This window comes from Vipera berus (genome assembly GCF_964194415.1).
Source record: "Vipera berus genome assembly, chromosome: Z".
Taxonomy (NCBI): Eukaryota; Metazoa; Chordata; class Lepidosauria; order Squamata; family Viperidae; genus Vipera; species Vipera berus.
This window is the reverse complement of record NC_138205.1, coordinates 16,253,501-16,489,760: the sequence shown is the minus strand read 5'-3', so window position 1 is coordinate 16,489,760 and position 236,260 is coordinate 16,253,501. Positions and strand designations below refer to the sequence as shown.

At 44.1% G+C, this 236,260-nt stretch overlaps 6 protein-coding genes across 11 annotated transcripts; 1 reads left to right on the top strand and 5 right to left on the bottom strand.

Annotated features, from left to right (window-relative positions):
• Positions 1-16,990: 16,990 nt before the first annotated feature.
• LOC308679113 (thyrotroph embryonic factor-like) lies at positions 16,991-41,153 on the bottom strand. Its single transcript, XM_081346372.1, is given in 6 exon segments — positions 16,991-18,219; positions 25,137-25,357; positions 31,490-31,825; positions 39,948-40,173; positions 40,175-40,202; positions 41,018-41,153. Coding segments are annotated over 6 exon segments (1,134 nt in total). The 5' UTR covers positions 41,125-41,153; the 3' UTR covers positions 16,991-18,003.
• A 2,252-nt stretch (positions 41,154-43,405) lies between these two features.
• On the bottom strand, positions 43,406-52,527 carry LOC308679080 (isochorismatase domain-containing protein 2-like). Of its 3 annotated transcripts, none has more exons than XM_081346320.1 (6): positions 52,448-52,527; positions 48,994-49,132; positions 47,475-47,687; positions 45,224-45,294; positions 45,007-45,124; positions 43,406-44,176 (listed from the first exon to the last, which is right to left on the bottom strand). In XM_081346320.1, the coding sequence occupies exons 2-6, from the start codon at positions 49,123-49,125 to the stop codon at positions 44,096-44,098; spliced, it is 615 nt and encodes a 204-aa protein (XP_081202446.1). In that variant the 5' UTR covers positions 49,126-49,132; positions 52,448-52,527; the 3' UTR covers positions 43,406-44,095. The 3 variants fall into 3 exon arrangements, with proteins under 3 accessions (XP_081202446.1, XP_081202447.1, XP_081202448.1); XM_081346321.1 differs by having other exon boundaries at positions 52,499-52,527; XM_081346322.1 differs by lacking the exon at positions 52,448-52,527 and adding an exon at positions 51,759-51,909.
• Positions 52,528-57,246: 4,719 nt separating this feature from the next.
• LOC308677967 (myosin-10-like) lies at positions 57,247-139,906 on the bottom strand. The gene is made up of 43 exons (XM_081344701.1): positions 139,864-139,906; positions 126,642-127,000; positions 121,930-122,086; positions 120,236-120,263; positions 118,783-118,885; positions 116,831-116,851; positions 116,587-116,679; positions 113,664-113,727; positions 113,303-113,401; positions 111,577-111,720; positions 109,629-109,724; positions 108,964-109,082; positions 107,363-107,515; positions 106,735-106,908; positions 105,744-105,917; positions 103,930-104,044; positions 100,758-100,951; positions 99,583-99,704; positions 99,097-99,166; positions 98,817-98,977; positions 97,258-97,366; positions 96,541-96,672; positions 94,978-95,184; positions 93,803-93,940; positions 92,067-92,190; positions 91,559-91,730; positions 88,217-88,429; positions 87,922-88,066; positions 86,279-86,485; positions 84,768-84,872; positions 83,148-83,300; positions 82,433-82,681; positions 79,916-80,128; positions 77,903-78,115; positions 73,081-73,242; positions 71,594-71,722; positions 69,305-69,393; positions 68,099-68,222; positions 67,790-67,998; positions 66,559-66,667; positions 65,694-65,866; positions 64,046-64,069; positions 57,247-60,740 (listed from the first exon to the last, which is right to left on the bottom strand). The coding sequence occupies exons 2-43, from the start codon at positions 126,996-126,998 to the stop codon at positions 60,551-60,553; spliced, it is 6,033 nt and encodes a 2,010-aa protein (XP_081200827.1). The 5' UTR covers positions 126,999-127,000; positions 139,864-139,906; the 3' UTR covers positions 57,247-60,550.
• A 7,843-nt stretch (positions 139,907-147,749) lies between these two features.
• IZUMO2 (IZUMO family member 2) lies at positions 147,750-166,588 on the top strand (the record flags this gene model as incomplete). Its single annotated transcript, XM_081345897.1, has 8 exons — positions 147,750-147,772; positions 150,312-150,493; positions 156,120-156,194; positions 156,925-157,011; positions 158,195-158,215; positions 159,704-159,784; positions 165,653-165,762; positions 166,439-166,588. The coding sequence occupies 8 exons, from the start codon at positions 147,750-147,752 to the stop codon at positions 166,586-166,588; spliced, it is 729 nt and encodes a 242-aa protein (XP_081202023.1).
• Positions 166,589-166,805: 217 nt separating this feature from the next.
• IZUMO3 (IZUMO family member 3) lies at positions 166,806-175,036 on the bottom strand (the record flags this gene model as incomplete). Its single annotated transcript, XM_081345896.1, has 7 exons — positions 166,806-166,863; positions 168,370-168,460; positions 169,628-169,708; positions 170,651-170,668; positions 171,750-171,839; positions 174,644-174,718; positions 174,811-175,036. 7 exons carry the CDS (start codon positions 175,034-175,036, stop codon positions 166,806-166,808), a joined length of 639 nt encoding a protein of 212 aa, XP_081202022.1.
• A 13,153-nt stretch (positions 175,037-188,189) lies between these two features.
• Positions 188,190-233,442, bottom strand: LOC308677984 (epsin-1-like). 4 transcript variants are annotated; one of them, XM_081344746.1, is made up of 11 exons: positions 232,906-233,442; positions 222,924-223,453; positions 221,509-221,758; positions 210,583-210,722; positions 203,821-203,892; positions 202,536-202,622; positions 199,682-199,943; positions 196,149-196,316; positions 194,992-195,090; positions 193,186-193,428; positions 188,190-190,512 (listed from the first exon to the last, which is right to left on the bottom strand). In XM_081344746.1, exons 2-11 carry the CDS (start codon positions 223,149-223,151, stop codon positions 190,169-190,171), a joined length of 1,893 nt encoding a protein of 630 aa, XP_081200872.1. In that variant the 5' UTR covers positions 223,152-223,453; positions 232,906-233,442; the 3' UTR covers positions 188,190-190,168. The 4 variants fall into 4 exon arrangements, with proteins under 4 accessions (XP_081200872.1, XP_081200873.1, XP_081200874.1 ...); XM_081344747.1 differs by having other exon boundaries at positions 210,595-210,722; XM_081344748.1 differs by lacking the exon at positions 203,821-203,892.
• Between the last annotated feature and the right edge of the window lie 2,818 nt (positions 233,443-236,260).

Genomic DNA, 236,260 nt, shown 5'->3' with positions numbered 1-236,260 from the left:
AATACGATATAAATTGTGGTCACATGACCGCAGGGGCTTGCAAATGACTACATGCAGGCTGGTTGTTAGTGCCCATAATACAGTCACATGATCTTGGGGGAGGCAGATGTTAGAACTTGAAATTCAGGTTGCAATGAGCTTTTTCGAACTCTGTGGTAAGTTCCAACAGTCGCTAAGTGACTGGTCTTAAGTCGAGGACTCCGTGTATATCCATTCCTGAATGCTATCACAAATTCCTGCTTTTCAAGTTGCATCCTAATGGGTGCTTTGAATTTTCTGCTAACAGCCATGCTTGATGGAAGGAGAAAGAAAGAGTAATGCAAGTCTGAATCCCTCACTCTCCTGGACCATATAGAGAGGACCTCAAAGTGTGTGTGTGTGTGTGTGTGTGTGTGTGTGTGTGTGTAGCATATTAAGAACAATTGCCCCTCAGCTGCTTGCTGCTCTTTAGCAACTGCAATAATATGTATAAATAATATTGCACAATGCACAAAAGTTCCTTAGCTAGAGCCTGGCTATGAAAACGGGTTGAATACTTACCACAAAGTATTGGTAAAACCTGCTGAAGGAATAATGGGGTGCTGGTGTTTGGCCCCTTCATCCCTATTCTCTCTTGTTGGAGAAACATCTGAAATGGGCGTGCAACTGCTAGCTGAGTTGAGGTATACCTCTCCATGAGACTTCGTGGGATTCTTGATTTCAGAGACAATTGGAACTCTACTCTCCTGAATGTGGTTGCGCCATCACTAGAAATCTTTCCCATCAGCATGGAGAGGTTGGGGACAGAGCTGGAGCAGTGTTTCTCAATCTTGGCAGCTTGAAAACATGTGGACTTCTACTTCCAGAATTCCCCAGTCAGAAGGGCTGGCTGGAGAATTCTGGGAGTTGAAGTCAGCCCATCTTCAAATTGGCAAGATTTGAGAAACACTGAACTGGAACGTGCAATCTGCTTTCCCCTAAGGCGTGGGTCTTCAAACTTGGCCCTTTTATGACTTGTAGACTTCAACTCCCAGAATTCCTCAGCCAGGGTGCTGGGCTAAGGAATTCTGGGAGTTGGAAGTCCACAAGTCATAAAACGGCCAAGTTTGAAGACCCCTGCCCTAAGGCATCCTTTGAAGACAGCTTATCCCATTTGAACGTCCAGTGAATGTTCAGGATTACAGTCCTGATTCAGGCCACTGGGAAACAGCTAGGACCAGCTGGTAGCATGAACATGAAGATTTTCCGGTAGTGTTTTCAAAAAAAGAAAAAAAAGATGTTTTCATCCAGATGTCTAGATCGGGCTGCCCCTCTTCTCAATGTGCATGCGTTGTCCTGAAGGCTGGAGCTTGTCTTGCTTGTCCATATGGCAAAGGATGGCCACCAACAGCCAGGCAAGAGGGCCAGAGAAGCTTTGAAGGACAATGATGGGACCCTTTGGGGTTATGGACCTTGATAGGTACATTAAAATACAGCTCTGCTTCTGCTGCATTAATGAGTGTTTCTGCTCTAACCTCTTCAGGAATAATTTTGGCACTGGTGGCATGGAAGATCCATCAAGGGATCTCTTTTTTTTTCCTGGACCCACCTCGTGCAAGCAGCAATATCAAGTATTGTCTTTATTCTCTTAAAGGCAGTTAACTGTCTTGAGAAGTTTCCTAGACATGCTCTCTGTGCTTGGGTGCTGGCACTTGCCCTAACCCAGGGTTAGACAACCTTGGCTCTTTTATGACTCGTGGACTTCAACTCCCAGAATTCCTGAGTCAGACAAGCTGACTCAGGAATTCTGGGAATTGAAGTCCACTAATTATAAAAGAGCCAAGGTTGCCTACCCCTGCCCTAGCCTAATGTAGAATTTTGTGGAAGTCCAGAATGTGTGAAAATACCTCTGCTGCTAGCCTTATAAGCCCCTCCTGGGTCTTGGGGCAGGGTAGGAGCCCAGTTCAAAATAAAGATGATAACAGGCAAGGCTGTGTACCTTCTTCCTCTGTGCTTTGCTGTAAGAAAGCTATTTTTAAGGTTTCACAGTGAAACCCCATTTTCCTCCGTCCCTCCCTCCCTCTTCTGTCCATCCATTCCTCCTTCCTCCATGTCTTCCATCCCCTTCCCTCCCTCCTTTCCTTCCAACCATTCTCTTCAATAATCCCTTTCTTTCATTTTATACGTCCTCTCTTTCTTTTTGAGCTCTCTCTTTCCATCTTTTGTTTTCCCAGCCAAATTCTCTTCCCAGAGACCGATCCCTTGTTAGACCACTTGAAAATTGGTACACAGTTCAACATGGAGCTTATTCATGTTCCTGCCTCTTGGCAGTTTCAGACGTTTTGGGTAATGGCAAAAATGTGAATCATATTTAAAAAAAAAAATCCTGCAACACTTGCAAATTGGTAACAGGGTATAGGGACCATCTGAAGGCTTATTTTTAATTTAAATTAATTTATTATTTGATTTAAAACCTTTATTTTACACAATCAAGGCTTATTTACATGGCACATTTAAACCAGTTTTTCCCCTAGTTGAGCTGTCAGGACCCCTGATCAGAAGACCCCGATAACTAATTCTGTAAAGGGGGCTTCCAGAATCCTTTAGCAAGTCTTCCGGGGAATTGTTTGTTTTCCTCCTGGTTATTTGAAGGAAATGTTAATTCATTAAGAAGAACGTAGTTAGAAAGGCTTGAGTGATTGGTTGCTCAACAACATAGATTTTTTTTTTAGCAGCCACAATAGAACAGTTATGTAGAACGAATGATGTTGGCTCTATTCTACTGGAGAGAATTAAATCCCAGTTCATTATTTCATTATTTGAATGGATAAACATTGCCCCTCACTCTTTTCTTCTGTCTCATCTATTTTATAAAATGGTTGTGGGAATTTAAAAAAAAAAAGAAAAAGGGAGGGCCTGCCTTAGGCATGAAAGCCAACTGGGTGACTTTGGGCTAATTATCGGAAGACTGAATTCTAGGCATGATTTTGGGGCAATTATTCTCTCTCAGCCCTTGCCTCCTTCCTAACGCTGAGAGACTATGATTTGCCCATGGTTACCCAGCCGGCTTTGTGGCTAAGGCAGGACTTAACAATCTTCCAGTTTCCAGCCTGATGTTTTAACCAGTGCACCAAACTGGTTCTCTGTGGGTTTTTGTGTTTTTTTTTTGTTGTTTTGTTTTTTGAAGTTTTTATTTGTCTCCTTTCCCAAATTATCCCAGACTGTCTCATTACTTGGGGTGGTGTTCATGTTTATCACACACTCCGGAGCATTGGTATGACCCCCTCCCACGTGTGATTTTGTGTTCCAGGGTTGCTGAAATTAAGTAAAGCTGAAAAAGGAGGAGGAAGACTAGGATACCTCTTAGAAATAATTTTGCATCCCCACTCCCAAGAAATAAAGAGGAAATATAGATTAAAAGGGTGGCCAAATACTTAGCTGGTTATGTTATACTTTGCAGTTGGAATAGAATACATTGTGAAAAGAATAAAATAGCTGAAACCCAAAGCTCTGCTGACAGCTGCTAGAATTGTATGGTTGCAGTGTATGCTGGGAAATGTAGTTTTTTTTTTTTGAGTAGGAAGTGGGTTTAGTTCCTTTCGGCTGTCTCAGTAGATGACATTTGAAATTTTGTTTTCTTGCAATCCCGCTGCCAACCCTAGGAAACATTTCCACACTGACAGTGTCATTTCGATTTTGGATGGCCCTATTAGGTTTGTGTGAATTAAAACTTGGCTTGTGCCCTTTCTGTCTGCGGAGGTTTTGTAAATGGTCACAAATATAATCTTATTCTTTTATCTTACCCTTTCGACAGTGGAAAAAAGCTTGCTTTTCTGATGCAATTCTGTCTGGTTAGCATAGCCCAAAAGACTTATTTTGCCCTCATCTCCAATTGGTAAAAGATTTTTATTCTCCCCCCCCCCCCATCTCCAGTTTTGCTTAGTTTCTGGAATACAATGCTCCCACTGAGATTAGATTACTACAATTCTTGTTTCTGAAGCGGCCTTTAGACACAATCTGGAAACAGAACCTCCATATTGTGGCTGTTTCATTTGTAGCTCAATTTTAAGTACTAGTTTTGGCTTACAAATTTTAGCCAACGTTCAGACCCCATCAGTTGCAAAGGATGCCCCTATTTTTATTTTTTTTCTGCCTGCAAGATAAACTCAAGGGCTTTGAGGTTCAGCAATGTGAAGGGTCAAATGGAAAACACAGTTTTTCAATCATGATCTAGAATAAACTTCCAACTGGGTTTGGCAAACTGCTTATTGCCCGTTTTGAATGGAGTGGTTGCTTATTTGTTTATGGGTTGTAATGTTTTTTCTAGGTCAGACATTTAAACTGCCTGTTTTTTAGCCCTGGTTTGTGTTAAGGCTTTGTTGTTTGCATTATCTGGGGGGGGGGGGGAGAAAACCACAGAAGTTTTTCTGGCTCCCAGGTGGCTTGGCCAACTTTTGAAGATGCCAAGAATTTGTACCAAGCTGCTTTAGAAACTGTGAGCAGAAACGAGGAGGAATGAATGGCATCGATACATCTCCTTCCATTAGCAAATGCTGCTTTTTGCGTTTCTGGCCCTTCGCTGTAAAACTTTCACTGTAAAATCCAGAATCTGGCGCTGTCAGGATAGGCACATCTTAATTACAGGCATAATTCTCTCTTTTCACAGCATCTATGTATTTTTATCCCTCAATTCATTCAGCCTTGCCTGTTAGTTCCTCCTGCCTTACTCCGTCTCCTTCCTAGAGAGTCATCAACTGTGTAATGGAGGCTGTTCCAGTCTCAGCCCCACCCACCCCTTCCTTCTTAGCCAAGGCATCTTTCTGATTCTCCAGCTGTGGGAATCTTGTCCTCAGCACATAACAACTGAAGAAAATGGAGGGGTGGGGGGGGGGAGTAATTTGGGGTGTTTTATCTGTCTGAATGTATTGTAGAGTTTAAACGTTTTGTCTCCAGCTGCCTCTGCTGTGTTGCCTGTCAGCTAAATAATGTTTAAAGTGAATATTCTACAACTCCATAAAACAACAGCAAAGCAACAACACCCTATGCAATAAAAGCAATAGCATGAAGTCGTGGTCCTTGGCTTTTTGGGTGCTGACTTGGAGGTTAGCAGAACAGAGGGAGCCTTGTTTTAGGTCAGATGGCAACATTGCCTGGGTGCTTGGCTAAGAAATAATATTGATAGTCCTCAACAACCATTGTTTAGTGAGCGTTCGACATTTCAACAGCACTGAAAAAACCCAAGGAAAACAAATCAAGTTGAAATATCCTGACAGAAACCATCGGTGGAACAACCTGCCTCCAGAAGCTGTGAATGCTCCAACACTGGAGGTTTTTAAGAAGAGACTGGACAGCCATTTTATCCAGATTAATATGGGGGCAGGGGGTTGGACTAGAAGACCTCCAAGGTCCCTTCCAACTCTGTTATTCTGCTATTCAGTTAACTGACTTATATCCAATCTTCTGATGACTTCTAAAGTCTTTATTCTCCAATCCAGGCCAGCTGAAAGTTCTTCCTAATGTTTAGTCTAAATTCGCTTCCTTGTAATCTGAACCTACTAGCTGAGTCTCATGTTCCAGGTCAAGCATTAGCAAACCATTGTGGCGCAAATTTTATTTTGAAGCCATGGCCCCACAGTTATTCCAAAATCATAGCTGTCATTCCTAGAGGGCATTAACCTAACCACAAAGCAGGCCTGCACTGGCAACCTGCTTCTTCCTATTATGTTCCCATGAAGCTTATTCATCTCCTCCCCAGCCCATGAGTGACTCAAGCTCAGGCTGCCCTCAACTGTTCCAGCTTTATAGCTGCCTGTTCCTCCCGAGTTCAGCACCATCCAGAAGTGTCCTCCAGTTAAGTGAACTGCATTGGGCATGGTCACCCAAGATCTTGGAGGGTTTCCAGGGGGCTGTGGTGACTGGGAACAGAGGCAGCAGAAACAAGATAGATATAATGTGGACGTTGCTAAGAGTTTTCTGTCAAACCAAGTGAGTGGGATATGCTTCAGTGCAGCAGTGGGAAAGACGACAAAAATGGAGGAGAAGAGCAGGCAGAGCTGAGGGCGGAGTTAAATGCATCGTCAGCTTAGAGTCCTTACACTGCCACAACTGATCCAAATCCAGCCACCCTTGAATTGCATTGACACTTATCTGGTGCTTATTCAAGTTTGAACTTCAGTTGACTAGATTCTTGAATATGGGCTTGAACAATAAACCTAGTCAACTAAAGTTCAAATTGCTGGTGATGACCTATAAAGCCCTAAATGGCTTGGGTCCGGGATATCTGAGGGAACACCTGCTGCCGGCATCAAGCTCCCTTCGTCCAGTGCGCTCCCACAGGGAGGGTCTTCTCAGGGTGCCACCAGTAAGAGATTGCCGGCGGACGACACCCAGGGATAGGGCCTTCTCAGTGGGGGCGCCTGCCCTTTGGAACCAGCTGCCAGTGGAGCTGAGGGCTGCCCCCGACCTCCATTCATTCTGACGGGACCTGAAGACCTGGCTCTTCGAGCTCTCTGGCCCAGGCTGAGAATTCTAATTTTAGCTTTAATCTTAATTTTAACTGGGGTTTTACTTATGCAGGGATGAATATAATTTTTTTAATCTGTTTTTAACTTTTGTATCTTTGTTTTTTAATTCACCCTGTAAACCGCCCTGAGTCCTTCGGGAAAGGGCGGTATATAAATGTGATAAAATAAAAATAAATAAATAAATAATAAATAAATAAATAATAAATAAATAAATAAATAAATAAATAAATAAATAAATAAATAAATAAATAAATAAATAAATAAATAAATTTGAATCAGTGCTAGATAAGGGTCAGTGGAATTCAAGGGGAGCTGGACTTGAATCATTTATGGCCAGGTAAGGACTCTAAGCTTATGAACATATTTAATTCCACCCCTCGGCTCTGTCTGCTCTTCTACAATAAGCCCTTTATAGCCTGAGTCCAAACTAACTGAGGAACTGTCTAATCCCAATGGGATTGCCCCCCCTCCCAACTCCTGCAGAAGGGGCATGCGGCAAACCCCATTGACCAAGGACTTTTGTCTGGCAGGATCCAGAAAAAGAGCCTTTTTTGCCATGGCTCTCACTCTCTGGAACATTGTAGCCCTCGAGGACCCACCTCCCCTCTTGGCCTTCCAAAAGGGCCTGAAAACTGGCTGGCTTTGGGACCCCAATGGAGCAGTCTGCCTGGGGTGTTCTGGGAATTGAAGTCCACACATCTTAAAATGGGGAAACTATACTATGCTGTACTAGAATGGCATTTGATCTTTTTTAGCAACCACATTGCACTGTTGATTCAGCTTAACGTGTGGCCTATTGAAAGTCCCTAAATTATTTTCACACTTATTTTTTACCTGATTCACATCTGTGCATCTCATTTGCTCCTACCTCAATGCAGAATTTTACATTTATGGCTAGCTTGCTTCCTTTTTCTTCTGACTCATTTCACCCTCCTTGTTGAAATTATTTTGGATGTGACTCCAGTCCTTGACATTTGTTTGGAGTGCAAATTGAATGACTATTTCTTACCACATACATCCAGGTCTATGAGGCTGTTCAAAGCCATAGCATGCCCGAGATTCATTTTTAACTTCTCCCCTGAATGACGAGCTGTTGGGAACAGCCACATCTATCATCTATTAATTCCTTTTTTTTAATCAGCTTTGACGATTAGAAATCTGTTGACTTTAGATGAGCTTATTGGTTAACCATGATGAGAGACTAACAGCTCCTGTGCTTGTAATCAAATCCAATCTAACATACAGGCAGAAGGACACTTGAAAAAAGTGAGGCGACTATTTTCACACAACTACTGCAGCATCCCCATGGTCATGCCATCAAAAATATCAGATGCTTAACTACTGGTTCATATTTATGATGGTTGCAAAACATTTTGACACACACATGATTTCAGGAGCAGACAACTTTTCAGTGGTCAAGAGGTAGATAGACAACGTTCAGGGTGGAACACTGGAACTGTCAAGTATGGAATTATAATTTTGGTGGAGTCCTGGCGAAACTGGATTTCTGTTGTTTTTCCTGAGGTTTGGAAGTTTATATGTTTAAACTACGACATCTGCCTATCCCAGGTCCTTGGGAAGGACTCGATAGGTGGATAAAAATACCAAGCTCAGTCTAAACATCTGACTGACGGTGCAACCAACAAAAATAACAACAGTATTGTTAATAGAGGAATCAATGCAATGGCAAACAGCAATGTGAGGACACTCATTATCATCACTGCTGTCTGTTATTGCATTGATTCCTCTGTCAACAATACCGAACAAGTTAGGCCATGACTATCAAACATCAAAAATCCCTGCCAGGCTATCCCACCTTCTTTACGTGGACAATCTGAAGCTGTATAGAAAAAATAATCTGAAATAGAATAGTTGCTCAATGCTGTCTATATATGCAGCCAAGATTTTGCAATTCAATTTGGTCTGGACAAATGTGCCCTTACCATCAACAAAGGAAAAATAGCGAGAGCTTAAAGAATGAAAATATCCAATGGAAATAACATAAAAGAGTCTGAATGAAGAAGACGACTACAAATACCTAGGCACCCTTCAAGTTGACAACATCAAGCAGACTGAAGTCAAGAAGAAGGTTAGATGTGAATACATCATGAAGAGTGAAGAGGATCTTAAGTAACACCAGCTGCCTGCAATTAGTGCAGGTTCGCATCCCACCAGGCTCAAGGTTGACTCAGCCTTCCATCCTTCCGAGGTAGGTAAAATGAGGACCCAGATTGTTGGGGGCAATAAGCTGACTTTGTAATAATGCCGCTTGGGGTGTGTGTGAAAGCCCTAATAAGCAGGCATATACATAGAATGAAGGCTACTGCTAAGCTTGTAAGCCGCCCTGAGTCTTCGGAGAAGGGCGGGATATAAATGGAAATTAAATAAATAAATAAAATAAATCTTAAAATCCAAACTCACTGGAGGAAATACCCTCAAGGAAATTAATACTGGGGCAATTCCGATTATTAGATGCACAGCTAGAAAAGTGAATTGAACTCAAGCAGAACTAATAAGATAGCAAGACTAGAAAGAAAAAGACAATAATGAGTCGTGCCCGTTCACTGGTGCAGCATTGTTTGTCAACAAGGAGCACACATGGGTGTGGAATGTTGCAAGTACACCAGACAGTTGAAGAAGAAGAAAAAAGAGCGCTGGAAGAATAACTGAAGGGCACTGAAGCTAGTATACCATGGAGGCTTACTGAATACCAGAGAGACCAAATTAGCCTACAAGAGTTAATAAATTAAGAATAACTTTAAAAAAATGGCAAGGCAAAGTATTACATGGCTGGTACACAAAACCCCTTAACTGGCAAAGCAGATAACAAGACCTGGCAATGGCTAAGAGCAGGGAAGTTGAAGAAAGAGTCAGAGGGCCTAATTCTGGTTGCACAAGACCAAGCTTTAAGAACAAAGCCAGAATTGAGAAGAAAGCAATAGAAAATGCCACCTCTGCAAAGAAGCTAAAAAAACAGTGGACCACCCAGTTAGCTGCTGCAAGATCACACAGACTGACTACAAACAACAGCATCACAAAGTAGCAACAATGCTTAATAATTATTATAAGAAAGACAAAACAGTCTGGATAGTGGCTGGTTGTAATACCTGGAGCAGCAGAATAAAGAAAGAACTGGAGATAGTCATCAAATACAAAGATCTGCAAATAGAATTAGAATAACTGATAAAAGAAGACAAAGATAGTATCAATAGTACTGTAATAGGCGCCTTGGATGCAGTCCCAAAACAACTGGAGCATTAATTGAACACCGTTGGTATTGACAAAATCACCCTCAGTCAATTGCAAAAGGCAGCTTTACTGGAACAGCTTAAATCAGAGGTCTTCAACCTTGGCCCTTTTATGACTTGTGGACTTCAACTCCTAGAATTCCTCAGCCAGGTAGGTATGCTGGCTGAGGAATTCTGGGAGTTGAAGTCCACAAGTCATAAAAGGCCAAGTTTGAAGACAACCCCCCCCCAGGCTTAAATCCTTTGATGATCCCTTTCATAAAATTAAACAATATCTGCCTATCCAGGTCTTTAAAAAGGACTTAATAGGTGGACTAAAATGACCAATCCAATATGAACATCTGGCTGACTATGCGACAAACCATGAAGACCAACACCATCTATGGAACTGGCAGCTCTGATTTACCAATGTTGTGTATAATAATAATAATGGGGTTGCACTACAATTTTTCTATGTTCCATGTTTTAAAAGAATGGTAAAGATTTTGGAGGGGGTTATGAAAAGAGTTGGAGAGGCATCCGGTATTTTTCTCCTCCGTTTTTTTTAGAAAACAAGTACCCTAGTCAGCTACTGACTCAGGAATTCTGGGAGTTGAAGTCCATGAGTCATAAAAGAGCCGCGGTTGCCTACCCCTGCCCTAGGTCCTAAGTCCTAGGTAGGAGACGTAGACTTGTAATTGTAATTGTGACTTTGGTCACAAGGTGGCAGCCATGCTGTGGATTAAACCTCTTTTTTCAGCAAACGTTAAAAGTGTTTGTAAAGAAAAGGGAGGGAGGCAGAGATGGAGCTTAAATAATTATGGACTTACAAATAAAATGAGCTGCAAAAACCTTGCTGTGGCTTTTCTCCACAGCATCATAGGAAAGGTTTCCTTCAGTGCTCTTTTTGTAAAAGAAAAAGGTGCCGGAACTCACACATGTCATACAGCCCGCCTTGCCCTACCCTACAAGGTTCCATCCAAAAAAGGTGCCGGAACTCCGTTCTGAGCGTTCTATGAGGAAAAAAAAACCTGGTTTTCTTTGGCTTCTTCCAGCTGAGGGTTGTCTTGTAAATCAGAGCTGTTTAAGGCTTTACTTTAAACCTCTACCTAGACCCGTACCAATCGGGTTTCAGGCCCGGGTACAGCACGGAGACGGCATTGGTCGCGCTGGTGAATGATCTCTGGCGGGCTCGGGACAGGGGTTGTTCCTCTGTCCTAGTCCTTTTAGACCTCTCAGCGGCTTTTGATACCATCGACCATGGTATCCTGCTGCGACGTCTCAGGGGGTTAGGAGTGGGAGGCACGGTTCTCCAGTGGTTCTCCTCTTACCTCCTGGGACGTTCGCAGTCGGTGTTAGCAGGGGGGCAGAGATCGACCCTGAGACCTCTCATTTGTGGAGTTCCTCAGGGATCGGTTCTCTCGCCTCTCCTGTTCAACATCTATATGAAGCCGCTGGGTGAGATCATTCGTGGTTTTGGAGTTGGGTATCACCAATATGCTGATGATACCCAACTTTTTATTTCTACCCCAAACCACCCCAGCGATGCCCTCGACGTGATGTCCCGTTGCCTGGAGGCGGTCCGGGTCTGGATGGGGAGGAACAGGCTTCGACTCAACCCTGACAAGACTGAGTGGCTGTTCGTGCCGGCATCCCGGGAAATTCCGATTATCCCATCATTGGCCATGGGGGGTGAGCTATTACCCCCCGTAGATAGGGCCCGCAACTTGGGGGTCCTTCTAGATTCACAGCTCTCTTTGGAAGAGCATATTGGAGCTGTGACTAGGGGGGCCTTTGCCCAGGTTCGCCTGGTGCGCCAGTTGCGGCCCTATCTAGACCGGGATGCCTTGCGCACAGTCACTCATGCGCTCGTGACCTCTCGTCTAGACTACTGTAATGCTCTCTACATGGGGCTGCCCTTGAGGTCCACCCGGAGACTCCAGCTGGTGCAGAATGCAGCCGCGCGAGTCGTCTTGGGAGTTTCCCGATACTCCCATGTTACACCTCTGCTCCGCGAGCTGCATTGGCTACCGGTTGCTCTCCGGGTGAGGTTCAAGGTGTTAGTTATGACGTACAAAGCCCTTCATGGCATGGGTCCGGATTACCTATGGCAACACCTGCGACCGGCGTCAACTTCCCTCCGTCCAGTGCGCTCCCACAGAGAGGGCCTCCTCAGGGTGCCGCCGATCAAAGAATGCCGATTGGTGACCCCCAGGGGGAGAGCGTTCTCTGTGGGCGCGCCAGACCTTTGGAACAGCTTACCGGTTGAGCTCCGGACGGCCCCCGACCTTCGCTCCTTCCGGCGCGATCTTAAAACATTCTTTTTCGAACAAGCTGGCCTGGTCTGACGGGATGGGGTTGGGTTTTTAAAATTAGTTTTTAACTTAATATGTATTGATTTTATGGGCATGATGTTTAATGGTTTTTAATGGTTTTTTAATTTTTGTATCTGATTTTTATTGTGTATTGCCCTGTTCACCGCCCTGAGTCCTTCGGGAGAAGGGCGGTATAGAAATCAAATTATTAAATTAAATTAAATTAAATTTATAGACATTCATATGTAGTCTTTTCCTTTTCCAAATTCAGTTTGGCCGTGAGGATGAGCCATCATCATTTAATATAGTAGAATGTTAGCCATATTGGGCTTGAAGTTGACTTGATCTTGGTTTCAGGTGACATTCGTGCCATATATTTTATTTATTTATTTAACTTACTCTGTTGGCAGGGATTGAGTGTGTTGTCAATGATCTATCTTGCACTAAATAACAGGGAAGCTTGGTTGATTTGGCTCAACAGTGGGCCCAACAACTGATTGTCTCATTTCTCTCTCTCTCTCTCTCTCTCTCTCACACACACACACACACACACACACACACACACAAACACTGTTAAGAAGCCATGGTTTGTTTTGAACATGGCTTATTAAACGTTCAAAGCATTCCAAATCCATTTTACAAATGAACCCCGCTTACATGCTTTGTGGTTTGTTGGTCAGCTCCTGTTTTGTTTCCCCCTCCCTTTTTTTTTCAAAAGTTGATTTGTACCACTCTCCAGAGGATTATTTACAACCTTGCTCAGAGTTTTGTTTTTCAAAAAAAAAAGAAAGAACAAGAGGAAGCACAAACCATCAGCTCTATAGCTCCTTTTGTGTCCACCTGGTAAGCCAGAAATGGTCCACCTATGATACGTGTGTCAGGACATTTCTGAGGATGTGCCAACGTTTCACCAACATCAACAATTATTCTCAAAAGCAGGCCCCGTCCTCACCTGATTTTCTAGGCTGTGGAGGCTGTGTGAGAATGGGAGGTGCTCTTGAATGGCCTGCCCCTGGAGTCTCTAAAAATTGGGCAAAAATGGGGCATGCTTTGCATAGTTTTCAGAGGCTCTGGGAGGGCATTCACCAAGGCCACAGGGGGCTATCAACAGAAAGATCCTGGGGAGTGGTAAGTTATTGGGGCAATTGTACCATTCCCCAAAACTTGCACGACTTGGGGAGCGGAAAGGTGCAAGGAGGCCCTTTTGAGTAGCTGTGGTGGCTCTGGGACTGAGGTCAAAGCCTGAGTTTCTACTTTATAGAGAATTGCTTCTCATGTGTGCACACATGTGAAAGAGAGAGAGAGAGAGAGGAATACCAGTAGAGTCAAATTAGGCATTTTCTAAAGTTGTGTTTAGATGTTTTAGACCCTGGTCCAGTTAGTCACGCATCATGCTCTGCTTAAAATTCCCCATGCCATTTATGGCTTAGCACAGTTTACGTAGCCAGTGATTGTCCCTTGTTTTAAAAAAACAAAACAAAAAACGTGCTGTGTGAAGGTTTCCGTTTCTTTTTACTGTAACTGGGGTTTCCACAACATATTCTAACTTTTGACAAGGTCCCATCACAGAAGTTATTTGGAGTCTGCTTATTCTTTCAGATGCTGAATTAATATTGTTATAATTATTTTTACATAACTACTTTGCTTGACTTCCTAGTTCATGTGGACTAGCCATGTAACTTTCCCACTGCAACTGTGACTCTGAGAAATAGTAAACAACTCACTTAATACCATGGGGATGCTGTTGCTCTGAGTAATAAGAGCAATTATTTTATCACTTTCAGCCTTTTTTTGTGGGTGTGTATTCATTAAAGGATTACCCTCTCCGCAGCAATGAAGCAGGCTCTGTTCTAAAAATATGCATGGACCAGCTACGAAGTGGGAGGCTTTAACCCAAGTTTGACGTATAGCTTGCATATCTCCAACCACGGAGAGGTGTTGCTACTAGCTGGTCTCCTTTCCTAATCTAGACCCAGCTACCAGTTTGACTTGAATCCTGTTAGTTACATGGAAGAATAACCAACAGGAAATGGATATTGCAGGACGGCTGGTGAAGTTAAGGAATTAGGAGCAAGTCACTTCCCTGCTGTTGCCAGAAGGATTCCAGAAAAGAGTCTTTGAAGTCACCAGGAGTAAAGACCCTTTGAGACTGCAGTTTTATTACATCAATGTGAGACATACCTTAAGGTTACAAAAGGCCACTGATGCCTGGAGGGCTGTGCGTGCTGAACACATACATCTACAGGGACGAGCATGATAAGTCAGAAAGAGACTAACGTGAGCCTGACAGCAGCAGCTGAAAACTAGAGTTAGATTTGGAGTTGTATTCAAATTTCAGTGTCTAATATTTTATCTAGAAGCACACAAGACAGAATTGGGGCAAAACTTTCTCTGTCCTCAAGTAATGGTAATGGTATATGGCATTGAAGTCCACGAGTCATAAAAGAGCCAAGGTTGCCTACCCCTGGTATATGGCAATGACCTTGGGGAGGGGGAGGGGGGGAAGGAAGAGATGCTGTCTAGTGAACAATCAGATAAGAGAGGGCATAGCCCCCAGCTGCATAAAGGGCAGAGAAAGAAACCCAGAAGGGAACATCCCTGACTTCTCAGGCTGTGAAAAAGATGGCGGGAGGTTTGTACTGTCAGACAATGCAAGACTCTGATGCAATAAAGTAGAAGTAACTCATCTGGTCACGTTTCCTGTCTGGGAAAGTTGTTGACATGAATTTTACAAATCTGAAAATACAATTCTCCTGTCACCTTTACAGCCTGAGAAGGCAGTTCCTTTCTCGATCCCGTTATGCAGCTAGGGGCTATGGCTTCTCTTATCTGATTGTCCCAACAGAGGGAGTATAGGCTTGCAATGGCCTATTCAAGATTTGATCTGATCAACCCTGGGTGGCTTTCCCTATGCTTCTGCTATGCAACTAGATCTCATTCATGTCCTCCGAATTGCCTAACTCCACCAACTGGGAGAGGCTGGATTTCTCCAGAGGCCAGGACACTTATGCCGCATCTCGACCAGCTGGAAAGAGGATATTAAAGTAGGGTTTCCACCAACATGTAATTGATTAAGGAACTTTTGGCCCTGCAGATAATGCTGGCTCTTTTATAAGCTCTAGCCAGTGTTGCTATATTTTAGGATAACGGGAAGCTTTCAGCATTTCAGGAGGCTACAGCTTTTAGCAGTGGAACTTCTGTCTTACGGGACACCCTTCATTTGCCTCTATTCCATGCATCTAATGAAATACTAGGGATGGAGTATACTTAAAATGTACTGTAAAACTTTTCAATAAAAAAAAAAGATTGTTCCAGTTAGAGTAGTAATGAGAGCTGGCAACTCAGTAGGGACAGACCATCATGGAGAAAACCTCAGTGGTTACTAAGAGTCAACAATGACTTGATGGTGCGTAATCATTACAGGTAGTTCTCAATTTACAAACGTTTACTTAGTGACTGTTCAAAGTTACAACGGCACTGAAAAAAGTGACTTTTTTTCACACTGACTGTTGCAGCATCCCCATGGTCATGTGATCAAAATTCAGACGCTTGGTATCTGGCATGTAGCCAGATTTACTTAACAACCGTGTTACTGACATAACACCTGGGGCAAGAAAGGTTTTAAATGGAGGCAAAACTCACTTAACACTTGTCTTGCTTAGCAATGGAAATCTTGGGCTCAACTGTGGTCTTAAGTCAAGGACTACCAGTATGTGACAACATTCTATGTTAGTCTTTCAGGTGCCTCAGAATGCTCTTATTAGAGCAAAGTTGTTTTCCTTCTTCACGGTCTCTCCCATGTATGTAGTCTCCCCCAACCTTTGCAGCAGGGGAATTGTAAAAATAAAAACAAACAGGAAAGTGGTTGCTTGATCCAAAGCCAAAAATGACCCAGTCTGTAAAAATAGAAACTTGATACATCACAAAGGAACTATCTCGCGTGTTTGTCTGCATTACATCTACGGACAGATATGTGAACAGAGAGAAAAATTATTTGGTGATAGTAATTTTTTTTTAATCCCATCTTCCTTTATTCCTCATTGCTTGTAGCATATAATTGTAAACATCTTTGGGGAGGGTCGTTGGAAGGGTGGGGAACTGCTCTCAAGCCCTCTCGAAAAGGTCTTAACAACACTGTTACATGGAAAATTAAAAAGATTAGGAATCTCTCCAAAGGAGATTTTAAACATGTTTGCCCAGCATTCCCTTCCTGTACGAAAGAACCATCCTTCCCTTAACAGAAGAGCATAGTTTAATCTCCTAAGTCTTGCCTGGAGTGAAGGTGGCTGTGTGTATATACACGTATATACACACACATAGCAACCACACATTTTGTCTGTTTTACAAGAGATGAAACATACACACACACACACACACACACACACTTTTTTTGTAAAAGAAAAACGTGCCGGAACTCACACGTCATACAACCCGCCTTGCCTACCCTATAAGGTGCCGGAACTCCGTTCTGAGCGTTCTATGACAAAAAAGCCCTGTGTGTGTGCGTGTGTATGGTTGTCGATCAGAAGATCAGCAGTTTGGCAGGTCGAATCTCGAGTGCCGCGTAGCAGAGTGAGCGCCTGTTACTCGTCCCAGCTTCTGCCAACCTAGCAGTTCGAAAGCACGTAAAAAATGCAAGTAGAAAAATAGGGACCACTACGGTGGGAAGGTAACAGCATTCCGTGCGCCTTAGGTGTCTAGTCATGCTGGCCACATGACCACGGAGACGTCCTCGGACAAGCGCTGGCTCTTCGGCTTTGAAACGGAGATGAGCACCGGCCCCTAGAGTCGGAAACAACTAGCACGCATGTGCAGGGGAACCTTTACCTTATACACACACACACACACACACACACACACACACACACACACACACACACACACACACATATATATACACACACACACACATATATATAGTGTGTGTGTGTATTTATATAGATTTCATATTTAGAAGGGACACAAATGAGGTCTCGTGTTTTATCATTTCTGTACACATGACACTACACTGGGGAGGGCTAGGAGGAAACAGATGCAGTCACTTGCCTTTTTTAACTAAAAAACAGAATAATATAATTTTAACAATTAAACTAAACCCCTAGCTTTGCCATCAGATGTAAAGTCCCCTTCGGCCAAGTGTGGAAATAAAATGAGTGAGCAACCCGTTTGATTTAATTTGGCATTCTATAGACAGAAGAGTCCTGATGTTTACTGATCTCAAAAGAAAGGATTTTCCATTCAGGGTGTCCAAGACTTTGAGGCTTCCTCGAGAGGGGCATTGTAAAGTCATAGTGGTTTATTGGGGTAGGGATGAGCCCAGAAAACCTGGATATCACATCCACTTTTGTAACTGGTTTGCCTGTCCCTTAATCGCAACTCCAGAGTCGGTGGATGAAATGAGAAAGGGTTAAACCGTGTGCAATCATCTGCTGAAAAATCTATTTCTGTGTGACCGAGCTTAGGCACTGAGATTTACCTAAAGAGCTCTTCGATCATCCATATCCAAGTCCCGTCCAAATGCCACACAGACAGTGGTTTGCAGACGTGATGGTCTCTGACTGAACTGCCCTTTGGATTGAGAGTTCATCCGCAAGCCAAACCCTAAGATACAGGTGTAGAGAGAACGTGCGTGCACATGTAAGTGTTTGTGTGTGCAATACATCTTTCAACGTGCTACAGAGCCCTTGTGTCTTCCAGGTATCTACGATGCCCAGTTCAACATCTTGGCTGCTGTCCTGTTCTGGGTGAGGGGCAGGCCATGCCCACCCAGGAACTCTCCTTTGTGCACCCAGAACCATGGTTAGTCCCTGCAGATGGAAAGTGCTCAACGCAGACCTTTCCCTCATTCCAAACATCTTGTCGTTGGATTATTTGTTTGCCCGGTTCGGGAAGACAGGGGGTCTGGGTTGAAAAACCAGGGTGGCCCTTCCACCTCGGTGGCGGGATTTTGGAGAAGAGCATAGCGCCCTGCTGTGGATTTTACAAGGTGCCGTGCTGAGATTCATATTTAGAGAGAATGCTGCGGTAGCGGGTTAGTTCCTGGCGGATATTGGCCACTTCTTGGCGAAGGACCGCATTCTCCTTCTCCAAGAAAGCCGCCCGAACTGTGATTTGATTCTCTTTCAGGCGGCGAGCATCTCTTGAGCGTTTTGCTGCCTCATTGTTCTTGTACCGCCTGTTCCAATATTTTTCATCCTGGTGCAACATGTAAAAAAAAGGTGGGGGGGTCAGGAGGAGGGAAAGAAGAAAAAAGTGGCATGTCAAAGAAAGTGTCACATAAGCATTGCACACTAGGTAATTCTAACCATTGTCCACAAAGGTCTGCGCAACTTAAATGTTCACAGGCAGTTCCTACACGGACTTGACAACAGTTGACTGTCCAATTCAGGGTGATATTTGTGCTCTCAAGAAGCAATACACTGTACATGAATACCAATGGCCATATCCCTGGATGGTTTCATCTTCCAGGCTAAGGAGACTCATGGTCAAATCCCCATTCAACCACAAACCGTCACTATGAATGAGTGATTTGAAATCTAAGGAAGGTTTGGCTTGCCCAGGTAGGAGACAGTTCTTAGTTGACTTTGGATGATCCGGGAAAAAGCAAATTGTGCCAAGCAGGATTTGAATCTGGCAAGCGAAGGCTGTAAATGCAACCATCTACCAAAAGGAAAGACCTTTAGATAGCTGCAAAGATTTAACTCTTAAAAGATTAAACACACCATCTTTTGTATCCGGATAACTGAACTTTCAGAGCCTCATCATCCAACACTTACAGTAATATCTGTGTGAATACTCTCCCCGTGAGCTCAAAGTTCTATGAAGGTCACGGAAGACCGCCACATTCCAGTAGGCCCACAAATTTTTTTTAGCAACAGGCACCCATCCACTGAAGTGGATTCAGACTTGGTCCCATTTAAGAGTCAATAAATCAATTGGCCTTCCCTCACTTGATTTCAGAGCCTAGGTACAGTTATTTCAGCTCCAGCCAATTCGTTTCAATGACTTGGGCTACAAGCAGATGGAGAGATTGATATAACTGGAGCAAAATGCACAAAAATCTGGCTTTCTTAGGGGAAGGGAAGAACTGGACTGACACCATGATGCCATTAAAAGGAAGGTTAATAGTATTCTGCTATTCTTATATATTCTCCTCCTCAATTTTTTGTTTCCTATATTAGAGGGGATTGAAAGGATACAAATGCACTGTTTTACTTTTACGAGGCGAACAATACTAGGAAAGGAGACCAGGCATCCCCAACCCTCTGCCAGCTGCATGGGCCTAACGCAGGGGTAGGCAACCTTGGCTCTTTTATGACTCGTGGACTTCAACTCCCAGAATTCCTGAGCCAGCATGGTTCAGCATGGAAACCTCTCCTTTCCCCTCAGCATGGCTGGCTGAGGAATTCTGGGAGTTGAAGTCCACGAGTCATAAAAGAGCCAAGGTTGCCTAGCCCTGCATTAGGCCCATGCAGTTGGCAGAGGGTTTTAAGTGTTTGGATCTAAAGTGGGAAATCTGGGACAGTCTCTCTTGCTGACCTTGTTGATGGCAGGCTCCTTTATTATTTATTATTATTTATTATATTTGTATAAGACTGATAGCTATAGTAAGTGCACCCACTCTGGATTTCCCATTTTTGATACAAATATTCACTCGTTTTGAATAAATTAGTTTGGTCTGGTGGTTAAGGCATCAGGCTAGAAACCAGGCAACTGTGAGTTCTAGTCTCGCCTTAGCTATGAAATCCCATTGGATGATTTTGGGCCAATCAGCAGGAGGCTGTGAATTCTAATCCTGTTTTAGGCATGAGATTCTCTCTCTCTCTCTCTCTCTCTCTCTCTCTCTCTCTCTCTCTCTCTGAATGCCCAGCCCCCCTCGCAGGGTTGTTGTGGGGAAAATAGGAAGAGAAAGGAGTATTGTGATTGTCACCTTGTGTTATTTATAAAAATAACAAAGATGGGGTATAAATTAATTAATTAAGTTGAGAGAAATCTGAATATGGCCTTCAGCTTCATGACTTTGTACAGATACCCCAAATTTCAGCCCTAGTAGATAAGTAAAATACAATTTAGCTTTAGATAGTGTGCTGTATGATGCCAGCTACTCAAAAAGTCCCTGGGGGAAGCTATCTGGTTCTTTCCTTTTGCTAGTGTGTCTTTGTGATTCATTGTACTGTGGGAACTAACTAAGGCCCTGTCAAGTTGAGCTTATACAGCCATCATATTAAACCATCATGTGGTTTTATTTTACATGAACATAGGATTGCTGTCATATTAACCAGGGACGATAGGATTGGCACAAGCAATTTACATAAGCAAAAACTCTAACTTCTAAGCCAAAGTCTACTGCAGTGATTCACTTAACAACTTTGGCAAGAAAGGTGGTAAAATGGGGCAAAGCCCACCTAACAAATGTCTCACTTAACAACGTAAATTTGGGGCTCAGTTGTGGTCATAAGTTGAGGGCTACCTGTATTTTGTTTTTAATCACAAATACTCTGTAAACCCAATTGTTCAGTGAATCTCTTTGCCCATCGACTTTGCTTGTCAGAAGATCACAAAAGGGGATCACATGATCCCAGGACAGAGCAATGGTCATAAATACCAACCAGTTGGCAAGCGTCGGAATTCTGATCACATGATCATGGGGATGCTGCAAAGGTCGTTAACTGTGAAAAATGGGCATAAGTCACTATTTTTTTTTCTGTGCCACTGTAACTTTGAATGGTCACAAAACGAACTGCTGTAAGTCAAGGACTACCTGTACATAGGAGTTGTTAACTGAGCAAAGTTAAAACCAATCTCCATTTTCATCCTGGCCCTGCCTACTGTTAACAGTGCACCTTCGGGTGACTCTCTAAAGATGACCCCTCTCCTACCAGAAACAGTGGGTCCTTGGTTTAGACTGATGTTTTTCAAATTGGCTAGGGAATTCTGGGAATTGTTGTTCTACACATTTTCAGTGGTGCCAGACAACAAGGCAGTCCATCCAAGCCAAGAAAAGAGAGAGAAGAGAGAGAGAGGTTTAGGATCATGTACATTCTTTTATTTGTATTTATGGGTCAGTATTTTAATAAACACCAAATCAGTATTGGTGGTGGTGCCTGCCGCTGTTTGCCCAATTAAGGAGGAACGGATGGTGCCTTCCCAAATGAGCTGCCAGATTTTGCCAAGAAGTGTGAAGTGGTACTGATGGGGAGTTTAATTACTCCAATATCTGCCCAGAAACTCTGCAAAGCTTCCTGATTTGCCTTCTTGGCAACATTCTCCTTCAAAGAGCAGAGGAAAAGTTTAGCGAACATTTGAAAAACAAAAATGAAACATTATAGGCAGGTAGCCCAGAATACTAGAAAAAGGGCCAGGAAATAGATGAAGGATGCTAGAAATAATAAATAAGATTCTTTTTTTTAGATAAATACAGAATAAAAAGAAGAGGATTTGGTAAATTAAGCAGGTGAGCAAAAATGGCAAAATGCCAACAGGTAACGAAGAAAAAAACCCCAGATCTATTCAACTTCCATTGTGACTCCATCTCCTCTAATCTGAGAAGTGGAAATGAATGAACAGGACTGAGGTACAGTAAGGAATTACAGATAGTCCTCAACTTACAACCATAATTGTGCCCAGAGTCACAGTCGTAAATCTTGCAGGCTGCTAAGCAGGTCACCAAAGGACCATGCCTGATTCCATAACCCTTTTTTGTGGTGGTCGTGAAGCAAACACTGAAGTCACTAACTAAATGGCCACGGTTGCTAAGTGAATGCATCTGTACCCAATGGGTCGCGTTTGTTGCCAAAACCAATAAATTGTGGTCGTGTGACTGCAGCACACTGTACACACCCAGAAATATGAGCCAGTTCCCAAGTGCTCAGATCATTTGACCATGCAGGGGGGGCAGGGGGGGTGTTGGAAGCGGGTTCTAAGAACCTTTTGAGGGGGGTCCATTGTAACTTTGAAAAATTGCCAAGCTACCAGTCATAAGTTGAGGAACACCTGTAGCCTGCAGTATTTGGCTCAAAAGCAGAAAACGTGTTTCAGAGCAGGTGTTACTTGCTCTCACTGTGGGCAGCTCCTCGATTCTTTTACCTGAGCTCCTTGTCACTTATCTTCCTAACTCAAACACATCTCCCAGCTCAGGAAAAGTTCTGAATACACCTGTATTAGATCCAGTAGCACCTTTTCCACTCTGTAACCAAATATTACACATGTTTAGACGAGAATGCTTCTTTACTTCGAACGGGTTTCAATCTCTAGAGCCAGATGAATAGCATTCTAGAACAGAGGTACCTTTTGGGCACCAGGGCCCAGTTCCGTGGAGAGAGTTTTTTTTCCGTGGCCCGGAGGGTGCGTGGTTTTGTGTGCTGCCTGCATCTCGCAGATGGGGGCTTTGCTTGTTTGTGCAGACCGGTTGCTGGCATGCGGTGGCCCGGTACCGGTCCACAGACCAGGGGTTGGGGACCCCTATTCTAGACTAGAGTACTAAGTCACAAACCTGTCAGTCTAGCACTGAGACCTAGGAAGATTCTAGGGATCATAAAGCAATCAATCTATAAGCACCCTGAAAACAATGCAATAATTACCCAAAAGTCAAGATGGCGACTTCAAGATCAAGCTTTTCTAAATTTATTTTACTTATTTGATTGTAACTTCCTGGTAGATTATGGGAATGCCAAGGAGGATTATTTTCAGATTACACAACTAATAGTTTCACTACATCCTACACAGGTCAGATTCCCCAGTCAAATTTGCAGCCATTCTTCAAGGGCATTACACTTGAAGAAAACAGTGAAACCAAACCAACTGGTTTGGAAAAGATCAATGAACATGATCCTGGGACAAGAAACAAAGTTCTATAAAGATGGAATGGAAGAACAGGGCACAGTGGGGCTAGGACAGCCCTATAGAAATACTTTTGAGGATGTCATGCATGACCAGAATGGCAGAACATGGAATAAAGGGTTTGCATTACAAGAAGGCTTTGTAGATGAGAAACAAACATTTAAGAAGAGTAGAACTACTTTGGCAGTAGAACATGGCGCCTGGAGGTGGCGTGTTCTCCTTCACACATGCATTCAAGCAGAAGCTGGAAACCCCTCCTCTGAAGAAGCCTTAATCTGGTTTCCTGCACTGAGCAGGGAATTTGGACTCGGTGGCACTAAATATCCAATGCATCTTTCTTCAACACCCCCTGCAGATGTGCGAGATTCAACTCAGAATTCTTAGCAAGGGACATAAAACCACCCCAGGTCTTCTGAACGAGGGTGGGATATATAAATCAATAAAGAAACAAAGGCTAACAAAGGCATTCTGAGAGTCAAAGGATATGGCATCATAGGTAGGGAAAAGCAACCAAATGAATAACAAGTGAAATCCTTCACAGCAGCGGTCCCCAACCTTTCTGCTACCAGGGACTGGTTTTGTGGAAGACAATTTTTCCATGGACTGGGTGAGTGGGGGTGGGTGGGAGAGGGTGATGGTTTCACATGCAACCTAGATCCTGTGCATGCACAGATGAAGCTTTGCTCGTTTGCCTACTGTTTCCACGGTTCCAAACAGGCCACGCACCGGTACCAGTCCATGGCCTGGGGGTTGGGGACCCCTACCTCAAGTTGTTTGACCACTTGTAAATATTCTCCTTCTTTTGGTATCATTTCCCCCCCCCCCATTATAAAGCCATTACGATGGAGGGATAGGACTAGGAAGATGGGAGTTAAAATCCTCACTCCACCATAAAGCTTCCCTGAGACTGATTCCTATTTTTAGCCTCACTGTTGTGAAGAAGAAAAAATTGAGGGAGAAGGCCTAGGTTTCCCATTTTCCTCTCCCTGTGCTTAGGGCCATGGGCATTTTAAAAATACGCAGACCTAACATGAGCAGAGCACCTCTCTACTCTTCCCTGAACCATGCATTTTCTTTTTAGCCTGAAACAGGTCACACAGGCAATCTTTGACTTAACATTCACAACTGGGACCAAAATTCTGGTCACACAGCGATCCAGTTACTAAATGAGTCGTTAAGTGACCAGATTCATTTTTTTTACTGTGATCATTAAGTGAATCACATGGTCACTGAATGAATCCCACGGTCATTAAGCAAATCCAACTTCCCCAACTAGGTTTGCTTGTCAGAAGCTCCCTGGGAAGGTTGCAAATCAAGATCACGTGACTGCAAGACGCTGCTGCTGCAACAGTCATAAATGCAAGCTGGTTGCCAAGCCCCAAATTGTGATCATTGTGACCATAAGAGTGATACGAAGGTCAAAACTTCAAAGACCAGTTTAAGTCATTTTCTTCCCCAAGGCCATTATACCTTCAAACTGTTGTTAAATAAACTGTCATAAGAGGGGGACTAAATATAACTAGTTTAAAGAAAAGCAGAGAAAGGCTGGGCTTGCGCTAGATCTAAAACCCTCCTCCTAAATCAAGGCTATGGTCTTCCCAGTTGCAATGTATGGCTGTGAAAGTTGGACCATAAGAGAGGCTGAGCGCCAAAGAATCGAGGCCTTTGAACTGTGGTGCTGGAGAAGACTCCTGCGAGTCCCTTGGACTGCAAGGCGATCAAACCGGTCAGTCCGAGAGGAGATCAACCCTGACTGCTCTTTAGAAGGCCAGATCCTGAAGTTGAAACTCAAGTACTTTGGCCACCTAATGAGAAGGAAAGACTCACTGGAGAAGAGCCTAATGCTGGGAAAGGTGGAGGGCAAGAGAAGAAGGGGACGACAGAGAATGAGGTGGCTGGATGGAGTCACTGAAGCAGTAGGCGTGAGCTTAAATGGACTCCAGAAGATGGTAGAGGACAGGGAGGCCTGGAGGAACGTTGTCCATGGGGTCACGATGGGTCGGACACGACTTCACAGCTAACAACAACAAATCATTTTCAATCAACGCACAGCCCAAGTATTTGTTATATGCGCAATTAATACATAAAACAGTTTATGATCTTGCTTTTATTGCTTGGTTTGTGAGTAACTTTGCTCTCTCTTGATCTGAATACTATACTCCCTTCCTTAAAGAAACATCCAAGCTATTTCAACCAGGTTAAGGAGGATGGGAATACAAAAGCGAGAAGTCTCCGAACCCCAAGCGGTGGCCCTATCCTCCTTCCCAGCTCACCTTCTGTTCATCAGGAACCTGTATTTTCCGGGCCTTTTTCATGATCGGCTGGGGCTTAAGCTCCTCTTCTGAGAACCGGTGCTTGCGAGGGTCAAAGGTCTCGTGGCCTGGAATGCTGGACAGTGCCAAATCAGCAGGGTCAGGGTCAAAGTTCATGAGGACCTCCACAGCCTCCGGGTCTACCGGGCTGGGTGTGCTTCGGGACACTGGCGTGATAGGACCTGAGGCAAGTTAAGGAGGAAGGCAGGTGACAGAAAAGCACCAACAAAAGTATCTGCTCATAACCTACTACCCTCCAACCACCCCTTTTGCTTCCCGGTGCACCTCAACTCTTCAAGAAAGGGATTGACTGATATTGTGGAGGGCAACAGGGACACACGGTTACGTCTCTTGATAACCCAGTACATTTAAGTCTTCCTGAGGATTAAAGGCATGCAGAGGGGCTGGGAAATTTATGCAGGTTAAGCAGCACTCCAACCCCATTGAAGTAAAGGTGGATTTTCTGGAGCACCCCATGTCTGAAAGGGGCTTAGGAAACAGCCAGAGAAGGGGCATAGGGGCAAACGTGTTCTGGCAACTGCAAATCAAGGGACGGTTGAATTAAAAGAGCGTGTCTCAAATCTCAGCAACTTTTAAGAAGTGTGGACTCGCAACCCCCAGAATTCCACACTTCTTAAAAGGTGTTGAGGAGGAAAAAAACGCTGCTTTAAAAGTTTATTAAGTTACCCTGCCTGGGAAAAACGGGGCAGGGAAGGAGAAAGTCATTTTGCGGCTGGCAGAACCAGAGACAGCCTGGAGTTGTGCGATGCTAAAACACGCCTGTGCAATGGAAAATGAGAGCAGAATTGCCAGAAAACAGGGACTCAATATACTCTGACAGTCCTCCTAACCTTTAACCCTCCCCTAACGACTAGCAGACTAGCACGCATGTGCGGGGGGGGGAACCTTTACCTTTAAACCTGGAACAGCCCCCTCCCCCCCTGCGCTTCTATCTCCAAATTTCCTGGTCCCTCCTCCCTCAAGATTTAGGACTTCAGAAAGTGAGCTTAAAATGCTAGGTCACAAAGCAACATCCCCTCCATACATTATAATCTGCCCTTTTCTAATGCTCCCCACCAACAACCTGGAACTAAATCAGCTGCTGAAGATTCATCCTGGATCCAAAAAGCCGGCTTTGCCACTTAACCTCCATTTCCTGTTCTAGCCAACGTTTTTCACTGCCAGCATGAAAGCTTTTTCTTCTTAAGCAAACCAAGTTCGTTGCTGTCCCCTTTTGCCTTCTGCTGCAACGGAGCCGTTTTCTGTGGAGGAACCCCGGTGCTCGTGCCTGTTGGTTGGAGAACCCAGGTACCCTCCCTTCCCACAACCCCCTCTCCCCCTCCCCCTCCCCCTGACATCTGCCAGTCATCCCTCCTAATCTCCTCCCCCAGGGAGACCCCAAATGACCGCCGTTGCTTGATTAGCTCCACCCGCCTCCCTTCTTTCGGAGAGCCCCAGGGCTAATCTGCCTGTCTTTGCAACCACCAGCACCCCCTCACCCCCCCCCCCGCTGCTGCTGGCCCCTCGTGGGAACCTGCCTGCTGGGAGAGCCACACAAGGCACCCCTGGAGAGGCCCTGCCCGCCTGCCTCACACCGCAGCCCCACGTGCCCGCTTCGCCCCGCCCTGCGCCGAGGAAGGGGCAGGCTGCCAGCTGGCAGGAGCGATGAGCGCAGAGCCCAGCCGAGCGACATGTGTTCGCAGAGGCAGGGTGAGAAACGTGAGCGAAAGCAGGAGGCTCCATGCACAGACACGAGACTGGGCCTTTCCAAGCGGGCGTGGCTGACACAGGGCCTCTGGCACGCCAGGAACACGGGATTCCCCGCAGCCTCCCGGCACGCTAGGGCCAAGTCTCCACTCCGGGACACGTGGACACACATTCAAACATGCACAGGGAGGGAGGGAGGGAGGGAGGGGGGCTTCAGGCCTCCTCCTTAAGGTGGGGAGGGGGAGACCCACCCCTGATGTTCAGGAAAGGGGGAAGCTTCATCCTCTTATAGGTGGAGGGGAGGAAAGGCCTTACATCTAGGATCCCCAGTGATTGTGCGAAGGGGAGGTATTTCTGTTTTTAAATTGGTATCCAGAAATGCTGACGAGCTGATGAAGCAATGAGAAAGGGTGGGAGGGTAGGGGGAATGGATTGGGGGTGGGTGGGTAGTACAGGGTAAATATCAAGATAATATTTTGCAGTCACTGGCGGTCTTTGATGCTCTCTGAGCTTGGTGATTTTCTTGCAGACGTTTCATTGCCAAACTAGGTAACTTCATCAGTGCGCTAATGATGTTGTCTAGTTTGGTAATGAAAGATCTGCAAAAAAAAACAAAACCCACCAAGCTCAGAGAGCACAAAGGACCCTATAGAGTTTTTAGAGGAAGGGGTGACTTAAATGCAAGAACATCTAGAGAGGGGGAGGCAATTTATATTTAATGTTTTGGCTTATATACCCCACCCTCCAAATATAAGAGCTCCAGTTATTTTCTTTAGATTTAAGTAAAAGAGAAAAGTGTTGGCAGTGGTCTTAGATTCACTGATCAATAGATCTGGATTAATAAAACAATTCCTGTGTCCATTTCACACAGCGTGCTGAAACAATTAAAATGTTATGGCATAATGCGATGGCCTGGTTGATGGCTGGATTGTCTTTCCATGCTGGGCCACCTAACTTCATGGAGCTTTAGTGTGTTGTGGGAATCCAGCTTATGTCTTAAAAAGAAGAGATGGAGCATTCAGGAATGCTGAGTGTTCCAATTAATAGTGAGCTAACCAAGTTAGAGAAAGTGAAGGATCATAGTTGGGGAGAAACTTTATAGGATGTAGAGGGAGGGAAGGCTGATGTACCATCAAGTCTTAAAGTTTGAGAGGGACCATATACATTTATCAAATATAGGAATTACAAATTCACTTCAAAACCTGCATCATCTTGGACATCAACTTAACACAGTACTGATTACACTGTTTGATGTGATTAAATCATTACTGATATGTGAGTCAATCTGGAGCACCACTGATCTAAGAATAACTCCAGAGCAGTGTCTCTCAAGCTCAGCAACTTTTAAGCTGTGTGGACTTCAATTCCCAGAATTCCCCAGTCAGTTATGTTGGGAATTGAAGGAATTCTGGGAATTGAAGTCCACACAGCTTAAAAGTTGCTGAGGTTGTGAAACACTGCTGCAGAATGCAATCCCGTATTGCATATTCTCCAAGGAGTCCCAAACATTGTGGATGGAATCAATTCACCTTCACTAATCTGCTCTCCCAATATTTTTCACCATAACCAGCAAGCACCAGATTCCCAACCAAAGTTCTGTAAACTTCCTCTTTTCCCCCAACCTTTGCACAATCACACTTCGAAATGGAAGCAGAAACGCAATATTCGGAATCAAACCTGGTGGATCAAACTTCTTATTATTCTGTTTTTTAAAAATCCACACAGTCCACCTTTCTATTGGGAATCAGAACAAGGCTCACTCAGAAATGAAGTCTAAAAACAATATTATTATCACTCTGAGCTGGGTTTTGCACAATGCTGTGAATTTGATTACTGAATTAATCCATTTTCTGATGTTGCTGAACCATAAACTATGCAAACAGGCTGGACTTGTGAAATGTGCTAATCCTTCCTCCAAAGCCCTAAACGAGGCTAAAACTAACAAAACATAGTATGTTGTGCAAATCCAAAGACATGGAAGTTTAGAAGTAATTGTCTTCAACATGGGGGTTGAATACAACACTTAACTTCTCAGAAGTCCCCGGAGCCTATGAGACTGTTAAAGTAATAATAAAGCCGAGTATATACATTCATCTGCAATGTTTTTACTGTTGTAAGTTGTCTCCATCCTTTTCTATGTATTCTTTAATACATCAATTCTATTATAACATAGAATTTTCATCCATTGGATCAAACCTCAACAGGTGTACCTCTAGCTGCATGGACTACATCTCACAGAATCCCTTGCAATATCTTTAATTAAAATTACCTGACTGGGAATTCTGGAAGCTGAAGTCCACACATTGATGAAGATTGCAGTGAACTTTTGATCAAGTCAGGGTATGCTTATTATCAGAAGAACACTGCATCTTCAGTTGCCTCTAGATTAGTCCATAAAATCTCTTTTCTGGTCCTCTCCACAATAAAAAATAGCTTAAAACTTCACTGGAATTCTAAAACTTTCAACAGGTAGAGAAAAGAATTCCTATACAAATCAGGATAGGATTAAAAATAACGTTCCTTCCTAGGTGCATGGTGTGTGTGTGCTAGCAATGCACAATTCTTTGTGTATCAGTTTGTATGTGGCAAGTGAAAATCAGGGTAGGAATGAGAGGCTGGACTTTCCAGCAGCCAGAAGAAGGCTGTCACTGCCACCACAACCAAAAGGTGGGACTGAAAACTATTTGCAATTAGGAGGAGATGAAACTGACAATCCTGGCCACAATTAGGCAGGTACTTGAAACCGCCTGCCTTCCCTGCTCTAACCCAGTGAGGGTGCTAAAATAATTTTTTTATCACCTCCCCACCAAAAGAATAGTCTTTTTGTAGATATCTACGGAGATTCTCAGTCAATCCAGATCATACTTGTCTCAAAGGTGCTTGTTTTTTTCCTTCAAAAGGCAACTGAATTGTTTTTTTCCTTGAGAAGATGAAGGAGGAGGAAGAGGAGGAGGAGGAGAAGAAGGAAGGAAGGAAGGAAGGAAGGAAGGAAGGAAGAAGAAAGAAGAAAGAGAAAGAAAGAAAGAAAGAAAGAAAGAAAGAAAGAAAGAAAGAAAGAAAGAAAGAAAGAAAGAAAAAGAGAGAAAGAAAATGTTTCACTTCTCATCCAAGAAGCTTCATCAGTTCTGATGAACCTAACCTTCCATTGCCCTGCCCCCACCTCCTATCAGAACCTTTCCTCCCATCTTCTCCCCACCATCCATTCTCAACTGTCAGCACCTATCCATCTCCCTGCCATCAGAACTGATAAAGCTTCTTGGATGAGAAGCAAAACTTTCTTCTTCCTCCTCAAGGGAAAAACAATCCAATTGCCTTTTGAAGAAAAAACAACAACGCCTTTTGGTCTTTTTGCAGATGTTAATCCAAGAATAAATATTATTTGCAATAATGTTAGGGCTCTTTTTAAAGTAAGGATTGGTCAAACAGGATATAAAAGAGTTCACTCAGCACAAGGGTTAAAATGAGGCATTAAAAGTGAGATCTGGAGCACCATTCTCTGCTCAGAGCACCAAGTCCCTTTTCTCTTCAGACAGATTTAGCCACAGGAGGAAAAGCAGCTGGGAAGGAATGATTCAGAACAGAAAAATTGTCTTCACAGGGAGAAAACTCTTCTCTTTTGCTGCTCTTTCATTGCAAATCACAGCTTCCACAATCTATTTTTGTATGAAAAATATTTTGTTATATGCATCCATGTGTAGCCTGTGGCACATCCCCAAGATTTTGTGCCTTTAAACAAAAAATAAATTACAATATGACTTTGCCCCTTACAAGTTCAAAGAGCAAGTTTAAATTATGCTTTCTTCTTATCCCAAAGAGCAGGGGGTGGGGAACTATGGCCCTTTCACGACTTGTGGACTTCAACTTCCAGAATTCCTGAGGCAACCATGCTGGCTCAGGAATTCTGGGAGTTGAAGTCTACAAGTCACAAAGAGGCCATAGTTCCCATTTCTGTCACTGAGGCACTGCAGAAGGAAAACAAAACAAAGCATATAGCAATGCAACTTGGAATTTGCACCCTAGGTTTACAAGGGTGTTTTCATAATATTATCAACACATATTTGTGTGAGCATCTGTGGTTTTAGGCCTACAATTAGTGTGTGCTGGGTGTGACATCTAAAATGTGTGAAAGCTGAGGGGAAAAAAACAGACTGTGGGGTCCTTGGTGGTTTCTTGCAGACATTTCATTACCTAACTAGGTAACACCATCAGTGCAAATGTTACCTAGTTGGGTAATGAAAGGTCTGCAAGAAACACCAAGCTCTGGAAGTAACAAGGACCCCATAGTTCAACCGTGAATTACAAATATTCTCTTCTATAGCAAAAACAGACTTTGGGAAACAGTTAAAAGGAGATTCTTGCAGTTCTCTTACAAATCTCATCCCAAAAGCAGGAGAACCACAGGAGCCAATCACTCTGTTTTCATCTTTTTTTCCCCTACACCAGGGGTAGGCAACCTCGGCTCTTTTATGACTCATGGACTTCAACTCCCAGAATTCCTGAGTCAGACTCAGGAATTTTGGGAGTTGAAGTCCATGAGTCATAAAAGAGCCGAGGTTGCCTACCCCTGCCCTACACCATCCTCTTGCCCAATGTACAGCCAAATTTACCTGTTTTGCTGCAGTTTTGGTCATAATCGCTGCCGACTAGACCTTCACCAGATGAAGAACAGATCGAAGATGATGACGCGCAAGAAGCCGGCCGACTAAGATCTACCACTACCCCGCTGGAAGGCGAGGCGGTGGGCTGGCTGCCTGGGGAATACGACTGATGGGCTGGACTTGGGGGCAAACCATTTTCCAGCAAAAATTCATCCAAGTCGACGTATTCAATCTCATTGTAGGGCAAGGTGCGTTCCCACAGGAGGGACCCCAGATACGCACAGTGCCCAGGTCTTGAGACGCTCAGATCGTCCTCCATCTTACGCTCCTTGTCTTTGATCACACCTGCAGTGGAACAAAAGCAGCAGGGGAGAGCAAAAGGGAGAGACGCAGGTTAAAGTACAAGATTAGTGGAATGTGTATGATCTAAGAATAGGAATCTACTGAAATGCGATCAAAAATAAGACAGGCAATTAATTGGAAAGTCAGAATCTGGAAAATTAGACCAGAATTTGTTCACGCTGTGAGGAGAAGGCTGAAGGTGATAAAGCTGCAGTGGATGCTTAAGGAAACTGCAAAGCTTGTACCAAAGTCATACATAAAAGTCTTTTAGCAACAAAGTGGACTTGGATAAGAAGAGCTGTAAATAAATAAAAAATTGTTTCCCCAATATGCCACACGTTACAGCTTAAGTGTCTGACTACTTTGTACTTGTAAAGGGACAAGGGCCATATCTGGCCAAAGCAGCTTATAATTAAAAAAGAAAGACATAATGTGAAGAGGAAAGGGGAAAATAATGAATGAATTTAAATTACAGCTACATATATGTAAACATGGCTGGCTCAGGAATTCTGGGAGCTGAAGTCCACAAGCCATAAAATGGCCATTGTTCCCCATCCCTGATTTAAAGGAAAGTTTAATTCAAAGGGAATACAAAATTCCTTTAGCAATGATAAGGGATTTTCCCAAACCAAAAGTTAATCCAGACAACATTAAGCTTCATTATCTTCCAACTCCAGAATGTTAAAAATGTTTAGCTCCAATTCTATAGTTCTCTAACCTGAATGTCTGAAAACGGCGATACAGGTAGTCCTTGATTTACAACCATTTAAGGACTGTTCAAGCATATAAGAACGCTGAAAAAGGTGACTTACAACTGGTCTTCACACTTACGACAGTCGCAGTGGTTACATGATCAAAATTCAGGCACTTGGCAACTGGCATGTACCGTATACTGCTCAAAAAAATAAAGGGAACACTTAAACAACACAATGTACTGTATTTAATAGTAGGATGTCTTATCTTGTGTTCCCTTTATTTTTTTGAGCAGTATATTTACAATAGTTGCAGCATTCTGGGGTCATGTGATCACCATTTGCAATCTTCCCAAGGGGCTTTTGACAAGCAAAGTCAATGGGGGAAACGAGATTCGCTTAAAAAAGATTCGCAGAAAAAAAGGTCATTAAATCAGGCATGATTCACTTAATAACTGCCCACTTAGCAATGGAAGTTCCAGTCCCAATTATGGTCATAAAGTGAGGACTACCTGTATACAACTGAAGGCTTCAGAGTGCCGAATTTTCCTTATCATGCCTAGCCTACTCAGAGCAACATTATTCAATAAACAAAGTCAAGATGAATTTGTTGTCTGGAATGCAATATATATATAAAAAGAAAACTAATTAGCAGTTAAGTCATTATAATTTGCACGTTAAGTGAATTATACTTAGCACAGCTCTGTTTGAATGAAAGGGATGGCTGCACCATCAAGTTACTTACAGGGATTAGTGTGCTGTGGAGAGACCTGTAAAGTCACCATAACTGTACAGCAAAGATTTTACAGGTGCCTCGGGGACTCCGTTATTTTAGAGGAAGAAAAAGTTGGCTTGATGTTAGAATATAAGACGTGGAAAGATTAATTTAGGCCATGGATCTTCAAACTTGGCCCTTTTATGACTTGTGGATTTCAACTCCCAGAATTCCTCAGCCAGCGTGCCTGGCTGAGGAATTCTGGGAGTTGAAGTCCACAAGTCATAAAAGGGCCAAGTTTGAAGATCCCTGATTTAGGCCATCTATCTGCCTGTTCAGTGCAGAGACCAGATTTAAAGGTTCCTGTACAGATGGCCTTCCAGCTTCTCCTTGAGGGGCCACAAAGAGAAACCCAACACCTCTCAGTTATTTGGCTTTCTTATCCTTTCGCTGTTTTCAAGTTTCTCCTGATGTTCACCTGCACGCAGGCAGGTAGTTCGTGGATAGCCAAGAATGTTTCTAGATCAACAATTTTGGCAGTTTTAATTGAAGTATCCACCATGTACCATTTACTCTACCTAGATTGAAACCACCTACCCACTGCATTCTATAATTAAGGCTTTGTTGGAAACTATTTTAATTGTACAGTAGTGCTTCTCAACCTTAAGAGGCATACTGGCTGACAAAATCTGGGAGCTGAAGTCCACATATCCTAAAAGTTGTTGATGTTGATGCTTTTCAGGGACCAATCAAATCAGAGGCACACCATATAACACCCCCCCCCGAGAGTCCCAATCCCAAGCTTTTTAAAGTGGTTATGCAAAATAATAATCCCATATGTATGAGTCTCTGCAAGAGGGGGAAATGGACAAATGAGGGGAAAAAAATAAGCAGAGGAAGTCACCACACAAACACCATAACTTACACCCTTGCATCAGATGTCAGGATGCAAACACATAAGGGGTGGCAGCTGTGTGATGGTGTCACCAGGCACATGTTGATATTCTGCCATCACTACTGTTTGCTGTAGATAAGGCTGTCCCACGTTCTACCTCTGATCTCCTTGGTGGCTTGATGCAAACTCAAAACGAAGTTTCCACTGGGTTCATCAGCAGCTGGTATCTTAAAAATTTGACCTGTTTTTGAACGTGGAATGTGAAAGTCTGTTTTGGGTTCAAAACTGCCTGCTTCTCTCATGTTGTTTCAATCAGTTCTGTTCTGAATTTGGAACGATCCCGAATGATCAAAACAGCCTGCTTCACCCTTGAAGCAACTGCTTCAAACTAAAAATGGAAAAAGGTTTCAGATCAGAAAGATTCTGCACCCCACCCCCCTAGTAACAAACGAAGGATGCAAAATCTTCCCTCTTATCTTTCTGCAACTGTGCCAATCTTCCTCAGGATTTGCATGATTGCTCTGAGATTTTTTTTTATTTTTTTTACACTGCAGACTTGAACACGTATCTGATTGAGCTGGATCACAATCATGTTTTTGTTTAGCTTTTTAAATATCTGGCAGCAAGGAAGTTCCACTCTGGAAACGTTTCATTAAAATGGTTGTGATCTTACGGACGTGGTTAATTCAAGGGCTGAGAAGCAAGGACAAGCTAGATCACTGAGGCTGTAAAATGCAATCGCTGATATCTGTAGTGTAAAACTGCTGAAATTTGCCCAGGACCTATCCTTCACTTTCTCCGCCCCAGAGGCCTGCCTGTTGTTCACCAGCAAAATACAAGCACAGCTTTACCCCAGCTGACCTCTGCTGCGTTCAGCCATATCTGATCGGCTTCATCGGAGCTCCTGTTCCTTTGCTGCCCCCTTGCCAGCCTGCCAGCCTGAAGCCCAGACAAGCTGGGAAGGTGGCTCTTTTCAGAGAAACAGCTAGCTGGCCTTTGAAGGGAACTAATTTCTCAGTGACTTTATACAGACACACAACCCAGACCATTAATCTGGGGAGACCGTATGGCAAAAGCAGGATTTTCTGCCTGGGATAGCCGTCTAGCCCCTGAATACACCGGCTTAGGTTCAGATAGGATTGAATCTGCTCCTGCCTAGTGCCTAAATCTGGGGCAAGAGGGATCCATTTCCCTACCACCACATGCGCACTGCCCTTTTCTATTGCCCCAGTTTGTTTACAGCAGACTGCAGAGATTATTATTCATGAGTGGGCTAAAACAGAGGAAAGTGCCAGGAGGTGAGTGGGAGAGGATATAAGCATTTCTTCAAATCTCCTTGACATGAGTCCTACTACCTACCTACAAACACACACATACACACCCCTGCACCCTCTCGCCACCGCACCTGGGCTGTCTGCGCTCCCTCCCCAAATCGCCAGGCCTCTGGAAGCTCAGGTGGTTGTCTGCTTTACAGGTACCCAACCCACACCACGAGGTTCAGTCAGGCCTGGGAGTGGTGCTCCATACCTGAACTCTTACGCTGCCTGCACACGTGGAAGAGAAGTCCAGGCCCAGCTGATGGGCTGTGGCGACACCAGCCTGGCACCCCGAAACTGGGCGAGTCAGTCCCAACGCCCCATGACTAGATTAAACCCACATACAATTCCCAATTGTGAAGAGATGCCCCACACAGATTGATCCCGGAATATTTTCGCTCCTCCCTCCCTCCCTCCTTCTCCTGCTCCATCCTCTCTCCTTCTAGTGCCTGGATCCACCCAGGCGACTACCTGAAACTGCCATTTTATGAACTGCTGGATGAAATCTTGACCCAGTCACGGGACTCCTTGGAGCAGTCCGTGGCCATTTTTTTTTAAGCCTTAGTTTTCCCTATCTGTAAAATGGGAATAATGAACTACCTCAGCAAGGGTGCTGCAAGGATAACATGCCTATGGAGGATAAATAATGGCAAAGAGCAGGATACTGAAACAATACTGCTGATATTATTTAAAATATGGGGAACGATACAGTGGAAAAAATAAAAATGATAAATATTTTGTCTCCATTCCTCCTTTGCCTTTAGTCCTGGCTCTTAACCACTGTGTGACACCAAAATTACCTTCTAAACTGCTACCTCAGTCCCCCCAAATGTTCCATAAATTCCCTCCCCCCCACGGCCAATTTAATGTAATACCTAAAGTTAGACCTCAGCATGTGAGCCCTGTTTTCTAATTCTGCCCCACCAGCTATTGCAGGCATGAAAACTTTCAGAATACAAGGCTGAATTCACACAATATATTTAACCTGCATTATTCCTAGGCATGTGTGACGTATGTGCCGTAGTTAACAGAACCATCTGGTAATCCTAGCCTGGGTTCCATGTAATACCATACTCTCACCCACAAACCAGGTCAGATACTACTTTGTAACTAATGTGACTCAGGATATTTGGGGATCAGATGCTGAAAGGAATATAATGAAACAGAGCTGGGAAATAGTTAGTGCTCAGTATTCAGGCTGTGGCGCCAAGCAGAGGGAACAACCACAAAATTTTTATTTTTATTTTTGTTCTTGTTATTTTGAACCCAGGCTCAGCCAGCTCACTGCAGTCATAACCTAAACCAGATGAAAACAATCAAACCTCCAAACACAACCAGCCTTCCCAGTGGTTGGAGTCATCAGCAGCAAACTGAGCCCCCAGCAAGCAGGCAAGCGAACGCACACTACACGCACACTACACGGAGAAAATGGGGGCATGAATGCTCTCCAAAGCAACATGCACGTGGCAGAACGAAACAACAACAACAGCAACAACCCTTGAACGTTGATACGGATGGTCAAGGTTAGCATCGGCTCCCGAAATCCAGGGGGAGGGGAGTGAGGAGGTGCACGTGAAGGAATATGTCTCCCAACGCAGGCACTGGACTTGGGGGAAGTGGGGGGGGGCTTAAAACACACAACTGTCTCCTCTCTTTAGTCAAGGATTTTGTCTTAATGAGGGTCACGGAGCAAGGAGGAAAATAAAGATTAAATAAGGACTAAAGCGCAAGGGTGGGGGGCGGGGGTGGGGCAGAGCCCATAGAAGATTCTGCCCAAGTAGGCTGAGGCATCCAACTGGCACCCTGGAGCCGCTCTTCAAACCTTGATCAGGCTTACCAGCTGCCCATCCCCACATCATGGTCACAATGCCGAGATACCCCACCCACCGTCTGCATCCATCTGTCCACCTCTCATCCTGACTGCTAACTAGAATATAAATGCCAGCTTGTGGAGAGCAGGCGCTCCCCTACACACACACACACACACACACACACACTTGTTTTCCTCCCCCCTTCTTTCTCCTTGCCAGGGAGGGGTTTTCTGACCCTGGGAAGTGTCCTGATTTCCCCACAATATCCCGGCTGCTGCCACCCCACCACCCCTTGCCCGCCCGTTGTCTGTTGGCTCGTGTGAAAAGTCTTAAGGATTGTTTCCTGGGGCGAAGCTCCACGCCGGCACGTTTCATTCCCTCCTGCTGTGTCCCGTGGCTGAGCTGTGTGCAGCTTTAAGGGATTTACTGCTGCCAACCAGCAGATGTGTGTGTATGTGTGTGTATGCACGCGCATGTACAGAAACACCCCTTGATGGATCACCCTGGAAAACCCTGACGAGTTGGCATCTCTCCAGCAGCAAAACCCCAGGAGTCCTGGCTCCCCAAACCTTCTCTCCGGGAGGGTCTTAAAGAGGATCCCCTCCCAGCTCAGAAATCCGGGATCTCACTGCTCACCTTCTCTTGGCCCCCTCCTGCAAGGAGACTATGACAGCCATTTCCCCACCTGAAAACCTGATACCCCTCCCCAGCCTTCCATAATAATAATAATAATAATAATAATAATAATAATAATAATAATAATAATAATAATAATAATAATAATAATAATAATAATAATAATAATAAACCCTCTACAATAGTGCTGCATCTTGAGGCACTGAGGCGGACGTATTTAGAGGAACTGGATAACAAAACACTAGAATTCCAAAAATCCACTTAAAAAGGAAGGAACCGCAACGGCAGACATGGCAAGTGCTTCTTAAAAATGTCATCACAGGGAACGGGGAAAAGGATTAAGCTTTTACGCTTGGAAATTCCTCTCTCTCCCCCGTCCCGATCTTTAAAAATCCTGGTTCCACTAAGTCTGGGCCAAAGCCTTCCAGAAGCAAGCATCTTACATATGGGTCGGACTACAACTCCCACTTTCCCCCTCCAACCACTGCTGCAGTCCACTCCAGCAGAAGGGTGCCAGCTTTGAGGAGGACAACCCAGAAGTGCTCTGGGTCTAACTCCACCTACTATACTGGATCCTCTTTACGGGGGCTTTGCTCTCCTGTGGAATCCTCAGTTCTTAAGCCCCTCCCAGCCAAAACCCATGAGAGAACACTCCCCCACCCCCCACCCCCGCTCCCAGCGCTTCATTACAATGATGATCCCATCGACATTAAAAGAAGGGGCGCATCTTCTATGCACATGGAAGGCACAGGAGCTCTTATAAGCCATTTCTTGAAAAAGAATCTTCCCTGAAAACAAACAAATCAGGTTTTCTTGCAATTCACGGTACAGGAAACAGAACAAAAAGGGGAAGTAACAGTGGCAGGTTGAAATGAGGACACCGCATTAATGGCAACACTCCCTCTGCTCCTCTTCTCCCCCCTCCTCTTCCCAAATCCAGATGGCAGAAAAGGTAGAAGTGAAAGCAAGCAGAAAGCTACAGCTAGGAAGCCTTTCAGCAATGGTGTCTTCCGGTTACTTTAAAAGAGATTGGCCAGGTTGGGGATGGAAAAGGCAATCCAATGTTGCAAAGAATCCCAAAGGAACAGGCAGATTGGAAAACAACTGTAGTTAGGAGGAAAAATGAACAAGATGGAGTGACAACTGGAAGGATATTTATTACAGGGTGTGTGTGTATGTGTGGAACATACACACAGAGCCCACAAAAACCTGACACCATTTACCTTTAATACGGCATAAGATACCTAATTATTTTAAACTGCATCCAGGTTATGACATTGGCATGTCTCCGGCAAGCTAGGCAGAAAACACTTTGGACTATTAAAACGAAATACCTGGGAAAGGTTTTGCAAGTTTCAAGTGATGGGTGAAAAAATGATAATGGCACAGAGGAGGCCTTCACTTTAATTCTGCACACTGACTCACAAACCAGCCTAACATAATATATCTAAGGGGTGGTGCAAACTGGCCAGCCATATCAGGTTCATGGCTCAGTTAAGTGGAACAAGCCCATAAAAAAATGGGTTGAATAAACCATGATTTGGTTCATAACCGGAAAATATGCTCTGCAAATATGGCTAATCTTTTTCTCTCTCTCGAGGGCGGCTCGTTCCCTCTTGGTTCCTAAACTGTAAAATGGAACGAGCAGCAATGCTATATATAGTTGATGGATGATGTGGCACCAAAGTTGTTTTTGATTCCTAGCAACTACGTGGTAGGTAGATGAGATAGGTAGATGAGAGATAGATAAGAGAGGTGATAGATAGATAGCACAGAGTAGATGTAGATAATGATAGATGGGCAGATACCATAGAGTAGCTAGCTAGCTAGAATGCTGATTGACTAGATAGATGGCAGATGATAGTCCACAAACGCAAAAAAAATTGCTTTAGCAATTTCTAAACAAATCAAATCAAATCAAATCCCTCCACTGTGAACTGGTGAAGCAGTTGGAAAGTAGCAAATGTTTTGCGTGGTTGGGACCACAAATGTTGGTTTAGACCTGGCATGTTGCAGGGGAGTGGGGGTTGGCTGGGTGGGGGTGGGGGAAAATCACTCACACGAGCCCAGATCCTTGGCCCCCCGGCGTTCAGGACTCTTGACCGGTCCTTGCAGAAGGCTCTTGAGACTGACCATGGTGGAACTGGGGCCGCCGATGGCCAGAGGAGGCGGCGACATGAGACTGGGTGCCGGACTGCTCTGGGCCATGATGAAGGTTGCGACGACGGGAGCAGCAGCTAACTCCAGGAGATGCCCACCGCCGACGGCGGGTTTTTTTTCCTTTCCCTTCGACGATCTCCAGCAAACTGTCCCGACTTTAGAAATAAAGATATATATATATAAAAAAAACCGAGCAAAAGCATCAATCTTCGATCCAGAGCCCGACGAAAATCCACCGACGATTCTCAGGAGGGGAAAGAAATTTCAGGATCTGGATGATTTCCTCCCCCCTCCACAAAAAAAATTATTTCTTTCCCGCCTGCACCCCACCCCTCTTTCCTCTCTCGTTCTCCTTCCACCACCAGCCTCGAAACTAGCCTCCAGGGCGCAGGCGACGGCCCCCGCTTTGCCCCGCTCCAAATTTAGCAACCAGTCGGCACCGAGAAGGATCTTCGCAGAAGATCGGTTAGAAATATTCCTTTGCGGGAGATAAGGGGGCTAGTTTTTTTTTTTGGGGGGGGGTAGGGGGAGGAAGAGAGAGATTTAATTTAAACCAAAAACCAAAAACCAGGAAAACAATAATGAAGGATGATCAGGAAACGAAGGGAATCGATTCTCTAACTCAAGAATTTTTTTAAAAATGGATTATTATTAATTTTTTTTTGGCGGAAAATGACCCTTGGGAGGTTGTTCCCCGAAGCTTTTTAGCCTTTCCTCTCTCTCTCTCTCTCTCTCTCTCTCTCTCTCTCTCTCTCTCAAAAAAAAAAAGAAAAAAGAAAAAAGAAAAAGACTCGGCGGTGTGATCCCTTCACTAACAGATCCTGCTCCCTCTAAACGGCGGCGGTGGATCAACTCGCCTTTTCCTCCTCCAGCTAAATCCTAGAAGCACTGGGAAAAAAAGCAAGGCTAGATCTCCAACGAGGGGGGGTCTTCTCGGGCGGGCACTGAAGGGAATCCGAGATTTTCGCACCTGCTTCTCTGCCAGGTCCCCGTTATAATGAGGAGGAGAAACCGAAAGCGGATCCCGATCTGTTCCGGAGTCCTATGCAGGCTTCCCCCAGAAAGCAACCAATGCATTTGAGCTTAGACGCGTGCAATAGACCGATAAATGCAGATACAAAATTGCAAAAAATCACTCGTTACTTTCATCAACAAGCACTTCGCAACTATTTCCGAATTCGCCCCTCCTTTTGCCACAAAGGAGGAGGGGCCAGGCAGAGAAAGTGGGCGGGGCTTCGCGAGCCCTTCTCCACCAACCAGCCGCTCGAGAGCGTGAGATTTGCAAACATTGCTCTCTCCCCCCCCCCGCAGCTTCTTCTGTCATGTGCGTCTGCCATGGGGCAGGTGGGGCTGACCTAGATTTGACCAATGGGAGGAGAGACGGTGGGAGGAGCCTGACCCAGTTTTGACCAATAGGAAGGCGGCAGGAGGGGGAGAAAGGCGTTGGAAGCACGCGGGCAGGCACGTGTCGCTGGTGTTGTGATGGGGAGCAGAAAGGGAAACCTGGATCTTAAAGGGACAGCGACCTAGTCCCTGGAAAGTAATGGGAGGGGGGGTGTTTACTCTAAACGAGGATGAAGAGGGTCGACAGAACAAATCTGGATTCCTACGTGGATGTGACTTTTTAAAAAAATACCCTTGAGGTTGGATTATCCTTCAAATTCTACCCAACTGCCTGAAGGGTAGCATGCTCCATATCCACAAAACTTAACTTTCCTGCATCCTCTAGATATTTATTTTATTTATTTATTAATGGGACTTATATCCCGCCCTATCTCCCGAAGGACTCAGGGCGGCTAACAACAATAACATATAATTACAGAAATTAAGATAAAATTAAAATTAAAGTCCTCTGTGCAATAAATTAAAATTAAAAATAAATTAAAAATTGTAAACATAATTAAAATGCCTGTCAGTCCAGGTCAGCCAGGTGGAAAAGGAGTGTTTTGAGGCCGTGGCGAAAGGACTGGAGATCTTGGGCCATCCATGCACAGAGTTTTGCTATGAAGCTATGGGAAGTCAGCCCCACCCCACCCCCACCCAGAGAAGGAAATATTAAAAGGGCAAAATATTATATTTCCTCAAAGGATCTTAAAGAGGCAGAAAAGCGTGCCCAGTTTTTTCTTAACAGCTCCAAGTCTCCCTCCTCCAAGCAGAAACCAGCTCTGTAGAAATGCAGATGTAAATAATCCAGGAAGGTTGGAGGCCCCTAGCTAGAAGCTTAGGAAGACAAAAGACACCTAAAATCTACATACCCCACCCAAACTCTAGGATGGGACATAATAGGATTAACCCACTGATGCCAAAGGGGCACACTCAGACTCAGGTCAAAATACATGACACAGGAACTACAAAGCCTCAAACAGGAACAGGAAACAACCTCAAGAGCCCCAGAGGGTATAAAAAACCCCGCTCCCTACATGTGCTCTCTCTCTTTTCTTACAGAGCCATCTTCCTGTCTGGCTCTCCTCTTCAATAAACTGCAACCTTCTTTCTAAAGCAGTCGCCATGTTGTTTATTCCCGGCTTGGACTGAACCACGATGAAGATTTTTCCTTCAACAAAGCTGTAAGTTAAAGCAGTCTCAACATCAGAAGCAAACCTTTTTTCTTTCTGGCTCACCATGGATCGATGGACACAGATTTCTTGGAAATCTTTCCTGTCAAAATAATGTATTTTCCCATGGTGATGCTTGGCTTGGGACAGATTCTATGTAAAGCAAATATGACTTTAGAGCAGGGTTTCTCAACCTTAGCAACTTTTAAGATAAGTGGATTTCAATCCCCAGAATTCACCAGCCTGCTGGCTTCTGAGAGTTGGAGTCCACACATCTTAAAAGCTGCTAAAGTTGAGAAATGTTGTTTTAGAGCAGGGGTGTCAAACTCACCACGTGACATATCGTGATGTATCTATGTGCTATGCTTTTGATATTCAGAAATTAGCAATTGAAATTTCTCAGGAAATGAAGAAAAACTTCATAACTTATTAATTTCTGCATATGAAGCTAGTAAGCTTTTTTTTAAAAAAAATACAGCTGGAGCTTACTGAACATTTGGCAATTGTTAAGGCCTCAAAATACACGTTTCACTGTGTTGTACAGGGCATGAAAAATGGCCAACATAGAATTGTGAGGATCTGTTCTTAACTCACATGCTCATGACTGTGAGCAGACCTAAAAGTTATGTAAGTAGGAAAAGGAGGACTTTTTCAGATTGTATGATTATCTGTAGTAATTCCTCCTTTCCTGTGCACAGCTTCTTGTCTTTTTGTCAATAGACGTAAACTGGACTCACATCAGACTTGAATCATGTTTAGATTACATGTGTGAACTCAGTTAAATGCAGTTAACTAAAGCCACTTCAAAACTGTAATTTATTCAAAAAAGCAACAAGCATCATGTATGAACCCAGCATTTGCTTATTTTCCCACTTGTTTCCTAAATCTGCACTAAAGTGTGAAACGCAAAGGTGCTTTTTCAAAAGGAAACTGGGCTTTGTTTTTCCTTGAAGACATTTCGCTTCTCATCCAAGATTGCTCAGCAGTCAAAACTGAAGAAGCTTCTTGGATGAAAAGCGAAACATCTTCAAAGAAAAACCAAGTCCAGATTCCTTTTTGAAAAAGCACCTTTGGGACAACCAGGATTTGGATGACTGAGAATCTCCATAGACATAAAGTGTAAACAATTTCAGATATTATTTATACACCCTCACAAGAGAACTGTCACAATAAAATGTGCAAATTAAATATATATTTTTACATATTGCCGAGATTCACATTATGAGCTAAGGAGGCACAACTGATGTTACTTAATATAAAAAGACCAGGTCAAAATGTTACCAGTGTCGTCTTTCAACCATCTCATTGAATTACTCTAGAAAGATCACAGGTCTGATGCAGCTTTTCAGCTAGGTTTATAATTCATCATCTTCCTCTTTAAAGTCAACTTGAAGAATCTTGATTTTGCTCCTTCCCATTCAGAAGGACAAGGACATCAGATGAAATGGCTGAAGGTGCTTTAAAAGAAGGTTATCATCCTTTGAGCAGCTGGGCTAACTGAAAAGGGAATTTGGCACTTTTATGAGGGGCAGAAGGCCACTGTCAGGGGCAGGATCCATAATCAATTTCTGAATCTGAAAAAGAAAGAGGGGGAGACAACAGCTGGAGAATCATCCAGAAGCTATCTGATCTGCTTTCTTTAAAGGCCGCAGAAATTCACAAGACGCACAAACATGGATTTCCCCAGAACCCTAGCCAGAAGTTCTCACCAAACTGTAATGTTCATTGTGACTGAAGGGATATACTATTACATTTAAAATAAGTCTGATAGATTCTAGTCTAGTCCTAGTGCTATCCAGTTTCTGGAGAGTGGCCTAATCATCTATTGAAAGATGAGTATAGTTCTTATTTTCTCCAAAAATGTGCTCCCAGGCAAAGGTGGGTTTAATTCTGCCAGACCACATTTCCTTGGGCAGAGACACTGGTTTGTTCAGATTTGCTTTGACCAGCTGGCCTCATTTGGTCAACCATATTGCCTTACAGCTAAATAGAGACGAGGGCCTAGAATGGTCCCACAGCAGGGCTTCTCTAGGAATTCTGTTAACAAGTTACAACATTCTCCTCCTTTATGCCCGTGAGCACATGAGGAGATAAGACACAGTAATGTACAAGAAGGAATATGTTCTCCTCCCATCACCTGCTCACGATATTGCTGATCCTGACCAAGAAACTATGGGTTTCGTCGTTTTATTATATTGTCAAAAAAGAAACATGCTTACTTGTGTAAAGGTGGCTGGGATACCACCAAAGATGGCTGTTTCTGACATCAGTGGGACTGTTTCACACTGAGCTAATTAAATCCCGCTGCTTCACCAGGGGGCCATTTATACAGAGGCACTGGCCAAGAGAAGCAGGTGAATGAACCTGGCAACTTGGATATGTGCAAAGAAATTTAGAGAATTACCTCTCGGAAACGCGGGTGAGCTGCATCCCGGACAAGCTGCAGGATAAGTCCCTCGCTAGTGGTAAGGAAGGCCCCGCTCTGACGCAGTCTGGACAGAGCTATGATCCTGTCCACCTGGCTAAGAAAGAGAGACAGAAAGAAAAAAACCCAATAAAAGATATGAAGAAAATGGAAGGGGTGATGTTGGGCTTTTCTCCCCATCTGTCCCACTGATCACCTGCGGGAAGAGCAAGCATCCGCCACGATGTGAACGTCCAGACCTCGTTCCATGACATCCAAGGCAGTACTCTGGATCAAAAAAAAAAAAAAAAAATCAAAAGAAACTTCTTTCAGTTTCTATGAGACAACAATTCCTGTGGTGGCACTCTTCAGAACTCTGCCACTCCCTGGGTTTTGCAACTCTTTCAGTTCTTCAGCCATCTCCCGAAATTGGCCAGTCAGCAGGCCCTCTGGGCGGAGAAATGCCGAGATGTTTAGCACCAACATGTGTTGTGGAGATGTCTATGCTGGGTCCACATTCCCACCGTGAATACACTCACTGGTGGTAAGCTGGCTACCTGCATATAAAGCAGCTTTGCTGCTTCTCCCTTTAATTCATAGGAGCAAATTAGCTTCATGCCTGTTTCTAAGTTCTACAGGTAGTCCTCGACTTAACTACAATTCAGACCAGAATTTCCATTGCTAAGCAAGACAGTTGTTAACTGAGTTCTACCCCATTTTACTTTTCTCTTGGTTGTTAAGTGAATTACTGCAGTTATTAAGTGAATCACATAATTGTTAAGCAAATCATTAAGCAATGACTTTGCTTATCAGATGCCGGCTGAGAAGGATGTGAGGACCAGCTATAAATCTCTGTTTTCAATGTTTGTAACTGCGAATGGTTGCTAAACGAATGGTTGTAAGTCGAGGACTACCTGTACATTATTTGGGGGGCCCTTTTTTTAGCTTGAGAAAAAAAGAAGTGCTTTGTTTTACCCCCTCCCAGGCTCCTCAGAATTTGAAACTATTTGCCAGACCAGCTACATTGATTAAAGATAGGAAGAAATGGATGCCTTCCCAATTTTACTCTGGCACTTAAATGCTGGTTTCAAACAACACATGCAAGCATAGTTTACTTAGCCATGGTGTGCTGAATAAATTAGCATGTTGTGTGAATCTAGCTACTTATGAGTCAAAACCAAGTAAGTCATATTACATGGCTGAGTATACTCAACACACAAGATCAAAATATGGTTTCTTTTTAAGTGAATGAAACCTATGCAAAGAAACAACCAAGCTCAAAGAACACCAAGAACCTAACAGTGCATCTCTGAGCTATGTATTTTCTCTTCTGTTGGTTTGTCTACAGGTAGTCCTTGACTCGGGACCATAATTGGCACTGGCACTTTTGCTGCTGAATAAGTCATTAAATGGGTTATGCTCAATTTCACAATGTTTTGCCATGGCTGTTAAGCAAATCGTCGCAGTTATTAAGCGAAGCCGGCTTCCCCCCCATTGACTTTTGCCAGAAGCTGGCTGGGAAGTTCAAAAATGGTGATCACATGACCCTGGGACACTAGAACTGTCATAAATACAGGCTGATTCCAAGCACCCAAATTTTGATCACGTTACTGCAAGGAGAGTGCAATGGGTGAAAGTGCAAGGACCAGTTGCCAGTCACTTTTTTTCAGCACTGATGTAATTTTGAACGGTCATTAAATGAATGGCTGTAAGTTGACAACAACCTGTACATTGTACGAACCTAGATAGGATAGCTTGTAAGCATGGGTTACAGTTTACTCCTCTGGTGAATCCAGCAGCGATAATTTAATTCAGTAAACTTGATTTAGCATGTTCTATAAAAAAAAAGCTACTGGCTTATTCAAACAAGGCCGATATTCCTGGTCTCTATAAACCTTCTATTTATTGGTCTGTTAAGCTTCTAACTCATTTTTTCCTCCAGGGATACAAGGTGATTTAGATTAGGAATCTCTCTTCCTTTTAACTGTACAATAGCCCTTTGCAGCTGGGTCCACAGGAGGTGGGGAACAACGATTAAAGCCATGTCCTGGGACAGAGTTTGCAGCATGATCCTCTCTCTCTTATTTTTGACAAAGAGGAGCAAGTTCCTGCAGATTCCCGGGACCTTGTAAAGAACAACGGCCCAGCGAGACTAGTTCAAACCCTTGAAAGCTTTAGGTGGTTTAAACTTGAACCTCCCAGGTTTTACTCCAAGACCTTAACCACCATATATACATGTGCAGTTGTGTTCCGTGCAGCACAAATAGGAGGGGAGCTGAGTTTAACTGCCTTTCTGCTGAACACTGATGAAGCCAAGCTCAGAGAGCATCAAGAACCTCACAGTTCAACTGCGAGCTACAAATATCCTCTTCTATTGGCACACTGATAAAAACGGCACAGGTAGCCTGTCTACCCCTGGCATCAGTTCTTGTGCCTTACCCCCAAAAGCCAGTTTCCTGATCTCATACCATGATGCAAGCCTGTGTCTCGATCCCACAGAGAAGTACGGATTTCAAGTTGGGAACAGATTCCATCTCTTTTTCCACCTCTGGGATAAGCATGCTGAAGCACGTTTTGGTGTATTTGGGCAACTCTTCAGCTCCCAGCTCCGGTACTGTTGGACCCAAACCTTTGGGGTATTGCTCGGTGACCACAGTGCGGATTTCAAGAGCTTCAGCAACCTGTCGGGAGACAGAACAGGGCCTTGGGGATGGGTAGGGTGAAAACAAACTGGACTCCCCAAAATGGGATGGAGAGGTGAGCTTTTCAGACGCTGATTTTATGCTGACCCCTGGTGTCCATCTAAGAAACTGCACAAGACACCTTAGCCTTGCCTTAATGGCCCATGTTTTATGAAGGCCCTCTGATCGAGGGAGGATCCCGTGTAGTGGCAATGCGGAAGACCATTGTTATTTTGAGGAGTTTGGTGACATATTTTGATTTCTCTTTCGCACTAAGAAAAGTCTAGAAATTTAGAGCTCAGGCTGAGCTAGCCTGCTTTTTTTTATTCCTGTTTGCTAGATCTTCACATAGCTTTACTCACAGTGAAAGTCTCAGGCTTTTCATTCCCATCCCAGAGTCATGTGCCACCAGTCAAGGTCAGCAGGCCCTCTTGCAATCTCCTGACTAGAGCAGGGCCATGAAGTCATGGTACCAGGCTTTGATAAACATCGGGGGGGGGGGGGGAGGATGTTTTGTTTGCTGGGAACCTCAGCCTGAAGCCTAGCACTAGGTACCATGGAAATTGGCCCCTATTGGGACATCTGTGCTGTCATTATTAAGGAGCTCCTGACAACGTGTAAGAAATTTGGGTATTATCTTGCTTGGTATATATGCTTTTTACGTAATGCTTTTACATCTGTTTGCTGGAGTTAATAACAGAGCTTAAAATCCCTGTATTTACTGGATCGTTGTCTTCTGGATCCCAAAGAACCAATTGCCTAGGCACCTGATCACTGCCATGACACTTGGCAAAAACAATACGTTGGGATGCCCGGTTTTGCCAACACTGACAGCAAATGCTAAACATTCTTGCTAAGCAGCCCCCAAGACAGGCACTACAATTTGGGCAATACCTACCTCAGGATTATGGACTAGACTCAGTCTTGGAGGAACCTGCTGGGCAACATCCCTAACAGCTAAAGCCTGGCCTCCTTGTAATACCTGAATGAATTCTGGAACCCATTATTTAGAATCCTGAATTGCTATACTTTGGGTACTTTGATTGGGTACCAAATCAAAACCATTTAGTGAAATGAGTAATTTCTTTCCCTATCCCTTCATCTCTCTCTCTCCTGTCTCTAGACCAGGGGTAGGCAACCTCGGCTCTTTTATGACTCATGGACTTCAACTCCCAGAATTCCTGAGTCAGCTATGCTGACTCAGGAATTCTGGGAGTTGAAGTCCATGAATCATAAAAGAGCCGAGGTTGCCTACCCCTGCTCTAGACCATGTCAAACATCTTTGTCCTTACCCTCCAGTGTTTACCTTCAGCATCCGAGCTGCCACAGATACAATCTGAGGGAAGTAGCTGATGTTAGGGCGGAATTTCTCTTGCATGTCACACAGGAACAAGATGCTTGATTTAGGAACCACTTTTCCAAGCCGTGCCAGGGACATTTCCAATCTGAGACCAGATTGAAATATTAGAAGATCCAGAAAGTTTCCTTTTAAATATATTCTTCTTGTTTTAAAGCATAACAATTTATTTTGGTAACTTCAACAAAGACTATACGTACTGTATATGTAGAGTTGTGTACATAATGGGTTAGATCCAAATGTAGTTGAACAAAATCATCTGAACTCTGATATTTACATATTATTGTAAGAATTATATTGAGTATTATATTTATTTATTCATTCACTGTATATTCACTAGCAATTCAAGATGTTGGTTACTACCTTTAAAACCCTGTATGGCATGGGCCTTGAGGAATCATTTGAGGAACCATCTCACGCCAATGGGACTGGCCTATCCCACCTGCGCTGGCAGAGGAGGTCTGTTGTGGTCCCCATCAGTCAAGGAATTTCAACTGGCAGTGTCTAGGACAGGGGTAGGCAACCTTGGCTCTTTTATGACTTGTGGACTTCAACTCCCAGAATTCCTGAGCCAGCATGGAAACCTCTCCATTTCTCCTCAGCACGGCTGGCTCAGGAATTCTGGGAGTTGAAGTCCACGAGTCATAAAAGAGCCAAGGTTGCCTACCCCTGGTCTAGGAGAAGGGCCTTCTCTGCTGTGGCTCCTGCCTTTTGGAACATCTTACTTCCTGAGGCAAGATCAGCTCCCACCCTTCTGACCTTCTCTAAGGCCCTGATTGTGATTCCCTTTCTTTCATTTTAGAAATATTTATCTTTTATGGCTTTAATGCTTTTAATGCTGTAAGCCTCCCAGAGCTGCCTTGAAATGAAATGGGCGGCAAATACATCTAATAAAAAATATGTCTAGGCTGCTTAACTCCAATTCTTGCCAGCTGATTACAGCTTGTCCTTGACTTACCACAATTCACTTAGTGACCATTTGAAGTTACAAATAGCATTGAGTGACTTATGACCATTTTTCACAATTATGACCATTACAGCATCCTGATGGTCACATGATTTACATTCAGATGCTTGACAACTGACTCATATTTGTGACAGTTGCAGTGTCCCGGGATCGTACAATTATCTTTTGCAAGCTTCTGACAAGCAAAGTCAATGTGGAAACCAGATTCACTTAACAACCGTGTTACTAATTGAACAACTGCAGTGATTCACTTAACAAATGTGGCAAGAAAAGTCATAAAATGGGACAAAACTCACTTAAAAATTTCTCACTTAGCAACATAAATTTTGGGCTCAGTTATGGTCGTAAGTTGAGGACTACCTGTATTAGCTCAAATCAACCTAGCATAGGATTAAGAGTTCCTCACCTGACAGTTATAGATCATAAGCAGCCACACTGGTCCAGTATGGATTGGTAAATATTTTTTAAAAAATTTCCCAGTCTAGTGCTGAGAGAGAGAATAATTTGCCCAAAGTGACTGGTCAGTTTCTGTGCTTAAAGGAAGATTAGAACTGGTTCTCCCCACTCCTAGTTCAGCAACCGAACTGCTTCATCACACTGATTCTCATGTAAATCTCTCATAATTTGGACTTCAGGTCCCATAATTGCTCCATTTCAGATTTTGTGAAGTTTTCCATATTTTTGCTAATGCACGTTAACAGACGAATGAAGGTAAATATACATGTCCCAGGAAAATGTTGCAGGATCCAATCTGGGTTGGTCATCAGGACCAAAGGTTATGTCTTCCGAGCTTTCGGACTTGTGCCGGAGCCCATCTTCAGAGCACTTCAAGGAGTTGGAGAGAAGTTCTCTGAAGATGGGCTCCAGCCTTAAGTCTGAGAAGAAAACCTCTGGTCCCGGTGACCGACCCAGACTGGATCCTGCAAGGTTAACAGACTTTCATATTGGTCCTATTAATATATAAAGGGAGTCAATCTGAACAAATATGATCAAACTGGGTTTTTTTGTGTGTCATCCCACATGCAATCCTACCACCATCCTTAAGAATGTTTTAACTAAGAACTTTTCTTCAGGAATATGTTGAATGCTAGGGCCATGATAGATAGATAAATAGGATAGATTAGATACGATCAGGGCTTTTTTTGTCATAGAACGCTCAGAACGGAGTTCTGGCACCTTTTTTGGATGGAACCTTGTAGGGTAGGCAAGGCGGGTTGTATAACATGTGTGAGTTCCGGCACCTTTTTCTTTTACAAAAAAAGCACTGGATAGGATATAGATATAGATATATAGATCTAGATATACTTTATTGTCTTTTTTTTACTGTGGCCACAATGGCACACATTAAAAATGAAATTTAGTTGCTTGCTCTCAAAGCAAACATACTATAAACAACATATGTATAGACCTACATCCTTACACATAAGTAGCATATAAATATTATTCACTGTCCATCTTGAATACATAACAGAAGGAGGAAGCTTTAGAGTTCACAAGGTTAATACCGAATGGAACAAAGCTGTAACTGAATCTGGATGTTCTGCTTTGGATACCACGGAGCCTCCTCCTCCCAGAAGGTAACAAGGAAAACAGGTTGTGAAGAGGATGTGTAGCGTCCCAGACAATCTTGCGGACCCTGCTCAAGCAACGCTTATATGCTATCCGGCATTACCTATATTGCCAATCGTTTTATATATTCTATCCATGAGTTTTCTTGGTAAAAATACAGGAATGGTTTAACTCTTGCCTTTTCCTGTGCAGTATAAATTGCTGCCTTTGCCGTTGTCACTAAAGTGATCATCTGTTTCGAGCATCTTCCTATATCGCTGCTGCCCAACATACAGTAGACACCTGCGTGCTTTAGTGGACAGCTGGAATAACCTTCACACTGAGTGATCCTGTTGGGAATAGATACCCTTGGCATATAGTTCCCCACCACCACCCGCGTTCATCGTTCATCGTTCATTCCTCCCAGGATTACCCCTTCTTCATTCCCTCCACCAAATATGAGGCAGCACAAGAGGATTTGGGAGGGGGTGGGAGGGGGTTGGGAGGTCTAAAACCCAAAGCTAGAGATAAATCACGATTGAGATCATTTATCTTTGTATCTGCTAAGTGTTGACACCAACTTGGTGGCACGTAAGCATAAAAAAAAAATCAGAACTAATGTCCAAACTCGCTTATTTCTTCTTCTGGGAACTGAAAACCCGACTAGGCTTTAACTACAGTACTTAAATAGGATCCCCTAGGATTCCCCCCCCCCCATGTGTTTAATAAGGCTGCAACAGAAGAACCAACAAACAGCCGACAGTTCTCTCCGCAGTCAGTTCAGGCTGCAACACACCATCCACAGTCACCCATGCAAAGCGCCTGTCCGAAAGGGCCCGAGCCTTCCCGTTTCTCGGGGTCGGTTAGATGCCGTGTAAATTGCCTTACCCTGCTCAGGCCCTCCTAAAGATTTCCCCAGCGACTTGACGGCACACTCACCTTTGCAGGCGCTCTAGAGGGCCCCTGCGAACTGCTAGCCAATCAAAAGCGGAATCTCTCACACACCAGCAGCCACGCCTTCAGAAACAGCCACTGGCCGATGATCTGACTCTTGATGAACAGTAAGCCTTTCCCTTCAGCCAATGGCGTCGCTCCTTCGGGGTTCCACGCGCAGCCGTGTGGAGACGCCGCGTTCTAAAGTCCTCTTATCAGGAAGTCAAGAAAAATGTAGTTTGTGAACTGAGCTGATTGGCGGCGCACGTGAAGGAATATGCAGTACAGTACATGCGTGTGTGTGTTCGTGTATGAGTATATAGACCAGGGGTAGGCAACCTCGGCTCTTTTATGACTCATGGACTTCAACTCCCAGAATTCCTGAGCCAGCCTGGCTGGCTCAGGAATTCTGGGAGTTGAAGTCCATGAGTCATAAAAGAGCCGAGGTTGCCTACCCCTGATATAGACAGACAGTACAGTACAGTACAGTACAGTACAGTACAGTACAGTACAGTACAATACAATACAATACAATACAATGCAATTATACAAGGCTGGCTATACAGTAGTTAATTTAAATATTCTTGACGTGCTGCCTTTAGAAGTGGGGAACTATTGATGGTGCCCTAGATTCTAGAAAGAAGATCGTAGTTAAAACTTCGCTTCAGGTTTATTGTTGAAACTGGCACTCCTCTAGTACCGTTTGGGAGTAAGTCCTGTTGATCTCATTTTCTGAGTGGAAGCCCACTCCCAGTGAGTGCATATAGCCATAGATTTTGTGGAATCGGGTATGTTCGATCATGCAAATAACTACCTTCCTTTCACCTGTTCTGGGCAAACTGTCAGTGCAAAAGCAATCATCTTCACCTATCTTGTGGATAGGAGAGAAAAGCAAGAAGGTAGCTATAGTGAAGGCATGGGTGGTACACTAATAGACAAACAATAGGGAGCAACTTGCCCAGATTTTCTCCTCTTGAGATTTTGGACAAGAATACCAGCAAATATATGTGATTTTGGTTTTCCCCCAGATGCACTTCAATTCTTAGGTCGAGCTAGTGGGAGATTTGTATGCCTCCTAAGGTCCTAAACTAAATCTGTGATATAAATAAGTTTAGTTCAAAATAACTAAAGTTGCCCTCCAATGAAGCTGATTGCTACTTATTTGTTCACGACTTTGTAAGAGAGCTCACTCGATGGAATGAAAAGAGACTAAATATTTATAAACATAGCAATAACATGAGTCAAGTATGAATGACAAAAATGGTGGGCGTTTTTAAGAACATTAATGCAGCCTTTCTACATCAGGGTAAGGGCCATTTTAGTCCAACATTTTGTTTCTTACAAAGGGCAACCAGTGCCTCATTCAAGCGTTTCTCTCAAGCTTTTGTATAGGTGGCATTTGAAGCCACACAATCCCCTTTTATGAGTCATTCCAGTTGACATAGACATTATGTGCTGGGTGAAGCAGTTATTTCATATAATCTAAATCTCCCAGTTTCATTGGGTTAAGAATTTTCCCTGTCCACTTTATCGCAGCAGACATGATTTTGTATAGTTTGTGTCCTTCAATTGCCTTCTTCTAAGCCAGGCATGTCAAACTCGCGATGTCACATGACCTCACATGACATATCACGATGTCACCCGGCATATTGTGACTTTTTCCCCATTGCTGGCAATGGGGTGGGTGTGGTTTTGGCATGATGCATCCGGCCCGTGGGCCAGCAGTTTGACATACCTGTTCTAAGCTAAGGAGCGAGACCCACATGTTCTGATGATGATTATGTGCCATCAAGTCAGTATTGACTCTTAAGAGACTGTGTAGATAATTTTTCTTCAAGACAATCTATCCCCAACCTTGTCTTCCAATGGTGCACAAACTACCACTAATTAAGTCCATCCACCTTGCTGCTGGTTCTATCCCATTTTTTTCCTACTATAGATCCATTTTTAGATGTTGAGATCCAGATATGGACATACAATAGATTTATAATAAGGGCATTAAATTTTTTGCAATTTCTTTCTTAGTGATTTCAAGTGTGGAATGTGCTTTTTTCACAGCTGCTAGACACTGAACTAACATCTTCGCTGAGTTATTCAGTATGACTCCAGCATCTTTTTCCTCAATGATTGCAGATCGTCTCCATCACTGTGAAGTTCTGATAGAAGAGGTTGCTCCAACAAATGCTTCACATCACCCTTACGTAAACTACTTTGCCCTCTGATAATTTTATTAACATTCACAAATTTGGCCAGCTCACTGCTTACCCTTGTCAACATAATTTGTCTCGATAAAAAAGCATCAGGCCTTCCACTGAGAAAGTTGTCCCTTTAGTTTTACTATTTGTTGGTCCCATGCCATAAAAGAACAAATCCTTTTATTTCATAACTTGTATGTTATTCAAGAGCCTTACTAAAGGTATTTATGAAAATTTTTTAAATCCAAGAATAGAATGGAGGAATCTTTTCGGTAAATCTGCACTGAATAACTTTATTAGTCATTTATTTACTATACTTTTCTATTTATACATTAATTGTTCTAAAGTATTCTGCTGCATCTAAACTAAGATTATGCCTTACAGTGCAGATTTATTTATTTGTATTTGATATTAGCTGACCTTTATTTCTAATAGTATGCTGTCTCTAACCAAACAATAGTGCAAAGCCTACCTACAATAAATTGAAGAAGTTTCAAAGATTAAGAATGTGGATTGACACACCACTCCAGAATGGGTCTCTGGGCTGGTAGATTAAGAAAAGATTCTTAAATTGGCTTTGTAACCTTAGTCAAATGTCTCAAGTATCCATTGTCCTCTGAGCAGTTTCAGAAATAATCTGGAGGCCCCAAGGGATGATAGCAAAGATACTTTACCGAAGTGCTAAAAAATCATGCAACCTTTTGTGAAAATACAGTAATCTTATGAATGTGAATTACCGTAGTAAGATCTTTACTGTATTCTAATTAATCAGTGCAATGATACTAAATGTAGTTTCACCACAGGCCTTTGGTATCAATCAATTTTTGCCTGTTTCAGAATGGGAAGGCTGCTAATAACAAAAGTCAGGTTGTAAATCTAATTAATAAATACAAATTCAATCCTTTTTATCTGAGCTAGCAAGGCTTGGCTTTTGTGAATGGCTAGTCTGTGCATAGTTTGCCAAATTCCAAAGACAGCAATTCCAAAATTGGAAGAAAAATGACCATAGTCCTTGACTTAAGACCACAATTGGGCCTAATATTTCTGTCGCTGAGTGAGATATTTGTTAAGTGAATTTTGCCCCATTTTACAATATTTCTTGCCATAGTTGTTAAGCGAATCACTGCAGTTAAGTTAGTAACACAGTTGTTGAGTGAATTGAAGCTGTGATGGTGCAGTGGTTAGAATGTGGGACTGGAGGCTAACTCACTGTTCACTGCCAGGAGTTCGATTGTGACTTAACCTTCCAGCCTTCCAAGGTTGGTAAAATGGGGACCCAGGTTGTTGGGGCCAATATGCTGACTCTGTAAACCGCTTAGAGAGGGCTATAAAGCACTGTGAAGCGGTATATAAGTTTAAGTGCTATTGCTAATCTGCCTTCCCCATTGACTTTGCTTGTTAGAAAGTCGCAAAAGGTGATCACATGATCTTGGGACAGAGCAAGTCATAAATATGAAATAGTTTATTTATTTATTTATTTATTTATTTTATTAGAGTTGCCAAGCATCTGAATTTTGATCACCTGACCATGAGGATGCAGCAACAGTTGTGTGAAAAATGGTCATAAGTCACTTTTTCAGTGCCGTTATAACTTTGGACAGTCATTAAATGAGCTGTTCTCAGTCGAAGACTATCTGTAATTGGATAATAGTAAGTAGACAAGAGCTACAAAAACATGCCAGAGGCTGCATTGTCCAAAACAGGGCAATCACAATGTACAATAAAAACAAATTTTGATTTAATTAGCATTTGATTACGGTTGCAATGATTGCTACCTGCAGTATTGTAGTATTTCCCCCTTCGGCCACATTAAAAAGTTTCTATGGAGTTGTGCAGTATAGATAATAAAAACTATTACAATTGGGAAATAACTCTCAGAGGAGCTTTGATGGCTGCAGCACGTGGAGCTTTAGGTTGCCTACCATGGATTATGAGTTGTTTCTTGGCTAAGGAAAAGTCTTACAGTGCAGCTTTTTGCCAATATGAGTCCTCCAGATTTGCTGGCACTGAATTCCTAGACCAGGGGTGTCAAATTGCCGGCCTGCGGACCGGATGCATCATAGCGAAACTGCGCCCACCCCAAAAGTCAGAATACGTCGTGACACATCACATGATGTCGAGAGTTTGACACCCCTGTCCTAGACAATATTGGGATTCCACTTGTTTAGTAGACTCTTGAAAAAGCTGGCCCCAATCCTGTCCTGACAGTTTCCAAAGAGCAAAGAGCCTTCATGAAGACGATATATTTATCAAAAAGCAGACTTTTGTTATTGGCTCCTGTAGCAGTGTCTCTCAACCTGGGCAACTTTAAGATGATGGATTTCAACTCCCAGAATTTCCCAGCCAGCACAGAAATGAGTTAGAAATTTTGGAAGCTAAAATTCCAGTATTGGATTGTATCCGATGGCTAAAGTAAAATAGAGGAAGAACTAGCCGATTTTTCAACAGAAATCTCCATACTGTAATTCCATCACCATGATCTTTCATAAATAAACAAAACGTGATAGCAGCCTTGCAAATAAAACTAGAAGCGAAATAAAAATACATACGGAAGCCTGGTTATCCGAGATGAACTTTTAATAGAAGTCATACTTTTTCTTAGAAAGTACTTTTTTTCTTTTTTAACAAAACAAAACAAAATGGAGCAGGGTATTTGCTATGGCCCTTTACATTAGGATAAGAAAATTCCAAACAGATTCAAACAGCAAAGGAAAAAAAAAGGGGGGGGGGAGACAAAAATATATTTTTTAAAAAAATGCAAACCCACTGGGCTTGAAGTAAAACAATGTTGTTGGGGAGGGGGAAACTTTTGTTAGAAACAAATAAAATAAGACAGAATTAAAACAAATTAAGACAAGAAATTACCATGCTGAAAATATATATAAATATATATATATATGGAGAGAGAAGGCAGGCCCACCTCCAGAGACAATTCCTCCTTCCAGAGAAGCACAAACCTCTGGATGAGTTCCTATGAGTCCAAGCTAAGATTTGCAAACCCTTAGTAGTGAACTCTTAAGTGCAGAATTAGGCCAGACTTGTATTTATTTTTTTCCTTTGCTACCCATTTGCTGCCGCTTTATAAAAGGTGCACATCATAGGTTAAGTTCGACCTTTATACCACGTGAAATCCTTCAAACACACTAAAGTGCTATGTAAGTGCTAGAGATTGTTATTAGCTTTACAACTGGTATTTTATACACTTACCTTGGAGTAAGCTCCTCCTAATGCAGGGCATTCTGCTTCTGAATAAGCATGCATAGGATTGGATTGCAATGTCTCAAAACCTGGGGCCGACCAATAACTTTGTCAGCTGTAGTTTTGTCCCAATAAATAAAAGGGCTGTGCAATGAAGATTGGCATGGAGTGCGCACCACTAGTAAGGAATTAAAATCAGAAGCTGCGGTGGAGCAAAGCCAGAGGCCTCTCAATGCGCTTTCCTTCCACATTTTATGGCAAGAACCGCTTCATACAACAGACACTGTCTTCCCAGAGGGAAGCTGCAGTTGCTTCCAAAGATGGATTGCATGAGACGCTAACCATGCATTTTCACCTACAATATTTTCCCCACATGCTGGCTATCTATGTCTTGGAGACAACTGAAGATGCAAAACAGCACTACATCTTCACAGTGAGGCACTTGTTATTCCTAAAATAAGGGAATGCAAATATCGATCAGGCTTCACAGTATTGCAAACTAGGTGCATATAATTTTTTTTGGCAAATGAGGCCCGAATCTTGGCTCTATTATGCAGGAATACCCTGTTGGATTATAATTATGCAATGTTTAACTCCACCTTGTCTTACCGTGAAGCCTGATGTTTGAATTTGGGGATGGTGGTGGTAGAGAATTTGGACTTTTACTTTGGTAAGGAGTTGCGTAGGTAGCAAAAAATAGCTTCAGGTGTGAAAGTAAATGATTGTGATAAGCAGCAGCAGCAGCAGCATATGCAGATCAGAAGAAAGAGACACGGCACTGATTCTTTTTTAAGTTACTCGTTCTTTCTCCTTTTGAGGGGGAAAGCAGTTAATGCAAGGACACTTCATCCATGAGAAACATGGATTTCCACAGAGAAGAGCAGTACAGTAATGTGTGCCATTTTGATGTTGCTGCAGCTTTTACCAGAATCCGGATTCAACATTTGTTGCATAAAAGTAGTCCTTGATTGATGACCAAAATTGGGACCAGAATTTCCATTGCTAAGCAAGATGGCTGTTAGGAGAGTAGCTCCTGATTTTAAGACCTTTTTTTTTTTTGCCCGGGGTTGTTAAGCAAATCACTGCAGCTAAGTGAATCATGCGGTCTTTAAGCGAATCTGGCTTCTCTCGTTGACTTTGTCGGAAGCCAGCTGGGAAGGTCACAAAAAGTGATCACCTGATTCTGGGATGCTGCAACCTTTGTAAATAGATCCCAGTGGTGGCCAAGCACCTGAACTTTGGTCATGCGACTGTGGGGAATGCTGCAAAGGTTGTAAGTGCGAGGACCGGTTGTAAGTCACTTTTTTTCAGTGCCACTGTAACTCCCAACGGTCACTAAACAAAATGGTTGTAAGTCAAGGGCTACCTATCTAAAGTCTACTCACATGCAATTAAACAAGATTAAATAAGTACAAAAAGCCTTCTCCAACCTGATTCCCCTCCCTCATTATCCTTCCCCCCACCAAAAAAAATGCACTGTCATCCCAATAAGGGGATGGCAGCCTTCCAGCTAAGGAAGGGTAGGCTAGGATATAATTTTGAGGTTATCCTGGTTATTTTGCCTACAGGGTTTGCAAATCCTAACTTTACTGTCATAGGTTTTTCGTTTCATTTCATTTTTTTTAAATCACCCATCACCACCCATAGCAGTTTTTAGCAATATTAAAGAGAAAGGGACGAGGAGGTGACAAATCAAAGTGCTCTTTGGCTGCTGGCCACGATATGCAGAGAGGATGGCATCCACGTCCCCCTTCAGAACAGAGAAGGCAAGCTGAGATGAATGGATTTCAGTTCATTTACTCCCGTTAGCCCAGACCTGGGCGGGTTCTACTAGCAGCAAATGGAGAGTCAAAATCACTCCGGCAAGCCAAGTCTGGTGGAAAGAAGCAGAGATGATCAGATCTGGACCTCCTCCAAGTGAGGGAACCTGAGAAGGCTCTGCAGCGCACCCTGTCCCCAAAGGAACAAGGAGACCCAAAGTAGGACTGAGATGAAGCAAGGAAGTTGGGGGTGGGAGGGGGTCAGGGGGAGCAGAAGGCACCCCAAGCCTAGCTGCCTCTCAGTGGTGCATGGAGAGAGGTGTGGTTGGGTGGGTCTTTGTGGAAAAGCTGAAGGCATCTCAGTACCAGCAACTTTACCAAGAAGCCGCAGCACGGTGGCAGAGGGCGTGTCCTTTCCACCCTTCGTGGCGTCCGTGAGCCCCTTGGCCGCCCCCGTTTCCTCTCTGACTCTGGGCTGGGAATCTTTTGCACGTTCAGACTTAAGAGTTGGAAAAACAAGAAGAAAACGCCCGGGGGAATAAAAGGTGCAAGAGAAAACAATGGCTATTTGAGTGGGGAGCTTTCGTTTAAGAAGAGCAGAGTGAAGGTCCAGACAACACCCCCACACACACACTTTCCCCCCATTTTCCTTCTCCTCCGCCCTGTTTTTCCACCCCTCAGGGGTGAGCTGATATTAAAGTGCAGCCGGATACAAAGAGATTGCTGGGAGATCCAAGGTTGCAAGTGGGAAGAAAGGAGGAGGAGGAGGAGGGGGTGAGTGTTTGTTTGTTTTTTTCCTTTCCTTTCCTTTCCTTTCCTTTTCATTAGAGATGCCAGACATTGTGCAAGGGTTAGGGTCCCTATCCTCTCCCACCCCATCCGACTGGAGTCTAGAGTCTTCCCATTTATTGAGTCTGGGCTGGCTCTTCGGCGGCAGGGACTGGTGACTGGCCTTGGGAGGGCACGGGAGGCTGGGAAGGCTGGTGGTTTGTAGATGGCGAGTCGCTTTCGGGGTCCTCAGTCTCCTCGTCCGAGACGCCGTCGAGACGGAAGACCTGCCGCACAGTGCGGGTGGTGAAGCTGAGAGGCGTGCGCCTGCAGACGGACAGCAGAGGAGAGAGGCCGCCGTTACATCACAGCACTGAACCTGAGCCAACATCCTGTTTATAAGCTGGACTTGCTCTTCCGTATAACCACACAGACACCCCCTCCCCAATACACACACACACACACACACACATCATTCCGTTAGCTAAGCCAGGACTAGAGAAGGCCAAGTAAGTGTGAATACACAATATCTGGGAGGAGGTCTCTTTTGTTTTCTTTTGCCAAGTTCAAAGGAGCTAGAAGTATCACATACGTACAGATTTGGGCAAACTCTCAACGCAGCTCCAGTTGTTCAGTTTAAAGCCACAGTCTGTCGGGCTGCCGATGCCAAGCAAAGCAGGGGAGACACCAAAGAGATGCAGAGCGCAGTCGCTGCCATCTGCATTCAGGGAGCGCCACGACCAAGGTCAGCCTCATTCAGGGCAATGCAGGTTTCTATCTACAATGTAGGTCTCTATTTGGCAGCCTGTTCCACTCATGTTCTTCTCCTATCTACTGTAGTGTCTTTATGGGACCCAGGGATGCTTGGACTTCTGTTGCTAATATCTGATTTTGGATAACTTCCATATTCAGCATTTCTGTAGCACTTTCTAAATGGCGTAATCTAATATTGTGGCTGCGCACTGGCTGTCTCCGTAAGCAAGACCCTTGTGTATTTCCTCAGAGGCCTGCAGAGTAGGCTCTCAAAACTAATTAAGAAGTCTGCAAAGCTTTTGCTTCTGACGGCTTTGTGTTCAATGCAGCAATACCCAGGTAAAATTTTTCATCAGTTCACAGGGTGTGTGTGTGTGTGTGCGTGTGCGTCTAATGTAATAACCAGTTTCTTTTTTTTCCTTTTTCAATGTGAATTTGTGCAATTTCATAAGAAAAAAGAGAAACCCAGTAATTAAGGCATCGCTTTATCTTCCATAAGAGAGAGATGATTAATGCTGAGGGTGATTAATTACTAATGTTGTGCCAGGTTGAATGTTAAGCAATTAAGAGGTTTTAAGAAAGAAGCTTCTAAGAAAAGGGTCAGTAGCCCCCCCCCCCAAATACATAAGCACACTTAAGTCAGCATTAAATCGGCTAGCACTGTTTATATTTAGGCACCCAGCCTTTCCCCACCCCCCAACCCCAAAAAACCCCCCAATCAATGTGGGGGGAAAAAAGAATTAACACTTCAGAATATCAACAGAAGAGAATATTTGTAGCTCAGGGTTGAACTGTAGGGTCCTTGGTTGTTTTCTTGAAGACATTTCATTACCACACTAAGTAACGCCATCAGTGCTAGTAGGGAGAGGAGACTGTTCTCATTTTATATACTAGTGACTTGCCGTGTCAGTGTTGGTGGGAGTGGTTTTGGTAATTCCTTTATTGGGCAGCTGCTTATTGTTAGCTTGTTTGGCTGTTCCTTGACTGGGGTACCACCAAGATCTTTCCCACCAATACTCTCATGTATATAAAACCCCAAACACTGATGATGTTATCTAGCTTGGTAATGAAACGGCTGCAAGAAAACAGCCAAGCTCAGAGAGTACCAAGGACCCCACCGTACGTCAGAATATAAGAGAGGATGTGTTCTGCCTATTTTTAAAACTGGTGTATGGAGGGAAGGATAGCAACTCCACGCCTCAATATAAAACACCTTTCTCTGGCCAGTTTTTAGTGACTGACAGAATCTCAACTAAAAAGACTTAATATTGCACTTGATTTATTTGGAAATATGCTAGTAAGGCTCTGGGTTTTGTTTTTTTATATACTATGCATTTTAGGATAATGCCAGTATGCAAGAAAAACGCCATGGGGAGTATATGTTATGTACATGCACTGGTATGTAAAAGGCCTCAGCGAAGGAGTTTTCAAGCAATGCCTGCAAGTTGGAATGTGTTCTTTTCACTTATGAGGAAAAACGACACCAACTCTGTGGTGCCAAGACTATCACTGCCACTGGCAACCCCGCAGTCTCGTTCTTTCCCACGTTTTGAACTCGAACCCTCAAACTGTTCTTTCTCCTTTGGAAAAGAGTGTGAGGATATGGCTGTCGACAGGTAGCAGCAAAGCCAAAGGAGAAAAGCCTCGTTTTCTGGGAAAGGAGGAAAACGTCCTTGTATGCAAAACACCTTCTGTCCACTAACACCCTCGGCTGGGTCTGAGATCCACGGAAGCTGTTCAAAGGAAAGCAGCGCTTACCACAATCACAAGGATTCTTGCCACTAGACTAGCGAGAAACCACAAAGAAGAGCCAGCGCAAGCCTATTCGGCGTTTTTGTATCCCACCCCGCTTTTGCAGGCATAGCTAGAATAGCAAGCTCTCCCTCTGCCTTTTCCTGCTACAGTTTAAGCGTTCTTTGGCCTGGGATTCAAAGTTACCAGATGCATCAAAGCAAGTGTTCCAGCTGTTTTGGCTGGAACAGACCTATTGGGCCTGGCCAAAAACAAAAACAACAAAGGGGAAAGCAATGAAACGAGCCCACAAATCGAATTGATCTGTACAGCAGGACTGGAGGAGGAAGCGATTGAATCTTAATCCTTGTTGTGCCACTGGCCAGTTCCAAATTGTCCCCAGGTTGTATTTGCATTGGAAAAACAAGGGGGAGCGTAGATACCGGTAACAGCTTGTCAGAGAAGAACCCTAGGACCTGGGTTCAAATCACCACTCGGCCATGAAGACTGACCCCTCAGCCCTCTTCCAAAGGCTGCGGAGAAGCTAAAGCAGCGTGAGACCAATACAAGAACTATGCACGCCTTCTTCCATTCCTTGAAGAACGGGCAAGGAAGCCAATAAGCAGAAGGCTGGAAAGTTTTGGAAGTGTCACATGGCAGTCACTTGATCTTCCAGAGTTGCAGTTTAATAATGCTTGTGAACCTGAGTGCCTGTCTTGTGTGCGTGTGCATGCAAACATTACAGACTGCAACTCACAGAAAGTCCAAAATTCAATTCTTGAATTAAAAAGGGATCTTCTCTCTCCTCAGGGTCTACATTCACAGCCTGAGAACACTGGATTAATGCGGTTAGACAAATAACTTGTCTTACATGAGACATTTTCCTTACACGAGGGAAAGAATTAAGCACCCCTTCCTCCAGTAATAAATTGGCAGTGTCCTGCAGTTACATTTTGTGCTAAAAAATAAGAACAGGAAGCCAGCAAATCATGGGTCTCTGCTGTCAAGTCTGCTTTAACTTTAACTGGGAACAGGGAAGCAGAGAGTTTCTGTGCTGCAAGCGCACACCCACGCATATACAATCCCACCTCAAAGCTACACAACACACACATGCAGACACAGGGAGGGTGGGGGCAGTGAGAACATACTTCCGTTGACGTCGTTCTAACTTGCTGTAGAGTCGAGAAAAGGATGAAATGGAAGAAAGGGGGGAAAAAAGGAAAGATGCAAACATGAACACATGATCTGGAAAGAACACCACTCTGAAAGAGGAGCAGAAACATCAAAAAGGAAACAAGGGGTGTGTGTGAGATAGGCAACTGAGGTTCTTGGGCAGAAGAGTCATTGCTTTAGATAAAGAACTGACTGATTTTAAGTTGAAGATAGAGTAAGGCTACAGAATTAGCCTCTCTTTTGTGGGAAAATATTAGAATCACCAGAGCATCAGATTTAAAAATGGTTGCAGTCAGGGGAATTATACAACAAGTAGTCGACTTGCAACTATTTGTCTAGTGCAGGGGTAGGCCACCTTGGCTCTTTTATGACTCGTGGACTTCAACTCCCAGAATTCCTGAGCCAGCATGGAATTCTGGGAGTTGAAGTCCACAGGTCGTAAAGTTGCTATAGTTGCCCACCCGTTTTAGATCTTACATTCTCAGTAGAATTCTTAGGGAAAGCTAAAATTCGATATTGGAAGAATTGACGGGAGGTAAGCTCCAACATTTCTGGAGAGAAACAGGTTAAGGAAAGCTGTTGTGAATGTTCTACACATCTCACACGGTTCATGGAATTCCTTCAGATAGACAAGACCGAGCAAAAATAGAGTAAAAAACAATTTGCTCCTGTTGTAGACACGGAAACAGAAAATTAGCAAGAACTACATCAGACTGTTCCACTATCTGGTGGCACTGCGGCTCTCAAATTGTTCTAGCTTTTTCTCCTGTTAAAAATGCCACAGGGCATCTGGCTGCAGCTTCTTATTTTTTACCAGATGTTCTGAGGCTACGTGGCAAACCAGTGTTTGCCTACGTGGGAAACTTCCAGATGTGAACTTACAGCTCCCAGTATTTCCTAGCCATTCTCTCTCTCGCGCGCTCCTTCTGGCATATTGTGTAGTCCGCATGTAGGTGCCCTCCAGATGGTTTGGATTTGCATAATGGTATGGGATCTTGTGATCTAAAACATCTGGCAGGACCAAATTGTCTATTCCCTACTGTAGCATATTTACAAGTAGACTAGGGATGGCAGAAATAACGAACACAGCAAAAAGAGGAAGAACAAGGACCAAAATATACAGTGTCCACGACCATGTTGGGATAAAAAGACACATGGAGAATGATTAGCAGGATAAAACTGTCAGGATTGGTTTGGGCTAAAAACATTATAGAGAAGCATACTGTTTTTAACTCAATTACAGGTGGTCCTTGACCACTCATTCAGCGGCCATTCAAACTTAGAACAGTGCTGAATGAATGGTAGTTACAACCAGTTCAAGCATTTTATGTCGCAGTGTCCCTGCAGTTATGTGATTGCCGTTTGCAACCTTCTTTGCTGGCTTCCTACAAGTAAACCAATGGGGAAGTTGGCAGGAGGTTGCAAATGGTAACCAGGTAACATCCTTGTTTAATGACCTGCAATGAGCCGTTATTGCTAAATAACGGCAACCAGAAGTTGGAATTTCCGTTCTTAAGTGGCACTGTCATGTGACACTGCGCGTTACAAGATAAATTCCAGTTCGATTTGCCGTTGTTAAGTGAGGACTGTGGTGCTGAGCCCTGACCACATGACACCGCTCACCTGAGGCGATTCCGCAGGCTGGTGACTTCGCGATTCATGGATTCTGCTGATTCAGTGACATCCTCAAGTTCACGCTGCATGCGACGACGGCTGGCGTTGGCCCGTGAGGCTTCTTCTTCCGCCTCCTCCAGCTGACGTTTCAGCTGCTTCAGCCGCAGGTGGCCTTTTTCAACCTGCCAAAAACAGCCACAGAAGCGAAGCCTTCACCTCTGCTCCTGAGATGAAGGAACTTACAGCATAATTCTCTGCGAGTTCAACAGTAAGGGGCCTCACCATTTTAGCTTCAAAAGTTATAAACATGAAAAAAAAGATTCCCCCAGAAACATAAGTTATTTTAATAGTTCTTAGCAAGACATATACATTTTTTAGTTTTCTTTATGGCGCAGCTTGGTTAGTTTATTTTAATGCTTAAAATGTGCAAAATAAAAGAAAAATATACAAGATGTCTAAAAAGTAAGGCATCAGGGGAAAAAAAGATAGGAAAACAGGCATTTGTATGGCACTTTTCAAAAGTAAGTTTACCCTTTTTGCTCTTTCATCCTTTCCAATCGCTGAACCCTGAAACCAATGTCCAGGATGGAAAAATAAGGATAGGTTAGTCCAGTGTTTTTCAAACATGTCCACTTTTAAGATGCTGGCTGTGGAATTCTGGTATTTGAAGCCCACACATCTTAAAAGTGGTCAAGTCTGAAAAATACTGGGTTAGCACAGGGGTCTTCAAACTTGGCCCTTTTATGACTTGTGGACTTCAACTCCCAGAATTCCTCAGCCAGTGTGCCCGGCTGAGGAATTCTGGGAGTTGAAGTCCACAAGTCATAAAAGGGCCAAGTTTGAAGACCACTGGGTTAGCACATGTATAACATACCTGATCTTTATACTGGTCAGCATTTCTCCTCTCTTCATCAACCTGCAGAAGCACTTCCTTGAGTTTCTTCTCTGCTCTCCTCACAAGTTTTCCTGACAGCATCCTCTCTCTAGGAAAAGAGAGAGCAATTTAAGAAAAAATAGATGAATCCACATAGAGTCAGTCATTATCTAGAGCACAGCCATAGAAATCAAGTGGATTTAAGAGAGTCACAACTAGTTTACTGTACCACTAAATTCAATGGGCTTATTTCGACAGTATGAATACAACCAATGAACTCCTCATCCTCCTGGTTCTCCCAGCTCCTACTCATAAGAATATTTCTACAGTTCCTTACTCCGCCTTATGTCCTACAAGAGGGGTGTCCAACCTTGGCAACTATAAGAACTGTGGACTTCAACTCCCAGAATTCTTCAGCCAGCATGGTTGGCTGGGGAATTCTGGCTGGAGAATTCTGGGAGTTCACAAGTTCCAAAGTTGCCAAGGTTAGATAACACAGCCCTACAATATGGGTGGAGGATCAAACACACCATATGTGTTATTCTTTACCATACAATGGAAACATAGAGCATGGGTGACCTCTGGACCTGTATTCTAAGGCCGCCTGATCATCATCATGAGACAGAAACACATGATAACGGTAGTGTAAACCCTAAAATAGGCTTAAATTGTTTAATATTTTTAAAAATTAACACTCCCTCCCACAAACTGAGGAAGAAAATAGAAAGCCACAGTCCTGGCCATTTACAAGACATGGCTCCACCTACTCTGAATTGACAGCCCATCCGTAGTAGACCTTGGATTCCACCACTAACAACAACAACGACTTTATTGTCACTTTGAATGTGCACCAATCAGCATACATCAAAATGAAATTTCATTGCATACAGCTCTCAAAGGGCCACCACCTCCGATACACACTCCTTGTTTGTGGCCAGCTCAAGTTTCAGAACGCCCATTTTCGTCTCTAGGGAGCAAACGATGGCAAACAGGACAGATGGAAACTGAGCTCCATGTGGGTTAGCCCTCAAATTAGCTTGTATTCCTGCACGACAACCTCCTCGCCTCCTTTCCTTTTTCTGATCCTGTCTCTTCCACCTTTACTCAGGGTGGCACTTGGCCCTCCCAAGGTCCGAGCCCTGAGATGTCGGATCTTATTCTCATGGCTTTCTAATTAGCTGTCTTCAGAGCCCAGAATTCAATGCCGGCAATGATACTGTCATCACCTCACCTGGACTCCTGTTCCAGCTGTTCTTCTAGCTGGGCCACCTTGGACTCCAGAGTTGCAATGGCCAACTTGTACTTGGACTTCACAGACGAGTCCATCTCACCCAACTTGGCCCTCAAGTCTTTGTTCTGGCGCTCCAGCTGTTGCCGGGCGTTTTCAGTCTTCTGAGAGAAGCTGCGCTCCGCCGCTAATTCGGTGGTGATGGTTTCCACCTGCAAGGACGACAGAATGAGAGAGAAATCAGGAGGAGGTTTCGGCATTGGCTGAATTTTATCAGTCCAGATTGAACCTGCCTAGAAGCAGCCATCTTACCTGCATGCTGAGCTTACGGTAGCGGTCATTCATGAGTTCCATGTTGCTTTGCTCTTCATCCAGTTCCTCCTCCAGCTGTGCAATCCTTGCCTCCAAGTGGCGTTTTTCATCTAGAAGAGCGGACCTTAAATGGAGATAAAAACAACAGTGGTGAATTAGGGCTTCGTGCTTGGCAGAAAACTAAGAGGACATCCTCAAGAGCATTGAGGCTGTTCCTACACAATTAGTTTTGAGTCATTGCTTTGTCTGCAATCCAACGGGCACAAAAGAGACGTTGCACACCACGGTTCTGTGTCAGATAAAATGGCCATCTAATGGCTGAAACTCTCCTGGCATATTCATTTCGATGATCTCATTAAGCAAAGATCTCTATTATTGGTGTTATCCACTAATTGCCTCCTGTGCGGTATGGCAACATTATAACAAGCTTCTAATTGTGGTTCCACCAGCATATTTTCCTTGCTGAACATTTGGCTAGGCTGGCCAACACAAACTGACCCTGGTACTGACAACTGCATTTTATCATTTTTTAAAAGCAGTCACAAAAATAGATGAGAACACAACAGGATGAAAGACTGTCAGTAATAATAATTAGTAAACCTTATGGCAGTTGTAGAATTAATTACCATAGGTAGTCCTTGCTGAACAACCGTTAAAATAATGATTGTATAAATTAACAACAGCCTAGGAAAGGGTGCTTTATAGCTTGTAAAGCACTTCCGACCATCAAAAAACATCACACACACACACACACACACAAACACACACACACACACACACTGCGGTCATGTGGTCTCGATCTGGGTGCCCGGTAAGCTGTTCAGACTTACAACCAGTTACCAAGCACTCTGCAACCATGTGATCACCACTGCAATCTTCTCTGCCAGGTTTCCCAGAAAGTCAATGGGGAAGCCTGCAGGAGAAGGTGCAAAATACAGTAAAAAAGATTTTAACGTGTTCCTTGCCTGCATGCTAAAGCACGCTAAAAGCCTTAGCTGCCTGCCTGTGTGCCTACTATTTAACCACTGCTTTGTTCAACAACCATGATTCCAGCCCCAATTATGGTCACAAGTTAAATACTACTTATAGAATAGAGGCTGTTAATCAATCCAGGTCAGATTAATTATAAACAATCCGTTCCATGCAAAAGGGTGAAAATGGAACTCAGAAGGTGGGAATAAGGGAGTAAGGTTCCTGTGCACTTACTTGCCACTGTTCCCATTGGCCAGCTCATCTGCCAAGTCATCACGCTCCTGTTGGGCCTGCCTCTTGGCTCGCTCTGACGCTGCCAGTTCCTAAAAGTGGTGGAAAACATGTAGCAAAAGATGGAGTGAGCTCGATATGATATAGCTTCTTGGGAGAATCTTTGATCAGAGAGCCATGGTGGCGCAGTGGTTAGAATGCAGTATTGCAGGCTAATTCTGCCTACTGTCAGGAGTTCGATTTTAACTGTTTCAAGGTTGACTCAGCCTTCCATCCTTCTGAGGTTATATCAAAGAAGCAGTTATATCGGCTTCTTTGAGTGAGGGTAGCTTCCCCGCCGTCTTGAAAGAGGCGGTGGTGAGGCCTCTCCTCAAGAAGCCTGCCTTGGACCCAGCTGTATTGAACAACTTTCGTCCTGTCTCCAACCTTCGCTTTCTTGCGAAGGTTGTTGAGAGTGTGGTGGCACATCAGCTCCCTCTGGTCCTGGATGAAGCGGATTATCTAGACCCGTACCAATCGGGTTTCAGGCCCGGGTACAGCACGGAGACGGCATTGGTCGCGCTGGTGAATGATCTCTGGAGGGCTCGGGACAGGGGGCATTCCTCTGTTCTGGTCCTATTAGACCTCTCAGTGGCTTTCGATACCATCGACCATGGTATCTTGCTGCGGCGTCTCGGGGGATTGGGAGTGGGAGGCACGGTTTTACAGTGGTTCTCCTCCTATCTCCAGGGACGCTCGCAGTCGGTGTTGGCAGGAGGGCAGAGGTCGACCGCGAGGTCTCTCATTTGTGGAGTTCCTCAGGGGTCGGTCCTCTCGCCTCTCCTGTTCAACATCTATATGAAACCGCTGGGTGAGATCATTCGTGGTTTTGGAGTTGGGTATCATCAGTATGCTGATGATACCCAGCTTTTCTTTTCGACCCCAAACCACCCCAGTGATGCCCTCACCGTGATGTCCCGTTGCCTGGAGGCGGTTCGGGTCTGGATGGGGAGGAACAGACTTCAACTCAACCCCGACAAGACCGAGTGGCTTTGCATACCTGCATCCCGGGTTTATTCGGACATTCCACCTCTTGCTATGGGGGGCGAATTATTACCCCCCATAGATAGGGCTCGCAACTTGGGAGTCCTCCTAGATTCACGGCTCACCCTGGAAGACCACATAGGAGCTGTGACTAGGGGGGCTTTCGCCCAGGTTCGCCTGGTGCGCCAGTTGCGGCCCTATCTAAGCCGGGATGATCTATGCACAGTCACTCACGCGCTCGTGACCTCTCGACTAGACTACTGCAACGCTCTCTACATGGGGCTGCCCTTGAGGACCACCCGGAAGCTCCAACTGGCACAGAATGCAGCCGCGAGAGTTGTGTTGGGAGTTTCCCGATACTCCCATGTCACACCTCTGCTCCGTGAGCTGCATTGGTTGCCAGTTGTCTTCCGGGTGAGATTCAAGGTACTAGTTATGCTGTTTAAAGCCCTACATGGCAGGGGTCCGGAGTACCTTAGGGAACACCTGCTGCCGGTGTCAACTTCCCTCCGCCCTGTGCGTTCCCACAGAGAGGGCCTCCTCAGGGTGCCACCGGTCAGAGAATGTAGATTGGTGGCCCCCAGGGGGAGATCTTTCTCTGTGGGCGCCCCGGAGCTATGGAACCAGTTACCGGTTGAGCTCCGGACGGCGCCCGATCTTCGCTCCTTTCGCCGCGATCTGAAAACATACCTGTTCGAGCAAGCCGGCCTGGCCTGAGGGGGGATTGGTGGGGTTTTTACTGTCATTTTATGGGGGTTTTATTAATGTACTTATTGTTTTTTATGGGCATGTATTTAATTACTTTTTAATTTTTGTAGCTTTGTGTTTTATTCTTGCCCTGTACACCGCCCTGAGTCCTTCGGGAGAAGGGCGGTATAGAAATATTAATAAATTAAATTAAATTAAATTAAAATGAAGACCCAGATTGTTGGGGGCAAAATTCTGACTCTGTAAACCTCTTAAAGAAGGCTGTAAAACACTATGAAGTAGTTTATAAGTCTAAGTGCTATTGCTATTGCTGTCAATTGGCATATTTCCCACTGCCTTCCAATTCAGAACCTTCTGCCAACAAAGTGGGGATTCCTATCTTACACTTACCAGGAGCTAAGAGGTCCTATTTCATTAAGGAATGTATTTTGGAGGTTCAGATTGAATTAGTACACATGTGGTGCATATCTGCTCTGGGACGTTCTGGGAGTTGCAGTCCACATCTCTCTCCTAGACTCACGTTCCTATTCAACACCACACACTACAGAGCCTCCTGCTCACCTCCTGAAGCTGCAGTAGTTCTGCCTCCAGATTTTTCAGCTTCTTCTCACTCTCACGAGACTGAATAAAGATCTCCTCACGAGCTGCCCGGGCTTCCTCAACCTCTCGCCAGAGTTCCTTCATCTGGGCCTGGAATTAAGAGAAAAATGAAAGTAGCACAATGTTATCGGTTTGGGGGCTGCACCTTCAACCAAAGGCTAGGTAAACATTGATGGATACCCTGTTGAGTCTAAGCTTACCTATAACTATCTATATAAAACTAGAATAATAGTACAGTAGAGATAGTCTTCATTTAGCAACTGCCACGTTTAGCAACTGTTCACAGTTAACAACAGTAATGAAAAAGTAACTTGGTGACCAATCCTCTCATTGACGACCTTCACTGGTCTATAAAGCAAAGCTGAAGTAGGATCATAAGCACAGTTACACTTTCATTTAGCAAATGCTTTGCTTAATGACCAGTACCCTGTCTGAACTGTGATCGCTAAATGAGGACTACCTGTATGTTCTTCTCTGTCAGGCTCCAAAAACCAAGGAAGACATGCAGAGTTACTTCTAAGCGCTTTCTTTTCTTGTTCCTCACTTATAGACTGAAATTTTGCCAAAGCAAAGCAACCACTTGCATCACTAAAGATACTGAGGACTTCTCGGGAGGAGCTGCCGTCACACTTTTTCCTCCAGCCAAATTATCTAAACTTCCCAGCCTCTTGGTCCTCTCTGGAATGAGGCCCCTCCCTCCTGGGAATCCAGACTACATTCCACCACATTCCCCTTTTTACTTATTTGAAGAACTCTCCCGTGCCAATGTTTACCTGGAAGCTCTCTGGAACAAAAACACTTCTTATACAGTGAAAGTTAAAACTCAGTATAAAATAGCCCTTTAAAAAAAAACCTAGGACAGTGATGGCGAACCTTTTAGAGACCGAGCGCCCAAACCCACTTATTTACTGCAAAGTGCCAGGGGTGCATCAGCATTATGGTGCCCTCGGGGGGGAGGGGGGCAGGGAGGCGCCTCTGAGTGCCACCTCTGGTACGCAAAAACCAGGGGCGCAAAAATGGGCTACCATGCTGCAAGGCGCTGATACAAGACACCGCACCACGCAAGAACGGGGCAGGGCTAGTGAGTATCATGCAGGCACTAGCCCCGCCCCATTTGCAGCGCGCGCATGCTCGTGGCCCCGTGCACGCACGCCTGCAAAATGCTTCCCTTCCCTTTTCTTCCAGTCCGCCAATCAACAATGGTTGGTGACCTCTGCTCTACCACCTCTACTTGAGGTTGCTAGTCGACCGCTTCGCCTCCTTTGTGCTGGGTGGGGCTCCTGCTCTGGGCGGCGGTGGCGGCCTGATGGACCTGCTGCTGCCGGCAGTGGCGCGCGTGCCAACAGAGAGGGCTCTGAATGCTGCCTCTGGCACAGGTGCCATAGCTTCGCCACCACTGCCCTAGGATCTCTTTCTCCCTGGTTGCCTACATCGCCACCGAAAGATACCTGCAACTTGCGCAGCTGTTTCAAAGCTTCGTCCCTTCCCTTGGCAGTGGCATCCAACTGGGCCTGGGCTTCCTGAAGATCCATCTCCAACTTCTTCCGGGCAGCAAGTGCTTGGGCCCTTTGCTTTCTCTCGGCATCCAGTTCCGCCTCCAACTCCCGCACCTGCGGAGTCGAGAGGGAGAAAGCGTCAGCAGAATGCTGCCACTTTGTTCTGCAGCCAAGGTTAAGCCGTGCTGTGAGACGTCACTATCCCGCTGCAACTTGGAAATGGAATAAAAGAGATAGAGGTCTTCACAGAAGGAACAAGAAGACACTTTGACAGAGCAGCGAGATCCCTTTAGGACTGCCTTGAAAAGCAATCCTAAAAGGAACATTAAAAACTTAAGGAAGCTGTTTGCTCTTTTTCTGTCTTCTGCAGACGGGATTATCTCTCTCAGAAATTGTCCAATCGAAGGGCTGAATGGTGGGATGGAAGGACAAAGTTACTAGTCATGACTGCCCTAGGTGCGAAACAGCAACTGAAGGATAAGATTTGTTCAAACAGAACATAAACAAAAGAAGGAAGGAGTTGCACTGGAGGTTAAAAATATCCGTTCCTGCTAAGAGTGAATGAATTTGAGAATCTTGTTGGGGAAAAAATCTGCATTAAAATCTGCGGTCATGCAAATAAAAGTAATATCGTTCAATATTTCCCAACCTTGGCAAATTGAAGATGAGTGAATTTCAACTCTCAGAATTCTCAGCAATGGTATGCTGGCTGTGGAATTCTGGGAGTTGAAGTTGGAAATTTGTCAAAGTCGGGAAATCCAGCTGGCATCACCACTGCTTGCTCAACCAAGGAAAAGACGTGGGTTGTAACTTGCCAAAACCCCTCAGAATTTTTTTTCCGCCTAAAGGATATTTAATTGGATGATGGCATCAAAATGCCAGATGAGATTGAGCAGCAGGTGGCTCTGCATTTAGACATAGATCTAGAGCTTGGTTTTGCTTTAATTATTATAATTACCAAGGTCAATATAAGACATGAGATGGGCAAATGGGAAGGATGATTAAAAAACTTCCTTCCTTCCTTCCTTCCTTCCTTCCTTCCTTCCTTCCTTCCTTCCTTCCTTCCTTCCTTCCTTCCTTCCTTCCTTCCTTCCTTCTTCCCCTCCTCTGCTCTTTCCTTCCTTCTTTTTTATACATTTTGTTAATTTCAAGTTTTACAATCATAAGTACTTAATAAATAACTCGATGTCTGGGTTCCTTTATCATTCAGTGGTACATATTAATTTTCACTCAAAATATCCAGTACTACACCATCCAGTATTTCCCTGGACCTCTGTTCTTCCAATAATAATCATTTTTCCACACTATGCAAATATAATTCTTACTGCTATTAATACTTATACAATTAAATATAAACATCTTCATCACATGTTTCTAATGTTATACATACTGTCAATAATATCAGTTTATATCTTCTCTAGCCAAAACACATCTCAAATGTATTTGCAATCAGAGTTCTCTTATTCAATTTGTATCATTTTTTTCTTTTTTTTCAATTTTAATTTCCTGTCAATATTTAAAATAACTTTATCAATTATCATTTTGCTCATAATTTGGGTAATTAAAAGCTTCCTTTATACCGACCCACTCAGTATTTTCATATTTCCCATCTTACAGAAAATTATGTTATCCTAGTTACAAATCACATCCTTCTAATTTATAATGGTCCTTTTATTTCTAACAATTGTCTATTCTTTTAAGCATATTCAAACATTCATTAGATCAGAGGTCCCCAACCTTTTGGGCACAAGGGACCGGTTCCGTGGAGAGAGGTTTTTCCGCGGACCGGAGGGGGCGTGGTGGTATGCTGCCTGCATCCCGTGGATAGGGCTTTGCTTGTTTGTGCAGACCAGTTGCTGGCATACCGTGGCCTGGTACCGGTCCAAGGACCGGGGGGTTATTATTATTATTATTATTAATTTGATTTATATACCGCCCTTCTCCCGAAGGACTGAGGGCGGTGTACAGGGCAATAAATATATTAAAAATACAAGATACAAAAGTTAAGAAAAATTAAATATTGTGCCCGATACAATAAAATTAATTAAAATCAATATTAAAAACCCCAAACCCATCAGACCAGGCCGGCTTGTTCAAATAAATAAGTTTTTAAGATCACGGCGGAAGGAGCGAAGGTTGGGAGCCATCCGGAGCTCAACCGGTAAGCAGTTCCAAAGGTCTGGCGCGCCCACAGAGAACGCCCTCCCCCTGGGGGTCGCCAGTCGACATTCTCTGACTGGCGGCACCCTGAGGAGGCCCTCTCTGTGGGAGCGCACTGGACGAAGGGAAGTTGACGCCGGCAGCAGGTGCTCCCGTAAGTAATCCGGACCCATGCCATTTAGGGCTTTATAGGTCATCTCCAGCACCTTGAATCTCACCCAGAGGGCAACTGGAAGCCGATGCAGCTCACGGAGCAGAAGTGTAACATGGGAGTATCAGGAGACCCCCAACACAACTCGCGTGGCTGCATTCTGCACCAGCTGAAGCCTCCGAGTGGTCCTCAAGGGCAGCCCCATGTAGAGAACATTGCAGTAGTCTAAACGAGAGGTCACGAGCGCATGAGTGACTGTACGCAAGGCATCCCGGTCCAGATAGGGCCGCAACTGGCGCACCAGGCGAACCTGGGCAAAGGCCCCCCTAGTCACAGCTCCTATATGATCTTCTAAGGAGAGCTGTGAATCTAGGAGGACACCCAAGTTGCGAGCCCTATCTACGGGGGGTAATAACTCACCCCCCATAGTTAGAGGTGGAATAATCCGAATTTCCCGAGATGCCGGCACGCACAGCCACTCAGTCTTGGGGACCCCTGCATTAAATGGTACTATAATACCTCATCTAATTTGTCAGGACCTCTATTTTCTTCAGTCTTACTCTAGCTTTCTCTTCCTTTGCCAAATAACTTTGCAAGTCAGTGCATATAGTTCACCAAGTATTTCTTCCTCTGTTTCTGTATATATTATTTGGAATAAAAAAGACAATTTAATTAAAGTGTTTTTTGTAAAAATGCTTAATCCATTTATATTTGTTAAACAGCCTCCATTTTCTTTCTCCTTCAGTCTTCTCTTTTAGTTTCTTGTTCCCCAGTTTTCAGCATTTCTCCTAACACCTCTGTCATCCATTCTATCAGTTCTTCTTCCTTGTCCTCAAATATGTTCTGAAGTCTTGAAAAGTAAAATGTCTTTCCCATTTCTGGTATTATATCTGGGTCTTCCAAATTTTTATTTATCTGTACCTGTCTGTTGGTTTCTTCTTTCGAACCCTCCATCTTTATATCAGTTTCCTCTATTTCTTCTTCTGGTTTCTGAGTTGCTAGTTCATTCTCTATGGTCATTTTCTCAACGTTTCTTGCTTGTAAGTTTAAGTTGGAGAGCTGCTCATTTATGTTATTTAAATTATTTTTCAATCTCCTCATAATTTAAAACAATTGTCTCTTGAATTGATTTCAACATGGAAAGAATTTTTTTCTGAAGTCCATTTACATTTTCTTATTGATTATCCTTGTTTCTTCCAAATAGAAATAGTCCAGGAGCAACTTTCCCACTGTTTCTTAATATTTCTTGATAATTCTTGAAACTAAAAGTCAGTCAATATTTGTAAACCAGGCTGGCCAATTCAGAATGGTTTATTGTCTCCTTCATTCAGATAAAAAAGCCCAAGGATTTTTTTCCCCACTTTTCCCAGCTGCAGTCTGCAAAAGTGAAAGTTTCCAGGAACAAAAAAGAGCCTTATCTATGTCTGGGCTTCGTGCCTAATTTTCTTTAAGCATAATAAATTGTAATGCCAAGGTTCACCACTAGATGTCGATAACATCCATCTTGCAGCTTTTAAGTCCAAATTTATTCCACCAATTTCCCAAATATCTTTTCAAAAAGAAAGTCTTAAAAATACTTTTAGTCCCCAAATTTGTCGAAGCTATGTCTCTATATTAAATCCAAATTAATCTGGTAGTTTTCTCTACTTTCCCCCAAAGGAAAGTTATTCGCCGCTTCTCTCAAAATCTTTCAGAATTGATGTGGGCTAGAAATACTGTCAAATGAACTTAACTGAATTTACAGATGATTTAAAAAGCCACAAAGGGAGATCTTGATCATCTTTACATCTACTGAGAGACAAACTTTGTCAAACGCAGGAAATTCCTGGCTTATCTTGCTGGCAACTTTCTTTTTTACAAGGTAAAGGAAAGCGCAAGAAGAGCAGCCATCCTAAACTGATACTAATCAAGAGGGAAGACTTAGTAAAGTATGTCGAATGAGTAAAAACTTGGGAAGTAATCATGTAATGCTGGACTTTCTGATGCTAAGGGAACTAAAATGAGCATGGTCAAGTAATAAGTTCATTGAAAGGAATAAAAAACAGATCTGCTGCTCAGTGAAAATATCAAAATGTTAACAGGTAGTACAGGAGAAACAGTTGTAGTTTGGTTCAACCTTCCCTAGGAAATGGTAAAACCAAATAAATGGATAGGATTGTAGTTTTGAGATTGCTAGAAATATGGTCAAGGAACACTTCTTTACTTTGAATGAGCATCAAGTCAGTTTCTCCACCTGGGCAGCTATAAGATGTTTGGACTTCAACTCCCAGAATTCCCCAGCCAGCCATGCTGGCTGGGGAATTCTAGGAATTGAAGTCCACACATCTTAAAGCTGCCAAGTGGGAGAAACATTGCATGAAGCCATTCCCAATCCCTCTTGTTGATCGTAAATCACATCTAGATCAGCAAAGGCTGATCAGATTTGGGGGGGGGGCACCCACTTCCACCTCTCCTCCCTCCTACCTGCTTGCTGAGCAGTTTCTTCTTGTCGTCGTTGGCATCATCCCGGTTCTGCAGCTCCCTCTCGTGCTGTGCCTTCAAGGCCTGCATATTGACCTCCAAGCGCAGCTTCCCGTCCTCCGCAGCCTGCAGCTCATCTTCCAGTTCCTCCAGCTGGGTTCGCATCTCTTGAACTTGCTGTTCCAAGGCCCGCTTGGAGCGTTCAAGCTCATGCACCTGATCCCAAAGCAGAAGTGTCAGAAACAGAAGAACGGCATGTATTTTTTACAGAAATAGGGGACAGGGGTGGGTAGGTTGCCTAAGAGAACGTTGAAATATGGTGCCATCACAATGCCACTAGCTCCAGAGGCCGATGGTCAGGAAACCACAATATTCTGGAATTACTAAATATCCAGAATTCTAAAAAGGTAAAAATCCCTTGGTGAGAGATGAATCATCTGTGGTCTACCTCATAAGACTGACAGCATTCTCCTTCAGGGTCAAGAGTACTAGAACAATCCTTCTTTCACGACTATTATACAACGTTGACATGTCCCATCCATCGACCACAGAAACGTGTCTTCCTCAGAAGCACCAATTATACCAGTGTTAAACTAAATATTTAACTGGATATTTAACTGGATTACTAGAGCCCTAATGAGACCACACCTGGAATACTGCAACCAATTTTGGTCACCATACTCCAAAAAAGATCTTCAGACTTTGGAAAAAAATGCAGAGAAGAGCAACTAAGATGATCAAAGGCCTGGAGACTAAAACATACGAAGAAGGGCTGTGGAATTTGGGTTTGCCTAGTCTAAAGAAAAGAAGAAATAGGGATGACATGATAGCAGTATTCCAGTACTTGAGGGGCTGCCACAAGGAAGAGGGGGTCATGTTATTCACCAAAGCACCAGAGGGCAGGACTAGAAACAATGGCTGGAAACTGATCAAAGAGAGAAGCAACCTAGAATCAAGGAGAAACGTCCTAACCAGCTTGCCTCCAGAAATTGTAAGCGCTCCATCACTGAAAGTTTTTAAGAAGAGATTGGAGAGCCACTTGTCTGAGATGGTATAGGTCAGGGGTGTCAAACTCAATTTCATTGAGGACCGCATCAGCATTGCGGTTGCCCTCACGGGGCCGGGTGGGTGTGGCCTACTGGGTGGGCATGGCTAAAGTGCGTATGGCCTACTGGGTGGGCATGGCCAGCTCTACATCATTCGCATCAAGGGTGCCTATGGGGGCCTGGGCAGGAGTGGGACAGATCTGAGGGTCTCTGGCAGAAGGAGGGTCTCTGGGCCAGGGCCAAGGCAGTGGGAGTCGTTCCCTCACTGTTTCCAGAATGGCTTCACGGGCCACATGAAATCACTTCACGGGCCGGATCTGGCCCTCGGGCCTTGTGTTTGACATGTCTGGTATAGGTTCTCCTGCCTGAGCAGGGGGATGGACTAGAAGACCTCCAAGGTCCCATTCTATTCTATTCTATTCTATTCTATTCTATTCTATTCTATTCTATTCTATTCTATTCTATTCTATTCTATTCTATTCTATTCCATTCCATTCCATTCCATTCCATTCCATTCCATTCCATTCCATTCCCCTCAGAACAGGATTCAGAGAAGGACAGCATTTTCCCCATTTCATCAAGGCTTTGCTGTTTTAATTCCAAACCACCTAGAACTGCTTCCCTAATGAAATCAGAAGACAGCCGGATTAAATTTATTTATTTACATCCTGCCTTTATTATTTTTATAAATAACGTAAGGCAGTAAACATACCTAATGCTTCTTCCTCCTCCTAATTTCCCCACAACAACAACAACCCTGTGAGGCAGGTTCGGCTGAGCGAGAATGACTGGCCCAAAGTCACCCAGCCAGTTTCATGTCTATGGTGGACTAGAACTCTGTCTCCTGGCGACTGGGCCAAAGCCAACCAACCGGCTTTCAGGCCTAAGGCGGAACTAGAACTCTCCGTCCCTTATTTCTACCTCAGCACTTAACTGCTAGGCCAAACTGGCTATAAATAAATAAGCTTACATTTTTGCCAACATCATCCTTGGAGCTGACCAGGTCATCCATTTCTGCTCGCAGCTGCTTGTTCTGCCTCTCCAGCTCCTCTCTTATTTCTAGAGCCTCTTCCAAGGCACGGCTCAGGGACAACACCTTGGTCTCTTTCTCACGGGCATCGGCTTCTGCACGGTCCCTCTCCTCAGCATGGCGGGCTGAGATCAGCTTCTCCTCCGCCAACATCTGTCAAAGCCCAAACATGGCTTAGTAGTACATGTTCTTCAACTAAAAGTATGTGTACGAACATGTGAACTGTTGCTACACAAGAAATCCATGCTGTTTTCCTATTCGGTTCCAATTTAATCATTGCAAAACTTGAGAACACCAAATTACAACTTTCTCTAGATCAATTTTATCCTTAATGATTTCATTCAAATTTGGAAGATTTTTCTAGTTCCATTAGTAAAGTAATTATTAACTGTCTGTACGGACAGTCCTCATTTAATGTCCACAATTGAGTTGGTTTGTAAATCCTTGCAGGTCTTAAGCAGGTCACTATGTGAACTGACTGGATTTTGCAACCATTTTTATGACAGATGTAAAGCAAGTGACCATGGTCATTAAGTGAATCACATGGCCATTAAGTGAACCATGTAGTCACTAAGCAAATCCATTCTTCTAAATGGGTGTTTTTCATCGGAAGCAAAACCAAATTGACAGAAATAGCAGAAAAGTAAAAAAAATTGCGGTCACATGACTATGCGATGGTGCAACCAGTCGTAACTTCAAGTTGGTTGCAAGGGCCCAAGATTTAATCACCTGACCATGGGACAAGGGTGGAGTAGCGCAGCAGTCATAACCTTGAGGACAAGTTGTCAGTAACCTTTTGGAGTCCTACGTAGCTTTGGTTGTTAAGCAACTGGTTGTTAAGCGAGGACTATCTGCACAATTGGTTTGGGTGGGCAGAAATATTTCCATTGTTTTTCTTACGTTTGCTTTTGTGTTACTGTTTTTCCTTCCCTTTGTAACTACGTTCAATATTTTTGATGGGTGGCTTGCACTAATAAAAAGGCAAAATCAAACAAAACAAACTCAAGTAAACCAACCTTGGTTTCCTGTACTTGAAGAAAGTGTGCGTGTGTGTGTGAATAAGTGAAAGGGTAGGGCAGGAGTAGGCAACCTTGGCTCTTTTATGACTCATGTACTTCAACTCCCAGAATTCCTGAGCCAGCATGGCTGGCTCAGGAATTCTGGGAGTTGAAGTCCATGAGTCATAAAAGAGCCAAGGTTGCCTACCCCTGGGGTAGGGGCTGGGGTGGGGGGAATGGGAAGAAAGAATCCAAAATTTCCATATCAAATTGGAGGGGGTGGGGTTCGCTATATTTTTTTCTCCCAAGTTTAACAATTTCATCAAATAAGCAGATAGGCAGCAAGGCCACCTGGCCTGAAGAGGCAATTTGGGTATGATGGAGGTCCCTGAGAGGATAAGAAGGACATCTATTACAAGGGAGTTAACTGCTTGGTTTATGGGGATGCAAAACTTTTTGTTTTAGAGAAACACAAGCATTTTAAAGATCAGAATTCAAGGCAAGACCCCACCATCGTAGGACGCAACTATACCATGCGTCAAGTGAAGAAACATAGTTCTGGGGAAAAACCTGATAGATGACTCTCTACATGGGGCTGCCCTTGAGGTGCACCCGGAGGCTTCAACTGGTGCAAAATGCAGCTGCGCGGGTGCTTATGGGAGTATCTCGATACTCCCATGTTACACCACTCCTGCGTGAGCTGCATTGGCTTCCGGTTGCCCTCTGGGTGCGATTCAAGGTTCTGGTAATTACCTTTAAAGCCCTACATGGCTTAGGCCCGGGGTACTTGCGAGACCACCTGCTGCCAATGTCAACCTCCCATCGCCCGGTTCACTCCCACAGAGTTGGCCTCCTCAGGGTTCCATCGGCCAGGCAATGCCGGCTGGCAACCCCCAGGGGGAGAACCGTCTCTGTGGGCGTGCCAACCCTCTGGAATGAACTGCCTCCAGAGCTGCGGACGACCCCTGACCTTCGATCCTTCCGCCGTGACCTGAAGACATGGTTGTTTCAACAATCGGGCCTGGACTAACTATAGTTTTAAATTTGGTTTTATTGGGTCAATTGTTATGTATTTATTACATTTATCATTTAATTCTTTTTTAAATTTTGTATTCTATGTTTTTTAATTTTCTATTGTTGTGAGCCGCCCTGAGTCCTTAGGGAGAAGGGCGGCATATAAATTTAATAAATAATAATAATAATAATAATAATAATAATAATAATAATAATAATAATAATAATAATAATAATAATAATAATAATAATAATAATAATAATAATAATAATAATAATAATGACCTGGCCTTTTTTGTCATAGAACGCTCAGAACGGAGTTCCGGCACCTTTTTTGAATGGAACCTTGTAGGGTAGGCAAGGCAGGTTGTATGACATGTGTGAGTTCCGGCACCTTTTCCTTTTACAAAAAAAGCACTGATAATGACACAAAGGCTGGCCTCACCTGGTCAAACTTCTTCTGCTTTTTCTCGAGGGCAGAGACCACCTGGCGCTGTTGGTCAAGGGCCACGGTGACGTCGTCCAGCTCTTGCTGCAGGCGGGTCCGCCCTTTCTCCAGCTTGTCACAGGCCTGAACCCGCTCATCGTAGCGCAAGGAGAGGGCCTCCAGTTCCTTGGTCGCCCGGCGCCGAGCTTCCTCGATTGATTCTGCTACTCCAGCATCTTCCTCCATTTTCTTCTTGGTCTCCATCACCTGGCAAAAGGGCCAAGGAAAATCACTCCGACTCTATCCCTCTCTACTGCGGAAGATGCTGAGGGAATGGAAGCTTATTGCAGAAGACAAAAGTCTGGCCCTCTCCTCCGTGACCTTCATGACGTATCTCCATACCATGTCCTCACAGAACTGTTTAAAAATACAACCTTAGGGTGTTTTACCAAGAAAGAGGTAAGGAGAAGAGATCTGGCAGAACTGGGCCTGGAACCATATTTTCCTAATCAAACCCCTGAGGAAAGAAGAATGAGTTCTGACTGAGGAGAAAAGAGGAAGGAGGGGGAGGAGCTTTATTAAATCAAGTAGCCACATCAAATATGTAAAACTTGATACAAAAATGCATCGTTTGATATTTTTTCATTAGACCTTTCCCCCCCCCCCTTTTGATGACGTTTTGCTTAGGTTGTGTTTCCTTCCTGTGGCCATATTTTTTTTCATCCTACCCCACCTGCTGCTGCAGATTCTGGATCTGGCGACTGAAGTTGGCCTTGGCAGCTTCTTCCTCTTCCAGCTGCTCTAGCAGAGCTCCTTTCTCCTCTTCCAGTTGCCGGACTCGAGAGCTCAGATTCAGCTTCTGCCTCGTCTCTTCTTGGAGTAATTCCTGGGGTGGAAGGTGGGAGAGAAGGATAAAAAGTGTAAGTCAGAGATCTTATACACATCTTCCTCATAGGAATCAGATGCTCTCTCTCTCTCCCTCCCTCATCTGTATCCCATTCCTATTATTTTTACAAATAATTCAAGGTGGTGAACATATCCAACACCTTCCTCCTGTTTTCCCCACAACAACAACTCTGTGAGTTGGGTTGGGCTGAGAGAGAGTGACTTCCCAAAGTCACCCAGCTGGCTTTCATGGCTAAGACTGGACTTGAACTTATGGCCTCCTGCTTTCTAGCCTGTTGCTTTAACCACTAGACCAGGGGTCTTCAAACTTGGCCCTTTTATGACTTGTGGGCTTCAAATCCCAGAATTCCTCACCCAGCATGCCTGGCTGAGGAATTCTGGGAGTTGAAGCCCACAAGTCATAAAAGGGCCAAGTTTGAAGACCCCTGCACTAGACCATGGGTAGGCAACTATGGCCCTTTACAACCTGTGGACTTCAACTCCCAGAATTCTTGAGCCAGGCAAGTTCAGGAACGTCTATAAAATTCCAAAATAACTTCTCTTTAAGCTTTGAATAATGTTTCCATGTTAAGCCTGGGACTATATGGAAACCTGAATTGGAAAGCAGAATGGGTGAGGATACATGCGAATCTCTTGGGAACCCTTTGAGCCAGCTGGGGACTTGAAATCTTGATGCTTTATCTCAGGAAAAAGACATAGCTGCTTTTAAAGGGTTCACAACAAGTGCTGCCTGCGGGCTCCAAATCACATTTTGCATTTTAAACCCAGACCTCTGCATAGCTCTTTTACAACTAATTAGAAACTACTATCACATTTATGACCCAAGTTGCTTTGAATTGTTTTTATTATGGTATTTATATACAGCTTTTTATGTTTTTTATGTCTTATCTGTACACTGCCCAGTGTCACTCTGTGAGGGGTAGTCTCTATGATTGATACATAAGTAAATAAATTTATTTCTTTATTTGCTAAGGTTTCTATGCCACTAAATTCCCATGGGCTGTAAGAAGCTTAAAGACTACCAGGAGGGATAATTATAATTAAAAAAATTACAACATATAAAAGCCCCCAAACCACCTTGTGGGAACAGATCAAACCTCAATGTATTCAAAATGGCATCCCAATCAGTCAGGCCTTTATGGCCCTTCAGAAGCCAAAAATGTTGGAGAAGGACTGGATTCTTTGGAGGCAGTTCTGGAAGCAGCTGTGCCACATGGGCAGATTTCGCGCACAGCTGCACAGACAGGTATCTGCTATTTCATAAGCCCAAGCTATAAGTTTAAGTCCCTGTGGATGTTTTTCTCCTCCACTCTTTCTCTTGGCTTCCAAGACTCACTCTGAACATTCACCAAGAATCAAAAGTACATATCCTTTTACATCCCGATTCCCAAAGAAATGTCGTTCTCCCAGCTGCTGGGCTTCTTTTGCTCCCACCCTTCCTATGTACCTGAGTATCCTGCAGATGGGATTCCACACTAGCCAAGTCCTTGGCAAGCTTTATTGTCTTGGATTCTGCACTTCCCAAGGTACCAGTGACTCCATCGAGCTCATTCTGATTCCAGGAGACGGAAACCCAAGGCAGATAGAAAAAGAAAAAAATATATGGAAAAATGAAAATGCATCCAAGAACATCAAATCATCAAATCCTCACAAATGAAAAGCTAAGGATAAAGGCAGAGCTTCCTATAACATTCATTCCACCAAACATTCAAGGATGTGGTATCCGGCTCGGACGATATTTTGCAAAGCTCATCTTTGAAGCATGAACATTTCTAGTTCCCATGGTTCTGCAGAGAAGCCTGAAAATCAAACTAACCATGATTACTGAAGACTCAGAAAGGAGAGAAGACCGTGGCCATGGCTTCATAGCTTTCAGCCAGGGCTAGGTCAGGGATGCCCCTGGATACCACTTTTCCCCCCCACTGTTTGCCAGCTTGCTCCCACGAATTCTGTTGGTCATCCTCAAACCTCTGCCGTTAAACGTCAATCAGCTAACCAGCATTTCCCCCGTCATCTCACAGCCTCCATCATCTTTGTAGCAAAATTAAGCAAAGATAAAAAAAATAAAAATCCTTGCATAACGAAAACTAAACATAGAATTCTGTGGGTTGCATGGCAGAAAATCAGCAAGGCACAGAAGAACATCTAGAGACATAGAAGTGCCTGAAATAAAACTGGAAGGATGATTCCCATGGCAACCTTCTGCAACCTCCGTGTCATGGTTCAACTCCTTTAATTGACAGTTAGGCTACGTGGTCAGCCTGCAGAAGACTGATCCAAGGGTCCAAGGATCTAGGACAGGGATGGCAAACCTTTTAGAGACCGAGTGCCCAAACCGCAACCCAAAACACACTTATTTACTGCAAAGTGCCAGGGGTGCATCAGCATTATGGTGCCCTCAGGAGGGGGGGGCAGGGAAGTGCCTCTAAGTGCCGCCTCTGGCACGCAACAACCAGGGGCGCAAAAATGGGCCACCGTGCTGCAAGGCGCCGATACAAGGCACTGCACCACGCAAGAACGGGGCAGGGCTAGTGAGTATCACACAGGCACTAGCCCCGCCCCATCTGCAGCGCGTGCATGCTCGCGGCCCTGTGCACGCATGCATGCAAAATGCTTTCCCCTCTCTTTTCTTCCAGTCTGCCAATCGACAATGGTTGGTGACCTCTGCTCTACCATCTCTACTTGAGCTGGCTAGTCGGCCGCTTCGCCTCCTTTGTGCTGGGCGGGGCTCCTGCTCCAGGTGGCGGTGGTAGCCTAATGGACCTGCTGCTGGCAGCGCGAGTGCCAACAGAAAGGGCTCTGAGTGCCGCCTCTGGCACGCGTGCCATAGGTTTGCCACCACTGATCTAGGAAGTGCTTTGTGGATACAAGTACTTTGAAGCAGAACACAGCCATTCAACATTCCGTTCTTCTTGTTGTTATTGTTTTTAATGCAGACTCATGTGTGGGCTTACACACCTGCAGCTTCACCAGCCTGTCGGTGAGCTCAGACTTGACTCTTTCACTCTCAGCTGCCCGGAGCTGCAGCTCCTGGACTTGACTCTCCAGCTTCTTGCGCCGCTGCTCAGATTCCAGTCTGGCTCCTTGCAGGATCTTTACTTCCTTCTGCATCTCTGCATTTTCCCCTTCCAAGGCTTGCTTTGCCTTCTCCAGGGTAGTTTTGAACTAAGGAGATAACAGAAGTAAACTGTGAGACATTTCCCTCCTCTCCTGCTCTCTGGCGCTAGCACCATTTATACTCCTTAGAGTAAAACCCCCTTCTGGGCCTGACTTTCCACGCTGAGTAAGTCTCAAGCTGCATTTCCACACTTTACAGACAGGCAGTCTCGACTCGCAACCGTTTGTCTAGTGCAGGGTTTTTCAACCAGTGGTACGGGTACCACCTGTGGTACATTGGCACCTGACAGGTGGTACGTGACCATCCTAAAAAAGTAGCGGGGGAGGGGAATGGCAGCACCGCACAAGTCTGAGCGAGAGATGGCTGGAGCTGCAGGGTTGTCAGGGTTCAACGGAAGTGCCAGGATCAGCGCCAGGCTCCAGCTGGAGCTCAGCGCTGATCCTGGCGCTTCTGCTGAGCCCAGAAGAAGGGCTGATCAGATGGAATGTTGCAGCATCTACAGGGTCTTGTGATTTACATTCAGATGCTTGGCAATTGATTCATATTTATGACGGTCACATTGTCCCAGGGTCATGTGAAGTGACCAAAACCTGCTGCAACCACCCAGCAGAGAGGAGGGGAAAATAAAAACCAAACACCCCCCAACCTCACCCCTGCTGGCAATCCTCAACAGAAATGCTCACAACAATGAAAACCTCGGACAGGAGGAAGAGCGCGGCCGGGCGGGCAGGCAGGTGTCTTGCTTGGCTGTGGATTGGGGGGCACTTTTTCCAGTGCCATTGTAACTTTGAACAGTCACTAAGCGAACTGTTGTAAGTTGAGGACTACCTGTACTTCATCACTTTTTTTCCTTTTTTTTTTGGTCATCAAGTTTTTGACCCCTTGCTAGGCGACTGGTGGTAGTCGGATGTTGCCCAATCCTAAAGGTGGTACAATGGGTGAAAAGGTTGAAAAGGCCTGGTCTAGTGATTGCTCAGGGTTATAACGGCATTGAAAAAACAGTGACTTACGACCATTTTTCACACTTAAGACTGTTGCAGCGTCCCTATGGCCACATGATCAAAATTCGGATGCTTGGCCACTGGCTCGTATTTATGACAGTTGCACTGTCCTGGGAAGATGTGATCATTTCTGCAACCCTCTGATAAGCAAAGTCAATGGGGAAGCCAGGTTCACTTAAACAACTGTGTGTTACTAACTTAACAGCTGCAGTGATTCACTTAACAACGGTGGCAAGAAAGTTTGCAAAAAGCGAAACTGAACAACTTGTCTCGCTTAGCAACCTAAAAGTTTGGGTTCAGTTGTGGCCGTAAATAGAGGGCTACCTGTACAAAATGACTAGAGCTCTACATTTAGGCAGTAAATAGAGTAGTAGGTGCTTCTGCACTGTCGGAACTGCCACAGCTGAACCCCTCAGGTCCTCAGATCTCCCTTTCTCGCTTCATTCTAGCACACCTAGCAGGCTCCATGTCTGGCTACATACCCGTCGTGACTGCTCCAGCTGCTCTGACAGCTCCTCCAGAGCACTGGTGTGGCGCTGGCGCATGTCTACCACCTGTGCTTCGTGTGCCTTGACCTCCTCCTCAATGGTCTTCTTCAGCTCTGTCACCTCCAGCTCCCGCTTTGACCTGAGAGAGGAAGAGAATGGATAGATCAGCAAGGGGAGACAACCCGTTTCCGTGGCATTTGTGGACTTATTGGTGAGGAACGAGGCTGTGTTCTGCACCCAGATGTCTCACCCCCAGATGCAGCAACCTCTAGCCATGCCCATCTTTTACCGTAGCTCTTGCTGGGTGGCTGTGGAATCCAGGGTGTCCTCCAGTTCTGTCTTTAGAGCTTCCAGCTCCTCCCCCAGATCGCGCCGTTGTTTCTCAGCTTTGGCCCGGGCCATCTTCTCCGACTCCAGGTCCTCCTGCAGTTCTGATATTTGTGCTTGGAGCTCACGCAGGGACTTGAGCACAGCGTTCTTCTGGGATGATTCATCCTCCACTCTGCACGGTGAGTAAGAACACGTCAAGAGGACCAAAGGACTTGAGAAGTAGGGAGTAGTTGCAGCAAGGATCCAGGGAGGAGGAGAGCAGAGCCCAAAGACATCCCTTATAGTCAAACCACCAGAAGTTCCCAAGATTCTCAGGGAGAAACCATGACATCAGATAAGGATTGGAGAGTAGGCCTCTTATAAGTGTTTAGTCAAGGCCATGGTCTTCCCAGTTGCAATGTATGGCAGTGAAAGTTGGACCATAAGAAAGACTGAGCGCCAAAGAATTGAGGCCTTTGAACTATGGTGCTGGAGAAGACTCCTGCGAGTCCCTTGGACTGCAAGGCGATCAAACCGGTCAGTCCGAGAGGAGATCAACCCTGACTGCTCTTTAGAAGGCCAGATCCTGAAGCTGAAACTCAAATACTTTGGCCACCTAATGAGAAGGAAGGACTCACTGGAGAAGAGCCTAATAGTGGGAAAGGTTGAGGGCAAGAGAAGAAGAGGACGACAGAGAATGAGGTGGCTGGATGGAGTAACTGAAGCAGTAGGCGTGAGCTTAAATGGACTCCAGAAGATGGTAGAGGACAGGAAGGCCTGGAGGAACGTTGTCCATGGGGTCGCGATGGGTCAGACACGACTTCGCAGCTAACAACAACAACCAAGTGTTTACTCCAAGGGTTCAGGCAATACATTTTATCATTTTCTATATCTCTGATAATCAATGGGTTTCATCTTTTTTTGCTCCAGAGCAGTGTTTCTCATCCTGACAACTTTAGGACATGTGGACTTCAACTCCCAGAATTCCCCAGCCAGGTGGCTGGGTGGAGAACTCTGGGAGTTGAAGTCCACACAACTTAAAGGTTGCCAACGTTGAAAAATACTGCTCCAGAGAATTCCAATCTTGGGCAACATTAAATCCCCCCTAGTCTAACCTATGTGAAAATTATCTTCAGAAATCTTGTTTATTCTGTCAACAGGTTCTGTGATTGTTTATGTGAAATGCCTATAAAGTTTGGTAAAAATAACTATAGGTCACTTTTCTTTTTTCACAATTTCCCATATCAAAAGTAAGAAGTATTGGACCCCATGAGCCCCCGTGGGCTTTGTAGAGGATAAGAAGAAAGCCCACCACAGCTGGGAAGAAAGAGAAAAAAGATATTGTAAATATCAAGCACCACAGAGCTTGGCAATATCAAAGAAAGCAAGACCTACAGAGATTTCATGTATCTTTAATGGTAGGCCTGGTATGAATATAGAATCTTGGAAACTTCAAAAGAATTTATAAAGAATGTACCGTTTATAAAGAATTTATTGAGGCATAAGTTCCTTGAATGACTTCAAATATTACCGTATTTACTGGGTTTCTTGCCAAATTGCCATAAGATAAACTATCAATAAACTCCTCTTCTGCTTTATTAGTGCGCCATTTATTACTAATTTCCCATTTGGCACATGCTCCACCTCCCCACAATCTCTCACAATTGCTTAGATCAATGTTTTTCAAACTTGGCAACTTTTAAGATGTGTGGACTTCAGCTCTTAGAATTCCTTAGCAGGCATGCTGGAAGTTGAAATCCACAGATCTTAAAAGTTGCCAAGTTTTTTTTTTTAAAAAAACCCACTGTTTGAGATAAACATCTTGGCATTTTTCTAATTTTCTCCTCTCCCCCAATTTCCTATGTGGAAGTCTTCTTCAGACTCTTGGTTTAAATTAATTCACTCTCGTAATCTTGATTATCATGCCGTTCCCTTCTTGCGCTGGCCCAGAACTCCAGGAACTACCAATAAGGAGAATGCAGCAGGATTCCCAAATGGATACCTTGGCCAGTGGCCAGAATTGATTAAGTAAAAAGCAGATGAGTTGCTTTTTACAGTGTATAATTAATTGTTGCACAACTGGCTTTTTTAAAAAAAGTGAATTAAAGACACAAGAACCTTTGAACTAGATCAGAATTGCATGGAGAAGAAGGAACGGAAGAGTCAGCTTGGTACAATGGTTAAGGTGCTGCCCTAGAAATCAGGAGACTGAGAATTCTAGTCCCGCCATAGGCATGAGAACCAGCTGGGTGATTTGGGCCAGGTACACACACACACACACACACACACACACACACACACACCAGGTACTCTCTCTCTCTCTCTCTCTTTCTCTCTCTCTCTCTCCCTCCCCCCTCTCTCTCCCTCCCTCCCTCTTTCTCTCTCTCTCTTTCTCTCCCCCCCCCTCTCTCTCTCTCTTCCCCAGCCCAGCCCAGCCCAGCCCAGCTGGGTTGTTGTAGTGGGGAAAATGGGAGGGAAGAATATTAGGTATGTTCATCACCTTGAGGCACATATAAAAAAGGGAGCATAAAAATCCAGGAATAATAATTGATAACAGCTGCCACTTGTTTACTCCTCAGATTAGTACCCACTGCTATAAAAATAAACTTAGGCAAGTTATATAGCTAACTGCCCTAAACACACCCTATTTTCTGTAATACCAGGTTGTATATTATATGTGGCAATATACTATATTACTGCTATCAACAAAGTTTTGTTGATGACTACTCTGAGAACTCACATATCGTACAATCTCTTCTGGCAGCCCAGGGGGAAAAAAAAATTCTCAGTATGTCCAATACAATTGCCTGAATGAGTTTCTCTTTTGGAAGTATACAGATATAGAGGGGAATCTTGGATGGGGTTTCTCTTCCTTCCCTTTCTCCACTCCATCTCCCTTGCAAATTGTTTCTTCCAAAGCCATTCACGTATAGTCCAAATGACCATCTGTTTTGGTCCTTAGGCTTGAGATGTGCCTCCTCAATGTGCCTCCTGAATTTTTATGGCGTAGCTTGAACAAAGCCCCTGCACTGATCTCAACAGAAGCTACACAAAGCACCTTAAATTGTTATCAGTGTGTCACACATTTTGGAATGGAGAAAAAAAAGAGGTCCTTGCTTGTGGAGTAGTGTTTCCCAACCTTGGGCGTTTTAAGATGGGTGGACTTCGACTTCCAGCAAAACTGGCTGGGGGAATTCTGGGAGTTGAAGTCCACCCATCTTAAAATGATTAAGCTTTGGGAAACAGTTGTAGGGTTGCAACACCTCTGGGTTGCTTCATTGCGTGTGTCTTTTCCTCCAGGAGAAAGAAGGAAGGTGCTTACCTGGCCAAAGCTGCCTGCAGCTCAGCCTCTTTCTTTGCCAGGGCCTGGCGGAGCTCTTCCAGCTGCTGCTGCAATTCTACCAGCTGTTCCTGCAGGTCGCCTGCCTCCCCGTCCAGCTTCCGTTTCAGCTTCTCCAACTCCTGGCGGCCTTTTTCTTCCTTCTTGAGTCGATCTGGAAGGATGAGAGGAAAGAGAAATGGGGGGGAAAAAAACAGGCAAGAGAAAGGACCCCACTGCATTTTGGTGCAGAATCACATGCCGAGGAATATTAAGAGGCCAGGGCCCAGAATTGCTCTACTGTCTATGGGAAATGGCCCCTCTAGAATCCTCTTCTCTATCTCCCTACCATAGAGGCTCTAGTCTAGGAGTATCTTACATGCAAGTCATGAGATCGTGGATTAGGTGATGAGGAATGAGCGATGGATGTCTACTTTGCCAGTCCAAAGACCCATACTAAATATAATCTGGCATAGCTGATCACTGCAGGCTGCTCTGTTCTCTGGCATACCTTCCATGTCGGCGATGACAGCTTCATATTTATTGCGCAGTTTGGTCAGGCTCTTCACCTTCTCTTCCTCTTCTGCCATATGAGAAGAGAACTCCGACAGGCGTTCCTCCACCAGCTTCCTCTCCTAGTGGAGGCAATAACCGGAAAGGGAAGAGAATATATGAGGCTGGGCACCTGGAAAACAAAATCTGGGTAGCCCACCACGCATCTTATTGGTCAACGTCCAGGTTCTTTATTGGTCTCCAGTTTGTTGAATGCAGCTTTCATCTCCCTTGCCGGGCTTTCAATAACTATACAGAAGATTTACCCACTGGCTATTATATCTAGCGGTTATGAGAATTGTAGTCTATCATGTTTGAAGGACGCTGAGCCTGTCAATCAGAAGGTCGGCAGTTTGGTGGGTCAAATCCCGAGTGCCGCGTAACAGAGTGAGCGCCTGTTACTCGTCCCAGCTTCTGCCAACCTAGCAGTTCGAAAGCACGTAAAAATGCAAGTAGAAAAATAGGGACCACTACGGTGGGAAGGTAACAGCGTTCCGTGCGCCTTTGGCGTCTAGTCATGCCGGCCACATGACCACGGAGACGTCCTCGGACAAGCGCTGGCTCTTCGGCTTTGAAACGGAGATGAGCACTGGCCCCTAGAGTCGGAAATGACTAGCACGCATGTGCGGGGGAACCTTTAAGAGTTAAAGGAATTTGTTGTCTCCAGGGGCATACCATGCTGCACTAGCAGTAATGGTTTAAAGTTCAGGCACCTTAAAGATTGCTTCCTCCAATATCATCCCACTCCTGGTTTCAGATCAGCTGGGAAACCATGTCTATGGTCCCACCAGTAGTCTGGTTCATAGTGCAATGGCCTGGACTAGGTCCTTGTCATGACAGTACTCCAGTTATGGAATCTTCTCCCAAAGAGATGTTCATGAGATGATCTGCGCTCATAAAGCAATTGAAAATAATCCTGTTTGTTCAAATACCCAGCTAGGTAGCAGTTAACTAACCAACTCTTTCTGATCTAGGGAAGTTAAATAGGGATACTCCTTGTTACCGTAGCACTTGGAATGACAGGCCATCAAGAAGTTCAAAAGATAAAGGCCAGCTTGGGAAGTTTTTTTTAAAAAAATCCCAACAGGTGCTCATGGCAAACGACACAGATGTGTCCATGAAGTCATCAGGAGCTGAGCTCAACCAAAGGAGAGCTTCTTTTGTTTATGGTTTAGGCCAGTGGTCTTCAAACATGGCCCTTTGATGACTTGTGGACTTCAACTCCCAGAATTCCTCAGCCAGCGTGCTTGACTGAGGAATTCTGGAGTTGGGAGTCCACAAGTCATAAAAGGGCCAAGTTTGAAGACCCCTGGTTTAGGCATTTAGAGGTTAAAAATTACTCTAGGACCAGACTGCCCTTAATTTTGACATTGGTTTGTTTTGTTTTTCTTACTTATGATTTTTTTTTGAATGTATGTATATACTCTTTCGGTTTCCTTTAAGATTTTTGCCACCTCCTCTTGTAAACTGCTCTGGGCTTCTTCAAGGAGAAAAAGCAGAAGCCAAATAAAATGGAAATAAACAAACAAAGAAACAATACCAATGGGGTGTAAATTGCCCTTCCTTTTCTAGCACCCATCAGTTTGGATGACCAAAGATAGACCCCATGTTTATGAGGACAGCCCACATAACAGAAAGCACGCTCCAGCACATATTTATTTCCCTTCATGGCAAGAATGGAATGCCCGCACTCACTTTATGCAACTTTGAGTTTTGGTCTTCGAGCACCAGCAGATCCTCTTCCATCTTTTTCAGCTTGGCTTCTGTGCTGACTTTCTCCAGTTGCAGCTTTTGTCGAGCAGCCTCTTCTTCCTCCAGTTGCTCTTCAAGGTCCTAAAGAACCGTGAAATACCCAATGGGTCAAAGGGATGGAGACACTTCTGAGTCAAGCACTGGGTTTGTCTAGATAAACAGCAAGCTCACCACTCGTGGTGGTATTTATTCCACTGGAGAGCTAAAATCGTGTTGCGTTACCGCCTTTTCTCCATGGGTGACCTCCAAATGTGTTAAGGCTAACATTTTTAAAAATCCTCTGGCCTAGACAAGTTATTGGCCATATTAGCTGAGGACTGCTGGAGTTTAGTACAACAGGACGCTGAACTTGTCGATCAGAAGGTCGGCAGTTTGGCGGGTCGAATCCTGAGTGCCGCGTAGCAGAGCGCCTGTTACTTGTCCCAGCTTCTGCCAACCTAGCAGTTTGAAAGCACGTAAAAATGCAAGTAGAAAAATAGGGACCACTACGGTGGGAAGGTAACACGTGTTCCGTGCGCCTTTGGCATCTAGTCATGCCGGCCACATGACCACGGAGATGTCCTCGGACAAGCGCTGGCTCTTCGGCTTTGAAACGGAGATGAGCACCGGCCCCTGGAGTCAGAAATGACTAGCACGCATGTGGGGGGGAACCTTTACCTTTTACATTTGGAAAGTATGAGGCTGGAGAAGGCTGGATTAGAGTACGGGACAAGATCTGGTTCAAAATCTTGCCTGGTCCTAAATTCAGTGGATAACTATGAAACAGTTTTTCTATCTAACCTCACACTACTTGTGAAGATATGAACTTCACCATGTGCTTTGGAAGAAAATGTCATTTATATCCTACAAAGCTTATCTAAACAAATGCTTTTTGTCACCTTCTCAGAAAGGGCCTGAACCAAACAAAACTGTCTAGAAAAAAAAGTTTCAGATGCCCACTGCCAGCATGAAAAAAAAATATCCCTGTGCTATGTAATGAATGAACTAGATAAGACTAGGGTTGTATGTGCTGAGTGTTCTGCCACTGGAAGACTGACTTCTGAATCAACCTTGCAAAATCAGGCAGGACTAGTGACTTCCATGACGGCACCTCTTTTGAGCCAAGAGGGTTTCCATACCTGAACATGCTGTTGCATCTTCTTCTTGTCCCCCTGTAGCTGCTGGCATCGCTCTTCCTCCTCTTCCACCCGTGACTCCAACTCATGCAGGATGTCCTCCAGTTCTTGCTTCCGAGCTGCCAGCCGGGCCCGCATCTCTTCGGCTTCAGCAAACAGCTCCGTCTCAGCCTGCAGCTGCTCAGCCAGGATGGCCTTCTCCTCGGAAAGCTGCCACAAAAGTAGGACCACGACGGATCAGAACACCACGATGGATGGAGCTGCCCTGTGACTTAAGCATCTCGGGGGAAGGTCCTTCCTCTCCCTCACTTCCTGAGGTTCTTTTACAGGTTATCCTCGACTTACGACTGGTTACCCAGCAACCCTTTGAAGTTGTGAAGACCCACCTTGGGGCTACTTAAGATCTGGATTCCAAGTTCCAATGGTTGCCTCCCACATGGGACCAAACCTCAGGTACTCGGCATCACAGCCACATTTACAGCCAGGTGATCATATTTTACAACAGTTTGCCCAAAACGGTACTTACTTCCAGTTTTGGGTGAAGCCACACCTGTACGGAATCACGGGTTCAATTAACAACCTTCACAAAAAAGGTCGCAAAATAAGCTTGGCCATGTAACCATTTTACCACTGTTATGTCTCACAACATGATAGGCAGGCTCCATTATGGACATAGGTCAGGGACTACCTTGACGTATGATTGATTAGGGGACTGGAGGCTAAAACATACAAGGAACGGCTGGTGGAACTGGGTGTGTCTAGTCTAATGAAGAGAAGGATGAGGGGTGACATGATAGCAGTGTTCCAATATCTCAGGGGCTGCCACAAAGAAGAGGGAGTCAAGCTATTCTCCAAAGCTCCTGAAGGCAGGACAAGAAGCAACAGATGGAAACTAGTCAAGGAGAGAAGCAACCTAGAACTAAGGAGAAACTTCCTGACAGTTAGAACAATTAACCAGTGGAACAACCTGCCTCCAGAAGCTGTGAATGCCCCAACACTGGAAGTTTTTAAGAAGAGACTGGACAGCCATTTGTCTGAAATGTTATGGGGTTTCCTGCCTGGGCAGGGGGTTGGACTAGATGACCTATAAGGTCCCTTCCAACTTTATTATTATTATTGCTACCTGTAAATTGGGAATGCTGCATGGAAAATCAAGCTAGGGTTCTGCTACCGTCCTAGAGACCCCTTGCGGAAGACACTGGAAAGAGTCTCTTTGGAATGCAGGCACTGGGACAGAGCTAGGCTGAGGAAACGGAACATAACTCTCCAACGATGAGGGCTGATTCAGAAAAAGGGAAGTGAACCATCAAGATCAGGGATGATTAGTTAGCAGAATGGAGCAGAGGTTCAGTGCAGAATGCTACTAGAATCTAGCGAGAGGAGTTTCCTGGCAAACCAAAAGAAACTTAGAACAGCTCAGCAACCTGAGAGAAAGAAAGAGAGAAGAACAATCCCACAGATCAGGAAGAAAAGTGACAAAGGAACGGAATAAAAGCTCCAGCTGCAGGAAGACCACAACCGTGTGCTGGAGGGAAGGAGGGCTGGTTCTCAATCATTCCTATTTACCTGTTGGTATTTGTTTTCTAGTTCCTTAAGGTCCAGTTGGGTTTTTGTGTGCTTCTCTTGGACTTTCTGTAGTTCTAGTGCCTTCGCTTGCATCACCTCATCCTGGCGTGTCACCTGTAGCAGGGGCTTCACCTGGAAAAAAAACAAACAAACAACCACAAGAGTTGAGGAAACGAGACCGAGAGAAGTTGTGCAAAATTTCAGTCTTGTAAAGCTACCCGAGCTGATTTCCCTTCTGACTAAATTGCATGACCAGAAGGGACGTGGCAGAGGGATTAGGGAACTGTGCAAAACTGTGCTTTTGCACTGTGGCTTTTCCAAATATTTTACTGGCTTTCCCCTACACTTGCAAGCTGGATTTCCACCGCCTCCTTCTGAGATTCTTCTTCTAGCCTAGTTACCGTACTTAAAATGTTCCCTTTCTATGCAATTCGTGAAAGGAGAAGATAAGTCCTATCCCAGGAACCTTATATTTGGGAGGAATGATTTGTGGCACTACAAACCTGTGAGATGTTCACTCTGCTTCAATTTAGTAGAAGTGAAATAGCTACAACAATGTCTCATCCCTCCATTGTTTTGAAGCCACTCAAGACGCCTTTTTAGAAATCCAACCGTTCCTGTCTGCTTTCCCACTTTTCACCACCCGGTCATGCAATGGTTAAGATCTCCTAATCTACTAACAGATGGCTTTTTCCAGGTCTAACCATTTTGACCCACCTTGGTAAACAGACGCCACCACTGCCAATGGCGCAGTTTGAGGTAGGCTGCACAATTGCGTTGCATAACTTTGAGGGCGCTCATCTGCTGCTGCTTTTTCATGAAAGCTCTAGGAGATTGAGGGGAGGGGGGGGGGAGAAAGACCATCCATGAGTCTCATGATTACCACACCGACAGCCATGTTTAGGAAACCAAATGTACCTATTCCTACTACAACTTTCCTCGCCTCTCTCCTGTGCCAAAAGAAAAAGTCCACGTAGTTTATATTTTATACAGGCTGAAGATTTTAAAAAAAGAAAAGGGGAGAGGAGAGCCAATGGGGAATGAGTTATAGGGAAAATTAAATCTACTACGTGTGACGCTTGACTGTACTGGAGCCTGCCCGTCAGTCGTAAGTTGTGAAGGGTGTAAATCAGGTCACCTACATGAACGATTCTATTTTATGACCTTTTTACAGTGGTTGTTAAGTGAGCCCCGTGGCCGTTAAGTAAACCAGTGCTTTGGTATGGGCCAATTTTACTGAAAACGAGAAGCAAATGCTGGTTATCTGCAAAAACGTCATAAAACATGGTCATGTGACCACAGGATGCTGCCAATAGCCATAAACATGGGCTGGGTTGCTGAGCGCCTGAGGTGCAGTCACATGACCATGGAGGTGTGGCCATCAGAACTTTGGAATCAGGTTGTAAATACCGCCAGGGAGGTCTCTTGTAACTTCAAACAGTTGCTAGGAGACCAGTCGTGAAGTCAATGACTACCTGTAACTATATCTGTTAAGTTATCAGTTATGGACTATTACAAAAGAGAATTTTGCCTTTTAGGGGACAGTTCTATCATGTCTTCTTCAGGGCGTCAGGAAACTGTGGATTTTCAACTGCTACCAGACTTATTTATTAAACTTATAAGTTGCCCATCTCACCAGAGGCAACTCTAGGCAGTTTACGATCGTTCAGACTTCAAATATAACAGCTTAATAGGCGTTGCCAATGGTTAGAGCTTCTCCCCTCCTCCAGCTTCATGCCTATGATACTCCTAGTTCACTCTCATATTTAAAAGATAATCAAATAACCAGGCAGGGAGAAGTTATAATCTGAAAGTTCAGGATGTTGGATGCCATCAACATAGGTAAAGGTAAAGGTTCCCCCGCACATGCGTGCTAGTAGTTTCCAACTCTAGGGGCCGGTGCTCATCTCCGTTTCAAAGCCGAAGAGCCAGCGCTTGTCCGAGGACGTCTCCGTGGTCATGTGGCCGGCATGACTAGATGCCAAAGGCGCACGGAACGCTGTTACCTTCCCACCGTAGTGGTCCCTATTTTTCTACTTGCATTTTTACGTGCTTTCGAACTGCTAGGTTGGCAGAAGCTGGGATGAGTAACAGGCGCTCACTCTGTTACGCGGCACTCGGGATTCGACCCGCCAAACTGCTGACCTTCCGATCGACAAGCTCAGCGTCCTAACCCACTGAGCCACCGCATCCCTTCAACATAGGGAAGTCTATTTTAGATCTTTCTGTCCATGCTTTTAGACCCACGCCATAATTCAACCCCGCTCAGTGCTCACTTGCGCGCTAGGTATCCCCTGGCCGCTGCCTGGAAAGACACGATTATATCAGTAATCTTCAGATCGCGTTCCTCTTCCAGGTGAGCCAAAACACCAGCCCGGAAGAAGATCTTACTCTGGCCAATGCGGTAGAGATTAGGGTCCAGCTCCAATGCCTTGATCTGGAAGGACAAAAAAGCAGAGCAGATGAGGAGGAGGGAACCTACTCAAACCACTCTGGGAATGAACTAGTTTAGCCCAGATTGCCTTGATTGTTTTAACAAGCAAGCCTCCCACGTACCATACGCTCACAGGCCTGTTTTCCATCCATGAAGCCTTTGGGAATGGCATTTGGTGTCAGGATCTCATATCTGTTGAGGAATATGGGGAAACCCGGGAGTTAAAACATTTAGTGACATTTAGCCACACTGCATACAATTTGTTTCTTCTATTCCTTTGATTTTTATTTTATTTCCCACCCACCCACACACACAAAATCAGTTGAGGGGTTTGTCTTCCATTTTAACAGCCACAACAGCCTACCATCAGTGGGCTGAGACACAGCAATCTTCCTGGGCCAAATCCAACATTTTACTTTATTTCACTCTGTCACACAGCAAAATATGAGCTACTCGGGCCTGACTATCAACTGCAAGTCACAAGTAACTTCTCCAGATTTAAAGAGCATTAAGGCTGAAGATCAAATCCTAGATGACTGAGAACTGTTTTGAGCTGTCTTCCTGCATATGTCCCCTTTTGCTGAGGATCCATCACCGAAATGCTGTACCTTTGGCGGAATTCCTGAAAGATAATGCGATTAGGGAATCCCTGGCGGCAGATGCGAATTCCCTCAAGGACTCCGTTGCAGCGCAGCTGGTCCAACACAAGATGTGGCTCCAGTTTTCCAGCCTAAAATGGGTGTCAAGAGAAGGACGTGTGAGAAAAAGGCCACCGGAGCCACAACAGACTTCTGTCCTGAAGAATCTGGATGGGAATTCCTCAGCACTCTCAGGTCAGCCGCAAAACAGTATCGCTTCTTATTTTTCTTATTTCTTTTTTCACATTTATTGTCATCTTTTTTGCAGATAGCTCAAGCCTTGCAGCTGACATTCATAACAATTTTGCGAGATCAATGAGGCTGAAGATACATGGCTGATTAATTCTGTAGAATGGCATGGCTGAGTGAGAATTCAGCCCTAGGCTTCCTTTGATTCATATTCAATATTCTCATATTATATCATCTACATTCTTTTACACTCAAAAGGACACACACAATAGTTTTCAATCTGAAAGTGGGGGGAGAAGCCTTCATATGTTTGTGTAACAGGGGAGATCTTAAGGCCATATTGTATCACCTACTGTCAAGGCTGCTAACATCGAATGTTATTGCTTGACAAGAGATGAAGTAGCCATTTCATATGTTAAACTTGTGTATTGCTTTAAGACATTGAGTTTAAAGTTGGGAGGGGGAAGAGGAGGATTGTACCTTCAAGGCCATCTGAAACTAAAGAAGATAAGACCTTGGCGGGTTTTCTTTTGGAAGGGAAACTGATTCTTTAAATTAATTGGAGAATATGATTAATGACAAAATTAGAAAGGTGGAGAATTGTGTTTTAATATATTGTGCAAGGGGCGGAGATTTCAGATTCCAGCTTCCTTCGAGCAAGCATTTGCCGGTGTATTAGGCTGAATAAAGGACTTTTAAGGTAAACAATGCCTCAGAGTCACTTGAAAAGCCTAGACGTCGGAAACTTGACACCTCCATTCTTTGACACTCAAAGATCACACACAGTAGTTTTCAATACAAAATAAAGAAAAAGAAAGCCTTCAGATGTCTGTGTAACAGGTGAGTGAATTCTTAAGGTCTTTTGATCTGTCTAAGAAAAAGGAACGGTCAACATTTTTCATGGCTTCCTTCAGACAACGAATGAATGAATCCCAGGCCTCAAAGCTCTCACTTACTCTTTTCTCATGGTTGGGTATGATGCACCGCACAAAGTTGGGGTTGGTGTTGCGCAAGGTTGACATAAGTTTGGAGAGAGACTCCTTATACAGCTGTCCTACAGTCCGGAACATTCCTTTCTTGGTCTTGTAAGAGGAGCCAAAGGCCAGGTCTCCCATCCCGCTGACTTGATCCAGACCCACAATCCGATCCACTAGAGAGAGGAAGAAAAGGCTTTTGATCTCTCCATCCCATTCCCCGTACTGAAATTCCAATAACGTGTATTTCCTCAGTTTCCAATCTCCATCTCAAGTAAACATACATCTGTGAGAGTTACCCTGTGGGGAGCAGAAGTCACCCAATTATTAAACTATAAGATAACCTTTATTGTCATTTTTTTTTACTGTGGGCACATTGGTGCAAGTTAGAAAAATGAAATTTAGTTGCTTGCTCTCCAAAGTGTACACATACCTAACACACATTTAAACATGCTATACACAACATATGTATAAATCTTCACCTTTGCATATAAATGACATACAAATAAACGTTAATCACTGACCATCTTGAATACGTTATGGAAAGAGGAAGCTTTAGAATTCACAAGGTTAATGTTTCCCTTCGGATACTTTTAAAACTGCAGGGCTAGATAGGATATGAAGATAATTTGGGTGGGGGCGGGGCAACCTGGCCACAACAAACCTTCCCAGCATTTCTTTGCAACTTCCAGACTAGATGAAGGGATCGGAGAGTTTAAAGCAGTGTTTTTCAGCCTTGGCAACTTTAAGAACGCTACACTTGATCTTAACCAAAAGCAGTGGCAACTTTAAAATGTGTGGACTTCAACTCCCAGAATTCCCTAGCCAGTAAACCTGGCTGGGGAATTCTGGGAGTTGACATCCACACATCTTAAAAGTGCCAAGGTTGGGAAACACTGGGTTAAAGCATCAAACACCCTATAAGCACTGCAAATATCTCATCTTTCGGCCAAAAATATTGGTGCCGCCCATTTTGGCGATATCATAACATTCCCATTTGCAACCTCTACCTTTTAGGGACTTTTTTTTTTAAAAAAAAAGTATGGCTTTGAGACAGTTGAGTCCTATAAGGTTCCAAAGCAAGCTCCTGGAAGATTTTGGACAGACACCCACTTACCCGTCTCCATTTCTCAAGCCACTCAATTTAAATTGTAAGCAGCATGGAAACTTAGTATGTTGTAAATATTATTCGGCTATAAGGAATTGATTTCTCTCAATAGTACCTGGTTCTTAGTACTAATAGGCCATTAATCTGCCACTACAAACTGCATGCGGAATTGCTATTTTCATTCTACACTAGGTGGTATGGGGATATTGTATATTTTTTATGTTTATGACTTCCAAAATAGCAATCAAGAGAAAGACTTGCCCCATCATTTAAGAAACTATACATACTGAACTGCATGATCAAACTTTCTCCAGTAGGAAAAACAAGGAATAACCATTGGGAAACAAGGCAAGATTGCAGGTAGTCTTTGACTTACAACCATTTGTTTACTGACCACTCAAAGTTGCAAGGGCATTGTGAGACTTACAATCTCACACTTACAACCTTTGCACAATTCCCATGATCCAAATTCAGGCACACTTGGCAACCGGCATATCTTTACGATTGTTCCAGGGTCATGTGATTGCCATTCATAACCTTCCCAGCCCGCTTCTGACAAGCAGAGTCAATGGGGGAAGCTGGATTTGCTTAATGACCACATGATTCACTTAACAACTGCAGTAATTCACTCAACAACTGTGGCAAAAAAAAGGTTGTAAAAGCGGGTGCACTTCACTTAACAAACAAAAGGCTTTTGATGTCTCCATCCTATGCCCCATATTGAACTTCCATTAACGTGTGTATTTGCTTTGCCTTGCTTTAGCAATGGAAATTCTGGTCCCATTTACAGTCGTAAGTCCAGGACTGCCTGTACAAACCAATCATAAAAAGTATTTAATCATCCATGGGAACTTCACAAAATATCCTCATCTAAAAGTGACTTTAAAAAGTGCACGAAACAGAGTTTTGAATAAAGAGAGGCGAGGGTACTTTGGCCAAGCAGCCCAATCCCAAAAAAGAGAGAGTGGAGAAAGATTTGGAACTTCAATTCTTAAGTTCATTAACAATTTTTAAATGGCCTTTCTAAAACACCTTAACTCAGGGGTCCCCAACCCGCGGTCCTTGGACCAGTACCGGGCTGCAGCATGCCAGCAACCGGTCCGCACAAACAAGCAAAGCCCCGTCCACAGGATGCAGGCAGCACACAAAACCACGCACCCTTCGGTCGGTGGAAAAACCTCTCTCCACGGAACTGGTCCCTGGTGCCCAAAAGGTTGGGGACCTCTGCCTTAACTTAAGGTTCATCCTTATTTAAGTGGATGGGATTCAGCTCTGTATTTATTGAGCAAATTAAATCCCAAACTCAGAGGAACCGAGGCATGTCTCGCTATTTCCTAGGAAAGACCCGTAACCTTTCTGACTACTCGCAGGGCATGTCTTGCAGGTTGAAAGGAAGACACGTACTTTCTGCTGGAACCTGAGGTGCCACGGCATAGCTGTCAAAGAAATAAACCTTCTGTATATTCTGGATCTCTGGCGACAGGACAGGACAGAAGAGGCAAGTGGAGAGAAGGGAAGGATAAGGTTTCACAAGATCATCCATTACGGGACAGAAGAAGTGGAACAAGGAAGAAGAAAAGAGAAACAGCGAAGAGCAGAGTGGTTAGTATCAGCAGTGACAGAGATTTCAAGCCAGAAAAGTCGTGTTAACATTACAATCAGCAAGCCAACTTTGTTGCTGTTGTTGTTAGTTGCGAAGTCGTGTCCGACCCATCGCGACCCCATGGACAACGTTCCTCCAGGCCTTCCTGTCCTCTACCATCTTCTGGAGTCCATTTAAGCTCATGCCTACTGCTTCAATGACTCCATCTGGCCACCTCATTCTCTGTCGTCCCCTTCTTCTATTGCCCTCCATCTTTCCCAGCATTAGGCTCTTCTCCAGTGAGTCCTTCCTTCTCATTAGGTGGCCAAAGTATTTGAGTTTCAGCTTCAGGATCTGGCCTTCTAAAGAGCAGTCAGGGTTGATCTCCTCAACTTTGTTAACCGGCAACAAATATTATGAAGGCGAGCAGATGCAGCTGAAAGCAGGATTTCAAGCCCTCTTACCATCTTTCCACAGTTCAGCAGTAAACTTGTCCGTACTCTGATGAAGAAGAGTGGCCACGTTGTCGTTCAAAGGGTCCATATTTTTCATGAGCCACTCGTCCGCTTTGTAATCCACCTTTCAATGAAAATGGGGAGGGGGAAGGAAGATGAGAAAGGATCAAAAGGCTGAACAACACCAGAACCGTTTGTAGCAAACCCACCTGGTCTTGTACAGTAGTCCTCAACCTTATGACCACCTGTCTAGCCACTGTTCGAACTTAATGACAGTGCTGAAAAAAGTGACTTACAACTGGTCCTTGCGCTTTACGACCGTTGCAACATCCCTGCGGTGACTTCATCAATCTAAGTTTGGGCACTTGGCAACCGGCAGGTATTTATGATGGTTTGCAGTGTCCTAAGGTCATGTGATCATCATTTGCAACTTTCCCCACCAGACTGTGACAAGAAAAGTCTACGGGGGAAGCTGGATTTGCTTAACAACCGCATTATTCATATAACTACCCTGGTGATTTGCTTAATGGCCATGGCAAAAAAAAAGTAGTAAGTTTGGGACCAAATCACTTAATGGCCACCTCACTTAGTAATGGATAGTTTGGTCCCAACTGTGGTAATAAGTGGAGGGTTGTGTGTATTGCACATTCTGGCATTCTGGCCATCTTCAGTTCAAGGTTTTGGTAATGGTTTTCAAGGCCCTACATGGCATGGGTCCGGAGTACCTCGGGGATCACCTGCTGCCGGCGTCAACTTCCCTCCGCCCTGTGCGTTCCCACAGAGAGGGCCTCCTCAGGGTGCCACCGGTCAGAGAATGTTGGCTGGTGGCCCCCAGGGGGAGGGCCTTCTCTGTGGGCGCCCCGGCTTTATGGAATCAGCTGCCGGTTGAGCTCCGGATGGCACCTGACCTTCGCTCCTTCCGACGCGGTCTGAAGACCTACCTATTTGAACAAGCCGGCCTGGCCTGATGGGGGATGTGCTGGGGTTTTTATTGGGGATTTTTATATTATTCTACTGTTTTTAGCTCGGGCTCTTATTTAATCCTTTTTTTTAATTTTTGTATTCTGTATTTTTATATGTGCCCTGTTCACCGCCCTGAGTCCTTCGGGAGAAGGGCGGTATACAAATATAATAAATGAAATGAAATGAAATATCATGCAAAGGTGTTGAGATTCCACGTTCTATCTAGAATTTCAAAGGCTCCAGGAATTAAGTACAGTCCAGTGTGATGTCAGGTGCAGGAGACACAGTGTTTAGTCCTCTCTTAAGCACGAAAACCTATGGATGACCTTGAATCAGTCACTCCCTCTCAGCCCTAGTCAGCAGCAAACTCTGTCACGGGCTGGCTAAAAAACAAAACCTCTCATTACATCAGCATTGAACTAGGCAAGCACAATGCACGAGTGGATCCTGCAATCCTGCTGGACAAACTCCAAGAAGAAAAACAACTGGGCAAATGAATGGAAGAAAAACTGATAGGAAATCACGTTCTCTCCAAAATAGCTGCTCTCTGGGTTCTTTACTTGTGCTATCTCAGATTCTTGTTGCTATCTCAAGATTCTCTTGAGTAGAAATTTTAATTTGAAAGCCTCAGCTATCATAGTAAGCTATGGGCATTTTCCTTAGTTGCCAACATTAAAGGGTTTCAGTTTTGGGTCCTCGGCTGTAACAGATTTACACGACTGTCCATGGCTGCTCCTTTGAGATAATAACAAGCCATAGTTCAATACAATTAAAAGTGCCAGTTTGGGAAAGGCAAGTGAAACCAGTAAATATGGATGTGTCAGTAAAAAGGGAGGGAGGCAACAGAAGCTGTAACTTACCCTGCCAGCGTAATGGATGATGCAGAAGTCAGCTTTATCCCGTAGCTGCCGGGGTTTCTGGAATTTGGGATGGGACCCTTGCTCCTGGGAAACTTTTTCCACAAAGCTCTTATCGGTGGCTTTAGGGAACCAGCATTCTTCATCTAGGAGAGCCAGCAGCCCTGGAGGGTTTGCCTGGGAGAAAGCGAGATAGACCCAAACCATTGGCAAGATTCCAAGGGCTGGAGGTAACATAGGTCAGGGCATGGAAGGAAACGGGCTAAAAAAGGAACAGCAATTGCATCCCGCCTGAGATGTTAGTTAGGCAAACAATTGTCTTCCACTGAGAAGAGAAGATAGAGGTTTACGATCCAAGTTAAGGACCTGATCTTGACTCCCACTGCTAAGAATTGTCAAAAAGGGCCACCTCACCAGCAAGGATAACATGGACAACACCCCACCAGCAAGGACAACAAGGGCAACAGAGGAGGGACTCAAGCTATTCTCCAAAGAGCCCAAAGGCAGGACAAGAAGCAACGGATGGAAACTATTCAAGGTGAGAAGCAACCTAGAACTAAGGAGAAACTTCCTGGCAGTTAGATCAATTAATCAGTGGGACAACCTGCCTCCAGAAGCTGTGAATGCTCCAACACTGGAAGTTTTTAAGAAGCGACTGGACAGCCATTTGTCCGAAATGGTATAGGGTTTCCTGCCTGAGCAGGGGGTTGGACTAGATGACCTCCAAGGTCGCTTCCAACTTTATTATTATTATTATTATTATTATTATTATTATTATTATTATTATTATTATTATTATTATTATTATTATTTATTATTATTATTATTATTATTATTATTATTATTATTATTATTATTATTATTATTATTATTATTATTATTATTATTATTATTATGAAACAACCCCTGGAGAGGGGAAGGCTCTCCGAAGAGCTGGAGGTCATCTTTTCTTGGCCCTCCACATAACAACTACGCAGCATCCCAGGTCACTCACTGGTCTTTCAATGAGGTCAATGCAGGGTTGAAGGTCCAAGCCAAAGTCGATGAAATTCCATTCAATGCCCTCTCGTTGGTATTCTTCCTGCTCTAGCACAAACATGGTGTGGTTGAAGAGCTGCTGGAGCTTTTCATTGGTATAGTTGATGCAGAGCTGTTCAAAGGAGTTCAGCTGCAGAAGGGAGAGAGAGGGAGAAAAGAAAATATTCACAAGGGGATTCTACATGTGATGGTGAGGTCATGCACTTGTGTTTCCTCCCCATGAAACTACTGACAGGTCACGATAAGTTTCTTTGTCGCTGACTTCATCAACTAAAGTTTATTGGATGACACTGCCCAGGACAATTCCTCTGGCTGAGGAATTTCTGGGAGTTGAAGTCCACAAGTCATAAAAGGGCCAGGTTTGAAGACCCCCCCGGCCTAAAGCCTCTATTGGAAAGAACTACAGCTCTTGAAACAAGAAAGATGGTTCTGCTGAAACGTACGGGTTTAGTTAAAGAGAAGATCGACAACACAATTTGAAGGAAAGGATTGAAAACAGCACTGCAGGTGTACAGTATTCATCAGGTAGTGAAAGAGGAAGAGGAACCACACTGGATTTTTGTGACTAGCAGATCTTCCCTCACCTGAAATATTTCAAAACCAGCAATATCCAAAATGCCGATGAAAGACGCCCCCTGGCGCTTGGTACGATCCAACGCACGGTTGATTCGATGCACAAGCCAGCGGAAGAGCCTCTCATAGGTGGCTTTGGCCAACGCTTCCACAGCAAAGTCAGCCTAGGAAGGGAAGGAAAGGTTGAGATCAAAACAGACTCATCTTGGCCCGTGTATTCCCTACATACTTACCATGTTTCCCCCAAACTAAGACCTGGTTTATTTTTCGTGGGGTTCTTTTTTGCCTCCAAAAGAGGCACCAGGTCTTATTTTCGGGGCATGTCTTTTCCATGGTCTCACCTCGTACCGGCAGCAACGACAGCCCCGCCGGCCCGCCTCTTCTGTGGCTGCTCGCCACCACTCATACGTGTTGCCCCCGACCTCCATTTTGCCGTCAGAGGCCTTCAAGAAAGCCCTTTGCAGCCAAGAACCAAGCTCCGGATTGATGCACGCGGTGCCCCCTGGAGGCCGGGGGGTGGGTGGGGGTGCTGCAACGTCAATCTGGAGCTCAGTACTTGGCTGCAGAGGCCTTTCCTGAAGGCTTCTGACGGCGAAATGGAGGCCAGAGGTGATGTGTGCGCGCGCGTGGTGGTGAACATAAGTGGGCTGGCGAGGCAGCTGGCAGGGCATGGGAGGCCTGGCTGCAACAGTAAGTGGGTGCTGGTGCTTGGGGTAGCTCCACTCCCCACCCCACCCTATCTTGATATTTAAGTGTGTGCCTTGCCCCAAAACTAAGGCTTACTTTTGGGGTAGGGCTTATTTTTGGGGTAGGGCTAATCAAGGAGAGAAGCAACCTAGAACTAAGGAGAAACTTCCTGACAGTTAGAACAATTAACCAGTGGAACAACCTGCCTCCAGAAGCTGTGAATGCCCCAACACTGGAAGTTTTTAAGAAGAGACTGGACAGCCATTTGCCTGAAATGGTATAGAGTCAGGACCTGATCTTGACTCCCACTGCTAAGAATTGTCAAAAAGGGCCACCTCACCAGCAAGGACAACATGGACAACACCCTGACAACAAGGACAACAGAGGAGGGACTCAAGCTATTCTCCAAAGCGCCCAAAGGCAGGACAAGAAGCAATGGATGGAAGCTAACCAAGGAGAGAAGCAACCTAGAACTAAGGAGAAACTTCCTGACAGTTAGAACAATTAACCAGTGGAACAACCTGCCTCCAGAGGTGGTGAATGCTCCAACACTGGAGGTTTTTAAGAAGAGATTGGACAGCCATTTGTCTGAAATGGTATGGGGTTTCTTGCCTGGGCAGGGGGTTGGACTAGATGACCTCCAAGGTCCCTTCCAAATTATTATTATTATTATTATTATTATTATTATTATTATTATTATTATTATTAATTATTATTATTATTATTATTATTATTATTATTATTATTATTATTATTATTATTATTATTATTATTATCCCACCTCCTAAAATCAAGCTAGGTCTTATTTTTGGGGTAGGTCTTATTTTCAGGGAAACACATTATTATTATCTTGTCAAACCCTCCTTCAAGAGTTCTTCTGGACGGACCCACCAACATGTCAGGCACAGTAATCAGCACCACTGACCTGTTCTTTCGTCTGTGCCTTCTGCACGTAATCTCGGCCGACTTTGATGCGTGGGGTAAGGATAGCACGGGTGAACTCCGTGACATTCATGCCCAGGAGGTGGCAGAGTTTTTGAGCAGCTGCAGAGGCGAAGAAGAGACCAATAAGAGCCCTTTGCCAGATCCCTTCCCATCAGCTTTCTTTTCAATTCCATACCATTCCCTTCTCCCTCTCAAAAAGCAGGAATGTGAGGCAGGAACCTGAATTTTAATATGGTGATTATCGTGAAACTTAAATTTGAAATACTGTTTCTTACAGCCAAAATGGAAATCGATATTTTATAATAATAATAAAACAAAAACCAACAAAATGTTCCCCATACACCTGTATTGTCTTTAACAAGATCCCATTATATCGTCTAAAATAAAAAGGCAGTTTGAGCTCTGATCACAGCCAAATGCTTAGAGTCAGTCTTCGCTTAACAACCAGTTGCTTAGCGACCGTTCAAAATTATGACAGACATTCCCAGAACTACTTACAACCCAGTTCTGGATTTCAAAAAACTGCACCTTCCCCCCACATCAGCTTAATGTTTGCCATGACTTACGACCGTAATTCTGGGCTCAACTGCAATCATAAGTTGAGGACTAGCATTTCTGAAAAGTCAAGCTACTAATCTGAAATACCTGTGTTATCCGGCATGGAGGCCTGATCTGTATTCCTCTCTTTACGGAAGACAATATTGCCAAATTGCAGCACAGCTGAGACCATCCGAAGCATACCTGTGTGGAAGGATGACCACATTTCCACATTTTGCAAGCAGCCCTATTCAAATGCACCCCTTCAAGCGGGTTCAGCATAAAGTACAACACAAAACGTAAGAATATATTTCATCACATAGTGCATTGCAATAGGCCTCTCTGCCCAAGCGTTGCAGAACAAAGCTACAAGATATTTGAAAGATGCATGCTAGGTTACCTTTCTCCACTGCCCTCATCATTCTAAATAATTTTAATTTTTGGATTGATGAAACATGTAAGGCTTGACATTCACTGCAACAGACTGGGACTAACTAACTAACCAGCAGCATTCAAAGCATTTCAAACCTAAGGATCACCATAAGAGCCACACACTTTACAACATTGTTATTTCTCTTTCTGTTTCAATATTGTATTGTTATATTACAATAATAAGAGAAATCACAATGCTCTAACATTCCTATGCAGGTGGGGTACATATTCTTTATCTCAGATGTTCCTTCAAGTTTAACCCTGCCCCTCCCCCCCTCTCTGTCTCTTTTCTCCTTCACTAAATAAAGGAGCATTACTGGAATTACAATAAAAAACAACACGAATGAACATTACTGGAATTACAATAAAAAACAAATCGCAACATTCACTAGAGTGTAAAACATTGCTTGAAATGGAATTGTGGAGTTAAAAGCAATGCTAAAACTTCTTGTTGCAGAAATGGCCTTATTTACAAACAGCTTCTACAGTACTTTAAGAATATTTAGATGCACACCTAAGAAAATTGGAGATAAAGATTTGCCAATGGATGGCTATTACATTTTTACTCGGCTTGTGAATATCCAAAGGGATTTAAAATCAGCGCAGCCCGACAACAGGCAGGAATTTTTCCAACTTGTCCTTATTTATTGCAGCGGGTAACACAATGTTGCTAACAACATTTAATAATCTACTCAAGTGAAATCACCTAAACAGTTACTTGCTGCTTCTGAAGTATTTTCATATCTACGGGTCATTTCAAACATACAGCGGTTAAAACCATTCTAGGTCATGGACCTCTTAGCTTATCAGCCCTTATTTCATATACTTGTGCCTTAGTGTTGACTCCTGTCTCCCCAAGTTTCTTAGCGAGAGGTCAGAAGTGGTTTGCCATTGCCTGCTTCCTAGAGCTAAGAGTGTGTGGCTGGCCCAAGGTCGCCCTGCAGGCTTCATGCCTAAAGTGGGATTAGAAGCCACTGTCTCTCAGTTTCTAGACTGGTGCTTTAACCACCATGGCAAACTGATCCTCTATTTCACGTTACAAAGTTATAATCGATGTTAATACAAGTAGTCCTTGACTTACAACAATTAATTAGTGACGGTTCAAAGTTACAACAGTGTTGAAAAAAGTGACTTATGACCATTTTTCAGAGTTACAATCTTTGTAGCTTCCCCATGATCCTGTGATCAAAATTCAGATGCTTGGCATCTGGTTCACAGTTACGACCACTGCTGTCTCCCAAGGTCACATGATCACCTTTTGTGACCTTCCGACCAGCAATGTCAATGGGGAAGCCAGATTCACTTAACAACCGGGTGGCTAGCTTAGCGACTGCAGTGTGGCAAGAAATGTCATAAACAAGTGTGGCAAGAAATGTCATAAAATGGGGCAGAACTCACTTAACAAATGTCTCACTTAACAACAGAAATTTTGGGCTCCATTGTGGTTGTTAAGCTGAGGGCTCCCTGCATATTTTCGTATCAAACATTTTATTCTAAGTCGTTACTGCACTTAACTGAAAGCACGTAATAAATAAAACCATGACCACGACCATAAATGAAATGTTAGGTCAGATACCTCCTTAATTGCAGCAGATATATGCACATTCATTACAGAGTGACTCACAATGTATCTCCTCATGAGAAAAACCCATGATACGCATGGATTCCATGGTCTCATGGAAGATCTCCTTATCCTGCTGTCCAGGGATGGGCAGGTACCCGTTCGACAGAAAGCGATACTGATTGAATGGCTCCAGCAGCAGCTCCCCTACAGGGGCATGAAACAAAGCACGTTACAGGGACCCGCCAGAAAGTGGCATGCAAATTTAATAAACTAATAAAACTTACGGCACTGCCTATCTCATACAATGACTCTAGGTGGCTCACAACAACACATAAAACATAGTTAAACACAAAGATGCCTTTCCCCCGGGCGCTAGAGCAGGGCTCTTCAAAGTTGGCCCATTTATGACTTGTGGACTTCAACTCCCAGAATTCCTCAGCCAGGCACGTTGGCTGAGGAATTCTGGGAGTTGAAGTCCGCAAGTCATAAAAGGGCCACGTTTGAAGACCCCCAGGCACTAGAGGAAATGACCTCACAGCTCAACCCCCATCCTAGCTCAATGCTTGAGGGAGAAACCAGGGCTTCCCGGCCTCTGGAGAGCTAAAAGGATAGGGATACCTCTGACCTCATGCGGGAAGCTGATCCAAAGAGCTGAAACGGACATCGAGAATGTTGCCCTTAGAATGGAGTGTGCCAAACACTTCAGAGAGAGGTGGTCCCACAGGTAACCTAACCCTGTGCCGTGTAGGGCTTTAAAAGTGATAAACCAGCACCTTGGAGCTGCACCCAGAAAGCAACTGGAAGCAGTGCAGCTCACGCAGCAGTGGTGTTCCTTGGGTGAAGCGTAGAGCAGCCAAAATTGCATGCTGCTTCGTTCTAGACCAGTTGTAGTTCTGGATGCTCTTCAAGGGCAGCTTCAGATAGAGTCATTGCAGTAATTCAACAGGAGGTACCGAAAGCATTGGTGGCACTTTTTTGGTTATGCTGTACTCCAGAGGGCAGTACATTATTAGGAATCATCAGATGCGCACAAAATTTGAGATGGACTAGAGAGTCTGCTTTGAGAGACCAAGATTCAGGAGGTTTAAAGGTCAGCCTGGGTGCTTCAGATTTCAGCAAGTCTTAAGACTCCCTCTTTACTCATTAAACCACCATCGCCATCACCATCATTTCTGACATTACACCGTAATACCGTCACTTGTTTTCATTGGTTGGGACAGTGATGGCAAACCTTTTAGAGGCCAAGTGCCCAAACTGCAACCCAAAACCCACTTATGTATCATCGGGTGCCAGGTGGGTGTGGCCCATTGGGTGGGTATGGCCAGTTGGGTGGGCATGTCCCTTGGGGGGACACCTGGCTGCAGTGGTAACGGCAGACTGGATGGGACTAAAAAGTTCAATCAATCAATTCCAACTTTGCGAGATCTTTTTTTTCCTGCGAGAAGTTGAAATCGATTGATTGATTGAACCTTTTTTTTTTGCACATGGCAGCGGAGGCCTAAAGTGAAAAGGTTTTATAAAAACCCAGCTGAAGGCTTAGGACTGGGGAGACGGCACGTGTGCCCACAGAGAGGGCTCTGCGTGCCACCTGCGTGCCACAGGGTTAGGACTTTCTTTCTGGTGAATTATTTCCTCTCAGGTTAGTCAAAAAAAGTTCTGAGTATTTAGCAGCAATCAACTGGTTGTCCTTCGGCTTTATTGCCACTCTGTAAATGCAGAACACTAAACCACATGAGGAAGGTCAGGATTTCCATGATGCCTGGGGAAATGAAAGGGACACACTCACCTCTCGTGTGTTCACCAGCACCCACTAAGAGTTGATAAAAAACGTGGAAGGTTCGCTCATCCTTGGCCTGGCGAATGGCCCGGGACTTCTCCAAAAGATCTGGCACACTCTGAGTTAAAGATGGCACGTACGGACTATTTCTTTCTTCTTAGACACCCAGGCACAACAAAGCTTCTCAATCGCCCCACCTGGATTCCACCTGCCCCTGTGGGACTTCTGATACTTTGGACCAGATACCTGCTATTTTTGCCATCAGGAATGTTCATGCAGAGGATCTGATGATTCTATCTGCCTAGTGAACTGGGCCGGCATTCTGCCATGGCCCAAACTTACAACTTCTATTCTCTAACCACAAGGATACATGTCTCTATATTGGCTCCAACAATGTAGCCGGCTACATCAAAATTAACCCGAATAAATTTACCCTGTGGGTCGAAAAAGAGATGGGACAATGAGACAGCAATCAGAAGAATGGTGTGACCGATGCAGAAAAATTCTTCGGTATTTTAAATATATTTTTTTCTTTCAGATGCTAGTGAACCGCAGAAGCTGAAAATAAATTCCCCTGGTCAATTCAATTAGTAATGGATCTTTCCTAAATAGGAAGAAACCAGTCACCACAAAAAACAAGAAAAGCTAACAGAAAGTAATATTACAGTGGAATGTGCAGCTCACTCTTCTGCCTTTCATCTACAAGGAAGAGAAAACCTTTGAATTTTTCTTCCTTTCCAAATAAAAGGAGTGGCTAAAAAAACCAAAAGCATTTCTCAAAAAAAATTACAAAAGGAAGCTGAAAAAAAAAGGCTTTCAACAACAAAACTGGTTTTTCTTCCAAAGGAAGTATGGAGTTTGTTGGCACAGGATTTCAAAAAGGCATTTATATATTTTGCCCTTGCTAAGGAAAGGAATCGAAGAAATGGTACATGAAAGTTTAAGAGTATATTTGGAAAGGCTTTGCAAGCATAACCTTTTAAGGCTCTCTTTTTTGTGTGTACTTTGAAGTATTTAAAGGAGCGAAGTGGGTACCCTCAGCTGAAGCCCACCCACTGCACCATTAAACTCTTTTATGACAAAATACCAGGATAGTTTTTCACTGGAGGAGGGTAAAAGGCAAAAAGGAGTGCAATGCAAATAGTTCTCATTTAACGCCCAGTCGTTCAGTGACTGTTTGAAGTTACAACAGTGCAGAGCAAGAGGTACTTACGACGGGTTCTCGTAGTTGCAGCCAATGCAGCATTCCACGATCACCATTGTGATTCGGGTGCTTGGCAACCAGCCTGCAATTATGATGATGATGATGCATCGCCCCGTGGTCATGTAACTGTCATTTGCAACCTTCACTGCTGGCTTCCAACAAGCAGTCCCTGGGGAAGCCAGCAGGAGATTGCAAATAGTGATCACTTGATTGTGGGATACTGTGATCACACATGACTCTCCTAATGAGGGCAACTGCGATTGCCAGGACTGCCATCATAACTTGGCACAGTTAGTGATGCCACACCTGATAACTAGGTTGCTTAGCAATTGAGTTTTTGGTCCCAATTGGAACTATCTGTACTAAAGGCCCATTTTATCCCTTGAAAGCCATGATAGTGCAAGGAATGAATGAATGAATGAATGAATGAAGGAAGGAAGGAAGGAAGGAAGGAAGGGAGAGAGAGAGAGAGAGAGAGAGAGAGAGAGAGAGAGAGAGAGAGAGAAAGAAAGAAAGAAAGAAAGAAAGAAAGAAAGAAAGAAAGAAAGAAAGAGAAAGAGACTCCATCCTCTTGAATGCTAGCATATCCCCAGCAGTCATGACGAGACATCAAGTGCAGCCCCTGAGGCCAAAGATTTGTCCAGCATTGTAACTGGACAACCCATTCTTAATTTAAGTTTGAGTTGCTGGGAGCTAATAGCCAAGCCAAACAAAAGAACAGTGTCTTAGCCTGCTTCCTGTCCTTCAGATCTCCTCATCAGCTAGCTGGACGTAACACTACCTCTTTCAACAACTTGGCTACACAGCTTAACTCTTGTTTTTTATAGAAAGAAAAAGATGATTTTAAAAAAATAATAATCCAGATTTACCAACATAAGATGATCTACTTTCAAATTTAGAATCACTTTGGCAATTTTCTGTAACTAGTTTTTTTATTCAGTGGGAGGTAGGGCCTCTTACATAATAACACCCCAATGTTATTATGAATGTCTTGTATCACAGCTCCAATCTCTGCAATCCATTCCCCATAATGGCTGGGGAATTCTGGGAGTTGAAGTGAATGAATGAACCTTTATTGTCAAAGTACAACCATGTATACATTGAGATTGGCTGAGCCTCCCTTTGTACCCCCTACCACCACCACAACTCACAGTGACAACAAACCCACCACCTTGTTACACCGTGTGAGCTAATTGCACAACACACCGGCCTCGCAAGTCGATCACACATAAAGTTATTTCCCGTTCAAGAGCCTGACAGCCCACGGATAGAAGCTGTTCTTCAGCCTGTTGGTATGGCTGGCTATACTCCTGTATCTCCTGCCCGATGGTAGGAGAGTAAAGAGGTAGCGACCAGGGTGTGAGTCGTCCCTGAGAATATTCTTCACTCTTCCAAGGCAGCGAGCCCTGGCGATGTCATCCAGTGGTGTTTTGTGCTGTGCTCACCACCCTCTGTGATACTTTCCTATTCGCGGCTGTCAGGCCAGCATACCAAACCACAATACAGTGTGAGAGGACACTCTCTATAGTAGACTGGTAAAAGAGGGTCATTAGCCGTTGTTCTACCCTGTTCTTCCGCAAGACCCTGAGGAAGTGGAGTCTCTGTTGGGCCTTTCTGGCCACCTGGGTTGTATTGACTTTCCAGGTCAGATCTTCACAGAGGTAGACTCCCAGGAATTTAAAGGAGGAAACTCTCTCCACACAGCTATAGCTGTGTGAGAAGCAATCTTAACCTGAAGACAGGGAGACCACACACAGAGACACATATAAGGTGACAGAATAATTCATTTAAAAAGGGTACTAAGTACCCATTAGAACAGCTTTTCTCAGCTTTGGCAACTTTAAGATGGACGGACTTCAACTCTGAGAATTCTGGGAGTTGAAGTTCTTAAAGTTGCCAAGGCTGAGAAGCACAACAACTGGGGTTTGATCTTCCAGATCTGAAAATATTTTCCACTGCTAAAGAAGATGCTATCAATCCAGGGCTCAACTGGTCTGAAATTGGAAGCTGCTAAACAGGATCCTCATTCCACAGATTTCTGAGGAAGATGACCGGGTGGGAGGGGATTTATCCATCTACAATGACTTACGAATCGTGAGGAATTGTCGTTTTTCACCGTTTTTGCATTGCCGAAGGCCTCCAAGATAGGGTTGGCTTGCAGCAGCTGATGCTCCAGTTCTCCCTAAATGAAGGACAAAGGAGGGAGGCAGGAGGGAAAAGGGGTTAGCAGCGACCTAGGCAGGCCTCTGGCCTCGCCAAGCTTTCGGGCCGAGGAAATACTCGGGGAAACTCCAAGGCCAGCCAGGGGGAAGCTGTTTCCAAAAATTACTCACGTAGGAAGCAGGGCTGGAAGTCTATGGAGGTTGGGATGGGGATGACATCACAAAAAATACAATGGGAAGGCAGAGCAGGGAGCAAGACAAGGGAAAGAAAAACAAAAGAAAATCAAAGGGTTAAATTAGATGATGAACAACACAACAAGAACTCAACCACAATAACGTAAGGACATAAACTGGGGACCAGCACAACAGAAAAGGGTAGGAGTAGGAGACCCCCAACACCTGGCTTCCTTTCCCGGCCCTCCCCGGAAACCTCTTGAACCATGTTTCCCACCCCACCCCACCCCACCCCACAAGCGAATGTGGCATCGTAACTCTGGTGAGGAAAGGGGTTCAAGGAAGGTGACTCTGGCAACAGGCAGTGTGTGCAACTGATGAGAAATGCATTTGACTCAGAAGAGCAATTCTAAGTATAGGTGGGAGCAGGAGCAGCAGCCAGCGATAGGGACCCGCAATCAGCACTGGAGGATGGGGGTGAGGAGTGGGGCGGTGGGGAAGCTGGCATCTCAGCAGCATGCATTCGGCTTTCTTGCCTGTTTGGCTTCATTGAGGTACTCCAGCTGAGGCAGCAAGACAACAGAGGGGTATTAATATCATCTTCCATATGGGAACAACCACATACACACACATATACTCGTAGAACCTCCGCCAAGACTATAGAATTAGGGATGGACAAGGGAAAAAGACGGCTTTTCATGCAATCAGAGACGGGAAGCACCAAAGGGAAAAATAAGGAAATTCTCAACGCGTTGCACGCAGGATGTTTCAGGTCAGATGTCAGATAATTTTAGGCCCAACAGAAGTGAGGAGAGGGGTTCAAGTTGGCCAATAGTTCCTTTGGGGTATCTCTGTGAAAAGACAGGGAACAAGAAACCCTTCATGATTCCAGTTGGCCACAGAGTGTAATCTCTGAAAGGAGATGGCTAGAATAACTGGAGCCTAAGTTCTTCCTCTAGACCAGGGGGTAGGCAACCTTGGCTCTTTTATGACTCGTGGACTTCAACTCCCAGAATTCCTGAGCCAGCCATGCTGAGGAGGAATGGAGAGGTTTCCATGCTGGCTCAGGAATTCTGGGAGTTGAAGTCCACGAGTCATAAAAAAGCCAAGGTTGCCTACCCCTGCTCTAGGGTTATGTCCACAAGTTGCAAGAACATTCAAGAGAAGATCACGCAAGTGTCCTAGGACAGAGGTCCCCAACCTTTTGGGCACCAGGGACTGGTTCTGTGGAGAGAGGTTTTTCCGCAGACCGAAGAGTGCGTGGCTTTGCGTGCTGCCTGCAACCCACGGATGGGGCTTTGCTTGTTTGTGCGGACCGGTTGCTGGCATGCCGCGGCTCAGTACCAGTCCACGGACCGGTGGTTGGGGACCCCTGTCCTAGGAGATCTGCTGGGCCACTGCAGTTGAGCTTGGGAGGCAGCAACCAAAAGGGCCCTGAAACTATATTAAGAGGAAGAAAAGTGTGATTAATGGCTGGCATATTGGCTGAAAGGAATGATGTGAAAAGGCCAAGCAAGGGCTGATTTCCTTCAACAAAGGAAACGACGACGTTAATTCAAACCCAACACTGACTCTCAATCCTGCCTGGGTGGGTGCCACAGGCACGGTAGCCAAATTCCAGATGGGCAGACAGTAGGTGTGTTGAGTGACAGAAGAGGGGAAAGCACTTTTGCAGGTGTTTGAAAGGCTTTTCAGGGATCACCTTTTCACACATGCCAGGGCCATCCGCTGGTATTTGGAAGAGCTTCCAGACTGGCCCTGGTTCAAATCAGATGTCGGGTTACTTCCTAGGCATCAGATGGGGGAGCCCGTTGGCTCCGCTTCAGGAATGCAAAACCAGAGTTGGCAAAGGGGTCATACCAGAATGCCATGCCCTTTCTAGGTTTGCAACGCAAGGGAGAGCAGGTGGCTGCTGCTGTGGCTGGAACTGGATGTGGCCTCACACTCACCGGCACGTTATGGTCCTTCCGGGCTTTGTGAGATGAAGCCACATGTGCTAAGTACTGGATCACTTTCTTCGTGTTCTCTGTTTTGCCAGCACCGGACTCACCTCTGCAGAGAACAGACATCAGATGAGAAAACAAATGGAACACGCTCATACCTCTCCTTCTCAGGGCCGAGCTTAGAGCTGCAGTTTCCACAGAGAAGGAATCAAGTTCAGTATTTCTGAAATTCTAAATTTTTTGCTTTCTGAACCTGTCCCGTCAGCAGCATCCGATCAAAAAGTATGGACCAGGAATCCAGAAGGTCCTCAGCTCCAATTCCATCATGATCACAAACTCACCAGGAACAATATTACAGTAATAATACTAAAAAAAAATATCATGGTCAAGTAGTGGTTGGGCTTAATATGGATAGTCCTGATCTAGGGTAACTGTTGTCCTGTTAAAAAGTTGTTCAACAGCCTAATTTAGGGAAGGGTAAGGAAAAAATGGATATATCTTTGTCCATCAGAACAGCTGGAATAAAAAAACTCCAACTTTTAACATTTCTCATCATCTTATTCAGAAGGACCGCTGAGTAAAATATGGAAAGGGATTTGGGCACTCTAAAGCAGCCTTTTCTAATTATGTAAAATGGGAATTTTAATCCCAGCACATTTGGAAGGCACTAAGTTGGTGAAAAGGGACGCGGTGGCTCAGTGGGTTAGGACGCTGAGCTTGTCGATCAGATGGTCGGCAGTTTGGCGGGTCGAATCACGAGTGCCGCGTAACAGAGTGAGCGCCTGTTACTCGTCCCAGCTTCTGCCAACCTAGCAGTTCGAAAGCACGTAAAAATGCAAGTAGAAAAATAGGGACCACTACGGTGGGAAGGTAACAGCGCTCCGTACGCCTTTGGCGTCTAGTCATGCCGGCCACACAACCACGGAGACGTCCTCGGACAAGCGCTGGCTCTTCGGCTTTGAAACGGAGATGAGCACCGGCCCCTAGAGTTGGAAATGACTAGCACGCATGTGCGGGGGAACCTTTACCTTTACCTAAGTTGGTGAAAGCAGAAGGGAGCAATACACAGTTTCTGCTTAATTACTGATTCATTTTCAATGAGATCAACTTCTTAGCTTCTATCCCAGGTTAGAGCAACATTTGTTACAAGGGGGAGAAAAGGAAACAAATTACTTCTTTCCAGTCTGAAGGAAACAGGAATGAAGTTGGCAGTTGGCCAATGACTTTTTTTTTAAGACTGTAGGATTGATTAAACCAGGTTTTGTACAATATTTCTTACAGGACTAAACCAACAGACTGCTTCTGTTCCAACTATAGTTGCACGCAGTGCAATGAAGGGCTAGCACTTTGGGCTATCAAGTTTTTAGAGCCTCTTGTAACACCCGTGCAGAACAATTTTTGCTCTCTCTCCTCTGAGCATCTCTTTCAACAGACCCTCCCCACCGTAAGCCATACTCACGTGCACAAGATCGACTGATCCTCTCGATCTGGGGGCAAGAAAGAGAAAAGAATCAGATCAAAATTGTTTGCTCCCATTTCCTGAAGACCATTTTCCCTCCGCAGGAAGGCATCGGAAACACACTTGCAATCATCCATCCACCAACCAGAGTGCTAGACTTCATCAGCTCCCTATCTCTATCCATCTGCACACTCTATCCATTATACACCCTAAAATTACCCATTCTTCTCCTTTCTGCTTCAGCCTGGAATAGGGAATTCTGTAAACTAGTGGTTCTCAACTTGCGGTCGGAGGACTACTGGGGGGGCCACGATGTTGTCACAGGGGGGGTCTATGAATCATTCGTCAAGTCTAGTGCTTTAAATCTTAAGTCTTGAGAGTCCATGGCCATGGTCTGTGGCCACAAAAGGTATTTAAAGGGAGTCCACGGGGAGGAAAAGGTTGAGAACCACTGCTTTAAAACTTTCCATTCACAGCTCCCCTGCCCCCATTATTTCGCACAGCAAAGTGGGTAACCTAATTTTAATCGTGGATGTACTTCCTAGAGAGCAAGAAGGGGAAATTAAGAGGGAGCAGGGCCTGAATCAAAAATTGAAAGGGTCGTTTAGGTTTTCTTTTTCAGACCCATTCAAATCCTCTCTCTTATTCTTATTATATTGTCATATAATATATGTGGGGATATATTCATTATTCTGTATTTTATTTATTTTTGTCATATTTTTGTAGTGTATATCGGAGGTGGTGACCTTTTGAGAGCTGAATGCAATGAAATTTCATTTTAATGTATGCCGATTAGTGTACATTCAAAGTGACAATAAAGATTCTATTCTATTCTATTCTATTCTATTCTATTCTATTCTATTCTATTCTATTCTGTTCTATTCTATTCTATTCTATTCCATTCCCTATTTGCTATTCTATTCTATTCTATTCTATTCTATTCCATTCCATTCCATACTATTTCTATTCGATTCCCTATTTGCTATTCTATTCTATTCTCATTCCATATTTTCTATTCTATTCTATTCTATTCTATTCTATTCTATTCTATTCTATTCTATTCTATTCTATTCTATTCTATTCTATTCTATTCTATTCTTCTATTTTATTCTATTCTTTCTATTCCATTCCATTCCATTCCATTCCATTCCATTCCATTCGAATACAATCCATTCCATTTCCTATTCTATACTATTCCATTCCATTCTATACTATTTCTATTCAATTCCCTATTTGCTATTCTATTCTATTCTATTCTATTCTATTCTATTCTATTCTATTCTATTCTATTCTATTCTATTCTATTCTATTCCATTCCATTCTATTCTCATTCCATTCCATATTTGCTATTCTGTTCTGTTCTATTCCATTCCATTCCATTCCATTCCATTCCATTCCCTATTCTATTCTATTCTATTCCATTCCATTCCATATTTGCTATTCTATTCTATTCTATCTATCCTATCCTATCCTATCCTATCCTATCCTATCCTATCCTATCCTATTCCCCACAGCACATTGCTAGACTTGGAGTGAGGCACCTCAGCAGAGGCTTGCACAAGGCTTTTGAAATTAGGTGGAGGGTCTCATGGAATCAGCCCCCTGAGCCTCCAGGGTTGTACTTTGTCCACTGATGACATATAATAAAGCCCCTTCCCCTCTCCCCTCTCTTTTGTGGGTCTTCCAGCATGTACCTTGCAGCATGCTTCGGTAGGCAGTCTCGGAGATGGCATAAATGTGGGGAGGCATCTCGTGACGTTTCTTGCCCCGATACATCTCCACAATCTGTTCTGTGTAGATGGGCAAATTCTTGTAAGGGTTGATGACCACACAGAAGAGCCCTGAGTATGTCTGCCATTTGGAGGGAAGATGGAAAGTCACATCAGAATAGCCCCCCAATATGACTGCAGTTCTTTTTTGTATGCACATCTTCCTGGACTCTATAGCTTGCTCTCAAATACTCTCCTTTCTAAGATAACAACAACAACAACAAAATAAAAAAGTTGGGAGGGGCCTTGGAGGTCATCTAGTCCAACCCCCTGCTCAGGCAGCAAACCCCACACCAATTCAGACAAATGGCTGTCCAGTCTCTTCTTGCTGCTTCCAAAGGAAAAAAACGTATTTAAAAAACAGACTTTCTTTCTGCTTCAAGAAAAAAAACCTGAAAAAAGGTCAGAAAATAAAGAGGGAGAAGCCAAGTTCCCTGCCTGCTATTTTTAACTCTAAAGCATGACGATGACCTAATTCACACATCATATTAAGCCAGACATGCCATTTGTTTGGGTTCCTCTTTACATGAACCCAGACTTTTGGGCTATTAATCCATAGCTTAGAGCTAAGCATTATGTGTGGATTAAGGCACTAGAACTTTTCAAAAACAAAGGCTTAACGTGATGTGTGATCCCAGACAGACAGGGAGATGGATGTTAGAAACAGCACCCGGCGCCTAACCCTAACCCAATTTTCACATTTTGCAGGCAAGAAAAGGGAATATCTGCTGTTCCAAACTTGAGATTATTTTTTTTTCCCTACTGCTGAAATGAAAAATTAATGGGATATTTTTGGTCAGCCTTCCCAACCCTGGGAAGCAGGATGGCTCCATAGTTAAGGCATGATGGCTTAATGATTAACATGGCTTGGTTTGAGACCCGAGCGTCATGCAATGGAGTGAGTGTCCATCTCTGCCTAGCTCAGGGCTAGGCAACCTTGGCTCTTTTATGACTCGTGGACTTCAACTCCCAGAATTCCTGAGCCAGCATGGCTTAGCTTGGAAACCTCTCCGTTTCTCCTCAGCATGGCTGGCTCAGGAATTCTGGGAGTTGAAGTCCACGAGTTATAAAAGAGCCAAGGTTGCCTTTCCCTGGCCTAGCTCCTGTTCACCTAGCAGTTTGAAAGCTTGCAAATGCAAGTAGATAAATAGGTACCACTTCAGTGGAGAAGAAACAGCACTCCACAACATCATGCTGGCCACACAACTGCGGAAAGGTGCTTAGACAGTGCTGGCTCAATGGTCTTGAAACAGAGATGAGAACTGCTCCCTATAGTCGGCAATGGCTGCCGTGTTTCCCGGAAATCAAGACCCGGTCTTGTATTTATTTATTTATTTTGCCTCCAAAAGAGGCAGTAGGCCTTAATTTAGGAGAATGTCTCATCCTAGGACCACTGCAGTCAGGCCTCCCACGCCCCGACACGTTTCAAAGGGCCCAAAGAGCAACGTGGCCTCCTGCCGTGAGCAACAGAAGCGGCCCAAAGTGGACGAGCAATAGAAGTGGCCCAAAGCACCATGTGGCATCCTGCTGGGAGGAGCGGCAACGGCACAATGCGGCACATGGCGTCCGGCCGCAGGTGGCAGCAAGCGGCCGCAGAAGTCAAGCAGCGGTTTGACTGGTGTCGGGAGGTGTGAGGCCTGGCTGCGTGTGGGGCAGCTTCACCCCCTTACCCCCACCCTGCCTTGAATTTTAGGGGTGTGCCTCACCCCAAAAGTAGGGCTTAGTTTTGAGCAGGGCTTATATTATGCCCACCCCCAAAAATCAAGCTAGGGCTTATTTTCGGGGTAGGCCTTGCTTTTGGGAAAACACGGTAGCAGAGAAAAATCTGCAGGGACTCTTTCCCTCTCTTTGCTTCCCAACTCTGGCTACTCTCTGGAAGTACAGCGCAGGCTTGGGAACCTTGGAAAGTGATTTGCACGTCTGAAGGATGACCCAGCGCGGAGGCCTGAGCAAGTCCTTCTCTTTTTTTAATCCCAAGAATATATGGAGGCCATAAAATAGCACCTGCTCTAGAATTCACCCTCCCAAAACAAAACCTATCAAGGCTTGCCTCCTTCTTGGTAAAGCCCTCAGAATGTATTTACAGTGAAAATAAATTGCTGGCAAAAGAAAATGGTTTGCCGATGTCCCATGAATGAAGGGATGTGCCACCTCCTGATGGCCAAAGAGGAGCCAGGGCAGGATGCAAAATGAATGGGGGGGGGGGCGTCGTTAAAGTTTTTCAAGGGGACAAAATATATGTTTCCTTTGTTCTTTTTAAACTCCTGTCTTGCTTGCAGCCTATAAGCACCATTTATTTATTTGTATCCCTTTATTATTTTTACAAATGTAAAAATGTACCTGAAGCTATATTATAAGAGGCATGGTGGCACAGTGGTTAGAATGCAATATTGCAGGCCAGTTCTGCCAACTGCCAGCAGTTTGATTCTCACTGGCTCAAGGTCACCTCAGCCTTCCAGCCTTCCGAGGTCGATAAAATGAGGAGCCAGATTGTTGGGGGCGATAGGCTGACTCTGTAAACTGCTTAGAGAGGGCTGTAAAGCACTAGGAAGCGGTATATAAGACTAAGTGCTATTGCTATTGCTATTTTCATAAAATGTCCTACCCCAGGGTAGTGGAAAACCAACATTGGGTATTAAGGGATGAGGGGTTACAGGAGGCATCAAAAGAGATCATGGGGCATTGCTCAACCCCGTAATAAAAGCTAATTTCAACAAGCTTTCATGCACCAATGCCTGTGGGTGTCCCTTACTTGCATCCAAGCATACATTTTTCCTTTTGGCATACTATTGCTAGCCTACCTACTTTCCCAAACAGGTTTCTAGCTCCATGCCAACAGACAAATTTTGTCCATTTGACCTCAGTCACCTGATTCCATCGTTGTTGGCTGACAATAAGGGAAATATGCAGAAATGACCTTCCCTAACCTGGAGTGTTTTCAGGTGCATTGGAATGTAACCTCCCATTATTCTGTTAACCACCTTGCCCGAGGATCTTAGGAATTGAATGCATCAAGAGCTCAAAAAGTAGGGGAAAGATTGCTGAGGGTGAGGCTAAAAATGCTTCTTGCCACAGGCTGAGGTACCCAGGAAGGAGCAGCCTGGAGAGCAAACTGGAAAAGGAACAGGCTGGAGTGACACCAGGGCAGGTAGAAGTCGATTTACAAGAAAAACGCCAGCGCTGTTGTCAAAGGAACTGCCTAGGAAGGCTGAAGAATCCCCTTCTCAGTAAAGATAGATAGATAGATAGATAGATAGATAGATAGATAGATAGATAGACAGATATATAGATAGATATAAAAAGGTAAAAGGTAAAGGTTCCCCCGCACATGCGTGCTAGTCGATTCCGACTCTAGGGGCTGGTGCTCATCTCTGTTTCAAAGCCGAAGAGCCAGCGCTTGTCCGAGGACGTCTCCGTGGTCATGTGGCCGGCATGACTAGACGCCAAAGGCGCACGGAACGCTGTTACCTTCCCACTGTAGTGGTCCCTATTTTTCTACTTGCATTTTTACGTGCTTTCAAACTGCTAGGTTGGCAGAAGCTGGGACGAGTAACAGGCACTCACTCTGTTACGCAACACTCAGGATTCGACCCGCCAAACTGCCGACCTTCTGATCGACAAGCTCAGTGTCCTAATCTTAAAGATGGGTTCCATGTGGCTGAATTGCAGAAATGCAGGCTGCTTCTTAGAAGGCAAGAGTACAGTTTCCTGCTTCTAAGAAGTAGCGTGTTGTTGCCGCGGTTGACGGCGGCGCCCTCGGGAGAATTCATTTCACACCCTGACGACTACTGTTCTGGCTGAACAGGTCTAGTCCGTTCCCCACCCCGATACCCAGCTAGAGGGTGGAGATCATCAGAGGCAGCAGGGGGGGATGGGCACTGCGCTGTCTGCGAGTCAGAGATGACGTACCGTTGAGGGAATGCTTTGGCACAAGGCCTCCCAGGGTAGCCTTTTGTGCCCACTTGGGTGCCAGGGAAACCAGCAGGGCAGAAGAAACACATGTCCCCTGCTCATTCCCTTTGAAAAGAACTCTGCATGATGAGGTGAAGGAGGTCCAACTCACCCTGTCTAGCATTATTGCAAATACAGAGGCACTTCACAAGCTGGGAAAAAACCCAACTTTCTGTCCCAAATCAGCTCTTCTCTTCCAGTCCTGACGTCTGCTCAGAGGGAATAGCTTGGCATCTAACCAAAGCTGCATTCCATTCAAGCGGGGAAACAGTCCAGCGCGTCAGAGTTTAAAATCTGGAAGTTTTCTTCTTAAGGTATCTTGATGGGTATCAAGAGTGATGGGACCACATTAATTCCCATCACGACTTGCAACTTGGTCATGCTGGCTAATGGTTGAGGCCCAAACCATCTGGAATATTGGCCGGTATGTTCCTGAGCTAGGCCATCTGAGAGAGACATGGCTGCTGCAAGCCACAATTCCTGGGTTACATTTGGAATTAAACAGGGAAATGAATCGTATTAAGTAAGCCCTAGTTAGAAGCACTAGGAAGCTGGACTAATGGACTACAGGTCCCTTAGTTTATGTCATGAGGAAGATGGAAGTGGTTAAAAAGTGTGAGAGACAGAAAGAAGTGAAGAGAGAGAGGGAAGCATGGAAAACAAACCACTCCATAAGGCAAACTCACATAGATAAGACCCGAATAGTAGCGGTCCTTCAAATTATGCAACACCGAGGCTTCATTGAGGCAGGTCAGTTCTGCCATGTCTTCCACCTTGGTAAATTTGGGTGGGTTCATCTTCTGGATGTCATCTTTGGCCACCAGCATCTGACGCCCATTCTCAGCAAGTTCCACCAACATCTCATCTCCCCGTTCTTCACGCAACCCAGCCGCCTCAAAGCCATGGCGTTCAGACGGGACCCACACCAGGCGTTTGGCCGTCCAATCAGCTTGTGAGGCTGGATTGCCTACATGGTTCCGGTCCACAAACAGGTATCTCTCGGCGGTGGCGTCACCCCGTTGTACAGGGGTCCGGACAGCCATGGCTGAAAAAGGAGAGGGAAAAGTCCAGGAAAAATTAGGCACTGATGGATGCTATAATCTTTAGTCTCAGTTCTAGTATCATAATGCTAAATTCTCCATGTCCCTTAAATGTGACAGCTCTCTATAGACCAGGGGTCTTCAAACTTGGTCCTTTCATGACTTGTGGACTTCAACTCCCAGAATTCCTCAACCAGTGTGCCTGGCTGAGGAATTCTGGGAGTTGAAGTCCACAAGTCATGAAAGGGCCAAGTTTGAAGACCCCTGCTATAGACTATTCCCTACCTTTCTTATTTAATTTAATTTAATTTAATTTAATTTAATTTATCAAATATTAAAACTGCCCATCTCCCTCACAGAGGGACTCTGGATGGTGCACCTTTTATTTTAACCTCATCATACCAGAATATCCCCAGAAAACAGTCATCTATGCTATAATATTTTTTCAACAGTTTCAGCAATTTTTATACTTTCGGTTGCTTTCCCCAAACTCAGGGACGCAAATGGACAGAAAAATTGGAGTGGTGCAAGAGAAAAGAGATGGAAGTGAAATATTTGTAGCTTTTACTTGACCTCAGAATGTAAACTTCTCCCAAACCTTTAGACTTCTTATATAAACACCCTCACGCCAACAGAATGTATTTGCAAAATAATGACTAGGAAGTAAAACCAGGGGGTTGAGAGAAGGTGGAAATGAAGACAGCAAAACAGGGGTGGGCAAGTATGGCAACTTTACAGCCTGTGGACTTCAACTGTCAGAATTCCTAAGCCAGCTGGCTCAGGAATTCTGGGAGTTGCAGTCCACTCGTTGTAAAGTTGCCATACTTGCCCCCCTTGCAATAAAAAGTGCATGGAGTCAAGAGCTATCTAGTTCCAGTGTACTCTGAATTGAGATATATGAAACACATTATTTTCTATTTTGTCTACCGCTACTCACCATGGCTGGGAGACAGTCTTAAATACAGGTAGTCCTTGTTTTATGACGATATGTTTAATGACCATTCAAAGTTACAAAGGCACTGAAAAAAGTGACTTATAATCATTTTTCACACTTACAACCACGGTAACATCCCCACGGTCACATGCTCAACATTCGGGCGCATGGCAATTGACATGTATTTATGACAGCTACAGCATCCCCTAGTCATGTGATCACTGTCTGTAACCTTCCCAGCAGGCTTCCAACAAGCAAAATCAATGGGGGAAGCCACATTCGCTTAACGATGCATGATTCACTTAACAACTGCAATGACTCACTTAACAACCGAGGCAAGGAAAGGTAGTAAAATGGAGCGCAACTCACTTAACAAACTGCCTTGCTCAGGAAGGGAAAGTTTTGGCTCAGTTGTGGTTTTAAGTCGAGGACTATCCGTAACAGATTTTCCTGTAGTCCCTTTTCATCATCACTTGTCCTCCCTTTTACATAAAAGCACAAGGAAAAGCTTTGTAAAGAAAATTGTCATATTTTGGAAGATATGGCGCCCGATCTTCGCTCCTTTCGCCGCGATCTGAAGACGTTTTTGTTTGCACAAGCCGGCCTGGCCTGATGGGGGATTGGTGGGGTTTTATTCTTGTATTTTTATTGTAGTATTTTTGGGGTTTTTTATAAATGTAATATATTAATTGTTTTAATGGGCAACTATTTAATCTCCTTTTAATATTTGTAACTTTGTATTTTATTCTTGCCCTGTGAACCGCCCTGAGTCCTTCGGGAGAAGGGCGGTATAGAAATATTATTATTATTATTATTATTATTATTATTATTATTATTATTATTATTATTATTATTATTATTATTATTAATAATAAGATCCTAATTTTGTATGCCATTCTTGGCTGGGCCTGAACTTGTGAAAATAAGAAGAATGCAGATGGTGTTAGCCATTTGAGTTATGTACACAAAATATGCAAACTCCAGAAAACATTCTGCATGCGCATTCAAGCCCATGTGACAGTCATGGCTCGCTTCCTGGTTGGTGTAAACCAGGGGTGTCAAACTCAATTTCATTGAGGGCCGCATCAGCATTGCGGTTGCCCTCAGGGGGCCAGGTGGGTATGGCCAGGGTGGGCGTGGCCTACTGGGTGGGCGTGGCTAAAGTGCGTATGGCCTACTGGGTGGGCGTGGCCAGCTCTACATCGTTCGCATCGAGGGTGCCTATGGGGGCCTGGGCAGGAGTGGGACAGATCTGAGGGTCTCTGGCAGAAGGAGGGTCTCTGGGCCAGGGCCAAGGCAGAGGGGGCCGTTCCCTCACTGTTTCCAGGATGGCTTCGCGGGCCGCATAAAACCACTTCGCGGGCCGGATCCGGCCCCCCGGGCCTTGTGTTTGACGTGTCTGGTGTAAACTATCATCCTTCCGTACAAAATAAACTGCAGTTTATGGCAGCAAGTGACAGAGCAAAGGCAGGAAGAAATCTTTCCCATACTTAAGGATGTTCCAAAGGCTCTTATCCCTCCTTATCCCTCTCCAACTTCTTTGTTCCTACAAGTTGGAAGAAGCTAAATCTTTTTCCAGCTTTGTTGTCTAGCCACAATTAGCCAAACTCTTCTCAGGAGACTTGACCAGGAAAATGGAAATAGAGTTAAGAAGAAACACCAGAAAAAAAGAACGCAGGCTCCAAATGTAGCTGAAGAATTCCACTTGGCCAGGGATACCAGGAGAGACCAACAGAGGTCCCAATGCTGCCTTTCTAAGTACCTAGGAGAACTACTTTCTCCTCCCTAAAAATCCACACCGCTCTCCCCTCCTGCCAAACAGCCTGGCAAACAGTCCAGACTCTGGCTGATGAGCAAGATTTTCCAGCCCTCTCCCACCCACCCCCTTTCCAGACTCCTGCTGAGCTCCGTGGCTCAGCAGAAATTTTGCCTGCCTTATGTCGCTCAAGCCAGACATGCTTGCCCTTGCTTGGGGGCTCGTTCTGTGACCAGATCCTTGGTTTCTTACTGGGAGAAACCGGAACAATGAGGAGGTAGGTCTCTTTGATCACCTCTGCTCCATCACACCAGCCTTACAACTCAACACCTTCAACACCTATTGCAGCATGCTTAAATCTGCTGATTGCTGTCTGCCCAGGGTCCAAAGCGGGCATGTCGAGACGCAGAAAAGACACCGGGAGCATAAACACCAGACATGTGGGAGCTCATAATAGTTACTCTGCAGGAATGGAAAAAGCGCTCGGTGTAGGCTCCAAGCCACCCAGCTCCTTAATGCCTTCTCTTACGCTGTAGAGATAATTACCGGGACTAATTAAAAAGTGGCTAAAAAGCATTAAGCTATAACTCGCACGCCTTTTAAATAAAATTCACTTGTCAGAAAAAGTGCTACCAAACCCTTCCTAATTTTCCTACTCTGTAGCAAATTGAAACGCGAAGGATACAGGAGCAAAACCTCCAGGAGTCTGTCCTAAAAAGCTGCAGAACAAATTAAGGAAATTATTTCCTAGGCAGGTTCTGAGCTTGGTCAGTGCCTTAAAAGCAGAAATCTTTTTGTATACAGTAGAGCCTTGAGAAGGCTTTGGCTGCACAGCATCCCTCAGCCATGGTTACCATCCCTACAGATAGTCCTCGACTTACAACCGCAATTGAACCCTGAATTTCCCTTGCCTGAGCAAGGCAGTTGTTAAACGTCTACAACGTTGGGGGGTTTTTTTCCTAAAGTTTTTAAGAATTGCTGCTTCTAAGCGAGACAGTTGTTAAGCGGGATTTTTCCCATTTTACGACCTTTCTTGCCCCTTGTTAAGTGAATCCGGCTTCCCCATTGACTCTGATTATCAGAAGGTCACAAAAGGGGATCGCAGGTCATAAAGGTGAGTCAGTTGCCAAGCGGTTGAATTTTAATCACATGACCACAGGAATGCTGTAACAGTTTTCAAGTGCGAAAAGCTGTCAAAAATCACATTGTAACTTCGAATGGTCACTAAACAAACTGTTGCAAGTTGAGGACTACCTGTATTTCCCCAAATGCCCCAACATTATATTACAGAAAATTAAAGTTGTCATTCCCAACCCTCCAGTGCGGGTCATTTTAAGAGGAACTTGGCAGGAGGAGGAAGAGGAGGAGGAGGAGGCTGTGATATAAGAGGAAAGTCTTCAAACAACACATCAGTGCCTTCTCCTCAAATCTGGCCCAGGTCCCATCCTTTGAATTCCACAATAGAAGATAACAGGGACTTCAAAAAACAAAACAAAAAAACAATAACAGATACTCTTTGATCTGCCTCCCTTCTGATCTCCCAATACTTTGTTTTTTACGGAAGAGGCTGCAAGTAACAGGAAAGGCGGGTGTGCATGTCTGTATGGGTTTGTGGGCACGAGTGGACTGGACAAATTAAAAGAGTCCCGGGATAAAAAAGGAGGAAGAGAATTGGTAAAGGGCTAAATGGGTTGGAGTTATGGAAAATGGCTCCAGTTATTCCCAGAAGACCAAAGGGCGGTAAGTGACACCCTTTGGCTTCCAACCAAGACAGGTGCAACGTTGAACGTTCCTGCACCTGGCAACCACCTGCTGAGGCTGCCACACCCCTGCCCAGAACCCAGTAACTCCTACTTGCTTTCAGGTTAACACTGGGCTCTTAAGTGGAGAAACCATACCTGCCGGTTTACACAGCGGTTAATTCTCTATTACCCACAAACGGCCTTCCACAGCTCTGCCAGGAAGCTCAGAAATCACTGCAACTTATTCCCCAACCAGTATATCTCCTACTCCACAGAAAGGCTCACTTGTATTTACCTGGGATTAATTGCTTTCCATGTTCCCAAATGCTTACCAAAAAGTCAAATATTGGTGTCCCAAAGAGGCAACTGGACTTTCTTGTTATTCTTTGAAGAGGTCTCGCTTCTCATCCCAAGAAGCTTCTTCAGCTCTGACAGGATGGTGGGGCTGAATTCTTCAGTCAGAGCTGAAGAAGCTTCTTGGGATGAGAAGCGAGACCTCTTCAAAGAATAACAAGAAAGTCCAGTTGCCTCTTGAAAAAGCACCTTTGGGACAACCATGTCCTAGATGACTGACAATCTCCATAGTCAAATATTGGCGGTCATTCACTTTCTAAACCTACTAGAATTTTTACCCACACATGGCATTCTGTAATGGCCCAGTTCCTACATCTTTTAGAACTTCTTTTTATACACATTTTCCCCTTAGACAGCCCACTTTTTATACATAACCAGCTTTCTCCAGGCTGGTACCTTGTGAAAGTCAGTAATGGATAGCAGAGATTTAAAGGTTGAACTAGAAGCAGGGAGACCTGGGTTCAAGTCTCCCCTCGGCCACCCAGGTTCACTGAGTGGTTTTGGGCAGGTCCATATCTCTCTCAGCCCAAACCACCTCACAGGGTTGTGGTTATAGGGTAGAAACAATGGAGGGTGTGCTGTGAATGTAACAACCAAGTTATGCAAGTACGGTAGGGGAAATTTAATCCCAACATTTATGGGAGGCTGCTACAATTCCACTATCTCCCCCGGCCTTCTGTTATTCCAGCAGAATTCCAACTTTTCCTTTGAAAATCCCAAAGTTTTGGATTACCGCATTTGAGAAACTTGTTTACCAAAAAGTGTGCAAAAATGATGGGTAGGAATTCATTGTCTTTTAACACCACAATTACCAGCTCATGAGGTAAGCCACCCCTGCATTTGGGGCCCAGCCTTTGTGCTCGGAGCAGTCCTGAATCCGAGGCTGCCAAGCCAAATCTCTTTCTAAACAAACTCAGTCCTGAGACGAGCCTCCTCTGTGCACTCATTCACACGCCAACTTCCTTCTCCTCCCAGCTCCCAGCACATTCAATGCTGCCTCCCACTAGGTCACATTCCCACCCAACCTCTGGGGATTGGACAAAACCTAACCAAACGAGTCAGAGGCGAGACAGGCGCCAAGCTACTCAGAGTCCTGCCCAACAGTGCCCAACTGAGTGGCATTAACAAGCCTGGCACTAACAAACCAACGGTGCCCTCCTTGGCTCATTAATCTGATGGGCATTCCCAGGGTGAGGCCATTAAGTGGTGGCAAATAATTACCTCAACCCTCTTGGGGAATTAATGGAGGAGTCCTTTGCTTGACAATGCCCCTCCCCTAGAAATCATATTTCCTTTTTTTTTTTTAAAAAAAAAAAGAAGGAAAGAAGATCCCACCAGGGAACAGGGAGAGAAATGGAAGGAAGTTTGGGACTTCAGGAGATACTCCTCCAGTGTGGCTTTCTAGGTGCTGCAGAACTACATTTCCCAGCATTCCACACCATTGGTTATGCTAGGAACTGTGGTTCGTCAGCCTCTGGACCGTTGTGTGTTATATGTAATTCTCACTTCAACTAAAAACTGAGATTTCCCGCGAAAGAAGCAGGCCCCATACTTAACAACCATCACTGAGCCCAAAATTTCCATTGCTAAGACAGTTGTTAAGTGAGTTTTGCCCCATTTTATGACCTTTCTTGCCACAGTTGTCAAGAGAATCACTGCAGTGGTTAAGACAGGAACACAGTTGTTAAGCGAATCTGGTTTCCCCGTTGAGTTTGCTTGTCAGAAGGTCGCAAAAGGTGAACACGTGACCCCAGGATACTGCAACCGTTGTAAATATGAGTCAGTGGTCAAGCATCTGAATTTTATCATGTGACCATGGGGCTGCTGCAACGGTTATAAGTGTGAGAAAGGGTCATGTCACTTTTTCCAGTGCTGTTGTAACTTCACTAAATGAAAGGTAGTAAGTCAGTAAGGAAAAGGGGGTCCAATTCAGTGCATAGCTTGATATAAAGCTGATATAATCTGAATCCTTTTAAATATATCCTAATGTTCTTTTAATGTTTTGATACTACAGCTCCTATAATCCCTTGCCACTGGCCATGTTGGCTGAGGCTGATAGGAAGTGAGGTCCAAACTGTTGGATGGCCTATGGCTCATAACAATCTCTGGATTTGAACCCATGCAAATGAAACTGTGCGCAACATATTTTCTTGTAAATGGACCCTCATTATCTTTCTCCATCAGTCCTGCAAAGCCTGATCAATGCATCACCTATGGGGCATTTCCTACTCTCTAGCCTGCCTCCTGCAAGCTGCTTGTCAATTCCCCCACTCCGGGCAATGGTGCTCTAAGACTGGCAGTGCCCGCGATGGAATCGCAAGAATGCCCTTGAAAAACCCACAACCCAGCTGGCATTGGCAAACACGGCAACCTGATCAGCAAGGATAACTTCAAGCCCTCGCCTTCCAGGCACCAAATGGACAAAATGAAAAATGTAGCTGGGCGATTTTGGACGAAGGAAAAGGAAATGAGGCGGGGGGGGGGAGGAGGATATAATAAATCTTTGGGACATTTGCATTATACTGAAAAATACAGAGCTTTTAGGCCTAGGGAGCTGATCTAGCCTGCATCTTCCAAAAGGAAGCCACAAGGTATGGCACCATGCCCAGGGGTAATTGGTTCCAAATGCGTCTCCTTCTGGGGTGTGGTGTGGGTAAAAAGGCAAAAAGCACAGATTTGGGCAGAGGTGCCAGTTGAAATATCACATCTTCAAAGCTGCTTGAAGATGAGGAGTCAGAAGGGAGTGGTGCCCAGTATTTAAAGAGGGAGAGAGGTTGGGTGCCAGGACTGCCGAGTTCTCTTGGGCCTGGAGAAGATGGTGTCAGATCAGGATGGACTTGAGTGGGTTAAGAACAGGAACAGGCATCTTGGGGACTGAAGCCTTGCTATAATTGTTAGTTCAGATAACCACAGGAGGTTTTTTTTCCTTGAGATGACTGGAATATTTTTTTGACTGAGGCTGCCTCTCCTATTGCCTTAACCTCTAGAAGGCCGGTGGCCTGAATTGCACACTGGATTTGCTTGATTAGAGCTATCTGGGTTAAGAATGATTCTCCTCTGTTTTTCACCTGTCCAAACTTCTTTTTCCAACAATCGCCCCCTCGACCCCAATGAGAGGATGCAACAAATCCCAGAACATCTCATGCCCAACACAGACCATTCCCAAATGAAGCAGCTTTACTCACTTAGCAGGAGCTCAAAGACTTCCACAGTTATCTTACTGCCATCAACCCAAGAGGTATCCCATATGACTCCATCCATCTCCATTGACCAAGGACTGTATATGTTACTTGCTTAACCTTTGGTGAGCAAGGCGGACTAAGTTTGCCATTAAGAAAAATAAGTGATCTTCCCCTTCGATAAGGCGACGTGTCACACGCCATCAATGACACTGAGAAATGTTAGGGACCACTCTTCCCCTCCCTCCCGTTTACCCATGGCAAAAAGCAACCGGCACAGGCAAGCAAGAACCCATGGCATTCAATCTCCCCACCACATTTGAGTGACACATACAACTGCAGTTGCCAGGTGCAAATAACCAAGCGCACTCGTTGAGTTCAAAGCATAAAAGAGTTTATTATTGCTGCCTACACACAAGAATCCGGTCAACTAACAGTCAAAACTAAATTGGCACTAGATAAGGGTCAACAGAATTCACAGGATCTTGGATCTCTTGTGGCTGCAAAATGACTCCAAACAGATGACACATTTAACTCTGCCTTCCAGCTCAGCCTGCTCATCTCCTACCGTATTATCACTCTTGACTTGTTCCCCATTTGGACTATAACCGAACACACAAACACACACACCTTTTAAGGCTAAAGAAAGAGAGCTATTGTCATTATGGCAGTTATCACTCTCCCAGGTCCAAAGGTAGCACTGATGGCAAAACATAATTGCATTTGATGCAGGATAGATGCCTGGGAAAGAGATAGGGACCCTAAGCCTTCCTCGGGTTTTGCTCCAGCACATCAAATAATGACACTGCACATGCCACAATCCTGATTTTCTTGAACCTTCTAGCCTATTCTTGTTTTCTTTATCTTTTAGATGAAGGCAAAAAAAAAGAGATGAAAGACAAATACAGTAAGCACAGCTCTGCATTTTCATAATGCAGTACAATTATTTCACTTTCAAATTATTCGTTGGCAGACAATGGGTGCCTAAGAATAACTAAGTTATTCCACGGTTCTGTTCCTATAGTACAGCGCTATGTCAGGGGCCACCGTAAAAAGTACCAACTCTCCATTCAATAATTCAACGGCAAACTCACATTCCCATTTCAAAAATACACATTTAGTCAGTCTCCGAGGGATTATCTTTCCCAGGTGTGACCATTTTAACACACGCAGATCAAATTAAGGCAGTGAGATTCAATTGTGTACTCAAGTGAAGCCGATGGTTCTGCTACAAATAGTCAATGAACACTTTTAGAAACCTTCTGAATGCATGTCAGGGCTATAAAATGGGACTAATTTGATCCTCCATGCCAGCCCACAACCAGACAGGCCTCACAATATATTGTCTCTAGAGACCGCTCATATTCAATTTCCTTAAAGTGACATCTCCATCATATATGTCCGTACAAATACCTTCCTTCCTTCCTTCCTTCCTTCCTTCCTTCCTTCCTTCCTTCCTCCCTCCCTCCCTCCCTATCAGAAATCTGAAGTCAGAAAAGCTGCCCTACTCGTGGGAAGGTTGATGTTATCTATAGCAGTGCTTTTTACCATCCCTGTGCTTGCTGAGGATGATGGGAACCATACTTCAGCACACCTGGGGGAAGCACTCACTGAAGAAGACCAAGAGGATTATAGCAAAGGTTGTTCCTTACAGATGGGGCTTTAGGACTTCTTAAAAAAGCAAGCAAAAAGGGGTAAATGATTAAGAGGGTAAGCTTTGAACTTGAGATTGTGCAATACGCAATGTAACACGCAATGAATGCATTAAGGCAGGGAGGGGGGTTTCAAACTTATTCAGACTGTGGAAAGTTTGTTTGTTTGTTTGTTTGTTTTAAAAAAAACATGTTTCTTGAGAACGCCCACTTGAGAGATAAAATTCTAATTATTAAAAACCGGCTACCTTTCACTGATTCTGCCCCCCCCTCCCCGCCCCAGAATCTCGTGGAACTTCAGAGAGTTTTAGGATTCCATATACAATGTTTGGGGAAAAAACCCAAGGGGACAAACAGAAGGAACTTTTGGAAAGTAAGTGGCCGGGCGCCAGGCCTTGCGAATACTCAAAGGCTCTCTGAGCTGACAGTCACTATCTTTATAGCTATCACAGTCCCAGGCTGAAATAACAAACCCACACTCAAATGTGTGTCACTGGCTACGAGGACGTGTGTGTGTGTGTGTGTGTGTGTGTGTGTGTGTGTGTGTAGTTTATGTCTGAGAGTATACAACTTCTGAGCCTGGCCACATGGCTCCTACGCTTCCCCCACCCCCCAGGGGCTACCAGAAGCCTGCTAATTGTTTTCCCAGGCAGTTCATACAGTGCCTCAACGGCTCTAATGCTTTCTGTCAAGATCCCTGTCCCATGGGGGGGGGGAAGGGGGGGCGGGCGAGGGGGGGGCAGAGAGCAGGTTGCTTTCATGGCACTGGCATGCTGGTTGCTGCTATAAATATCAATTGCTTACAACATAACCGGTTGGTGCTCAAGTCCAGCATAAACAAGGCCTAAGGAAAAACCCTCGAGAAACGAAGAAAATCAACCAGCTCTCTTCTCAAGTGCCACGTTCAACCGGATTCTTTAGAACCCACTTCAGAAAAAAGAAAAGAACAAAAAAAATCACTCTTCTAGCCCATTACCTAACCCACAGAGGGGGAAAAAAAAAACCCTAAATCAGCACATTTCTTCTTAAAAAGTGGCTGATTCTTTCACCTTTCCCATAAAGAATTTGCCAGCATCTCCAGCCACAGAAACATTAAAGTACATACATTCCCAATCAAAAATAGAATATTCAGTTCTTCAAATATGTGGAACAAAACAGCCAGCAAATGTCTCAAATAGCACTTAAATCTGATTTGAATAGCAAACGTAAAGGCAAATGAAGCTTTAGATAAAAAAATACCCTACAAAATTGATGTTAATAATTTTCTACTTTACCATTTCTATCATTAAAAAATATATAGTTCTAGAGAGGGTGCTTAATGATCACAAACTTCAAAATTCCAAGCACTGTCAAATTTAATCATTTGCATAGTCTCTCATCCCTTTTCCTTTTGAGACTCAGCACAGAGTTCAAGAGTTTCCACTCTTTTGTTCTCCCATTTACAGAAATTATCTCTAGTTCATAACAGAACTCTATGCCACATAAAATATTTCTCCTTAAGGGCCAGTGTTATTTTCTTTGTAACAGACTAACATTGCTACCCACCTCTGGAATTCACCATTCTGTTGACATAGCAAGTTGCAAATGCTAAACATTCCAGGATCTGGTTTGTTCATTTTGGTGGACAGTCAAATAAAATACCTAATTGGCTTAATTAAATTCAGACTTTTCCCCAGCTGCTTTAAATTTGAGGTTAGACACATGTAGGAAACCTCAAAACCTCAATTTAAGAATGTTCCCCTTTCTCATTCTGGAAAAATACAACTACATTCCTGGAATAGCTAATATTATTTTGAGAACAACACAGAGAAATCACAACTGCTTTGCTGTAAATCCAAAGAATGTGTGCAGCACCCATCACACTTTGCTGCCATGGGATGACTCGTCCATGGGTAGTCTCCTTATTACATGCCTGAACATGGCAGATATATTACATGTAGACAGTGCACGCAATGTCATGAGATTGGAGGGAGGGATGTTGAAAAGAATAGCAGAATAAATAAAGTCTTTGAAACCCAGAAGCCTATCTTAAGTTACTTGGGTGTCCACAGCTAGGCCAAGCCTCTTCTTGTTAGTTAAGTCCTGCAGTATGGATAATATAACAGAAGCTGTAATACATTCTCCTTTGTCATTTCCAAATATCTCCAGATGAAGTCTCCTTCCGTGAAGTCAATTCACTTTATGCCAACATCTCTTCTCATTAAGCTTCATAATTAGACACAATGACCCACTCGGAAAGCAAAAAAAAAAACTTTATAAAGAAAGGCATGGCCTCATAGAGGTTTGTTCTCTCTGGCAAGCACAATAATTTCCACCCCTTCAAAGCAGTGGCATTTTTATACTACCAGTCCCTAGCTGAATGAAGAGAAAGAAATGTCTATCCACAAGAAGCAAAGCTCAGAAGGAAATTTAAGCAGGGATGGAGGAAGGAGAGAGCTGGCTCAGAAAGGACTCTGCAGAAATTTGGCAGCCAGGAAGGGCATAAGGAAGTCTTCCTCAACCATGTATCCTCCTCTCCCAGATGCTTTTCCATAATCTACAGCTAACATGGAAGATGCAGTCTGAAACGTCTGGAGGATACCAGGCTGGGAGAGTTAAGGATGATGAGATGCACACATTTAAAGAATATCTGGTTGGGGGAAACTGACAGATGAATAGTGAAATGGATATAATCAGGTAGCAGAGCCATGAACAACTACAGAGGGAAGGGAATTAAAGGCACAGATTGGTGAACAAAAGCTAGCCATTTACGAACTACTAGACAAATGAGGGCAAGGAAAAGCAGGGGCCCAGTTTCACCATCACGGGCCACAGAAGCGCGACTGGATACAAGCTGACTGGTCTTTTCTCAACTCAGCCCACTTTCAAGGTAGGGTGGATGGGTAAAATCATCAGCAATTTGGATTTATTTATTTTTTAATTAGGGGAAGCAATAATAAAAAAAAATCATCTGTGCCGATTGCACTACCCGGTGCAAGCCAAATGCCATCTTTTCTGCCCTCTGAGGGATTTAATTAAGCTCACCCCAATTAACTGAGAAGGACACACCTCTGCACAATCCATCAGCAATTTAGTCTTGCATACAGTCAAGGCAGATTTTGCGGACCCAGAGGCTCCCCCCTCCCGCCGTTTCTCCAGACTCGCCAAATTCAAGGGGGGGGAAAAAACCCAAAGGAAGACAGCCATACAGAAAATTTAAATTAGAAAAAAACAGAAAAGGAGGGGGAAATAACGAATGAGCTTTACGGTACCTTAGCAGATCACCGAGCGCTACCCGCACGCCTCCAAGGCCCAGCCGCAACTGAGCTGCCAATGGCTAGGGGGAGGGGTCCGGCTGATGTAACCCCGCCCACCCCGCCCAATGGGAGAGGAGAGGGTGTGGCCGCAATGCTGCTCTTTAGGGAGGGGGATCGTGACTGCAAGAAGAGAGGCTTGAAAGGGCAGACCCGCACACCCCTTTGGCGCGCGGGAGGGTGGGGGGATTGACTGACAGACGAGTTCGCCAACCACAGGAAGCAGAGTAGAGGGGGGGCCCTTTTGAGAAGATGAATGGGCTTCTTTATGTGGGAACAGTTGGGGGAGAGCACGGGAGGGGGAAGGGGGGAAGGATGAATGAGGTCTATTGTCTACTGGAGGGGGAGTTAAGATGACGTCAGAGGCTAGACCCTCAGGGGAAGAGGAGGAAAAAAAAAAGCAAACCAGGAGTCTCTCCTCTCCAGTACTAGCTCTCCATCAGGACCCTCCCCCCCTCCTTCTATCGCAGGATCAGATTTCCAAACTTCATACTTTGGAGGCGGGACCGGGGGGGGGGAACCAGCTGCGCAAGAATGACATCACCCAAGGCTACCTGGAAGAGCCTTTCAGATTGCAGAGGAGTCTGCTTGTTGCATCTCTGAATGAGTGCTGCTGGAGCTTCTCTTTCCCTTGCTGATTGGCTTCTCTTACCAGACGGGCTGTCATTCCACGTCATGATTCTTTTGACTTTTTTTTGTTTTTTTTTTAGTCTGTTTCTCAGGAAAATCTTGAGTACAGGCGAGGCTCCCTGTTATAGCATCTAGGTTGGCTTCATGCAACAACCTCTTTGGGCTAATATTTTTTATTTTTTATTTTTATTTTAATTCCATTTATTTATTTATTTATTTATTTATTTAGTTATATTTATAAATTTATATCCCGCCCTTCTCCGAAGACTCAGGGCGGCTTACAAGCTTAGCAGTAGACTTCATTCTATGTATATGCCTGCTTATTAGGGCTTTCACACACACACACACACACACACACACCCAAGCGGCATTACAAAGTCAGCTTAATTGCGCCCAAAAATCTGGGTCCTCATTTTACCTACCTGGGAAGGATGGAAGGCTGAGTCAACCTTGAGCCTGGTGGGACTCGAACCTGCACTAATTGCAGGCAGCTGGTGTTACTTAAGGAGGCATTAGCCCACTGCTCCACCAAGGCTGATATAATATGAGGTTGGATATGTGTGCTCCAGTGTGTTGTGGGAAACGTAGCCGTTGTTTTGAGAGTATTGTGTGAATCAAACTTATTGATTCTGCGAAGGTATTATTATTATTATTATTTTCTTATTGTCCTAAGTTTAAAGTATAGCAATTGGGAGTGAATGCAGTCTCACAGTCTATCATAGTTCCCAGGACTCCTGATCAGGAATCATGTGCCAGTTTGACAATTTGCTGATAAAAAAAAAAGCCTGGGGCACTCTAAAAGTCCAAAAATATGGCACACAAACAAACCAGATGGAGTTCTGATTGGACTCCCCAGGCCACCATCTTGACTTTTTTGACCACACTCTTCAAAAATCCTTGTACTGAATATGCGGTTACTATTGAGAACCCCTCCAGTTACACTGTGCATGCCAAACTGACTGGAAATAGATTTCTGAATATAATTCAGGTCCTGGTTTCAAGCGATTAGTCTTAAATTTCTTGGATTCAGGCTACCTACAGGATCATCTCTTCTGAATAGAATCTGCCTATCCAGTTCAGTCAGCTCAAGAAGACTTGATGTGGGGTTTCCTTCTGGAAAAGTTAAGAGCCTAGACCTCCAAGCAGGCTTCTTTTAAGAGTGATACATCTCTCTGGAACATGCTACTCTCCAAAATTCAGATGGCCTCCACAATTTTAATATTCTGGAAAGTCTAAATATCTGGCTTTCTTGTAGAGATTAATAATAATAATAATAATAATAATAATTATTATTATTATTATTATTATTATTATTATTATTATTATTATTATTATTATTATTTGGAAGGGACCTTGGAGTTCATCTAGTCCAACCCCCTGCTAAGGCAGGAAACCCTATACAATTTCAGGCAAATGGCTGTCCAGTCTCTTCTTAAAAACTTCCAGTGTTGGAGCATTCACAGCTTCTGGAGGCAGGTTGTTCCACTGGTTAGTTGTTCTAACTGTCAGGAAGTTTCTCCTTAGTTCTAGGTTGCTTCTCTCCTTGACTAGTTTCCATCCATTGCTTCTTGTCCTGCTTTCAGGTGCTTTGGAGAATAGCTTGGCTCCCTCTTCTTTGTGGCAGCCCCTGAGATATTGGAACACTGCTATCATGTCACCCCTCACCCTTCTCTTCATTAAACTACACATAACCAATTCCAGCAACCGTTCCCTATATGTTTTAGCCTACAGTCCCCCAATCATCTTTGTTGCTCTTCTCTGTACTCTTTCTAGAGTCTCGACATCTTTTTTACATCGTGGTGACCAAAACTGGATGCAGTATTCCAGGTGTGGCCTTACCAAGGCATTGTAAAGTGGTATTAGTACTTCACGTGATCTTGATTCTATCCCTCTGTTAATGCAGCCTAGTACTGTGTTGGCTTTTTTGGCAGCTGCAGCACACTGCTGGCTCATATTTAAGTGATTGTCACAATTACTACTATCGAGCAAGGTACCACCTATACTATACCTGTGCATTTGATTTTTCCTGCCTAAATGTAGAACCTTACTTTTTTCACCATTGAATTTCATTTTGTTAGATAGTGCCCAGTGTTCGAGTCTGTCCAGATCCTCCTGTATCTTAAGCCTATCTTCTGGAGTATTGGCTATTCCTGCCAGCTTGGTGTCATCTGCAAATTTGATGAGTTCCCCATCTATCCCCTCATCCAAATCGTTGATGAAGATGTTGAAGAGCACTGGGCCCAGAATAGAGCCCTGGGGCACCCCACTACACACTTCCATGTAGATGCAGTTCCATTGAGGACCACACGCTGAGTACGGCCTGTCAGCCAGCTACGAATCCATCTGGTGGTGATGCTATCTAACCCACATTTTTCTATCTTATCAAGTAGTAGGTTGTGATCTACTTTATCAAATGCCTTACTGAAGTCCAAGTAAATTATATTTACAGCATTCCTCTGGTCCACTAGTTTTGTCACTTGGTCAAAGAATGCAATAAGATTTGTCTGGCATGATCTGTTTTTGACAAACCCATGTTGGCTTTTAGTGATAACTTTGTTTGCATCAAGGTGGTCGCTGATTTCTTGTTTGATTATCTTTTCCAGAATCTTCCCAGGTATTGAGGTCAGGCTGATAGGTCTGTAGTTTCCTGGATCTATTTTTTTCCTTTTTTGAATATGGGAACTACATTAGCTCTCTTCCAGTCCTCTGGTAGTTCCCCAGTGCTCCAGGATCTTTGAAAAATATAGTTCAGTGGCTCTGAGATCACGTCTGCCAGTTCCTTGAGAACCTTGGGGTGTAATCCATCTGGTCCTGGTGATTTGAACTCGTCTAGGCTGGACAGATGCTCACTTACCATTTTCTTGCCTATCTTAACTTGCGTTTCTATTCTGTTTTTTATGGCACTGGTTTTGGTAGGTTGGACTGTTTTTTTCCCTTTGTGTAAAGACAGATGCAAAAAACGAGTTAAATAGTTCTGCTTTCTCCCTGTTGCTTGTCACCTTCTTGCCACTTTCCCCCACTAATGGACCAATCATTTCCTTAACTTTTTTCTTGTTTCTTATATGTTGAAAGAAGCTTTTTTTGTTATTTTTGACTTTGGTCGCAAGCCTTAGTTCATTTTGAGCCTTAGCTTCCCTCACCTCATCTTTGCAGGCACGGGCTGTTTGCTGATATTCTGCCTTAGTTATGTGTCCCTCTTTCCACTTCTTATACTTGTCCTTTTTATCTTTCAGTTTATCAGAGAGTTCTTTATGCAGCCATGCTGGTTTCTTTTGAAAGCTGTTATTTTTCTTCTTTGTTGGTATTGTGCTAGACTGGGCCTTTATTATCTCACTTTTCAAAATTTCCCAAGCTTCTTGAGTTGTTTTCCCCTTTACGATTCTCATCCATGGAATTCTTCCCAAGGTCTCTCTAAGTTTATTGAAATTAGCTCTTTTAAAGTCCAAGACTCTAGTTTGGCTGTATTCTATTGCTTGTGCTTCCAGGGACGCGGTGGCTCAGTGGGTTAGGACACTGAGCTTGTCGATCAGAAGGTCGGCAGTTTGGCAGGTCAAATCCCGAGTGCCGCGTAGCAGAGTGAGCGCCTGTTACTCGTCCCAGCTTCTGCCAACCTAGCAGTTCGAAAGCACGTAAAAATGCAAGTAGAAAAATAGGGACCACTCCGGTGGGAAGGTAACAGCGTTCCGTGCGCCTTTGGCGTCTAGTCATGCCGGCCACATGACCACGGAGACGTCCTCGGACAAGCGCTGGCTCTTTGGCTTTGAAACGGAGATGAGCACCGGCCCCTAGAGTCGGAAACGACTAGCACGCATGTGCGGGGGAACCTTTACCTTTACCTTTATTGCTTGTGCTTCCATAATGTTGAATTCCAATATTGCATGATCACTTCCCCCCAAGGTTCCTGTGGCTTTGACACTTTCTATCATTTCATCTCTGTTTGTGAGAATTAAATCCAATATGTCTAATCCCCTAGTTCCCTTCTCTACTTTTTGGGAGAGAAAGTTGTCTGCTAGGTTTGTCAGGAATCTGTTAGATCTTCCACTTGGTGCAGAGTTTGTCTCCCAGTTGATATCAGGGTAATTAAAGTCCCCCATTACTATTGTGATGCGCTTCCTACATACCTTAGTTAACTGACTAGCAAAAAGTTCATCTATTTCCTCTGCTTGGTTGGGCGGCCTATAGTATACACCTATGGCAATGTCATTTTTCCCCCCTTTTATATTGACCCAAATACATTCAAGTTCACAGTTTTCATCATTGTTGTGCTCTATTTCTGTAGCGATAAAGTTATTTCTTATATAGAGAGCAATTTAGAGTATTTAGCTTTGGAGAGCTTTGTAGTATGGAGCCATCGATTCTTATTTTAATGTTAGTGGCTAATGCTAATTTAAATAATATTTAATTGGAGATATTATCAGTTCATTGTTTTCTGATGTACAGTATTTGCCAGAATTAGTGGAAAGAGCCAGTTTGGTCTAGTGGTTAAGGCACCAAGCTAGCAGCCAGGAGACTCTGAAGTCTAGTCCCGCCTTAGGCACTAAAGCCAGTCTCTCTCTCTCAGCCCAACCTTCTAGCTCCTAAGCAAACATCACTACCACAGGATTGTTTTTCTTAAGAACTGGACAGGAATCATCTGACATTTCCCACAAGGCAGGGCTGTGAGAAGTACAGTTTCCCTACCACTATCACACTGTTTACATCTAAGTGAATTGCAGGCAAGAGGGGAGCTGTGAAATGCAGCAGTGTCTGCAGCACATCAAGAGGATAGCAAAATGATGACATAGATGTGTTGATGTCATCACACAAATCCCAGTCTTTACATACATGCATCTCTATGATGCAAATAATAATAATAATAATAATAATAATAATAATAATAATAATAATAATAATATAATAATAATAATAATAATAATAATAATAATAATAATAATAATAATAATAATAATAATAATAATAATAATAATAATAATAATAATATTGGAAGGACCTTGGAGGTCATCTAGTCCAACCCCCTACTCAGGCAGGAAACTCCATACCATTTCAGTCCAGTCTCTTCTTAGAAACTTCTAGTGTTGGAGCATTCACAGCTTCTGGAGGCAGGTTTTCCCGCTGGTTAATTGTTCTAATTGTCAGGAAGTTTCTCCTTAGTTCTAGGTTGCTTCTCTCCCTGATTAGTTTCCATCCGTTGCTTCTTGTCCTGCTTTCAGGCACTTTGGAGAATAGCTTGACTCCCTCCTCTTTGGGGCAGCCCCTGAGTTATTGGAACACTGCTATCATGTCCCCCCTCGTCCTTCTCTTCGTTAAACTAGACATACCCAACTCCAGCAACCGTTCCTTATATGTTTTAGCCTCCAGTCCCCTAATCATCTTTGTTGCTCTTCTCTGTACTCTTTCTAGAGTCTCAACATCTTTTTCATATCGTGGTGACCAAAACTGGATGCAGTATTCCAAGTATGTAAGTTGTGGTATGGTACAGACATATTAATTTGGCTTACCCTGCACACAGCTCTGATGAAAGGTCAAGTTTATAAGTGGCATCACTACTCTTGGTCCTTGTTCAAATACCCATCTGGATGTGCAGGAAATAGCAAATGCTGCCAAAAATTTAACTTTGGCACAGTAAGGCTCACATCAGTTTGAGAGAGATTAATTGAGGCACGCATGCATCCAAAAAACATGGTGATGGGGAAAAAGCCTTCACACACTCTCCTACACAAACACACACACACACACACACACACACACACACACAATGTCAAATATATCTGAAATAGAGTGTGATGCATAAAGCTTATGCTGCAATAAATCTCAATTTTTAAACTGTGACAGACCAGATTTTTATTCTTCTTCTTCCTTTTGCTGTCCCTTTTGCCAGAGTTATTCTGCCCTCTCGTGGTAGATGAATGTCCAGCTCTATCACACCAAGGTCACACTGGCAGTGATGCAGCAAAAGTCCACAGGAGATGACCAAACAGAACCATCATAAATGAAATTAGCTGGAGCAAGGCCAAGAGGAAAGGTTCCCCATGCTACTTTTAGAGATTGAAGTGACTCAACAAATTGGCCTGTGATCGTTTTCCCATCCCGAGCGATGAGGTACTCTTGCTATATTTGTATGTGTTGATGCTGCATTCAACATTCATGAGCAAAAAAAGGGAAAGTAGAAACTTTCTCAGGTTTCAAAAGAGGAGGATGCAGTCAACACGTCAAAGGAAAGAAGATGAGTTACATCTTATAAAATGTACAACGTGAACTGTTCTGGGAGTAAACAAGATTTTAAGCCATAGGAAGAGACATTTCATCCCTTAAAAGTTCATTTAAGTCTTCCCTAGGAGAAGCTGCTACTAATTCATCCAATTCTCTTTTCTTTGCTCTCTCTTTTTAACTCCTGAAACCTCATCCTGGAAAGACTTAGGTAGCATAGGCCTCAAGGAGATTGAGAAAGTATTGACTAAAGCAATGATTATATCAGACAATTCAGAAAAACAAACATGATGTCCAGTATTACAGTACTGAGAAAGATGTATTTTTTTTCTCTCTCACACATACACATACACACAATATTTCCCAAAATATTGTGTTTCTCTGGAACAGAAGGAAGTAAGCAGTCCATTTAACTTTTAGTCTTTATGTGTTAGACAGTTTGAATAAGTCTGTATTTGATCTTAACTAAAAGGCCAAAAAGCCTTGTGGCTGTAATAAAGATTTGAGTTGCTTTGACTGATGGTAATTCTTATTAACTTATTAAAATGCATTCCACAGTATTAATGTTAATTTTATTTGCATTTCCTATTCAAGAGAAGAAATAATTGCCCTGAGTAAGAATTCTGTATTGCTAGTCCCAGTCTCTAATAAAATTTATTTATTTGATTTTGGCACTATTCAACTTCAAACTGTCTCTGGGCAGCTTACCAGATAAACAAAACATGATAGAACTACAATAAGGAAATAAAATACAATAAAGTAAATAAATGAGATGGAAAATCCAGACATCCAACCAAAACATATACAACGTATGTCAAACATATGTCAAACAAGAGCTTTCAGCCACCTTACCCCAAGGCCTGGGAAAACAGCCACGTCTTTAAAGTTACTGGAATGTCATCAGGCTGGGAGCCATCTGGATTTCAAGAGGACTTCATTCCAGAAGACGGAAAGATGACACTGTTTAATCAAGGGGACCTGGAATATATCCACTCTGTTGGTTCATAATGGCCAGGAGAAACCATGAGAGGTAGGTGGTCCCTCAAATAACGACCATATTTCGTGTAGGGTTTTATAGTTGAGAACCAGCACACAAAGGTGCTTTTTCAAAAGGCAGCTGGACTGTTTTTTTTTCTGAGGAAGAAGAAGTCATTTTGCTACTCATCCAAGAAGCTTTATTGGTTCTGGCTCATGCAAAAAGCCAGGCCAGAATTGATGAAGCTTCTTGGATGAGAAGCAAAATATCCTCCTCAAAAAAACACACAGTCCAGTTGCCTTTTGAAAAAGCACCTTTGAGACAACTATGATTTGAGAATCTCCACAGACATTTGACAACCAGCACCTTGAATCACACCCATAAACCTACACACTAGCAACCAGTGAAGTGCGTGAAGCTGGAGTGTCAAGTGAGCATTCTGAGACAAGCCCGCCATTGCTCACTCCACGGCATTCTGAACCAGTTAAAATTTCTGAGTGGTCTTAAGTGTAGGTCATTGTAGAGCAGGGGTCTTCAAACCTAGCCCTTTTATGACTTGTGGACTTCACCTCCCAGAATTCCTCAGGCAGGCATGCTGGCTGAGGAATTCTGGGAGTTGAACTCCACAAGTCATAAAAGGGCCAAGTTTGAAGACCCCTGTCGTAGAGAATAATTATTTATTAATCAGGCCATGGCTTAGGACAGTATATATGAATCTGGTTGGTTTCTTGGCAGTTGGGCAATATCTACAGTTGGTGATTTTAGCTTTCAGAGAGGGCTTTATATAGTTTTTATACAAGAGTTATAATTTCTGATACAATGCGTAAGGGTGTATTAATTACATAAGCAGAATGTTAACACAGGGAGATGCAAAGCAAATATCTACTGTTTAATTAATGATGAATAATGTCGTTGTGTTTATCCTAAAGGTGTGTAGTGAGGTAATCAATATGACTTGTGACTTACATAGCAAATGTCAGTTTCTGAGTTATTTTTGAATCTGGGAAGGGTAAATTAAATTAACAAAACACATCAATACATTCCACAAATATTTCCACCCCATTTGGGATTAGAATACCTTTCAGAAGAACATAATTGGACTGATCGTTTGAATTGTGATGAAGTGCTATTCTATTCCAGCAATCCCCATCTTTTCATGCAAAATATGTTAGACTCAGCTGCCTACATATTTCTCTTTACTCCTGTCTGTTGAGGAATTTGGGTGTTGTTGTAAGAACAGTTTTGGAGCATGTGAAGCAGAAAAGGCTTATCCTACCTACAATACAAGCAAGATTATATACTCAATTTCACACAAACAATTTTAAAAATCACACTGGCTAATCCACATTTGGTCATTTATACAAGCAAGTGGAAAATTCCCCTAAAGTTTACCTTTGCACATCCATACAAGAATAACATTTCTAAAGAATTCAAATTTCTAAATGTGGAGCCCAGCCTTCAAAGTTCCCTTCCTCTGTCTACAATTATAAATTATAAATCTGAGAGCAAGGATTGCCATACCATTAATCTCTCTGCAAAGTGTTTTAAGAGCTTTTATAAATGTAAATATTAGCTTAGCAGTGGAGGAAAAATAATGCAAGGTCTTAATAGATACTAAAAATAAATAATGTCTTTGTTTATAAAATATGACTGGGGAAACGTGTCGCTGGTTTCCCGTTCAATAACTTCCAAACTTGTTCGGACTACAACATCCAAGATTCTTTAGCCAGGCCATGCTGCCAGGGAATTCTGGGAGTTGCAGTCCTAGAACATCTGTGGGGCATCAGTGCAGGCAGCTTAGGTACAAATGGAAGAAGCTGACCTAAGCTGGGAGCTGCCTAGGCCAGGGGTAGGCAACCTTGGCTCTTTTATGACTCATGGACCTCAACTCCCAGAATTCCTGAGCCAGCCATGCTGAGGGGAAAGGGAGAGTTTCCAAGCTGAGCCATGCTGGCTCAGGAATTCTGGGAGTTGAAGTCCATGAGTCATAAAAGAGCCAAGGTTGCCTACCCCTGGCCTAGGCTCTTTCTTTGAAGAAGAACGTAAAAGCTTACAGCCATTTGTTTAGCGACTATTCAAAGTTACAATGTCACTGAAAAAAGTGATTTACAACTGGTCCTCACGCTTACAACCATCCCAGCATCCCCATGGTCATGTGATCAAAATTCAGGTACCTGGCAACTGGCACATATTTACGACAGTTGCAGCATCCCAAGGTGTCGTGATTACCACACGTTTCCTTCCTTTCCTTCTGACACGTAAAGGCAATGGGGGAAGCTGGTTTTGAGTAATGTCTGTGTGATTCACTTATCAATTGCCCTGTTTCACTTAGCAACCGTGGCATAAGAGGTCATAAAATCCCCTTGCTTATCAACAGAAATTCTGGTTCCAACTGAGGTCGTAAGTCAAGGACTATCTGTATTGGCCAATTGCCTGAGCAGAATCTTATGATTCAGTTGATAATGTTCTGCTTATGCCATTCTGATGTCATGCTTAGCAGAACTTTGTGATCCTCCGATTCCTTTTGCTCACATTTAGCCATGCCGCTCCTAGGATTTTCTTCTCTGTTGTTCCTGGTATTCATTCCCACCAGGATCTGGGCTTGCTTACAATGTGACCCAGTGTTTAAGAGCAATATAGCTAAGCTCCGGACTGACATAGTTCCAAAAAAGATACGGGACACTCGCTTGAAGACACGGGCTGAAGTCCTCCTGAAAGGCCTTGAGGGGCATTTCTTTGTACATTATGCCACTAGCCAGTTTTCGGGATTGGCAGGTACAACTCTGTAATCCTTTGCCTACAGGTCATCCCTGCCCTCTGGGCCTTTGTTCATTTAAAGTAAGTGTCCAGTTGCCTTTGCAACTGTAAGACTTGTAGACTTCAACTCCCAGAATTCCCTAGCCAAGCGTGCTGAATTCTGGGAATTGAAGTCTACAAGTTATACAGTTGTCAGGATTGAACATCTCTGTTTTAAAGGCTGTTTGAAGGACTGTCTCTTGTCTATTTTATCCATCTGGCTCACCAGGATGGGAAGACAAGGTATGTTACAGGTCCCATCAATTAGAAATATACATCTGGTGGGACCACAAAAAAGGGCCTTTTCAGTGGCGGCCCCTTCTCTATGGAACATCATTCTCCCTGAGGTACAGTAGGCTCCCACCCAGCTGTTTTTCTGAAAGGCCTACAAACAATGGTTTGGTCAGTGGTCCTGGGGACTGCAAGTAGAGATGGTGAAATGGCTGTTTTGATTGCGTTATTGCTGCTATGGAGGTGGGGTGGGGGTTTTTAAATAGATTTTTATTACCGGTATATGTTGGATTTTTAAAATTTTGCAAGCCGCCTAAAGTCACCTAGGAATACGTTGGGCACCTATAAAAATGTGTTAAATAAACAAATAAAATTAATGCTTCAACACATTTTAATCATGTGTTAGAAATGATTAAAATGTCTTTTTGTACATTGGTGCAATTTGCTGCTATGAAAATGACGTTCAGCCTACCGAAATGCTTTATGAAATGTAGCACTGGGTGCTTATGGGGGCTATTGGCTAGTAGCATCACTGCTGATATACAATATCTTCTGACCTACACAGCATACAGGTAGTCCTCGACTTACAACAGTTCATTTAGTGACTGTTCAAAGTTACAACAGCAGTGAAAAAAGTGACTTATGACCATTTTGCACACAACCGTTGCAGCATTCCCACGGTTATGTGATCAAAATTCAGAAGCTTGGCAACTGACTCATATTTATGAGAGTTGCAGTGTCAACTCTCTCTCTCTTTCTCTCTCTCTTTCTCTCTCTTATAATAGCTTTATAAAGTTTCAACATCATACATTAAAATACAAATTAATATAAAAGGAAAGAGAAAGGGAATGATAAAACACATGAAAAGTGCCAAAAGGAAAAAAAAAATAAATCTGACAAATATAACAGACTTTCTTTCTACAGAAATATTAACAATACTAGAAACTGGGAGACAGTGAGTTCTAGTTTTGCCTTAGGCATGAAAGACAGCTGGGTAACTTTGGCCAATCCTTCTCTCTCAGCCCAATCCATGGGGAAAACAGAAGACAGAAGGAATATTAGGTATGTTTGCTACCTTGAGTTACTTATAAAGTAATAAAGATGGGATAAAAACCTAATAAATAAAAAAAATACAATCACCTGTCTTAATTTTAAAGGGGTCAACTCTCTTACAAATCTTTTTTAAAAATTGCTGTACCATATTGAATGAATGCCAAAGAATTGAGGCTTTTGAACTATGGTGCTGGAGAAGACTCCTGCGAGTCCCTTGGACTGCCAGGCGATCAAACCGGTTAGTCCGAGAGGAGATCAACCCTGACTGCTCTTTAGAAGGCCAGATCCTGAAGTTGAAACTCAAATATTTTGGCCACCTAATGAGAAGAAAAGACTCACTGGAGAAGAGCCTAATGCTGGGAAAGGTGGAGGGCAAGAGAAGAAGGGGACGACAGAGAATGAGGTGGCTGGATGGAGTCACTGAAGCAGTAGGCATGAGCTTAAATGGACTCCAGAAGATGGTAGAGGACAGGAAGGCCTGGAGGAACGTTGTCCATGGGGTCGCGATGGGTCGGACACGACTTCGCAACTAACAACAACAACATTGAATGAATCTTTATTACAACTAAGGGCCCAAGAGTGACAATATAACTGGAAACAGCTAAAAATAATTAAAATCAATGTAGAATACAGACACTTGTAATGGTTGGTATGAAAAGTTTGTTACAGATGCGGGAGACCATTCATCAACTGGTGTCTAATTTTTCCAGCAGCTACACAGTATTTAGCTACGACCTGATTTAGAAATAATTGACAATTTTTTTTAAAAAAAGGGATGAATATATAAACGTTGTCAGATCTTCCAGGATACTAATGTAAAAGGGGAAGGATATGTATTACAAATATCTCTACAGATGGGCCAATAAAATAACCCATTCTGGGGGGTTGTTTCAGGCTCTGGCTTCTTTATTTATTATTTTATTTCTTCCCATCACAACTGATACACTCTTGGCAGCTTACAATCATCAAAATCCAATCAAAATCAAAATCCAATAAAACATCCAATAAAAAATAAATAAAGATGGAATGGAAACAAAGAAACAAAAATAGGAAACAGCATTCCTCATTCAAAAGTCCCGATGAAAAAAAAACATCCGCCACATCCAGTTCTTTGGTCTCCCACATGGGTGTGTCTGTGCAACACAACTATTTTTTTCCCCAACCCTGCAAATAATTATTACTAGATCGGCGCTCCGCTGAGTCAATTGTGCTGAAATCCATGGGACGAATAAATGAATCACGGCCATGTCCTCAGGGACTTCAGTAGGCCTAAAGCACCCTAACAGGCAACCTTTCCTCCCTTAATGGGACCCAGCCCTTGCTGTGATGAGAGATGGAACTGGCAGCATTAAGACAAATTGTCCTTTCCTGTTTTGTGGCTGCTGATTTTTCTGTGGGAGGGAAAACGGGCAGGTAGGTCTGGGCAAATCATGCCTTAGGATTAGGGTCAAGGCAAGGTGGAAGGGGGCTTGGACTAGAAAACCTCCAAGGTCCCTTCCAGTCATGTTGTGAGGCACAAAGAATCAGAACCATTGGTAAAGTTGCAGCACAGAAAATTTATTCAAGCCTATGCACGAGAATGTAGTCAACTAACAGTCAGGACTAAATTGGCGCGAGATAAGGAATTAATGGGCTGGACTTGGATCTCTTATGGCAGGGGTCAGCAACCTGAAACAGTGAAAGAGCCACTCGGAACCGGTTCCCTCACAAAATGAAAAACTGGGAGCCGCAAAAAATATGTGCGCATGCGCATACATGCAAGCATACGCAGAACAGGGTTTAACTGAAGAGTGGAGCCAAGGCGAGATATGCACCTACCCTGCATATTTGAATTGATTGGTTGAACTTTTTTAGTCCCACTTTTTTTTTTTGACTGCACATGGCAGAGGACTGGGAGCCGCAGGAGATGGCTGAAAGAGCCGCATGCGGCTCCGGAGCCGCGGGTTGCAGACCTGTGTCTTATGGCAATGCAAGGACTCTGAACTGATGACACACTTAACTCCGCCTCCCCAGCTCTGCCTGCTCTTCTCATCTATATCAATGACTCTATTATTCATGGAAACAGGAGGTAAAGCTGTGGTGGGAGGACATTCTTTGTGGTGTTCTAAAATAACACGAAGAAAATTTTGCTTATCCTGTTTGAAGGCGTCAGTCACAGACATGATTCCGGTGCCACCAATATGTGTGTGGTAATTCTGTAAGAATGAGGCCAGACTGTTTTGCTCAGAATCCCAAATTTGACTCACGGAAATTAGGAGGAGGAAGAAGTATTCTGTATGTTCACCGCCTTGAGTTACTTATAAAGTAATCAAGGTGAGATAAAAATCTAATACATAAAAATAGATATAGCAGAGACATAGAAATGGGAATATAGGAGGAGAGGGAACATACATTGACAAAGCTGGGAGTTAAGGTGGACTAATATTCACACCAGAAGCTTCATTGAAAAGGTGAGATTTTAAAGGGCAATTTGGGACGGCCAGTTTGGTCTAGTGGTTAAGGCACTGAGCTAGAAAGCAAACAATTGTGAGTTCAAATCCTGCCTTAGCCATGAAAGCCAGCTGGGTGCCCTTGGACCGGTTACTGTCTTCAGCCTAACTTGCCTCACAGGGTTGTTGTGGGGCAAATAGAACGGAAGTGTATTGGATATGTTCACTGGCTTGAGTGATTTGTAAAAATAATAAAGGTAGGATATAAGTAACTAAGGAAGAAGCAGTATTTTAAGAGGTTGGTTGTCTGGAAGCTGGGCAAGATAGGGGAAGAAAATTGTATCCTTTCATATGATAAAATCAGCTTTAAGCTGATTTAAGGGAAGATAGGAAAAATGCTTTTTTTTCCAGCCTCAGTCAAGAGCTCTTCTAGATGTACCATCAAACTGATTGGGGGGAAAAAAGATGATGATGATGATGATGATGATGATGATGATGATGATGATGATGATAATAAAATAACAACAACAATAATACCATAAGAAAGGCTGAGTGGCAAAGAATTGAGGCCTTTGAACTACGGTGCTGGAGAAGACTCCTGTGAGTCCCTTGGACTGCAAGGCGATCAAACCGGTCAGTCTGAGAGGAGATCAACCCTGACTGCTCTTTAGAAGGCCAGATCCTGAAGTTGAAACTCAAATACTTTGGCCACCTAATGAGAAGGAAGGACTCACTGGAGAAGAGCCTCATGCTGGGAAAGGTTGAGGGCAAGAGAAGAAGGGGAGGACAGAGAATGAGGTGGCTGGATGGAGTCACTGAAGCAGTAGGCGTGAGCTTAAATGGACTCCAGGAGATGGTAGAGGACAGGAAGGCCTGGAGGAACGTTGTCCATGGGGTCGCGATGGGTCGGACACGACTTTGCAACTAACAACAACAACTACTACTACTACTACTACTATTATTATTATTATTATTATTATTATTATTATTATTATTATTATTATTATTATTATTATATCTGTGACTGTTATGCCATTTTCCACTGTTCTGAGGAAAGAAATGTGAACTCTGTGAAGGGTGTACAATCTGAGACTCCGAAGACCGCATGCGCCCCAAATGCTATGGGGGAGACCTCCACAATGGCTCCACCAACACAAAGAATAAATACAGATGAATAATTTGGGGGTTTCTAAAATTTTCTACCAAAGAGAATTATTCATAAAGGGGAGGTGAATAATTAACTTAATATGCTTTAATGTACTTAATTTAATTTGTCAGTTTAAATTTTAATTTAACACATTTTTAATTTTATTTTAATGATTAAATTTTAATTAAATTTCAACGTTGAATTAATTTAAATTTAATTTAACTATAATTTAATTTGAATATTTATTTTTAATTTAATTTGAATGTTTAATTAATTTTAATTTAATTTTAATTTAATGTGATTTTAATTAAATGCAAAGCTCAATTAAATTAAATTTAGATTTCTTGCACCGCACACAGAGAAAGTGTATACCTTTGGTCTAAGAAACGTATGTAGCTCTGCTGTGATTTTAAAAGAAAAACAAAACACCCCTGAGAATCCTAGCTACTTTCATGCCCTAGTACAGGGGTCGGCAACCTCGGCTCTTTTATGACTCGTGGACTTCAACTCCCAGAATTCCTGAGCCAGCATAGCTGGCTCAGGAATTCTGGGAGTTGAAGTCCACGAGTCATAAAAGAGCCGAGGTTGCCGACCCCTGCCCTAGTATATACTCTGCCTAAGCCTTACTGTTTCCTCCCCAAAGTTCCCTCCACCACTAAAGTTTACTATACCTTTACAAAAAATATTTAAAAATCTAATTTTTTTTACAATCTATTGCAACTGTCTCTCATTCTCTTCTTCCCAGTTAAATCCATGGTTGATGCCTTGATCCAAGAGGTGAAGGTCACAACAGAAAAACTGCTTCAAACCAAACTTACAGGTGAGAATCCCAGCAGTGATTACACATATATCTCTGTCTATCATTATCTATCTGTCTGTCTATCATCTATCTATCTATCTATCTATCTATCTATCTATCTATCTATCTATCTATCCATCTATCATCTAACTATCCATCCTTCCATCCATTCATCCATCATCTACCCATCTGTCTATGTCTGTCTATCTGTCTGTCTGTCTGTCTGTCTGTCTGTCTGTCTGTCTGTCTGTCTATCTATCTATCTATCTATCTATCTATCTATCTATCTATCTATCATCTATCTATCATCTATTTATCTATCTATCATCTATTTATCCCATCCATCCCTCTTTCATATCTCTGTCTCTCATCTCTCTCTCTCTCTAATTATCTCTCTCTCTCTCTGTCTATCTACCTATCTATTTATCTATCATCTATTTATCCATCCATCCATCCCTCTATCTATTATATCTCTATCTGTTTGTCTCTCTCTTATCTCTTTATCTCTCTCGCTCTCTTTCTATCTATCTATCTATCTATCTATCTATCTATCTATCTATCTATCATCTACGGTATTTATCCATCCATCCATCCCTTTATCTATTATATCTCTTTCTGTTTCTCTCTCTCTCTCTCTCTCTCTCTCTCTCTCTCTCTCTCTCTCTCTCTCTCTCTCTCTCTTCTACCTATATCTATCATCTATTCTCCAGTCTTTCCCCTCTAAAGAAATAAATTCTTGGTGTTTCTGCAGATGAGGATCTGCTGGAAGAATTGGTGGACTTCCGGACAAAGACAACCATGAATCTCAAGAAAGCCTTAAAGAAGTACCAAATACAAGGTTTTGGGTCTTTCCTAATTTCTGCTTCAGGAGTTTTTTTTTCTAATCTGGAAATCTTGCCTGTCCTTTCTTTCGTTATTCCATAATAGAAGATATGGATGTGTGTTTGTGTGTGTGTGTGTAGCAATAAAATGGGCTACAGAGCATCTATGCAGAGCCTTCCATAGGAGGAACAGCTAAATATATATATATATATATTTAAAAAATGAAAGTAAGATAAATTAAAATTAACAATAATCAGTGGTATCCAAATGAATTACATTATTAAAATTATGAGTGATGCATAGAAATTAATAAGTGGGGCTACATTTGTTATTATTTTAATTTGTAAACCACCCAGCATTAGTGGGAGCTGGACAGCATAAAAAAATCAAGAAATTATTATTATTCTGTCATTCAAGCAGAAAAAAATCCATGCAATATAACATTAATATAGGGAACAGACTGTCTTTAGACTTTGCAGTGAATTAATTAAACTAATTAAATTTTTAAAAATCAGTTTGTAATGTTTATCGTGGATGGTGCCTTTTAGAGCTTCTGTGAGGCTGTTGTCCATCTGAATATTCTCACCAAGAAGAATTTCCTGGACACTTCCTGGCACTTAGGAATGTTTTTAATGAAAATTTTCAAACATACAGGTAGTCCTCGGCTTACGAACACAATTGAGCCCAAAATTTCTGTTGTTAAGCAAGACAGTTGTTAAGTGACTTTTCTTGCCACAGTTATTACGTGAATCATTATAGTTAAGTTAGTAGCACAGTTAAGTGAATCTGGTATCCCCATTGACTTTGCTTGTCAGAAGTCACAAAAGATGATCACATGACTCAGGGACGTAAATACATGTCAGTTGCCAAGCATCTGAATTTTGATCACATGGCCATGGGGACACTGCAATGGGTCGTAAGCATAAAAAATGGCCATAAGTCACTTTTTTTCACTGCTGATGTAACTTTGAACAGCCAGTAAAGAAATGATTGTGAATTGAAGATTACCTGTGCACGCTATTTTTCATAGCTACACAGTTTGAAAAGGTATAAAAGCTTCATAATTTGGTTCTGTAGAACTGTAACATTTGCTGCTGCAACTGAAGGGAATGTGGGAGCAATTTGCATGTGAAGAAAAATCTACAGATAATATATTATTGGAGGCATGGGCATTCATTTTGGAATCTCTTTCCTTGTAGGTTGTGATGAAAACACATGTGGTAAGTTGCTTGGTTTTAAATGGGTGGGTGGAACAAGAGTCTGCCAGATAAAAGCTAGTGTGATTGAATAATGAGAAGAGAGGATGTGGTTTGGGAGAAGCTTAGGGGTGGCCCCTGGGAGATCAAGGCAAAAAACAGAAGTGTGTAGGAAATTATCTTGCACACATGTGGATCAAACAGTGACAAACCACAACAGAGCAGCAAAAGGATGAAAGAATTGTTGGAGGGTAACAGGAGGGGGAGCTGATCCATATGAGCTAGATTTGGTTTCCCAAACTTGATGCACTTAAATGTGGAACTTCTAGAAATCCCAGGCTATATGGCTAATATTTTTGGTTATCATCGCAAAACAGGATACCAGGTTGGGGAAAGTTGAACAAGGTGGAGAATTGGCCCAAGGCAGTATCTGTGTGTTTGCCCCATTAGATGGGTCAGACCAAGGAATCAAGAGCTGTTGTGGCACAGTGGTTAGAATGCAGTATTGCAGGCTAACTCTGCCGACTGCCAGCAGTTCAGTTCTGACTGGCTCAAGGTTGATGCAGCTTTCCACCTTTCCGAGGTCGGTAAAATGAGGACCCAGATTGTTGGGGGCAGTAGGCTGACTCTGTAAACTGCTTAAAACAACAAAACCAAATCATAAACGAACAAAAAAAGATGTAAAAATAGCATTAGCACTTAGATTTATATATCGCTTCACAGTGCTTTACAGCCCTCTCTAAGCGGTTTTACAGAGTCAGCCTATTGGCCCCCAACAATCTGGGTCCTCATTTTACCGACCTCAGAAGGATGGAAGGCAGAGTCAACCTTGAGCCAGTCAGGATCGAACTGCCAATCTTCTGACAGCCAGCAGTCAACAGAAGTAGCCTGCAGTACTGCATTCTAGCCATTGCACCACCACAGCTCTTAATAAATGATAATAAGCAAAACATACAAAAGAGAAAATTATGAGCAATCTTGGCATATTATCTGTATGTCAAATATTAAAAGAAAGGGGAAAAGTGTTTCTTCTTTGAAGATGGCCACACATAAAAAACTGGTGAGCTTCAATCCCATGATTGCAGCTGCCATCTTGACTGTTGTGCTCCATCCTGGAGACACTCCTGCTATTTGTATAACATAAATTCAGCACAGCCCTTTCCCAAGTAAATGGCAGAGTACAGGCTGAATTTATCTTATTTTCTTTGTGCATTTGGTTGGGCCTATATCAGGGATCCTGAAACTTGGCCACTTTAAGACTTGTGGAGTGGCTGGCTGGGGAATTCTGGGAATTGAAGTCCACAAGTCTTAAAGTGGCCAAGTTTGAGGACCCCTGGCCTATACATTGTCATGAGCTGATCCCACCTATTGCATGAATTGGGGTTGGGAGCAGGAGGGTTACTCGAGTTAGTCATTCCTTGTGTGGAGATTTTAAAAGTTAATTTCTCCCACTTTCTTTCTCTATCCACCCCCTCCCCCCCAATACCCTTGCTCATCCTCCCCCTGTTGCAGCAATATTGAAATATGAGGTATTTAATTGCGGAAGATGCCTCCCAATGCAGGCCTATTGCTTGTCACTAAGTCAGTGCTTTGGTAAGTAAAGTTGGAATTTAAGGTGGGAAAGGGACTATTAAAAGAAGTCTTCACTGACCAACTGCAATTTGTACAGCAACTGTGTCACTAAGTGAAGCAGTCGTCAAATGAAATGTGACAGGGACATGCTGACTTACAGCATCGGTCCCAGCTGTAGTGATTGACCAAATCACTCATGGTTATTAAGTGCCACATCATAAGACTATGACTTGCAACTCTAACGTATTGGCCTTAACTGTTTCCTTAACTGCTTTCAATCACTTGTTTAATGTCTGATCACTTGCTTAAATGTCTGACCTAGATTCTGTGTTTGTAACTTGTTGCTAATGAAGCCAGACTTGCTGTCTCCAGGCTGATAATTAGGTTTGGGGTGGGAAACTGTTACTTTAAAGCTATTGGTTGCTGCCTAGAGGCTAACACAGTGATGGCAAACCTTTTAGAGACCGAGTGCCCAAACTGCAACCCCAAACCCGCATATGAATCATTGGGTGCCGGGTGGGCGTGGCCCATTGGGTGGGTGTGGCCCATTGGGTGAGCGTGGCTGTGGTGGTAACAGCAGACTGGGTGGGACTAAAAAGTTCAATCAATCAATTCCAACTTTGTGAGCTCTTTTTTTTCCTGTGAGAAGTTGAAATTGATTGATTGATTGAACCTTTTTTTTTTTTGCACATGGAGGCGAAAAGGTTTTATAAAACCCAGCTGAAGGCCTAGGACTGGGGCGACGGCACGCGTGTCCACAGAGAGGGCTCTGCGTGCCACCTGTGGCACGCGTGCCATAGCTTCACCACCACTGGGCTAACAGTATAAATAGCTGCATGGCAGCCATTAGGGTTGCTTCTGTTCTCAGTTAAATAAACCTGTTGCTGTTTCAACACTTCATCTGGCTTAATGCCTCAAGAACGGAATATGTAACAGCAACTTCCTGTAGGTTCCCCCATTGACTTTGCCCGTTGGAAACCAGCCGTGAAGGTCACCTGCAAAGGGTGATCATGTGACCACAGGATGCTGGCAGCCATCATAAATGCGCATTGATTGCCAAGCATCCAAATTCAGGTCCCAAAGGTGCTTTTCCAAAAGACAACTGGGCTTTCTTGGGGTTTTCTTTTTTTTCTTTGAGAAGTAAAACATTTTCAAAGAAAAAACCCCAAGAAAGTCCAGCTGCCTTTTGGAAAAGCACCTTTGGGACAACCATGACCTGTGGATGCCTGAGAATTGACTCACCCGTGACATTTTAAATGTTCTTTTAGTGCCACTATTGTAAGGATGCATAAGTTATTATCTTACGCTGCTATTTGCATGTATTTATGTATGCGCACAGGTGTGTTGTATAGTGCTTTGTGATATTGTAAGGTGCCTAGAGAAGGTGATGGTTTTAAAGGTACAAGAGAAAATATTTGATAGAATGATTGAAAAACAGGATTTGGTTCAAAGCCTCTTTGTGTGTTGCTTTGACCAGAAGAGGGCAGCACTTAAATTGTTTTGGGACATAACCAGACTGCCATTTTAAAGTGCTTTCCTTTACTCTGCATGCCATAGCAAAACAGTATGGCGGCATAAATTGCCATGCCCTCATTGACAAGGCCTATTCTGCTTCAGTAATTAATTGGCTGAGTTGTGTTTATTTTAATGTGGAAACCAATTCAATAAAGTAATCGGTGGATACCATTTTCTTTGTTTCCCCTTGCACCATGTCATCTCTGATAGCAAAAATAACCAGCATATGCTCCCATATGTGGCTACGCCAAAATATCCGGGGGTCACCCTAGACAGGATTCTGTCTTTTAAAAAACATATTCAGAATTTGGCTGCCAAGGTTAACAGCAGAAACAACATTCTGCAAAAACTATGCGGAACAACTTGGGGAGCTTCAGCTCCAACTCTTCGGTGCGCAGCCCTTGGGCTTTGCTACTCTGTAGCGGAATATTGCGCACCTGTATGGATAAACAGCCCACATACAAGACTTGTCGATGTTCAACTTAACTATACGATGAGATTAATTACTGGGTGCATAAAATCTACACCTATTCACTGGCTACCAGTTCTTAGCCATATACTCCCCCCGCACTAACGACAACAAGAAGCTCTTATTCGGGAGTATAGTAAGATCCTGCTAAACTCCTCTCTACCCATTCATGGTTATACCTCTGTTCTTTTAAGAGGTCGACTAAAGTCAAGAAATCCACCACTCCTTACAGCGCTTAAGCTGCTGGCCGAACATCAGAGCACCACACAAAAGTGGATGGAAGCATGGAATAGCTATACCTCCCAAGATATTTTCGAGCATATTAATCCTAATAATATACCTCCAGGGTTCAATTTACCCCGACACATATGGGTGACTTACAATAGAATTCGAACGACTCATGGGGTGTGTGCCGATTCTTTGTATAAATGGGGGAAGACATCTTCAGCGCAATGTGATTGCAGGGCTCCCCGACAGACTATCCAACATATAGCGAGGGAATGCACTAATAGAAAATACCCAGGAGATTTCAAGGACTTCCTCTGCGTAACAACGGTAGCTACTGACTGGATTTCCAAACTCGACATCAAACTCTGAAATGTTATTTCTGTTTTCCTCTTAGGTTTTATGACTGCTTCTTTTTAATTGTTTTAACTGTTTTAACTTGTAAATATGAAATGTTTTTAATATTGTGTGTGACCAGCCATACGCTAAATAAATAAATAAATAACCAGCAATTGCCCTCCTTAATGTATAATGGAGTAGGCTGGGCTAGTGAAGATTGGTGCTTATAAAGTAGGTGGTATAATCGCCTTTCAAATTGTCTACCTAACAAGTTGCAGATGAGAAATGTTCTGTGCCTGTTACCCATTAGTTGGACTGCTTCTGAACACGAGACTAGCACTTTTCTGAAGAAGCACTAAACCCATGTCCAAAAGTAGCTTGACAGGTCACAGATGCTAAGGAGAGGTGGGGGCGGGGGGGCAGCAAAGTGGGAGAGAATAATAAAAAGCAAACCCTGTCTTCTAGTGGCATTGAGCAAGTGGAGGGTCATGCCCAAAGAACCAAGAACTTCTGAGTAGTTTTATTGTTGTTTGCCTACAGGCAGAATCTTGCCAGACGAAAGCAACTTTCTGCATAACTATAGATATACTCTGTAAACTGCTAGGGAGTCCTTGCCTTCTTCCTGCCTACCAGACATTCCCAACTTCTCTGGGGTTTTTTTTTCTTTCTCTCTCTGCAAAGGAGCCCCTACCTCCCGCAACTCCAGACAACATTCCATCGTATGAAGTGACCGAATTCAGGTGTAACTGGGGAGGAGGCAAAATGCCATATACATACAAAGAGGCGTTCTCCTCCCTCGAATCCCTTGATGGCAGAAGCAGCAAAAACCTGTGGTTACTAATTCTTGATAGAACCAGCAACGTACCGTATATCTGGCAAACTCTGGATCTTATTCCTGGTTGAACCTGACTTTCTGAGTAGCACAGTTATCACCTTCTCTAGTGTTTTGTTTTTTTAAACACAAGTCTACTCGGGCTCCTTCAGAACGGTATGTCAAGAGCCTATGTAAGATCCATCCAGCTCCGGAAGGTTCCAGTCAGCCTAATAAGAGCAAATACCTTTGTAGAAGCCAAGTGTGGTTATTCCAGACAGCCCAGGACAAAATCATTTCAGTTTGGGGTCATTTCAGGAGAGAGAGAGGTGCTCCAAGTAGCCTAAAGTCGGTAACTGTGGTGGAATCTCCAAGTATTTTTTATTTTTTTATTTTTTTTTATTTTAATTCCATTTATATCCCGCCCTTCTCCAAAGACTCAGGGCGGCTTACAAGCTTAGCAGTAGCCTTTATTCTATGTATAGGCCTGCTTATTAGGGCTTTCACCCCCCCCAAGCGGCATTATTACAAAGTCAGCTTAATTGCCCCCAACAATCTGGGTCCTCATTTTACCTACCTCGGAAGGATGGAAGGCTGAGTCAACCTTGAGCCTGGTGGGATGCGAACCTGCACTAATTGCAGGCAGCTGGTGTTACTTAAGGAGGCATTAGCCCACTGCTCCACCAAGGCTGGTGGGTGGTGTTAAGAGGGGACTGAGTTTGGAGTCATTGCATTGCAGGATGTGGCACAGACGTGACTTTCCCCAGAATCCTTGAGGCCTTATCTTGCTGTTGCCAGGGAACGGAGTCAGTCCGGCAAGATTTTTGTAACATAGCTGACTTAGCAATAAAACTCCTGCTAAGAGTCTTCCCGAGTGCTTCTAGTTGCTTTTGCCTGACACTAACAGGAGCTGGAACATTTACCACATCATCAGTGCAGCACACTACCAGATCATGTCCACAGCAGGAATTATATTTTAATTGTATTAATTGCTGAACTATATTTTAAAATTGGAGCATCTAATTTGGAGCAACTATAAAATGAGCTATAGTATCAAAGCAGTTTCATCTGGACATGTGATAAAAAAAAATGTTAACAGGGCACAATGATGACGTAAAGGTAATCCTCGACTTACAACAGTTCATTTTGTGACCTTTCAAAGTTACGACGACACTGAAAAAAAGTGACTTGTGACCGTTTTTCAGTTACGACCTTTGGAGCATCTCCATGGTCCTGTGATCAAAATTCGGACGCTGGGCAACCAAATCATATTTATGACCGTTGCAGTATCCTGGGGTCAAGTGATCACCTTTTGTGACCCTCTCACAAGCAAAGTCAATGGGGAAGCCAGATTCATTTAACAACTGGGTTACTAACTGATCAACTGCAGTGATTCACTTAACAACTGAGGCAAGAAAGGTCGTAAAATGGAGCAAAACTCACTTAACATATGTCTCACTTAACAACAGAAATTTTCAGCTCAATTGTGGTGGTAAGCTGAAGATTACCTGTACTTACAGGCAGATGAGGAAGAGCTCAAAGTGATTTTAAACACTTGAACATTTATATGTACAATATAATTTTTTTCACAGTTATTGTTGGAAGGAGGATTTTGAGGCACCTTAGTATATCTGATCACATTAAAAGACTGCAATTCTTCAGGTCTGAACAAACTACTTTATAATGCTTTTTGATGTTCAAAGGATTCTACACCATGTTATCTGATAATATTATACATCAATGCTGCAGGAGGGGCACTATTATTTCCATGTTGGAGTAACAAATCCAGAACCTTCCGGATGTTGTTGAACTCCTATTCCCAGCACTGCTCACCACTGGCTGGACTATACAGGTTGTCCTTGACTTACAATATTTTGTTTAGTGACCATTTGAAGTTACGCCACTTATGACCGTTTTTCACACTTACGACCGTTGTGGCATCCCCATGGCTATGTGATCAAAATTAAGATGCTTGGCAACTAACTCATATTTATGACAGTTTCAGTATCCTTCAGTCATGCGATCATCTTTTGCAACCTTCTGACAAAGTCAATGGGGAAAATAGATTCACTTATTACCTGTGTTACTAACTTACTAACTGCAGTGATTCATTTAACAACTGGGGCAAGAAAGGCTGTAACATGGGGAAATGTCCACTTTTAACAACAGTCTTACTTAGCCACAGAAATTTGGGGCTCAGTTGTGGTCGTACATTAAGGGCTACTTGTATGCACCTGATGTAGTTCAGCCACATTTGTGGGAGGCCCAGATTATCTAATTATCTCCTAGAGAGGTACCCATCCATTTCTAGTCAGAGGATCCTCTTTTGCAGCATGCCTCTTGTCTCCCTTGGTTACTATTTAGATGAGCCTTTGTGTCTTGGCACAAGGTTCTTTTTTCTGGGGCTGAACTGAACTCTGTGCTTTTGCAGAAATCTGGGTCTTCCATTTTGGAAGCATGAGAAGCTCTGGGAAGGAGAAGTGGCTGCATTTTGCTGTTTTGAACCCAAATCTGGGTTCTTTATTTCTAGTTGATAACCAAGACCGTCTGGCCCTTCGCTTCGGGAAACCCTTGGTGGACCCAGACATCGCTCGGACTGGAGTGGCCATTGTCCTGTGTATGGGCGGAGTGTTGTTCCTGGTGATCATAGGCGTGTAAGTATTGCAAACAGCCTGTAGTCCCCATAGAAAGCAATTTTTGTAGTAGTAGTAGTAGTAGTAGTAGTAGTAGTAGTAGTAGTAATAATAATAATAATAATAATAATAATAATAATAATAATAATAATAATAATAATAATAATAATAAAAGTTGGAAGGGACCTTGGAGTTCATCTCGTCCAACCCCCTGCTCAGGCAGGAAACCCTACACCATTTCAGACAAATGCCTGTCCAATCTCTTCTTAAAGACTTCCAGTGTTGCAGCATTCACAGCTTCTGGAGGCAGGTTGTTCCACTGATTAATTGTTCTAACTGTCAGGAAGTTTCTCCTTAGTTCTAGGTTGCTTCTCTCCTTGGTTAGTTTCCATCCGTTGCTTCTTGTCCTGCCTTCAGGTGCTTTGGAGAATAGCTTGACTCCCTCTTCTTTGTGGCAGCCCCTGAGATATTGGAACACTGCTATCATATCACCCCTCACTCTTCTCTTCGTTAAACTAGACATACCCAATTCCAGCAACCGTTCCTTGTAAGTTTTAGCCTCCAGTCCCCTGATCATCTTTGTTGCTCTTCTTTCTTCCATACCAACGGTGACTACAAGTAACTGCACCCCAAGCACCATGCATGAAGATTTTTGAGAGACACTAATTCTGCCTTTCTCCTAGGATTATCGTGTACTGGAGAAGTCAGCTGTATCGTTATGTTTAGCTGTGATGCTGACTGAGATGCCCTTAGACCTTCAGAATGGGAAGCCTGACCATCCCATCACAACCTTCAAGACACCTTTGCTCACAGACTGGTATTTTGTCTTCTGATCCTCTTCCCCGTGCTTCCCTATAATAAACGCAATCTCTTACAATTGCAAACTTAACGCCATAGTTTTAAAAAGAGCGGTTCTAGTCTGCTAAAAAAAATGACAAATGTTCTTCTCTGCACAAATGGATTTCTTTTATTTAGGCTTGTCAACTGAAGATCGAGAATACTTTAAATGAAGAAAAGCCACTTAAATGGCCTTCTGGCCTCTCTATGCAATTAATAGCCCAAAGATTTTAGCAGCATGCGCTTCCTGTACTTGAAACACACCATGTACCTGGAAGTGAGGAAATGTGGTTAAGCAGAGAGGAAGGATTCTTAGATCGGATGGAAGCGAAGTGAGTTTAATCTACATATAATAAGAAACAAATGTGGTGGTAAATTATACTATTCTGCTGTACAGGTCGTCCTCAACTTACAATCATTCATTTAGTGACTGTTTGAAGCTACAGTAGCATTAAGATGACCGGTCCTCGCACTTATATCACAGGATCATGTGATCAAGTTTTGGGGGCTTGGCAATAGGCATGAATTTACAACAGTTGCAGCCTCCTGGGATCATATGATCCCCTTTTGCGATCTTCCCAGTCAGTTTTCAACAAGAAAAGTCAGTGGGGGAAGTCAGATTTACTTAACTGTGTGATTCCCTTAACAACTGCAGTGATTCTCTTAAAAACTGTGGTTAAAAAAGGTTGTAAAATCAGGCAGGACTTACTCAACAACCATAAGTCGGGAACCCTCCGTATAAACGAATAAAATAAACTACATGAATTCTTGACCAATAAAAAATAAAGGGAGAAAGGTTCAGTCCAAACCTTTCAGATTTCCGATTGTCTTCTTTCTACCGTGTTTCCATTTTGCCTACATATACCACAGGTTGAACTTGCCCATCAGTGTTGTCTTCAAAAAGCATAAAAGAAGTGTACACATCAGGGGAAGTGACAAAATAGTCATATCTGTGAAGGCATTCCAATTTTTTTTCTACAATGTTTTTCAGCCTGGGTACCTTTAAGAAGTGTGGACATCAAGTCCCAAAATTCATGCTGGCTAGGGAAGCTGAAATCCATACATCTTAAAGCTGTCAAAATTGAGAAAATGTGCTTGGGAACTCTTGCTTTTATACTTTTGTTTTAAAGATCAAGGTTTATATTGTGTAGTGGGTTGTGGACCGCATGGCAATGAGGAGGCAGATGAGTACCACATGTCAGCTCTTTATTTGTGGTAGGCGTGTACTGAACAAAGGGGGTTACCTGGACCCCTTATATACTTGGCTAGGTGATGCTCTAGCCCAGGGGTAGGCAACCTCGGCTCTTTTATGACTCATGGACTTTAACTCCCAGAATTCCTGAGTCAGCTGACTCAGGAATTCTGGGAGTTGAAATCCATGAGTCATAAAAGAGCCAAGGTTGCCTACCCCTGCTCTAGCCAATCCATCCATCCATCCATATCTCCCGGCGAAACCCTCTCAGCCAATCCAACCACAGCACAGCGCCCCCTGATGGTACCTGCAGAGCTGCTGCTCACACCCCATACATAACAGTTTACATTTTATAAATTTTAATTCTGTGCTTGTACATAAACTCTTCCAGAGATGCAGGGAATAGGGAGAGGGTCCAGATCCTTTAAGAGGTAAGCATAATTGCCAGATTTACAAGAAAATCCATTTCACTAACATCCTTTGATTTTTTGTTTTTTTAGGAACAAAAGTAAGGAGAATTAATCTAATGATTTTATTCCTGATCATTTGGGAAAAATCATAGGACTTGGCAGGGTGTTTACTCACACAAGTATGATTGAAGTTGTTATCACAGACTCACAAACAAGGAATACGTAAAGAACAATTTCATTGTATTCTGCTAGACGTCTGTCTTCCACTGAAGAAGAGAGAAATCTTTTTTAGCTTTTTGTTAACAAGAAGCTCAGCATGGGAGCAAGGAATCTTCACAGTAAGTTAATAAATGGGTTGCTTAACCAAGATTTCTCAATTAGACCATAATTTGATGGGCTCATTTTCAAGTCATAAGCACTTTCCATCACAAAAATGGTGTTTTGTTTTAGAGTCTTGCGTGAACCCACATAAAATTTAATGCTGGAATAGGGTATCTTTCTGCCCCATCAGTATATTGGCCCAATTGCCTAAAAGGGCATCTTTAAACGGGAGCAAGAAGAGAGGAATACAGATAGTTCCCAACCTATGATTGGTCACTTTGCGACAGTTTGAAGTTATGACGGACCAAACTTAGGGCTAGCCTTCCATCCTTCTGAGATGGGTAAAATGAGGTCCCAGATTGTTGTGGGAGATACACCGACAGTGTAAACTGCTTAGAGCAGGGGTGTCAAACTGCCAGCCTGTGGGCTGGATGCGTCATGCCAAAACTGCACCCACCCCAGCTCTGTCAATGGGAAAAATGTCGTGATACGTCATGACCAGTGGTGGGATTCAAATATGTGAACAACTGGTTCTCTGTGTGGATGCCACTTCTGGAAATCCATTCTGGGCCTAGGCAACAAAAAAATAGCTACCGGTTCTGCCGAAGTGGCGTGAACTTGCTGAATCCCACCACTGGTCATGACACGTCACGTGACGTGGTGAGTTTGATATCCCTGGCTTAGAGAGTGCTATAAAATACTATGAAGTGGTATATAGGTAAGTGCTATTGCTATTGCTACTTACAACCCAGATTCCAAGTTCTGACAGCCCCCAAGTCATGTGATTCAAACTTTGGGTGCTCAGCAACACAGCTGCATTTGCACCATCCCACAGTCATGTGATTGCATTCTACAATGGTTTTGCCAAAAATTGCACTAACTTCCAGTTTTTGGCGAAAGGGGCTTCTTATTTTGTATTTGTGGTGGCCTCTCCTTAATTGTGCATGAATGAATCGTAATCTATTCATGCACAAGGCATATCAGATTAAAGAATCTTGCTAACATTTATGGCTAATATGTCAACATATCTGGAGTGGGAAGACTATTTCAAAAGGCAATGAGTTGAGACACAGAATAAAGCAAAAATCACCCTTCCCTTTCTCCATCCATACCTCCGCAGACCTCTCCATCAAAACACTGTGTGGTGATACGCAGACATGTCCAGCAGTCCAGAATAGGTCCTTCTATCACTGCTGCAAAAAAAGAATGTCAGAGTTGGACTTCAAAAAACAATCCTCAAAGCATGCATAGTCTAAATCAGTGGTGGCAAACTTATAGCTTTTTTGTAGGCACGTGCGCCATGCCCCGAAGATGGCAACTGTCCCTCTTTAAACAACCGCCTGCTAACTCACCGAGGTCCCATGTGTCCGGATGCATCCCGGCACAGCTGATTTTCCTCCCCCCGGTCCCATCCTTCCTGGCCTCGCATGTCCTCCTTTTCCCAGGCATGATCCACTGCATCGCCTCCTCAGCTGTCGGCCATCCATCCAGCTCAGAGGTGGCTTCTCTGGACTGCTGGCGATGGGTTGCAGAGCCCCAGAGTGCGCCTGTCGAGGGGCCAGCATGCTGTGGCTGCTGACGGACACCGTCAGCCCCCATGCGCTCGCTGGCCTCTGTGTGCGGGGGCTGATGGTGTCAGGCAGCAGTCACCCCGGCCCCTGCCTTGCCCCATGGCAATGGCACCCCCACCCTGCCTCACCTCACCCCACAGGAGGAGCCTCCTGCCTATCCCCCCCACCTGCCAGAGACTCCCTGGATCTCCCCCAACCCTGCCCACTGCCCACAGGCGTCCCTCTCCACGAGCAACATTGAGATTACCACACGCACCTTGGCCACACCCACCCAATCTGCCATGACTACCACAGCCACACTCGCCCAGTGGGCCACGCCCACCCAGCACCTGGTGATAAATAAGTGGGTTTGGGGTTGCACTTTGGCACTCGGTCTCTAAAAGGTTCGCCATCACTGGTCTAAATCAATGTTTCCCAACCTTGGCCACTTGTGTGGACAGCATAGCTAGCTGGGGAATTCTGGGAGTTGAAGTCCACGCAGCTTCAAGTGGTCAAGGTTGGGAAACACTGGTGTAAGTAATGAGTAACTGAAGACGTGAGGGTCAAAACTTGTCTGATACTTACTGCAGTCCTCTGAACAAGCTAGATGGTGCAAAGAAAAAGAAAAGAGAATTGTTTTAGAGATTGAAAACTCTAAGAGACTTTTTCCTAGCTAATGCATGGTTGATCCAACATGCTCAGAAGTACAGAATGCTAAGCAAGTAAGAAACTCAACAATACGGTATCAAGACAGTGGTCCACGGCTGTCTTGTAGCCATAGGTTTTCCTCCAAGGGACAATCTTGATATTGGCATCTTCTAAATAAAATATATATTGAACTGATGGGTGAATGAAAACCTAAGCTAGAGTACTAAGGAAGGGCACTGAATAATATATTGAATATTTGGATTTTGGCAAAAATAAACTCCAACTCTTCCCCACCATCACCACCTGGCTCCAAGGCACTGGGGAACCCTACATAAATCTTGTTTCATTGATGACAAAGTTCCACAATTTCCATAAGGAAAAAGCCATCTTTCTGCCACAAAAGAAGAGTAAAATTCAAGATGGCGGCTATAGTTGCAGGCATCATTTGAACTTTTTCAACATAGGGCCATTGACCCCCCGGCAGATACCCCCCAGTTTCTTGCTGTATTAGAAAAGGAGCTCTGAGAAGGGAGGACGGGTTCAAAAGGACACACAACCTGCGAAGCACCTTCTCCAACCTGCCTTTAAAGGGAAATCAGGGTTTGGATGGGGCTGTCTTCTGCTTGGGTTTCCCTCGTCCCCTCTCGTGCAAATGCTCTGATATTTTTACCTAACTATAGATTTGGAGATACCATTTTTTCCCAATCCAATATGGCTAAGATGCTTCTTTTGGATCCCCTTATCTGCACATCACCCCATTTAACCTGCAGTATTTACTATAAAAATAGAGCAATGTTTTCCAACCTTGGCACTTTTAAGATATGTGGATTCCAACTCCCAGGATTCCCCAGCCAGCCAAGCTAGCTGGGGAATCCTGGGAATTGGAGTCCATACTTCTTAAAGGTGAAAACACTATCATAGTTATTAAATTTGCAAAAATGTGTGCGTGTGTGTCTGTGTGTGTACACATATATACAATGGAGATGGGATGGGCTGGAAGTTTTGCCTCCTCTTTTTCACTCTTCAGGATTGGTACCAAGATCAGCAAATTTCTCCAGAATCTGGTGAATCTTCTTTCTCAGGGTAAAGCGGAGCTGGTACATAGAGAGCTGCCACAGAAAAACCCCTAAGAGGAAGGTTAGAAGAGGAGAAAAATGGAAGATAAGATGATTCTGAATAAGACTGGGTTGGAAAAGATTCAAAAGTACCAATAGAATAGATTATTTGTAGCTCAACAGAGTTGGACTGTGGGGTCCTTGGTGCTCTCTGAGCTTGGCTGTTTTCTTGCAAATGATGTTATCTAGTTAGGTAATGAAATGTCTTCAAGAAAACAATCAAGCTCAGAGAACACCCAAGGACCCCACTAATTCAGAAGCGTTCCACAACTTATGTGACTGCAGATGTCTGTGTTTTAGTAAAACAGCCTGTCTTTGAATGAGGATGGAGGGAAGTAAAGTAAGCAGATGGTGCTGCTTCAAGGAATTCAATCCCAGAATTTAGCACAACACTTAAAGCAATGGCACCTTTTTCAAGGTTTGTGTAGAAGTCTGGAAAAAAAATATGGGCTGCTTTAATAAGAGAGAGGTGCTGCCTTCGTGCTAAGTCTGAAGCCTTTCTGAATAACTTTGGATTCAGACGTAGCCTTTTCAATTCAGATTCCTTGTGGGCAGGACTCTAATTTCATTATGATCACTCTGAGCTAAGAGCTGGAGGAAAAATGGCTTTTTTCCTTCTCCAGCAAGACATTTATCTCTTGAACACAGAGATAAGCTAAATTCATTTTCAACAGAATAGTTTTTGCTAGTTGATTGTGGGGAGATGGGGTGAAATTAATAACAAGGACAGGTGATTTACATATCTACTTGGGTTCATAGCATGATACAGTGGTTAAGGTTTTGGTCTAAGATCTTTCAAAACAACGGTCAGGTGGACCCAAAATACGTTGGGGATCAATGGAGGCATCTGATTTGAGGCTGTTGTCCACAGAGGCTAAGTTGTTAATCCCTCTCTTACTGTGTTGTGAGGGCAGAACCATTTGTGTTCTATTTAGTAAACTATGTTTTAAAATATTATGCATCGACGCTGTATTTGAATCCATTCATTTAATGAAGTGTGGGAAGAATCCAGAGAAAGAAATATTTTGGGAAATATTAAAAGGGAGAATATTATATTTCCCCAAAGGATCTTAAAAGGCAGAAACCAACCCCACTCCCCAAGTCTCTCTGACCCAAACAGAAACCAGGTCTGCAGAAATGCAAATGTGATAATCTTGTCAGAAAGATTGGAGCCAGGAAGCTTGGATTAGAAAGACAAAGATGCCTAGAATCAACAATCCCTCACACCAAAAAAATTTAACACAGGACATAGTCATCAGCGACAGCCCCAGGGAAGCAGGATATGACCTTTGGGATTAGGATTAACCCACCTCCATCAGAAAACCAGAAAGGCACACTCAGACTCAGGTCGAAGTTCATGCCATGGGAACAACTCCAAACAAAAGCCCCAGAAGTTATAAAAACCCACCACTCCCTGCTATTTATGGTCAGCTTTCCCAGAGCCATCTTTGTGTCTGGCTTTCCTCTTCAATAAACTGCAACCTTCTTTCTAAAGCAGTCTCCATTTTGTTTATTCCCAGCTTGGACTGGGCCCTGATGAAGATTTTTCTTTCAACAGAGGCAATGACTGAGGCCACATGATTTAAGACAAGATTAAGAGTGGAGTTTTCCTAGTGATTTCAAGCTTCCAGCATCTCTCACTAGTGACCAGGTTGATTTGTAGCTGCCAGAAGATGTAATGCAGCAATATGGATGATGAGTTCTAATCTCTTTATCTTCTTTATTATCTTTATCTTTATTATATTTATATACCGCCCTTCTCCCGAGGGACTCAGGGCGATAAATAGGGCACATAAAAATACAGAATACAAAAATTAAAAAAGAATTAAATAAGAGCCCAAGCTAAAAACAGTAGAATAATAAAAATCCCCAATAAAAACCCCAGCACATCCCCCATCAGGCCAGGCCGGCTTGCTCAAATAGGTAGGTCTTCAGGCCACGTCGGAAGGAGCGAAGGTCAGATGCCATCCGGAGCTCAACTGGCAGCTGATTCCATAAAGCCGGGGCGCCCACAGAGAAGGCCCTCCCCCTGGGAGCCACCAATCTCACTTTAGGCATGAAAGCTGGCCTGATGGCTTTGGACCAATCACCAGGAGACTGTGAGTTCTAATCCTGCCTCAGGCACAAAAGCTGGCTGGATGACTTTGGGCCAGTCACTGTCAGCCCAACCCACCTCACGGGGTTGTTGTGGGAAAAATAGGAGAAGAAAGGAGTATTAGGTATGTTTACCACTAAATCTGCCGGCATCAAGCTCCCTGCGCCCTGTGCGTTCCCACAGAGAGGGCCTCCTCAGGGTGCCACCGGTCAGAGAATGCCGTCTGGTGGCCCCCAGGGGGAGATCCTTCTCTGTGGGCGCCCCGGAGCTATGGAACCAGTTACCGGTTGAGCTCCGGACGGCGCCCGATCTGCGCTCCTTTCGCCGCGATCTGAAAACATACTTGTTCGAGCAAGCCGGCCTGGCCTGAGGGGGGATTGGTGGGGTTTTTATCATTTTTATTGGGGTTTTTATTATGTATCAATTGTATTTTAATCGGGCATGCATTTAATTATTTTTTAATTTTTGTAAATTTCTGTGTTTTATTCTTGCCCTGTACACCGCCCTGAGTCCTTCGGGAGAAGGGCGGTATAGAAATGATAATAAATTAAATTAAAATTAAATAAATAAGGAGCACCACGAGTTTCCAACCTCTGGTTATGGAGTCGCTTTAGTAATTGCATTCATAGAGATAATCAACAAGGGATTATTTCCTGAAGGCAGATTGCACCCACAGTTCACACTCAGTTGCAACCCCTACCCAAGTTTCTTCTTGCTCACCTTTCCACTGCCTACTTTTGATGGTTCTTAACTGGTTAATAATGTGTAATTTGATCGCCATCACTCCTCGGACATCTGCAAAAAAGACATTCACAGATGTCACCCTGTAATCCTGACCTAATCTCAACCCTTCCCGGCCCTGAAGATTACTCTCCTTCTGGTCGCACCTAAAATTCGCTCGTAATTCCTCCGAAGGAAGGTGCCGTGCAAATCTGCCAAGGCTTGGATGTGCCGTGTAATCAGGGAATGGCGGTTTGGCAGGTCATCTGGCAGGGTCTCCTTCAGCAGAGACACCACCCATTTCAAGAAACGGGGGTCGCACTGAAGGCAGCTGGCCACCCCCTGGAGGGATAAGAGCCCTAAGAAGAAAACCAGCAGAACCTGGAGCACCATGACATGGCCAAGAGTTTACAGGATTGTAAACTGTCCCAAGGCAGCCTTTTTCCTGAAGTCTCCAATCACAGGAGAAAGTCTGCCTCCGTGAGCCAAGGAAACGTTGCCGAGGAGAAAGAACAAATCACCAGGCGGTGGGTGTGAGCATTTGTGATGCTAGGAATAGAACAGGAAGTGATGTTCCATGCTGTATAGGCCATTGCTGATGTCCCCTCGGCACAGGAAGTGCTCCTTTTGATTTCTGGTTCCCATGGCTACAGCCTCTCTGCTTGGCTTGCTTCTATGGGCTGTCCCCATGCAGCTGGCCGGTACCTGCCTCCGTTGCTGGCCAGATGCTGCTGCCTATTTTATTTATGATGCTAACTTGCTGCTGCAACAGGATTCCGCAGCCTCTGATCAGCTGGGGACACTTTTCCTGGGGAACGCCAAAGAGCTTGCTTCGTATGGCAGCGGATATTTGGGTATATAGAATTAAGGGAAATGCTGAGCAGGGTCGCCTCCGATAGGAACTTCTGATGAGTGTCAAATGCCCATTTCTGAATCACAGACTGTGCCAGGCTGAGGTACAAACTCTGGTTTTGACGTCTGTTTTGTGCTAGAGGCTCTAAGAGAAAGCCTGAGAAGAAGAAATAAGTGCTTTTAAAGAAACCCAACCACCTAATTATATGAATGAATGAATGAATGAATGAATGAATGAATGAATGAATGAATGAACAAATGAATGATCAATCAACCTTTATTACAGGTCACAAATTGACAAAACTGCCCCAGTACTTTGAACATTGTAATGATTTTATTGAGTAGTTTGTAATATAGAAATTGAGGTTGATTAAAATGTGCCACAGTTAAAAATGTGTTTTTTGGCCTTCTAAAACATCAGTGATAACAGAAGGTAAGAAAATAATAACACCTTAATGTATCAGAAAGCAGTTCTGCCTTTTTCTCAAATTCAGCTCATTGGATTATCGTCGTTTAGGAGAAGTGCATCAAAATGTAGGCGGTTCACAGTAGTTACCATCTAACGAAAATTTTAGGCTGCCTCTAAACGTTCATAACGGGTTGATTACGGATTTCATTGGAGCAGACAAATTGATGTCAGGTCTTTACTAAACCTGGACAGAATGTATTAACAGAACACAATACATGGGCCAGAGCCACTTTCAACAAGCAATGTATAAAACACTTGTACATCTACATACAAAAAGAATCAAGTTTACATAGTACAGCACAGATACTAAAAACATTGAAGAAATCATCCAGCAGAAACTGACACACGATAGCAAGCTAGTTTATACAGGTGGTTCTCGACTTACAACTGTTCACTTAGTGACTATTCAAAGTTACAACAGCACTGAAAAAGTGACTTGTGACCATTTTTCACACTTATAAACATTGCAGCCTCCCCACGTCACGTGATCAAAATTCAGATCCTTGGCAACTGACTCATATTTATGATGGTGGCAGAATCCCAGGCACATGTGATCTCCTTTCGCGACCTTCTGTCAAGCTAGGTCAATGGGGAAGCCAGATTCACTTAACAACCATGTTACTAATTTAACAATTGCAGCGATTCATTTAACAACTAGAGCAAGAAAGTTCATTAAATGGGGCAGAACTCATTTAACAAATGTCTCACTTAGCAACAGAAATGTTGGGCTCAATTGTGGATATACGTTGAGGACTACCTGTATAAGATTTCCAGCCAATCAGGAATTCTAAACAGAGGCTAGCCTGAATTTGAGAAAGTTATTGGTGATTTCATTAAAAATGTGCATGACTTGAAAAAAAAAGAAACAAATATTCCAGTTTTTAAAAACATAACACAAAATCTGTTTGCTAATGGCTTGGGTCCGGGATATCTGAGGGAACACCTGCTGCCGGCATCAAGCTCCCTTCGTCCTGTGCACTCCCACAGGGAGGGTCTTCTCAGGGTGCCGCTGGTAAAAGATTGCCGACGGACAATACCCAGGGGGAGGGCCTTCTCTGTGGGTGCGCCTGCCCTTTGGAACCAGCTGCCTGTAGAGCTTAGGACTGCCCCTGACCTTCGCTCATTCTGCCGGGACCTGAAGACCTGGCTCCGGGATATCTGAGGGAACACCTGCTGCCGGCATCAAGCTCCCTTAGTCCTCTGCGCTCCCACAGGGAGGGTCTTCTCAGGGTGCCGCCGGTAAAAGATTGCTGGCGGACAATACCCAGGGGGAGGGCCTTCTCTGTGGGTGCGCCGGCCCTTTGGAACCAGCTGCCTGTAGAGCTTAGGACTGCCCCTGACCTTCGCTTATTCCGCCGGGATCTGAAGACCTGGCTCTTTGAGCTTTCTGGCCTGGACTGAGAGTATTAACTGGGGTTTCAATTGTATTCTAATTGGGGTTTTTATTTCAAAGTTAATGTAATCATTTTGTTTTTAATTTTTGCAATTTGCTGTATTGTTTTTTTAAAAAACCTTGTGAACCGCCCTGAGTCCTACGGGAGAAGGGCGGTATATAAGTCTAATAAAATAAATAAATAAATAAATAATTCACTCCAATGAAGGACTCAGCTGGGGATGCTTCCTGAGGAATATTGCTGCATGCATATTCCAGATGTTCCACAATGCATTCGTTAAATGTGGCAAAAAAAAACCAAAGCAAGCATCCCACAGCTTCTCATGTGCCTCAGCTGATCTGGGTGTGTCATAGAAAATAGCCAAATTCTCAGCCTTGGTTGAGAAAACGGGGACCCTTTGCAGACAAATCAGCCATAAAAGGATCCCTCCATTAAATATATAGTCCTACGCGAATGCAAAGTATGTTTGTGTTGGTTTAGTTCTGGGTTTAGCATGAGTGAACAACACACAAGCTGAATGACCTTCAATCAGCTTGGCATCCTTACTGTGTTTGGCCATACTGACTGAGAATGCTAGGCATTGCAATCCTAGCATTTTTTTAAGAATGGTAAGTTGGAAAAGGCTCCATTACATAGTAGGATAAGTTTTAAGTTAGTCCTGGTCAGTTGTGACAGAGCGGAAGAGCGTGCTTGGAAGATCTTATAAAACAAGATTCCACAAACAACATCTTGTGTGCCTCCCTCTGTTCGCAGAACGAGAAGATATGGAACGGGAGGCTGGCAATCTCTTTCATCATCTTGAACTAATTATACAGAAAAGTCAAAAAAGTAGGATATTTTTCAGTCTACAAATTGCTTGTGATCTCATGCTAATATGGCATCTCCTAACACAGTGTTTCTCACCCTCGACGACTGTGGTTGAAGTTGTGGACTTCAACTCCCAGAATTCCCCAGCCAGCTAACCAAAATCTTAAAGTTGCCAAGGTCAAGAAACACTGTCCTAACATGTTCTGACTGTCAAGAAATTTGTCTCTGTTTCAAGAAAATTAATAACATTCATAATATTTTTCTTCAGTCAGAAAGGTATGAAGTTCAGCCTGCATGCAGCCGGCCCCAGGAGACTCATGTTATGTAACTAAAACACAATGACAAAACGGCCTAGTTTTCAAGATTCAGGTAGTTTTACAGCTAATCCTCATTCGATGTTACAATGGCTGTTTGCCCCCCTCCCCCATCATTTTGGATGTTCGGCAACTGGCCCAGATTTATGGCCATTTGTAGTGTCCCAAGGTCATGTGACTATAATTTATGGTTTTTTTGTCAGAAACCAGCATTTTCTTCTGGTTTCCAGCAAAAAAAAATCCATTGCAGACAATGGGTTTGCTTAACAACCACAGCATTCATCTAACGACTGTGGCATTCGCTTTACAACACCATGCTTACTTAATGATGACCGCCACAAAAAAGATTGTAATTATCAGGCATTGTTATGTGGTGACTTGCTTAACAACTGGCATGATGTTGTTTTGATGATTGTAATTCCAGGCTCCACAATTATGGCTGTAGGTTTGAGGACTAGCTGTAAAGGATTGGGAATAGGTGGCTACTGAGAGATCTACAGCCATCCTCACTGTTAAATCTCACCCTAAAACAGGTTTATATATTTTACTCATCAGAATGGAGATTATCCATTGTGGAGCCATCATGAATGTCCCCTTTTGGTCTTTCAAAAAGTCAAGAGGCTTAATTGTGGCTTCCATCTCTTAAATATTATCCATGCCTTAATTAAACTCATACAGTGTTCAATTTTTGGTGGGCAGGATTTTAACTGTATCAACCAATGCAATTAAGAATTCCAGGTGAGAATTTTAGATGCTCTAGATCAGGAGTATCCAACCTTGGCAACTGTTAAGACTTGTGGATTTGAACTCCCAGAATTCCCTAGCCAGTTTCTAGATCATCATGAAATCCAAAATCAAATTCCAACTTCCAAATTCCCTTGATTAATCTAAGCAAACTGTGCATTAATTACCTCTTATTGCAGGTAATTTATTAGTGAAAAATCCAATTGTTCTTTCAAGAAATTTTAGTAATCTCTTTTACAATACTTGACTTAATCATTATTTGCACTACATTCACACAGCCTGAAGCAGCTGCTCGTTCCTTTATAACTCAAAAGTCTTGGCCTCTATTGTCTCTTTTCTTTTTACCCAAAGATCATGAAGTCCTGATGAAGGAGGCAGAGTTGGAAAAAGCAAACTTTATCAAGCGTTTGGAAGAAGCATCTAATCTTTTTGTGAAGGAAAGTAGGTGGCTTTTCTGTATTATTATTATTATTATTATTATTATTATTATTATTATTATTATTATTATTATTATTATTATTATTATTATTATTATTATTATTATTATTATTATTATTATATGCTTCCATTTCTGTTCATTCAGAAAGCAGTCACATGGTGAGCCAGATCCTTCTAAGACAAAACTGTCTTCTTGTGAGGAACAGATATTTTTTATACATTAGTCAAGCAAGAAGATCTAGCCTTCAGGAATCCAAGATGAATAAAACAGATCCCTTATGATACCAGTTCTTTGAATCAACTCAGCTCTGAGGGGGAAAAATATTTTTAAAGCTTTTGAGGAATTAAAACATTTGTGCTTGTGCTTCATGGTAGGATACTCAGCTGAAGCCCTTGTTATTCAGCAGAGTTGATCCAGATGTAATTACTGCTTTTGAAATTCCAGGGTAGTTTGACCAGAGCCAGTTTGTTTTAATGGTTAAGACGTTAGGCTAGTCCAGGGGTAGGCAACCTTGGCTCTTTTATGACTCGTGGACTTCGACTCTCAGAATTCCCCAGCTAGCCATGCTGACTGAGGAATTCTGGGAGTTAAAGTTTATACCTCTTAAAGTGGCCAAGGTTGAGAAATATTGATTTAAAGCAATGAACATGCCAACAGAGACAACTTAAGACATGGGGTGGGAAATAACTTTGGACAGGATACTGAATTTGTGACCAGGAGTGAAAGAAATTTGCTGGAATTCATGCTCTGATGCTCATCGCTTCTCTGTTTTATGTCTTCACAGTCTGCAGTTTTTCCTGTGGTGAGTCCATCTGCCTAAACAGGGCAGAATCCTGTTTGATCCAAGAAACCCTGTTTCGAAAGAAGTTTCCATGATCCTGTGTGTGAATCTTTGTCTATTATCAGCCGTGGGGCACATTGGTTCCTCCTAACTGCAAAATGAACTCTCTATTCTGCAGAGCAGGGCAAAACAGTCTTTCCAGCAGCCATCCTGTTGGGGCTGAAATCCCATTATACGTGGGTTCACCCTGCCCACTCTGGGGCTTGCAAAAGCAGAATTCTAATTTGAAATAAGCCTAACAGTGTTTCCCCACTTAATACCTCCAGAAGCATTGGACAATTCACACAAGCCTTGGTAGGAGAAGGCTGGCTGAGAATTAAGGGAGTTAACATATGGAGAAATGTTACAAATACAGTGATGTCTATATAGGATCATAGGCTGGGCACATAAGCCAGGTGCTGCAGGTCTACATCTGTTCTCCACCTCTTTATTTGCAGTCTCTAGGGCTGAAATTTGTCAGCAAATCTGCAAATAATAGCAGCACATTTTTCTTTGCTTTCTTTCCCCCTTAAAACTTAGCAAAATGGATGCCTGCCTTCTTCAAGGAATGCACCTAATTCAATTTCTAGAACATTCAAAAAAAGAGGGACAAAGGGCCAGAAATTCCTGCCCCACCCACTTGGCCTTCTAGCCTCCAAAACAACAAAGAAAGGGAAGTGTAGGCCTTGGACTAAAAAATAATTTAAATTAATGGGATAAGGATTAAGGGGACAGGACAACAATTCTAGACTGACCAGGTCAATTTTATCTGGACTTCTAAAGGCAAAGTGCATAATGTGCTGTTTAAATTCACTGAATGGGTGCAGACCCAGAGCAAGTCCACTGCAAACAGCAATTACAATACTGTAATTACAGTAAAACCCCATTGATTTCAATAAGTCTATTCTAAATATGATTAAATCTAGGCCTAAAATATAATCAGCTTTGAATGCAATTTGGATTAATTCAGATATAATAGCAGACTAGGGTTCCCCCACCAACAACAACCAAATTTGAATTTCATGCAAACACCTCACTTGTATTAATTTCCTGTGGGCTCACTACCCACTACGGTCCCTGTATGTCACCTCGACAAGCTTCGATGAAGACTGGAAGAATGCCAACTATGGTTTGAACCTGATAGTTCATCCAGGATCTGCCTCATGCTGGGGTTCAAAAATCATAACTTTCCCTTTGCAAAGGGTGGGTGTGCCTTTCACGTGCATTAAAGCGTGACTCATGTTATTGTCTAACTCGACTTTCTCTCCACCTGTAGATAGGGCAAGTCTGGCTGAGAATATGAGTGTTTATGCTGCACAGGATGAGGAGGGTCGATCTAACAGCGTCTCCTCCATCACTTCCACAGGCCAATCGCGGTTTCGACCTTACGAAGTGGTACAATGCAGAAACTGCCAAATTCTCAAAGTTTCCTGCTATGACCTCAGAATATGCGCAGGTGATTGTCTTTTGCCATCTTTCTCCTTAACTTCTCCATCTCTCTTTGCCTCCATTGAAACAAACTGCACGTATAAAATATGCTAAACTCCAATCATGGTGCGCTAGACATCTAAGAAAACCATAAGTTCAGAACCCCTTAGTGGTAAAGAGGGAAGTAGCAGCAATGGGAAGATGTATTGACCTACTTGTGACTCATAAAAAAGCTGCTTTAAAACTCACAGCTTTTGACCTCTGTGGTTATAGGGTAAAACCTAAGGTGTTTCACTTTTGAGATGACACAGGGAATGAAGTAGGCCTGGAATCAAACATATCAGGCTATTAAACTATTTAGGCAGCCTTGGCTAGATCACTCTTCAGCGTACGTCTGTCTCACAACATTGCTGTGGAACTAACAATAACATGGAGAGGAAAATTAGATATATTCTTTATGGAACAAGATAAAAATTATAACAAAGCTTCTCCTTCATCCCTCACTGATACATAAAATTGTTTCACTCTGGACCTCTTACCAAGGGAGTTTTTATTTTATTTATTTATTTTATTTTAATTCCATTTATATCCCGCCCTTCTCCGAAGACTCAGGGCGGCTTACAAGCTTAGCAGTAGCCTTCATTCTATGTATATGCCTGCTTATTAGGGCTTTCACACACACCCCAAGCGGCATTATTACAAAGTCAGCTTATTGCCCCCAACAATCTGGGTCCTCATTTTACCTACCTCGGAAGGATGGAAGGCTGAGTCAACCTTGAGCCTGGTGGGACTCGAACCTGCACTAATTGCAGGCAGCTGGTGTTACTTAAGGAGGCATTAGCCCACTGCTCCACCAAGGCTCTTAGCTTAGCTCTTTGCCTTTTACTTGCTTGCTTCTAAATAAAGAATGAAAATCGGTTCAAGACCAATTCAAGAGCAAGTACTTGGCCCTATTTCATCCAAAGGCTCCTTCTTGCTCAATGAATTTTCACCACAATAGAATAATCCATACAAGTAATGTTGCCAAACACTCACCAGGAACATTATTTTCAAGAATAATCTTGAACCTTTATTCTTGAAAATAATGAAACCAAGGAGAGAAGCAATGTGGAACTAAGGAGAAACTTCCTAACAGTGAGAACAATTAACCAGTGGAACAAATTGCCTTCAGAAAGAGACTGGCCAGCTGTTTATCAGAAATAGTATAGGTCTCCTGCTAGAGCAGGGGGTTGGACTATAGGACCTCCAGAGTCCCTTCCAACTCTATTACTGTTACTCTGTTACTGTTACATCCACTCCATTATTATTTGTTTTTGGCTATGTGTGGAAAGCTCCCCTCCCCCCCTTTCAGAATCACGGATTCACTTAACTCAGGGGTCCCCAACCCCCGGTCTGTGGACCAGTACCAGGCCGCGGCATGCCAGCAACCGGTCTGCACAAACAAGCAAAGCCCCATCCGCAACACGCAGGCAACACACAAAACCACGCACCCTCTGGTCTGCGGAAAAACCTCTCTCTATGGAACTGGTCCCTGGTGCCCAAAAGGTTGGGGACCTCTCCCTTAACTAGGCAGAAACCCTAAACACCCCCCCACACACACACACACAACCTGGCTGCAATCCTGCCAAGAAATCTGTGCCTGCAGGATTATAGATCCCCCATAAAGAAATCTGCCATGTTCTAATACATAAAGAAAAGCTACTGAACTGCATAATAACGTTAATACTTTGGCCATGCTACAGTGAGGTTTCTGACTGGAAAAGTTTCAAAAAACAAAGTCCTAGAGAGAGATTTATTTCACAGAGATATTAACTGAATGATGCAAGGTTTCTGTTTTGTTTTTTCCCTTTTCTGCAGGACCCAATGTTGTTGCAGCTGTGTTGATAACCCTTACGGTCTTGCTAGGGGTAGTGGGAGTTGCGGTGTGGTGAGTTGCTTAGCATTTATAGAATCAGAGAACGGCAGAATTCGGAGGATTATTTAGGCTATCGAACCCAGGCTTGTTGGTGAGCGCAGGTATTAAATCAATGCATCCTGAACAGATGTTTGCTTGGACAATCCAGCAAAGAGATGCCCACTATCTCTCTGGGAAATGGATTCAGTTGTTGATCATTCTTGCCATTTCCCTTTACATTCAGGAATTTGCTTTCTTACAGCTTTAGTATTCCATTTTCATTCCCCCTATAACAGATTTCAGGTATTTCCAGAGCCCTATATTATTTCATCCCTCCCCTCCCCTCCTCTCCTCTCCACACCACACCCCTCCCCCCAAATCTCCTCAAGATAAACTAGTTAGTTCCTTCCATTTTTCCTTGCAGGATTTAACTTTTGTTGCATTCTCTGAACCCAGAGGTTTGAACCCTTCTTAATGTGCAAGACTCCATTCTCCATTCTGGTGGGGAATCACCCATACTTATCATTGGGGGCATTGTGCACGTGGGTAAATTGGTTTATCCTCCAGCTCCTGGGAATGTTTCACTTACTGGTAGGTGCTAAGTTGGAAGAAACTCATGCAGATTACCAATTGCTTTGAGACTAGGGGAACGAAGCACGAGAATTGCCTAGTCGATGTTTGAGAATGAGCTGTGGGTTCAGTAAATATCTGATGAAATCTGAACGTTGCCACAAGTTGATAAAACAATTTTATTGCAGGCCCGTTTTATATAAGTAGTCCTTGGGTTACAACGGCAGTTGCAAGTGGAATTTCCATTGCTAAGCGATGCAGTCACAAAGTGTGGCATCACCTGACTGCACTTCTTAGCCTCATAAGCCCTGGATCACACTGGTTGTTAAGCGAGGACCTGACATGATTGCAAGGGTATAGATTACTATGGACTGTCGGTGAGTCCCACAGGGAAGTGGATGGGTGCGTGCTGTGGGTGGGCACTAGAGAGCACGGGTGGGAAAGAAAGTGGCAGAAATGGGGAGCAACTTCAGACTTCTTGGCAGCTTCCCCATTGGCTTTGCTTAGGGAAGCTGACAGAGAAAGTCACAAGTGGCAATGGCGTAACTGCAGGAGAGTGCAAACTGTTGTAATTGCAAGGCAGTTGCCAAGTGCCCGAACTAAGTTCTTTGACCATGGGGAGGCTGCAACAACTGCAACTTCATGGACTGCTTGTAAGTCCTCCTTGTTCGACACTGTCTTAATTTTGAGTGGTTGCTGAACCAGTGGTCATAAACCCAGGGACTACCTGTAGTACTGGATGTCCACATATCTGACAGTACCTCCCCCTGTTCAATTTCACTCACGGCCTAGAATGGAGCAATTTAAGGAGGCACTTGCCACTCCTTTGTGCTGCAGGTACTTCTGTCGTAAAAAGACATCCGAAGAAACTGAGTCGCAAGATGAAGATGACGACGATAAAGACAGTTTCGAAACTTCAGAAAGCTCAGAAAAATCAGAAGTGGCTGCCCCAGTTTCTCCAGTACCATACTACACAAGCCCCCCTGAAAGCAACATACCCAGTCCTCCAGAATTCAACCAGCCCAGTCCTCCAGAGTTCAACATCCCAAGCCCCCCTACCTTCTAGTGATGCTCCAAAATTAAACTGTTTACAGGAAAGTGGAATTATTCCTCCTCACTTGGCAACATCTTTCCACCTGCAGCTTCACAGTGGTGTGTAAGTCAGGGCAGCCTCAGAGAACTATTTTCCATTTTAAGGTGGAAAACTCAAAGAGTCATGGATCAGAAAGCAATTAAGGGCAGACTGAACCAGGAATCCTGAGCGACTTTCAATCATTTACGCCTGCTTGGCTCAGGAGGATCTTAGGGCTACCATGATACCTTCCCACATCAGATAACCAAAGGCGAAAATCCGTGCTGGGTGAACAAGGTTCTTTTCCTTCCTCGGTATCTCCAGGTGGTTTGAAAAAACTTCAGCCTGAAAATAAAAACTCTTTCGTCATTCCCAGCGGGCTCTAGCAGCCAGGGGTATTGGGACTTCAATCCCAGCCACTGTGTGAAGCTAACCAGAATTATAATGGCTGGCTCACATAGCATATCTACCAATACTCTTCCATTTACAATCACAGTTGAGCCCAACGTCTCTGTTGCTAAGCGAGACAGTCACTAATTGAGTTTAGCCCCACTTTGCCTTTCTTGCCATGATTGTTACGTGAATCACTGCAGTTGTTGATAAAAGGTAATGGTAAAGGTTCCCCCGCACATGCGTGCTAGTCGTTTCCAACTCTAGGGGCCGGTGCTCATCTCCGTTTCAAAGCTGAAGAGCCAGCGTTTGTCCGAGGACGTCTCCGTGGTCATGTGGCTGGCATGACTAGACGCCAAAGGCGCACGGAACGCTGTTACCTTCCCACCGTAGTGGTCCCTATTTTTCTACTTGCATTTTTACGTGCTTTCGAACTGCTAGGTTGGCAGAAGATGAGACGAGTAACAGGCGCTCACTCTGCTACGCAGCACTCGGGATTCGACCCGCCAAACTGCCAACCTTCTGATCGAAAAGCTCAGCATCCTAAACCACTGAGCCACCGCATCCCTAGTTGTTGATAACACAGTTGTAAAATGAATCCGGCTTCCCCGTTGACTTTGTCAGAAGATCGCAAAAGTTGATCACATGACACCAGTACACAGCCGTCATAAATTTGAGTCAGTTGCCAAGCTTCTGAATTTTGATCACGTGACCATGGGGGGATGCTGCAGTGAATCTGTGGAAAATGGTAATACGTCACTTTTTTCAATGCCCTTGTAACTTTTAATGGTCCCTGAATGAACTTTTGTAAGTTGAGGACTACCTGTATAGCATACGAGTAAACCACATGCAGGTAATCCTCATCTTATAACCGTAGATGGAACCTGTCCGTTATGATCATTTAAGTCCTGAGAGTCATAAAGCAAGACTCATTTTATGACAAGACCCATTTTATGACCTTTTTAAATGGCAGTTGGCAGTTTCATTCAGAGCAACCTTCAGCCACGTTACAGCCCTAAGCAACCTATGAATTTAGCTGTGGAGATTTATAAATAATATCTTATAGTTTACCATATTGTATGAACCCAATCGACTTATTATTCAACAAACACAATCACTCTAAGTGTATTTGGGGCCAGCAATGGGAGCACTTCTGCAATGCTCTTTATCCTCAGGAAAAAGCTTTTGCAAAACGGGAAAACAAACAAACAGAAATAGCAATTTAAAAAAAATTGCCAGAACTTGTCAGGCTGTGTGCATGTGACATCCTGAAGCATGTTTTGTTTTGATTAGACCTTTCACACTGGTGTTCTTAAATCAAGATGTAGGTAGCCCTCACCTTACGACGGTAATGGAGGCTGTTACCGTCTTAGTAAAACAGGCTGGTCATATGACCCACTTGAGATTCCAACCTTTTTTTTGCGGCAGTTGCTAAGCAGCCATGGCCATTAAGTGAAGCAATGGTTTGCTACAAGCATGGTTTGGCTGAAAAGCAGAAGTGCCAGTTATTGGCAAAGGCCATTGTAAAATGCAGCCAGGAGATGCGCCAAACGACCGTAAAAATGCAACCCAACCCTCCCAGTGCCTGAAGTTTGGTCACATGACTGCAGGGGATGATGGGTGACGACCATCAGAACTTCAAATTCTGGTTGTAAGTGAAGGACTACCTGTTGATTTCCACCCCCCTCCTTTTGGAAGGAGGCTGTGCTTCTACTTTGCTTGCACAGAGAGGACGACTTTAAATCCTCGTCACTTAGGCAGACACACAACCTTGGCTTAAGCGGCCTCCTTCCCTGCTTCAAACCCTAGTTTTGTAAGGCACACAAAGGGGAAAGATTCGTTCACTGCTTGTCAAACACACAGCATGCTTAGTTGGGCTGTTCTCTAGATCAGGGATCCCCAACCGTGGCAATTTTTAAGACTTGTGGACTTCAACTCCCGGAATTCTGGGAGTTGGAAGTCCACAAGTCTTAAAGTCGCCAAGGCTGAGGACCCCTGCTCTAGATGTCCTGGACTCCCGACTGCCATCCAGGGAAGCCTTGTGAGGGGAAGGGCCAATCGCAGTGGTCGGAACATAATACTGCAGGCTAACTCTGCCGACTGCCAGCAGTTCGATCCTGACTGGCTCAAGGTTGACTCGGGCCTTCCAAGGTCAGTAAAATGAGAAGCCCAATTGTTGGGGGGCGGGGGGGGGGGCAACAAGCTGACTCTGTAAACTGCTTAAGAGAGGGATGTAAAGCACTTGTGAAGTGGTACGTGAGCCTTAAGTGCTATTGATAATGAAGCAGCCCAACGCTCCCTTGTCGGCCCTTTTCCATACAAAGCAAACCTCGAAGGGGCCAAAGCCTTTGGGTGCCATAGAAGAATTTCCATTTATTTCATTTCATTAATAGCATTTTTTTTTCTGAAGCATACCAGAATCGGTTAGGAACCTGGGCGGGGGAAATGGGAGGCATGGGGACTGAGCCAAGGGGGAGGGACACACACGGCTAAATCACTCCCCACCCCCAACAAATGACACAATGATTCAAATATACTGATATTGGGGAGGGGGGAGGAAAAAAATCAACCCCAGCATGATGGGGTGGGGGGGCACCAGGGAGGCATAGGAAACACATTCCAAGAATTTATTTGGAGGAGGAAAAAAAGGGAAGAAAAGAAAGGCCGAACAGATTGTCCTGGGTGCTAACGAGTGCCCCTCCCCAGCATCAAAGAGGAATTTAGAAAAGCAGCAACACGTACACATACGCACACACTCACAAACACACACAGCCATGAGTCCCTTTCTCCACAAGCTGCTGCTGCTGCTGCTGTAAAAGGGGTAAAAGTGACCACCCAACATCTCCTGTGCCTCCCTCCGTTTCCACCAACCAACCCCCACCCCCCCAGTCTGAAGAACATCCGGGGCTGTTTTGGTTGAAGAGCAGCTCTCTCGGTCTGGTTGCCCCTCTGAGGAACGGCCCTTTCCTGCTGGGCCACACGGTGTGTCCAGCCCCCAAAGACGCTGCCACGCAGGCCGTTGTCTGGAAGGCCACTGGGCCAGATGCGGGAAGAGCAAGGCCGGGTGGGCTTCTCAACTCTGCTTGGCATCCCGAGTCCCACTGTTTTCAGTAAATTCCTTGGTCTCCTCGGTGGAGTTGGCCGTGGCCCGCAGACCAGGACAGAGAATTTCAGATCCTGCTGTTTCAAAATCCAACAGGGGATTCCATTCTTTCAGGGCTTGCGAGACACGGGCCAAGAAAGCCTTCCAAGTCCAGGCGTGGTCCGGCATGGGAAGTTTTGCCTTGAAAGCCTTTCTAGCATCTTAGAATGCTCGGCCTTCAGCTGTTCCCAGATTCCTCCCCCCCCCCCGCTTCACAGTAGGTTGCATTGAGTGTTTCAAGGCCCTCCCCACCGTTGATCCACTCAATGCGTTGGCTGGCAAGGTCCTGCATTTCTTGCAAAAGGATATTCTTTTGGGGTCCAACGTTTGCAGAAAGTGGGTGCACAAGGGGCAGGGGTCTAGGAGCATGACTCAGCTCTGGCATTAAGTTAGTGGCATTAAGAACAGAGAGAGGTGTCAATTGTTCCTGTCACCCTCACCTCACCCCTACTTCCTCAGGAGGAAAAAATAATAATCCCAAAATACCCCCAGAAAACCTGGTCCCAGCTAAGGGGTTGTGGGAAGAGGAGGAGGCTGAAGAAGATGCAACAAACATTCAGAAGGGAAGGAAGGGGAGTATCTAGTGGGGGGGGGGGAATCATTGATTTCAAAGGTTGTGTCTTCATTTCCCCAAAGCATTTCATCGGGAACATCCCAGAGGTAGGGAGTTAGCAATTTCCCTTTCTTCTCTCTTTCCACAAAGGAGGAGATTGATGGACCAAAAAAAAAGGAATATAAATATTCCGAATCCACCATTACCTCCCAAATCTGGATAGGTACTCAAAAACAAAAAAAAAGTGTGAAAGGGCTCAAAGATTATTTTAGGGAACAGCCCTCTTCCCCCAGTTCTGCTTCAGTGAATAGATTCCTCCCCCCCCCACCCCGGTTGAACTAGTCGCTGGGTGTGGCCACCTAGACTTTGGTACTAGAAAAGGTTCTTTCCAGCTCCCAGCAGATCAAGGCCTGGGGAGAAAGAGGAAACCAATTTGCAGAAAGATTCTCCTGATCTCCCAAAATGGGGGTGGAGGGCCCGCAAAGACTTGGGTCCCTCCCTTTCCTTCCACCTCCCTCCCATCCCGATTCAGCTGCCCCTGCTCGGTGGCTGCCGTCGGAGGGGCCCCATTGCCAATGGGGAACACAGGGCGAAAGGGGATGTATGGGTGGTCAACACCGGGCCAAAGGTCCCCCAGTTATAGCAAAAAGGGGTTGGTGCTGCCCAGGGTGGAGGCCGAAGTGCTGCTGGGAACAACGCCGGCAGGGGGCAGGCTCTGAGGGGGCAGCCCCATGGCAGGGAGGCCCAGAGGGGGAACAGCCCCCAGGGGCTGCACCGCCACCATGGGGGAAACGGAGGCTAAGGGCATCCCGGGAGCCATGGGGGACACGGAGACCATTGGAGCTGTGGCAGGAAACGCTGGTGGTGCTGGCTGTGATAACGGAAGTACTGGGCTGACACGGAGCTGATTGAGTGACAGCGGGGTGACTGCCGCTGCCTGGAATGGATTGGTGGCCGAGGCAGATGGGGCGGGAGATGAACCTGCAGCAGGCAACAAGACAGAAAAGAAAAAAGATCAGTACAGAGAAGCCCAGAGGGCCTCCTTCTGGCCTAAAAACCCCCAGAGGTCTGGCTATTTGGGAGTTGCTTAGCCCGGGAAGAATTCCGAGAGGTCGAGGCCACATGTCTTCCAAGTTGCCAAGGCTGAGGAACACTGTTCTGATGCACCCTATCTAGAGTCTAGAAATATATTTCTCCACCCTGGCAGCTTGAAGAGGCGTGGACTTCAACTCCCAGAATTCCTCAGCCAGGGGAATTCTGGGAGCTGAAGGCCACACATTGTTGCCAAGTTTGAGAAACATTGCTCTAGTCTAGAACAAGGGTAGGCAACCTTGGCTCTTTTATGACTCGTGGACTTCAACTCCCAGAATTCCTGAGCCAGCATGGCTCAGCTTGGAAACCTCTCCCTTTCCCCTCACCAATTCCAGCTGGCTCAGGAATTCTGGGAGTTTATTAATTAATTAATTAATTAGATTTATATACCGCCCTTCTCCCGTAGGACTCAGGGCGGTTCACAAGGTTTTTTTAAAAAACAATACAACAAATTACAAAACTTAAAATCAATTAAAAAGATTATATTGACCTTGAAATAAAACCCCAATTAAAATACAATTAAAATCCCAATTAATATTCTCAGTCCAGGCCAGAAAGCTCAAAGAGCCAGGTCTTCAGATCCCGGCGGAATAAGCGAAGGTCAGGGGCAGTCCTAAGCTCTACAGGCAGCTGGTTCCAAAGGGCCGGCGCACCCACAGAGAAGGCCCTCCCCCTGGGTATTGTCCGCCGGCAATCTTTTACCGCCGGCACCCTGAGAAGACCCTCCCTGTGGGAGCGCAGAGGACGAAGGGAGCTTGATGCCGGCAGCAGGTGTTCCCTCAGATATCCCGGACCCAAGCCATTTAGGGCTTTATAGGTCATCACCAGCACCTTGAATCTCACCCGGAGGGCAACCGGAAGCCAATGCAGCTCGTGGAGCAGAGGTGTTACATGGGAGTATCGGGAAACCCCCATCACAACCCGCACGGCTGCATTCTGCACCAGCTGAAGCCTCCGGGTGGTCCCCAAGGGCAGCCCCATGTAGAGAGCGTTGCAGTAGTCCAATCGGGAGGTCACGAGTTGAAGTCCACGAGTCATAAAAGAGCCAAGGTTGCCTACCCCTGCTCTAGAAGATTCTACAGTACCTGTCAGTCTGGTCCTGCTTCAGGCCAGCAAACTCTCTTCTACGAATAAACCTTCACACAGCTTTCCTCAAACAGGCACCCATCCAGATAAAGAAAGCTCTACCTTTTTAGTCTTACAGCCTTTATTTCCTACCCTTCCTTTAGAACACGGATGTCAAACTCGCCACGTCACGTGACGTGTCACGGCGCGTGGCGACTTTTTTCGCATGGCCGGAGCTGGGGTGGGCGTGGCCTCCGCATGATGCAACCGGCCCACAGACCGGCAGTTTGACACCCCTGCTTTCGATGACACGCATGGAGTCATTCATTTCATTCACAATCACAGCAACCCTTTGAGGTAGGCTGGATTGATTGTGACTGACTCAGTTATCCAGTAAGTCCTAAAGTGAAGTGGGAACTTGAATCTTGGTCTCCACAGTCAAAACCTGAACCACTACTCTGAAATATTTTTGGCAATCACATCCCATAATTCCCACACCAGCTGAGAACAATGGGGGTGTGCTAGTTAACATTTTGTCAGGCAGTCAAATTGGGAGAAAGCTACTTCAAAAACCAATTTAAATTTTATTTATTTGTATCCCGCCTTTATTATTTTTAAAAATAACTGAAGGTGGCAAACACACCTTCCTCCTATTTCCCCCACAACAACATCCCTGTGAGGTGGGTTGGGCTGAGAGACCATGACTGGCCCAAAGTCATGCAGCCAGCTTTCATATCTCAGGCAGGATTAGAACTCACAGTCTCCTGGTGATCGGCCCAAATGACCCACCTGGTTTTCATTGCTAAGGCGGGACTATAACTCAAAGTCTCCTAGTGATTGGCCCCAAGTTACCCATGGATAAGGTGGAACTTGAACTCACAGCCTCTTGTTTTCTAGCCTGGTGCCATAACCACTAGACCAAACTGGCTAGTCTGATTTCAGTGTTGCTTATGCAAGTAGTCCTCGACTTACAACAGTTTGTTTGTGACCGTTCAAAGTTACAACGCTGCTGAAAAAGTGACTTATGACCATTTTTCACACTTATGACCATTGCAGCATCCCCATGATCATGTGATTTACATTCAAATGCTTGGCAACTGGTTCATATTTATGACCGCTGCAGTGATCCCCGGGTCATGTGATCCCCTTTTGCGACAAGCAAAGTCAATGGGGAAGCCAGATTCACTTAACAAGCGCGTTCCTAATTTAACAACTGCAGCGATTCACTTCACAAGCAAAGTTGCAAAACGGGACAAAACTCAACAAATTTCTCACTTAGCAACATAAAATTCTGGGCTCAGTTGTGGTCGTAAGTCGAGGACTACCTGTAATTAATTCAAACATGGATGATTCCTTTTTATTTCTATCTTGGCGACATCGGTGGAATGGGACCCATTTCCTACACCTCAAACCAAGTTTGGTTCTTCTTGAGCACAGCAATGAGCAGGAGCCCCTTTATTTGCTCCCCCTGACACCCCAAGACACACAAACCCTTACCAGGGGGGAGGAAGGGGTTGGAAGCCTTGGTGCTGCTGGGTGGAGCAGCAGGTTTGCTAACCAGCGAGTCCAGATCCACGAGGGCTGCGTTGGGACCCAGGAATGACTCGGGAGTTTTACGCATCGGCTTGCAGGTCTCTGGCAGTGACCCAGCCACGGCAGCCATATCAAAGGCATTGGGGCTGTCCTTGCCACTACCCGCCTGAGAGAGAGGGACCTCCCCTGCTAAGAGGGACAGTTCACCTGTGGAACAAGAAATAAGAGGGGGGGAGGGGGGGAGGGAGGGAGAGGGAGGGTGGGAGAGGAAGAGAGAGGGAGGGAGGGAGGGAGAGAGAGGGAGGGAGAGGGAAGAAGAGGGAGGGAGGGAGAGAGAGGGAGGGAGAGAGAGGGAGGAAGAGGGAGGGAGAGAGGAAGAGGGAGGGAGAGAGAGGGAGAGAGGAAGAGGGAGGGAGGGAGAGAGAGGAAGAGGGAGGGAGAGAGGGAGGAAGAGAGGAAGAGGGAGGGAGAGAGAGGGAGGAAGAGGGAGGGAGGGAGAGAGAGAGGAAGAGGGAGGGAGGGAGAGGAAGAGGGAGGGAGAGAGAGAGAGGAAGAGGGAGGGAGAGAGGAAGAGGGAGGGAGAGAGAGGAAGGGAGGGAAGGAGAGAGGAAGAGAGAGGAAGAGGGAGGGTGGGAGAGGAAGAGAGAGGGAGGGAGGGAGGGAAGGAGAGGGAGAGGAAAAGGGAGGGAGGGAGAGGGAGGGAGAGGGAAGAAGAGGGAGGGAGGGAGAGAGAGGGAGGGAGGGAGAGAGAGAGGGAGGAAGAGGGAGGGAGAGAAGAAGAGGGAGGGAGAGAGAGAGGCAGAGAGAGGGAGAGAGGAAGAGGGAGGGAGGGAGAGAGAGGAAGAGGGAGGGAGAGCGAGGGAGGGAGGGAGAGAGGAAGAGGGAGGGAGGGAGAGGAAGAGGGAGGGAGAGAGAGGGAGGAAGAGGGAGGGAGGGAGAGAGGAAGAGGGAGGGAGGGAGGGAGGGAGAGAGGAAGAGGGAGGGAGAGAGAGGAAGGTAGGGAGGGAGAGAGGAAGAGAGAGGAAGAGGGAGGGAGGGAAGGAGGGAGAGGAGGGAGGGAGGGAGGAAGAGGGAGGAGAGAGAGGGAAGAAGAGGGAGGGAGAGAGAGGAGGAGGGAGGGAGGGAGGGAGAAGAAGAGGGAGGGAGAGAGAGGGAGAGAGTAAATATCCAGATGTACAGAGAATATGGACGGAAAACTCAGGCCCCATTACAGACAGGGCAACTGGCTGGCCATACAAGGAATTGTGCTTAGTTTATGACTTCCCACAATCATTTTGCCCCCATTCCCCAAACCACAGAGAACCCTCCCTTCCCCAGATTTTAGTTTTTTTGTTAATTAAAGCATTAAATTATTTCCCCATCCCTTTTCAAACTGTGTGCAAAGAACAGGTAGTTTGGAAAGCCAATGTCCAAACGAGGTTAGAGGAGATAGGGAAGGGAGAGAATCAAAGGGAGGAGCATGCAAATTCTCTCCCAGGCCAGGGGAACGAGAGGTCATCTAGTCTGCAAACCAGCGGCCTGGATGGGTTAGAGGGAAGGGGAGGTTAGCGTGGTGTTTCTCAAACATGGCAAAGGTGAAGAGGCGTGGACTTCAATGCTCAAGAAGTCCTCAGCCAGCATGGCTAGCTGGGGACTTCTGGGAGTTGCAAGTCCACGCCTCTTCAAGCTGCCAAAGTTGGAAAAAAACACACCGGGATGCAGCGTTAGGAACCATGCCTAGGAAAGGGAGGGAGGGAGGGAGGGGGAAGGAGGGGGGAAAGCAAGGCTGACCTGTGCTGCTTCCAGATTTGGGCAGTGCTGGGCGCAGGCTGTCAAAATCAGAGAATTCATCCCTGTCCCCGTCATCAAACTGCTCAAAGCCTCTGGCAGCTGGGAGAGGAACAGGGCACAAAAGGAAGGATGGGGCAGAAGGATTAGCTGGCAGCAAGAAGAGGCCCTCCACCCCAACTCTGAACTAGGAGTCCTTCCCCTTCAGCTGACCCAGTGAGAAAGACCTTCATTATTCCCTTTAATGTGCTGATAATTCTTCACTACACCTGGGATGTCTGTTTCCATCCCATCTCCGACTCTGAGCCCGGTGACTGTTTTAAGAATCCAGTTTCAGACACATTGATAATAATAAGAAGTTGGAAGGGACCTTGGAGGTCATCTAGTCCAACCCCCTGCTCAGGCAGGAAACCCTATACCATTTCAGGCAAATGGCTGTCCAGTCTCTTCTTAAAAACTTCCAATGCTGGATCATTCACGGCTTCTGGAGGCAGGTTGTTCCACTGGTTAATTATTCTAACTGTCAGGAAATTTCTCCTTAGTTCTAGGTTGCTTCTCTCCTTGACTAGTTTCCATCCGTTGCTTCTTGTCCTGCTTTCAGGTGCTTTGGAGAATAGCTTGACTCCCTCTTCTTTGTGGCAGCCCCTGAGATATTGGAACACTGCTATCATGTCACCCCTCACCCTTCTCTTCGTTAAACTACACATACCCAATTCCAGCAACCGTTCCCTATATGTTTTAGCCTCCAGTCCCCCAATCATCTTTGTTGCTGTTCTCTGTACTTTTTCTAGAGTCTCAACATCTTATTAGCAGGAAAATCTCTCGGGAACCAACCGCTGGAAACTGCTCCCTAAATCCACCCTCACTAACCTTCTCCCGGCCCCACACACTCACAGGTTCCATCATAATTTAATTCCCATCCTGCACCAATACCCAGCAGGAACATGAATGATGGGAATTGCAGTCCAACATACCACAGGAAGCAATGGGGAAAAAAAAAACCATTCTTGGTGAAGGACTTTGGGCTGCTGGCCAGGGTGGCGATGAAGACGGTGGCATCTCCCCCTTCCCCCCAGTTGTATTTGACTCTTAATCATCATTTTCGGAAATTTGAAAAGAGAGCGAGAGGACGAGGACCCTACTCCGAATTTCATCCTTACCTGCCATGCCGTTGGTGCTCGGCTTGGAAGGGGAACCCCCCCAGGGATCTGAAAAAGTGGGCGCTGGAGCCCAAGGATCGGGAGCGGGCTTTCCTTGGGAGGTGGGAGCCGTGCCGGAGGACCATGGGTCTGTGGGCGGTGCTGTTGTGGGCCCCACAGAAGTCCCACCTGGGAAGGAAACACGAAGCGTGTCAGAGATGGAATACGAGGACAGCCTGTCCAGCAACGGTGGCATGTTTAGATCCGGCGGCACAAGGAAAACACGGCAGGGTTTTGAGGAGCAGGCTGGCCCAAATAATGCTCGGCCACAGGACGTTTTTAAGAAGAGATTGAACAGAAGGGTACAAGGTCTTCTGCTGGGGGTGGGGGCTGGACTAGAAAACTCCCAAAGTCTCTTCTAACTGCTTGTCTGCATTCCGTGTGGCAATCAGGAAGCGAGTTTTCCACTGGTGAAGGACCATCAAAACTGTGTAGAGGTTTAACTCGAGCGAAGGAAATGGCCTTCCCTGTTAGATAATTTACGCATCCACCTCAACCTCCTAACTGGAAGGGGCTCGCTAAGATCCCAAAAGAACACAGGAAAGAAAAAGCAGTAACTGGAAATAAGCCAACCTGGCTTCCAAAAAGGTGAGTGATTCCCCTTGAAACTTTTGGGAGTTTTTGGAAGGTGGGAACAAGCATGTGGACAAGACACCTAGTAGATATTGTGTACTTGGATTTTCAAAAAGCCCTCGCCAAGGGGTCTTGAAGCAGGAATCTTCAAACTTGGCCACTTGAAGACTTGTGGACTTCAACTCCCGGAATTCCTCAGCCAGCCATGCTGGCTGAGGAATTCTGGGAGCTGAAGTCCACAAGTCTTCAAGCTGACAGGTTTGGAGACCCCTGATCTTGAGCAAAGTCAGCTGCCATGGGTTAAAAGTGTAGATATACTCAGGGACTGGGAACTGATTAAAAAAAATGAAATGAGTGACAAAAATAAATGGGCAATTCTCAATTGTGCAAAGCATCTACCCTCCAGCCACAGGTGCTGTGACCAATACTTTTTATTTGATATTTCAATGACCTGGAACAAGGGCTAAGCACTGAAGTGATTCTGTTTGCTGATGACAGCAAACCGTGAGAGTTTTCAAAGAATGCCCATTTTGGAGCTAAATAGGCTTTCAAACAGCAAATGCAGTTAAATGTAATTAAATTAAAGGGGCATGTGTTGGCACAAAATATATATGTTAAAAGAGATCTGAACTGGCAGTGACAGACCAGGAAAAGGGATCTTGGGGTTAACAGAGGACAGCTTGATTTAAAAAAACAAAAAAAAAACATTAATCCAGCATGACCTTGCTCCAAAAAAGGAAAATTTCATTTGTGGAATTATTAGGAAAAACTAGAAGTGCCAATTTAATACAGGTAGTTCTCCCAACTATAATTGAGCCTGGAATTATGGTCGTAAGTTGTTCTGGTTGTAAATTGAGGTATCATGTAACTGGACCTGATTTTTTGACATTTTCTGTGGCAGACATGAAGCAAACGTGGCAGTCATCAAGAGAACCGGTTTTCTCCCATGGGTTTTGTGTTGGTTTTTTTTTGCCAGAAACCAGAAGTAAATGCTGGAAATTGGCAACAATATGTTGTAAAATGTGGTCATGTTACCATGGGATGCTGCAAATGGCCATAAGGATGAGCTAGTTGCCAAGTGCCCAAAGTGCAATCATGGGACAAGGGTGGTAAAGTGATCTAGAGCAGGGGTAGGCAACCTCGGCTCTTTTATGACTCTTGGACTTCAACTCCCAGAATTCCTGAGCCAGCATAGCTGGCTCAGGAATTCTGGGAGTTGAAGTCCAAGAGTCATAAAAGAGCCGAGGTTGCCTACCCCGGGTCTAGAGGGTACGCAAGCGTCACAACTTAACAAATGGGAGGTAAGTAGCTCTGGGTCATTAAACAACTAGTTGTAAGCTGAGGACTATCTGTAATGCCTTTTCCCAAATCTATGGTGAGACCACACAGTCCATAGCGGTGGTTGCTCACCTTAAAAAGGGCATTTCGGTTCCAAAAAAGGACAAACGTCCATTGTCTGCTGAGAGCCCTTCGTCAGGAAAGCTAAGAGTAGAACTGGGCCTTTGGTTAAAGAGGGTCTGCTCTGCACGCCAAGGCTCTCTCTTCCAATGGATAAAGAGGCTGTGTGAGGCTTTTAGGACAAGCCACAGAGAACCTCTTCATTAAAAAGCAGAGGCAGAGAGACCACCACGGTTGTAGAGGCCAGGAGGAATTCTGGCCGACTATGTCCTTCATCCCGGGACTGAGGGCAGCATAAAAGAAAGCCTCATCTAGCCTGGTGCTGACCTGACCTGGTTGAAACATTTTTTTCCCCCCTGAAAAGGAACAGGCAGGCTTTCTGAACCTGCAAAGAGTCAATTCACACAAAGGTTAATTTGTGGGAAGCTGCACACTGGGAAGGGATAAAGCAAGCAGGAGCGGGTGACAGAACCAAAAGGGGATGGGAACACCCTGGTTCTGTTGTTGTTGTTGTTAGTTGCGAAGTCGTGTCCGACCCATCGCGACCCTATGGACAATGTTCCTCCAGGCCTTCCTGTTCTCTACCATCTTCTGGAGTCCATCTAAGCTCACGCCTACTGCTTCAGTGACTCCATCCAGCCACCTCATTCTCTGTCGTCCCCTTCTTCTCTTGCCCTCAACCTTTCCCAGCATTAGGCTCTTCTCCAGTGAGTCCTTCCTTCTCATTAGGTGGCCAAAGTATTTGAGTTTCAACTTCAGGATCTGGTCTTTCTAAAGAGCAGTCAGGGTTGATCTCTTCTAGGACTGACCGGTTTGAATGCCTTGCAGTCCAAGGAACTCGCAGGAGTCTTCTCCAGCACCATAGTTCAAAGGCCTCAATTCTTTGGCGCTCAGCCTTTTTTATGGTCCAACTTTCACTGCCATACATTGCAACTGGGAAGACCATAGCCTTGACTATACGCACTTTTGTTGACAGGGTGATGTCTCTGCTTTTTAGTGTGCTGTCTAGATTTGCCATGGCTTTCCTCCCCAGGAACAAGCGTCCTTTAATTTCTTGGCTACAGTCCCCATCTGCAGTGATCTTGGAGCCCAGGAAAATAAAATCTGTCACTACCTCCATTTCTTCCCCATCTATTTGCCACCCTGGTTCTATTACCCCCATTTTCTTTTTTATCACGGCTCCAACTGTGGCAACCTTAGGACCTGTGGACTTCAACTCCCAGAGTTCCCGAGCCAGCCAGGAATTCTGGGAGTTGAAGTCCACAGGTCCTAAAGTTGCCATAGTTGTCCACCCTTGCTCTGCACTCTTTTCTCTACACTCCCCCAAGCAGCTCGCAGCAGAGGAGGCAGCTACTGTAAACAGCCTCGTCCACGGGTCTTATGAAATGCAGCGGGATCCCCACCTTGGCCACCCTCCTCCTCTTAAAAGATCTCCTCAGAAGAGGAACCGCACACAGGTGCATAATTAAAAACTCCAGGTGATCAGAGATGAAGAACGTTTCAAACAAAGAGCTGGTCCTTACCTTCGGCCTTCCAGGGATCAGCGCTGGCAGCCGGGGGGGGCCCCCAGGGGTCCGAGGGGGGTGCAGGAGGAGGCGCTGCGGAAGTTCCCCATGGATCTCCTGTAGGGGCCGCTCCAGCAGCAGGGGGTCCCCAGGGGTCCGTGCGGGCGGCAGGCACCACTGTGGCAGAGCCACCCCAAGGGTCAGCAGGAGCAGGCTGAGCACCCCACGGGTCAGCAGGTGGCGGAGCAGTAAAGACATCAGCAAGGTCCATCAAGGATGACTGGGTGATGGAGAAGGCAACAGAGATTGTGGGTGGGAAAGAGAAAAATTATAGCGCCCCTTCACTGTGCGATTTAACATCCAGTGGTGCCTAGAGCGTCCTGCTGGAATGTAGCGTTAGGAATGTGGACTAGGACTAGGAAGACGAGGCACGGATTCACACCCAGCCCTAAATGTAAACTTACATGCTGATGCTCTTATTTAAACTGTGAATGGTTTTGTCCGCTGTGTTTCGATGATTGCTGATTTTAGTGTTTTTTAATGCTCTAATGCAGTGGTGGCGAACCTATGCCACGGGTGCCAGAGGCGGCACTCAGAGCCCTCTCTGTGGGCACCCATGCCATGCCCCGGAGGTGGCAACTGTCCCTCTTCAACCAGCCGCCTGCTAATTCGCCAAGGTCCTACGGGGCTGAATGCATCCCGGCACGGCTGGTTTCCCTCCCCCCATCCCCTCCCTCCTGGCCTCGCATGCTCTCCTTTTCCCGGGCACGACCCATTGCATCGCCTCCTCCGTTGTTGGCCGACCATCCATCTCGGAGGCGGCTTCTTTGAACTGCTGGCGACGGGCTGTGGAGCCCCAGAGTGCGCCTGTCGAGGGGCCAGCAGGCTGTGGCTACTGATGGACACCGTTGGCCCCCATGCGCTCGCTGGCCTCTGTGTGCGGGGGCCGATGGTGTCAGGCAGCAGCTGCCCCAGTCCTTGCCTTGCCCCCATGGCAATGGCACCCCCACCCTGCCTCGCCTCACCCCACAAGATGAGTCTCCTGCCTACCGCCCCACCTGCCAGAGACCTCCTGGAGCTCCCCCAACCCTGCCCACTCCCCACAGGTGTCCCTCCCCACGAGCAACATTGAGGTGACCACACCTACCTTGGCCGCACCCACCCCATCTGCCATGACCACCACAGCCACACCAACCCAGTGGGCCACGCCCACCTGGCACCCAGCGATAAATAAGTGGGTTTTGGGTTCCAGTTTGGGCACTCGGTTCTGTAAAAATTCGCCACCACTGCTCTAATGTCTTCATGCTCTGAGCTGCCCAGAGTCGTTGGATAAGAGATAAGCGGCAAATAAATTTCATCAGCAAATAAATTTATATTCGTGTTGGTGTTTGTATAGATACTGCATTTTATGAGTGCTATATATCAGTGATTGCATGACCTCTACAGACGCTATACGCCCCCCCCCCCCAAATAAATAAATAAATATTTTTAAAAATCTTGCTCTTAGAAGTGGGCAGAATTGGTTTACTTGAACATTTATTATGAACCAGAGCCAATTGCAACAGCTTGGCACCCTGTCCTCAGTAACTGAATTCAAAGGCTTCGTTACACTAAAGGTCTACTTCTGGCTTTCTTTTTCTTTTATTTTGGGAAGTGTCATTTAAATTGTAAAAGTCCTTTCAACTCCGACAGTATTACAGGAAAAAGGGGAGACAGAGCACCCACGAGGATGACCTGCAAACCAGTCAGAAATCAAGGGAGAGATTTTGATTTATATTCACCTTTGGTTTAGTTGACAACACAGTATTTGTGGAAAGACAAAACTAAAGCGTCCATGCGTAAAGTTCTTTGGAAGGAGATATAAAATGGCATTCGTTGAGTTGAGTGCACCCCGGGGCAGAAAGGTGGGATCTTTCACAATGTTGCTAAGAGGTGTTTTGCTAGAGTCAAGCATAGGTCTTGTAGGACAAGGGGTCTTCAAACTTGGCCCTTTTATGATTTGTGGACTTCAACTCCCAGAATTCCTCAGCCAGGCACGCTGGCTGAGCAATTCTGGGAGTTGAAGTCCACAAGTCATAAAAGGGCCAAGTCTGAAGACCCCTGTTGTAGGAGATGACCAGGCTGAACCCGGGGGAGGAGCCAAGTGTATCATCAGTTTGGAATCACTCCACTCCCACAAGAAATCGAAGTCCAGACCCCCTTGAATTCCATTGACTGTTATCAGGCGCCAATTTGCTTTGACCGTCAGTAGGTCAGATTCTTGTGTATGGGTAGCATGTACTAGCAGTCCTCGACGTAAGACCATAACGGAGGCCAAAATTCCGATTGTTAAGTGAGACATTGGCTAAGTGAGTTTTGTGCCATTTTACGACCTTTCTTGCCACGGTTCTTAAGTGAATCACTGCAGCTGTTAAGTGCATCTGGCCTCCCCATTGACTTTGCCTGTCAGAGAGTAGCAAAAGACGATCTCGTGACCTGGGGACATTGCAAATATGAGTCGTCTGAATTTTGATCCCGTGGGCCAGGGGGATGCTGCAGAGGTCATAAGTGTGCAAAAGGGTCACTTTTTCCAGTGACTTCAAATGGTCACTAAGTGAAGGGTTGTAAGTTGAGGACTACTAGTAAATAAACCTGAAGTACTTAAAACTCCGGTTCCTAGTTGCTTGTGCCTGACAGGCCTTCTACTTGAGCATTCTCTTTTTTTTTTTCAGAAGGGACCGGCCAGATGCCCCTCGGAGTTGACTCCACGGGGCGCAAAGGGAAATACTTGCTGCCCCGCGATGCCCTCCTCCCACCCACATCACCCTTTTGCGCGGGAGATCCTCTTTAACTATCATGGCAGGCAGCCGCCCGCCTGTCTCTCCCATCTCACCTCCTCCTTGGCAGGGACCGTCTCCTTCTTGCTCTCTTCAATGGCCATCTGGAGGCGTAGGTCGTCCCCGCGCCGGATCCGCTCTTCCTGCAAGAGGGTTGTGAAAAGGACAGAGGCATGAACAGAGGCAGTAGAAAATGAGAAGTAGTTACTCACCTTTGGCACAGAGAGAGCAAGAGCCAGAATACAGACGGAGCAGCAGCTTGGCCAGGGACCAGATCAGGTTTGAAGCATCTGCTACTGTTGTTTCTGTACTGCGTAAAAAGTTATCTTCAGAAAAAAAACATCCAAGAGAGAGAGAGAGAGAGAGAGAGAAGTGAGCGAGACCCTATCCCAGGGGTAGGCAACCTCGGCTCTTTTATGACTCGTGGACTTCAACTCCCAGAATTCCTGAGTCAGCTATGCTGACTCAGGAATTCTGGGAGTTGAAGTCCACGAGTCATAAAAGAGCCGAGGTTGCCTACCCCTGCCCTATCCTAACCTTCCAACTAGCTGCTGCCAAATAATGGGAATCCTGAATTTTGACTGTTTTGGTCAGCGGTTCATGAAAGTGGAGTCCAAGCGGAAGCATCTTCTAGTCACTGCGACTCCCCCAGGCTCAAAACTTACATGACCTTCAAGGTGCCCAGCAATCTCAGCGTTAACTTCTCGTTCCTGGATTTTTACTGGCTGAATTTCTGGTACTTGCATCTTTTCATCTACTGGGTGAATCCAGTAAAATCCAGAGATAGCACAGATTTTTTTTTTAAAAAAAAGTCTTCTTTTTCTTGCCTTTCCACCTCACCTTCAGCTAAGGTGAGAAGAAGAAATCCGAAAAGACATCCCACTCTTTGTTCCAAATTGTGGCCTTCCTTTCCAACCGAGGGTCTGATCCCTCTTTCTCATCAGCAACTCATAAGTACATTTTCCTCCGGGATATTGTCTCCAAGCTTCTGGAGACATTCATGGAATACCTTAGTAGGCCTGAGGTTAAAAGTCATAGCCCAGTCAAGCTTAGGATACCTGGATTGACCGGTTTTATTAACCAGCTTCTCACCGGGAGAAACTTGGAAACTGGCCAACTGAAGAATGGACAATTAACCAGGGAGTGGATAATTCAGGAAGGCTAAAGTTGAAAACGGAGAGATTGTAGCCATCGCCCTGCTTTGGATGGGGGCTTGGAGAGACCGAGAATGCCACGTTAGTTAGAAAAGTGTGAGGGGGGGGGTCAAGACTAGCTCCGAGAAAGTGGTTTAGTTGATTATTTCAGGAAGAACTGAGTGGGTTGTCATGACAGCAGTCTAACCTTGTCGTGCTCCTCTTTGCTCAAGCTAAGGGCTAGCTGAAGCTGTAGGTCTTCGTCGGCCACTGCAGGGGGCTGGGAGGGAAGAAACACAACATAAGAGGCATGGAATGGAGTTTGACACATGGAGAGGTAGGAGGAGAAGACAGACAGACGGAGGGTATCTCCAATTCTCAAAGCCATTTCCACACTGGGTTGCAAAAGCCCAATCGAAGGAACTAGCCCAGGGGTCTGCAGCCTTGACCACTTTAAGACTCATGGACCTCAGCTCCCAGAATTCCTCAGTCAGCTACGCTGAAGTCCACAAGTCTTAAAAGTTGTCAAGGTTGCAGACCCCTGAACTAGCCCATCACCTCCCAGATTTTGAACTGCCCAATAATATTCAGTTTCCGAGAAAATATTTGTACCTCTCAATTGAACTGTGGGGTCCTGGATGCTCTCCAAGCTTGGTTGTTTTCTTGCAGGTGTTTTATTGCCCAGTTAGATAATATTATCAGTGCAAAACCCCATTATCTAGCCTTGATAATGTTACCTAGCTGGGTAATGAAATGTCTGCAAGAAAACTACCAAGTTCGTATCCAGTACTCCCATTTCCCTCAAAACTGGCCAAACCAGTTAGTTCTAGGTATACTTGCGAAGTCTGACTTTCTCTTCCTGGCTACAATTAAGCAGTTCTCACAAAAAAATTCAAAAGCGCTCCAAGCCCTAAGTAGCGTTCTAGTAAGCAAAAACTGCATCGTGATATATGTCGAGAAATATGTCCGCACAGGTCCAAGAATCAGCAAGGTAGCCTCACTTTCCCACCCTTTTAATAATCACTTTAGGTGGGGGGGTCACCCTTCCCAATCAGGTGTGTGATGGACGTCCGCTTCCATGAATGGTGGGAACTGAAGTCCAAGCCCTCTTAGAGCGCCACCAGGCAGAGAAGGCTGAAACTGGGTAGTCAAATGAACAAAATAGGGCATAAAGAAACCAGGCTGCTATGGTACTCATTTATCAGCTCTCCCTCCCTACACTCTTCCAGCACAGTGGAGTGAGGGCCCCAGCCTGACGGTACCTGGAAAGTGGATGCCTTCTCTGTGGGAGAAGAAAGACATATTTTTACGCTAATGTCCACGTCTGTGAAGCATCAGCCTGGCAGAAACTGGATGTAGGCAAGTGAGCTGTCAATAGAGAGTCGGAGAGAAGATGTTGGATGTGCAGCAGGTGTAGAATATTCTGTCTATCCCAGGGGTAGGCAACCTCGGCTCTTTTATGACTGGTGGACTTCAACTCCCAGAATTCCTGAGCCAGCCATGCTGAGGAGAAAGGGAGAGGTTTCCAAGCTGAGCCATGCTAGCTCAGGAATTCTGGGAGTTGAAGTCCACGAGTCATAAAAGAGCCGAGGTTGCCTACCCCTGGTCTATCCTGTATAAAAGCCAGGCTCTGGAGAAGGGAAAAAGCAACTTCCGCTAACGCTACGGAGAAACATCTCTTTCTACCTCAGCTTTCCAACTTCCGGATCGAATCATCTCAAGCCCTCCCCAAAAAAGTAATTACTTTTCTCCCCCTCCCCCATTAAAAAAAAGTAATTACTTTTTCATACTTGAACGTAACAGGGGTGTCAAGAAGAAGAAAAACAGTCCATACCACGTCTAGACTTTTTTTTTGGGGGGGGGGGGAAGGAATCCTGTTACCTAGACATCTTTCCTTAATACAAACAGAATAAAAATAAAATAAAATCTAGCGCGGTGGCGCAGATCTTAGTTGATATCTCTGTTAAGGTAATTTATTTGCTTCCCGTTTTAGAACAACAGGGTGGAGGAGGAGGAGGAAATGCGGCATGGAGGGGTGGTCAAGGGGAGGGGAAAGAAGGTGCCAAGAATAAACGAGGAGCTGAAAATAAAAGAAGTGGGATGGGGTTATTGTGGGGGGAGGGGAGGGAAGACAGGGGATCAAATCCGTCTGGAAGGAGCCAAAGGAACAGGAAGGAGCTGACAAGAGAGCACTCTTAAAGTCTTAAAGGTGATTTTTTTTTTCTTCAAAAGGCAACTGGACCGTATTTTTGTTCCTCTCCCCTTGGGGAAAAAGAAGAAGAAAAAGTTTCACTTCTCATCCAAGACGCTTCATCAGTTCAGGGGAAAAAAACAACAATCCAGTTGCCTTTTGAAGAAAGAAAAAAAAAAACCACCAAAGCACCTTTTGAGACAATTATGACTTGGAAGATGGAGAATCACTGGGAAGGAGTTTGACGCCTGGAGAGTCACGTTGGAAGTGTAGGAGCAGCCGCTCAGCTCAGTGATGGAAACGAACAGTGGTTGGATAGCAGCCAGATCTAAGGAGAATTAATTATCCCGAAAAAGAGTTTGGGGCTTCGCTTCACTTAGGCAGAGTGAGTGAGCACATCTTTTTTTTTTTTTCCAAGAGCGGTCCATTCGGTGGAGGAAGCAGGCTTCTTAGGAGAGTGAGGGGACATGAAAACTACAACAGAGGAAAGGTAAATAAAAGAGCATCGTTAAGGGTGCAAGCCAGGGGTGTCCAACCTTGGCAATTTTAAGACTTGTGGACTTCAACTCCCAGAATCCCCCAGCCAAGTACGGGAATCGGCGCAACTGATCCACAACGTGAAGCTGTACAATGCGTTCCCTAGCCATGGCTGCCTTCTTGAGTTGGAGCCAAAAGTCCAGGGGGGGGGGGAACTCCCAAACTGTCCACGGGATCTGTCTTGGGCAGTGCAATCCCATCCGGAACAAGAGATGGAAAGTCCCCAGAACAAGGAGATCCTAAAACCCAAAAAAGTCACTTGGGTCTTACTAGGGTTGAGCCAAAGCCTCTTGCTCTCCATCAAGTCTCCCACAGCCTCCCGACATCAACAGGACCTCCACAGCATCACTCAGAAGGACCAGGGTAGAGATATATAGCTGGGCATCATCTGTACACTGACGATATGCCTCATTCCCAAATAAAGGGATGACCTCACCCAGTGGCTTCATGCAGATAGTAAACGGGAGAGGAGAAAGCATTGAACCCCATGCAGTGGGAGCCATAGACTGGGCCTCTCCACCCCTATCCTTGTAAACTGGAACCAGCCCTGGAGGAAGAAGGAAAGTCAGATCACCACCGTATTGCCCACCCCACCGCTCGAAGCTGGTTTTACTTCCAATGGCACTGGACGATTTGTGGACAGCAGTTCAACCTTTAGGTCAGGGGTAGGCAACCTCGGCTCTTTTATGACTCATGGACTTCAACTCCCAGAATTATGCTGGCTCAGGAATTCTGGGAGTTGAAGTCCATGAGTCATAAAAGAGCCGAGGTTGCCTACCCCTGCTTTAGGTTGACCAGATGCATCACAAAATACTTAAATTAAAGCTTGGCTGTGCTCAAAAGAATCCCTGTCAAAAATTCAGCTTCCTGGCCCTCTTAAGGGCTCCCCAATCAAGGTATCTTAAAACAGGGATCAGCCCCATTCCACAACTCTCTGTCTCCTGCAGGCATAATTGTTAAACCAGATCCATGACTCTCAACAGCCTCAAGTGTCCCTCAGTCTGTTCTGCACATTTCACTAAGCTATAACATGAGAGCTACAGTCCAACACATCTGGAAGACATCAGATGAGGGAAAGCTGCCCTAATAAAGCAGCCTCTTTTTTTTTTTATTTCTTCCTCAAATCTGATTCCCTCTGGCCTTTGCGATCTACCCGCAACTAACAGCCCGAGGCCACTTGATCATCAATGTTCCGAGATGATGAACTTTTAAACCAAAGCATCTGTCAGAAGCCGAGTTGAAAAAGGCTCCCTAAAGGTTTATGATTTTCCCCCCTCTTTTTGATTGATTAGTGACACAACACATTCTACTGCTGCTTTTATTTGGACCCACGTCTGTTCGCACCATTCTTTTCGGTCCCGTTATCATTTAATCAGGCACTGGGCACTTACCCACAAACCCTCTTTTAGCCCCTTCAGCATCAGGTGGTGGCAGCTTCAACTCAAATCGTTTGATCTGAAGGCAATTTCAGATCAATTTTGCAAATGAATCTGACTTGAAAATTTCAACGCCTAAATCAGGGGTAGGAAACCTCGGCTCTTTTATGACTCATGGACTTCAATTCCCAGAATTCCTGAGCCAGCCAAGCTGGCTCAGGAATTCTGGGAGTTGAAGTCCATGAGTCATAAAGAGCTGAGGTTGCCTACCCCTGGCCTAAATCAATCTGATTATTTCAGCCGAATCGAGGCTAATTAAAGTAGCCTTTTTTAAAAATAAAATAAAATAAAATAAAATAAAATAAAATAAAATAAAATAAAATAAAATAAAATAAAATAAAATAATAAAATAAAATAAAATAAAATAAAATAATAAAATAAAATAAAATAAAATAAAATAAAATAAAATAAAATAAAATAAAATAAAATAAAATAAAATAAAACAAAATAAAATAAAATAAAATAAAATAAAATTCATTTACCAGCAACCTTTTTAAAACTTTTACACTATTAAACCCAGGGACTTTCTCACTAGCATCTTTTTAAGCTGGGCCGGGAGCCTATTTGAATTATAAAAAAAAAACAACTGGACAACAAATGCACAGCAAAACTGAAAGTCATTAATAATTAGTAATTGCTGATAAAACAGCAGCACAACACAGTTGGAAACCACGTTGAAGAACGGGCAACTTTTTTTCAAATTACGGCAGCAAGGAGTGAAAGTTACTGCCCAGTCCCCAACGCTACGGCCATTCCAGTCCCCCTCCGGTTATGTGATCAAAATTCAGGGGCTTCGCAGCCCACCCGTCCCCATCTCTGCCCTTTTGGCCATCCTGCCCTCCACCAGCTCTTGCCACTCTGGGTTTTGTTGGCCTTGGGCTCCATTTGCCCTGCCAGCCTGCATTCCTCTCACCTTGCCAGCTCTGCTGCTCCCAGCTGGCCTTCCCCATCTTCTTCTACCCACTGTTGACAAGGCGCGCCTGGCCTGGCCCTTCACGATGCAGCTGCTGGCCGCACTCGGCTGTCTTCCAAAGGCCGGCAATGCAGCCTTGTCCAAATCTCAGCTGGGTTTCTTACCAGGTGGTGGACTGCAGGGTGGCCAACATGGCAAGACAGGCCGGAGGTGGGCAGGTGGGGGGAGGCAAAGAGGCGGCAGTCCCTTCGGTTACTGAGGCTCGGGGCTAGGCGAGGCCAAGCCAGGAATGCCTTGGATTGGGGTGAATCCTTGCCTAACAACCATTAGGGATTCTATGAACAACTGTTCAGATTCTCACTGCTGAACAATGAGGTCACACAATGTTGCACTTTAGGACTGTTGGCTTAAGTGACAGAAGTTTAGATCCCAATTACTGTTGTAACAGTAATTGCCACTGAGCAACCATCCAAAGGAGGTGAGTCATTGGGGTTTACCATTCATAAAACGTTTTTGTCATCAAAGATGGTGTGTGTGTGTGTGTGTGTGTGTGTGTGTGTGCAGAGAAACACTGGGGGGGGGAAGAGCTTTGAAAACGATCCCAGGTGCCTAAGCACAGTGGTCCCCAATCTTTCCAGCTTCGGAGACTTGGGGAGGGGGAGAGAGGAAATGGTTCCGGGAGAGCAGCAGGCGCATGCGAGGACAGCCCCATTTGCTCGCGCGAAGCTCCATTCGTGCCAGCGGCAGGCCCTTTGCACAAATGGAGCTGCACGCGGGCACCCACCTGCCGCTTGTGGGGCCCGGTTCTGAACTGGCCGTGGTCCAGTACCGGGCTGCATGTGGGAGATGGAGACTCCTGCCTAAACAGAGAGGTTAGGAAAGGCAATCCTTCAGGTACCAGACCTTAAGAGGCTATGAAGTCTTTGCAGAGCCTGAGGCAGCCCAACTGCCTTGCACAAGGGGAGCTCTCTTAGAGCAGACCTGTCAAACTCACAACGTCAGGCAACGTTATCGGAGCTTTTTCGCCATTGCCGGCAATGGGGTGGGCGTGGCTTCCCGATGACACATCCGGCCCGCGGGCCGGCAGTTTGACGCCCCTGTCTTAGAGCCTCTGATGCCACTCAGGTGGGATTACAATTGCAATTAGAAAAGTACAAACTGGGATCAGGCGATGCTTTGGGATTAGATCTAATGCGAAGTGCATGACATCACTCCCAAGTGTGGAGGGGGAAAAAAAAAAAGAAACAAAATTTGAAAGCCTGCACTCTTTATTTCTGATTCTCCTCATGGCCTACAGCACGGATGTCAAAACTTGATCACACCCCGTGACGTATCGCGATGGTTTTGGCCTTTGCGGAGCAGGGGTAGGTGTGGCCTGGGCGTGATGCATCCGGCCTGCGGGCCGCCAGTTTGACACGCCTGACCTACAAGCATTATGTTCCTCAACCTCAGCAACTTGTAAATGTGTGTGGACTTCAACTCCCAGAATCCCCCAGCCAACAATCTGGCTGTGGGATTCTGGGAATGGAAACCCAGACATCTTCACGTTTGATGAAGTTGAGGATATTGGTTTAGAATAACCTACGCAAGTCTACAGTTGCAGCAACCTGCTAGTCGTTGAGGTGGGGAGAGGAAACTTCTGGAGATGTTTTCTATTTTCCTACAAAGAAATAGGAGAATGGTCCCAAATCAAAACAGTATTCCTGATCTAATAAAAGTTTCACCTTCTTCTACGTGACAGTTCTTAAGCTTCAACAGATTCAAAGGAGAACCTGCACAACAAATAACAGCCCCTCCGTTGAAATATAATTTTATATCCCATCAGACAATGATCATTTGCCCGTTCTTTGCCCCACCTCCACTCATCCAAAGAGCCTCCAGTGATGGATTTACCTTGGCGCTTACCTGCTCCGCTTCTTCTTTACTCATGGCCAGCGCCAACTGTAGCTGCAGTTCTTCTTCCCCACTGCTCTGGGGCCATGCTTGCTCTGCTTCCACTGGGGCATTTGCCAAAGACGACGAAGCAGAAGAAGCTAAAAAAGGGGAACAGGAGACAGGAGACCGTTGACCCAGAACGCAGATCTTTTCCGTCTCAGGTGACGGACCAAAGCAATCCGTAAGTGTGATGTTGCAGGTAGGCAGAAAGGAGATGACAATCGACATTTCTCCTGAACAACTGCAAATAATACACAGCCTCTCGCACCCACCCTCATTTGTGGTTGCCTTTATGACAGAACCTGATCTCAATTTTATGGCAAATCTGTGCACACTGCGGTAACTCTCACGCTGTACCGCATTCGTGTTTACAACTTGCCCCGTCACGCTTCTCCTACGGTTGCAGAACCTCAGGTGCAGGTTAGCAAGATGATCCAACACTTAAAAAATCACCTAAAATTGACAAACACTAATCGAAACAAGTGAAGGAGTAAAAAGTAATTACAGCAATGGTTAAAAGCCTGACCACACTTCAAGACTAAGCAAATCCCAGTATGTGTGCTACAGCGTGTCTCCATTTCATAAATTCTGAATTCCATCTGGATCCAGTCAAAACAAAACCCTGCATTTCCAAGCTTGAAGCTTCCTGTCCCGAGAGAACACTGGACAGACTTAAAGACTCTGCTTCACATTTTTGTTCAGCCATCAAGCTTCCTACGAAGAGTCATATTTTCTGGATTATCTATCTCGGGCTTTCTGGAATGACAAAGTAAGGGCAAAGCGTTTTTCCCCCCGCTTAGTTTAGCCACTATAAAAGGAAACCATAAAGACATTAAACTAAATGGACAGTCCAGACTAAAATAATCTTACAGACAAAAAAAATAATAATAATCAAACAAGGCAAGGATCCTAGACAAGTAATGATACATCAACCGCAGTCTTGGGACCAAAGCCAGGTTTTCTGGAGCTTTCTGGAACCCCAGGAGAGAGGGCGCCATCCTTATCTCTGGCGGGATGCTGTTCCAGAGGGGGAGAAGGCACACTTCCTTGGTGTCACAAGATGACAATATTTAATGGAAGGAGCGCGCCCACTCTGCCAGAATGCATTTTGTGGGCAGAAACGATTGGAAAAATGAATGAATGAACCTTTACTATCAAAGTATAACATGTGTACAGTGAGATTGACTGAGCCTCCCTTCGTGCCCCCCCCACACACACACAACTCACAGTGGCAGTCACTCAAGATATTCAGGTGCTGTAAGATTACAGGGCTTTTATAGGTAATACCCAGTACCTTGAATTGTACTAAACATGTTTCCCCAAAAAATAAGACTGGGTTTTATGTTAATTTTTGCTCCAAAAGATGCATTAGGGCTTATTTTCCGGTTAGCGCTTGTGTTGTTAGTTGCAAAGTCGTGTCCGACCCATCGCGATCCCATGGACAACGTTCCTCCGGGCCTTCCTGTCCTCTACCATCTTCTGGAGTCCATTTAAGCTCACACCTACTGCTTCAGTGACTCCATCCAGCCACCTCGTTCTCTGTCGTCCCCTTCTTCTCTTGCCCTCAACCTTTCCCAGCATTAGGCTCTTCTCCAGTGAGTCCTTCCTTCTCATTAGGTGACCAAAGTATTTGACTTTCAACTTCAAGATCTGGCCTTCTAAAGAGCAGTCAGGGTTGATCTCCTCTAGGACTGACTGGTTTGATCGCCTTGCAGTCCAAGGGACCCGCAGGAGTCTTCTCCAGCACCATTGTTCAAAGGCCTTAATTCTTTGGCACTCAGCCTTTCTTATGGTCCAACTTTCACTGCCATACATTGCAACTGGGAAGACCATAGCCTTGAGTATACGCACTTTTGTTGACAGGGTGATGTCTCTGCTTTTTAGTGTGCTGTCTAGATTTGCCATGGCTTTCCTCCCCAGGAGCAAGCGTCTTTTAATTTCTTGGCTGCAGTCCCCGTCTGTGGTGATCTTGGAGCCCAGGAAAATAAAATCTGTCACTATCTTCATTTCTTCCCCCTCTATTTGCCAGGAATTGAGAGGGCCAGATGCCATGATCTTGGTTTTCTTAATCTTGGTTTTCTTGGTTAGAGCTTATGTTCAGGGAAATACGACACTAAATACGTCCGTCTGGCTGACGATCTTAACTGGGGGTTATTTTGGGGGTGGAGCTTATATTACGTGTGTCCTGAGAAATCATGCTAGGCCCTAGGGCTTATTTTCCGGTTGGGTCTTATTTTGGGGGAAACACGGTAGAAACCAACTGGCAGCCAATGCAGTTCACATAGGAGGGGTAACAAATGGGGCACACAGAAAGGCCCCTATTGCTGTTTCTGCTGCTGGATTTTGAATCAGGTGTAGCTTCCAGAGAGTCTTCAAGGGCAGCCCCATGTACAGGCAGTCCTCATCTTATGACTGTTCAGAGTTACAACGGTCATGAAACAGGTGATTTACGGCCCATAAAACACCTCTGACCATCATAAATGGTTAGTCCGGCACCTCCCTCTGCGGTCACATGACCACACGTCGGGCAGGTCGGCTTTACAATTCGTTGCAGCATTCCACAATCATACGACTATAGTTTGCAATGAATTTTTGCCAGTTTTGGCAAACAATACCAATTCATATGAATGGCTTTGCTAAACGGCCACCATGAAAAGGGCCAATCAAGTACTGTTGGTCGTGTGCGTGCCTTGACATACGACTGCAAGGACGTAAGCTTGTAATCCCAGGCTCAACTGCAGTTATAAGTCAAAGACTTGAGCACAATGCCATAATCCAGGGGTCTTCAAATGTGATCCGTTTAGGTCTTGTGGACTTCAACTCCCAGCATGCCTGGCTGAGGAATTCTGGGAGTTGAAGTCCACAAGTCATAAAAGGGCCAAGTTTGAAGACCCCTGCTATAATCCAATCATGAGGTGCCCAGGACATGAATAATTGTCTTGAAGGGCCTCAAGGTGAGTGAGAAAACTCAAACTTTCAAATTATGTGTAGTCAGAAGATTATTTGCTTGATGGAAATTATTTTGTCAGCCAAAAATTGGGTTTCTTAAATCAAGTGATGTGATTTGACAAAATCTACATGGCACATTGAGAACAGAGTTGGCATCTCTCCCAGATGGGTTCCTTCAAAAGGAAATGAGATGATTATTTCTAAACTTTAGTTTGTTGCATTTTTAAAGCACTATTTCAAAGACTCAGTGCTGATCAACAGCATGAAAAGGTCCACTAATTAACCATACTTGCACACAGAAAGCCAATCGGCGCTACAATTATTTTAATAAAAAATAGGGAAAGATGTAATAGAAGAGGAAAACTGGAACTTATGTAGATTTTTACATGTATTGCCTCTCCTGAAATTACAGGCAGTCCTCGACTTACAACCACAATTGAGCCCCGCATTTATGTTGCTAAGCAAGGCAGTTGTTAAGTGAGTTTTACCCCACTTTTTATTTTTTAAAAATATATTTTATTGATTTTTTTTAACATAACCAGCTTAATATTTGGTAAACAGCCATGTTGTCTGGGTTTATATATTTAAAAAACAATCCATAACAATTAGTTTCTATAATTCCATAGTCCACATAGTAGCTTTGCTTGATTTTCTCTTCTTCCAATAATACTCTTTTGCCAACCTTGAATTAATACAATTCTTATTATTTTGATAAATAACAATTAAATATAGACATTTTTTCTAATATTTCTGCAAATAATAATGACAATCAATGTAAAGCTTCTTTTCTAACTGATCACCCCTCATCATAGATCCTGTTTACAAAATTCTTATTTAAATTTGTTTTCTCCGCAATATTCAAAACATTCTTAGCGGTTGAGATTTTCTCAAAGTTAATTACACTTAAGTAGTTAAGTCATTTTCCTCATACGGGCCATCCCAACACTTTTACATTTCTCATGTCTTTTTTAACAACAACAACAACAACACTTTTTAATGACCTTTCTTGCCAAAGTTGTAAAATTAAACGCTGCAGATTTTAAGTTAGTAACACGGTTGTTAAGTGAATCTGGCTTCCCCATTGATCCTGCTTGCCAAAAGGTCGCAAAAGGAGATCACATGACCCAAGAAAACTGCAACCGTCATAAATATGAGTCACTGAATTTTGATCACGTGACCAAGGGGACACTGTAACAAACGTAGGTGTCAAAAATGGTCCTAAGTCACTTTTTTCAGTCCCATTGTAACTTCAGTCACTAAATGAACTGTTGTAAGTTGAGGACTACCTATATCCAGAATACTTTTTTAAAAAACAACAACAACAACTGACTAGTCCAGGGGTAGGCAACCTTGGCTCTTTTATGACTCATGGACTTCAACTCCCAGAATTCCTGAGTCAGCTATGCTGACTCAGGAATTCTGGGAGTTGAAGTCCATGAGTCATAAAAGAGCCGAGGTTGCCTACCCCTGGACTAGTCTAATTGACTTTAAAGCAGTGAATGGAGTTCCATAGTGCAAGGCCAAAGAAAGGTAAGGCACGTTATAAAGTTATTTCTCCATAAAGCCACACACAAAGGCTCACTTTTTTTTGCAAAACTGGCTAAAAGCCCAGCTTACATTATGAACCAAACGCAAAGCAGAGAGCTATCAATAGGATCTTGATCAGAACGAAGCTCGGGAGGGTCAAACATTAAGTCCGAAATAGTTTTAATTATTTCAGTAAGGTAAAAAAAATGTACTCCTATCTGCCCCTACTTCTATAATATACTATTAGAGAAGCAAACATCCAAGTTACATTGGCTCTTACCCAATGTAACTTGTCCAAATCTCTGATTTAAGCAACTTTTGGTGACCTGGAGCTATACTTAAAAGATCTTCTGGTAGGGGGCAAGAACTATGGCAGATGGGAGAACGGTGCTGGGTGGGCCGAGGTGTGTTTTCACTTTGTTCACAGGTGTTTTATTTTTATTTTTCCCCATTTAGGACAAAGGCGGGAGATTTTTTTTTCTCTATATGGCACATACTCCAGAATAGCGGTGGCTATTTTTCTGACTACCAAAAAGCAAATCAATTGATACAAAGGCTTCTAAAAAGGGCTGTGATGTGCAGCATGCAACTCACGGGCTGGAGACAGCCCGTTGTGGCTCAATCCCCATTGCAGCTTGTCTTCTAAACCTCCAAGTCAACTGTTACTGGTAACAGTAAAAAAATACTACGGCTCCACTGATGCTTCTGTCTTACATACTCGGAAGGGGACAACTTGCTGGGACCCACTCTCCGTGGGACGACTCTCCGTGGGACGACTCTCCGTGGCCAACTTGCTGTGGAACAACTCACTGTAGGGCCATTCAACTATTTAAAATATTTTTTAAAAAAAATTAATTTTTGTCGTTCACATTTTATTTCGTCCCTCCTTTTGCATCCTTTCCTTTCCACTCCACCATCTCTTTGATACGTGTAACGTCTGTCACACGGCAAGTTGTCCCATGGGGAGTTGGTCACAGTGAATTGGCCACAGCGAGTTGTTAGTTGTGCCCAGTTGGCTGCCATGAGCTGACCTAGACCAGGGGTAGGCAACCTCGGCTCTTTTATGGTTCGTGGACTTCAACTCCCAGAATTCCTGAGCCAGCATGGCTCAGCTTGGAAACCTCTCCCTTTCCCCTCAGCATGGCTGGCTCAGGAATTCTGGGAGTTGAAGTCCACGAGCCATAAAAGAGCCAAGGTTGTCTACCCCTGGCCTAGACCCTTACAAACTGATAGGAAAGTCTATTAGAAAAGATCACAGATGCCAAAGCCTACACGCAGAAGGTGGTAGTAAATATGGTGTATTAGCAGGCTGTTAGCCATCCTCCCCTTTTACATATATTGTTATAATTTATAAGCCAGAATCTTTGGGGTATGACGACTCACCAAGCTAGAACCAAACGAATTTTAGGACTTAGCAATCAGAGAATCGTAAACGTTGCAATAGTGTGATTCTCTGAAATCATAAAATGTTGTTTTCAACAAGTTAGGTCTGATCCCTCCCCCCCCCCAAAAAACCTGGCCATGTTTCAAAAAGTTCTGAAATCCTGGCTCTTTCTCCAGGCCCCACATTATAGAGTAGGTCTCACATCTGATTATCTTTTAATCATTGCTTTTCTTCAGGGCTTTGTGTGAGGATTTTGTTCTTACTGTTCCGTCTGATTTGTCGAACTGCTTTTGCTGTATGCCACCCAGAATGCTTACAGAGTTGGACAGCGTTATACGGTCCATTTCTAAAATTAAAAAGTAAGGAAATAAAATACATTTCCTGAAGCAAATAATTTGAGCTGTTTCACCTACTTTTAATCATTGTATTTTAAACTGTACAACAAATGAAGCAGTTACGGAATCTTTGCAAAACTTTTCTCCAGATGATTTTGTTAGCTTCACATTCCCAGCAGTATTTTCTGACAAAAACTATGGTGAATTATTCTCCAGTAAACAAAAAATAATAATAATGTGGAACCGAAAGATATCTAACTTTCATCATACTTTCTTGTCTCAAGCTAACTTTTATTAATGCAAAAGCTTTTTTACTTACCAGATAATAAAAACTTTTCCATTTTGAAAGGTAGGTGTCTAAAATAATTACTGAATTTCACTAGCACATAACTACAAGCCAAGCCATCAGACATGAAAAGAAATATTTCCAAAAATGTGAAATTCACTAGGGTAGTCCTGTGGATCCTTAGTACCTTGTTAACTGTTTGCTAATGATCAACAGTCCATTGTTATGCACTGCAGAAATGAGAAATTCTCCACTTTGTGTTATAAATTCCAATTCATTAAATAGGTTATAAATATATCACCAAAGCAAATTACAAAACTGTATTGGTATTTTTGATAAAACAAGTGATTTTAATTGACAAGTTTAAATGTTCTGTAAAAGAAATGCTATGCAAAAAAAAAATCAAATATCGTTTCAAAATAGTATTCTATAACAAAAAGAATATAGTATTATTGCCATTCATAATGTAGGACAGGGGTAGGCGACCTTGGCTCTTTTATGACTCGTGGACTTCAACTCCCATAATTCCTGAACCAGCCATGCTTGCCTACCCCTGGAGTAGGAGAAACAGTGGAAGAACCTGGGAGAGGAGTTAAAAGAGGGATTAGCCTAGAATCCCTAAGAAGCTACAAGTAGACTAATCCAACCCCCCTCCCTTGAATTCCACTGACTTTTACTGAACTCCAAAGAGGTGCTAACCATTGGTTGAAAAGATTCCTATGCATAGGAATCCTATAAATCAGTTTAATTGGTTCTTCATTTTCTGGACATGGTCTCATCCGTCTGATACATAAGGCCCCATCTCTACTAAAAAATGGAAGTCAGAAGAAAAATACGTAACTTGACCCAGAATGTGAGAATCCTTGGTTTAGCATCTATGCCCTCAATTCAGAATTTGAGGTCATCCAAATGGAGTTATTTGAAATAAGAGTTACTTTTAAAATATCTGCTACCTTCTCCTGGTAGAAGGCTTTGGCTCTCTGGAGGAAACGGAGAGCCAAACATTGATATGGAATGATTATTGCTTTCTATTCTAATCTAAGCTAAGCGTAAAAGGACAATATTTATACCACACACAGAGGCATCATTGTTTTTTCCATATAAAATTAGAAACAAATTCATCAAATTAAGACCGCTCCAGGAATTGCTCTGGTCTTCAGATCACAACAGTACCACTACTAGCCAAAGAGGTAAAGGTGATTGCAGCATCTAGAGCAGACATGTCAAACACAAGGCCCGGGGGCCAGATCCGGCCCGCGAAGTGGTTTCATGCGGCCCGCGAAGCCATCCTGGAAACAGTGAGGGAACGGCCCCCACTGCCTTGGCCCTGGCCCAGAGACCCTCCTTTTGCCAGAGACCCTCAGATCTGTCCCACTCCTGCCCAGGCCCCCATAGGCACCCTTGATGCGAACGATGTAGAGCTGGCCACGCCCACCCAGTAGGCCATACGCACTTTGGCCACGCCCACCCAGTAGGCCACGCCCACCCAGGCCACACCCATCTGGCCCCCTGAGGGCAACCGCAATGCTGATGCGGCCCTCAATGAAATTGAGTTTGACACCCCTGATCTAGAGCCCAAAATACACAGATGGAGTTTGACTAGATGACCTGCAAGGTCCCTTCCAACTCTGTTATTCGAACAACATGCATTGGGCTGACCACATTACCAATCTCTACGGCGGATAAAATTAAATATGGTGAACTCAAGGGAAAAATGTCTCTGCTTCCTGACACCTGACGTATGACTGACAGCTCTGCTATTTAATCATCATTTTTCCCATTGTCCAAGAGGCTGGTATGGCCCTTTGGCTTTTCCTACTCCCCCAAACACACCCAAGAAACTTAATTTATGAGGGGAGCACTTCAGAAGAACTCAATAGGACTTGCTCTTTCATATCTCTCTTGTATGACGTCATAGTTTTATTGTTCGTAGATTTGTTTTAGACATCGAAGGCAGCTTTCTCATCTTCCTTTATCTACTGTACTTCAATCAAGTGGGGTAGGAGTGTTAACACTACACATACCATGAGGTTGCGAGTTGATTTTTAACTACGGGGCATTGCTTGGGATATTCCTCTGGGCAGATACGGCTAGAAGTCTATCTCCCGCTCCATTTGGGGGTTCGAGTTGTGGGGGAGGCTGTGGATATTCCCTTTTCCCTTTTCCTATTTATTGACTTCTCTCTAACAATTCCCCAGTTCACTGTATTTCTGCTGAAATGGTTACAACAGGAAGCAAACACTGCACTTTTTAAAAAAAAATAAAAATCTGAACCTGCCCTACCAGATGTTGTGCAAACAAACGTGGTGGAATTTGATCCAGAGGTTATCAATATGGAGAAAGGGCGCCAGCAGATCAAGGCGACCTGTGTAACTCAATCTTAGAGCCTGGCAACCTGCCAAATTGGTGAGAGTTGTATCAGGGGCACACCTTTCCCTTTTTCACTTCAGAAAAAAAGGAACATAATCAAGACAGGACGCCCAAAGGCCATACCAACCTTTTGGACAAGGGGGAAAAATGATAACTAAATAGCAAAGCTGTCAGTCACACATCAGGTGTCAGGAAGCAGAGAGATTTTTCCCTTGAGTTCACAATGTTTAATTTATCAGCTATAGAGATTGGTAATGATGCCTTCATATTGTCCTTCTTGCTGTTCCCCCAACCAGAAAAGAAAAAAAATGCACTGGAGACAAGTAACAGGTTCAGATTTTTCAAACAGCCTCATAATTGAACCTAAACAGCCCAAACAATCCAGCTTTTAACAAACAAATTCTGGCACATCACCTTATTTCATACTGCACAATCAGGAACTTCCCAAATACATTTGGAACTTAGCTCTTAAAACAATGTGGTAATTCTGGAAGTTACGGTTCTATCACTGCAGATGGTGACCAGGCTGGGCCCAAGGGAGGGGAGGGGGACAAACACGTCATCAGTCTCGAGTCCCTTCGCACCCACAAGAGATACAAGTCCAGACCAACTTGAATTCCATTAACTCTTATCTACCGCCAATTTGTTCTGACTGCTAATAGTTCCGATTCTTGTAGAGAGTATTAGCATGCAATAAATCTGTATTCATTTGCACTGCCTTGACTCTTGGATTTCCTGTGCTTGACAATCACATTATAACTGGAGGAAACCAGAAGTGAGGAAGGTTGCTATCAGGGAATGGGGATCACAATTGGTGCCTTGCTCCAGTATCAGAGCAAGGGTAACATTCGTCTGGTCACCAATTTCTCTTCTAAATGCGTTTTTCTCCAGGCTAAATATAAGATGACAGTGTGTATGCCGTACACCCAGAGACGCCATTGTTTTTTCCGTATACAATGAGAAGTTAATGAAATTTAATGAAATTAAGAATGCTCTGGCCTTCGGGCCATTGTACAGATAATCCTTGTTTAGCAACTGTTGGGACCAGCAACTGGGTCATTAAGCAAAGTGGTTGCTAAGTGAAGCACTGACTGGGCTTACAATCTTACCTCAGCTTTCCTTTGCTTACAGACCTGCAATGGCGTAAATGTGAGGATTGGTCACAAAACTGCTTTTTCATTGTTGTCGTAACTGTGAACAATTACTGTATAGACATCGACTTACCACCACTCACTTAGTGACCATTTGGAGTTACAACAGACACCCCCCCCAAAAAAAAAGGTACTTACGACCTGGATTTGAAGTTCTGACAGCCACACAGACCCCATGGTCACATGATCACATTTGGGGTGCTCGGCAACCGGCCTGCATTTACAGGTATTTGCAGCATCCTACAGTCATGTGACCAAGATTTGCAATGGGTATTTACTTCCAATCTCAAGCAAAAAAAACACACTCATTGCAGACAATGGGCTTGTTTACTGACTACAGCATTCTCTTAATGACCACTGATTTGCTTAACCAGTATGGTGACCTGCTTAACAACTGTCGCAAAAAAAAAGTCATAAAATTTGGTCGGTCAAATGATGACCTGCTTAACCACCAACACAACTTAAGGCCATAATTCTGGGCTCAATTCTAGTTGTTAAGTCGAGGACTACCTGTATGAGACAGCTGCTAAACAAAGAATACCTGTATTGCCATTTCTAACCCAAAGACTTAAAAGATGACTGCAGAAACTTAAGAGACCAAAGTACACATACAAATTAAATGTGGGGAACTCAAAGGAAAATCTCTCTCCTTAATCATGTCCAATGTATGATTGACAGCTTTGCTATTTATTCATTATTCTTCTCATCATCCAAAGGAATAATGTGGTTCTGTCCTACCCTATGAAATACATAGACTAAAACACAACAGGGATTACTCCAAATATCTCATTATACCAAAGAGGAGTCACCTGGAGAATGAGAAATGTAGATGTGGATAACAAAGAGAACAATGTCAACTAGATCAAGGCCCCGAGAACTTACCGGTTGCAGTCTGGGCCAGCTTCTCCTTAGTTTTGAGGGCATGGGCCCTCTCTTCTTTGAGACGCTCATCGTCTTTAAGGAGGGCCACCAGTTGCTTGGCCTTCTCCCGCACGTTGACCCCTTGATCTTTGCCATCCCGGTCAACGTACTGAAAATCCTTTAGTGTTTGGATGGCGTAGATGTTCTCTTTACATTGCTGTGCAACCCGCTCTGAACCTGTCTTGATTAGGTATTCCATAAGTGTCATAGCCTGGAAGAGATGCAAGAAGAAACGAACTCATGACAGGCTTAGAAGATAGCTCATGTTTAGCCACTTGCAATGTCCTGTGTTCACATTTGGTTTCCGGCAAAAATGGTCGCTTGGACAATGGGTTCACTTGATGACCGACCCCCACCCACCCCAAAAAGTTGTAAAGTCAGGTGTGGTCACATGTCACGTAATGACATGTTACAACGATAATACGCAGGCAAATTTGGCAAAATTTGTACAATTGGTTAGAGTTGAGGATCACTGACATGAACATTGTTTGATTGGTTGATAATGTAAGGATTTTTTTATTAGCATCTATATAAAGGACATAACTGAAAGATACGTAAATATAACGCTGAGGACTGAATGACCGTTTACTAAAAAAAAAAACGACAGAACTTATATGTACATTTTTTTATACTCTGTCCTGTTACAGATTGTATTTTAGGTTTTTGTTACTTCTTTCTGTAACATAAGATAATACTAATAGTAGTGTGGTAGCTAGGGAAGTTGAATCATGTCCACTTTTGTTTTTAAACGTGTATTTAATAAAATTTTCAAAATAATAATAATAATAATAATACGCAGGCTTAAATTGCAATCATAAATTGAGGACCACCTGCATGATGGAATCCCATCCCCTCACTTTAAAGCCTCACACCCCACCCCAAGCATTAACTGTGCTCCTGGGCTACCAAATAGTATCCTAGTTTAAAAGCCTTCTGTGGTTTCAGACCTTTCCAGTCTTTCCTGAGGATGTCACGGTCTGAATTTGGGATCAAGTGGATGAGAAGTTGGTTCTCTACCACCGACCAACAGCCCTTCCATTTGCACGCTTGAGGATTAATCCGCATTTGAGAATGAATTCACCTATTTGGGACTTTTCGGATAAAGCACGCAGACTGCAATGCACACATCCATTCTTCTGAATACTGTGCTGCGTGTGTCCAAAGAAGTATGCCTTCTATAACAAAGTCAAGTGCACATCATAATACATATGAATGTATTCCACTTTCTTAATAAGGTATCTGTGGAACAGTGTGGAAATGGAATGAAACAGACTTAACAGCGCATCGCTATGAGGAAAAAAAACAGAACGGGAGGATTACGGCACCGTTACCAGACAAATATATATTTCCGAAAACAAGAGCCGGTGCACGCTTACCTTATAGACATGACGCCAATTTTTCCCGTGGTCGTTGAGACGCTTCCAAATCATGCTCATGATTTCTGAGAAGGCTACCACATTGTAGGTGAGATCAGCAATTTCAGACATGAGAGAACTAGATGGGCCCCAAGGGTCATTTGATGTAGCCTCACGGACCTTGATTTCGGCTTCAGAGTAATTATGTACAATATTCTTCATCTGGCGGCGCAATGAAGACGTCGACATGGTGGCGACGGCGGAGTGGAGGACGGGAGAGAGCCAATTTGTACTGTACCCCAAGCTTCCTGTTGATGGCTTTGAAATCAGCCAGGCTAACGGTAGCCAAAAGGGCTCTCCGGGTTAAAGCAAATCAAATTTAACCAACTGCTTAAGACAGTGAATCCTGCATATCCAGTCTGAACGGAACCTAGTTTGCTTCGTAAGAGGCAGGCCACGACTTCCGCTCCTGTGCCACTTGCCTGAAGTCCCTAGCTGGCCAGGCACTCTCTGAGCATCCATCTGGGCATCGCAGCCATTCCAGGGCACGGCTGAAAAAGAAAGAGAAAAACTTTTAACGCTGATTTATCTAGATTGCTATCCCACCTTTATTACTTTATAAATAACTCAAGGCAGAGTACATACATAATATTCCTCCCCCACATCCCCCCTCCCCCCCCCACACAAGAACTCTGTGAAGTGGGCTGGACTAAGAGAGAGTGAGTGGCCCAAAGTCACCCATTTGTGCCTAAGATGGAACCAGAACTTCAGAGTGTCCTGGTTTGTAGGCAAGCACCTTCACCAAAACACCAAACTTCCAATGAAGGACATTTTCCCTGTTCCTGTGCATGGTTTGCATGAATCCAATCAGGTCCTGGGAATCAGGTCCCAGGACATTATCCAAATTTTGGGTTAAAGACCCTTACTTTGGGACTTTCTTTAAGAACTTGGTAAAAGCAAAGGTTCCCTCCCAAGCAAGCTTTAAGTTCTCAAGAGGACATCAAGAGAAGTGCATCAAGAGAAGCGAAAAGACCAGACCTGCTTCAAAAAATTAACTTGTCACATTGATAACCAGGAGAAAGAAAAGGACAAAAATTCTACACAGCTCTTTAGAGAGTGAGCGCCTGTTACGCATCCCAGCTTCTGCCAACCTAGCAGTTCGAAAGCACATAAAAATGCAAGTAGAAAAATAGGGACCACTATGGTGGGAAGGTAACAGTGTTCCGTGCGCCTCTGGCGTCTAGCCATGCCGGCCACATGACCACGGAGACGTCCTCGGACAAGCGCTGGCTCTTCGGCTTTGAAACGGAGATGAGCACCGGCCTCTAGAGTTGGAAACGACTGGCACGCCTGTGCGGGGGAACCTTTATCTTACCTTTTACCTTTATCAGAGAACCTTTAAAAGCGAGTAAAATAAAAAGCACAGTATGGCACTTTAGAGGCTACATTCTTCGTTGCTGTTGTTTAGCCGCTGTAAAAGCAAATTGAATCAAGGCTTGTAAGTCTGAAATCTGTTCTCTCTGGCTTATAGGTAACAGCCTTGAAACAAACGTTTAAGCGGAACAACAGAAGATTTTTCTTATTCTGGATCAGAAGAAAGGTCCGTCTGCATTCTAGCAGTGGCAACTGGCAAAGAAAGTATTCTGAGACATTGGGCAGAAAGGGATGCAGCCCTCACTGCCAAACAGCTTCTACTGTAGGGATATCCAGCAACTTTAAGATGGACTTCAATTCCCAGAATCCCCCAGCCAGTCATGCTGCATTTGCTATTTTCTTAAGGAAAACTAGCTAGGTCCTACATCTCCCAGGCAATGTAAGATTTGGAAGCATTGGTGGGGAGGGGGGGGAGGAGGGGAGGGGAGAACCATATAGTTCAGCTATCTATTCCTTCCTCCATTTGCCTTTTAACCAACATCGCTTGTTTTCCAGCCAGATGTCTATGGTCAAAACGCTAGCAGACATCTCAGTTAAGGTTACAGTTTTGGCAGCGTTTACTTGCATCAGCCTGCAGGATCGAGATCCAAGACCTCATACATGATTTATTTTACAGTTGCTTTTCCTCAAAAAAGCTCACAGAGGCACAGAATTTACCTTACTTATCTCTCTCTAATGACCTCGTGAAGTAGGCCTCAAAACACATTACAAAAGGCCTATATGATCGATGTACAGGTGGTCCTCGACTTACGACCACAACTGACTGAGCCCAAAATTTATGTTACTGAGACATTTGTTAAGGGAATTTTCCTCCATTTTATGACCTTTCTTGCCGCAGTTGTTAAGTAAATCCCTGCAGTTGTTAAGTTAGTGACACGGCTGTTAAGTGAATCTGCCTCCCCCCCACCGACTTTGCTTGTCAGAAGTTTGCAAAAAGTGATCCCAAGACCCAGGGACATTGCGGCCGTCATAAATATGAGTCAGCTGCCAAGCATCTGAATTTTGATCACATGACTACAGGGATGTTGCATTGGTCATAAGTGTGAAAAACGGTCACAAGTCACTTTTTCCAGAGCCGTTGCAACTGTGAACGGTCACTAAATGGGATGGTTGTAAGTCGAGGATTACCTGTATTAAAAAGTCTGCAACTGAACAAGGAACTGAACTGGAATCTCCATAACTCTATGAAGCCCCAGGGGAAAAAAAACTTGGGGAAAAATAACAGAGGGAATAAGACAAAAATCGGAACACAAGCTTTAAGGCAGGGGTCTTCAAACTTGGCCCTTTTATGACTTGTGGACTTCAACTCCCAGAATTCCTCAGCCAGGCTTGCCTGGCTGAGGAATTCTGGGAGTTGAAGTCCACAAGTCATAAAAGGGCCAAGTTTGAAGACCCCTGCTTTAAGCCTTCATACCAGAATAAAATGCTTCAACCACAACAAAAGAATGTTTACCCAAACACAGAGAACTTCCTATATTATTTATTAATTTCATCTCTTATCTCCTGGTGCAACAGAAGACATGAACACTGTCTTCCCCTCGCAGCCAAGTAACCTTAGCGATTTCAATGGATCTGAATATGTCAGAACGGCTTCTAGGACAATTCAGGCCAGAGGCAAAAAATTCCCAAAGGGTAGATGGGTGGGAGGAAAATCTGGGAGGTAAGAGCAACGGAAAACGGAAATTGTGCAGATGGCAACATCCGACCCCAAATTCTCCTCAACGTCCTGGAGGCCCCTGCCCTGCTTAAGGTTCTACATTCCTAAAACCTCAAAAGGAAGGAAGCCCACATTTCTAAGGAATGAGTCACAGTGGCTCGTTCCTTCCTCTTTCTGCCCCTTTCCGGGGTTTTTTTGTCCAACTCAGCTTCCAGCTGTAACTTTTCAAGTCACCAACCGATAAACCTGAAGATGATTCCAGACCAGAGAAGCAAAAGTGACCCCCGGACCCTAACGGTGCACAAGGACCCTGAGCTCAAATGAATGGGAGCGCTGATTTCGGGCACACTTTTCTAAATTTTCTGTGTTTGAAAAAAATTCCCAATTCAATAAGATGAAGGTGGTATAAACCAAGGGTGTCAATTTCATTGAGGGTCGCATCAGCATTGCGGTTGCCCTCAGGGGGCCGGGTGGGTATGGCCAAGGTGGGCGTGGCCTACTGGGTGGGCGTGGCTAGAGTGCGTATGGCCTACTGGGTGGGCGTGGCCAACTCTACATCGTTGGCATCAAGGGTGCCTATGGGGGCCTGGGCAGGAGTGGGACAGATCTGAGGGTCTCTGGGCCAGGGCCAAGGCGATGGGGGCCGTTCCCTCCCTGTTTCCAGGATGGCTTTGTGGGCCTCATGAAACCACTTTGTGGGCCGGATCCGGCCCCTGGGCCTTGTGTTTGACATGTCTGGTATAAACAGACGGCAAGGCCATTTTAAGAATATTATTCTTCATCCTGCTGGGGAACACATATCCATTGTATTACTGTACATCATTGTATAATATTTTAAGAAGCCAAACCTCAAACCAACTCAAGGTCCATCAGTTTGGGGAAAAGAGAAAAATTGAACAGCTTCCCCCACCAGTCTAGAAGATCTCTAGGCTTCTCCCCAAATTCCCAGTTAGCATTTTCTTTCAGAAATTGCAGTCCCAGGTTTGATCAGTTGGAACAGCTGATAACAGGAAGATCTGCTCAGCATTAACTGTGGCCAAAGACTGACAGCTCAATTTCCTTCGATTCGCCAACACTGCAAGGAAACTTTAAGAGAGGCAATGTGGAATAGCAAGTGTAATAGAACGATTTTTCTTATTTTTATTACGGTACATTTGTAAGCCTTCTCCAACCTCTATGTGGGAATGACAGCTTCTACCATCTCTCTCTCTCTCTCTCTCTCTCTCTCTCTCTCTCAATTCTACAATACAGGCTGGGTTTAAGGGAACTGTACTGCAAATATTCTGGAGAGTACTTAGTTTTACAAAATACAGAATAACAGAGCTGGAAGTCTTCTAAAGATCCAGCCCTTGCTCAAGCAGATCCCATACAATTCCAGACAAATGGCTGTCCAATCTCTTCTTAAAAACCTTCACTGATGCAGCACCCACCACTTCCGCTTGGAAGCCATTTTACTGATTAATTGTTCTCTCTTTCAAGACATTTCTCCTTGATAAGTTTCCATACATTTACTTTTTGTTCTGCCCTCCGGTACTTTGGAGAGTACATGACCAAACACTTCACCACGAAAACACACATTCATTTCGTTGTTTGATTTTTGCCATTCTGTTATTACTTATTTACAGTAATTTTCAAGGCCATAGCATGGTGGATTGCTTAGAGAACAACTGTTCCTACGGAGACTCGCCTTGAACCTCGATAAATTAAATGGAAAGCTCAAATTATCTTGAAAAGCTGACGTAATTATCTGTTTATCATCAGAATGTGCAAAGTGATTCAAGAAAGGCCAGAATCATTTCCCTGCCCGGCTCAGAAATGTCCCCTTTGACATAGGCTGCAATAAAAATGAGCTTTTTAGTTATAACCATTGGGATTCACAGGTATTTGTCTCACTGAGTCCTACTGGCTGGGGAAGACATTCCCATGTTGTGATTCAATAGCGTCTATCTTTGGAAGAAAGCTACAGTTGCAAAGAGAAATAGGTGAAAGGTTTCAAATTCACTCGAAGTGTTTTTTAATCTCTTCCTGATCTTCTCCACTTGTTCTTGCACCCTACAAGAAGACCGAATGCATGTATGAAGCAAGGCCTCTAACATATTTATAATTCACCCCTTTTAATTTTCTATTTTAAAAATTTGATCTACGTGGCATTTTTTTTTAAAAAAAAATCCGTATTGGTAGCACCACAGTGCTTCTGCGGCAAAAGGATTTGCCGGTGACATCACCGTTGCCTGGGGGACGCCCAGTTGGGGGCTCCTTTCATGTCCCTGTGAAGTTGCCCACGGAAGTGGTACCGAAGGAGCGGGGTGCCTCACGAGGTTGGAAAGCTGGGCTGATGATCAGCAGGATCACGTTTGAGACCCACTGCTGCTGCAGGTGAGGTGAGCTCCCGTCACCCACTCCAGCTCCTGCTGACCCAGCAGCTTGCAAGTAGATTAATGGGTACCACTTGGGCGGCCAACTTCATGGGAATACATGAAGATAAATAACTTTTCTTGATGAAATGAGGGAAATTAGTAATGATTGGCGGCTGAAACATCATGTTTCAGCAAGAACGGTACCACTCATAATTGTTGTTGTTGTTAGTTGCGAAGTCGTGTCCGACCCATCGCGACCCCTTGGACAACGTTCCTCCAGGCCTTCCTGTCCTCTACCATCTTCTGGAGTCCATTTAGGCTCACGCCTACTGCTTCAGTGACTCCATCCAGCCACCTCATTCTCTGTCGTCCCCTTCTTCTCTTGCCCTCCAGATTATAATTAAATAAGCTTTTTTCTGGCCATTGCAGAAATTACAATCCAATTTTTTTAACCTAAAACAAACAAAAAAAAAATCACCGGCAACTGATGCAGCAATTGTTCCAACCACGATATACACTTGTTAGTACTACCGCTAATTTATTTTTTGCTTTCTGTCTGACACCATGAATAGTCTTTGACCAACCACAATAGACAATACAGGTATACTCAGATCAACGGTCTAACTCGCTATAAGGTAGCCACAAAACGAAAACACATGCAAACACAGGCATCTGAAACAGAATGTGAGCCTTGTACAGTTTCCTAAGCAAACATTTAAGGGGGGAAAAATCAAATGTGTGGACCCCTTCAATTAACAGCTGTTTCTGTGGGTTGGCATTTAAAAGTACCCGTCAGTCAGCCCACTTCCCCTTCAAACAGCACAATTGCCATCTGCAGTTTTGCTTTTCCTTCTCTATAATATCTGGCTTGCCTTGCCAATCGACAGAGACTGTATGTAACTCATACTGCAAGATTTTTTTGATGATTCAGCAGCTTTGGGCAAACTTTTAAAACTGCTTCAGCAGCTAATCTTAGCTGAAAATTGGGATATATCTTGAATCAATAAATGTTTAGGAATATAAAGACTTCGAAGACTTGTATTGCCATCTCCTCAGAATATTCTTCTGATGAGTGAGCCCTGTGCATTTTAGCTGGGTTACAGCAGACAGGCAGTCTCTTCTGCCAAAACTTAACCAAAGCGCCAGAAATTAAGAATATACATAGCATATTTGCAGATGAAATGCAAGTTGAAACTGCTTTATGCTGAATGAAATAGTCCCAAGGCAGAGCCAGGATAAAAAGTAATGTAGCACGAAAACTAGCACTGTATACTTATAAATCAATTTTTTCTTTGGGGGAAATTTGCTTTTCTTGCCTAATGAACTATATTCCTGCTGGAGGTATACCACTCCATAACAGGGTAATTGGCACTGGGCACAGAATCTAAGACTCTCATCTTAGCTTTCATTTATCTAAACTCTGATCCTTACCACAGAAAAGGGTTACAACAATGTGCAATGCACAATATCTCTGAAGTTGTGTGTGTTTATCTGGATCTCTAGCACCCTATTTTTCTGAGCCTACCCTAACAAAAGCAGGTATGAAGAGAATTATATAAATCCAGTATAAATTTAGATCAAATGACATAAAGTTTTGTCCCTGAAACTTAAGACAGTAGTGCCAAGTGCAACTACAAACTTGATGAGAAGTTTTCAGTAAATCAATTTATTTATCCACTTATATCCGGTTCAACGTGGCTAAGGATCCTTGATTTTCATTCCTTTGATGAAAGTTGGGATACAAACATGCATGTTTCCTAAACATTTTTCAGGAGAAAAAAATATGCAATTTGTGCATAATTATTTGTGCAATAAACACTTTCACTATAATATTTAATATGCATGAGAGCTTTCAGGAAATTTTTCCTATGCAAATGAATAGAATAGAGCTGGAAGGGACCTCAGAGGTCTTCTAGTCCAGCCCCCTGCTCAAGCAGGAGAACCTATACCATCTCAGATAAGTGACTGTCTAGCCTCTTCTTAAAAATCTCCAGTGATGGAGCACCCACGATTTCTGGAGGCAAGCTGTTCCACTGGTTAACTGTTCTCACTGTCAGGAAGTTTCTCCTTAATTCCAGGTTGCTTCTCTCTTTGATCAGTTTCCAACCATTGTTTCTTGTCCTGCCCTGTGGTGCTTTGGTGAATAACGTGACCCCCTCTTCTCTGTGGCAATCCCTCAAATACTGGAACACTGCTATCATGTCTCCCCTATTTCTTCTCTTCTTTAGACTAGCCAAATCCAAGTCTCGCAACCGTTCTTTGTATGTTTTAGTCTCCAGGCCTTTGATCATCTTAGTTGCTCTTCTCTGAATTTTTTTCCAAACTCTCAACATCTTTTTTGTGATATGGTGACCAAAATTGGCTGCAGTATTCCAGGTGTGGTCTTAGTAAGGGTTTTATAAAACGGTACTAATACTCTGCGTGATCTTGATTCTATGCCTGTTTATACAATCTAGGATTGTATTAGCTTTTTTGGCTGCTGCTGCCCAATGCTGGCTCATAGTCAAGTGATCGTCCACCAGGACTCCAGGGTCCCTCTTACAGTTACTATTTTTAAGCCAGCTCTTGCCTAACCTGTACCTGTACCTTTGATTTTTCCTGCCTAAATGTAAAACTTTGCTTTTCTCCACATTGAAACTCATTTTGTTGGATAGGGATGATCGTTCAAGTTTGCCATGAAAGGGTGCCATGAAATCCCCACTTCTCATTTTTTTAAAAAACAATCACCTAAGTAGATACAACTCTGAATTCACAAAAGCTGCCTGAAGAGAAACGTTTTCATAGAAAAAAAAAATTACCCTGAAAAATGTTTTGGCCTGCATTTCTGGACACAAATACTGACCACAAACAAAGGGAAAATATTCTTTTGATGCCTTGATGATAAACAATTGATGATGGAACCAATTACCTAGCAAGTAACAAAATTATGTATGGGTTATTTTTTACAATAGTTTAAAGACTAGAACATCTTCCCTGTGCAAAAAAAGAAGAAGAAGAAGAGGGTAAAGCATTCTCTGTGGGCGCGCCTGCCCTTTGGAATGATTTACGGGTGGAACTTCGGACCGCCCCCGATCTGCGTTCATTTTGCCAGGACTTGAAAACCTGTTTTTTTCATCTATCAGGCCTGGACTGAAGGGGTTTTAGCTTTTAATATTGTTTTAATTGTTGGGCTTAAGTAATTTAATCTATTTTAATTTTATACTATTTTTATATTGTATTTTATGCTGCCCTGTAAACCGCCCTGAGTCCTTCGGGAATAGGGCGGTATAAAAATTTTAATAAATAAATAAATAAAGCAAGCAAACCACTCTATTAATCCAAAAAACAAAAGCAACTAGAAGAGGAAGAATGTTCTTTAAAATGCGTAAGATGGATTTTTTTTAAAAATGCAAAACTTTGCCTATAGCATGGCGAAGGAAGTCTTTACCCACCTCCTGCACTTGAAGAAAATGTAACTTTGAATAGTCACTAAATGAGCTGTTGTTAAGTCAAGGACTACCTGTACTTCTCTTTTTCCTACTGCATTTCCAAATCAAGCCAGGCTAAAAATAAAGGAAGCAAAGGAGGAATAATGTTCATATATACTGTAGCTGGAAGATATTTCGGACAGGTGAACAAAAGTGTGGAAAACTGAGAACCTCAGGTTCAAATTTTCACCTAGCCGTAAAGGTTTTATTTTAAACCTCATATATTCGTCAAAATTACAAGAGTGTTATGAAAACAACATGGGAGAGTGAGAGAACTGGTATTTCACCTTGTGGTTCTGAAAGACAAATAGTAAATGCAGTAATAGCTACTTAACTATTTAATTTAAATTGAACCAATAATGCCATCGATGCTTACAATGTTTCAACAGTGGACAGCCATGTAGTTCTGGAGAACTGATATGAAAACAATACAGAAGCCTGGGGGTTTTGAAGAGCATCTGTTTTATCAATGATATACTATCTCTGAATACAAACTTTCAACTAAGAACTGTATTAATAATCTCTGACAGGCTGTTCTAATCTCTATTCAAAGCTATCAAAAGGTAGCAGTTACTATCAAGACACATTGTAATAATGGATTTATAGCATGAAGCAGCATTTCTTTGCACCTCTTAATAGCCTACCAATCCACTTCATTTTATTTTCTGCTTCTATTTACACGCTCTAAAATGCTCCCTTCTCATCAGTCATCTTTATTTAAAACTTAACCCGCGCTATCAATTTGCCGGAGCTTCGCTGATATAAATCCTTTCATTTCAATCAAAAATGAAACCCTCTCATTTCTTCCCAATTATCGGGCACCAAGATAACTTGTCTCACATACAAAATATTGGCCCTAAATTCATCCTTATCAGAGCGGGTTCCTTCTCCTGCCGGATACACACCTGTCCAGTGACAGGTTAATTTCTGAGCTCAGACTCAGCTCTTCCAACTGGAAGGATAACCTCTAGCCAGCAGGAAACGGGAGTTGAGACACACTGTCCACCCCATTATGTGCGTACAATTCCTTTTCCTAGCCTCCACCCTCCTCTCCTGCTCATATTGACCTGCCAATGGCAGTTACTCACCTAGATAGTGTAAAGGGAAATTTTTCGATCTTCCGGGCCGCAGAAAGGTTGGGGCTCACACCAACAGATCTGTGAACAGCCACCCCACCACGGGAGCCCCCCTCCCCCCCCGGGTCCCTAAGTAAGCGTTTCACTTCCCCCAGCCAGGGGGCATAGCCAGTGCCCTCCTTTAAAAAAAACGGGGGAATCTTGGCAGACCGGGAGGGGAAGACGAAATCGGGCACAGAAAACCTGAAACGTCAGGTTTAAGTCGAGGCTGGACCTGAAGAACAGACCTCGGGAGAGACCCGCTGCCTGGAGGGAAGGAGGAGCAGAAAAAGAATGGAAGTCCTTTGGGAGAGAAGCTAACGCGGCCTGGGTTCAAAGGTCACAGAGGCAAGGAGGTCAGAGAGGCCAAGCGGAGGCCAGTCCTCCAGGGAAAAGGCTTCGCAGAGTCAGAAGTCACGGGCGGGGAAGACCAGACTATTCAAGCTTCGTCCCTGTGGAAAACCTCGGCCTGACCCCGACTGAAGACACCCCCCCGCCCTGGGCTCTCCCGTCTCCCAGGCAATGCAGAGAAATCTGGGCCGAGGGAGGGCCGCTCTACCGCACCGCGACTCTATGGCCCTTCCGAAGGCTTTCGCCCCCCTCAGCCCGCGGGGCAGATGCGGCACTAGCGGCGGCGGCAGCGGCGCCGGGAGGACGGCCCCGCAAATCGGAAGCGGAAGCCGGTTTGCTTTAACTTCCGCCTCCAGGGGGTGCCCATTTCCGCCCTCACCCTTCTCCATGTTGAGAGGCCGGCACTTCCTGCATCATAGAGAGAATCGGGCCAAGCTAACATGAAACGGGAACAAAATAAATAAATAAAAATGGGAGGGAAGGTAAACGGTCGAATCCGCTATTATAGATTTATTTTCTTCATATAGAAGCATTCTGATTAGGGGGGTGGGGTGGAGAACCTATTTACAAGCCAAAAAAAATCTCAGAAATAGCAAAACTTTTAGCGCGCTACACAATAATCCAACACTAAAACATTAATTTTAGCAGTTTCTTCCAGGGCAAACGTTGCCAAATGTTTAATAATCTAAATGGTATTGTGTGAATGCAACCCGTGCTTTCGAAAGAAGTCCGATAGCATAGTTGTAATTTTTTTTTGTGGGGCAAAAGGTGCCTTCAGTAAGAGTCGCAATTGTTCGTGCAGTCATACCGCGCTTCTTCCCAACCTCCGATTTATTAACATTGGTACCTGCTTGCTCAAATGGCGATCCCCACCCCAGGGGAACACCAATCAGAAATGTGGCCTGCGATTAACAGCAGCCAATCCCAAATCACATTCTAAATTTTAAAGGAACAGCACTAGCATTTTCTGCATATTAATATAAAGAGAAGTTTGGGACTGGATCCAAGGGGGAGGAAAAGAATAACAATCTCTTTTGAGTCCCATCTTCTGTCTGTACCTATAAATGCAATATTTTGAGAAAGGCAAGAGACTACTCCAAATCGTAACTCTGAACCTCTTTATTTTTATCTTACAGATTCAGCAAATTTTCCATTAAATGTAAAGAAAACTCAGTTTGTTGTTAACATTAAGGTAGCTTGTACCCAACCCATTGAAGTCACCCCATTTTGCATATTAAGTGGTAGCATACAATGCCCCCCCCTCCCAAAAATCCAGTAGTCTGATTGACTACAAAAATAGGTTTATTGGAGCTGGAGAACACTGGTTGAATAGAAAATTTTACTTTTGTGTATGAAATTTTACAATCTAGACACATATAAAAGAATAGTATAGCTGGAGTGATTATAAAGGATCCTGTAAGCATATATACATAGGAAATAATATAATGGAATTCTCTGATTTAGATATTTTGTTAAATGTTCAGGGCCCTATCTAAAAATACTAATTTTCTGAGAAACCAAAAGCAAATAAAAAATCAAGCAAAATTGTCATTTCCTCCCATTCCAGCAAATACTGGAGGTACAATCCTAACAAGTAACAAAAACCCACAATAAATTAAACCCGTCCACTGAAAAGGGATAAATAGGTATTAAATCACTGATGTCAGAGAGATGAATGTCAACATCATACATACACTTAAGATTTGTTAAAAGGGAAGGTGTGTTGTGAAAAGCTGTTGAAATAAAAGCTTCCCTTGGATAGAAATTTCAAACCACAGCTGCAGGAAAGACCCTTTCAGTAACTCCTCAGATGTTTGTGGAATAGACTCCAATTTGTCCCTAGGATTTCTTTAAAGTCACTGATCTTTTAAAAACCCAGTATAAATTTTACGCTTCTGGGATATAGTAACTGCAGCTTTAATCCTGGCTACCTATCCGTTAGGGCTAGGCATAGTGATTAACATTAGTCCAGAAGACTAGATTTTTCTCTTAATTCTGAACTTCTTAAATGGCAGAATAAAAAATGTAATAAAATATATTTAAGAAAAACATAGGAAAGAAAATGCATGTTAAGATTCCATTGCTTTAGAGATATTTACAGCTCTAATGTGCTGTTACTTTAGCAGTTGCAGACCTTAAAAGGTAAGCATTTCCCATTACTGTTACTCTGCAGCGAGAAATATATTTGCCGACCTATAATTATCAGCTGATTAACTTGTCTAGCTTTCCCATTTGAAACTGTTATATTCTTCAATAAAACAAGTTTTCTGCTTAAAATTGGAATAGAAGTATCTGTCCATACTAATCTACTCCTAGTTTAAGCCAATTACCAACTATACTCTACTTGTGGATGTATGTGTAATACATAACGTTAGAAATAACTTTATATGATCATAGTCTATCCAATAACAAATCTAAGTAGCTTGTCTTACAGCAATACTAGATGTAGGAGTATAAAATCAAGAAGCTATGAAAGCTATTTTGCTGTAGTTTCTGGACTCCCATTTCTATGTTCACAGAAGTAAAGCCAAACTCAGTAAAGGCACTCATAGCAACATGAAATTGAATTAAGGTAAATTCAAAATAAGTTTCCTAGTATCAATATGAGCACACATTTCATCAGGCTGACTAAATTCAGCAGTTCCTTAATTTAAAAAATTGCAAATACTGTGATAGGTCAACTGGGTTTTGAATTAGTTATTAATATTAGCTACTAGTTACTTCATATGTAAGCTTTGGTACTTTGGAGGCAGAGTAATTGCAGATTTTTGCATCAGTCCCTGTTGGGAATTTTCAATGGTCATGCTGCAGTTGTACGCATTCCAACACATTACTAAGCTCCACTGAGCATTATAAGCTTTACTATCTTACTTAGGTTTTGTGAACAAGCTCTATGCTCAATTATTTTAGCTGAGGCTAGTGGCATGTTGCTAAATAAATCAGAATTCAGTAATATCCCCAAATTCTGCAGCAAATA

What these genes read in the sequence shown, in the direction of transcription:
- LOC308679080 (XM_081346320.1), bottom strand. Translation starts at nt 49,125, where the DNA reads ATGTCCCTGGCACGGCTTGGAAAAGTGGTTCCTAAATCAAGCATCTTG. An exon ending in AGACACAGGCTTGCATCATG is followed by an intron (nt 45,295 to 47,474) that starts GTATGAGATCAG and finishes TTTTTGATCCAG; the next exon opens with AGTACTGCCTTGGATGTCAT. An exon ending in GATGCTTGCTCTTCCCGCAG is followed by an intron (nt 45,125 to 45,223) that starts GTGATCAGTGGG and finishes TCTCTTTCTTAG; the next exon opens with CCAGGTGGACAGGATCATAG.
- LOC308677967 (XM_081344701.1), bottom strand. Translation starts at nt 126,998, where the DNA reads ATGGCTGTCCGGACCCCTGTACAACGGGGTGACGCCACCGCCGAGAGA. An exon ending in GATCAGTCGATCTTGTGCAC is followed by an intron (nt 118,886 to 120,235) that starts GTGAGTATGGCT and finishes TGTTCTCTGCAG; the next exon opens with AGGTGAGTCCGGTGCTGGCA. An exon ending in AGAAACTGCTCAGCAAGCAG is followed by an intron (nt 73,243 to 77,902) that starts GTAGGAGGGAGG and finishes TCGACTCCGCAG; the next exon opens with GTGCGGGAGTTGGAGGCGGA.
- LOC308677984 (XM_081344746.1), bottom strand. Translation starts at nt 223,151, where the DNA reads ATGTCGACGTCTTCATTGCGCCGCCAGATGAAGAATATTGTACATAAT. An exon ending in GCAAAGAGGAGCACGACAAG is followed by an intron (nt 202,623 to 203,820) that starts GTTAGACTGCTG and finishes ACCCTCTTGCAG; the next exon opens with GAAGAGCGGATCCGGCGCGG. An exon ending in CGGTCCCTGCCAAGGAGGAG is followed by an intron (nt 199,944 to 202,535) that starts GTGAGATGGGAG and finishes TCCATCACCCAG; the next exon opens with TCATCCTTGATGGACCTTGC.